The sequence below is a fragment of the Poeciliopsis prolifica genome, unplaced genomic scaffold (genome assembly GCF_027474105.1).
Source record: "Poeciliopsis prolifica strain line A6 unplaced genomic scaffold, Auburn_PproV2 SCAFFOLD005, whole genome shotgun sequence".
NCBI classification, from domain to species: domain Eukaryota; kingdom Metazoa; phylum Chordata; class Actinopteri; order Cyprinodontiformes; family Poeciliidae; genus Poeciliopsis; species Poeciliopsis prolifica.
In genome coordinates, this window is record NW_026562380.1 from 15,217,178 (window position 1) to 15,488,862 (window position 271,685).

Consider the following 271,685-nt stretch of genomic DNA (forward strand, 5'->3'; position numbering starts at 1 on the left):
CCCATTAAATCATATTTTTAAATGTATCGATACGCAGTGATATCGATATGACAGAGAAAATACTAAACCTAACAATCCCAACAATATGGAAATTTTGTTTTTAAAAAATAAAAAAAAACCCTTAATTTGAATTTATCGTGATCTTGAGAAGAAGTTAAAAATGAGAAACCGTACGATAAATGCCCGCCCCAACAACGAGGAAGCGATGGCGCAGAAACGGAATCGCGATGTTTGGCGTTTTGTGCACTTTTAATCGTGAAGACGAAACAAAAATACTTCACACCAGGGCGGAGGTTCGGGATTCTTATAATTTATTGCAGTTTTTGCACACAATTTTTAAAAATGTCAACAACAGCACACCAAAAAATTACAAAACTAAATACAATTAGAATTTACTCCCCTTGAGAAAAAGAAAACAAACCCAGCTATGATTGTCAAAGCTAAAAATGACTAAAATTGGAAACAGAACCTCGAAAGAAAAGCAAAGAAATTTCGTAATCTCGACAGGGAGCAAATATATCTCAAAAAGTCTGCTTGTTTTTTTTTTTTTTGTTTGTTTTTCTCCAGTGATTGTCCTTTTTCAAAACAGATTCAGTCATTATATGCCCCCCTTCCCAACATTTTATGACCTCCTGTGAACTTCCTTTTTGTTTCATACACTTTTTGTTTTTAACCTTTGACGAAAAAAGAAAAAAAGAAAAGAAAAGAAGCCCTCCCTCACCCTCCCCTTCAAGTAAGCACAGCAAAAGATGGAGACGTCAGGTCAGGGCGGTCGCCGGTCCCTCGTCTCCACCTCACACTTCAACAGAAATATATTTAAATTAAAAAAAACAAATAGCTTGGACTACAGCAGTTTAAGGCGGTCAAGCACAACCAGAGGAACAAACACATAAAAAAAAAAAAGCAGCAGTAGTGATGAAAACAACAGCAGGATGGAAGGAGCCCATATGCAGAGGCGCCGCCAGTGAAGAGATAACATTTCAAGACCCCCACCAAAAAAAAAAAAAAAAAAAAGGGAAAAAAAAATGAGAAGATGTGGTGCAAACTGCTGCAATGTCACCCACACTGTTGCGTTGGCAAAGCCTGCAGGTGCCACCAGATGACGGTGGCGTGCACGCGCGAACACACGCACCAAAACACGCGTCTGAGAGGAGGGGGAGGAGGAAACGTTGGCGCGCCTGCATCGCTGCCAAATGCTTTTGGATTGTACGAACGCTTGACCATCTTTTAAAGAGCAATTGTTAAACTGATGTAGCCCCAACCCAAACACAACAATCACCCAAAAAAATAAAACAACAAAAAGTCCAATTATTTCATCAAAATATAGTTAGACAATATTTCTCTGAATTCAGCACATTTACATGATTTCCATCAATCATGTTTTTCCAGTATCAGATACTTCCACAGCTTTAGAAACGTCAGTTTTGAATAAAGGCATCTTTTAAAGCAAAATTAGGTTTTCACGCATTTTAGCTTAAAAGGTGCTTATCTTGATGTAGACCAGGGGTCTGCAACCTGCGGCTCCTAATGACATTGGTCCGAATGCTTTTTTATTGAGCAGTGATTTTTACATAAAGGAGGCCAGCTTTCATGGATTATAAACTATAGATTTCCACAACAGAATTACAGTAATAGTACAAGATATATTTTTTAATTGGAGTGAGACCAACCTGTTTCTTTTTCTTTTCTTTCTAGCTTCAAAATCTTCTGGTAAAAGGTTACTGTTTTTCTTTCTTCTGAAACCAAAAGAAGAAGCAAAAAGTTGTTTTTTTAACCATAAATTACAAATATTTTCAGTAACATTTATCATAGTTTGAAAGGTTCAGGTAGGCTTTGTGGCACTTGAAGAAATCCATTTAGTTTTAGCGAGAACGAAAATGAGTCTTTGGGTTATAAAAGTTGCTGACCCCTGATTTAGGCCAATTCTCTGCCATCTCCTCTAAAGGAAAGTCTCAGATAAATTACGGCATCCACTGCAAACAGATGAGGAACAGTGTGACACAGATTACTCTGACCCTTACACTTTAAAGCAAGAGGGCTTGGGCTTAATCTCCTCTGCCTCTCTAGGTATCCTGTACCTCTCAAACCAAAACACATTGTCAGACCCCCAGCCCGCCAAAAAAAGAGGTCATATCTGTCGAGATAAATAAGAAACGGCTTAACCAGGAAGCAGAAGAAGACCAAAGAGGAGGGAACGAAAAGCAGTGGGGACATTTGATGCCTGAGGAGGAGCAGGGGGACGAAGAAGTGCTGGGAGGATGTAGAGCTTCAGTAGGTTCGATCGACTGGTACAGACCAGGCCACACACACACACACACGCAGCAGACAAATCAGTGCTTAAAATGCTTCATCAGGTCGCCTCTTCGCTAACTTTTCACCAACAAATTTACTGTTGGAACATCTTCCACCCCCCTTCCCCTGTTCCGATGCAAAAACAACCTAAAAGTTTAAGACCAAATCAAATTTCCATGCATTTTTTTTCCTCCCCCCTCAAAATTGAGAGTGATATTAAGTTTTTTTTTTTTAATCATTTTTAAAAACAGACCGCAACCTGGAGTAGTATTCACAAAGAAAAAGAGGGAAAAGAAAACAACAACAACAAAAGAAGAGCCTGTTGTCAAATATTTGTTCAATTACAATGTGTACAGTTATACAGCAGATTCACATTTTCATTTTTAAAATATACAAGTTTGGACATCATGCAACAACAGCAGGTCCCATTACAAAAGAAAAGTAACAAAAAAATAATATTAATAATAATAATTATTAAGTTAAAAAAAAGGGTTTAAAATCTTTAAACTATAGTAGAACAATATACAACAACCTTAAATTAAATACATTTACAAGAGATGTTTTAAAGACTGCCAGCTAGATTCAAGAAAAAAAAACTATCAATAATAATAATATTTGTAAAAGTCTTCTCATTTTTAGAAAATACTTCAGATTGATTGGAAGTGAAAAAAGGAGGCTGTGCATTGCATGAGTGCCGTCAGTCAGTCAGCTTTCCCCTGAACACACCAACACAACACCAAAGAGCTTAACGAGAGAAGTGGGGAGCGCTCGCCAACCACACCTTCATGCCAGGAGGAAAATCTAATTTAACACACACAAAAACGCACTCACACACGCTCACACATGATTGGTGATTTCTCTTTTGTTTACTTTTTATTTTTTTATATCGTCGTCGTCGTTTGCTTGCTTTTGCCGGAGTAGTGCAGAATCAAACGCACGCACGTACACGTATTCAGACGGCGGTGTGCGCGACGGCCTCACAGTACCCGTTTTTTTTTTTTTTTTTTTTTGTTGTTGTTGTTTTTTTCTTTTAGTGTGTTGTTTCAGTGTGTTCGACATGAACTCCTGTTGCCTGTGGAACCGGTGAGGCCGGCGATGGGAGTGTCGTATCTGGGGTGAAACATAAACACATGCAGAAATTTCTTCCAAAAACAACAAAATAATAATAATAATAATAGAAAATAAAAAAAGACACTTAGGGAGGGAGCCGTGTCCTCAGACGCACACACACACACCAAACAAAAAAAAAGAGAAGAGAACTAACGCCAAATCGTTACGGGACTTCAAAATAAAACAAAACATAAACCCCCAAACAGACAGTAAAAATAAGTCAGTAGTAACATTTTCATGTGCTATTAAAGTGCGGTTGAATGAGATGTCGCAACGAATAAGAACATGACTCACTTAAACCCCCGACCGCATAACTCTGCCACCTTCCTCTCACCTCCCCAGGCCTCTCTCAAACCCGACAATCCGACTCTACTTCCATAACTCCTGGGAACTGTCCTCGATTGCCCAATCCCTGACGTTGGGCAGCGCCAGCGGCTCGCTCTTCACCGACAGCGAGTTCACCAGTTCGCAGTGGAACTTGCGGATGTGACGGTAGAGGTCCCCGGACTGCGTGAAGCGCCGCTCGCACCACTTGCACGCGTGCGGCTTCTCGCGCGTGTGCACCACCGCGTGGCGGCTGAGGTTGTGAGAGTACTGGAAGCTCTTGCCGCAGGTGGTGCAGGTGTAGGGCTTCTCACCCGAGTGCGTCCGCTCGTGGCGCTTCAGCGTGTACATGCAGGAGAAGGTCTTGCTGCAGATGGTGCAGGTGGGCACGTTGACGTCCCCGGCAGGCTTGGAGCGGATGCCCTCCTGCTCCCTGAAGTGGGAGCTGAGGTGGAGCTGTAGGATGTGCGGTGAGGGGAACACCTTGTTGCACAGCGGGCACATGAAGATCTGGGTGTGCTGGGCCGACAGCATGTTGGAGACGTAAGGCAGCAGCGAGTTGTCCATGCTGGCCGCTTCGGCCTGGGCGTGCTCGTTCTCCCCCCCCAGGATGTCCTCGTTGGCAGCGGCCGAGGCCGGGGGCTTCTCGTCCCTCTCCAGCTCCGACGCCAGAGACGCCTCGCGCAGCGCCGACAGGTGGGCCTCCAGACCCAGCCGCCTCTGGGCCGACAGAGGCCCACCCACACCGTGGTGACTCAGGCATCCGTTGGCGCTGGGAACATGCGTCTTACCGAGGCCGCTGTGCTCCATGTTGTAGTCTCCCCCACCCAGTTCCTCGTCTTCGTCGGATGCCACCCCCCTCTCCACCTTCACCCTCACCGCCAGCGGGCTCTGCAGGCTGTCCGGCGTAGCCGCACCGCTGAAGTAAGACGGATGGTGGTTGCTAACGGCAATGGGCTTCACCGACAGGTCCAGCACACAGTCGGCCGCGTCGTTCGACACCCTCCTGCCCCTGTGGCCGGCGCGGGAGCTGATGGAGCGGTGGGATCTCTGGGAGAGCGACCCAGTGGAGCTGCTGGGGCTGCCGGCGGGCGACAACGCCTTGCCCCCCTCTCCCAGGCCTTCACCTGGCTGGCTCGCCGCCTCTCCGTGCCCCGGACTGGTTGCAGCCCCGCCCGGCGTCCCCGGTCTGTCTGCCGACGGCAACCGCAACCACAGCTGGCTTCCCTCGGCCTTCCCCTCCTCCTCTTCATCGCTGTGCAGCAGGTCGGCCGTAGCCGGCTGCCCCGTCGACCCGTCGGACAAACTGTCAGCCTTGTCGGAGCAGCTGGAGCCGCCGTCGTCCTCCCTGCGAGTGCTGTCCGCCTCCGCTGTGGCCTTCTGCTTCAAGCGCTTCTTGCACACCTTCACGATGTCATACATGTGCAAGTAGCTGGCCGCCGCCAGCACGTCCTCCACGGGAAGGTCCTGGAACTGCAGCTTGCCCTCGTACATGAACTCCAGAAGCAGGGAGAAGGCCGGCGCCGTCACGATGTCGCTGTTGAGATGCACCACATCTCGCTTGTCCAGCTGGTCCTTGTAGAACAGGTGGAAGTACATGCTGCAGGAGGCCAGCACGGCGCGGTGGGCGCGGAACTGGGCATCGCCCACCAGCACCATGGAGTCGCACAGGAAGCCCTGGTGCCGCTGCTCGCTCAGACACTGGAGTAGATGTCTGCTGTGGTCTGGGAACTCCATCCTGCCGTCCTCATAACCTGCAGCCGGGAACACAGAGGACACACACTGTGAGTGTGTGCGTTCGCCTTTGGACGGCTTTTAAATGGTCGCTGACAAGAAGCCGAGCGGTGCGATAAGCTGAACGCGCTCCGAAAATGAAATGAACAATTCCAAGAACACTTGGAAAATTTGTGTAAATTTGAGCTAAACTTGAAATCAGGACTTTTTAAATTCAAGAGGAAATATTATTGTTTTTAATCCCTGCAGTTCAGCAGCTGCAGTTATATTTTAGAAATTGAAAAAGATAAATGGAGATCAAGATGTGGTACCAGACAGAGGGAAGAAGAAAAATCACGAGCAGAGAAAATCACCGGGAGGAAAAAATAAGCACATTTTTAAATTTTCAAAACAACAAAGATAAAAAGAAAAGACATTTCCCACACTGTGAATATTTTTTTTATCTAAAATGCAACACATTTTTTAATTATTGCTCAAATTCTTTCTGAAAATATTTAACTCATTCAAATATGAAAACATTAAGAACAATGTAGATAAAAGGCTGAATATCAACTTGTCCATGTTTTTTTTATCTTTTCTAACCACAACTTAATCTCAGATAAACCTCCAGAGACAGATTCCTCCACTCAGTCTTCCTGCAGCTCTCCAACTCCTCTGCTTGCACTCCTGGATTGTCGCTGCTCCTACGCTGGTTATTTTTATTAACCCACTTTGGCCTGGCCTGGCGCAGCCCTTTTAGGTAACCAGCTTTCAGCTGCGCGCTCTGTCCGCACGTACACATACACACACCACACACACTCTGAGCACCAGCCTACCTACCTACCCAGAAACCACCTCCACAGACTAAGTCAGGAAGAAAAACTGGCTGAATGGAAAAACAGAAGAAGGTCCAGAAATGAAAAAAAGCTTGTCCTTCGTTTGACCTGTGGGCGCCGGCTTAAGATCTGAGATAAGGCGAGGAGGAAAGGATGGAGAATGTTAATATTGTCTGAACCAGAGGGGGGGAAAAAAAGTGAATTTAATTCAATTTATCTCGTTAAAATGAGGGTTTCAGGAGCTGAAAGTTTGAGGATGGAAGAGGAAGAAAATGAAATAAAGTCCCACCTGTTAACCAAGTTGATTTGTCCTGCCTGAGAAAATACATGGGTCCCGCTCTGCGCTGTGTTAACCCGAGCGGTTCAGTCGCCTCATCTGAATGAAGCTGAAGCAGGAATGCGAACGTGTGCGCCTGCGGGCTGCGTACGTGTGTGTGCGCTCGCCCTCCGGCTCGCTCAGGCTGCTTTTAATGAGGCGACTTACGGGGGGACAAGGGTGTACCACCCCCCACCTCCTCCTCCCCAACCCCACCCCTCTGTCCAGCCAAACCCCCCTCACTGCCACCTCCTCACACACACACACTCACACACACACATACGCAATTCGTCACTTACACACTCCTTCCCATCTGAATCTTACGAGGAAAAAAAAGAGAAAAAAACTCTTTGCACATCCGCTCCGCAGAAGAAACTGCCCTCTTCCTCAACCCTCCCACCCACCACCAAGAAGAGAAGATTTACAATACAATCACTGTAAGTGCCCTGCTCGTCACAGCATCAATCCTAATCCTTAAAGATGGCTAAAAATAAAGACGGCGGCGACGGCGGTGGTGGTAGCGGCAGGGAGCTGGGGAGGGAGCTGGCGGCGGCCACCCTGCCCCTAACCCTGGCCAGGCGGCTTCGTCAAGGCAGGGGTCTGCGAGACACACACACACACACGCGCAAACACAAGGAGGGCAAGAGAGGGAGCGGCTGGGACGGCCAGGGAGGGAGGCTTACCCACATCTGATCCAGCTGACGGGGGCCATATGGCAGCTGCTAGCCAGATAAAGAGATTAAGACTAGGAGGGAGTGCGATTACAGCTGTCTAGCCAATTCAGGCAGCTCAAATCTGCAACTTCTAAATTAGTCTTCCTCTACTCCAGCCGACAGGAAGGGGAGAGCAGCGGGCAAGACCGGGACCGCGCATGCTTTCAAGTAATACTGAAACGCGACAAAATCGACTGGAAAAGGACAAAAAAAAAAACAACAGAATCTGATTATTCAGATTAAAAAAGCACTTATTTCGGTTTGAAACGTACTTTTTGTGTTTCGATTGAATAAATACTGGATTATTTTTTTTCTTTCTTTTGCACTTATGTTACATCTGTAAAAGTTGCACAAAATTTAGAGATCACTTTACCTTGTGCTTTCTGCTTGGATTATATAAAACAAATACATGGAAAGTGTCCAAAACATAACGTCAGAGAGCAGGAGCTTTAAACTCAAACTAAAAAAAAAAAAAGAACAACACCGGCAGCAGCAGCAAGTACTTTTACCGTTTACCACTAGCGTACCCACTACTATCATCACACAGCACTCAAACCAGCTTGACACGCAGGGAGAACCTCCGGAATAAAATAACTACTCCTCTATCCCGAACTATATCTATGCATCACACACACACAGAAAACACACAGAAACGATACCTGCAGCAGCAGTACGCATCAACTTGATTAACTCCAGTGTGGCAGGATAGCCGGGCTCACTCGCTCTCTCTCTCTCTCTCTCTGACTGGCTGTGTATCCTTCTCACTCTGAATCAATGAGTGGGTAGAAGAGCAGAGCAGAAGATGAGGGGAGGCAGGCGGAGGAAAGGAGAGAGAGAGAGAAAAAAAAAAAAAAACGAAGGGAAAAAACAAATAAACAAAAAAAAAACAACAGCACGCTGTTCAAACTGCAAGGGACAGATGCAAAGTGGAGGAGATGTTGGAGGGGGAACGAGATACCACCTCCCTCCTTTTCCTCCTCCTCCTCCGCCTCTTCCTCCTCCTCCTCCTTCGTCTAACCAGCGCTGATCGCCGCGCACACACACAAACGCAGCGCTAACTCTCCCAGGCTGCCGCTGAGACTCACAATAAAGGATCGGAGAGGGAGGTGGGGGGCGGGGGGAGGTGGAGAGACGGAGGAGGAGGTGGGGTGGATGGCAGCCTGTCAGCTGCTCTGACATCATCCTCAGATGGAGATGCTACCTCCAGCTGTGCTCTTTCTACAGCCATATGCTGCCTCCTCTACACTCCTGCCACCAGACTCCTCTTTCATTCTACCAACACTCCACAACTTTGTCCCCCCCCCAAGCCTCATCCCACCTCCTCCTACCCCAACCACCCTTCCCTTTTGCTCTCTCTCTCTGGGAAGAAAAAGAAAAGCTACTAAATGCAGTGGGATGTTGATTTGTGTCATCATTAAACGAGAGGAGAGCTACCTTCCAGAGAGAAAAGGGAAAGTCTGCAACAAACGGCAAAAAAGAATTGAGGCAAAAAACTTATTTTTCCTTTGCTGAACTGTTTTGGATGTTTTTAAATGCAGCTCCTTCCAGTAAGCAGAAACAAAGGCCAGCACAGCACATTTGCAACTGACAAACGCACGCAGCTGATATTGTTTCCCACTTTTTTACGGTTCAGCGCCGCTGCGCCTCGTCTTGTATTCATTCACTCTGTCATTTTATTCATTCACCAAACTGTGCCCCCCTCTCTCTCTCTTCCTCTGTCGCACCCCCCAACTCCCGCTCGCAACCCCACTCCACCTCCTCTGTTTCGGACAAGGATGAAATGAGGGGAAAACAATGAGAACAAGTCGTAAAAACAAGGAGCTCCGGCAGAAAAAAAAAAAAATTGCAGACGGGGAGCAACTTATGACGAGCTTGTTATTTCGCTTTCGTTTCAGCTTTGAGATGAAAGTGCAGAATTTTATCATTTCATTCGGCAAAGATCTTAATGTCCTCACAAGGAAAATAAAAGAAATAAACGATGTGAAGTTTTAACTTTAAACAGCTCTTTACATTAACAACAACAGCTGAAGAAACTTTAGATTCCCAAAATGAAATTCCAGTCATCATCCTATCAGTCAGCTGACTGTCAGTGTGCAGGAGGGGCAGCTTTGATTAATTGATGGTTGGGAACTTTGGTCACTTTCCTTGACATCAAATTAATTGTATTTTCCACCAGAGGAGCATTATGAAGTAGATTATTTTATTTATTTTGACCCTGAAAGGTTTTTAAACTATGTTACACCTTGACCTGCATGTAACATCTTGTATGTAAATGTAAAGCTTAAGATAAGTTGACCTGCTATTTAATTTAGAAGAGCATGAATCTGAATATACGACTAGTTTTATAAGGATTATAAGAATAAAGCTATTATAGCGAGATATAAGTGATTAATTACAAATGTAATATTTATATTTGTCTTTTTAATATTCACCTTAAAATAATTAAAGTTTTGCACGGATCAAAAAAGTAAAAAAAAAAAAGCTACACGTTTTAAACAAACTTTAGATCAACTTTAGAAATGCCTCTTTGGGTAGAGATATTTACTACACGTGTTTCTGTACGTAATAAAGAAGTGAATAACTAATAATAAATTTCCCGGATCGGTTAAGTTGGTTTCGGGTAGCGCAGCCCTTCCTCAGGCTCAGTTTAATCCTTGTTTTCTGGGGGGGAAATTAGCTTAAAAGTCGCCGTGGTGTCACAGCTGCCGAACGGGAGCGGGCTGTTATTAATTTCTCGCCAGAAGACACAACAAACAAACCCGGAGACACACTGACCCACGCAGCTAGCTGTAGCCCCGGCCACGGCTAACAAAAGTGAAGGCGGACCGGGGCTCCGGTAGTCCTGAGCTATTTACGGTTGTTCCGAAGGCCCCGGTGCTATGACAACAGCTGGTGAAACACCGCGGAGGGACGGCCAGCGTAGCGACCGTTAGAGCGAAGAGACAACACGGTCATGCTAAGGAAGGTTTAGCTACTTTTCCCCTCCTCCGTAACCCTCCTTTAACAGGACTACCGTATCGGAGGCAACACTTACAGACAACAAGGTCCTCCTCCGTCAATTCCCCCCCGTCTTCTTCTTCTTTTCTTCCTTCCTTCCCTTCGGAGACCAAACTAGGTTGACTTTGGACTAATTTCCATAGCAGGCTGCCAGGGCGAGCAGGCGCTGTGCAGGAACAGGGGGAGTGTAGCACTCTGCGGCGGCCAGATGTTTCCGAGCTTGTTGCTGCTGAACTCGAGCCGGGGAAGGAGGCGAGTTGACTGGCACGGCACGGAAGCCAGCGGTGCCGGCGAGGAGGAGGAGGAGGAAGAGGTGGAGGAAGAAAAAAGTCAAGGCCGTCTCACAGTGGAGGAGTGAGAGAGGGAGGGATATGTCTTCTTTTTCTCTCGTTGGCGTAGGTTGACACCAGGCAACAGCAGCGGCGGTGGCGGCTGCGGTACACACGCAGAGAGGAGGCAGGAAAAGAAGACGCTGGGCCAAACCAACTGGTTCTGCGAGTCAGCGGGGCGGACTTACTGGCGCAGCACAGAGCGAGTGGAGAGAGGCGGGCGCGATGCGCTCTGGGTACTGTAGTCAGGGAGAAAGGGTGGGGGGTGATGGGGAGGAGGCGGAGCTGACGAGAGCAGGTGCACCACCTTGACTGAAAAACACACAGCTGGTTTCAGTGGATACTGCTTAATGTTGGATTGTTGGAATAGCAGGAATATACACTCAGGTCTTAATCAGTGGCATAACAGCTGTGCCTCCAGCAGAAGTGGCTGTTTAGTCCTCATAATGAGTAAACAGATGTAATAAATGAGTCGTATGGCAGCACACTGCATTCGTAAGCAAATCTGAGTCCTTTTCAGTCATGGAGAGGAAAGAGAGGCAAGTACATATCTTTAATAAAGCAACTGGTCAGATACATTTTGGAAGAGTAACTATAAGCTCTTAACATTTTATTATGTATATCACTTTTCAAATGTAATGTCCAGTAAAGGCTGAATTCCAGCAAAATCAGATACTTTGTTGATGATGTCTATGTAGACATTTTGATTATAACTTCACTGAATAAGGTTCGGTTTTCCTATTTCTTATATGTGATGTATAGCAGAGAATGCTAGCCATTTACTTTGTTAGAAATGAATCAAGCAGCTCAATTTGTAAATATAATGTTTATGGTTAAATGTGAACAACAAATAATGTCCTGGCTAAGAGTATTAAAGAGAATTAAACTAATATTGGTTCACTCAACTGTCATCTCCATTTGTCTTGTGAAAAGTCCATCAAAGAACTGTAAGGTTCATATTTATTATATTATATTATATTATATTATATTATATTATATTATATTATATTATATTATATTACTCAATGTACTGGAGGGCACATTTAATACAATGTAATGAAACAGGAGTTAAAAGAAGAAATAAGCATGCCAACAACCTTCAAACACCAATCAAAAATGCTTAAAAGGTCTGAAAAAAAGATTATTTTTTTATAATATTTTATAACAGTATATAATTTGTCCATCAATTGTTTTAATAAATAACATTGTTTGATTTTGTTTTCTCTATTTTATAAATTTATGCATCAACACATTTAAAATAAAACCGAGCTGTTATTAAGCTTGTGGCTAACAAAGTTTATGTGTGAGAGCAATTATGTTCATTTTCCTCCACCTTTAAATAGTTTAGCAAATGTGCTGAGAATGCTTAGTTTCTTAACCCTAAACCAGTCATTGCCGTTTCAGCTGCAGTTATCAGAGAAAATCTAATTATACTTTGTTAGGAGGTTTAAAAGGTTTATTAGTATTTCAGTAATGTTTTATTAGTTTGGGGTTAGGGCACAAAATACAAGTGGAATCGCACACAGCTAGTAAGTGTTGTTTGTTGCTGCCTCGGTGTTAATAATCTCAATGTGGTTGCAAGTGTAACTTCAGCATTAGCACATTTGCTAAAACTGGCCAAAAACTTAAATTCTCACTCCAACACAGAATATCTTAAACATGAGTCTGATGAGAGCTTGTAACTTTTATTGATTTTTTTTTTCATTTACAAAAACATGAGCATTAACGTCCTCCGCCACAGAAACACAGAGTTGTCAAACTCGTAATTTGCCTCTAAAATCTCCTGTATTCCTCCAGCTGGTTTCCAAATAAACATGTTTTAAAGACCACAGGATGATCCACTTTTCTATCACTAAAACTAACTTTTGCATCTTTAAAACATTTTTGGAACATGAATAAGCGGCAAAACATATTCAATCAAAGAACAAGCGGAAGCTTTGCATGAAGAAACTGACTTAAATGCCGCAGCTCTTCTGTGCTGGCTGAGAGGTTTTAGCTGTCCCTGGAGACGCATGACTGGCGCTTTAATGGCAGACCTATGACTCGCTTTGCCTTGTAACACCGAGGCTTTGTGTGGCAAGGCTTGTTTAACCTGTAAGAGGTTGTTTACAATAATCAAGTTGTTCTCCACCTCAACACTTGTGTTCACACTCACTGACAGGTGCGCCCAAAATGTGCCGATCTATTTACATTTTTCTCACATTGTGATCATTATGCGAGCATCAAATGGGGTCTCCACCATTGCAAATCACAGATATGTCAATGAACTTATTCGGTTTAGACTGCTGCACCTTACACGTTTGCTTAAAATTTGTCTCAGATGTGGGTCACTGGGACAAAAACCCTTTTTATCACATTTCTGCTTGTTAACAGAAGCTTGATGTAAAAGACAGGGAAAAGGTTCAGGTCTGTGTGTGTGTGTGTGTGTGTGTGTGTGTGTGTGTGTGTGTGTGTGTGTGTGTGTGTGTGTGTGTGTGTGTGCGTGTGCGTGTGTGTGTGTGTGTGTGTCTGCAGCCCTATTTGCATTCCTCAAACCTGTCCCAGTAAACTAATTGGCGTTACTAATAGATGGCTGGATGAACTGCAGCCCTGTATGATAATGAATTCACACGATCTGGTGTCATCGCTGAAGGACTAGTAAAAATGCAAATGAATGACGGCCCTGTTATGTGTCTATCAATTTGGGGGTCCGTGTTACTAGCATGTTACAATGAGCCCCTTGTTCATGCATGAAAGTTCAATTAGGGCCAACAAGCACACCGACAATGAGCCTATAGGAGAAAATTGGATTTTAGGGGCAAAGTTTTCAAAACTCTTGGCTAATTTGGATGATAAATATAAAGCGGTGCTACTGTTTTAGAAGGTTTTAGATGCTTGTTTGGAGCAGCTCTTTCCCAGATAGCCTGAAATCTGGACTGTGCATCCCTCTCAAGAAATTCCCATGCAGTTTCCCCAAACATCTGACACCTTTCCTGTGTTCCTCCCCTCCCGCCCTGCTCGCTCATTGTTTCGCCACGGCAGATGCCAGAACAGAGGCGTGCGTGTGTTCATGTCTGCGCCTGTGACCAGGAAAGCGGTGAGAGACATGTTGAAAGTAACTCTATCAAAACGTTTTAGGGGGTGGAGGGGAGTTTGCAGCTGAAAAGTAACACTGAGGTGGTTTGATGAAATAAAAAGAGCAAGCATGCAAAACACCCACATGGAAAGCAGAGCTTAGAATCACCTACAGAAAGCTTGGGTCAAGGTTTTGTACTTTAAGCCATCAGAAAACAATGACGTGTTTGTCTAGAAAGTCTGAAGTGTTTCGCGGAGAACAGCCAGACCTTCTTCAGATGCTGTCAGAGTGATAAAAGCAGCGCTGACACTTGCTTATTTCAGAAATAAGTTATACGGATGAACATGGCTGAGGGGAAACTATAAGCTAATTTAATCCTGTATGTTGTTTCAAAGTAAATACAGCACTGTTTCCAGCAGAAGTACCACTTTCCACCTCTGGAGGTCGCTGTAGATCCCATATTATCCACACAATTGTCTCCATTCAGATTAACTCAAAATGGACTTTGTGCCTTAACATTTTGATTCCAGCAGTGTTACTTACAGGACTTAAATCTAACCTGCAGCTACATAAGATTTGTTTTTACTTTACGGTGGGTTTTGTTGTTGTTACATTTCCTCTGTAATCTTACGTCCTCTGTGTGGCTATTGTTTCTCCCCTGAAGCAAAGGAAAAGCAATTTACTTAAAAAGCTGACTAGACCCGAATCATTCCTAGTGCAGATCCCCGTTACCAGCTTTCATCACATTTTTCTGTCGACTGATTTTATATCCAAAGGTCTTCTACATGCAGCAGCTGTCGGAAAACACTTCTTCAGCAAATCAGGAGTACGTCGAGACAGTCACAGTCCACTGACAATACATGCACGACGTACGCATTGTTTTATTTTAAAAAACTGAAAATGGTCAACACCCTTTATTGCGATCCCCTTAAAAAAAAAATCCATTGCCACCAGTTAGTAAACTAATAGGTAAATCTAGTCTGCCTGTTTTTGATCTGATTTCAGTATAAATCCAGTTGTTCTGGGAATCCTTTTGAGTTTGTCAGAGAACATTAGTGACAGCATCATAAAAACCAAGCAAAACACCAGACAGATTAGTGAAGTAGTTTAAAGAAAGGTTAGGGTATAAAATAATGTAAACATCTCGACACACCTGTCCACTGAAACCGACACGTAACTGGAGGAGCCACAGAGATCCACAGCTCAGGTGGGAGAAAGAAGGAAAACTATCAAGAGATCCAGAAAACATTTAAAAGAAGGAGTTTTAAGGATCGACTGAGATCCTGAAAAAATAACATGAAAGTTTTAGGCTGTATTTTGTCAACATGTAAAACTGTTCATACAGTATGAGAATATTTGCATGACTCTATGTTAATGCAGTATCTGAACACGTCCAGGGCAAGTTTAAAGTGAACAATACAATCTTACGGACAAAGAAATGATAATAATCCATTTGACTTAGCAGTCAGAAATTGTTACTCAGAATAACGTATGAGCCTGAGGAGAAACCCTAATTTGTAGATTTTTGTGCTGCGTTGAAAGTTCAGCTCACTTTCAACGCAGCAGGGCGTCGAAAACAAAGACCAAGGAAACATTAAGAAAAGATGCCCAGAGTGATAACAGGGAACAGAGTAAACATCATTATTTTTATTTTTCTTACCAATTTCTCCTCCCAGACCCTTCATAGCGGTTTATCTGCCTGCTTTTCCCTGTTGTTTTATATAAAGCCTCTACCTTGGTCGGAGACGGTCTGCTTCCTGTCTGTTTAAGAGTCTGTGAAACCTGAAGTCCCTCGGCTTCCCTCATCATATCCATAATGGGGCTGCGCAAGAGGGGCTTCACTCTGGGACGACTGGCTGGCAGACAGAGTCAAAAACGGAGAGATGTGGAGAGGGGCAAACAGATGTTTGAATCCCAGCCCCGGGGCATCTGCGATTAATCTATCCTCCTAGGATAGAGGCAGAACCAGAGAGGTAGGGGATGTAATAAAAACCTTGGCTTTAAGTAAAACAGGCAGCACTGTACATATTGAGACATCTTCTCCCTTGCAGAGGTTCTGGAGCCATTCCAGGTCCCACAGCCAAGCTGCCAATCAAACACACACGATATGTTCTCACCTCTCTCCTATCAGTCGTACGCGGACGGTGTGAAGATATCATCAATGTGTTTTTGTATTTTTAGGTCCTAAGCAAGCACAGCAACGAGGAGACCTGCAACTTCTGGTTGTTTCTGTTCTGTTGTACAAAAGAAGTGGGATCCAGCTATGGACTTCATGTGGATCATGATGAGGAAAAAAAAAGGGTTTGAACTACGTCTAACTTCAGCTTCCAAGCATTTAGGTGTTCTTGCAATCATTTAATGTTGAGTCAAAAATGTTATTGACGACCATTCACTCTGATATTCTTGAATAAAATCAAGTGCTCTCAAGACGTCACGCAGATATTTGAAAGATCTTCTCCAGACTCTGGCTGATGTTACCCCATCACATTTTATGTCCTGTTCTTGCACCTGACCCTGACAGCATATTGTGCTGTGTGTGCCTGAAAATGAGAAAAGTAAACAGGTGGGAAGTCATCAATTGTTTTCTGCTTAACCAACATCAAGTCACAGAGATAAGAGGTCTGGGAAACCAAAAACATCCCTCTGCTGAGCGACTTTTGGTGCTTTTGGGGGGTTTTCTAAGTGAACTGTCCAGCAGAGTGGCAGTCAGAAATGCTGTCTGAGTGTCAAGGTGAGGCTCAAGAGACTTACTTTCACAAGTGGAGCATTGTAGCTGTCATCATGATGCTCCACTTGATATACTTACATAAAACTTTATTAGAAATTGCTCTGGGTTTAATTAAAATCTGATGTACACGGCGGAAAGTATGAGAAAAGGAGAAAAGTGGAGACAATGTTTAATGGGATAGAAGGAGATAGAAGTAGATAATAGAAAGAAGCACAGAGAGAATACAAGTTTACACTAGAAGTCTACCTCCAGACCTGTGAAAAGAGAAAATAAAATAAAAAACAGTTTTTTATTATTTTGCCCAGACTCTGCTCTCTGTAGGAGGCATAATGGTCGGATGCCTAAACCCTCTCCTCTGACTCCTTTTGATTCTAAAAAGCAGAAGCTCCACTTTTAAACCCCCATCCAGAGATAACAGAGCTTGTCACTCTGCCACGCTCCAGAGAGCGCTCGTTACAGCTGCTTGTGTCTGGGCTCTTGTTGCTTCGATTACAATCCGTTTCTCACACAGTTGGGAGAACTTCACCTTTGGGCTCAGCAGTTTCTCCTCCCTAACTGACAGGATCTGTGACAGTAGCGCCGCAGCCTCGTCTGCCTCCTGCTCCGTCCTACCCCAACTGTTGAGCAAGGCACTCTAACTCTGACTGACCCAAAGCCTGACCCCTGACCCAGAGGGAGAAATCCAGCTTTATTTGGTTGAGAACCGTCGCTTCAAACTTAGGTGAGCTGACTCTCATCGTTGAACACTTTCAGTGCAGGCTGAGGGTCATGGCTTACAGCCATAAAGTCACATTGAGACCCACAGGTTCCCAGACACACTCTTCTCCACGACAACACATTGAACAGATATCACTGTCATCCTACGGTTGGTTATTCTGCATCGGCCCTTCATTCTGATCCTCAACGGTTAGTGTCCTGCAGATGTTAGAAGCTTCTTTGCATCAGCAAAAGGGAAGACGAGTTTATTTTTTTTACAGCACTGTTTGTTCACAGGATCATTTAAAATGCTTTAAAACAAAGGGACATATTTTTTTAATAAGTAGAAGTTAACAGTCTTTTGCGAAACCTGACGATCTTTGCAGGAATTCAGAAATTGTTTAATAAGATACTGCTTCAAATGCCAGACCACTGTGTATGAATTTTCAGCTAGTAATTGGATAAAATAAAAAAATTTGTCCATCGATTTTTCATATTCAAAACTTCATAAATATAGACTAGACTATTATTGAAAAGTTGATCTATTTCAATAACTCCATCACCAAGTGAAACGTACTATATAGAATAACATAGGCAAAGATCAATGTTTTAGCATCTTTATTTCTCTTAATTGTGTTGATTTTGTGCTAATAGCTCATAAAAAAACAACATTCATAATTAGGATTTCACATCAGACTAATAAAAAGAAACAATGACTTAATGAAAAGTATGTTTAAACCTTTGAGGTTGTTGGGTTTTTCTTTTAATGATTCTTTAAATCCGACAAACAAGACTCATTGGGATGTATATTATAATTTACTGAATGTGACTATATTCAGCTAAAAATGTGTTGTTACACTCTAGTGTGGAGTTTGTCTCTTCAGATCCAGATGTTACATAATCTTATTTCCTTATTTGGCAAATAAGGTTTGCTAAAACCTTTATTTGCTTCATAAATTGTCCGTCAGGTGAAGAAATGCAGGTTTATCCTTTGAGTTGTTGGGGGTTGTTTTCACCTTAATGACACAATAAGCATATAAAAATACATTTATGTGAAGACATTACTGCGCTTAACTGACGCAAAAAGCAGCCCAAATTGGAACGAAGCCATCTTAACCTGAAGAAAAACACATCCCCTCAGAATGATGGAGCCACTACTATGCTCCACGATATGCTGAAACATTTTACATGAAACTTTCTGTCGGTGTCAGAACTTCCAAGGAATATTAAAACGGCTCGGATTGATAAACTGTGGAATAAAGTCCGTCCGTACAGTTTTAACGATGATCATCTGGTCCAGTGCGGCTGCTCTCGTAGGCGGCCTGGAAAGCAGCCATTTTGGCTGAGTGTAAAATATTCATGAACTATCAATGGTCGCCCATCTGACTGGCTTGGGAACAGCTGTTGGGTCCCTGTGCCTCTAGAGGTGCAGCATCTGTCCATCTGAGGAGAGCGAATGTGGGTTTGTGTGAGGCGTTTACACGTGCGTTTCTGCGCGCGCGTGTGTGTGTGCGTGCAGGGGCACGGGTTGGGATGTGTGTGTGTGTGTGTGTTCATGTCTCAGGGGGACAAGACATTAGGAGGAACAACTGTGTATTTAACTTGCTTATCTCCTCCAGATGGTGGAGGATTATTTTAGAGATGATCAAACAGCAAGTCTCAGTTTTATCGGGATTTGCACTTGCCAATCAAATATCGCTCTCACATGAAGACATAAACACAAGGTGAGGAGCACATTATGCAGTCGCCTCAGCACCGTGTGTGATGTGTTAAACGGAGTGTCTTTTTTCTGCATTTTCGCATGTAAAACCCGATCCAATCTTTAGGTATATTTTTGTGACCGAGCATCAGCACATCACAGCTCTCTCTGAGCGCGTCTTTGCGTTCGTGTGAAGCTTTCGGAAAACTGTGCAGCTTTGGCAGTGGTTGCATGATGGACATCTGGAAGCTAAATTGGTTAATGGCGCCTCCAAGCCAAGAGCCAGCCAGCCGTCTTCTAGCTGAGATAAAAGAGATGTGTGTGTGTGTATGTGTGTGAGCACGTCAGTAAAGTGGGGAGGTGGATTTGTGCTGAATTCTACATCTGGCCAGACGTTGAACCTAAGACAAACACCCCTGCTGGACAGTTAAGAGCTTTTACCTTCCAGATTCGTTATTTTGCATGTTGTCTTCAGAATATTCGCTGATGTAAAATCTAATAATTTGTCATCATGGGCAAGGATCAATAATAGCATTAAGTTTCCAAACGAAGATGAAAATTCAGTGTATAAATTCAACTGGTTTTCGGAGAGGTGAACATTACATTTGCGGTACATCGCAGTCTGACAGCAATGTGAATAACAGTCTCTTTTTTTAGACGTAGAATGCAAGCACTTTTTTTTTTAAAGGGAGAGTTTGGCATCTTGGTCTTAGTTTTAGCAGGAAATCACCTCGTCTGTGCTTCATATTGCACTCAAAAATGGCATAAAAGTTTAAACACAAGGGGGTCTAGAAATGGCATAAAACAAAACTGAAATAAACATATTTAGGTGCTTAGTAGTGAAGTTAGACACGCAAAAGTCAAAAATAAGGAGTGCCAAATTTCAAATCTACTCCAATTGTAAGTAAATACAATTTGATTTCCTGATTATTTCATGACTGTTTTGATGCTTTGCTGGACGAAGCAACAAAACCTAAATATTCCAACACAGCGACATCGGGATAAAACAGATAAAACAATCCAATTAATTGAAACCAAGTGTGACCTAGGTGACTTTAAAAGATTAGAGCGAGTATAAATTCAGAATGTTTGGCAGAAATACTGCAGTCCACATCGATAAGTGGGGATATCTGAGAGATCTTTCATCTGAGACAGATGACAGAGAAGAACAGTCAAACCAAACATCCAACTTCAGCAAGAAGGAAAGTATTAGCAAAGAGAAAAACGTTATCAGTTCATCATTCATTTGTTTTTCTCAAACGCTCTTCTAATCTGCAACACACTTCCAGAAAACTGCAAAACTGCCGAAACACTGAGTTCTTTTAAACGTCGGCTTAAAACCTATTTGTTTATAGTTGCCTTTGATTTGTAATAACCGGAACATTGACCAATGTGTTTGATGCGCATTTCATTTGTTGACGGTATTTGACAAAATTGAATGTTTATGGCTTGTTTCATAATTGGTGACTCCATTATGATTTGATGGCGTAATTTAAAGCACTTTGAGCTGCCTTGCTGCTACAATGTGCCAAACTTGACTCAATGGGGAGAGGGATCTCCCCTCGTGACCCCTCAAATCCATGATGCCACCAACTCCGTCGAGTAGAAGATGGAGGAGAACTGGACCAACTTTCATCTGTTCAGAATCTAAGAGGAAAAATCAACGTGTGCAGTGCAAAGAGACTTCTGTGTTGTTCGTGCTATTTTGAAAATCCCGTGTCTGTGATCCAGGTATTAGCAGAAGTGAGGCCTGCTGCAGCTGCTATCTGTCCCCAGCAGAACTCCCCCCCCCCCCACACACACAGCACAAACAATAAGTGAGAGGGATAAACACTGACATGGACCGAGCTTTAAATAAATCCAGCCACAGCGGAAGGAGGCTGAGAGATCAACAAGCCTCTCTGCTGGAACCTGAGAAAAATAAAAGTTGAAATGAGTCGTCTGTGTTCTGTCTGCGCCTGTCCGTCTCCCCTCAGTCCAGATGTCAGAGGAACCAGCCAGCAGCTGCGGCAGGAAATGAGTCCTGAGGCAGTGAAAAGGGGCGAACACAGGAGAGCGAGACCAGAACCATGGCGCATGTGCGCAGCACACAAAGCCATAGATGTCACTAAAGGTTAGCACGCCTCTCCACCAGTTTATTTTTACCTGAGCGGCTCCTCAGTGCCGCTGTCCGCGCTAAGCTTAAACCGCTCCGTACATTTGTGTGACAGCATTTATGTAACTTCCTTTTTTCTCTCTCTCCCTCTCTTTCTCTCTCTCTCTTCTGGATTTATTCATTTTGTTTGATGCGTTTGTGCATGCCAGCCCGTCAGCCCGCCTGCCACAGCGCCGCCACCCCCCCAGAGCCAGAGGGAACATTTGCCTTGTGGCTCCAATTCCCAGGAATGTCTAACCTGCGCCAGCTGTTGAGAACATGGTACCTGTGCCAACAATGTGCCGACTCTGCCCACCACATCGCTCGCAATTCTGTCTCCATCTGGGTCCAATATTAGATTTGTGTGAGTGTGTGTGTTTGTCAGCAGCTCTTCTGTGACTTTAATGCTTCCCACATCTGTATTTGAAATTTCATCAATGGGTCCATGAATGCCTTTATTGTGTGTAGCATCCTCTGTGTCAGTGTGCTGATGTGTTTGTGATGTTGTATTCGGTATATGTGTATGTGTGTGTGTGTGTGTGTGTGTGTGTGTGTGTGTGTGTGTGTGTGTGTGTGTGTGTGTGTGTATGTGTGTGTGTGTGGGTGTGTGTGTGTGTGTGTGTGTGTGTGGCAGCTCGGTTGCGCACGTGTGTGTCTCCATCTGTGTGCGCTGGGCCTCCCTCGCCTGCATCTGGAGTAGCATTGAAGAGGCTTTCCAACAAGGCTGATGGTGACCAGCCTGCCAAGCAGCCCAGATGTTAGTTCTGTAAGCCTCGGGCTAAATGGAGAGCGCCGCACTCTCATTATTCACAACCAGTAAACTGCAACTGCTGCTTTCCAGTGTAGGAGAGAGCGGGCGTCAACCGGGAGGAGGAGAAGAGGAAGGAGCGAGGGAGATAAATCATTTCATCACTCCTACAAGGTGGAGACACTTGGACACTTGGAGCCCTCACATCCCTCCTTAAGTAAGGAGGGATGTGCACAGATTGAGACTAGGTGGTGCTAGAGCACCTGACCTTTTTCCTAAGCAAACATGTGCCATTTCATTCGTTTGCATAAGGGCTGTCCATGTTTTTCGTTGCTCTTTTCAAAAATGGAGTGACTAATTTAAACTACAGATCCACCTCTGGTTGTTATATTCTTCATCCTTCAGTCCCTTTTGTCCCATTGAGCCCGATTTCTCAGGAAGCATTTCAACAGGGCCATTCAGCAAATGGAAGAAATTGTGAATTGATTTTCTGCATTGTTTTAGGTTTGTAGTCTGTCCTGCGGTTGCAATTTGGCAACAGCAAAGGAGGTAGTGAAAAGTCATTTAATTTGTATTGGCTACACGTCCAAAAATTGAACAATTAAAGTTGAGGGAAGATAAATGCTTAAAGACATTTTTTGCTGGGTTTGGTTACTGCTCACTCAGTTTACGGTTATCTTCTTTTTGTTGCTCCATTCACGTCACAATCGCGATGATGCATCACGGCCAAACGGTAGCGACTGCAAGATTTAAACAGTTGTTCCTCAACATCTGAAAGTCTAGAACAGGCGTACCCAAAGTCGGTCCTCGAGGGATGGCATCCTGCATGTTTCAGTTCTCTCCCTGCTGGTAACAACAACCTTTTCAGCATGTCCATGTTTTTCTTAGGCCTTCTAATGAGCCATCCTTTGATCCAGGTGAGAACTAAAACATGCAGGATGCCGGCCTGCGAGGACTGACTTTGGGCACCACTGGTTTTTACCAGGCTACTGGGAGTCAGCAGGTATACTGAATCCAAGATGTCTGAGTTTTCAACAGCTATGTCTTTGCATTATGATAAACCCAAAACCTGCTGAGGAACAAGAAAATCCTAGCAAACATGAGATTTGAGCTCTGAATTATCACACCTATTTATTACATTAGTTAGATCATGTTGCCAATTTTCATTCTAAAAAAAATATTTTCAGGGCTGGCAAAGTTGCGGGGGTGAAGCTTGTGACACATATATGGAGGCCTCGAACCCGTGACCCATGACCCGCGGCCGTCACGGGTTCCAATCCCAGCCTGTTGACCTTTAACCTCTCTCACAACCTGCTTTCCTGTCCAACCACTGACAAATAAAGGTCACTAGAGTTGAAAAACACATTTAAAGATATATATATATCAACTCTCATTGCTCTGTCGCTGCACTGCTGGTTTGAGAGTTCTTACATCTTGTCATTTGGGCCGAAACATTTTCTGATGAGCTGACCAACACCTGTTGTGTGTCTGATCAGAAATCTGACGTGGCTCCGGTTACTACACTGACCAACCGTAAATTTAGTAGATTTCCATGTAAGTTTTTGTGAAACATAAAATGTCCCGGTATTAAGAAACATTTGTCTTACCACCAAAGAGAACATATTTATATGTTCTTGCTGAGTATGTACAGATCTTACAATGAAATCCCACATTCTTTGAGTCCCCTGAGTGGTTGTATGAAATGATCATCACAATTCAAATGCCCCCTTTTTTTCTGTATGGCAGTGCTGCAATTTGTAAGAGTGCAAACTATTGTTTTGGTTTCCTCCAACTTCCGAATGGAGCATCTGCCTCTATCTGCTATTAGCTGTGGTTTGGAGCGTGCAGGTGGATTTATATAGCTTCCTTTTAATTAGTCAAACTGCTGTTGTTGCTGAAAAGACTGAGCACAAAGTAAACAAACCAACAACAAAAACAGACCATGAACATAATAATAATAATAATAATAAAAACCTAACCAGTGAATAATAGCCTTTACCTTCTATTTATATGGACATTTATCCTGTTTTACAAGGACATAAACATGCAGATTTAAGAATACAGAGAGCATAAACAACAGCATTAAAACAACAAAAATAGACATCGGCCATTGTACACAGAGACTTTAATAAATCTACTCTGACATAGGAGCAGGTTACCATGGGGTCACCTTCTGTCCTTTCTGTGAGCTCCGAAGCCGTCGCTTTCCAAACAACCAGGACACAACAACTGGTTCTCCATAAACAGGAGAACCATTCTGGAAACAAAAACACAACATGTCCCATCAAACAGTGGGACACAATTAGCTTGATCATCTGGACGGGAGTAGCTGTAATATTGGGGCAGATTCAGCTGTTTTGAATGTGTGCGTGTGTGTTTGTGTGTGCGTGCCACGATAACCACTGAGGTGGCATCTGTGAGGCTGCGTTGGCCGTGTTTGTGAGATCCATGTGCACGGACTTCCACAGGGCTTAGAGAGGCGGCACACACACACACTCCCAACCCCCCCCATATGGTGAGCTGTCACAGTGGCAGCGTGATGCAGTCCTCCCCTGTGTGGGACCTCCAGCCAGCCGCCGGACTCACCAAGTAAACAACAACTGGACGCGGAGTGAGGCCCTTGTGTTTGTTGGACTACTCCAGGATGTTATCCCCCCTAAATCTGCGATTGTGACAAATGTATGATCTGTTTCTCACGTGAATTACCGCAGGTCAGACGTTGGTATTTACACGTCAGTGACATCTCCTTGTCTGTTTTTGTCGACAAACCGTTTGGCTTTCAAAAAAAAGCAGCCAGGTTTTCACACAAAAAATGAGTCGATTTGCAGTCCTTTGCGAAAGTATACATCCCCTTGAATAATGTGTCACAGACCCTAATGTATTTTATTTGGATTTTCTGAACTAAATCAACATAAAATAGCACTTAACTGTGATGTGGAAGGAAAAGAACATGTGGGGGTGCATCCTCCATCACTTTGATAACCCTAGAAAATTTTTAATGCATCAAATTTGCCTTATGAATAGAATCCATCAGTGGATATAAGCATTAAACTTGTATAGTCATCCCTCTGGTTATATGTTTATATGGTTATATGTTTATCATATTTCCAATTCGTCACTTGAGTTTTAGTATGACAGCTGTTTTCTCAATATGACTGCCGTTTTTGAGTCTTTTAAACCTATCATTGCCATAAAGTCTAAAATTTTGAAAGTGATCGTCCTATTCATACAATTCTAGAGAAATATATAGCTATCTAGCTGTCATTTTTTATGTGTTTAGACTTTTAGCATTAGCACAGCTAAGATTCATGATTAGCAAATGGCTCTAACTTTCTGATTTGATGCACCCGTCACTGGCAACAACTACAACCGATTACAGTGCAAGCGTTCAATCTCCACTGCAACCACGGTGGCCATCTTCTGGTGATAAATGTCCACCAGAAAAAGGAAACACAAGTTCAATAAAATAGATATTATTTCTGTTGAACAAAGTATGCAGGGCTATGATCGAACAGCACACATTCATCTAACTGCCAATTTTAGTGCAAAAACTAAAATTTCTTCCAAAACCATGGTGGTCATCTTGAAAAATCGAAAGATTATTAGTAGATATGATTTCCATAGGTCCAGTTTGACACGAAAGGTGTGCTGTAGCCCTTTGAGACATTTGGGCAAATTTAGTTCAATAACATATTTTTCTTGACACCCATCTTGATAAATGGCCACCATCTTGAACAACTCCATTGTAAAACAACAAGATGACAAAATCATGCTAAGGCCATCCTTTTCTTCATCAGGGTCATGGAAGTTGGTCTCCCATCTTCCCCGATGGAAGAACAGATGCAGAACAATCCTGGAGGATGATCTGCTGGAGGCAACTGGACAAAATTGACATTCAGCCTACAGTTTGTCTATCTATCTGTGGCAAGAATTGAAAAATAAATATTCAATCTGATTGGTGCTGAGCTGTTTTGCAAAAAAATGGGCAAAGATTGGAAATATCCCAATTTGCTTGCAGCTGTAACGGCAGTGAAAGGTGATTTCATAGAGCATTAATTGAATACAAATGTGTGGCGCAGTTTCCAGGATTTTATTTGGAAACGATAAAAACATGTTTTTCCTCTGCTCCACAATTACGCATCAGCACATCTTGATCTACCAAATTAAATCCTGATGAAAAAGATTGAAAGTTTCCGGTTGCAGCGTCATAACATGTGGTAAAGTCGAAGGTTTGGGAAAAACTTTCAGAAACTCCACCATGTGTCTGAAGTGGTCAGCCTGTCAAATTCTCCATATGACACAGTTTGAAAAATGCAAACGTCTGAGGGAAGAGACGTCTCCTCCCATGACAGCAATGCTCCTCACATCTGTCCCTCTCCGCCTGCAGACAGATGTTTCGCAGCAGTTTGTTCAGGGAAGGAGAAGACGACTCCTCCTGTGCATCCCTGAGGAGCGAGCATCCTGGGGAAAATCACTTCCACACAAAAAACCGCTACTGGGCTTCTTCGTAGGTGTGTGTGTGAGAGTGTGTATATGGAAAAAAAAAATAAAATTCAAAGTATGAGACAAGAAATGTGTCCTATAAAGAGAGGACCAGAAATAGGAAGTGGCAGGTTTGGAAGCATTTGGGCCCTCAGGGGCCATCAGAACCTTTGTGTGTGTGTGTGTGTGTAAATGAAGGGAGCCTCTGCTCTGTCCTCTGGCTGTTCTCAAAGTGTGCGTGCGTGTGTGTGTGTGTGTGTGGGGGGGGAGTGGATGTTCATCTCATCCAGTTGTTGGAAAGCCAAACACAGTCTGCGCTCCCAGATGTTGACAGATGTGACGCACACCCCTGCTTCCTCTCACAGACACACAAACGCGGGAGAGACAATAAGACACATCGTTCTTTCGGGCCCAAAGGAGACAGCTTTTCAACAAATACCACAAGGCTTCTCCAAAACCAACGTCAGCCCCATGATGGCTGCTGAGCTCCCTCCCCCCCTCCCCCCCAAGGACTTACCGTTCTGCTGCTCCAGATGTTTTATCACCAAAACACATAAAATCTGCCTCATACAGATGTGTTTACTAAATAGGATTCAGAGAAAGAGAGAAAGATGGAGAGAGGGAGGAACATAGACTACTAGGTCTCCCTAGTGGCTCAGAGTGGATTTTGCAGACAAGCAGAAATGAATTGGTTGAGAAACATCATTGTTTGCAACAGGGACAGCTGGTGGTGCTGCTTTAGCTGTTTCAGACTAACATTTTAATTCATCCCATACATACCTCTGTTTTTTTAATTATGGCAGCTTTGAAACGGCTACAGTGCTCTCCAAATACATCCCCTGGTAACAAAAAATATGAAAGAACGCAGACTCTGATTGTGTTTGGAGCAAAATTTGTACCAAAAGGCAAGTTGCTGGGTTTTTTCAAATGATTTGTATTATTCATACACAACATAGAGACACTGGTTCAGAGCCATAAATAAATGAACAATGAAGGAATAAGCTCATTTGGCAATATCTAAAAAACAACCGATCAGAATTTGTCCAGACGTATGAGCATAAATAACCAAAAAGAAAATTATATTCACAGAAAGCAAAATCCAAACACCCAGCTATGTGACAATGTTGAAAACGTATTGAAAAGTTTATTATTAAACAGTAAAACAAAATGACAAAGCGATAGAGGCTCAGAGGGTATTTTTGCGAACTCAAAGGACTTTCTTCTTGATCATTTTGGCCCGTGTGGCGACACATCTGAATAAAATTCTAATTTTGCCATTGTGTATTTCTTCAGAACCATGTCTCATCGTCCTTCCTCATCATCATTATGCATTGTTTTCTGTCGGTCTGTCTCACATGCTTGTCATGGCGGTTGAGCGGTCATGGTGGTGGGACCCAAACGGTTTCAAGAACACGCTCCGACTGAAAGCTGCTTAAATATTAGTGCAGCAGCGAACACACTGTTTAAATAAAGGATGAACTAAATTGAGAGAAACCATCCCTAAGAGTACGCAAGTGAAACTTGTTATGCAAAACCAGAGTATTTACATGAAATGAAGATCTAATGACATACTACGTTACACACAAAACCAGGCAAAATAAAACATTTAAATCTAATCCCAATAATTACACATAACCTAAAGAAGGAAATGACTGAGCTTAGTACTTACAAAAGAACTAAACAGAACTCTGATATTTTACTTCATTAAAATGATTCGAGTTGATGTTATTGTCATTTGAGCAATCGCTTAATTAAATACCGGAAAGTTGAGTTTATTAATTAATTTTTCACATAAAATCTCAATGTGAGGCCTGTTAAGGAAGTGACACAGACTAAACTTCTACTTTCCAAGCAGCCAAAATAATGTTTTTAATTGCACGGCATGATTGTGTTTTCACCAAAACAATGACGTCTGTAATATGAATGCAACAATGGCCGATTGTTTCACTGTGTCACTCAAAATCCCATTGAAGTTGGTGTGACAAAATGTGAAAGAGTTCAACTCTGATTCCCGTCTATTGTTGTTTTGAAGTGGAAGAGCCACATTGCAGCAACATTAATTTAGTCCAATTATTACTGCAGAGCAACTTTCTGCTGTTTTCTTCCTTTAAACTTTATATATTTTTATACAAGGAGCAGAAAAAAGATCAGGATCGTTTTCTGCTGCCCTCATTGTTTGTTGTTGGCTCGGGATAATTTTCAATTTTCTGTTCTGACTTGCTTGTCTGTTTATATTTGCAGTTTCTAAACCAGTTCATTTTATTCAGCTTTAAGGATTCACAACTTTTTTCCCTTCTAATAAAACCTACAGGTTGAATCCTCACAGCTCTTCACTTGGTCTTCTTGCTGCATCAATGACTTGTTCAGCAGCTGAGCAAAATGCACACTGATTGCACCCAGCAGAACTCCGATGTGCAGCTGGATGAGCAGCGAGGGGAAACGATCATATGAATGCGTGCGTTTGCTTGCATAGAAAGAAAGACGGAGATCCAACATGCATGGCCATGCCACTCGGTGAAGAGCTGCTGAAGTTTAGATGGATTTCCTGGCTGACTTCTCTGCGTCCTGCAGGTGACATCTGTCTGAAAATCCTCCCCAACAACGGGAAGTACAGAGACCACACCGACACCCCTGCAAACACACACTCTCACTGTAAAATACGCAGTATCATTCGTCAGGGGCTGAGTGGGAGGCTATGACATTATTGCTGAGTTCCAGAGCAAACCTGAACAGCTCATCAAGAGCCTGTGCTTTGTGGTTTCACTACCACCTAATCACTGGGGTGTAAAAAGGACTAGAATATTACCGAAATGGCTCCCGCAAAGCAGTGGTCAATCACATAATTGCTTTTACCCTCACTCATAAATTATCCTGCCAGCAGAGATCCAGGAAATGCAGCTTGCTGACGTGTAAGCTCCTCCTGAAGTTTATCTCTGTGGACATTTGAGAGATAACTTTAATGTGATGGAGTGATGAGTTCGAACACGTTCATCCAGAGTAAGATGCTTTTCAGTTCAATGTGCTCATTTAAGAGTCCGAAAGCCATCTAACCCAACATGGCACTGTTTGGGAAAAGCAAAGCCGTCCTTGTTCAAAGATTAACTGTGATAAACCACCTTTTTTCTGCTGCTCATTGACAAAAACACACAAACAAGAAGAGAACAGCTGTGAAGTCGAGTTATGTCTGAAGAAAATAGGTCACATACAATAAAAATTGTGACATTATGTAATCATTGCAAGAGTTTAAAACTTCATAGTTTTTTTTTAGAAATAAAAAGGACCAAAGTAATTTGGTTAACATTTCTGATTACGTTTAATAGAAAATGTACAGCATCTTTTCACTGCCTGAACAATGGCACACAACAGCAAAGTGTTTGCAGATTGCAGCCCTATTTATACATATAAATACATTTTATTTGGACATCTGGTGATCCGTGGACCGCATTTCACACCTGAGTGCAAAGTAGGTGACCCAGAACAGAAGAGAGCGAAGCTGTGCTGGACAATACAGGACCCTGAGCTGTACGGCACACCTTCAACGTCGTGGCTACAGCTGCTCTGTCCGGTCTCGTGTGGGCATACCTGTGTGTCTGCCCGTGTGTGTATGTCTGCATCCAGTGTGCCCGGTCTGTTTGACCGCAGCTGTCCCTACCTCCATGTACGTCTCCGGGGTGAGGCTGACCTCTCTCATGAAGTTGCATCAAAGAGAGCAGGGATGGAGCTTCGGTGGCACAGGGTGCCGGGCCGTCCAGCACGGCTGCTGCTTCCCAGGGCTTTGGGAGCGGGGGAACTGGGTCTGCAGTAAAGTTGGCAGAGGGTGGAGGGGTGGAGAGAGGTGTGTGTGCTGCAGGAGGTGAAAGGGGAATATAAACTAGGGGTGGAGGGAGAGAGGTATGGAATGTTTCTGCTTAAACCTGAAACTTTAGTTAAAAAAAGTTGGTTTTTTTAGTTGTTTTGTTTTTTACAACCTGAACAGGCTTTCTGTGCTTCTGGGTCAACTGAGGAGGCAGCACATGGAAGAATGTCTCCTCAACCAAAGAGGATGATGGGTAAAAAGTAACATGCTATCCCGCTACATTTAAGGTCCATCAGTTTCAAAATCTTTACAGTCAGACTGGCTTTGCCATTGCCTTCTGATGAATCTCCCTTCAATGCGCTCTCTGGGATTTCTCCCATTGACCTGAATTTCTCCCGTAGAATTTCAAGTGGGCCAATCAGCGAACAGAAAGGGAAGTTGTGAATGATAATGTCGATTTTCTGCGCTTGTCGTCTGCCTGGAGTTTTAGTGGTGGCAGCGGAGGACGTGAATGAAGTTGTTCAATCTTTGTTGGTCATATTTCCAAATATTGAATTCACATTAACAGCCATCTTGGTCGGCTCGTCCTCGTTTCCTCTGTGCAGTGAAGGATGGTTGTTTACAGCGCTGGCAATTTGTGCTATGCTTCAAAGTGTCAGACTTGTTCGTTGCATGCCTCGCAGGCGAATAATAGAGATTGAGTACAATTTAAAACTTCAACAGAATCCACACCTCTAGTGAAAAATTGTTTCTCGATTGCTTGTGTACGAAGCAAAGCATAGAACAAGAGGCTGCTTTTTGCCAGGCCACAGTCAAACCAATGATTACTCTTTTGCTTAGATTACTAATGATACACCAGAAAATAGGACAGAAAAAAAAAAACTGAAGGAAAACAACAAACCCGTTAAGGGTATTTTCCATTTAACCCCAGAAACACAATACAGCTTTTTTTCCCACAATATTTGTCGTATGACAAAAGTATTAATTTTACTTTTCTAGACATTTAAGAATCTTTTGCACAATTGAGAGGCAAAAAAAAAGGCATGAAGATCACAAACATTCACCATGTGTTGCTCTTACATTGCAAGATCACGCACTGTTGAGCAAAACGTACCAAGAGGATCCAACCTTCATGTGTCTCTGCAGTTGATGTAATTGACTGGACAGATTCACTCTTCCACTGCGAGGAGTGCTTGTAATGACGACTCAAGGGAGGCCAGAACCGATACAGTCCGGAGTGCTGCTCACAATCACAGCTAATACACAGTCCCTAGATTTACAATATTGGAAAGGGTGTGAAACGGGGCGTCTTTTTACCTCACTTTGTATACTGTGTCTTGATTGATTTGATTGATTGATTGATTGATTGATTGATTGATTGATTGATTGATTGATTGAGAAAGTGTACAGACTCCTTGACCTTTTTTCACATTTTGTCATCCTACAACTGCAAACCTCACTGGATTGCATCGGTGTTTTGGATCACAGGGCCTTTAAGGAAGATGGATGAAACGACTTGCAATCTTGAGCGTAAACTTGTTAGAAATGTCAAAAAATGTGAGACTGGGCGACTCTAAACATGAATCCGTTGTGGTCTTACTTAGAGTAATTGAATTCCAATGTTGAAATTCATATATATGTCGGTTCGTTAGAAAGAGCGTTACATATTTCAAATATCTGTTTTATGGGGTTGACTTTAATTAGGTAATTTTTTATTTACAGTGGATGTCACATTTTTCTGATTTTTAATTTAATTTTAGAGTTAGGTGATACTTTTTTGGTTTATTACATAAAATCTCAAAATGTACAAAATTGAGGACCAATTCAAGTGGCTTAAAAACACTTTTGCATAGCAGTGTCGCGCTTTTTAAAGGGCTCTATAAAATAAAATTTGGAATGTTAGCGCACATTTACACAAACTTTTGACATTTTTTTTTCATGTGGAAGTGTGTCACAGGGACACTTCTGGTCACAGCTACAGCAACAGAAGGGATCCCCTGTGTGGTCTTTTTGCATTTCAAGCTGTTTTTTTACTTTTACTTCCACTGCCTTCTCTCCACAACACACACACACATCCTTGTACTTATATATAAACTGAAGACATTGCACTGACTTCCATCCATACATTTTGGCTAGCCCTAACCCTACCTAATCTATTCCTAACCCTACTATCCAACATTTAATTCACATAATACCTCTAAATCTAACCAGGAGAGCGCAGTAGAACTGCAAACCATATGTAATGTAAACAAGGGCACACACACAAATGCACGCGCACACCTTTCCCTGCTGCTGGTTTCTGCCCATCCGCCTCCCTTTTGCAGAGTTGCGAGTAAAAAGCCAGCTGATGGCCCAACGTGAGTGTGTGTGTGCGTGTGTGTGTGTGTGTGTGTGTGTGTGTGTAAGAGAGGCCAGAACATGGTACGCACATATGGTGTGTGACTTTAGGTCCACCTGTGTCCCCTCTATGTGCCTTGCCCCATGACTACATCCTCTGTCTCTGCCGCCCAGCTGCCCAGTCCATGGGCAGGAGCAGTCAGGTGAAGGGGGGCGGTGTGTGCCATGATGTCAAGAAATTTCAATCTTTCCCTGTATTTGCTCATGCGAAGCAGGAAGAAAGTTCTAATAATATTTGTTCAGTTTTCTGTAATTCTTTCTTTCTGTACCCATGCTGACTGTTGTCTGGAGGAGTCCTAGAGGACCACAGCAGGACAACTGACCACGTTGGAAAGAGCTGCGTTGGACAAGAATTCAAGAAATGCAGCTTCTAAACAACCTGAGCCTTAAATGGGCACAAAATGTTTGGTGTGCTTTCAGCTGATCAGCTGTTGCGTGGAGACCTGCGCCATGGAGCCGTCTCATTCTTAAACATGTTATAAGAGAGTGGAACATGTGTGTGAGAATACAAAGCTGAAACAACCTCCGCACAAGCATATTACTTTGTCTTTCATAAATATAGTAGATATAATAAAAAAAAAGAAAAGAAAGATACCTAGTGCTCAATCTTGAGCAGATTTTATGATCAGTACTTATCATTTTTTTGTTCTTTAATGTGATTTTATGGAAAATACTTCCCACCTTTGCAAGGTTCCTTGGCTATTTTTATGCACAGCTATATTTTTAACAAGTCTGTTGCGGTATTTTTTTGTTTGTTTTTTTTCCTCTCCGAAGAGTTTTTGCGCACTGGTGGCTCGTATTTTTGACAGTTGGCAGACAGGAAAGAGGGCAAGACATGTGGCAAAGGTCGCCGGCACCGGGAGTCGTCAAACCCGCGACGTCCGCGGCAGGTTGAGGCCTCCAAGCGTGAGGCGTGCTAAGTGTTGCTCCACCACAGCACGCCCCATGTTGCGGTATTTTTATTTCATGCTTCCAACTCCGATCTCAGTTTTAAGACTGTAGTCTAATAGCTACCTGAAATGGAAACCTCTGGATTATTTATTTCATTATTTAGTAAGGTTTTGCTGAAGAGTAATAAGTGGCCAATATCTCATCTGAAGTAGGTAACATATTGGTCAAAATGCATTATTTAGCATTTACCCCTGTGCCACCACTGCACCCCTTCTCTTCAATCTTGCATGAATTATACATATTACCTGTGATCGCAAAGACTCTGTAATTTTGTGTCATCATATCTGAGTAAATAATGTAATATTGACCTGAAGAGGAGTCAACAGAGTCATCCTTTTGACTTTTCTGCAACAGATTAATGAGATTTTATGTATTTTTTGCCTGGAAAGGGAACCAACATTCAGCAGGAAACTTTTGAAGTCTGTCTTCTGTTTTGATGTTAAAAATTTCTCGTTCGTGCTGTGTCGTTTGTTTCCTTAATTTAGTGGTGTGTTACGGAATCTGTTATTTCCCTATATAATGAAAAAAAATTCTTCTGCTGCTTTAATTTAGTTGGGCCATAGTTCCTCTTAAATTCTGCATGATTTTCTGTCAAAACACACCTTTGATATTAAAAATAACCTCTTTCATACTACTTGTTCCAGAAGAAACAACAAGTTTTGATCAACTTCCTGATGATCCAACATAAAATTTGATTCTCTAACAACTTTGTTTGACCCCTCATTTTCTTATAGTCCTGTAGGAAACTTTGCTTCAATACAGAATCCCTCTGGTTTTTGCTTCATTTTGTGACACTCAAATGTTTCAGACGGTCAAACAAGGTTTATTCTGAGACAAAGAAACCCTGACCAAATCCATAATGCCGTTTTAAAAGATAACTTCATTATCAATGCAAACAGCCTCTCCCTATTTGAATAGTAATGCGGCCCTCCTGGAATCAGGAACTAACCGTGTTTAAGCGCCATTTTTATGTTGTTTAATTTTGCTGATTACAGCCTGACTTGTACAATCTTAAAACCACAAAAACGGAACCTACCTGGCAACATGATGTAGGTTGAAAAGTCTTAAAAAGCAACACATCATGCTCTGAGCTGAAGAAATTTAAGAACAAATGAAAGATAAAATTATTGACATCTGTTATGTCGTTGTCAATTAAAACAACATTTTCAATGCTTGGAGATTCCAGAAAGCCACACCGAGAGCTGATGCATCTTGATGATTGCTGAAGGTTTTGGGAAAATATTACATGAGCAAAAATGTTACATAAATCAAAATTTAAAAACTTCACTTTGTGTATATTCAGGATATTGTCTAATGATGACTTTTTCTGATAATTAGAAGCATTTAGGTTTGACAAAAAAAAGAAGAAATATTTAAGAACTGAAAATTAGTTTCCATTTTAGATCAAATTAAAACATTGCAACACCAAAGCAAAACTGGATATTTACAAAATGTTGAAGGGCATATTGAACAGGATGTGAAAAAATTATCCACCTTCTGTTATCAGTTGATATACTGCTTAAAAACTTTAATTTTAACTTTGATAAGCTGCTAATTATACCTAAAATTGGGATCTCTGAATGATGTCTTAAACATCTATACAATAAAGTCACATATATAAAATATGCATTTTATATATACAAATGAGGCTTGTCATTAACAGTATCTTTAAAATAACTTTTTCGCATTAGGCTTTTCATTTAGCTATATACTAAATGTGTGTGTTTTTTAAAATGGTGTGATATAATGTATTCAACTAAAATGTAAGCTTTACATTTTGTAATCGGAAAAATTAATATACTTTACAGAAATAAGGGCTTAAAAACAGTTTGTGAGTAATTAATTTATATGATTCAATTTTGTAATTTGAGTTACTGAAATAAATGCATTTTTCAAAAATATGTAAATTTATCAAACATGATGTGATTAGAATTCCACGTGTTATGCACTTTATATATATTTTTATATTATTAAAAATATTGGGAGTTTTCATTGTAATAAAAATGGTAAGAAAATCAGACAAAATTGACATTTCTGCTGCTCTGCAAAGATAAATGCCTAAGCTTAATTCAAATATTTGACATTATACAACAGCAATAAAATTAGATATATTTTTTTCATTTGTTTGTTCCGCATTTTTCTTGTGTTTTTATTATTACTATTTTGTGACAGGACATCTTGGTAGAAAACGGAACCAAGAGTTAAAACTTTCCCTTTGGATACACGTCTATTTTCAAATGATGAAACACGCAATGAGCTTGAAACAATTGTTTAATGTTAAACTTTAACACGTTCTCCCATAAAAACGACTTCATGCGTATCTTTCTCTCTCTCCAGGTAAATGTTCAAACTGGGACAGAGCAGCCACTTTTACTTCTCGCACGTAAACGGCCTTAACTCCGAGTTCTCGCGATAGTTGGCTTGCGAACCCGAGGATCCCCACTGGATGTTGGAGAGGGATGATGAGAGAACCGCTCAGTGGTGGAGAGTCAGACATCGAGTAGAATTCCTCGTCACCGAAAGCGGAAGGTCTGTGCTGGACGGTTGGGGGAACCGGCGTTCGTGTCTGAATTTGTTGTGTGCGTGTTCATGTGGAGGCAGTGGGCGGGTTCACGACAGATAGGGGGTGCCGCTTCCCTCTGTGACGTTTCTGAATTTCCTGAGAATCAAAACAACCGTTGGCCGCGGTAACGGCAGCTTCACCCCCCTCCAACCCCCTCACACACCACCGCAGTTTTGTCGGAAATCCGTTTGATGACTCTGACGGAGACCGCCGTTTAGCTTAGCTCGCATAGTTTCGCTCAGGCCGGAGTTAAAGGCAGGAATAGAAGCGGTGTGTGAAGAAGAGCAGGTGCAGGGAGGTAGGGGGACACACTGCCACAGCACCTGTCGCTGCTGTTGCTGCTGCTGCAGGTGATGACGCCGCTGCTGGCCGGACGCTGTTGTAACGGTAAACATGACACGGAGAGCGGGATGGATGGTGTGTTTATGTCAGGATAACATGCGGAGGCGGCTCCGAGTTGTCGGACCACTGTGACTGATGCTTTAGAGGTCTGCGTTGCTAACTTTTGCTGATGAAAACGCCCACAAACGGGTTGAGTTTTCCATTTAAGCTCAGTACATAAATAACTGTCTGTCTGCATTTTTTTCCATTTAATCTTGAGTTGTTGATTATGTGCAATGTGCTGGCACGTGGTGCCCCCCCTTCAAAACTCCTGGAGGAAATATTTTCAAGCTTTTAGCCGTCTGTTGTAGAGAGAAGTGAGCTTTAAATGTGATTGTGAGACACTTTAACACTAATAAGTCTTTCAGAACGACCTGACCTGTCACTGCAATTGGAGATGGCAGATTCCTTGATTATGGTGCTGCACAGGTCAGACAGAGACATCAATCTAACAGTGATTGGACAGCAAGATATGTGGATTAATATATTGTCCCTTGCATAAAATCTAAGCTAAGTGATTCTGTCCACATTGTATCTGTTAGTCATCCACATAACACAAAAATTGAACTATTTGGGCTAAACACTGTGCTGAAATAAACAAACCCACTTACCCTGCTCATCACCCTGAACACAATATCCACAAAGTGATGCAATTTATGGCATCCACGGCATCATGCTGTAGCCTTTTCTGCATACATTATGTGATTTTTGTTTTTGTTTTGTTTTTTCAAAACTTGTAGAGGACTTGAACGTGGCCACATATGTGAATTTGGTCGTGATGCAATCTTGACAGTTACTCCCGTCAGAACAGTCCAACAGAGAAGTCAGTCCAACAACGGTTGGACAACAAGTTGCGGTCCTGCTGTTGGAGTCAATCTGTGAAAAGAGGGAGAAAATGATAAGGAAAAGGACATGGCTGGGGAAGGAGCTCGAGGTTGGCAAAACCAGAACGGCAATAATATGATTTGAGCCAAAGCAGCAATTGGATTTTCTGCCACTGCTTGATGTTTGACATAGGTCGTTTCTGTTTTTGAGATAAATAAATTTGCTTCTGGTTGCTGGACGACTGCAGTTTGCGACCAAATCTTAAGATTGTTTTATGATGGATAATTCCATGTAAGGGCCTGGCTTTTTGATGTCAGCTTGGAAGTCATGTTGTCTCAGTCATTCTTGTTCCCCTCAGCTCAACAACTCAACGTAATTACTTTTCAGGTCGGCATTCAGCAATATGTTAGGGGTAAATAATAGGGATGCACAATATTGGTTTATTGGATTATTTTGGTCGATATTCAATATAGCCAATATGCTAAATATCCTAAAACTAATTTGGCTGGTAACCGATAGCAATACTAATATTTTTTTTTAATATACCTACTTACTGAAACTATATCGCTTTCTCTATATTGCTTTACCAGTATTAAAATACTGGTTATCTTTGTCAATTTAGCCTGTTACCAAATGTAAATACTAAAAAGGGTCTGAGAATGATGTAACACTTTCAACTTGAATTATGTTTAATATCAAATTTATTCATGACATCTGCTCTCTAAGACAATAAAAGAAAATCAAACGGTGCAAATTTGACGTTGTGCTGTGCCGCAGCTATTATTGTCACCGGTTTGTTATATAAAAATTATGCCTTTTATATCAGTGAGTTATTTTGACGGAATTTCCTATGTCCAATATTAAATTTTACAGTTAATATCTACATACCATGCCCCTAATATTGTGCATCACTAGTAATTAGCTATTCATTGTTGGGAATGTAGCTCTGGAGTGATTTCCTTATTTTTCTATGTGTAAGTGTGCAACACTCTCTGCAGAGACTGAGAACTCCTATGTCGATTTTTGACGTTATTATTTTTTTTTTCTGTCATAACAGGAAGATAAATTTAACTGTGGTTTGTCTTGCATTTTTGCGTCATTCCCTGAAAATGTGCTTCATTTTTCAGCTGAGTGTAAGACCACAGATTTCATAATTCGACTCTGTTTTCGTGTTGTCTGGTTGGTTCCTTTTGATAGATCTTAACTCTGTTGTTTCCGTCTCCCAAACAAAAGCGCTATAGTTCTGTTTTCAGGAGCATATTCTAAAATAGCCTTGCAGCGTCACAAAATCTGATACCTGAAAACTGCACTGGTGTGCAGAACGGCGTGTTCTTCCACGTGAGCTTGTGCGCCGTTACATCCACACGTTAATGCAGCCTGGTTGTTATCTCTTGTGATAGATCAAAAAAAGCACAAAAATCTATATTTTTCTTTTTAGATCTTCCATACACAAAGCATTTGAATAAGTCAAGTGTCCTCTGTCAGCGGTAGCGCGAACTGGGCGGGCAGTGCAGATGAACCTTTCACGAGCCTCCGCAAACAGACTTGTTCCTGCTCCAGGAAGCTATGTTGATCAAATTAGAGCCGCTTTCATCACCTGCTTTAGATTGGTGCAAAATATGCGGCTGAAACACACATCTTTGTGTGTGCAGTGTAACATTGGCATTCCTCCCAAATTGGCTTTCCTTTTAGAAGGATGAGCATGGATTCCCTACTGCACATCACGTCTGCCAAAGTTTGTATGAGGCCACTGATTGGTTTTAGGAAAGTTTTTCTGAGGTAAGATGAGGCAAAGAGTGCTCCTCTGACCTGACAAGAGGATTGCACTAATGGATTCGCCCTTGAAGCTTATTTCCAAGGGAATTACAGCTCAGAGAAACTACTAATACTTTCATCTTTTCTTTGCAATGTACGTAAAACCTACTATTCTTTTCCTTTTTTAAAAAAAAATCAGGTAGAGTAAAACTAGTGCGACTACAGTCATTTCTTTAATACTTAAAAAAAATCATTTTTTCCCATTGTTTTGCACTAATGATAGCATTTAAGTTATTTGATGCAATGTGGTGTCCTTCTATTCACACTTGAGATATTAGATGATGGAGCAACACAAAGTTGTGCACAGTGGCGAGCTGTAAGGTGAACATGCTTGTTTCTAAAAAGACTTTACAGATAGAATCTGAAAAGCACAATATAAATTTATAGGTTAAAAACCCACGGCAGCCACTTTGCCTATAGAGATCATGTAATTGAAAAATAGTTCACTTGCATCCAATTTTCTATGAAGTTGCATTAACTGTAATAAACGAACAAAAAACGTATGTTAATTAGTGAAAAAGGATCGCTCAAATCCAGTTCAAATTTGGTCATGAAAGCATCAAAGCGGGTTGGCCGAGTCTGCTTTTGTTCACCTAGATTCCACACAGTCACGATTCTGCTACCTCGACATAAAAAAAAGAAATAAATAAAGGCAGAAATGTACAGAGGGGTGTGTGTGCGTCTGTGGGGTGTGTTCCAGCCTTCGCCCTGACGCTGCAGTCCCTCCAGATGTCTGCGGCAGACGGCGCAGACAGAAGCTGACGTGAATACTGATTTTCAGCCTCAAACGACTTCGACGGTCGCACTAAACCGCAGCTCCCCGTTTGGGCTGGACCGTTGCGTGTCGTGTCGTACCATGGAAGTCGGGTGCATTTGAGGTGAACATGGCCGCTATGCAGAGAGAGAGAGGAAGAGAGAGAGCGAGGCGGGGGTGGGAGACGGCAGAGAGGTGCAGAGATTTGCCATGAGAGAAAGAGTGTGAGAACATCCCTAACTGCCGTGGTTGCTATTTTTAACCGGGCTCTCTACTCCACAGTCCTGAGATGCTCTCCCACTCCTCAAACACAGACGAGTCAATCACCACATCCACACACCGACTCACATTCTGCAATGTAAGGAGTTACTTAAAAAGCAGGAGCGGTGGATTCGCTTTGGTATTCAGTGTCTGTTCAATGCGGGGGGGGGGGGAGGAAAAATAAATAAATCCTTGAATGAATGAGAGGTGGAGCTTAGAGATATAAACTTGGCAATCAAGGTCAGTTTTTTTTTTTTTTTTTTGCTTCAGAAAGAGCTCTGCAATATTTCATCCTGTTTATAAGAGGGAGTGTTTGCAATAGAAAGAGGAACCGGGTGTATTGTTGGGCGGCGGGGGGGGGGGGGGAAGCTTTCGTCCTCTCAATAACAAGTTGTTTGTCTTGTCAGATATTATGAAAGAGCTTTGGGGGGGAGTGATGGTGTAGCAGGGGAAGCAAAATAAAGCCATGCTTCTTTTTTCTATATCATGTTTTTTTTTCTCTCTCTCCTTTCACTTCCTTTCAGGCTGAGTCACTACTGGTGAAGAAGGAAGGTCTGGAGAGGGAACGTGAGAGGACGAGGAGGTGGAGGAGGAGGGGAAGACGAAGAAGAAGACGAAGAAGAGAGGAAGATAAGCCACGACAGGAAGCAAAACGACACGCGCGCTCAGCCCTACACAGCGCTTGTTTCGCGTGCGTGCGCTTGTCTGCGTCTGAGAGGGAGCGAGAGCGAGAGAGAAAGGCTGGGCGAGTTATAGAGGGTGAACGGGAAAGGAAGAAAGGGAGGGAGAGTGACGCGGAGGCTGGGAGAGCCGTTTCCCCCTCCCCTCCACCTCCTCCTCTCCTCTCCCTCGCTTTCTCCTCTCCTCTTCTCCTCCCCTCCCCTCCCTCTCTGGCTGTGTGGAGCAGGCGTGTAACGGCATCAGACTCGGCGTGAAGGAACCATGAGCGATGTCACCATCGTTAGAGAGGGATGGCTCCAGAAAAGGGGTGAGTACATCTGGAGCCTTCTACCGCTCCCCTCCGATGCACTTCTCGTCTGTGTCCCCTCGTCTAGACCGAGGGGCCTGGCCGTGCCTGTCCACATGTGCCGGCTGGGAGGATGTCAGTGCGCGCGACTGAGTGTGAGTGATCACATGGATGTCTGATCACCGGTGTGTGTTTGCATTAGCCATGTGTCTCTTTGCCCTGAGCCCGACTGGCTGCTAGCCTGCTAAATCCCTGTTTTACTCAGTCAGATTATGTCTGGAAAAGCTGGGGGCATGCACAAGCGTGAGCGTGCAGTTACTGTAGTAACATCTAACGGATCCCTGTGGTGACATTGCTGGTGTTGCAGTGTTGTGTCATGCCAGTGTGCCGACTCATGTCTGTGAAATGTAGTTAGTTCTGCCTTCTGAAGTGTTTTTTTCAACAGCATAATATGTTAAGTTCAGAAGTGTGTGTGTATGCAAGTGTGTGTGTGTGTGTGTGTGGGGGGGTATCCTGAATAGTGTCACTGACAGTCATATGACACGGGTTCAAGGGAGCAGTTAAAGTGTAGAAAGGGTAGTGACAACACATCCTGTTTACAACCAAATGAGTGAAAAAAGTGCAACGGTCAGAGAGCATGAGGCAGAATTAGTACTTCCCTGTTCTCAGACGTTCCCAGACCAGAGACAGTCACAACAGGTGGAACTGATCCAGAAACGGCTGAAAACGTTATTAGTTCCATGAGGTCAGCGGCGGTGACTAGAAATTTCTTTTTTAGTGAAATTGATCCCAAATGTATGTGCTTGTGCGTCTGATGCCGATAGAGATCGATGCAGCAGCTGTAGGGTATGTGAATAAATGTGTGTGTTTGGAGGGAGAAAAAAAAGGGGGGGATTTCCATTTTTTAGGCCAATGAGCATCATTCCCCTTCACCATGGGATGGTGTCTAGGAATGTGCAACAGAAAACCGCCGAGCAGGAAGTGACATGGATACACAACAGACAACAGGTTTCTGGGTAATGTAGGAGGCGCACCGGGAGAAGATACCGCTCCGTGCATTCACAGGGTGAATGTTCTGTGACTAAAGCGCAGACACGCGAACACACACACACACACCAGGATAAAGCACGCAGTCTGCAAGCAGTGCGGGGTGAGGTGGGGGGGGAGGTCTTTTTTTGTCTCCCGGCGTGCCAGTGGGATCCTCAGTTGTCTGTGCATATTAAGAGGAACGCATCGCCCTCAGTCACGACTCGGCAGTGTTTGTCGGTGTGAGGGAGAGGTTAGGTAGGGACGAAAGAGGAGGAGGAGGAGAGGGACTTCTGTTTGTGTCAGGAATATGAATGTTTGTCTGCATTGTATGATAAATCTTTGTCTGTAGCAGAGTGCGGGAAGAGACGCAGGGTCAGAGTGCTGACTCACTGTCCGGGTCGTGATACAGCAAAGACTGCAGACTTAGTCATTAGGCAGATGGTTACTCAAATCAGAGATGTTCCATGCATGGAAAGTTCTCCAGGATTGAATTATGGACCATGTATCTGGTTGAGAAAGTGCCATGAAGTAAAAGAAGCTAAAGGCCTATAAGGTCCCTCAAGTTCACAAGCTCCAAAATACCACATTTTGCATATGTGAGTTAGTCGCATTACATAGATTAGATGAATATTGAATCTTTTTCTTATTACTCTATTCTTTGTTTCATGGAGAAATGGGTTGGTATGATCAGCAGAGAAACAGAGACATTTTAAAACAGAACAGCAACAATCATTCCAATTACTGCTAAAATTTAAAGTGTAGCTAACCCCCAAATTAACTTTTTTTGCATGATAAACTGTATGAACAGAGTATTTGGTCAAACTGTTCCTAAGCAAGTTGATTTTTTCTATTGTTCAAAAAGGTAATTTAATGCTACATGCATTTACTGTTATTCTGATACAAAGACTTAAGCAAAAATTGTAAAAATAAAAACCCTCTAAATTTAGTAGTGCTCTGCAATAGATGGATAAGCTATTAGTAAACTATTAGAAAGCTCATAAAATCATAAAAAATTTTTAATAGTAGTAAATCTGTTGTTTTCTCTGGAACACTGTTTTTCCTCTTGCTAAGGGGTTTGGTGTTGAATGGAAATGATGTATTAGTTAATAAAAAGCACATCTCAGGGGTAAAGAAGACTTCTTATGGACACAAACTCTCACGGGAAAGCTTTGCATGTTTTATGGCGGAACCGATTTTGAGAAATGACGCTTTTGTTTGGCCAACAACTGTTATAAAAACTGGTCAAACATTACAAAACATTGGCACACTTTCACACACGTTCACACATGCAACAGCGGATGGTGACCAAATGTAGCGATGCTTGAATACAAAATGCATATTTTTTTTCAACTCTTCCCAACCATATGATGCAGCAGAAAACGCCCTTGAGCAGATACTGTATATTGGAGTGGTTGAAATGACTAATTCAGCTCTACTTATTCTGGAATGAAACGAATCCTCTCGAATACAGATCATATTTTCCACCAAATACAGCATAATGTGCCCTTAGATGACCCTGCCTTTGTGTACACGCTGACATTACTAGGATTTCCTTCCTCCTTTCACTGAATCAGGGTGTGGAGTGCAATCAACTGCATCACCTCTTTGTGTAAGGAAATCATGCACGTCGTGCAATCCCGCTACCACTTGCAAACTTTACCACAAAAGAAACATAGTTGCAAGAAAGCAAAATGGGCAGTTTGAAAACGTTTTATTTTATTCTACACTGGAACGGGTCCGTTTTTGAGAAAACATGCGTCGCTCCCCTCACAGCAAGAATGCCCTTCTTAATTTCCGCTACTGCCAGGAGTTTACCTTCTTTCAACCCATGTGAGGCCACAGGGGTCACTCTCTCAGCCACTGCACCGGGTGGATACTGTTACCTTCACCAGCGTCAGCACACACAGCAGTCAGCACAGCAGATGGTCGGGAGGGAGGGGACAGATGAGGAGATCCGCATCATCTTTTCTTGGACACAACTCATTGTCCTCCAGTGTTTTCTTTTATAATGTAAAGTTATAGATCAGAGGTGAAACGGCAAAGTCAAAGCAAAGTGAGCCTTGGTCTCTTTGAGAGCGGCGAATCTGTCGCTTGGAAGTTTTTTGTTATGACTCATGATATACCAACTTAAAGATACTGTGGGCAAAATGGTTACAGAGTTGACTCATTAAACCATCTCTCGCTTCTTAGATGAGGACTTATGATTAGTATTGTTAGCTTTAGCATGCCCCACAACAAACACACTATGAAAGATCAACAGGATAAAGTAGAGCAAATTTGCGTTACTGCTTTCAGCCTTTGTGGTGACAGATAAAATCTTATTTAACTCTTTAGCCACGTGAAGGACTGGAGTCCTTGCCTGTAGAAATACAGTTTCATTTTAAATGGCTTTGTATCTTTTGTGCTAACTTTGTCTTAGAGCACTTTACTGATTTTAAAAATGGGTAACTTCAAAATATTTCCTTTCAGTAACTCCACACACTGAAGAGTGTTATTGGTATAGCCTATTAAGACTAAGGGATGGTACATTCATAGCCTTATAAAACCAGCCCCTGGTTATCTGCTTTGCTCTGTGCAGAGGGTATTGATCCTGGACTATTGAGAAACTATTAGGTGAACTCTGTTGAATTTTTAAATTTTACCAAATTGCTAACGTTTGGTTGTGGCGTATTGTTGGAGAAATAATGTAAGTTTGATACCTTGAAGCTTTCCGGGGCTTACCTGTACTCTAAATAATAGCGAAGTGCCGATTCAAACGAGGCGGCTGCTCATGCTAATTCAGTATTTTGGAACACGTACTCAATGGCTGTGTTCACTTCCACTGCTGCCTTTGCTAAAATTACAAAACAGCGCAGAAAATCATCATAGTTCACAAATACTTCCGTTCTCCAGTAGAATTTCCAGGTGGAAAATTCTACTGGAGAAATCAACTTCAATGGGAGAAAACCCAGAAAGCGCACCGAAGGGTGATGAGAATCGAGTGGAACTGCATAGGCAGGCAATGACTGGGCTTGTACACTCACTGAGAATCAAAATAGATTACATTTTTAACTTTATGGCAAAAATCAACCGTCGGTCGGTACCAGTTGGCCTAAAAATGGTCAAATCATTGGTAACCAACACTTTCCCTGATGGGTCTGTGTTTGTAGCCTCTGTATTTATCAGCTTCTGTGCTTACAGCATCTCAGCATGAACATATTTTTAGCAATTTGAAATGTAATTAAATGTTTTAATTAAATCTCAGATTTAATGTTACATTATAGATATAAATCCTGATACTGGAGTATGTTTATGAGTCCATATTATCGATTAAATTACAGGTTAAGTCACATGGGATTATCGTAAATACATTTAGACTTTTTGTTATGATGCGAATAACAGTGAAATTTCCACTGGTACGTTACTAATCATTTTTGGAACGCTCATAAATACAGTTTTTGTTGGTTGAATGTTAGAAAGCATCTTGAATAAGTAAAAAAAAAATAGGAATATCTCTCATGCATCTTCTTTTTTTCTCTACTCAATGTGGACAGTTTGACATCTGGTTGCTGACCACATCTATGAAATGTCTAATTTAGATCACAGTATTAGTCCTGCTGATGTAGAGACTCAGAAGATGCCTGGGTGAGTTTTGCTCTCTTATTTCATGCATCTCTCTGAGCATGCCTGCATCGCTGGATATTTGGATTTGAAATGAAAGCCATCACTTCTTCCCTTTTATTCCGTCTTTGTTCTTCACTCTCCCTGGAGCAACTGTATTTGCTTTACTGTGTACATATTACTGCTGTGGGGTTCATTGGGTGCAGTGCAGTGGAGCAGCCATCTTGGCTTAGTAAGTTCAGCGAGTTCAGTGTTGCTAGAGGCTGGCTGGATCAGGTGGCAGTGCCAGATCTCTGATATCAATCACCAGTCGCTGCCGCCGCCACTGTTTGCCGGTTCCCACTTCTCCTCTCTCCTCTCCTCCTCCGCTTCTCATTTCCTTTTCAGCTCCCATCACCTTGTACTCCTTCTCTCCGCTCTGTCTGATCCTCCGAAGCCTGCAATGCACACACATCCACGGCAGCAGCCGACAGGCAGACAGTGCAGGCTTTGTTATGAATGGCATCCCCTTGCACATCCGGAGGAAGTGTACTCTCCAGTGTGGTTTTACAAACTGTCTCCATTGTCCTAAGAATGACTCACTCTACACTGCAGATAATGGCAGTCAGCCAGACAGACTGACAGAACAGCACAGAAGGACCAGTCTGCAGAGCCCACAGACAAACGGCACAGGAAAGGGAGACGGATAGTTTGTGACAGATACAGCCACCACAAAAAAAGAAGAGACGGGAACTGCAAGAATTGACCAGGATGTGGAAATGAATTTTAAATTTGCAGAACTTAATTTTTGGGAAGAGGAGCTAATTTTGGACATCAGTGAGAGTAGTGTCAGCAGATATGACCCATTTATTGAAACTCGACGCCAAAAAAGAAAAAAACAAAACAACTTGAACACTGATTTTTTTTTTTTTTTTTACTACTACCCAATCAGGCTAAAGGGATTTTAGCTTTTTTTTTTGCTTCATCAAAATGACCTTGTGTGTTTGTTTATGATGTTCTGAGCTAAATAGATGTGGACACTTTCACTGTTTGAAGTCAGTAAGATCTGCATCGAGAGAAGCATGCTTTTAAACCCATGCCAGCAGATGGATTAATGGATGGGCAATGTGAATGGACTAATGTAGAGTGAGGTAGTCTTGGATAAATGAATGAATGGATCAATGAATGGAGTGCTGATCATTGCGTATGCACAACTTGGAGAGGAAGCAGGAGGGGATGAAAGGAGGAGAGGTTGCATAATGCGATTAGTCTGCAGCTGAGGATCATCAAAATGCTGACCTCAAACATTGGATCACAATATGGACGGATGCTTGGAGATTTGCTCAGGCACTACTTACTAATTGTTCTCACGACTATTTATATATTTTGTTGTAATCAGACCTATTCATTTAAATCTTCTACAGTGGCGTAAAAGCTATCCCACTGTCTGCTTTTGAAATCAGTTTTTCATTGAATCTTCATAGAATTTTACTTAAGCTAACCTGAGTTGATACAAAAGACATCAACTCATTCAGATGCCACAATTAAGAAGTCTGTGTCTTTTTAACTATTGCATTTATTAGCGAGGGAGAGGAACCACAATCAACCTGACCTTTATGTGAACTAGTATTTTCCCCCTACACCCTTGGAGCAACAAATGCTCTAAGTCTCTGATAACTGGTAAGAAGTCTTTAACGTGCCTGTGAAGGAGGTTTAGCCTACTCTTATTTATTTATGTTTTTTGTAGAATTTTTAAAATTCAACCACACATACATCTTTTCTAGCATGAATGGCCTACTTAAAGTCACATTGTAAATTGACCACACCTCTCCAAAACCATATTTGTAAGTTGTCAGGAGTAGGCTTTTGTCCCGCTGCATAACCCAAGTGCTCTGCAGTTGAAGGTTGCAAGCTGATGTCCAGCTGTCTCCTTTAGAATTTTGTTCTTTTACTTTTTACAGCAGATCCTTCAGTTCCTGAAGCAGCCAAGCAGCCTCAGATCATCACACGTTTATTACCATGTTTGTCAGAATGACGATCTTGTTCTGAAATACTGTACCGTAATTGAATGCAACGTCCAAAAGTCCACAGAATGTTTTAAAAGACACATTCAGAGTCTGTTAAAATCTTTCCATATATCTCCCCTTGTGTTGACAGGAAGTAATTTGTCACATGCCAGAAGATGTTGTTTTTGGAGAATGCATTTTAATCTGAAGAAAATATGAAATGTTAATGTCATAACATAAACAAATTGTCCAACACCAAACATTGATTTCTCTATTCTGTCTCAATATTTTACTTTCTCTGGTTTATTTTACCAGTTTCTTCCTTATTACTGCAGATGTCCATTTGTGTTCATCAAAGGATCCTTGTCAACTTGTGTCACAATTTCCCTTTACTACCATTTTGATTTACTGACGGTGACAGCGTTGTTCTTACTTGAAAAGCCATCTGAGTACACGTGGAAAATGGGCTAACAGAGATTAGGATAGAGAGGTGGAGTGAAGTTAACTTCTTGTGGTTGTGAGGGCTGTTTGGATTGGGCTTTGGGATGATTAGTGGAGGGAGGCTTGAGTGTGGGAGGGTTTGGCTGATTTAGGCAAACAGATGAATGCCAAGTGGTTAGCAACTACTGCAAGAGCTGGACTGCAGGAGTGATATTTGCAACTTATTATTTGGTAGCAAAGAATAAGCGGTATTATTTGCAACCAAATAATACCACTTGCTTTTAGTTATGTTTTAGTGAACTCTATGAAATTTGTATGTTTAATGTTTTTTTTTCTTCCAAAAGTCTCATTCTATCAAGTAATACAATGAAAGTTACAGTAGGGTTTTTAAATTAACAACAGTATTACAGATATGAAAGTTTTAAAAATAGTTTCCGAAAAGCTAAACAGTTTCTATCACTTTTTCTGAAGTTTGTCTGTTTTCGTGACAAACCAGAGAAAGTGCTCAGTTGGTGTAATACACATTCGGAACAGTAAATTCACAGTGAATAATATACAGCTTCATATCTGCCACCTTAGCTGAAGATCAGTCCAGTTACTATCTCTCTGATTTTGCTGCCAAAGGAATACATTTCCTTTGACATCTGATCAATGTTGGGTCTAGGTATCAAACTCATAACTTATTGTACTCACTAAGACATTCATTGAAGTCTTCGGCCTTAAGATCTGCTGGTGCCACTCTGACGGTAACTTTAGTACTTGGATGCAACATTTTCTTTGATGGTAAGGCCTGGATTATTAACTCCATGCTAATGTTCTAACGCTAATAAACTTCATGGAACTGTCTTGCTCTCGTCAACCCAAGGGGAGACAGACAGACAGACAGACGCACTCACATGCGCACGCACGCATGCACACATGCACGCATGCACACACCAAAAAATTCCCATAAAGCAAAGTAGCCTTTTGAATGACAGTTTCCAACAACAATCTTGGCCGTTTTGTTTTATTCAAAAGTCCTGTACTTTTCTTTCACAGAACTTTGAGAACAAAACTTCAAAGAGAATTTTCTTGCCCTCATGCTAATTATTGCTAATTATTGACAACTTCATGACTCCAGTAACACATGTTTCTTTCACATAGTTACCCAGTATCTTGTTCATATGGTGGCCAATGACATTTTTCTTCAGCAGTCCGTGATTACAAAAATGTACATTAATCCTCTTTGAACTTGCTTAAGCACTGTTCTGAAAATTGATTTTCTCTCTGGTCCGATTTCCACAGTTGATCACAGCTGTGTTATACTCCTTTGGTTTGATGTACTTAGATAACACACTACAGTCTGTCTGGAAAACCTAACCTATGCAGCCTTAAACAGTTCTGCGATCCGCGGTTGCGCACAGTTCGCTCTTTGTCAAGTGACTGTCATAGTCGTCATCTTCCAGTCATTCTTGTTCTAGAAACAGAGAAACTTTACATTTAATCCTACCACTGTCAGCAAATCCTACCTTATATCCCCACATTATTACAAGTCTTACCCACTAGGGAGTTGTCATTAGTGTGCAAACCTGACAAGTGTATCCAATACTTACTTTTTAATAAGCAAGGTTTTCTTTACCTGCAGTTGTTCTGACGTGCTACTAAAAGTGTCAGCCACCATGATTCTTTTATTCTGAGTAGATTTTCTAAGTTTAGCACCTCACCAACACCAAGTAAAATAAAAATACAGCCTTCCTTGCTGTCACTGCAGTTTTATTAAGAAGAGAATATAATAGTGGAACCAACCATAACATCAGATTTGCAGTGAAAGCCAACCATTTCACTTTGACCCATTTGATTTTTGAAAAATGAATTAGTTTGTGCTTATGGTGGAAAGTTTATGGTTAGGCCCAAAATTATTTATACCCCAGGCCAATATAGATTTTTAATTCAAACAAGATGTTTGTTTGAAAAAAAATGTTTGGTTTTTTTAAATTATTTTTATCTACCAACATTTAATAAAAAGAGTAAAATTTTGAAAATTATTTATACTCTTTTCTATAATAAGTAGTACATTCTTTATTGGGCCTCTAGTATTCTAACTGTTTTTGTAAGTGCTGACAACTTTTTCATGTTTCTACTGGTATTTTGAAGGCCTCCTTCCCATCACTCTACTCTTTATCTTCCTCCACAAATATTCTGTCAGACTCAAATCAGGACACTACTAAATTGTTAATATAATTTCCAGTCAGAAAAAAAACATGTTGGGGAAAAATAAAAGATTACTTTAAACCTATATCTGAAAGGGGTATTGATGATTTTGGTCTCGGCTGTATCCTGGAGCCTAGGTGAGAGAACTTTTCAATGGAAACATCCTCTGGATGCAAATTTAGTGTATGGCTTTTATCAAACGATAACTCATAGAATCCTCTTTGCACATTATTTCTGTGAATAATGTCAGTATTTTTGTTCTGTCCTTGCATGGAAGTAGGATCTCTAACAGCATTCAGCTATTCCGGTTGTACAGGAAACAGATCCAGGAGCTGCTGAATTCTGTCGTCACAATGTGGCTGAAAAATCCTGGTAGGCCTTAGTGACAACCTTTTCCCTGTTGCCTCAAATACTTTCTCTGTGAAGAGACTGCATGTGAGTGACATATACATGTTTTCATCCACATTTCTTGGTAAGTAAGTGCTAATAAGCTTGCACACAGTGCAGCAGCAGCACATACAGAATAATCTAGTGGCAATACTGATCCAATCTCCAATCTCGCCTATACCGTAGTGGTGTACACACCATCATAAATAGTCCCTCTCTAGTAGAGTAAGTGTACAGTGCCTTAGTGGAATCAAAGATTGCTTGTCTGAACCCTGAGAACCTATCTACACATATTTATTTAGCTTTGCAGGATGCACCATCAGGTCCGTTTGGCCTTTCCATCAAATAAACATCTATTCTGGACTGCTTCCAGTGGGCTCGACTTGCTTTTCTTCCGCCTGTCTTAATAGTTGAGCTGCAAAAGGAGGTGGTCAGGTTAAAGGGACAGTGATTCTATTTATGTCTTCCCACCTGTAATCTGTCTCTGACAGGATTAACCAAACCGCTAGCTTTAGCCTGCCTGGCTACACAGACAGAAAACAAAACTGTTTGTCATGTATGAATGCACTGATGTAGAGCAATTTAATTCTATTTGGTTCTTTACTTGTACTGTGTAGCATCATCACATAGCCAATGTCATCTTATAGAGCTTAACAAGACATGCATGTCCAGTTTATATCGGGGCATGTGAAATCCAACTGGGATCATGGAAATGTAACGAATGTTGCTACTTTGGCGCCCAATGAAATTGGGTCTACTGGACTATCAGGAGTGAAAACTCCCAATATACAGTCTAAGGTGATCCTAATTACTGCATGATATAATCAAAGCAAGTTAATTTAATAATGACAATAAGAAAAATTTATTAAAGAAGCCCAGCCATTCCCCTAAAGTCAATAACTTTGGGGGAATCTTCCTTCTGAAGAAGGATATTGTGACAGTGGAGAGGATAAACTCCCTTTAACAACAAATGAGATTCTCAGTTTGAATAAGGCTCCCTGAGCTTAAACAAACATAAAATACGATTATTATTGCAAAAAAGAAATATGCAAATGTGTTTTAGCTCAACTGAAACATGACTATCTTACATATGCATCTTTGTGAGTGTGGTTGCAATCTCTGTGGTTTTCGTACATCAGTTATTCAGTTGGGTAAAGCCAGAGGTATGAGAGATCGAGCAGTGATGAAATGTTTTATCCTCTTTTCCTCCTCCATCTCTCGTTGCCAATTTGCAGTCATTAATTAGCTGTCCATGATAAAATTCCCCATTCCCACTCTGACACTGGTGTAGAGCAGCGGACGGTGGTGGTAATCATGTCAGCGAGGCTTGGCTCGGGGTTCTGAGGGGGCTAAATGGCCCCCATATGGTCCACTGGCTGGGGCCCACTTCTTAGCATGCTCTCATTAAACTGGTGCTTAATATACCAAGGTAAAGAGAACGACACGCATACACACACACACACACACACACGCTTGCATACAGTCAGTAAGAGACAAATCAAAGCATTTAACAGGGCACAAAGGGACATCAGCACAAGGAGTTGGTGTTTGTTTGTGTGTGCATGCGGGGTGTGTGTGCGTGTGTCCATGTTTTGGGGAGGCTGATGATATACGATTGTTGACTTGCCATCTGTCATAAGCGAAGAGTGTTGTGTGTGTGTGTGTGTGTTAAAAGACGAAAGACGAGACGGAAACGAAATAAAGAAACAGCGAGTGAGGTGCAGATGTCTCACAGCAGAGCAGGGGATTCATCAGCAGACTGCTGAATGGGAATGGGGTTTGTGGTTGGGAACAAGAGAAGAGAAGCTTACTTTTTATACGGGCTGCAGTTAAAATATCACTGGCATTTCTCTGGTCTCATTTAAGAGTTTAAACGCTTGTTGAACAGTAAATTTACAGGTTTGAAATGGCAACTTTTCAATAAGGGGATGGATTTTGATAAGGATTGTCTATTCGATTAAAAAAAAAAAAAAAATTGCTTTACTATAAAGAGCGTAGGTTACAGTGGGAATGTTACAAAAATCACACCGATAAAAAGGTATCAGCTTTATTATCACTGATATTTCTCCTGTCTATCTGTACAAACAGAAGTTTAGGAAATTCCAAATTTGACGTTTTATACTTCATGCGAGGACAGATGGGCCTGGGCTGGAGCAGGTGGAGAGTCCAGACAGGTAGCCAACCAGGACGGAGAGGCGAACAGAGAGCAGCAGTTAGTTAGGTGGAGAGCACTTACTGCTGGCCCTTCAGTCTAACACATGAATGAAACCTTAGAATGAAGCACGACTGGGCTGGTGTGTGTGTCAGCCACTATGGGCTGGGGGCGTGTGAGAGGGAGCGGGCAGAGCACTTGACAATACTTGGGGCATGGCACTTGATTGTTTGCTCTTTCCCCAATGGACTTGGCAATTGTGCTCAACGGTATGTGTGTGTGCGTGTGTTCGGTGTGAACATGTGCATTCGAAGGAGAAACATGCAGCTCCGGGCTTTTATGTTGCTCTTGGAAAAGTACGAAGGCTTCACAAAAGACCAGAGGGGGTCTTATGTTGTCCACACAGGCGCATGCATGCGCTCGCAAGACCAGCTGCTGCCCACAGCCCCAGCCCAGCGATTCTGAATTAATAATACAAGGCCACTCTGGAATAATGGTGACTTACACACACACACTCACACACAAGCACAAAGCTTTGCACCTGTTCACCACTGCTCAACTGGACAGGGTTGGGCTCCACAATACACACACACACACGCTCCATGTTGCTTGTCTGTTATAGGCGATAGTTGGACAGCTGTGTCTGTCGGCCTGTCCGCCTGACCTTCCCCTTCTTTTTCTGATGTCACTTCTTCTTATTGACTGATTTGTCCAGCTGCGCTCCTCCGCTTCTCTGATTGGACGGTTACGCATCCAATGAGGCAAAGACACAGAATGAGAATTTGAATATGAATGTCAGGATCTCAAAGAAATGTGTGCAAGTAATAATTGCTGAATGAAATGAAAAAAGACGGGACGGAGCATGACTTGACGAGCCTCAATTTTCTTTTCCTCAGCGTCATTTGTATGATATATGTGTGTGAACAGCATCGGCATCACACACACTTCGACTGGAAATAAACAAATATTTGGCGTCGAACCGCAAATCACAAATTCTTAAAAAAAAAAAAAAAAGGGTTGTAGCAGATGGCTTTGGTTGAAAGTGATTTCTCTTCAACAGGTCCCTTTATTTCACAAATGATGCAGTGTTTTTTTTTTAGCCAATAAATCTGTATAGGAAGCATTTTGCATAAATAAACTGCTTAATGTAGACATCAATGATATAAAATAATAATAAAAAAAAATCAATGGTGCCAACATGCAGAGCCCTCCAAAAGAGAGGGAAGAAAAAGAGGCAATAAACCAGCAATCAATGCAATTTGATTAGCCAGCTCATTGGCTGTGTGTGCCTTCCCTAATCGCATTGGATTCACTGCATTTTGAAGACAAGCGCCATGGCATTCCTAATGTTATCGCGTTTTAAAATGCAAGGGCTTTTTGTTCTGGTTCGCGCAGATTGTATTTTTACCTTCTTGATGTGCTAGAAGAAATCCAAGCAGATCAGTCTTTATGTTTTTTTTTCCTTCCGTGTTCACATTGCTGGTTGTGTGTGGGTGGCTTGATGGATGTGTGTATGTTAGGGATATAGACCTTCTGACTGAGCTGTGTTTTAATATAACCATAGAGGAAATCTGAGTTTGCCTGCTTGATAATATAATATTTTAAAAGCCTTTCGCTCTGTGCTGACAGTATGTTCTTTTTGACTCGTCCTTAAAAAAGATAAGTCTCGTATTTATTTTGGCATGTTTTCAGAATCTCTGAATGAGATGTGAGAGAACTGGCTGCAAAGAGCTGCCAAAGTTCTGAAACGTGTGAAGAGCAGCGATTGTTGTGAGCATGTAGTGCACAGAAGGTCACACGGGGCCAGGTGGGAGTCCTGGTGTCCTGTCTTTGTGCTTGTTCACTTGGCAGACAATGAAACGATGGAATAAACCATATCTGCTACATTTTAATAGCATTTTTTGACTTTCTGATTCAAATGGTGACGATGTGATTTATCATTCGAGATGCACCGATCAAAATTTAGTGACTAATTTCTGATCTCTTGTGTTTTCAGTTTCCCAGTTTTTTACTCTTTATCAGCTCATTGGTAATTATCTATTATCTATATACAGACCCATTCGATTAATTTGAATATTATTGAAAAATACATTTATTTTAGTAAGTACGTAATGTGTTTAACTGCTAAGTTAAACACATTACGTAGATTAATTGGACAAAGACTGCTTTTTCAACACGTTTATTTTCCTTAATCATAATGAGTTTCTAATAACATCTAATAAAAACACACTGTAATATTACATCCGACCTGTCAACAGGAACTACTTTGAAAAACAGAAACGTGGGCTTAATGAAATGCATGTTTAATACCGGCATAAAGGTAGTTATTTTCAAAAGGTACTTGTAATCTGACAAACGAGACTCATCCAGTTGTATATTTTAATTAATTGAATAAAACTGTAGTGTTTGCTGGAGAGCAGTTGCTGTAAAACAAGGTTTTCACTATTAATTTCTTGTAAACCCAAAATAAAAATAGCCGAGGTGGTAAACTGCGAGACAATGAAAATCTTCACCTTACGTCTGTCCAAAAGGGAGAAACTTTTCCAGTTCCCACATGTTCATCAACAGGTAAGGGTCAAACCCTCAGGGGAGGCGGAGCCACTTTGCTGCATTGTGTTCAGTCTTTTTGTCATCTTCAAATAGTTTCCCACCATCTCCTCCTACCGTCATCTTTGATTACCTCGTCATCGGCTTTGAGTCAAAGCCTCAAGCCATTACCTGAATCACACAATTACCAACAGTAAGAACCAATTTGACATTATATTTAATATGAAATGACAATCACATTTCAAAAAGTCAATTTTAAGAAAAACAAAAATACTGCCCAATGTATTTTTCTTTAGTTATACCAGGTCGAAAAGGGAGATTATGTGGTGAGAGTCATAAAGTCTGATGATAAGATTGGAGTAGCCTTGGCTAAGTGAACCTTCACCCACCCACAGGTTAGCTTGGTAACCAAAGCCTCCTATCTGGCGCAGGTGCCACTTAGCTGCAGCGCTCTACTGAGATGTTAATATGCTACTATCACAGCAAATCCTATGGTTTTTATAGGAAGCAACATATTCTTCACACAAATTGAGGTTTAAAATGTCTAAAGGCAGAAATGCCCACACCCACACAAACTCAGTCACCCAGGGAGAGCATTTTACATATCCACACTCTCTCTTTTTCTTTCTCTCTGTCAGACACGCACGCACGCACGCACACACACACACACACACACACACACACACACACATACGCACACACACACCAGTATGGTGAGGATTAGGATGAGAACCGTCTTGGCTGCACCATGTCTGTCACTCACTCTCAGGCTCTGTGTCAGCATCGCAGCAGTGGTGATCCAAGGAGCCACCACCATCTACTGGATTGTAGCGGTACTGCAGCAGAAAAGGAGTGAGGGAAAAAAAGTGTACATTAAAACGGGATGGGATTGTTATGTTATGGTATTGGTAATATAATCACAGTATTTAGTTTTGTTAGTTTCTATTATGTATCCAGTTTCTTAGATTTTTTTCCAAGTAACTGACATCTGACACATTTACAACGAACAGTAAGATAATATTTAAATGCAATTAGTGAGGAGACACTCCGCTGTTTTGTCTTAGGTAAATCTCAAGTGAAAATGAACAGGAGATTGTACAGTCAACTTCAGGTTACTTGGACCAGTGAGTCTCCATAGCGACATGGCATTGAGAAAAGTTGTGGTATGTGTGAGCAGCTCTTTTTGTACCAGCTGAGGGAGCAGAGGGGCACCATGGTAGCATGCAGGCACGCATCCATGCATGGGCTTGTGTGTGTTTGCATGCACCAAGCACAGACTAGCAGCAGACTCTGGCTGTGTGCAGCTGGCTGGGTAAAACCTCCTATTGCCCCCTTTGGCCCCCAAGGGAAAACCACTCTCCCATGGGTTTCCACTCAATCTGCCGTGCTGCCCAGTCTCGGCTCTCTAGAACCATCACGGCCTCAGCAGCTTACAGTAAGGCCAGTAAGGCCCATCTTTGTCATTCCTCAATTCCAGCACTCTATTCATCCCTACACTACTGTGGTGTCTGCACGCCAGCATGGAACCCTTAAACGCAGCGGCATCTCCGGCTTCAAAGTGAATGTGTTTCTTTGTATCCTGTCCTGTTATGTAAGAGCGAAAACACCCCTTAAGTTTTTAGAAGAGCATGCAGCTCTGCTTTTATAGTGTCAGGGATTGGGATTGTATTTAAAGCATTTACACAAACTCGCACACACATACACACAAACGAGCTCAAAATCCAGGCCCAGTGTGATAATGAGACTAATGCAGTTTAAGTGGATTGGCTTTGAAGAGGCCAGATTCGCCTTAAGATGTCTGAGCAGACTGGAGTTAAAACTGCTGGGGTTGGGGTCACGCACACGGCCGTGTCCTTGTAAACGTATCCATTCACTGTGGATCTGGAGAGAGGAGGATGGGTTTTTTTTCTCACTTATTGTTTCTTAATGTTTTTACGTTTTGGGAATCTGATTTCCTGCCCGGAATCATGAGCTTCTACCAACTCCTGTCCTCCATGGAGAAACTGTGGGACAGATGTCTTCCTCAAGCGTCTTACCGACACAATTCCTCACTTTCTTAACCTTTCAACCTCCCAGCTCCTGTGCTGCCCACAATTACCTCCCCTTCCATCACACCTTTGACACTATCGCTTCCTGTCTGATGTTCAACTGGTTCTGTGTCATTTACTGCTCCTTTCTGATTAAAAAATATACAAACATTTCCTAAAATTAAATTATGATAAGTTTTAAGAACTAAATAATGCCCAGATATGTAGTTGATTTGTACAAATTTATATTAGACATTGCTATTCTTAAGTTTCCCCAAGTACTTTGTCTGCAGTTTTAAGGTGTTTATTATGTATTTACATGACTTCAGTATGATTATAACCCTGTCATATCTCTTTGTACAGTTATATAAAAAGTAAGACTTCACCAGGCTTTGTAGGTAAATATATGCTAAGCAAGGGACTCAAAAACATATGTAAGCAGTGCGAAAAACAAATTGTCTGCACTTATTACAGTTTGTATTTTGCTATTTTTCCACACATGAATACTTCACAACAATGGAACTCAGTTAAGTTTGGTTTCATGTGTCCCCTAATCAAATGATGAATGAAATGCAGAATCTCTAGCCACCATCACTTTGTACAGTGAAGTTCATTTCATCCAGGGAGATCTCAAAATTGCCTCCACTGCCTTTTTGCACAGTTTCTGATAAAGCAAAGACAAATTTGGGTGAGTGATCTTTCTGGCTCCTACTTATTAGCTCCACATTACAGTAGAACTGTTTATATTCAAGAACAACTGATATAATTCAAGCCAACCTTTTGTTCTGAGCAGCATCAGGGCTACTTCTACCTCTAGAAGTTTGAAAACCATGGATCTGGTGAATGATTGTACAGTTTTTAAGTCCTTTGAAAGCAATTCCAACTCATCAGTGCTCCACTTCTGTGCTTGACAGCAAGTATGAGGTGAAGACTCTTAATCAGCAAAGAGGGGTGCTTTTTCTCAGTTGTCTATTTGGCCATTACCTTCGTCCTTGATATCTGGAGTGAAAAATTGTCCTCTTAGTTTTTTGCAGTGTACTTCTGCATTTTTGTCAGTTTTGTTAAACAAGAAAACATCTCCGTTTGTGATTGTCTGGCATTTGTTTTTAGTAAAACTAGTTAAATAGTTAAATGGTGTTAATTAAAATAGTGTATTAATGTGGATCTGTGTAGCTGTGTGTATGTGTGTGCAGTGTTGTTTCTTTGGATCGGGGCTGTCTATGCATTGGAACATGGCAGGAATTTCAGTCCACCCGTATCTCCGCCTCTGCCTGCCTCTGTACTCCACCACTAACCAGCTCTCCAGCTTCCAGAGCGCCAGTCACACAGCCCAGTCTATTGCACCATCTGCATATCAGCGCCTGCCTTGGCCAAAGCATTAAATTAAATCCCTGTTTGGGTTGATTAACAAATGGCTGGTGAGCTCACATAGTTACGGAGTTATTTATTTAAATGCCATTATGGCTTTTCCTTCTTTTGCCCACCATTTTTGTTTTTTAGCTAGAATACATCAAACTAGAAGAACAAAGGTGTGCCGGATGTCTTGAAGGACTTTGTGTAAGACTGAGCTGTGGGAGAAAGTGTAAAGTTTGCACAAGTTTGTGCCTCATTCCGATTGTCCTGGCTGACGTTCAGCACTGCCATGTGTACCTGTCTCCTTAATGCATTTCAATCTCGCAGTCTCCCCTCTGTCCCGATGTGAACAGCTAATGGGTCTGCTAATTGAGTGACAGTCAGCGAGCGCATTGTTCTAATTCCAATCAGAAACCTTGGAACAGACGCAGTCACAGCTGATTCATCTCTGCCTCTTACTGCTAAATCCACAAGCTGCAACTGGAAGATGTGCCAGCAAGATTTATTTCTCATAGAAATTCGAAATGACTTCTATAAAGCCTGGCTCTGTTTCTGCTGCTTAGTTTGTGCCTCTCAAACACAGACACGTAAAAGAGTTCACCTCTTTATTTCACTTGTTTAACAGCAGACGTGGACTAATCTCATGTTTTGGAGCACTTAAATCTCTCAACTAGCGTTGCAATGTCCAAACAATACATCTAGTAAAGAATGCCAACTAAATATAAAATGGAGCATTTAGAAAATACTGCTAAAGCCTCTGGGTCAGTTTACCTCTTTGGCAATGCCCTCATAATTTTTTCATAACCGATTCATAAACAAATGATTTCATACGCATGAACTTAACCCAATGCATAGTTATTGCCAAAATTCTTTATGCCCTGGCAGATTTAGTTTCCATGTTATTTTTTCAATTAACGCTTTGAGGCAACACAGCCAGAGTCCAGATCTGAATCTAATAGTCTATCGAAGAAAACTGAGAGATAAGGATGAGGGCAAGGAGACCATCCAACCTCAGTAATGTGGAGTTCAGAAATCAAAATGGTAGTAGAAACATGCAGAAAAGCTTCTCAGCGAAATGTACGTATTTTTGTTACAATGCGTGCATTAAAAAAAGTGCCAGTTTCTTTTTATGGGGCTAATTTTGAATTTAAGCATACTACAATGTAGCGGACAGATAAGCTTGAGGTTTACAGGTCAAAAGCTAGAGGTTAGTAAATCTAAATCTGCGATATGCAACACCGAGTACATTTCACACATCCTGATGTGTAAAATGTTCAACAGTCAAAACATCTTTAATTATTAGCTATGGGTCAAGTCTATCAATTTAATTGTAAAATTTTATTTAAAAAATGCCCTATCCTCCTTTAATATCTTGGTCATCTTTTCTCTGGTGTACCTGCATGCGTTGCCATGATAATTTCTACAAGATGACTGAGGAGCACTTTTTTGTGACTTCATAGCAAACATCCCATTACTATTCATTTCAGTTCTGATCCCAGTCTGGGCCTCTTAGCTCTTGTAAAATATGTGAAATGAAATGATGACTCTTCATCGAACCCAAATTGTCTTAACCCCATCAGCAATCTGCTGGTAAATATTACTAGTTGTTGTCTCATTATCCCCTTTTCTTACAGAAAACTGTGGTAAATATACTTGCTGTAGTACTAAACTTCTATAAACAATATCTGTTTTACATATTTGTTAAAACTGTCACTCTATCTCGACTGTATAACATGAAACAGATAATCTGCAAAAAAAAATAAAAAAAATTGAGCTCCTTCTACCATTAGTCCTACTGCTATTTGCAGAAATACACCACTCTGTCAGAAGCAACCATTCAGTGCCAGGTGGAGGGTCTTAGCATTGTCAGCCATACTTTTGTATAGGCTGCTTAGTGTGTTAATGGAAGATACTGTAACATACTGTTCCCTGTAACATACTGTTACAGGGAAACTGTTCATATGTAGTAATCGATGACCATGCCAACTAGCCTTAGCATTCACAGATAGGTAGCATGATCTGATGTAGTTGATGTGTAAGTCGTAGCTTAACAGAGCAAGGGGAGCATGTGAGTTGTGTGTATAGAAGCTTTATTGATACTGCTTAGACTCTCCTCTTGCCTCTGATTGGTTGTTTCTGACAACCAGTCAGCAGTGTGTTTCTGCAGATGGCTATAGGACCACAGTAAATAGGCGGAGGAACAAAAATCTTTTTCTCTGATTATCTGACTCATGTTTTACTGTCATAACATGGTGACAGTTTAAACAATTTAGTAGAAAGGATATTGTTTATAAAAGTTACCTATTCCAACTTTACCTTGACCCATGGCAGATGCCTACATGCCTGAACAATTTGGGTACAAAATGATTACAGAGGTCCAAAGTAGCAAAGCGTTGAAATGGCCAGTAGCCATCACTGAAGCAGATACTGGTTTTGAACCAGCTGAACAATTAGGACTTTAAAGATCTCTGCCCTTTTTCATCCTTCAGATAACCTACGCGGTTTGCTCCGTGCTCTGCAGTGTAGTATTTTCTAATTGGCCTGAAGGGAAAAGTAAAGTTGTGCAGAGAACTAAATGAAAGTGAAGTGAGGAGTCTGAGAGAGATGGTGTGGGAAGGAGACCGGCTGTTCTGTTTTCTCCAGCAGTCCAAACTAGAGACATGTGGCTCCCCAGACAAGCTGTCCAGAGTGGGAGAGCTTGCTGGACTCATTACAGGCAGGGCCAAGACGGGATAGCTTGACAGAACACCGTTGGATCATACGGAGAGTTGGAACGGTCGGAGCCGAATTGTTGTTAGCCCTCCTGCGTATGTACGCGCACTCGCCGCCGCGTTTGTTAGGAGCCACGTGCGCGCAGACAACTGTCCTTCCCCTCTCTCTCCGTCTGTGCCACCCCTGGCTGCCCCCTCCCCCGCCACCCTCAGTGGACACGCAGAAACACACACACACACGTACACATGCGTAGCATCTCGGCCTGGCCATAAGGATCGCTTAAATGTTTTCAGTTGTACTGGACAGCTGAGAGATGAAGCGGCCAACCACAGGCTTCCATTGGTTGGACACCTCATCCAGAATCTGACTCATAGAAATGACTGGACATGGACCAGCGAGCCAGTAGTCGCAGCCAGTTTATAATAGTTTTATCAGTTCAACTTTTTTTCCTCATCTTCATCCATTTTGACAGTCCATCCATCTTTCTGCAATCCAGTTTGGAGTCGAGGAAAGTTCCTCCTTTCCAAATGATAACTTCAGTCAGCATGATCTGTCTAATAACGGCGTGTCTTTTATTGATTTGTCATCGTTTGTGGCATGTTTTATTTCAGCTTACTCTCAGTTAACTTCTCTCTCTCTCTCTCTCTCTCTCTGTATGTGTGTGTGTGTGTTTTTTGTCTTGCCTCTTAGAATATTTTCTTCTCCCTCTTCCTTATGCCTGGCTCCAGCCCTCCCGTCCAACCCCTCTCACGGCACTCTGTTTATAAGTAGCAAGTGATCCAGAGAATATGCTTTGTTCCTGAAAGAACAGGAGAAGGAAACGAGAGAGCAGGAGAGAGTGGGTGTATTTGTGAAAAACAGAGAGAAGAGAGGAGAGGTGTGATTCTGTAGCCTTAGTGATACACTGGCACCCACCACTGTGTTTTTCCTTTTCTTTTTTCTTTCTTTTTTTTTGGTGTCTCTCTGTCCCTGTGTGGCGGTTCGTTCTAGTCTCCAACGCACCGTCGCACACATGCACATGCACACACACACACCAACATGCGCATCCTCACCAGCACCAGAGGTACCGGCGGGGCTGGCGCTCGCATGGTTCCTTCGGCGGAGCAGGTGTTTTCCTGCGACATGTTAACGAGCACGGCCTGCTGTCATTTTTGCTTTAAATGGATGTCACAAATAGAACACCGACACTCTGATTGTTCTCTTCTCCTGGAGAATGAACTGAAACAAGGTGATCAGACCGGGACACAACCCCCTTTAGTCTAATGCCCTAAAGAAAACCCAGTTCAGTTAGTTGCCTTTAAAAGTCACTAAATTGGTGTGTAATTTAATCTCAGCGTAAATAAAGCTGTTCTGTGAGGGCCTTAGAGGTCCTACGCTTAACAAGACGTCACTTTGCAGCAGTCACACTTGGTGGCAGCTGCATCAGTATCATGCTGTCGTTATAGGGAAGAGCTGAATGGCGAATGGAGTAAAACATAGAGCTAGTCTGATAAAAGGTTTACCTTTCAGCATAGACACAATGCTAAACATTCAGTCGGAACTACAGAAAAATCCTTTCTGAGCTAGAAAGGCCTAGACAAAATCAAAACTTAAATCCAACTGAGTTTTTGTTTTTTGAACTAACTCTTCCCAAACTACAGCTATTTTGCTAAAAACAGTGGGCTAAAATTTTTAGCATCTAAATGTGCAAAGCTGGTACATAAATACACCCAGAAATAGGCCTGGATGTTAAACTGTCCCAGTAATTATTGCACTGAAACATAACATTATTGTTTGAGACCATATTCAAGTAATATATGAATAATGGCATAATAATATAAGGTTAATAAACTCTAAGAATATGTAGCACTGGAGCTGGAAGATATTTTAAACATCCACAGTAGAACACAACCAAAAAACAATAAATTAGACCTCACACAATCGAAACCATGAATAAAATGGATTATGAGGTCTCTGTAAACAAAATATGTATTCATAGGGTGTTGAATACAAATGCACCCAACACTTTTTAGACTCTTACTTACAAAAATGTTAAAAATTATGTGTGATTTTTCTTCTACTTAACAATTATGCACTATTTTGTGTTGGTCTCTCAATCAGGATCCCAATAAAATGAAACCAATTGTGTGATTGTAACCTGACAAAAATCAAAAACCTGTTGCTGGGTGTGAATACGTCTGTGCTAACCTATTCTGTGCACAGAATAACTTCTTTTTGTTCTCATTGTTCTCAAAAAAACCCTGTGTGAATCCACATCTCTGCGCAGTTTAACCCATATGTGGCTCCATGTTCCCCGTGTGGCGTGGTGTTTGACTCTCGTGTAATCCTCTTGTGAGTCGGCTAAAAAGGCCGCGGTCACTCACCGATGCCAACGCGCAGTCGGATAATACTTTTGTCGGCAGATGCGCAGCAGATGTTCGTCGTTCCCGCTGACGTCTAAGAAGAATAACTCCTCCATGTGTAATCCTGTTTGGTCTCATGTCACATCATCTCATCCTGTGTCGCTGCAGCTGACCAGTGGTGTGTGTGTATTAGTGTGTGTGGTGGAAGGGTCATCACCTCAACACCTGCCCATGTATCAGCCAGATGATGTTTCTGGCATGGTTACGTTGAGTGTTGCGCTGGTAAACATGTTTTTTCCCTTTTTATTTATTTTTTTCCATTTTTTACACGATAATCCGATCTGAATCTGGCAGGCGTTGTGGGAGCTGTAGAGATTCTGTGTCTGTGTGTGTGTGTGTATTTGTGTGTATAAATACTACAGTGTGTAAAAGTGTGTGTCATATAATGAGAACAGATGACAGTTGAGCGGCCCTTAACCGTCCAGGGAATAAAGTCAATATTTAAATCATCCGGATCATTATTTTTATTGTTAATCCGACTTTCCGTACATTATACTGATTAACTGTCACAACCCTGAGAAACATCACAATCCCTGATGATCTTCTATCCACAGCGTTTGCACCAAGTATCAAAATGTATGCTTATATTTCCCTCTCTGTGTGTTTGTGTCTCTGTCTAGGTGAATACATAAAGAACTGGCGGCCACGTTACTTCCTGCTGAAGACAGACGGCTCCTTCATCGGCTACAAAGAGAAACCTCAGGATGCAGACCTCCCTTATCCTCTAAATAACTTTTCAGTAGCAAGTATGTTACAGTGACATTTACACACTGCCACAGATTCTTTACTCTTGTTCTATCGGCAGCTTAGAATTAAGCTATTGAAATTTGATTCCCAATTTTGGAAACTTTGCCCAGTCAATTCCCGATTTAGACTCAATATAACATCTAGTTAGTGCATTTAAAGTTCAGTTTTTTTTCCCTTCCTGTGCTCTGTTGTCATTAAGTTTAAGAGACATGAGCCATTTTAAACATTTTACACTAGCAATTAGCGTGGGTTAGCATCAGTAAAGCTCAGTCTTTCTGTGTATTCTGTAGAGTTTGCAGCCATTCAAATTTTTGAAAAGATGGTTGATCAAGCTGAAAATATGCAGTGTTGCCATCTGAGTTTTCTGTACATATGAACTAAAAAACTTTGAAATGAGTGAAATTAATCAGAGTATGTGAGCCAACTAAACTTTCAATGCTCACTTATAAAATCAGAAAGGATTAATTATATACCATCTGTCTTAAAGGCATTGCCAGCACATGAATCTATTCCTTTTGTGCTGCTTTGGAGAATATAGACTATAGTTTAAATGTATGTTTCCATTGCATGAAGTTTACCTTGACTTGCAGTAATAATGACATCACAACCTGCTAATCAACCTGTTAAGTTTAGAGCAGAATTGGTGTAGCTGGTTTAGAAACTGTACCAGATTTCTATATCTCAAGGAAATTATAGCCCATATTTTACTGAACTGTTGCCATGTATCTTCATCTAGTTCCATCAAACAGAGCCTCGGTGTAATATTACATCCATCAATGCAGTCATTATCTCTGTTATCCATCTTCGCAGCGTGGTGTGTTACAGAATCCACTACATCCTCTAATTGGCTGTTCGCTGTGTGTCAACACCTGGTTTGCAGACTCCAGGACATTGTTGACATGTTTAATTTTCCAATTATTATCTTAATGCATAATGCATAATTTCCAGCATCACCTCCTTTTGTTACAGTAAATATTTTTCCATTTGGTATTGGATATTGGAGGTTTGTTTGTCTTTATAATTAAAGTTTTTGCATTTGCAAAAAATGGATTTGTCAACATTTGTAGTTGAGATTTAATTCTGTGCAGTTTGAAAACATCTGATGCAAAGCAGAAATGTCTGTATGAAAGGTTTGCTGTTCACCACATGTGCTTCTTGAGTCTGTACCCCCCAGAGAGATTGGACACTGACTAATGAAACTGGCCAATCAGGATGGAGACAAAGGTTATTGTGAACTATGAAGCCATTTGTCTCATTCTCTTTTTGTACAAAGAAGTCTGATCAACTAATAATCAATGGTCAATACACTTATTTCAGTGTTTCTACAATACTTTTGCTAATGAAAGTGTTGGATTATGAAATCTTGGTTTGGGGAATTGTTCTATACCGATGATTTACATCTAGTGAAACTTATGTACTTTAATAATGGAGATATCTTTATTTCCTGGAGGCTGTGAACACAATCTCTCCTCCTATTGGCTGGGCAGAGGTAGGCATATACCAATTTGTCATGAACAATTTATTTTAAGAATTTAAATTTATTGTCACAAAAAAAAAACCCCAAAACAAAACAAAACTGACCATAGGATCAAAAATGTCATTTTTGTTCCACAAGAGTATCAATAAATATGAGTTTAGAAATACAAACCACACCTTTCTTTAAGTTACATCCCAAAGAAGCATAATTAGGATGAAAATGTTTTATAAGAGTAATATTTTTTTAGTGTTATGAATGCCTTGCAATGCTGTCACTGTCCTTCAAAACTATTTAATGCCTAAAAATAAGTAATACATCGTTTTTTAACCAATATCTAAATTATCATAATAGTACCATAAAATATTACGATAGAATATTGAAGTCCATAACGCCCATTCCTAGTTGGAGGTCTAATAATTCTGCAAACTTCACACAATTTAATCAAAAATGAAGATGTTTTGCAAACCCAAAATACACTAATTTAAACGTTAAACCAAAAACAAAAATGTTGCATTAGTTCTGCAAATGTTAATTCTTCAGATTTTGGTTTTCAAACATTATAAAGCTGCGTTTATAAATAAGCTTGAAACAAAATTCGAAAAGCTGGTCAAACGAAGCAGATGCTAAAATATTTTCAGCTTAAAATCCTTCCCAGGTTTTCATTCGCAGAGATTACATTTTAGTTATTGTATATTTTTTAAATATGCCACTTATCACCCAACATTCATCTCCTGATACTTAAATAAATGCTTATCATTTAGCAGTTTAATCTGTGACATGATTATGTTTTTTCCGTTTTGTGAACGTAATCAGACATCCACTAAGCTGATGCAGATGTCATTTTCTATGTATAATGTAATTCAGCTTGGGTCCTTTAGGTATGAAAAAACACACACATGCACACACACACACACACACACACACACAAAAACGCTCTCAATTACTGTCTTTAAATTAATCAAAATGAAACCAAAACAGGCTTAGTCCGATGAAATCAGATGGCTTCGGGAAAGCTCCGTGTGATTAATCTGCGGAGTTGAGTCGAGAATGATACAGAAAAGCCGGCTGCTTGAGTGCCAAAACAGAAAACACGATAAATGACGGATTACAAACTGATACCTCAGAGAAAGCGAGAAAGAAAAGGTACGCCGAAGGAGGAGGGAAGGACGCGACTCTGAAAAGGAGGACAAGTATGGAGAATGAGGGATGGGCGAGGATCAGAGGTGGCAGTGGAGGGAAAAAGAGAGGAAGAGTAAATCTTGGAGGAGTGAGGATGGAGATGGAGGAATGAAAGGAGAGGCCTTTTATGGATGAGGTGTGTTGGAGAGGGAAGGAGGAGTGCTGAACAGACAGGGAGGAGGAGGTGAACACCGGGTTGGAGATGGAGGGAAGAAGAGGGGAAAAAAAGAGGAAAAAGAGTTTGCGCGGAGGACAAGCCAGGCCATACATCCGGCCCCGGCTGCTTGGCACAGCACCGGCTCCGCCACATCTGTTGCCCAAAGCTGGGAAGCCAGGTGGCGTGTGTGTTCCCTGTGTGTATTTGTTTACTTGTGTGCAGACGTGTGTGTCTATGCGCGGTCGTGTGTGCGAACAACAGAAGTGGTCAGATGGAACAGAGATGGTACAGGCCTGTTCCCTGCAGAGGGACTCATACATACAAGCTTGACACACACGCGCGCACACACCCACCCGCTAAACTGCTACACAGACCTCACTGTCGCCTGCTGTGGCAAACAACCCAATTTCAGCTAACATTCAAAGTTCATTTTACGTAGAGTTGCCTGTGTGTGTCCATGTGAGGACATTAGGTTTTGTTTTGGCACCGACAATAGTGTGACCTTGTTTACTGGCAGCTCAGCAGGCCCTGTTCACGAGTCAGGTAGCAACCGCTTTGTTTGACTTTACATTGAGGCGCCGCTGCGTGGATGACCTGGGTGGTTTTGCCATTAACCTTCCTGTCTATATTAAGACTGAGGCTTGCTGAGCTGGGCCATGCTTAAAACACAGGCCTCCTTCGTGGTCTGGGAAACGTCTGAAATTTGATCGATCAGATTGTCAGGTCTGGGCAAAAATGGGAAAACGAAAGCAGGAATAAGTATTTGTATTGTAACTTTCCTTCTTCATCAACTTCCTATCTTCCTTTCTTGTTTTTTTATTCTTCAGTTTTATCTTGTCTTAACTTCCTCATCTACTTTTATTCCACATTTCTTTCCTTCCTGTTGCTCTTCATTCCTCAATCTCTTGTGTCAATCTCTCTTCCTTCCTCTTTTCTAATTCTTTCTCCCCTACTTTTGCCAATCATTACTATTGTCCTTCCTGCTTTTAGTGTTATGCTTGTCTTTCTCTTTCAATCAGTCATTTTCTCCTTCCTTCTTTCGTATCTTGTGTCTTACATTCCTCGCCGTCTTTCTTGAATCTTTCAAGTTTCATATGTAAAGCACACTCTCGACAGTGTATGTTTTTCTTAAAGTGCTGAACAAAAACAGGAGAAGAACTGGGAACTCTTGACGTTTTCAGTCTGCAAATGCCTTCAAAGGAAAAAATAAATAAAAGACAAGGGGGAAAAAGTATATACAAATCCTGTAAATAAAGTGATGGAAGATGTGATGGACAGACAGGCGAGATAAAGGAAGCAGAGGCTCTGATCGGACGGACAGAAAGTCAAAATGGAGAGCAGAGGAGAGGGGAAACGAGGCGAGGAAATGAAGGCTGAGCCGTGTAGAACAAGCGGGGCAGATGAGAGGACAGAAGACGGATCGTAATGCTGTTTTACACCACTTCATGTCCTTCATAAGCACAGAGACTGCTGAGGGGACAATGAAGATGCATTCCTTCCCACAGCGAGCTCACAGCCCCATCTGGCTCTGTATGCCGACGTTTCTGTGTTTGTGTACCGTATTATGCTTCTGTGTAATAACGGCCTACTGGGCTGCCTGTTCTCATAGAAATGTGTCTCATCGGAGAGCCGCCAGATGCGTGTGCGACGCAACACATAAGATCCTTTGGCACAAGAAAGCAGCTTTTTTTAAGTTATCGGCTTTCGGAGTGATTTCCTATTTTTACACCAACAAATTAAAACACGAACTGTGTTCTCTTCATGACAACTTGTTGTTTCAGCGTAAGACTCCCAGTGAGTTTCCAGCTATATAGAGGCTGCAGGCAACATTAAAGCACTTTAAAAGTTATCATGCAGGGCTGACTGGAAAAAGGTATATTTATTTTGCATAAGAAATAAAAACCGAAATACATAAAAAAAAAAATAACTAACTTGACAATTTTAAGTCTACAATAATTGTTCAGAAAAGGTTTTATTTCTTTCAATTGTCTTCTTGAGATTTGAACGTATAAATTTTGCTTTGCTCTCTTCATTGTGTGTTTTGAGGATAAAATTCTTTCTCCAAACAATTCACCACTTCGGTTTTTATTCCAGAATGTCAGCTGATGAAGACAGAGAGGCCGAAGCCAAACACCTTCATCATCCGCTGCCTTCAGTGGACCACTGTCATTGAAAGGACCTTCCATGTGGATTCGCCTGATGAACGGTTGGTTCCTTAAAAGATTAAATCCTGAAATATCATAGTATATGCCTGCTCAGCCTCACTTTTAGCTGTGTTTTCTCAAAAAACACCAGTGTTGTTTTGACACTGATGAGGCTCCTACGGTCTAGCAGCAATTAGCAAACACCTAGTGTGACTTCGAGTGTGCAGGTCACTTCTGAGTGCATCGCTCCTAAGAATGTAAACGGCATAATGTGCAGAAGACGGAGCGTCAGAAAGAGCAGGAGCTTCTTAAAGAGACAGAGACCCAACTTCAAGGGGCCAAACTGTGAAGTCAGATTTTCTTTGTCATGTTAGATATATATTGCATTTTGAAGGTAATGTAGTTACTTGATTATACTATAAAATGATATTATGTGTCTGTTTACATCTCAGGGCTGAAGTTTGGTAGCTTCACTAAAATGTATCTGCTAGAACATGTGCGGACCCATGTTCCAGCAGGTACATGTTTCCTGCTAGAACATGTTTTTTGAAAAGTTTGAGAAAGCCACTTTGAAGTTGAGCAGATTGAGTTCACAGGATTGCGATTTAATTAAACAAAAAGTAGAAAAGCAGCAAACAGTTCTTAACACAGATTGGTAAAAATAATTATGAAAAAAAAGCACTCTTAAAAATGAATATTTCTTTGGATAAACCATAGAACAAATATCGGGTGCAATATATTCAGCAGCATTAATAGGAGCAGAGGTATGTATATGAAGGGCTTCACTGTAGAGAGTTTGTGCTTTGTTGGTGTCTGAGAGAGACTGAGTGGAGAGGAGACCTTTCAAGTGGTGTTGGCATAAATTCTCCAGCTGCTCAGTTCCTTTCTGAGGAGCTGAGGTGTTTATCTCCAGAAAATGAACAGCTTTGCCCAGAAGACCACAGATGCTTCTGTGCACGCTTTGAGGTTGCGTGTATGTATATAAGTGTATGTGTGCGTGTGTGTGTTGCAGCTGTCCGTCCAAGTTTCTCCTCGTTATATGTGTTTTGTTGAAGTTTTGCCTCCGCATCATCAAATGGAGCTTTCAGAGTTAAAATAAATCGCATAACTTCCTATTAATTAGCTTATAAAGCGCACGTCTCTGGCAGCGAACACAGCTCCAGATGTGTTTGTGTTTTGCTGTCGACTCAGAGTGTTTGCACATATTTAGCACCAGTGAAGCAATAAAACTCAAAGCTTCTTGAAAAGAAGAAAAGAGTGTGTATTGTGCCACAACTGGGGGTGTGTGTGCGCGTGTGTTACTGTATGGGGCTGTTACTGTACCAGTGCTGGCAGGCCTCCAGCTACTACAGCCCCAGCCGTGCGGGGAGAGGGTGGCACGTGTTGGCGCGATGCCCGACTGTAGGCAGGCCCATTATCTCTCATTAGCAAAAGGGGAAAAAAAATGAGGAAAAGAGGCTCATTATACAAAAAAAAAAAAAACTAACCGAGAAAGAGCATTTATCTGCTGCCTGACCTTGAGAGAGTTCCCATTGCTTTTCACATATCCCGTTCGCGCAAGTACACACACACACACACATCATCACTCGTGTCACAAATTAACGCTCCGCTGTCGGGGATGGAGCATAACTTGAGTTTGCCCTTGTTTTTGAAGTGTCTAGGATACGCTTCGGAGTCTTTGCAGAAGAAAGGAATATAGATCTTAAAGCCACTGCGCTGCGTTTAGGTTTAGGCTACCAATCCTGTAGATACCTCAAAGGAACATATGGGTGCTTAACACAACACAAAAAGAAACAGAGGTGATCCCCGATGAGTCAGGCATGTTTCATTGATATTTTTCTCATCGGGACTTCAGTGCAGGTACATGTATTTGAAAATGTTCAGCGTCGCTCCTGCAGAGACCCAAGGATTTAGAAATGCTAGTATATGTGAACATCAGGGCTGGACGTGAAATCTTCAGAGCTAACAATGCATGAAGAACTTTGTACTCGGTTAATAAATTGGTACAAACTCATCAATGAAACTATCGTCTGCAAAGTTTAATTGTCCTGAATCCAACAATTGAAAAAACGCACAGAAAAACACTAAAGATCAAAATGCTAACCTCAATATTGACCTTCATCAACTCAGTAAAAACATAGTACATGATCGATGTTCCTGCTTTTAAAAACTGTTGACTTATTGTTTGTATTTAGTACGTTTAGTCAGTATGAATATAGTTTTATTGATTTATTTCTGTTTTCTGCTGTATGACATTTTGACGTTTTCTGAAAAGATCATTGTTAAAATTTGTTCTCAGTCAAATTGAATTGAAAAATAAAGGTAAAATTAGTCAATCTAATGACTAAATGCATTGACAAGTATTGTTCCTACAGTGTGAGGAAAAACACTTCTTCATTATTAGGACTGAATCGATTCATTGGATTAATCGAGATGAATAGATTATTTGAATAATAGGCAACTAATTTAGTAATAAATTAATAGTTAACTGGAGTAAATAGACTGAAAAATTAGTAATTTCTGAAATGGCAACCTACTCAGAGTGGTAATTAATCCAAAGTTGTACAAAAAATAAATAAATTTTCCATTTCAGACCCCCACATCAATCCACCTTTCTCTGTAAATTTGCTTTACCTAACACGCCTCAAGCAGCCTAGTTTTAGCTTCGCCTGATTCAAACACTGTAAAAACTAAACAAAAGACTTTTATTAAGCCCTTTTTGCTTTCACTTATTCGATTAAGTGAAAGAATAGTCACCAGATCAGCCCTAAAATGTTTACTTTATTAATTTATTAAGGACTTGCTTTTTAACATTTTTTTGTGTGCAAATTTTTTATTTATTTCTGATATTGTATAAAATAAGCCTTTTTGGTACAATGGAAAATCTCCAGAAAGTGCCAATTAAAAAATAAATTTGATTAATCTATCAATAGTCAGAATAATCAGTTACTACATTAATTGTTAGTTGTTGCCCTGAAGTATGTAAACATAAAGGACATCACTTATTACAATCTTATGATCCATAACAACTATTATTTCCATGTACTTAGACTTAACCACCGACTAAGTTCAGTCGCAGGACTTCGGAGCAGAAAGCTCCAAGTTTTTGCTATTTCTCTCAGGCGTCCATCGTTTGAATTTCTCCTCTCCTCTGCGGCGTATCAGAGCGGAGCGAAGCACTGCCCTGTGTATGATCCATGACATTCATCATTGTTAAAAACCCTGTAATGTGTCCACACATCCTGTTGCACGGCTGGCCTTCTGTTGCAGACTCTCATCGACACACACATGCACTTGCACACACACGCAGACGCGCAAACTCACTCGCTTCCTCCCAACAGATGTTGAACAGCACTGCTAATGGAAAGTCAATGGGGAGGAACGATGTTAGCAAACAACAATGCATTGTTCCCTCTGATGGATTGGGGTGTGTTGGAGCACACCCGCTCACACACACACACGCACACACACACACACACACACACACACCACACACACACACCACACACACACACACACACACACACACACACACACACGCCCACACACACACACACACACACACACACACACACACACACACACACACACACACAAGCACGCAGACAGGCATTAGTTCTGCTCTTTGATCATTGCTCATCTGGTTGATTCTCTAGCTGACCGTGTTTTCTTCTCTGTTGAACAAATAGGTGTTTATGTTAATTAAAAACACTTCAGGAACCTGAGAGACCCGGTTTGGGAAATGCATCAGTCGCCCAACTTAAGAATGGGGTGAGAATGGTTTGACCTGTCAGGTTTTTGGGCTTGTTTGGGCCTGCGCTGCTATCAGTTTAACATACAAACCATTTAAGTGCAGAACGTTACGTTGAAAACAAGCAAGAAGCTTCATCGAAGCTGAAAGAAATGAATAACTGTCTCCATCACCAGAGATGAGTGGACAGAGGCCATCCAGATGGTGGCAGACAAGCTGCAGAGACAAGAGGAGGAGAGGATCCAGTGCAGCCCCACCTCCAACATTGACAACATGGTGGAGGAGGAAATGGACATCTCCACTACACACCACAAACGCAAGGTGCTGCACACAGTCCTGATGCAAGTCATCATATAAACTAGAGAAATGAGGGAGTTTTATGTTGTTTTTTTTAATCTATTCTTCTTATTTTCTTCTGTTTTTATCAAACTTCTAATGTAACCTCAAAACGTTAGTGACTGTGAGGAAAAGCAGACGTTGTTAATGACAATTAAATGATTTATTGTTTTGGAAGAAGTTTTGAACTCATTTAAAAACATCTTCCTATAAAAGTCAGCAAGCCTTCTCTAACATGACGCGTTACTGAAAACTGACACACAAAAAAAGCTGGATTCACAGGCATTTATTTAACAATTCAGTAAAACAAAAATATTTCACTCTTTTGCTCTTTACTATCTCTGGGTATATTAAATGTCTCTGACTTTAGCAGAGTTCTCAACAAGCCTACAGCGTCTTACTTTGACAGCGACTCTTCTTTGTTTCACAACAGACAATGAGTGACTTTGACTACCTGAAGCTGCTGGGGAAGGGAACGTTTGGTAAAGTCATCCTTGTCCGGGAAAAGGCCAGCGGGAAGTATTACGCCATGAAAATCCTTAAAAAAGAAGTCATCATAGCCAAGGTTTGTCAAATGCATTTGTGTAAACAATATTTTGATGCATTTCCACGTCGTACACTGAAAATGGTTTCATTCCGTGTTGTGTGTACAGGATGAAGTTGCTCACACACTCACAGAGAGCAGAGTACTGAAAAACACCAGGCATCCTTTTCTCACCGTAAGTATCTCGACAGAATCTGTAGCATCAAAGCACAGATGAATATTTTATGGCGAATTTAAATTTGTTAATGTTTTGGTGTGCCATTACCAATTCTAGAATATTAGAGGATAAAAGAACAGAGTTTAAATCATTATTACAATATTATTGTCTGTCGTTCCTGCTGCGACCAGACATTACGTATTTATGTTAAGAGCTGCTTTGTGAGAGAGCAGTCGCTGTAAAACAGGGTTTTACTATTATTTAAAACAACTACAAAATAATTAGCATTCCCTTGTTAAACTTCCTTTGTTATTTTATATTTGTAAGTAGTGCAGGTTGTGGTGTTAGCATGCCAGGTCAGAATCTGCAAGGTGAAAGTTCTACCTAGTGGACCACTATGACAGACATTTGAAAGCTCAAAATAACAAAGCACAGCAAGTTAGATGCAACACATTCAGCCTTCCTGTTATGTACTGCATGTACGGCTTCTTTCACCCTCTTGCAGTTTACTGAGTGAACAGTAAACATGTTCTAGAAATACAATTTCCTTTCAAATAGCTTTTGCCTAATGTTTAACAACATACTGATGCTGCAAGTGGCTTCCTCTGAGTCTTCTCAGTAACTGTATCAACACCGAAGAGTGTTGCTACCAGCAAAACCAGGTATGGTGTGTTATCTGAATTAAATTTAGAAGTTTTCCCGCCAACTGGCCGCTAGTAAGGGCTGAAAGTCATTCAGTTTCTCCAATATGTGCTCATTTATCATCAGCATATCTGACCTTTCTGTAGATGGAGCTCCGCCATCAGTCATTTGGACTTAATTGATTTCGGTTGTTGGCTTTTTCTTTTCCTCTCTCACCCCGTCTTTTAACGTACACAAGCACGCGGATGCGCATGTCCATCAAGGGAGCAATTATAGTTCATATCTGCGTTCACCCCCGTCACACCTGCAGCCACAAAGAGACGGCGACCAACTGTTCTTTTTGCTCAGCAGCCTTTTCCCCTCAAAAGAAAACACGTGCACACATCTAATCCACACACTCACTCACACACGCACACATATACTCAAACGGTACTTTCTTTGAACAATTGCACAGAGGCATAAACAGTTGGAAGCTAAGTATGATGATGTTTTGTTGTGCCTGCTGTCTTGGCTACAGTGGGACTGGAGTTTCACCTGCGCTCACAATTGTTCTCTCACTTCGCTGTTTACTTTAGGGTGAGAGGATGTGGAGAGAAAGACATGTTGAACAGGCAAAATGAAAATATAGGTTTGATTGTACTCTGTTTATTGATCTGTAACAGGTAGAATTTGTGGCATTACAGGAACACAAGAGAAATCTGGATGTTACTATATTGTCCAAATTTCCCAAAGAATGATCAGCTTCTCTATGTATTCTTAGAAAAATGAGAGTCTCAGTAAATGCAGGTCTGTACGTTGGGCTTGCCCACTGAATGCAGCAGTGTTTGTAACACACACACATAAATGCACTTTGTTTGTTTCATTGGAAATGTGTGTGTATATGTGTTTTATTTTTTGTTTCAGTCGCTGAAGTATTCATTCCAGACTAAAGACCGTCTCTGTTTTGTCATGGAGTACGTGAATGGAGGGGAGGTAGGTCTCATACAAACACATTCGTGGTTAGCCGACTTTATGTTGCTGCTTTAAACAGCCAGTTGAACCACAACTACACCACAGCAACTGTCAGCAATTAGCGCTCCGCTCGCTCTACAGTCAACTGACTCCACACTATGATGAAGCCAGGGATAGCTCTCAAGTGTCTTATAAAAATGTTTTTTTTTTAAGGAGAGGAATAAAGCAGTTGAAGTTAGTTTTAGTACACTCAGGATGATGCATATATTTGAGAAACCACGCTTCAAATGACAATAAAAATGACTGAGCTAAATCTAAATTCTTTAATTTCCTCATTGCTGGAGTTTTTTTTTTTAACATTTTCAATAACAAATGTGTATAAATCAGCCATGTTACAACCACTGACCGCCTTTTATTGTAGTGAAAATGAAGAAAACAATAATAAATCCTGAGATTGATGTCAGGTACAGATTAAAGGGCAAAATGGCCCTAAATTTTGGTGTATTTGTTCAGATTTTATGTGATACTTACACTAACATAAAGTACTTTATTAACAAAGTTTGGAAGTTTGTGTAGCAAAGTGGAAAAATTGTGTATTGTTCACATTTCTTTGGACAAAAACATCTGAAAAGTGTGGCATGCATTTATTGTCTTTCCCCTGTCATCAAGTATCCTATCATTTATTTTCATTTTTTGTATGTAACAAGGACAAATACACTCAACATTGTTCTTTAAAAGAAGTAGATGCTACAGCAATTAGCTATTGCTACCCCCCAAAAAACTCAGTAATTCAGCATACAAGAGTGGGCCAAAATTTCTCCTCCAATCTCCACAAATGCTGAATGGCACTTCTTGCATCCAAAGATGGCAAGGCAAGTTATTAGACCAGTTGTTGTAATAAAATCATAATTGGAAAACTGTTTTTTATATTTACTCAGATAATCTGAGTAAACTAAAAATGTCCTTTATGACTGGACACATTTTAAGTGTTACACAAAAAGCAAAAACAGAAGAAATCTTGGAGTAATACTCCTTTAAGGCACTGCACATACAGCTGGCCACTGGAGAATCGCTGAACTTTTTTCGTCAGGAACAATATAAATCTGCAGCAGTGCAGCAAAAGAAAGTACGAACTCTCTAGAAGGGGCTGAAGTTTCTTTGTTGGATTCTTCCTCGCAGTTCTTTGCCAACCAACTGGCCTCTGTCTTGCCTTCTCATCTTTCTTTTCTCTCCCATTCCTCTGCTCCTCGTGCCTATTTACAAACACACCTAAGGGGCAGACAGGTAGCCCGAATGACAGTCAAAGAGGAAATGAGTTTGGATTCCCTCACTTTTCCATTTCTCAAATTTTTAATCGGGCCGTTTTTGCAATCTTGGTTCATTCCCTTAGTGCAACTGTCACCTGCTCCCCTTCCAGTTAGTTATGCGACTCAGGCCGATGCCAGGCTTGAGCAAACACACACACAAAGAGAACACCAGCAGCGACACACACTGAGGACATTCTTACCTAGCTGGACAAATTGTGACCATGCATGCCACACGAACACATCCCCTCGCAAACCATTACAAACCTGCCACAGTCACAGCTGCCAGTGCACTGATGAAGGCCCACCTGTCGTTTCTACCCCCTCTGATGCTTTCTGTCTCTCTCACACACACACACACACACACACACTCTCATGCATAGACACGAAAGGCCTTTGAGCAAGGTGGTCTGTAAGCATCACTCCACTGTCTGTATGCAAACCTCCCTGTATAATTAATGGAAGACCTTTGGTCGCATGGGCAATTTGTACAACTTGAGTGGTATAGCAGAGCAGGTTTGTGTCGGTCCGTGTGTTAACTTGACATCTGACAACGAGGGCAAGTGTATGACTTCGAAAATAAAATTGTGCGGACTACTTTAAAACAAATATGCATTTTGGTGCCTGCAGTCAAATTATGGAATAGTTTGGATGAGGATTTGAAAACAAAAGTCCTACTTTAAACCAATTTAAATTAATTTATAAGAAAAAAAAAGATTCATACACTTTTTAACAATGAGGAGAACAATATACTGTTTGTAAGTTATAGTCTTCATTACATATGTGGCCATGAGAGCAAAAGATTTATTTTGTAATTGTTGAGAAATGGGCAGGTTTTTATAAGGTTCTTCTTCTTCTTGCTCCTGTTTACTCATGTAGCTGAATTGTTACAAGACAACGTTTCCGTACATTTGTAATGTAACATGTTTTGTTGAGTGATTGATATAGTATTTAAGTTTTTACCTGTCGCTAATGTGAATTTCATGCTAACTACCCAGTTAGAAATGTATTTCTGAAACAAAAAAAAGGTTGTGTTCAACACTTATTTCCCCCATGGTATGAGGTAAGCCCACATTTGGGGGTTAAAAATTGTTGTTGGGTATAGAATTAATCTTGTTCCAACACCAGATGTGAGAGCGTAGGAAATAACGATGGAGGCCCAAGAGGATGAAGCCGGTTAGGCCGGTAATGAGTGTTGCGGCGAAGGTAGGATGGTGAAGGTGGCGGCGTTGGCTGTGGCAGCTATCGTCGCTCCGTCTTTAACTGGAATGCTGTATTGATTAAACCCGGTGATTTGGCCCTCATCGCTCCTCGCCAGCGCCATGCCAACGCAGCCCAGAGGGTAACATGGAAGAAGTATGTGCAGTACGGAGGGTAGGTGGGTTGGGAGGGGGGGGGAGCTGCTAGATGAGGCGCCAGCTGCCGGGCGCCTCCACCAACCCTCCTCCGAGACGCCAGCCCCCCCTACTATCACTCTCCCCTCCGCTATCTATCATCTCAATATGGTGCGGGCAGCCAGTTTGTGTTGTGCTAATTTCCTCCAATAAATCAGTAATTATTGCTGTGCCGTCCCTGCTGTCTCCCCCCCCCACTTACCCTTTTTTTTCCTTCTTTTTTTGCTTACTCTCACCCCTCTCTCTCCCTCTCTCCTTCTCCTGCAGCTGTTTTTCCATTTGTCCAGAGAGCGAGTGTTCTCCGAGGAGCGCACGCGCTTCTACGGCGCCGAGATCGTCTCAGCTCTCAACTACCTGCATTCAGCCAAGATTGTGTACCGGGACCTCAAGGTAAACACAGCCAAAGGAGTAAGAAGGGGAGGCTGGAGGGGGCACTTTTTTTCCCCTTTTACAGCTCCACAGTTGTGTGTCTTTCGTTTATTTAGGTTTTATTTGTCCAGGTTGAGACAAGTGGCTCAGAATCGGTTGTAATTAAAAAGTGGGACAGAAACCGACACAAAGCAGAGAAGAAGGGGGTGGGGAGGTGGGCTGCTGATGCCACAGAGGTAGAGAGGTAGATTGCTCCGTCTGAGCGCCTGCCTGGCAGCCTTGGCCTCAGACCCACTGACAGCAGCCAAGAAAAAATAGAAAAAAAAGAAAGAGAAAAGGCAGACGCAGAGTGAGACAAACACTTCAGCCATTAAAATTAAAAGGTTGAGTGGATCCACAACATGCCTGAAGTTTATTTCCCTCATTTGTTCAGAGCTGTGTGTTTTGAGTGCGCCTGCTACTCAAAACACACTGCTGGTGTTTACGTGTCTGCCTCTGCTGTCCTGCTTTGGAGAGGTTAAATCTTGGCGTCACTGTCCACACAGTTGTCCTTGATCTGTCAACAAAGCCCTTCACTGTAGGTACTGTGGTGCTTCTCAGTGATGGATAATGACAATCACTTGTGTCTTTTGTTTTGGGTCCAGTTGGAAAACCTGATGCTGGATAAAGATGGTCATATAAAAATCACAGATTTTGGACTCTGCAAGGAGGGCATCACTGATGCTGCTACAATGAAGACCTTCTGTGGAACTCCAGAGTACCTCGCTCCAGAGGTAACACTTTATGCTAATTGTTTGTGTAGCTTTATTCGTTTTTTGGTTTCTGAACCTCTCAGTGTCTTTATTTAAATCTTTGCACTACTTTATTATTTTCTAACTTTAACATTCCTGTGTTGAGTCTTCCTGTTTATCTGATTTGTGTCCTAATCGTACGCCTCTGAATGCAGTTGACAAAATATTAGGTGAAAAGATCTACCAGAACTGTAAAAATCTCCTTTTGGAATCAAAACAAGCAACTTTTTTTTTTTGCTAAATGGATTCAAGGCAATTTTGGTGCCTAGATTTTGAAGTATCTTCCATATTTACTGGTCCCTGGTAAAGATGCCCTATTGCAGAGGGCATGCTGTTAAAGGCATATGTATGTATTCAGAAGAAATGGCCTAAACTCAACCTAGACCTGCTAATCTACCATCCAAAGTCTGATGGATAATAAGATAGAGAAATTCTCTGTGTCGTTTTTTTAGTGTCTAGGATTATACTACTGCAATAATAAATGACTTGATTCATGTCTTCTTTTCATATTTATTGAGAAAGGTCTTGAATGTAACGTCCAAACTTCCAGTTTTGGGTCGTTTTTACATTTTGGACCAGCTAAGGATGGACCAGAAACAATCTGAAAATATAGGCAAAGATTTATTTAGCACATTTTAAGCAACAAAGCAGATCAAAGTGCTTGTAGTACAGAAGCCTTGAATGAAATTGCAATTTTTTAGAGATTCATTGTGTCACTGTTCACAGAAATAGTGAAACAAACATGCATGTGATAATGATAAATTCATCATCAAATGAATTTTCATTTGATAATCTAGATTATATGCAGCCAGAGTAACACTAGCTATAACATTTTATTTTGTTACACATTGACTGAAGTCAATGTTAGCATGACAAGTTGATATTAGCTGTTATCTGCTCTGGTAGCTAGCCCGCTTAATAGAAATCGTCATTGGAGTATCAATGTTTGCAATATCACAATGGCAAAGAACTGCTTAAATATAATAACATGTTATATGTGGAAGCACCATGCATGCACATTCTGCTTGTCAATGATATATTTAACCCGTTGCATAGACTATCACTGCCTTTGACGCCCGTACCTGATGAATGTTTTTAGTGGGTGTGATGCTGGGTGAAATTGTGATGAATCAAAAGAAAGAAAGAGTCACAAAATGGAGGTGAATCATACTTGATATTCAGTAATGCGGTCAGAATTATAGTTTTTCTTGATATGGTGCCGCCTTGTTGCTTATCAGGACAACATAGTTTCTACAGAAATGTGTTAATCTAATGAGATTGATAGCTGATGCTCCTTCGGTTTACACACGGTGACTGTTTGCATTTTTCATAGGTCCTCTGTGAAACAGCTTGCCAACCAGCTGGTGGCATGGGAACTGTAGTTTTAAAGTGGCTTTACTTAGATGGGTGGGGCTCCTTTAGTTTTCCAGCTTTGCTACTGGTAACAACCAAATAGCTTTTTTATTTTTTTCTGTCTGTATGTGTAGAACATCAAAGCATTTTCACAGTCAGCTGACCGGCAGTGCTCAGCAACAGGTGGGTGAGACGTAGACGTAGCCCAGGATGAGCTACGTCTGTTTAAATAATCAAGATGAGCCACAGATGAGATAACATGAGCTGCATATGAAAAGTTGAATAACAGACGTGACATGAAGTGCGGTTGTAACACGTTAGTTGAACGCGGTGACTAAGAAGTGATGAATTTCTTTCTAACTTTGACAGCACCCACCCTCTGTGTAGCTTTAATCAGCTGATGAGTGACACCATCGTCAGGGGTCTGTTCCGTAAAGCGAGCAGCTTGACTGAGGCCTGGTACGACATCAAAGCATCTGTGGCGTCCAGAGGCGGCCCGTCCATTAGGCGCCGTCTCTCCACCAATACGGTGGAGAGACGCCGGGGGAACTCGTGTCGCCCGCCGCACAGCGCCTGTTTATCTATCAGCAGCCCCGTCTGATCAGCTTAACTGATACTTTGATAAACAAGTTATAGGGTGGAAATAACTAGTTACATTTACATGAGTTACTTTTTGGAAAAACATCACTTTTTTTACTAATCTGTACTTTTTACTTTTAATTGAGTAACTTCTTTTCTTCTTTTTTATGACGTATCACTACTCTTGAGTCGGCCTAGCATGATAACAAATTTAGCTGGACGATACATTGGCCCAGAACTTATTGTGATAAATGATAATATCGTAATATTGTAATGAGACCATTATCTTTACAATAATGAAAGAGCACATCCTCAAAGGCCAGTAAACTGTAAACACTAGTGACCATTTAACAGTGGAAGTGGAAGCCCTTTTAAAAGAAAACATAAATAATTGTGAAGTCTCTGTAAACGAAATTATCCTTTAAAAAATGGCTAGTCGAGACAAAAGCACCAGACTGAAGACTTTTGTGATCCAGTTTTTGGTAGGAAGAGAGAAAAAGGATAAATAAACGTCAATGGAAATTGCTGAGCTCGTTTTAATGTGTCAGACGATCAGTCGATTTATTACTTATCGCTACAGGAATACTCCTAAGAAAAAAGTTTTCCGTTGCACAATTTTAGTTTGAAATGATGTCATTTATATATGAATTATTTTCATTCTGACTTTTAAAATACCAAAGACAAGCCATCTGGTGTAATTTTTAAAATATTTAATGATGTTTGATCGTCCGTTAACAAAATGGTTTTTTTACTCCAGTCATTTCTTGGACAGCTACTTTTTTAGATGCACTTGTGTAAAGATATGCTGAAGTTGGGATGCTCTTACTTGAATACAGTTTTTGGGTACACACTGATTTCCGGTGGCTCTCACAAACACACATTGTGTTTCCTTTTGTGAGTATGTTTGAATTCGTATTTCTCAGGCTTCAGAATATCAGGGTGAGGAGTAAATATGCAGCTCCTCAGTGTGAATGAGGGTGTTGCTGGTTGAACTGGAAAAGGACACACGAACGCGCACCGAAACAGCCACACTCTTGTACTCCTTTTTCTTCTTCTTCTGCTGCCGTACGCTGCCCAGCCGTCAGCGCTGCCTCAACGGGAGGCCAGCGGATCAACTGGCGAGATGGATGCCGGGGACTGTAGGTGGTGGAGCGATGGAGATGTGGATGTAAAGACAGGAGGAGAAAAGAGGCAGAGTGTAGATCCCACTCAAAAAAAAAAAAAAGTATGGAGGACAATTTGGCGCAGCATTTTGTGCCTTTTTTTGTAGTCCCTTCCTTTGTGTGCCAAAAGCTGATTGGAGGCTGTTGGTTATTTTTTCACAGGATGTGCGTCTCTGCGTGCATTTATGTGTGTGTGTGTGTATGTCAGTGCTGTGGAAAGTGCGGGCTAAAGCGAGGCAGATGGCGGCAGATGGGCGAGGTTGGAGGAAGGTGCTCGGAAAAAAAAAAAAAAGAAGGAAAAAAAAAAACCCTGGAAATCTACACCACCGCCACTCGCCCGCCCGCCCGCACACTCTGCTCGCCCGCGTGTAAAAATAACACGGTTCGCTTGAAGCCAAGTTACAGAGATGCAAAGTAGCCGGGATTAAAAAGAGGAAGGGGGGCTCAGAGAGGGGGTGAGGTGGGGGCCTGGAGGAAGACGAGAAAATATTTCAGGGTTACAGGAGTGGAAGTCGGATGGTTCCTGCTTTTTTTTTGCTATCTGTGGAAAGGGGCAGATGAGGAGTGAAGGAAGACCGACTCACTGCACCACTGAAGACGCTAAGCGTCAGCTCGAGGTGTTGTTGTTTCAAGGACGGCCACAGTAAATAATAAAAAAAGAAAGAACAATGTCAACGTGAGAATAATGAACAGAGAGATGGGACACGTGGGGAGTGTTTTCTCTGCTCTTTCCTCCATGTTTTCTGTGTTTGACACATTTCTTTGTGGCAGTTTTGTAAGTGTTAAAAGGGGGTGGATCTGGTCCTTTTCCATTCCTGGGTGTGCGTTTCTCTTTTATTTTGGTGCGCCATATATGTGACCTTTCTACTGTAAATGTTTTACAAACATAGCGCCGCACTCAGCTGTTAGCGGAACATTTGAGAAATGCTAGCAGATTGTCAGGGTAAACCCGTTTCCAAATAATGACACTGTGCAGAGAGAAGGTCTGTGTCTGACATCAGCAATATGGGATTGTATCGCCACAGTATATGAGGTGTGTGTATGTGGAAGAGTGTGTGTGTGCTCCCCTGCTGGCTATGTGTGCTGGTGCAGCCACAGGCATTGTGTGCCTGTCCTGTCCCGTGTAGTCATGCCCGCTTTGCCAAAGGCCCCCCCCGTCCGGCAGACAGCAGCTAGCTGCCACATGGCGGCCCCGGTGGGGACCGGGTCGGGACCTTCTCCCTCTCTGCTGCTTTTCATCTCAGCTCCATCTTTCCTGCTGATGGTTTAAATTGTCCCTAACTCATATTGTCCCATTTATTTGTCAGCTCTCGCGCTAAATTGTACACACACACACACGCGCGCGCACACAACCCGATGCCTCGGCGCCTGGGGCTGTAGGGCAGCATTCTGGCTCTGTGTGGATTAATCTGCTCCCTGCCTGCAGCCGAGCTGCCACCACCTCCTTCAGTCATGGGTCAGCCTAAAACACACAGCTACATGCACATGCGTGTAGCTGTGCACGCAAAAAAAAAAAAAAAAAAAAGTAAAAAATTCACTCCCATTGAACTTTTCTTTGCAGTTTGTCACGCCGCAACTGCAAAGTTCGGTGTGTTTTATGTGGTACTAGTAGTGCATGTTTGATAGGAAAGTGAGGCATAGTTCACTCTTATTTGTGTGCGTGTGTGTGCATGTATTCATTTCAAAAATACTTTATTTATCCCAAAGGGACAAAATGTTGTCATAACTTACATCATCCAAATATTTTCAGTCGTTTTCCAGTAGCTGTCAGTCTCGCAACAAATCGAAAGAGGTTTCTGACAGAAGACTGCTGCTGTGCGACTCATGACTTCATGACATGCTAATGGTTTAATATTTGGCATGCGGAGGCTATTCTCCTCCCAGAGTACTGCTAATCTTCCTCATATGGAATTCCTTCTCACTCCAACATCCATAAAATAAAGCCAGTGCAACTAACTGGCTCCACATGCAAGAAAATTAGTAAACAAAGTTCATTTGTGTCAGTATAAGTTGAGCTTTTTTGAGATTTGTTGATGTGATGGAGACTGAGGAGCTTATCAGAAAGGTCTGGGAGGAATTTGGGAAGAGTAACTCATTGTGAACCTACTTGTCCATGTAATCTGAGAGGCAGCGCAAGGAGAGCATTTGTCAAAGAAGCAGCCAAGAGGTCAGCGGTGACTCTGGAGGAGCTGCAGAGATCCACAGATCAGTAACAGAGCTTAGCTGTGCACTTTAACAGATGTGGCAGGAATAAAGCCATCGCTGGGAGATGGACAATAGAAGTTGTGTTAAAGGTTTGCTGTAGAGGAAAACTGTTCATTTCCGCTCAGGTGGAACTAAAACTCAACTTTTAGTTTTTTGGGTTTTTTTTTTTACCAGGTTTTCGTACGAAAATACATGATGGTGGTGGCAGCATCATGAAAGGAAAGCTGACTAGAGTTGATGCAACAAACAACAATTTATGCTTTTTATTTTGAATTAATTTTTTTTTCAAATTATATTATATCATGTGGGGGAAAGAAATCGACTAAACGCCTTGGCGAGTGAAAAACTGATTTATTTACATCTCTGTACTATTTCTTTATGCAAAAGATGCAACATACAGTTCAGAGTAGATTAGCACCAAAAGCAGTCCCCCACTCCTCCCAAGCTGCTCTGAATTTCATAAACTGCAGCCCTCTGTGTGTGTATGCGTGTGTGTGCACTGAAACAACACCAAACATCTCCCAGTTTGCTTCACTCTCCAAACTTTATGAATTTGATGAGGATGGATAAATATTCCATCTGCCGTGTATGAGTGTGTGTCTGACAGTCTCCCAGCAGTCTAAGCCGATGTTATCCCTCCAGCCGTACCAGTCAGAAGTGTGTATCTGGAGCTGGCGGCGCGCTTCATTCCCTCAGCTCTTCCCTGCAGCTGCCAACTGGGTGACCAGCTTGATTCACACGCGAACATATTCACACATTAAAAAAAAATAAATTAAAAAATTAAAATCTCTCTCGTAACTCTTCCACGCGCCTCGCAGGAGAAGTAAGACCACTTCAGCTGGTTTCTCACATTCTGTCACATGTATTGTATTGGGGGTTTATTTTATAGGGCCATATGAAGCAGAACATAAGAAGGAAGAAAAAAAATCATTGTCGCAAGAAATGAAGAGGTTCGGTTTGTTGCAACAAACATGGGGGCTTTTTGACCTGCATGTAAAAAAAAATAAAAGCTACATGTGTGGCAGGAAACCATCAGTGCACACAACCCAGAGGAAACGATAACAGTACAGCATGGTGGTGGCAGCGTCATGCTATGAGAAATGGGAAGAATTTCTCCTTCAGGAACAGCTTAACTGTTCAAAGTTGATGGCAACACGGTGGAGCTAAATACAGGGAAACACAGCTACAACAGAATGGTTTAGATTGAACCGTTTTCCCGTGTTTGAGTGGTCCAGTCAAAGTAGAGAACCCAAATCAAATTTGTGACAGCAAAACAAATTCATCTTCGTTTGAGCTGGATCTGTTCCACAAAGAAAAAAAAAGCTAAACTACTGAAAGAAAGGAGCTCATTTGAAACGGGTCAGTACTTGTGTAAACAATGGGTTTCATTATGATCATGAAATAACAATTAACCACTTTGGGAATTGATCCTGAGGTCAAAAAAATGACAATGAAGCCCAAAAGTTTCAACTACTAATCTTTAGACTTTTTTTTGTTTGTTATAAAATTCAACGACACAAACGTCGTTCTGTAAAATAAATTTTAAAGATGAAAATGTATTTTCCATTCATTTCTACTGAGATCTCTGTAAAAACTAGTGTTTGTGCCTGAAAGCGATGCTCCCACTTGTTCACCTTCTCGAATCAGAGCAGATTTAAATCAGATTATGTTTGGGGCGCCGCTCATATAGACGTGTCTGTCCTCTGATCAGTGTGTGCATTGGTGTGTGTGTGTGTGTGTGTATACGTTTCTATATTTGCAACGGCGGTCCTTCCTGTCTCCTGCTCCCTGCTGGCGGTGCTTCGGCGTGCGCCGCAGTTCTGAATCTCCTCCTGTTGTGACATCTTCGGCGTAATTGTCTGCTGTAATTGAGAATTGTCGCGTTCTGAACAGGTTTTCTGTGAGTGTGTTTGTGAATGTTTGCGTCCTTGTGTCTGACTGGTCCATTAACAGTGAGTGAGATGTTATTATTATTGGCGTGATGAACAGCATATGCTGTTCTGGCGTCTCTCCAGCTCTGTCTGTCCGTCTGTCTGTCTGTAACACGCGCTCAGGCACAACACGTACACTCATCATGGTAATAAGCTTATTATGGTAATGAGGAAGTCGATGGCACCTGAGTTACCTCTGTTCTCGATGAAAGAGGAGGGAAGACGTGAAACTGCCCAGATAAAGACTTTCATGTAGCGATGACTTTCTCCCCCGCACGTCTTTTTCCTCAGCAGATCTTACGATTCAGCAGCACCTGCGCTGCCCAGCTTAGAGGTCAGAACAGCCTTGACTCCGGCTGAGGGCCGTCCCCACGTTTTCCCCATCCAGGATTCTTCCTGTCTGTCGCTGCCAGGAGGGTCCGGTGGTCCAGGGAGAGCTGGCAGCTTCCTTACTGTAACACAGACCTCTGAGGAACCGTACGCCGCAAAAACACTAAATCTTCCCAAGTATTTTGTCGTATTTCTAGTGTGAATATGTTAGTGCACTAGAAATAGCGGCAAAACTAACTTACAAGTAACTTTTCAGCAAGGCAGAAGAGCTTGTTTTAAGTCGGTAATTCTTCAACTGCTAGTTATAAATGAAATAATGACAATGCAATTAGAACTTTTGCATCAGTATTAAAGAACTATTGACTGAAAACAAGCTCCTGTATCTTGATCAAAAGTTATGTGCACTAGGAGCTAGACCAAAACTGGATTTTGTGTTTTTACAGTGTATGCACCTCGTGATGTTTGCTCACTTCCAACTCCAAAACAACTTTTCGGCTTTTATTTCTCCTCGGAAGCATTTCGACATGCTTCTTCTCCCACTCCACCCCAGTCGGCATCATCCCAAAACAAAAACAAAAAAAAGCCTAAACGCAGGCGTCCATTAAAACGAACGGTCCCTCTTAGAAACTGTGCCTTTCTGTCCCTCTGCCCCTCCGTCCGCCGCCGTCCTCAGGTCCTGGAGGACAACGACTACGGCCGCGCCGTGGACTGGTGGGGGCTGGGCGTGGTGACGTACGAGATGATGTGCGGCCGGCTGCCGTTCTACAACCAGGACCACGAGAAGCTGTTCGAGCTCATCCTCATGGAGGACATCAAGTTCCCACGCACGCTGTCGGCCGACGCCAAGTCGCTGCTGTCCGGCCTGCTCATCAAAGACCCGAACAAAAGGTGTGGCTCGCTGGTCAGAAGGTTCTGCTAAAGCAGCTGTCTCTGTATCAGTGTCTTTAAAGTGGATCACAATTTAACTGTATCACAAAAAAGTTCTGTACTTTTTATGGCAGTAGAATAATCTCACAGTGAAATGTTTAGAAAAATCCAAACTTATTGAGTATTTGTGGTCTAGTTTTCAGTCCAAAATCTCAGTACACTTCAAATAAAACAAAAGTAACTTACAAGTTACAGCAGGATATAGGTGTTTGTTTTTTGTAATTTCTTAAGAGCACTAGTTCCACTGGTGGATTATCTCACTTATTATAAGATTTTGTGCCATAATATAAGGGAAAATCTGCCAGTGAAACAAGTACTTTAAAAAAAAAAATCAATATTAAGGAACTATTGACTTAAAACCAGCTACTAAATTACTGAATTTATTTTATTCCAAGTGTCCTAATATATGTGCACTAAAAACAAAATATGAATACATTTAATTAAAATATAATCAGGGTGGAAAAGAAACGCATCCACAGCGTCATAGATTCTCTGCTCTTCTTATAAGTGGACTTGAGGTGGTTTCTACTCCTTCATCCTTGGTTTCATGCTCTTCAAGTCTCAGTCTGGTCTGACCAGAGCACATAGTTCCAGTTAAAGTCCAGGGACTTTAGCAAAATCCACACGTTTATGTTCGTGATGGTAACAGAAAATCTTTCTCTTCTGACGTCACTTCACCAGAGTCTCGAGTTTCTGTTTATAATGAAGCTTTTCAGTCATTAGCGCAGGTTTTTGCGCCCTCCGGTTTGGATTCTTCATCTCCAGGCAGACGCGGCTGTGTTTTACTTTATCGTTTTAGTAAAAATGAAGCGCTCTGCTAATCCCAGCTTTTGTTTTTTTGTTTCCCTCTTCCCTGCGCCAGGCTCGGGGGCGGACCGGAAGACGCTAAGGAAATAATGAGGCACAGTTTCTTCTCTGGCGTCGACTGGCAGGATGTTTACGACAAAAAGGTACATCACGGTAAAAACTGCGTGGCTTACTTTAGCGGCGGTGGCTTTCTCCGAAGCATAACAGCATCCACCTTTTTTTTATGCGAGAGATTTATTGAACCACTTGCCCGTAAATTCTGCACAGAGGTCAAGATTGCGCGACAGTTGTCATGCAGCAGATCTATAGGAGGAGCCGACAGGCAGCTGTTTAAAACAGTCAGTGTCACAGAGGTGTGACTTTGTCTCCTAAGAATCAGTGTTTGCTCACACACTACTGAGTGAGACTTGTGTCCCGTGAGGAAGCACCTGCGGCGTCTTACGCAGGTGTTGAGCTTCCTGCTCACTCCTCCCTCTGTTTTTCTCCTCCTTTCCTTCTCCTTTGTGTGTTTTTTTTTATCTTTTTTTTTGTATACGTGAAGCATTTCATACTCACTCAATGACACAAACACCTAATGTGAGGTTGGAGAGCAACAAAACGACGTGGTGTTTTGACAACACACAAAAACTAAATCAGAAACTATAAGGATTAATACAATACTTAGTTTTATTTAGACCTGTGCAGTTAGACATTTATATGAAAATGTATTTGCTTCCAGAGTCACAAAAATTGTGATCAACAACAACAAAAAATATCAACACTTTTTGCCCAAACTGCATATTGGTGAAGTTTGAGGGAACGTAATATTTACGTGATCAACAGATTTTAAGGCAAAAAAAAAAAGTCCTACCTAACCCATAACTGGTTAAATTTGCATTTAATTGGACTCAGGACATAAGCGCTGATTAAATACCATTGATTAATTTGACAAGTGTTCAGACCAGAACCTTTGCATTTGCTCTTTTCTGTTACGCCTGCAAGTCCGACGCACAAGCGACAAAATCAAGAAGCCCGGTGCTTTTGTCGAGAACGACTAAAAACCAGCCGACATGTCTGATCGTCAACGCCACGATCTAAAACCGACAGCCGTCGTCGTCTCTGCTGCGCCTGTGGAGCACTGATCCAATGTCTCCTCTGTGTCCCAGCTCGTCCCTCCCTTCAAGCCTCAGGTGACGTCGGAGACGGACACCAGGTACTTCGACGAGGAGTTCACAGTTCAGACCATCACAATCACTCCACCAGAGAAATGTGAGTCCCTTCCATGTTTTCTGATCCCCCCCAGGTGCACACGAATGTCCCGTGTCGTCTGAGACAAGGTGTCTAAGAAAAAAACAAAACAGTATTTCCTGTTTTCGAAATAACTGCATGAAGAAATAATCAGCGTCTCCGTTAGTCCTCCGGCCACTAGCACTTTTTTGCACACTTTTAAGAACATGCTGCTGTTTTCAGTGTGTTCTGCACTGAATTATGCATGAGTGACACAACACTGCAGGAGTTCCCCGCATCAGATGCACGCTGTTAATTGAATTGTTCTCAGTTTACTTCTTCAACACTAAAACAAAGCCGAATATTATCACTGTCTTCAAAAAAAAAAACATCTTAGAATTTGTTTCATATTTTGTCATGTTACAGCACATGAATCTAGATGTGTTTTATTGAGATTTCATCCGGTAAACCAACACAACTTGGTGGATATTTGTTACAAGGAAATAAAAACTCATAGATAAAACTACAAACATTCACCTTTGACTCGGACTGTGCGAAACATTCATTTTTCAGACTTGCCATGGATTTCTAAATAGGTCTGGACTTTGTTCCATTCTAACGCATGATCCAAGACAATTCTACTGTAGCTCTGGATGCCCGCAGCATAATATCGCCACCACCGTGTCCGCTGCGGTGTTGGTGAGTTCAGGCTAAAAGCAAAGGCACACTTTTCAGATTTCCGTTTGGGGAAAACTTTGAAATCGTTATAATTTCCCTTCTGCCTTACAATTATGCACAACTTTACAACTTTGATTTAGAGCAAAATCTCAATGTATTACCTTGAAGTAGGTGGATGTGACTTGACAAAATGTGGAAATGTCATGAATACTTCAGCAGGATGTGCTGCTAAAATTCTACATATATATACATATATGTATATTAAAAGCTCAGTGCAAATATTCTTGACATTATTTACTTGTGAATCTTCCCCTCATTAGTCGATGAGGATGGAATGGACTGTCTGGACAACGAGAGGCGACCGCACTTCCCGCAGTTCTCGTACTCGGCCAGCGGGCGAGAATGAACTGTCCATCACGGTGACATTGTCACAGCTGGTCTCTGAGGCCGCCAGCGTGGGACACGAAGACCCCGCAGCTTCGGACCAACCCAGACTTGAAGGATTTTTGCCCTTTTCTCCTCCATTCCTTCTCTTCAGTCTGCTTCTTACTTACTTTATTTATTTGTTTCTCTCTCTCTCTCTCTCTTTTTTGTGAATCTCTTCAGAGGTCAAAACCTCGAGGCAAAACTAGAGTTCACTCCTGCACTCTGAACTGCGACGCACGCGATCTGTTGACTTTTTTTTTTTAACGACCCTTTAACGACGGGAGCTTCACCGGCCCCCTGCTGTGCTTTGACATCTGTTTCTCTAAAACACGTAACGTAAATAAAAGCCCAAACTCTTAAAATATTGGCCGGCGCAGTTTTCAGGTAGTGTTCGTGTCTGCGCGACACGCGCGTTCAGTTGTTGGAACCCAAACTGCCATAGCGGGTCGTAACTCAGGCTTTCGCGAACACAAACTCGGCGAGACGTTTGCGTCTGGCGACACGTGGTCGGTTCGGTGATTCCGGGTCGGACTGAGCAGCGTGGGGGTGGGGGCCACGCACTCCTTCCCTCGTGTCGTCAAGCAGGATTTGACTCAGGTGCTGCTCAGTGCAAGTCATGTTGTTGCTGCTATTTCAACCACAACGACTACAGGTACCGCTCTTCTTCTACTGCTACTACTGACATCCGGTGCTACGCCTCCAGCTGGCCGTTCAAGGCGACAGCTAAGCGCCCCAAACTATGCTCGTCCAGCTGCTACCTTTTACTCTGCTGCTCTTAAATGTCATCGACTGATGATCACCATGGGGCTTTTACTTTACTGGCAACTCAAAGCACAGCAGCCCAGGCAGATGAAGCTCTGGTTAGCTTTACTACGTCACCAACAATGCAGCGGAAATGCAAGAAGAAGAAGAAGAAGAAGAAGTGAAAGTTCGAGAAAATCAGCTGGTTTGAATGTTTTTTTCCCCTCCCCAACCGAAATGTTTTTTTGTTTCTTTCTCTTTTTGTTTTTATTTTTTTTCTTTTCTTTGAATTGACCTTAAATCTCCAAAAAGGGAAAAGCTTAACTGAAACGGTACTTTCTCAGCTTTACTGTGACTCACGGTTATCACGGCTTTGGGATCCACACAGGCTGTGAATCCAGAATGTTAGACATAGGAAAGGGACTGTTATTAGAAGCGACGAGGTGGGGAGAAACAAAAAATGCAATATGAATAATGATTTATAATGTGATCACTTAAGATGTAATGAGGTTAACAGCTTAGCTACTGTTTTCTGCAAGTTCATTAAGGCGGTTTTTAAAACGACACGGTTTGTGAGGAAGTAAACAGAAGCGGATGTGAGTTTACAAGAATCACAGCACTTGCTATAATATATATATGTTCTATTTATTGCTCTACACATTGGTTTTATATTTAACCTTTTCTATTGTTATTACATGATTAAAAAAGTATATTGTTGTTTCTTAAGATTGAGAGAAATATTGCACCTCAAGAAACAAAAATGGCTGAAGAATGTCGGAGGGAAAGCAGAAAGCCTTCCTGCTCCATTTCTTTGTTTTCATTTTTTATTTTATTTTTTCATTTTTAGGCTTTGTGTTCTGTGACCAAAATGTGACGGCCGGAGGAGACGGCACACGCCGAAGACGGTTAAGACCTGAATGTCCCCGACTCTTGATGTTGGATGTGTGTTTGGTGACGGCCCGAAGGGGGGTGGAGGGGGGTATTGAGAGAGAAAGCGGAAGTGGATCAAAGGGAGAACGAGGAAGGGTGATGTCTAAGTGTGTCAAGAAAAGAGACGAAAGAATTCAGTCGGTGTTTTAGTCTGTAAGGTGGAGATTCACTGAGAAGTCGGCGTATGACTGAAAACGGGGGGGTTTCAGATTCTGTCCAGTCAGTGAATGCACCGTACCCAAACACTAGCAGGACTTGTTGACAGTAACACTCGTCCTGTGGAAGTTGTTACAGAAAGAAGACTCATAACTGGCTGTTTTCAGGACAGGAGAGACATTTCGAGGAAATCAGAGGAAGTGTGTGAGACGTTTTCAGCTATGTGAATGAAACAGGAGGTTCTCTGGCGGTTCAGTCCTGTTGCTAATGACTTTAAAAGTCTGAAAACATCCAGGATGTGAATATTCATTCACAGTGATTAGAAGTAGGGTAGGTTTCCAACATTCACTTCTGTTTGTTGATGATCTGGTAAAGGAATTCAGATGTTATTACACTGTAACAGCAGAAACTCAATAGCCCAGCATATGTCACATTTGAACCTACATATTGTGGTTCTGAAACCAGTCCATTGTGATTTGTTTTGGAGTTCAATATTATGTCATTCGTTACTTGCTCCTTTGTGTTGGGACAAGTGTAAATTAAATTAGGAGTGTCTTATAAGTGTCGACTCTTTAAAATGAAAAGAGTCATCTTCCTCTCAGGAGCAGATTGCTGTTTTATAAATGCTAACTGGGCAAATTAGCATTAGCAAACAACAGTAAGACTGGGAACAAATATTTCAAACCCTGCCGAAGATAAATCGTTTTGTCCGAATCTGACATGGGCCACGAACCTCTACCTGAAATGCCGATGACGAGCCGACCTCTGACCCCTGCCGTCTTGGGCCCGTGCCGTCTCCTCCGGTCTGGACTCTTTGTATTTGCAATTGTTGCGCCGTCATGTCCTCCAGACCGACAAAAGGTCTTAGAAATTCCCCACGATTTCTCTGTCTCCAAACGCTGTTGGGGAAGCCTGGTGGTTTCACAAGGTCAAAAACCTCGGAGTCTAAAAGAGAGAGGAAAGAAAAAATAATCAAAGACAACCTGTTGTGTTTTTAGCATCTGGTTTACACACTGAGGGCATCAGGGGAGTTGCTCTGAGGCAGAGAAAACATTATTCCAGTATATTTATTATTTGAATGTCTTTGGATAACTTGAGTTTGTTTTCTATTTAATTTATTTGTTGTCTTTTTTTTTTTTTGTTTATTTTGTTTTGGGCCTTTAGCAGTAAGGTGAGGTTGTAGTCAGTTTTCAATTTTTTATTTTTTTGGTTCTAAAAATAAATGTTTTTTTTTTTTTCTTTGTTTAAAGGTACGTCTTACACACAACCTCTTACCTGTTTTTTCTGCTGCTCTTAAGTCCATATGCTTTACTGTTGCACTACCATTGAACTGCAAATAGCTAGCAAACCCGCTTTATGGCAGAAAGTTCAAAAAGGAAAAGAAGCAAAAAAGAAAATAAAAAATAACGGCGCTGGCCTGCATGCTGTAGTTCTCCGTCCGTCCGTCAGCCTCGAGTCAAAACGGCGCTCTGAACTCCGATGAAAAATACTCGTGTGATCGATGCGGCCTGTTCTGGTAGCCGGGGAAAGTCCAAATCCCAACCCAGCTGGCAGCCCTGACAGGCTCAAGGAAGCGCGCTCAAGTATTTGGAAGGATTTCAGCTTTGACTTGACTCAGGTCGGCGAGCAGCTGAGGAGTTCTAGCTGCGTGCGAACGCACGTCAACGCCAAAAAAACCGTTACGAGATAAAACCCACCACCACCAGAGTTCATGAAGTACGGCTCTGTAGCTTTGAACACAGCACTTTTCGCATCCCATCACTTTTGATACGATTCAGAGGAATTTGATTCAGCCCTGCTTTAAAGCAAGATTTTTAGCTTTTTTTTATGTTTTTAAAGAAAAAGAAGAAAAAGAAAAAACGACGATTTTTAACTAATAAACCAATCTCCAGATACAACCATTTGGCTAGGATTTGACAGACGTGGCTGAGGCGTGCAGCAGTCGGCCCGCGGTGGGACGGTTTAGAAACCCAAACGTTGATCGTTAATTGCACTGAAAAGTTTTTCTTCCTGTGAGCCTCCAGCTCTCCGTTTGGGTGGATTCTGGGGTCAGGCGTGAAGAACTTGACTTGAGGTGATGAAGAGTACTGATCGATACTAATCAGTGTGGGTGGGGGGCAGACGTCTCACAAAGCCAGTTTCTTCTTCCTCACGGCTTTACATGACCCCTCACCACCATCACACCATCCAACCAAACGGCGTGTGAAATCCGGGACGCCGCCATGCCGGCTCTCCGTCCTAAAGCCGCTGCCGTTTGTACCTCCCAGCGCCCAGCGACTTCAGGCGCGTCTCGGCTGCTCCGCATTCGTCTCGTTCCGTTGACATCGGCCAAAATTCGCCCGATGCTCGCCGCGCCGCTACCAAACAGGAAGCGGGCTCGCGTTTGAAACACTGAACCGAAGAGAGGAGACTTCCTTTCTGCAGCAGATTCCTTCTCCCCCTGCCCCTCCCGGTTTACCTCCGTCAACCTGAGTATTAACAGCATGAGAGTCATTTATTGAGTTTAGAAGCAGCAAACATGTATAAATACTAAAGCGCCATGTCCATTACACACTGTAGCTGAACAGTAGTGAGAGGGAAGGCCGCGTTTCCAACACAGGAAATGACAGCAGAGCGGATCAAGCAGCCTTTCTGTCCTACATGCCGTCAGGTTGCCGAGGTTTGGGCCAGAGAGGCCACAAGGATGTGAGAACAACACATTACCATCAACATGGAGCTGTTTTTTATTATTATTATTCTGTACATCCTTAGTATTTTTACACATAAGATGTATCAGATAGGGATGCACATTATTTTCCTTCTTACAGACGGCTTCAATAAAGCACTATGTCAATCTGCTGAGCTGTGAATTTCTTTCACTTGTCTTCAATGGGTGGCTTTTGTGTTTAATCAAACAAAATGTAGGGAAATTGAATTTTGTCTTTAGGTGCAAAATTGAACTGTATTTGAAATGCACAACTTTTGCAGGAAATATTTACTTTTTAAATCTTTACTTCCTGGGACTTAACAAAATCTCATTTTGTTAAGCTACCAGTTTGCGTGTGTGTTATTGCCAAAAAGGTCTGAAGGAGGGAAACATTTAGATTATTCATAAATTACTGTATATGATGAGGCATGAAGCTAATCTCATTTATTAAAAAATGAACAAAAATATCTTTTTTTGTCAGTCCAAGAGTGCAACAATACTGTTTTGGCTTTTACTTTTCTTTTACATTTATAAAGTCCCATAACTCCATATTTGACTATGTAATCAACTACATGCTCCACTTAAATACAAAGGCCAACAAATTTCAATACAAATTGCTAGCTCCCCTCTGTTTTGATATGACTCTTTGATAACTCAGCTCATGACTTCTGGGAGTTAAAGTGAAATAAATGTATGTTAAACATACAAAAAATGTGTTCCTCCTGTATAAATACAGCACTTTTATGAACCACTGGATGAGCTGCCACTGTCCATCGTTATGCTTTTTCTCTAAACGTCACATTTAAAATGGTGTTCACTTTTCGCAGTGAACACTATTTAAATACCGTTGCTGTTATGATTTTACAGCGCAAAAGCAAAAAGGGGAGGAAAATTTTGACAATGACAAATTCTGAGATCGTTTGAGGTAAAAACAATATTTGATCAATTTCACAGGTCAACGGGACAACCCAATGAACAAGATGAGAAGAACTGCAAATTAAGTCATTTTAAAAGTGTTGCTTTGGGTTTTATTAATGTTCAGCACCGTAGTCCTTGATAATCTCACACCTTAAACACATCATTCACAGTAAAGGTTACATAAAACACATCCTAATGGGGAATAGAGTAGAAAAATTGTCCTTCTTGTTTCTGTTTAGCATCCAGAACAAAAGACTGAAGAGGAGGAACCAGAACCGATGTGCTCATGTAATCACTGGTTCATTTCGTCTCAGATTGGGTAACTAGAAAGATAAAAAACAAAACAAAAACAATGATTAATACCAACACACTGTGTGTGTGTGTGTGTGTATGCGTGTGTGAACAGCTCATAATGATGCAAAGCAGAATAAAGAAACCTTCCACAAATCCACAACCAGATGATTCATTAGTTTAAACATGGCATAAAAAACCCAACACAACACTTTGACTTTTACCCTCAGTATGAAGTCGACAGATTTATTTAATTAGTGATCAGTTCGTTGTGTGTGTGTGTGTGTGTGTGTGTGTGTGTGTGTGTGTGTGTGCTGTGTACCTCGATGCGTAGGTTCTGCATCTCCTCACTAAGCGCGTTTCTTTCCTGCATCAGCTGGCTCTGTTTGGCCAGAAGCTCACACACCTGCTGGGCGCTGCTCTGACAGTGTTGGTCCAACTGCTGCAGCCTGCAACACACACACACACACACACACACACACACACACACACACACACACACACACACAGTATGACTTTCCATCTTCACAAAGACTTTGCACTGACTTCCATTTACATAACGTAGGATTATAGGCCTAGGGTTATGTAGCCTATAACCCTAGGCTACATAATCCTAACTCATAACCCTAAAACAGCACTTCCACAGGCTTTGGACTCCAGAAGCATGTCGTATTTGGGCCTTACATGGTAAGAAATGTTAAAACACACACAAGCACACACAGAGGTTGACTGGAAGAGCAGGGGAATAACCAGCTCTCCTGGCGAATATAAAACCAAATGTTGTAAATATTGAAACGGAGCTGGATTCACAAAGAGCTTCTAATTTCACTCAACACTGCTGAGGAGGAGACGATGGCGATGTAGGCCAGGTGTGTTTGAGACAGTGGAGGAGAACATCAAGACTAGTCCGATGGATCGTCATCGTCTGATGGAGCCAATGGAGGTTTTCATGTAAAGAAAGGATCTTTTAGCACAGGAATAATCTTAGGAAAATGAAACATTAATGATGTACAAAAGGCAATTAGATAAAAAAACAAAAAACTCATAAAAAATCAGGATATTTTAATTAGACCTAAAGCTCCAGGTCTGTGTGAAGAGGTGAAAGGTGAGCAGTTTGCATCAGACTCACCACCAACCAGACATGAGGGGGGAAAAAGTGCTGGAGGAATCAAAATTGAAGAATATAGACAAGAAGAATCCACTAAGAGTAGAAGATGTTTGCAGTGAAATAAACACTTTCTTAAACATTTTCTAAATTTGACAAACTTTTGTTAGGGAACTGTGAAAGAATAAGAGAAATAAGGTGATGATTTAGTTCAGATGAGCTGTTTTTACCCTCAGTTCAACTAAAGGAAAACAAAACAAAAGCTTGTTTAAAGCCACAAATGTCACTTGTTTTTGATGAAAATCTACAATTGGACATTTTGAGGAACCAACATTGTATTTCTATTTTCAGGTTTCATAATAAAAATATACTTTTTTTTTTTTTTGCAAAAATGTGATAGAAAAAAAAACAACAACATTATTTTCAACCCCTAAAAAGAAACAATAAGCGAAAAGGTTCAAGCTGCAAGTCTAAGAAGCAAGCAGGTATTTTTGATAAAGTATGATGGACTCGCAGTGGGACAGAAGCTGCTACAGCAAACAAAACATGAGCATTACTACGGATCTCCAATGTTTGCATATATAAACTTTTATTTCAGAACTGTTTTACTGGTCATCTACAAAGTCTTCCCGTCCAAAATGCATGATTATTTATTTATTTATTGTTTTACAAAGAAAAGAATCTTCACTTTAAATCCAATCTGCTGTTTTCTGGCCACGCTCCGTTTCGGTTGCTAGCTGCCTGCTGATTGGGACTCAACATTACGAAGGTTTTTGAAACGGCTCATTTTCTAGACACCAAAGATCGTTAACTTGTTGCCAGGAAACAGCTGGGTTTCTTTTTTTTAATTTTATTTTATTTTTAAGTTTAGCTGTTTTCAGCATCAGTAGAGAAGCAAATGGAAGTACAAAAAACATCCAAAAACAAAACCTTGTATGACGCGTCCCTTTCAAAGAACAGAAGCCAAACCAACTACTGCTTCAGGTTCAAATGGCAGCCAGAAAGATGGTTAGCTACAGAGGAGGAAGAGGAGGATGATGAGGGTTTTGGGCTTGGGGCAAGCGACCCTACCCTGCTGGTCATGTTGGCAGCGGCTGGCCCGCCTCCCTGCCTCAGTGTGACAGACGGAGGAGGCGAACATCCCAACTCTGCTACACAATCTGCTCCCTGCTCCCCCTCCCTCACCAGGCCCTGCATGCTCTCCACTTTAATCCTCCTCTACCTCTTCATTTGGAGACCCCGGCCACACACACACACACACACACACACACACATCTTCCTCAGCATCATCCTCCTTGCACTCTCTCGGCGTTAACCTGCCCTCCGCCTGAGGGAGTGTTTTATCCCAGACCTGCGGCTCGGTCCGGTTCCTGGAGTCCGAGGGCGGCGACCCTCCTCCCCGCCTGGCGCTCCTGCAGCCGGCTTCCAAGCTGTCCTGACCAGCCGCCTCCCCCCACTCCTTCCTCCTACTCTGCATCTCCCTCCTACGCCACTGCACAGCACGACATCACACTACCGTCCAAAGCAGTGATGTTCTGCTCACGAAGAGCGGCAGACATCAGCCTAAAGGTCAGAAACAGAGCCTGTTGTTCTGTAAAGGTTTGATGAGGGAAGTGTTGAGAATGTTCCGACTGCAGGCCTTCAGCTCCACACCACCGAGCTCATCTGAGTCACACACACTCAGACAGAAAATGTCGGTCCTTATCCAGTTACAGCTTCCCCTCACCGACGCACCGGAATCCACCCAACGCTGCCAGTCGATCAAAGAGAAACTTCCAGAAGCTCGCTGCGGAGAATTTGTCGCGACGAGTGACGGGATGTAAAATCCGCTCTGGGTTTGTGACACGGTGAGAGATGCATGGAAATGTTTCGCCAAGACAAGTTTTACACTTTGTCTTCTGCTGGAGATACATGTGACACTGCAACAAAGGATTTATTGTCAGTCTGGGAAGTTTTTCCTCAGAAGTGAACCAGACGACATCCTGCCAAGACAAACAGAACCAGAATCTGCCGTCGCCAAGGATCACAGCGCGATTTCTTCTTCTGGCTTTATGGAGGAGATTTTCAGCTGTAAGGAGTCTGATCAACCCCTCAATACAGACAGACGCAGCATTACCACACACAAGAGTCATTATCTGCCCAATAATTCAAATTATACGTCATGACAACAGTCATAAACATTCATGGAGACTCAGGCAACATGTCTTACATACACCTTCAAATGTATTCATCCTCCTTTTGTAAAAGTTGTATACGTCTGGATGGTAAAGGTTGCAGACAATCCCATGAAACCCCAATGAAAACACATCGAGGTAACGCGACACGATGTGGACATGGTAAAGGGCTGTGAACACACCGGCATGGCTGTGTAAAAGGCCGGCAGGCTCCGTCTCAGCCCAGCCAGCACATCAGTCCGTCAGGTCACGACCTGAGATGTTTAAACCGGCCGCAGGTTGTAAGCTGAAGGTTTATGTAACGCGGTGAGTAAAAGCGGTGACCCGGCTACGCAGACGACCAAACACGCCGTGTTTGTCGGAGTGGAGAGCTGCCAACCTCTGGCCTCGCTCTAATCCACCTCATCTCACCTTCGTGCTCTGCCCCAGAGAGGCAAGGCGAGTGTGTGTGTGCGCGCGCGCATGATTAAAGTAGCGCTCCTTCCAGCCGCTAAAGCAGCAAATCCAATAACTGGCCTCCTTCGACTGGCACGCTCTTTAATTAGGGCTTAATACAGCCTAATGCGCAGACACTGCCCCTCACTAATCCACACACACACACTCAGCTGGCTGCTGGGAAGTGAGAAGGAGGGCTGGATGCTTGGACGGATTTGCGGATTTACTGAGTTGACGGGGTCTGCGGACGCTGAAAGATGAGGGTTGACGATATGCGGTCTCAGATACGAAGAGGCAGCGGTCTCCAGCCATCTACAGCCGTCGCCCCACTGCCGCCTGCTGCCGGCGGGGCGGACAGCGGAGAGCTCGGGGTCACGCGGGGAGAGCTTCTTTCCTGACCTGGGGAAACGACACCACCTGCTGGAGCCAACGATTCACTTCAATCTGCACCGAAAGTCAGTAGAAAAAACCTGAAACAGCCTTTTTGTTTTTTTTTTTGTTTTGTTTTTTTTGCTGAAATCAATTTTTTTAAGACTCCAAAGTGAACAATATTCACCGAAGAAGAACGTAGATGTCCCACACACAGCAGCGCAGGGTTTAAGGAAATAACGCATGGAGCCGTTTAAAGTTTATTCAGCAGTGAGAGCCGACAGTATTGTCACAATATCATTACACCAATGAAGCGAATGAAAAGAAAGAACAACTCATAGCATTGACTGCAGCTTCTAGAGAGGAGTCTGTCTGGACCTTCAGTGGTGTGACTTCAGCACACCCTGATCTATACCCTAATTCCTGCGTCTGTTTTTTTTTTTTTTTTTTGGGAGGTGCAGAGTTATGATGCACGTCTCACATCAATGGCATAAAAGCTGGATAAAATGCGACAGCAGACATTTTGAAAGCGATCAGATTCGTATCCGACTTCCTACCACATTGGCACAGATCAGATATTTTGGGGGGAGTGGAGAGATCGGAATTGGACCGTACAGACCGGGGTGAAAAAGACGGATATAGGTCGCATTTGGGCCAAAAAGAAGAAAAAGCGGGTTTGGGTTGCGTTCGCCTGCTGTTTGAACGTAGCCCAAGTGTGTGTTTAGCTCTCCAGCAGACATAGAGAAGGAAGTTTTGCTGGGAGGCACTTTGCAGTAATTTCCCCTGACGGCCCAATAATCAAACTCTGCACCTCCAACCGCAGCGCTCTCTATTGACTGCTGCAACCGAGGAGCTTAATTACATCACACAAACACACAGACCTACCTCTCTGTGGCCTGTATCAGTCATAGCCCACAGCTACAGTCTGAACTCTGTTGTGTTTGTCTGTGTTTGCATATTTATTTACAGGTGGGAGCATATGTCCTGGAGGCACGGTCTGAAGGGAAAGTGCTAACGCCACGTCGGAGAAACACTGATCCAGAAGATCTGTGCGCAGCGTTCGGGTCTGTCACTCAGCAGCTCCTTGTGAGCGGCTGTTTTTACAGCAACACTCATCCGATTCACGAGTAAGACGGCAGGTCAACTGGGGAGACGATCTAAACTGGAGTCAAAGGAGGTTTCGTAACCATAAAGTTAAAGACAAAATCATTTCTCGGCCTCTATGAGATTCTGACTGCATGATAACGTTGACGACAAAAAAACCCCCACTATAGTATCTGTCCATGTAGTGAAATGAAAATTTGGGCCAATGTTGAAATCCGATGTTTATGTGGCGATCTCAGAGAACCAATGTCGCTACACTTTTGACACCGTGAAGAAAAGAACCACACCACTGCTTCTCTGCTGCAGTTAAACTCCCATAATCCTTTGCTGGATCACTGTCACATGACCAAACAGACGTTTGTAACTAATATCGACGTCAACTAATATCGGTTGATGTCGATGTTAGTGGCATATGCATACCCAATAGTATCACAGCATTTACACAAAGCCGTATAAAATCACACAGTACTATTAAATAGAAAGGCTGCAGTTATCTGTAAATTGTGTATTAATAATTTATAGAACAATTATTGCAATATTCACTTGTTACTTCATGCAATTTCAGCAATCCAAATAATAAATAGTCAGTTTTTAAGTCGAGTAGAGAAAACATTTGCTGCTTTGTTCTTTTCAGAGCAACAAAAACAATTAGCCAGGTTTCCTGCTCCGGTAGAGCCTCCAGTCAGCTGCTTAACAAGATCGTAATGTGTAGCTTGCTAGTTGTTGTTTTAGCGGTAAGCGCGATGAGTGGCACCGTTACGGTCTTCACACCATGTCTGTCTGCACTTTGTTGCAGCTGGAAATATTTCTTAACAGCCAAATTAGTTTCTAATGTGACTAAAGAAAAAGTAGAGTCACTTGATTTCAGCGAATTGATTTAAATTTCTTTCTATTTTGATTTAAATGGCGCCAAAGGGATGCCATGATAGAAAACGTTCAGCATTTTGAAATGTAACATGAACATCAGGCAGTTTATTGAAATCGTGGTGCATCCAACTGGCATGTGCCTGTAGTGTAGTTTTTATTGGTGGAAATGTTCAGCTATAGGTGAGGGAGGGGAATGGTTCATAGTCACAATCTGTGGCATTTCATCAGAAAATTCAGGCATTTCAAACCGTAACTTTCTCCCACCTGGACACTGGTGACCCAGACTGGTTTTGGGTCTGAACAAGATGTGCAACAAGACACACGCAGAGCTTCACCTTAAGCTTGGGTACAGGGAAAATTACAAACGAAACGGAAATCAGGTGTAAAACTGAAGCACAGCCTCAATTAGCAGCAGAAATCTGACGCAGTGAAGCTCCATATCGGTTTGCTTGTGGGGTTTAATCGTCCAGAGGGTGTGAAGAACACAGGCAGACGTCTTCAATTCGCCTGGTCACGGAAACGCTGCCAGAGGCCTGATGACTACATCTGACATTGAGTTTTCACCACTTGTGGGGACTTCACATTGACTGCCATTAATTTCTACAGCCTAATCCTTAACATAATCCTAACCCTAAACCTAACCATCACAGACCTAACCCAAAAACAACCATTTCCCTCATGGAGACCAAGAAAATGTCCCCACAAGGAGCAATGGTCCCTGCAACCCCATATTGTAAACAGAAATAGGTTTCCCAAAAGAATATAAAAACCTGGTACACACACAAACACACACACGTTTCACCACCCTCACACCCCAGCGTTCGAGCAAAATCTTAGCTGGCACACAACTGTACACCGTGTGTGTGTGTGTGTGTGTGTGTGTGTTTGCCTGAAGGCCACGCCCCTGGTCTTCTCCACCAACCTGTCATGCCAGTTGTTGCTCTCGCTAACATGCACATTTGACACGAGAACGCGATTGGTGACACCGAGGAGGATGAGGCTGCCACACACATTGTGCCTTTCTGCTCTCATTAAACACAGCCCGTCACTTTCTAACATACAAAATCATTCTTTACCACCCTTCCTGAACACTCCTCACACATGAAAAAAAACAAACCCCAAAACAATTATCTTAATGTTTAAAATTAGCATCCTAAAAGACAAACACTGCTTTTCATTTACTTCCCGGCCCCCAGCTGTTCTCCAGCTGTGCCGAACGCGCCGCTTTCAGACAGTTTTTGTTGCAGCTCTGATGCGCCAGATGTTAGTCACACATTAACATCTCAGCTCATCTGAAATTGTTTAATATGTTCATATAAAGTCTATTACAAATAAAATAATAAAAAAAACATTTCCCAGATGTAATCTTTTCACACCTTACGAAACAGGTGGTCTCCACTGTTGACGATATTTAACTCGTTATTTTCAGTAAAGCAAGACAATGAAATTCAACAATATTAAATTGCATTTGATTTTGTTTCAATCATAGTTCCTGACTAAGTCTGTAGACTGTATTACTTATTCGCCACTGTTCCGTTTGGTGCATTTTCATATCCAACAAATACAAATGAATGAGAGCATCTGCCTCATTTCTACCAGGCTGCAGCAGAGGTGGCGCTAGACTTCACTCTTTGACTCGCTGTCAGCTCCCCGTTAGAAAGACACTTTTAGTTCAGGTTAACCGAATATATTCCGTATTCGACCGGTCTTTTTTTTTAAACGACCGGAAAATTTGAAGCCCATCGGTCATTTTGACAAGTTGTAATTGACATGTGATCGGTGCACATGCGTAGACTTTATAGACTTTAAGCAAAGATTTAATCAAAGAGGCAACTGAAATCAATCAATAAAAAAATCATTTCTGAATATCATCTCATTGCCACTGAACTAAAAGCGTCTCAGCGAGTTGAAGAGTTTTGGACCCGACGCTTTGGCTCAGAAGCGCATTGAAAACCTTTGGTAGAAATGGCGCCTTTAATTCAAGGCTCCATTACATACAGAACGAAGAAAACTGAAGAGGATGCAATGTTGTGTTAATGCATTTATAGTCTAAACAGAGGAGCCGGGAGTTAGGAAATGAATAAAGGTGCAGACGTTTAAGCTTAACATTTATTATTTTAGTACGAAATAAAAACTAAAACTTGTTGTGAACATGTTGCGAAATATCGACCTATAAAGCTGATTTTAACATGCGGGGTGATTTACATGTTGCTTAGAGAGAGACAACAAGGCGGGCCTCACAAGCCTCCTGCTGCCTACAACATTTACTGTTTCCCATCATTTTGTCTCACAATGTCTTATTCCTTCCATCATTTATTTTCATCCCGACTCCCAACATTTAGACAGATTATTTTACTGTAAAAAAAAAAAATGCAGACAATTTTCTATAAAAAAACAAAAAACAAACTAGAAATAAAAAATGATAAATGAAAGAATTTGTTGTTGTTTTGTTTTTTATCCGTCTGGCCTGACAACCTGCTGCAGCCAGAAGCTCCTGTGTTTATTAACATTTCCAGGCAGGAGTTCAGCGTCGACCGACACGAGATCAAGCAGCGTGAAATAAAAACGCTCTTGCCTGCTGCTTGTAGTGAGGCTGATTGGAAAGTTTGAGGGAGGAACGATCTGAGGACGGCGCAGGCAGCTCTGGATGGGCTCAGACTTTGATGATTTGTTGGTTTTTTTGCTGTATTGACGGAGGTGACCGATCTGCTGCAGGGCGGCTCAATCTCCCCATTTACCGTCGAGGCTGCGAGGCCAGCTCGCTCCTTTTATGTCTCGCGTTTTAACATAAAAAAGCATTTCTGCTGATGTTTCTTTTCACTTCTTTCCTCCGACAGAAAGGACAGGTGTTACTGCCCCGCATTTCCATTTATATTTATATAAAGTTGCCTCAGTGTCAGCGACTGGGGCTCTAGATGTGTCGCTATACGTGGTTGACGCTCCAGCTTGCGAGCCTCTGGCTACGGCCCGACATCTGAGCTGCAAATCTGTGCGTCTCCATGTGTATGGGTGGTGCGTGTGTGTGTATGGGTGGTGCGTGTGTGTGGGTGTGTGTGTGTGAGCTGTAAAGCCACCGTTTGACAATGCTCTTTCAGCAGGCTGCCCTGCGGTCGCTCCTGGCTACAAAAGCCAGCTGGGCAGCGCGGAGACGGGAGAGATGAAAGAGGAAGACGACCGACCAGCGCCACCCAGAGGAAAGAACGCAAAGCATGCGAGAGACGCAGAGAGATGACACGACGTGAAGGTTTCTCTCAGTGCAGAACGCCACAAAGGAGACGTATGCAAATTAGTAAATACAAATCTTCTTTATTCTCGTTTTTTTTCATATGCATGCACGTTTTGCAAAAAATGCTAAATCTTACACAGTATTTTTGGTCTTGTTTCTACTGCTAATATCTTAGGCAAAGCTAACTTACAAGTAACTTTTCAGAAAGAAATGTGAGCTTGTTTTAAGTCAATAATTCCTTAATATTGATTAAAAATTACCGGTTATGACAGAAATAATCTGACAATGGAACTTGTACCTTTTCATCTATATTTAGGAATCATTACTTGAACAAAAAGCTTCTGTTTCCTGCTGACAAGTTATCTTTAAGTCAATTTTCTCTTATTTCAAGTGTACTAAGAGATTTTCATTAGAAATAAAATCAAAAATACTTTGTAAGATTTGGCGTTTTTCCTCCCACAGTTCAAGAACACGACCGCAGGATGGACGTTCAGCATCCTTATGAAGGACATTAAATGAGTAATTAAAAATGCATTCAAAGCTGATGCTATTTTCTAACCATAAACAGCTGAAAAATCCCACTCTAGGTCATCTGAAGAGGCTTTTATTTGGGGGGGAAAAAAAGAGAAAGTGTGATCTCTAAGAATGCAGCTGGGAAATGCACTTAAAAACGGTGACAGGAGTGCTGTTAACACTCGCGGCATAATGCGAATCAGAACCGGCAGTAAAAAAGAAAAAACAGAAAACTGGGCCGCCTTTTTTGTCACTCTCTCATCCTCCCTCTGTTTATCTGTACCTCTCTCAGATCACAAACGAAAGCTGCCCTGCTTTCTTCTGCTCGGCCGCTGCCAACTTCATTTGCAAATGAAAAGTTTTGCGAGGAGCATCCTTTTGCTTCTGGGGGCATGGCAGCACACTGTGTGTTGGGGAGCGAGGAGGAGGGAGGCGGGGGGGAACGAGGAGAGCAGCAGAACGCGTGTGCGTGTGTGTGTGTGTGTGTGTGTGTGTGTTTGTGCGGCAGATGAAGCAGCCCTCGCCGGAGGCTCGCCGTCCGCCCGCGGTAGCAGCAAGCCTGTTCCTTCCTCCTTCGGCCCGCCGCGGCCATTTGTTCCATTAGCCGATCTGCTGGAGCCTCTGGTGCAAACACACGCACACATCCACAGGCGTGCATACTTCAACAACTGCTTGCACAGCTCCTGCCGCACATGGCCCCTCCATCCCTCCGCCATCCCTCCCTCCCACTTTTTCCTCCAGACGTACGCACAATCCTTCTTGGTGGAGGCCATATGGCCGAGCGAAGCCTGTGGATCTGCAGGCACATCTGCGTATATGTTGCTGCTCTCCTTATAAGACTGCACCTCTACGCAACTCGACTCTGGCAAACACACTCTGCTGCCAATAAGTGAGCTTAAATAACTGCTGGTCTGTCGGGTAAGTATGCGCGCGCCTGCGTGTGTGACCCGAGTATATACGTGCGTCGTGATAATTGGTGAAACAGCCTGTGAACAGCTGTGAGGCGAGGAAAGGTTGCGAGGTGTTCGGTACAGAAGGACGAGGGGGGGAGGAGGAGAGAGGAAGAAAGTTGAAGTGCAGGAGAGAGGTGAGGAAGAGGAGGGCAGGCGCAGCTGAGGAATTGGATTTAGATCCGAAATGTGACAGAAAAATCGACACAAAGAGCAAACTGGAGCGAATACTTTTGTGGATGTAAATGAATCTGTTACCACTCAGTTTGAACTTTTATCCCAGCAGATCATATCATGTGGAAATATTTCTCTTTATGAAAATAGCTTTGCTACACAATGTTAGTGTAATTATCATAGTATTTCTGGGGCAAGTTTAAGTAAAGATGAAAAATGAATGAAAAAATAGACAGCCTTTGCTTCTCTTCGGTAGTAGACGTGTCGAAGTTGTTGTAATTTTAGCGTCACAAGGGAAATGGATGGACATAACACATTAAGTTCGTGTCACACAATCAAGCTCTGCATATCTCTCCATTTAGATGAACTCTGTCCTGTTTTCATGTTTTTTTTTGTTTCCCAAGAAGCTAAAACCCAAGCAGTACAGACATTGTTTCAGAAAAACTTGGGTGTCAATTGATTATTTTCCAAATATTTAAAGTAATCTAAGACACTCTCATCAGATTTGTCCAAGGCGATACCCAATTCCTGTTTTCTGCTAATCATGATCTATTGGTGAACAGCAATCGGCCATAAAATAAGAGACAAATATTATGTAGGCTCTGTGATCGATGCAGTAGTTTTGTATACAACAAAACATTTTTAAATATATACATCAGAACATAAAAAACCTTTATGTGTATTTTTATGGGACTTCTTACATTCAAAGCATTTACTGAACTGGAAATCACCAGCCAATTTAAATCTGTTCAACTTACAGTTCTGTAAACTGAAACTAGTGTCAAAAACATCAATCTCATAAAAAAAATTAACTTCTGTTCTTGAACTTTAATATAAACTATCTTCATTTAAACATCTCCCGTCGCAGTGAATTAATCCTTTGCAGCGTTTGGCTCTAACTCTCTCTTGCCGTCCCGCTCCAGCTCTTCCTCCCTCCCGTCCCCTTCATTTCCAACTTAAAAAAAAAAAAAAAAAAGCAGCAACACAGAAATAGTGAAATAAATAATTAAGTGGCGCAGCAAAACATTGTGTGCTAAAACCCCTGTGTAGTTTGGCAATCAGCTTGCCCATGTAAAAATAAATCAAGCTGATTTTCCAAATGTTTTGTGCGTGGTGCGCCGTTGCCGCTCTTCGCAGCACAGATTGCAGGCCGATGGAGTGGCTGTGGGGAGGGGCGGGGCGCTGGATAGTGAACCCACTTACACCAGATTGTTAACACGTACACCTTAACCCCGGAACGACGCGGCGGGGGGCCCGCTGAGCAACTGGGGCCTGCAGGGAGCGGCGAACAATACCCGATGTATAGACGTGTACACTAACAGGAGGGAAGGAGAGCCTGCGTTGCTGTTCAGCGCAAGGAAACAACCATATGATGTTCCAGCTTATAGGCGAATATGTGAACAAACTGACGCACTGAAGGAGATCTGAAAGTCCAGGGGCTTCAAAGTGAAATGCAAGACTTCTATAACGCCTCGACAGACACGGTAGAAGTACGTATTTTTTTGTTCGTTCAGTTGCAAACAAAATATTTGGAGTTTTAAAAGGCGGCAGAATCCCACCTGCAAATAATAGGAACAATAAAAAGCTTTTCATCATCTCTGCTCTGCCTCCTAACAGCAAATCAACAAAATCAAATCCAAACTACATGAATTTCCTGCTTAAACCAAACAAATTACTTTCCCTGCCCAACCAGGCACCTTCAAACACACACACACACACACACACACCTTAGGAAGCAGAAACGTGGTCAGCAGATCAGCAACTCGCTCCCAAACTGACCTCCGCTATAGCTGAACTCTGGAGATTTCGAACTACCAGGAGAATTCATCAACAAGCTGAGTGTCAAAGCAGAAAATAAAACTTCATAAATGCCAAGAGTGATTATCGTGGTTCAGTTGGGAGAAGAGAGAAGTTTGGTGCCAACTTCCCAGCCAATCCCACATTTGGCAGCCGGAATCCAACTCTGCTTACCCTCCTGAGAGCGTGCAATAGCTACTACCCATATGCACACAGGCACGCACGCGGGCTCACGCGCACGGGCAGGGAAGAAATACCACCACAGCATATGCACCGAAACATACAGAAGATTCAAGCTCTGCAGCGCGTGACAACTTAAAATTGTTTTTCCCTTTTACACGCACACAAAAAAAAAAAAAACAGTCAGGCACGACCGGGAGACAGCTGCGACTCGGTAAACTTTGTTTTTTTTGGCGGCGTCCCGACTGTCGGCAGGTTAACACCGGTGGGAGGAAGACAATATGTAGTGTCAGTGATGGCGAACGCGCGCACGCGTGCGTGTTAGGTGGTGTGTGAGCGCAAACGTGGAGGAGATGGTGGAGGTGGTGGTGGGTGGGGGAGGGGGGAGGGGGGTGGCACTGGGGTAGAGATCCTGCAGAGTGGGGCAACAACACCCACACACCCACGCCCACACTGGCAGAGCCAGGCTGCACGCCAGGCGCCCTGCCGAGACGCGCACCAACTGGGCTCCGCACTCAGGAGGAAGAGACCCCCGCATCGCAACGGAGCAACTTTTAACTGCAGCTTTTTAAAGTGAAAAAAAAAAAAAAAAGTCAACTTCAACATGTTAAAACTAGAAATAATAATCCGATCATCGAAACAGAGCCACGTTGAACTAAATAGGAATACATGAGAATCCATGTTTTATTTTTTACTAACATTTTTTAAAGCGCAGTTCAGTTTGTGCCTTGATTAAAGGACCTTTGTCTTGTTTCTGAAATTCAAGCCATTAGTTAAGGCATGAATGCCTGTTAAGAAAAAAATGCCAGTGTGTCATGTTTTCACTGTATTTCCAAAAGTATATGATGCAAAACGTATCTAATTGAGAACTGTTTTTTTTTAAAGAAGAAACAATTATTCCTACTGATGCCAAAATGATAAAACAATGAATATTACAGCTGTAATAATGCTACTGTCTATTAATTAATTTTATTTTAATGCACAAACTTAAGCAAAATATGAGAAATATCTATTGACACCTATTCTTCACAGTTCTGCTCTTCATAAAGAAGCGCCGGCAACATAACAAGCTGGCCTGTATTTTGCTGTTTACTTCTAAATAATGACCATCACTTTTGTTTTTGCATCTGCAGGAAAAAAAAGTGTCCATCTGTCCATCCAGATGATGAACAGTGTGCAGCAACAGGTGGGGGAGAAGTTATACTCTAATTCATACAGCTGGAAAAAAAAGAAGAATTTTTCTGGTTTCTCTGTTGGCAAAAGTTTCTTTACAATTTTGAATGAGTCACTTTTTAAGGCTTCGGTCACTTAAAGACTCACAAAATTTGAAATCTTCCATAATTTCCAAATTTTTTGATCCTTCCCCTATTTCTGAAATAGTTAAAGTTGTTAAACATTTGAACACTCAAACCATGCAACATACAGTCAAAATCCTGTTCCTTCAAAAGAAAACCCACAGCAGATTTGAACATGACTGGGTTAGGATGTGAAACGAGGCTTTAGCACAAACTCTAGATTCAGCTCCAGTGATTGCGAGAAAGTTCTGCGAAAAGTTTCCACACCTGTCCTTCATGCGCTGGTGCATGCGTCCATGCTGGACACACTGCTCCTCCATTTCCGAGCAGCGCGCTCTCAGACTCTTCACCGTCTCCTCCGAGAGCTGCTTCTCCAGAGCCAGCTGTTCCAGCTCGCTCCTGTGCACAGGCAACGATACATACAGGCATGTTGAAAATAAAGAAACATACAGTGCAGAATTGCTTCATTAAATCAAAAGTCAGTAGTAATATTTCTAATATGTTCTCATTTTCAATTCTTCTTTTTCATATTCCTACTTCCTGGAAATCCTTAAATTAAATTTAAGACTTTCTGGCTGAATAGAAACCCTGATAAGTCCTTCATTAATTCAACAATCCATTAATATCGATCAAAATAAAACAAAAGTTCAACTGGCAGATTATTTAACTGATAACACGACATTTCTCCCATGTTATAAGTAACATGTTATGAGAGTGGAAACAGTACTCTTTATTAATAATAAGGGATTATTAACTTAAGACATTCTCAAATATTTTGCAGAAAAGTTACTTATGAGTTAGTTTTGTCATATTTCAAGTGTATTTTTGTGCTTTTCCCACATTAATGTGGTCAGTAATGTATTTAAAATCACAGCAGACTATTTTGTCATTTTGAATACATAAAATTGCTTATTAAGGTTATCAATAACAGTGAGAGTAAAAACAGGAGACGGTAAGCACTAGTCTGCAAAAACACAAAATCTCATGAAGTAGTTTCGACTGGAAATATTGTAATAAAACTTGAAATAAGAAAGAAACTAACTTATAACTTCCAGAAATATATAGTAGTTTGTTGTAAGTCAATAATTCCTTGCTATTGTTTAAAAAACATAGAAGTGCCACTGGTAGATTATTTCACTTATAACATGGGGGAAATGTGTTATAAGTCAAATAATCTACCAAAGGAACTCGAACTTCTTTATCAATAATGTGCAATTAATGACTTAAAACAAGCTCCTATGTCTTGTTGAAAAGTTACTTTGAGTGCACCAAGATATTTGCACTAGAAACTAGACCAACAGATACTTGGTAAGATTTTGTGTTTTTGCAGTGAAAATATCCGAAATGTCTTTTGAACCCTTAAAAATCAGCTTTTAGTCACATCCCACAGACCAGCAGCCTGAAGTCTGATTAACACAACATCAGCGAGACCAACTACTGAAAATAATGAGTTTATTTGCTCGTCCTGCTGCATCTGTCTTGGTGCGCCCTCACTTAGCCGTCCAGCTGGACTTTAGCCGCTAGAGTGGACCTGGACTCCAGGAGCGCAAACAGCCTGCAGCACCAAACACCGCTCTGTGCTGTAGCTTCAGACGCTGCAGCACAGTCTACACAGACAAATTACTTTATAGCATGCATAAAGGAGGACAGAGTGTACCACAAGAAAGTACTGGACTTCAGACTGTGTGTGTGTGTGTGTGTGTGTCCTGTGGTTGGTGAGGCCAGTGCGGTCTGTCTCGGCCAGATTGAGGGCTGTCATGTGACTAATGTGTAGCACAGCTCCAACAGCTGACAGGACACTGGACCCAGGGTTAGGCTCGTACATAGACACACACACGCGCTGATGTACGTGCACACACACACACACACACACACACACACACACACACACACACACACACACACACACACACACACACACACACACACACACACACACACACACACACACACACAGGCAGTCCAGATGGAGAGCTGGGCAGGCCTGCTGTGACTATTGTAGCATCAGGTTAACAAGAAAACAGGTCAGACTGCAGAGCAGTTTGTAGTTTTTTCACATGTTCTGCCCGACAGCCGGGGTGGATGATGATTTTGTGAGATGATGACACGGACGTCAAACGGACGGAGGGAATAAAGCGCAGAGTGAGAGAACAAACAACTGTTCCCTTGAAACAGAAAACAAAATGACAAACAAAAGTTTCTGCCACTGAGTTACCAGGCGACGTGGGGAGGGAAATGAGAGGATAATTCAGGGAATAAATGTTTCGGAGGAAACACTGACCTGCTCTGATGAGACAACTCTTCCAGTTTGGCCCCAAGTTTGCAGCATTCCTCTTTGAGCTTCCCGATCAGGGAATTCTGGGAACCCATGAGATTCTCCATCTCTCCGACTGGAGGAAATGGCCGAAAAAGATTAAGTTAGTCTATTTTTTCTCTTAAAAACCAGTCGCATAAACACACCTGCTTCAAGCTCTGGTAAAAACTGTTAGATACAAACGCATGACAGGGAGCGTGAGCCATATTCATACCAGAGGGGAACAGAAATGGCTGATTTTTATTTTAAAAGCTCTTGACTTGAGAGAAAATGAAAAAGTGGTTTCTGATCGAACGCACCAGAAATAACACAAGGGAGAGAATGCACGAAGCAGTTCAAGCAAAAACTATATGTTGACACATTTCTGTTTTTCATAAGCCGTTAGAGAGCGAGATGTAAGGCAGATAACAGGAAGGTTGAATGAAACTCAGTTAAGTAACCGTGTTATGGATATTTTAATCTAAATAAGTCATTGAGTTTGGAAATTATATTTAAAGTATCAATCAATATTAACAGGAAGTCCAAATAAAGATACTTGTTCCAATGTAGGGTCTAACAAATAATTGCTAATATAAGTTAGCAATTTCTTTCTATATCTTCAAACAGTTTTTGCAGGGAAATCAGAATTGACTGAATTTAATATCAACAGGTAAAAGCTTTGCAAAGGAAACATCCAAAATGGGCAGTCAAACTCCAAGCGATGCATGTCTAAAATGTTACAACAGGCTCAGTAATTCAGTATAAATGTAGAATAGAAGATAAGAATCTATCTGTTATCCTAAATTAAAATGAATAACAATACTGTTAAAAACAAATTGGCATTAGCGACAGTCCTTTATGGTCACAAGGAGGAGTTGAAGAGTTGGACAGCCATTAGTAGCTGTATTATATCATGTTATATTTTGTAACAATGTAACATAGTTTCTCACAGATCCTCCAGATGTGTCATCACACATTTCCACTGAGCATAAAATTGTGCAGGTCTGAATTACAAAAAGAAATTGCTTCATGAAAACTTGCCAATATCTAAAAATAACTTTCTGTTATTGCAAAACTGCAATGGAAACACTTTTTTCGCATCACACAAGTCATGTGATCAACAGTAAATCACGATGTTGATCAGAAAGAGAAAATTAGAAAAGGGAAGCATCTCTGTCTTTTTCCTCTGCTATAAATGGGGGAAACACTGATAGACTGCACTGCCTGGGAATACTTTACAACTCTCTATTTCACATATTCAAGCACTATGAAGCAGTGTAAAAAGTTTGTTTCTGTGAAAAATGATTCGACTGACTTTTTCAATTAAATAATGATATGTAATTCTTTTTTTTTTTTGTCTGTGGTTAATTCAGCTGGAAAACTACTTTTATGCAAACATCTACAAACTGGGGAAAAAACCCTAAATGCCTCGGTTTCAAAAGGCTATAGATTTGATACGTAATAAAGAAAAAACAAAACAAAAACAAAACTACAACGGCCTGATGGATTACCTTATGGCCAAAGAAAAGCACTGACACCTATTGTGAGGAATACTGCAGCAAAAGCAACATACATATGTCTCTTTTAATGGATATCCAAAAAATGCACTTGTCAACACTCTCATTAACATCAAAAGTGCTCAAACAACAGGAGTCGCCATGCAGAGGGAACCCGTTGTACATTGAAGACAGAGCAGAAATCTAAAGTGTGCGAGAAAAGGGTAAAGGGAGCGAGATTTGTGTTTGAACATGCTTTCTTCCTCCTTTTTCCTGCAGCCTTCCTGCCACGTCCTCATCCACACATGGGGGCCTCTTTCTGAACAATCCAACACCGGGCTTTCATCGCTCCTTTGAAACGGTCTACGTTTCTCTCTCGAACATATGTCTGCTCTTTAAAAAGAAGAGGAAAAAAAACAAAACAATGGCTGCCGTTTGGATTGTGGGAATGATCCACCTGCTTCGGCATTCTGTTACTGTCAAACAAAAAAGAAAAAAGAAAAAAAAAAACGCAGGTGACTTTGAAAAGTCACTCAGATAATGTTTGTTTTTTGCTTTGCGTGCAGTCTTGGTTTGAGCCAAAAAGCAGCACTGTTTCACATTACTAAAATCTGACCCTTTGCTTGAAGTGTTTTGTTAAAAGATTCCTACAAACGATAATCAAATTGAATGAAATTTGACGTTTTGTTTGTCCATTAGCTGTTCTAATCTGCATGCAGCCTCAGTCAATGTAGCGCTCCTGCAGAACTCTGACTCTACAGAACGGTAAGCTATAAAACTACAAAATCCCACGGACATGCACGCACACACACACTCAGCGAAGTTTTGGTCATGGGCTGCAGAAAGTTGTATGAAGAATGCTAATTAACTGAGCGGGCTTTGAATATATCTTGCCATGTGTAGGCCAAAAAGAACCCTGGGACACAGAAACACAGCAGAACTGGCACTGGAAACAAACAGAGGAAAAATGAGGGAGGGAGTGAAGGAGGGAGGGTTGGAGGGACAAATATCTGATATCATCTAGGGGTTGGTCTGTACACATTTACTCAAAAACAGAAACATGAAAAAAAAAAAAGGTGGGAGGGGAGCAGAGAAGAAGGGAGGGGGGCGGACGGATGGAAGGACAAACGGATGGACAAAGAGGCGGGATTTGGAGAGCAGGAAAGCTAATTATCCAGCTCGTCTGTTGGGCTGCATGGGGATAGGAAGTGATGCGAGTTACTAAAGGACATCCACCCCTCCATCCCCTCCCCATCCACAGCGTCCTGCTGTGCTCTGATGTCAGCTCTCTTTAGACAACATGTGTGCCGCCGACACGCGCCAGAAAGAAACGCTTTGTTTACCCCCCCAACCATCCATTCTTCCCTCTATACCCTCCATCTTTGTTCTGCGTACCAGCAGGCTCCCTAGTTGTTGAAGAGAACCACAGGTAAATAAAAAGATAAGATAGGCGAGGAAAGGGAGGGTGGTTGAAGGTGGGTGGTGGGTGTTTGAGGGTGGTGGGGGGATCCAGATGGCACAGCAGATGTGGTAACAGCAGCAGCTCTGCTGTGGAGACAGACAGGGAGCTCCGAGCCGGGTCTCTCTCTCTGCTCCGCTCCCATCACCTTCCCGTCTTCCCTTCGCTTGGCTACTCTTTATTCTCTTCTAAGAGACTCTATTCTCTTCTGTCTTTCTTTTTTTTTCTTGTCCTAATCTTTTTGAGGTCACTTCAACTCAGCTGGAATTTATTCCACTACATATTGTAGTGGAAGATTTAAGATCCTGTTCCAGCAAAGATCTGCCCTGCTGGGATCTCCTTCCGGAGGAGATGGAAGCCATGAATCTCCAGGGCGGCCGGCTCAAGGTTGCTCTGGTTCCTGTTTTAGTCCAGCTCTCACAGTAAGGCAAATGCTCTTATCTAATGTGAGTACATGTGTCACAACATTGTGGTTAAACGCTGCAACATCTTTAAGGTGCCAGGTCCTGGTGGACCAGGCAGTAAACTAATAATATTTCAGCAAAATATCATCATACAAGCAGTAAAACATGGTGGTGGTGGTATGATGGTCTGGGGTTGTTTTGCTGCATCAGGACCAGAAAAACCTTTCATCATTGACTTTGAACTCAGGTTTTACCACACATATCTTAAAGTAGAATATGTAATCATCAGTTTGTTACCTAAACTTTCTGCACACTTTGTCTTTAAAAGCAAAGCAATGATCCAAAACATGTCACCAAGTCCACCTCTGATTGGACCTTCAAAACATGAAAAAATGAAGACGTTTGATTAGCCTAGTCAAAGTTCTGGGTACCTTTTTTCCCCTTGAATAAATGATCGTCACAGTTTATTTGTTCAGGTTAACTTTGTGTAATATTCAAGTTTGTTTGAGGATCTGAAACATTCCAATGTCAAGAAAAAGCCATTGCGGTATAATGGTGTATAGTTAAATATTTACAAAATGATCAGTTCAGTCGAACAATATCAGCCCCTCAGATATCGATCAATATTATAATTTGACAGATTTGTTAAATATCCAATCAGTTTTTTGGTTATGTTATTCTGACTCTAATGCAAGGTTATGACAGAATATTTGCTCAAAATGCACATTTACAGAGAAACCTGTGGGTAAAAAGTCAAGATTTTACAAAGTGTGGTTTGTCACTGAAAACCTTGAAATGCAGCCATATGTGAAGATTCACGCCCACTTTCCACCTGCCTTATAATCTCCATAAAGGCATATGTGTATCTATATTCAGATGTTCGACATTTAGCATTTAATCATCATTATTATTTACTTCTATCCAGCCTACAGCAGCAGTGGAAATGTTGTAGCATCAAGTAGTTGAGCATCTGCCAATCTGTTGCTAACAGTAATATATTCACCGACTGAAAACTGTGCAAAACAAAGCTAAACAAAATGTGACAGGAGTGTTATACATGTGAAAGCTATTTGAAAACTAACACGAAGCAGTAAAGTGTAATATGAAAAAGGCATGGTGAGGATAAGGCAAATAAGACTGGAGATGATGCCAAGTTGAGAGAAAAAAGTTTAAGAACTAACACTCAAAGTTATTGGATAATAGTAAAGAAATGGAAAGAAAATGGAGCGTAAAACCTGAGCATTGAAGCACTGACCTCTCTGCAGCTGTTGAGCCTCTGATTTCTGCAGCATGACACCCAGCTCCTTCTCCCGTTCCCGCGCTGAAAGGGTGATGGACGCCATTTCCTCTGCGTGAGCCCGCTCCGCACTCTCTCTGTCCTGTCTGAGGAGAAACGCACAAAAACACCAACAGTTAATGTTCTCCTAGCATCAGCCACATGAAGGTGCATCAAATGCACTTTTTAACCTTGAAAAACCCACATCTCATCATTAAAACTTCAGACTAAAGACTAAAAGCATGATGGTGTCACAACTAAAAGGAAGAAATCAGTGAAATCGAACATGATTGGATTCACATCACAATCACATCGTGGCGATTAAACTGCGGAAAAAAACCAGAAAGGACATACATGTATTGATCCAAAACTATAAATGTGTGAAGTATCTGATGCTACTTGGTTCCACAACACTGACCAGATCTAATTATTAACAAAAAACCTAATAGTCAAAATAGTCATAATAGGTTAAAACATAATTAAGTCAATTTAACTTGAAATCTAAACTAAAAACATTTCCCATTTTATTCAACTGAAGTATATGTGTTTTAGAGGGACATAATTGGGAAGTGGAAGAAAGCGTTATATAAAACCAAAAGTGTATTTTTGCCTAAATTTGCAATGCGAGGCATAAAAAAACTTGTGACTGCAGCACAATGCTCTGGGATGCATCTCTTTAGATAAACAAGCTGCTCAAAGTTGGAATAGAGATGGATCTGGAGATACATGTCGAGCAATTGTGGAAGAAAACCTGCAAAAGACGTGAGGCTGGATCAGAGTTGTAATGGTTCAGCTCAAAAAGTACTGTATAAGAATGGCCCAGTCAAAGTTCAGAGGTAAATAAAATTGAGAATTTGAGGCAAAAACAAAATTGTTGCTCTAAATTTAATCAAAGTGAGATTAAATATTTTACAAGCAGTGTAAATATCATCGTCTCTAGGATTAAAAGCTGGTAGAGAAAAAAAGTCCAAACGATTCCAGAAACTGTATCAGCAGTAAACTAGCAGACTCTGTAAAGCTCAATATGAATTGTAAAATAAACAATATACTAATTAGGTGACTTGTAAAAAAAATTTTGAGGGGACTAGATGGCATTTTGGGGCAAAGTGTAAGGGATGCAAATGACTCTTCACAATTTTTTAGCATTTTCATTTCCAAAACCATTTAACCTCTTCATTCTGCTTCTCAACCGTGAACGACTGTGTGTTGGTTTATCAGATTAAATAAAATCAGGCTTAGATTGTTAGAAAGTCTTCACTGGTTGCAATCACAAAGTTTTTAAACAACATTAGTTGAAAGCTGTGCTAAACTCATGTTTCTGAAACAAGTTATAGGAAAGTGCAGAAAAGAGTGAGGAAGAGGATGATGGAGGAGGAGAGGGCAGATGACACAGGAGGGGCTGAACGCTGCCGCCAGCCTGGCGACCCATGGGAGACATAGCTGCTGTCTGCGACACATAAACCTCTGTTTTACTGCAGACTAGTTTGAATTATTGCAGCGGTTCAAAGCCAAGGCTGAAAACTTGATAAAAAAATCCTTCTATAATCCTATTATGGAAGGATTTCGTTTTCATGCATGCAACCGCAGCACAATCAACTCCTGACATATTCGACACAAGTCAGTTCAGAACCTACTGACTGAGCAGCAGACATTCTTGGTTTCATTCAAACCGTTTTAATCATCCGGACCGAGCAGGTAAGATCCAAACCAGGGTAGCATTCTGTTCCTGCTTGAATCAAACTTTATCGTTCAACTAAGTCCAATCGCATTTGACACAACAGAGAGACAGACAAAGAAAGAGAGAGAAGAAAAACTACAAAGATAGGAGGCAAAAAAAAAAAAAACACAACACATACACACACAAAAAACGAACAAATAAACAGAACTCTTCCTGAAGTCCAAAGGCGCTAATGAAGAGAGAATTCTCCAGTTTAAGTGAAAACTTTTCTCCCCTACAGCGCTTGGCCTGTATCTCTAAAGTGACCGCGTCTGTCTGTTCCTTCGTGTGTGTGTGTGTGTTCTCCTGCTGTCCTGCTGTCTGGGGTGTGAAAGCGGGTGGCGGGTGTGCAGGGGACACAAGGAGACTGTGTGTGTCTGTACGCGTATGAGTGTGAGCGTATGAACCCCCGCTGGGCTTGAACAGCAGCCTGAGCCACCAAAGCGCACACCAGGGCTCAGCGGGAGACGGCGGGCAGGCATTGCCAGCCATTTGGTCCTGCAAGAGGTTCCAGGGGGCCGTGTGCTCGTCTATGTGTGCGTGTACGACGAGCTAGCGTGTGTGTATGTGTGCGATCAGGAACAGGGGGGCGGAGGGGGAGCTCACACCAGACCTGTTTACCCACCAATTAGCATCAGACAGATCGCCAGAAAGTTCCAGCAGTCAGCTATAGAGTGGTGGTGATGAAGAGGAGGGTGACAAAAACTGAAGATAGGGAAGCAAAAAAGACAAGAGAGCTAAACATTTGGCATCTGGTTGCTCATGCTTCGCTCCATTACCTTGTGAGGCAAAGAGGACACACAGGATAAACAGATTAAAAGGTCTACTTCTTTAGGTTGGAGTACAGGGGAACAGCGGGGGGTTGTGGGGGGGCTGGATCGACTTTAACTTGACTTAAATTCAAACTGAAGTTAGTAAATCAAATTAATGTGGTTTAGGCAGCCCACGCCATTCTGCTCACCCAATTAAAAGTAAGCACAAAATGGCTACCACCAAATGAACGCATAAAAAACAGGCAGCAAAAGGAGAGGTGTCAGCGGGAAGCCAACCTGGAGCAGGTGTTTGGGGCGCCGGCGTGAGCAGAGGCTGGATACGGAGGGCTGGAGCTGCTCAGATCTCCTTGGGCGATAATCTGCCAGCCAGTTAATTGGTGAATGGTCTCTGGAACTTGTTTGGGCCTATGAGGCAATAGACTGAATGTTCAGTTAGCAGATAGCTGCGCCTGTTTGTATATGCATGGCCCGCTGCACTGCAGGACAGCTTGATAAGTATGGCGGGAGCTGCATGGGCCAGCGGCCTAAGGTAGGCTGGAATGGCTCTGGGGCTGCAGCCAGGTACAGTGGCTGCTGGGTAAGTGGGAGGTGGCAGAGGCGGCGGCTGGCCGGCTAGCTGGCTGGAGCCGTGAGGAAGAAAAAAAGGGAGCCCAGTCCACACAGCCTGCTTAAGTGGGCACTATTCAAGCTGTTGCCCATTAGATGTGGGGAGCCAGGGCCTGACCAAGCGCAGAGTTTGCTGCACCCCATGGTGAAGCCGGCATCTCACGCCAGAACCCACCAAATGCCGCGGTTCATTAAAGGACGAGCACAAATTAAACTCAGACGGTGGACTTGGAGGAATCAGAAGAAAGTTGCCGATGCCAGACACCCCGACCTCCAGCTACACTCACTCAGGTACAAGCACACAGAATTCAGGATTAAATGACAAGGAAAAAAAAATCGCCTGATTTTTCCATCAGCTTTCATAACATTGTGGATATTTAAGTGCAAAATATTCATGTTGTTGGACTGGATTGTCAGTGGGTTGCACCAATCATTAAAGAACATGTTGAATGTTGAATTCCAACTTCGGATTAAGAGGCAAAGTAAGTTACTATCTCAACTATCATAGATCTAAATCTATAACACTTCTGTCAAACCAGGACTGGAGCATCCGACTGTAAATACAGGCTCTTTAAACCACAGCTTGTGAGCTTTGATAACTTTATTCTGTGTGGGAATAGGAATAAAATAGCAATTGCAGTGCTTTACTTGGCAACTACAATCACCATCTAACAGTGTATTGTGACAAAATATTGGCAAAATCCACAACTAGACGTTTGAATCAAGATGTATTTTTGGTGAGTGTTTGGTCTCATGAGAACCAAAAAGCAGCACAGAAGTTAGGTGCAAGGTGAGGTAAATGTTTTATTACCAAAAAAGTTCTTTATTTGAAGCAGGATTGTACGAGACTAATAACTCACTGGAAAAGTGCCTAAAGTGTTTTGCAGCTGCAATGTGTAACTTATAAAAATACTGCTCTGTGATTGGGTTGCTCTGTTGTTGAACCGAAGGAAGGTCTTTCAGTCTTGCAGAGACTTTTGATTTTCCTCAATGGACTGGTTGCATTTGTGGAGCCACGTTTTTTTTTTTTTTAGTTGCATAATTGAGAAACTTGGTTGCATTCTAGAGTCTTAATCAAGAATAAAGTCTGGAGAGTGAAACATCCATCGTCTATCCTGCTTGTCCATGCAGAGTGGAGGAGCAGCTGGCGCAGCCTACCCCCTTGGTTCCATATAAATCAGATAAACCAGGAAGTTACATTAAGAATGTGTTAAGTTGCAACACTAAACAATAATTTCTTCAGTATGCGATTGCAAATCAACAGAAACGGTTAATCAAATGAATGCATATTCATTGTGGCTTCTCTTGCTCCACACTAACAGGTGAGAAATAAAAATGACGATAAACAGGCTGTAAACTGAGCTTACAACTCAAACACAAGTTTTGTTCACAGCAACAAAAAACAACTGTCTCGGATCCTGATGATTATGGTGAGTTCAGTCAGAAGAATCTGAGAAATCTAAACGTACCCAGGCAATAATTCAGGAAGCAGCTAAGGCTAGTGGTACCTCTGGAGGAGCTGCATACATCCACAGTTCAGGTAGGAGAATCAGTGGTGAAACTTCTATTGGTTGTGCTCTGAGATGGAGAAACTCCAAAGAAGTCCTACTTGCAATTTGTAGATTTTTTTGTTTAACATGCAGTAAAGTTGCTCTGATTGCGCAAAACTCAAAAATTATTGTTAGCTAAGCTTGAGATATTTTAAAAAATAAAATGGGCCAAAATTTGCTGTCTAAATGTGGAAAACTGCTGGAGACATTTAGTAAAATGCTTGAAACTGATGAATTAAAAAATTACCAGTGGGCTGAAGATAAATGAATACAAACATTTAAAATTTCAATTGGTAAAATTATAAACTGAGAACCATGTATCCTTTTTCTTCAAAATTACAATTATGCATTATTTTGTGCTGGTCTACCACATAAAACAAATCAAAGTTTGTGCTTGAGACGTGACAAAATGTAAAGATACACAGGCTGGACCCATTCCAAAGCATTATAGGATCCAGTTTCGTAACTTTGATACTCTTCAAAATAAAACGAGACAGCTAATACTCCTGTGGTGAAGTGTTTCGTGTAGTATAAAACCACATCTGTTTGATCTTAAACCACAATGATGATTCATTCTTGCCGAGCGCCACTGCAGCTATCTGTGGTGGACTGCGTCAGTCAGACCTGCATCCATATTCAACAGTTTGTGGTGCAAAACTACAAAGATGCTTTCTGCTTGCAGTATGCGAGTGTGCCTGTTCGCTTTGGTAACTGAGACATGATTAGCCAGAGGCCTTGTGAAGGCCTGTCTTCTGGTTCTGCCAACAATAATAAGAGCACGGCAGAGGAAATACAGCGACATATTGAGCGTTCGCTGTGAAGCAGCACACAATAAACATCTGAATTATTTTGTGTAAAAGAAAACCCATGTGTCATTTTTGATTTTTTTTTTCCTTTCTTGGTTGCAAACACCTCGGTGCGTTTTAGCACATTTTCATTAGACCTCTGGGTGATGTAAATCAATCACTCTGTGCTTTTTTTTTTTTTTTTCCCCTCTTCATGTCGCTGTTCCACCAAATTAAACAGACAAATCAAATACAGGCGGAGCTGGATGGAGCCTGAGAGCCTGTCTGCAGCGTGCCCAGTTCTTAATTCTACCTATCTGTCCATCTATCCATCCAGAGCGTCTCCATGTATGCCTGATCTAGTTTTTCTGCTGTTTCCATCGCTCCCTCCTCATTCTCCTCCCACCCTTTTTTTCCTGTAACTAAACTGGCTGTGTCTCTCTCCATCTGCTGGTTCTTCCTTCAGCGGCCCTGCACCTGTTCACACCTCCTCTCCTGTTGGCCACCTCTTCCCCTCCCCTCGTCTCCCTCCCTCTTTGCTCGGTGCAATGCTGCCAGGCCCGCTCCTGGCTCGGTTAGCCTCTCTGTCATTCAATCCATCTGTCAGCAAGTCAACTTTGTTTACAGCGGGCGGCCCGAGCTTCGTTTCTTCTTCAAGGAACGCTAAAGGCCCATCTCCCCCCCCTGCTGTCATGAAGGTTAGTGGTAAGCCAATTTTGCCCCCCCCACCAAAAAAAAAAAAAAAGGCAGAAAATTGCAACTGTTAATTATTATCTCCACCCTGAAACTTTGGACAATGCTGCAAATCTGATCGTCTTAAAATGCAGTTCGGCGCTTATTAACGGCTGTGGGCATTTACACGGGGGAAGCAGCAAACAGAGACAAACATTCTCACAGAGAGGAGCCCAGCTCTAGATTGAAGTAATTAGTTGCTGATTGGCCTCTGTCATCATCTCATCTAGTCACAAAACAGAGAAGTTTAAAAATCTTAATTGGCACAGGCGACTGATGGTCTTAACACAAGAGAAGCAGCCTGGCAGCGCAGGCATCTGTGATTATTTTAAAAATAAACACGCAGCATACGTACAATATGCTCCCACACCGACCCAATCCAGAACGCCGGACTCAACGTCAATGTCAAATCTGTGCCCTGCGGAGAGGGTTGTGGTTAACATATGTGGAAATGTTGAAGGTCAGATTTATGCAAAAAGTACTCATTAATTAGGTTATATTGTAGCAATTTGGACACTCAAAGAAAAAAAACAAAAACTAGATTTTTGCATTCACGTGACAAGCCCTTGCAGAAAGCCTTTATTGTAACCTCAGATTGACCTGATATAACGTTTACCACATTATTTGTTGTTTATGACTGGAGCAGTTATAAAACTGTGAATGTAAGTCAAAATATTTTTTACAGTTTTGTTTTTCTTTCTCTACCAGTGACAGAGACAAAATCCATCTTATTATTACAACTTTTATTAATTTTAGTTCAGAACTCAAAAGAGAGAAACCAACAAATGTCCCGTGATTCTCTGCAGAGACCTGAGGCCAGATCGAGCAGGTTTTGTGCCAGCATGTCTCATCCACTGACCCGAGAAACGGACAGTTCAAAACCACAGGTCCAGGAACCCAGTCCGGTTCATTGAGAGGTGACTTAAAGTTTGGGCCAATAGTAAAGCCTTTGCTTGAGGATTTCTGGTATTGGAACCTGCTAGACCTCAAAGGTCTTCCTCTTTTGAAACATTTTCTTAAACTTCATTCAGAGATTTGGAGCTACAAATTATGTCTAAAACGTTGCAGAACATTTCAGAGGAAGAGATGCATTGATAAGACTTGAACGGATAAAGACATTTAATCAGCTAATAATACTCACTATTCGTTCTCTGTCCCCTAGGTTTACCAGGTTTCTTGTTTGTTGATTTTTTTTTTGTTATTATCATTAAAACAAATCTGTGTTCTGAGTAACAGATTTAGTCACAACATAATTATTTCATTTCAATTGAAGTGTCAATGTTGTCATTCTAAAAGGCGTATTTTGTAGAATGGATAAACGTCACCTCATTTCTACTGATTATGAAAATAATTTACTACCCTTCAAACTCATGGATAAAAGAAAAGAATTTGATTTAATAATTAAGAACAAAAAACATAATTAAGAAAAACAAACAAATACTCTGCAGTACTGAGCGCGTTTCAGCTGTGTTGAAATTTACTTCACACCTGAGACATCAGTAATAATGTCTGAAACACACCTCACCTTCCCAAACTGTCATGATAATGGGGCCAACCAGCAGGAAGGCACAGGCACCATTTCAGTCTGCTAACTTACCCCGCATTTTTTCCTTTCAAGCCTTCTGCCAATTTCTCCTAGGCCAATTATTTTAATTAGTTTTGTTGCTCAAGTGTCAGAAAGTAACTTTTCTTTTTAAATGCAATACAAACAGCGTGTCCTTAAAAGGTTGCAACATGCATTCAGTGTCGTTGAAACAGGCGAGATCTCGTATGGACAAAAACAAAGTATTTGTTGGTCCAAAGTAGGTAAATATTGTACGTTAAGTTGACGTTCATATGTGCAGTGGCAAAGTTGTTAACAGTGTTGACTTGCAGCAAAAAGGTCCTGGGTTCAAATCCCAATCTGCGCTATTTCAGTATAAAGTTTGCATGTTCTTTTATTGTGCTTTCTGGGTACTTGGGTTTCCTCCTGCAGTACAGAACCATAAAGCTGTAAATTGGTATTAGATTTATGAGTCTGGATGGTTGTTTTTCCTGGTGTTAACCAGGTCTCATGCTTGGTTAACACCTAGCATGAGACCTGCTTGGTGGTGATCTGTGAGTAATAGTATAGTAATCAAATGTTTTATCATCATCATGAAGTCCTAATGTGGTCTGATTCAAATTCTTCCAGGTCTGCATGATGACTGAACCTTCTTTAAAAGAGTCTTGAGATTATCCTTGTTGCAAGTTGACGCTTTCAAAATAAATTATTTGAAACGAACACAACTGAATCAAGCTGAAATTAACTGTATAAGAAACACAGTCTCAAAATTAAATAAACAATTTATATTTCCTATATTCACTTATTTTTGAGGTTCAAAGCACTCGTAAATCCTTAATATTCTGCAAACCTGACTGCTTAGACTGACTACATTTCTTTGAAAAATTACTGTATTTGGTATTTTTATCAAAAATTCAATAAATGTTTTCTTTTTTAGAAATGATTTAGACTTTGTGTTTTACTATTACAAAGGTTATATGAAGGCAATAGATAATCTTTTAAAAACCCTCTGTTCTTTCCTAGTTTTTCAGTTTCCGTTTAACTTTTCCATATTGTCTTTCCTTTCCCTACCGAATGGATTACCTCCTCCAGTTCCTGCCTTTCTGTTGACTTTTCTGTGTCTTGAGTTTTGCTCCTTCCTCTGAGCATCTCCTGGTACAACCAGATGATGGAGACACCACAATCCAAAGCATGAGACCTGGTTACTGCTGTGGCCGTAAAGGGAAACGGAGAGAAGGCTGAAGACCGAAGGCAATGGTTTAAACAAAATACAAGCAAAGAGATGCTATATGAAAGATAAAAAGCCATAAAAAGCTAAAAAAAAAAAAGAGAGAGATGAATGAGGTAAGAGAGTGACAGTGATAAAAGAAAGCAATGAGGGGAAAGGAGGAGCAGAGAGAGGTTCTGTCATGTTGGATGAAAGCTGTGCCTACTGGGCAGTGGGCACTGTGTAAAGCCACTGATGCTGCCACCCACACAGCAGGGGTGTGTGAAGGCCCGAAGTTGACCAGATGACACACACACATACAGACAGCAATTATTTAAAATCCATGAATATGCCATATAATGGAAACAGTGGAATCCTTTCAAACTCCTGCATAGCTCCGAATAAACTGAAAAATATATATATTAAAAACAATCAACCTTGGCGGAAACTAGGTGTAGCATAAAGAGGGATCTAAAAGAAAGAGGCAAGCAGAGAATCAGGTGAAGACAGCAGTAGATACATGACAGAGGGCTGGTGCTCTCTTTCTCTTTCAGCAGTAGTGTGTGTATGTAGGCCAGTGTCCCAAGGCACACTTGGCTGGGGTGGCAACAGTTGTAGCCGACAGATTTGCCTCCACGTTGCCTGAGGTCTCACAGTCAGCGATCTGTCTATTGTTTCGTTACCCGGCCCCACCGGACGGCCAGATGACAACAACTCATTCTGAGAGTCTTCGCACTTAAAGAGAAGCGCAACTACTGAATCTGAAACGAGTGAACTTGAAAGGTTTGGACACAAATTCAGTAAGTGTGTGTATTAAGCGAGAAAGGCAACAATGTACAACACAAAGCTTGCAAGAGCGGGGAGAAAAGTGAAAGGGCTGTAGCAGTACAGGAAAAAGACAAAGAAATGTCTCATGATTCCAAAGGGAAACTTTATGGAAGGTGTGTTCAGGTCCTGACCAATAACACCCGCGCACCTGCTGCCTATTGGTCGACATCTATGTTAGTGGCGATATACCAAGCACCCCTAAACCCAATTTTATGCATTGTTTATTCTCTCTGACCAGATGCATCATCACAGCCCAAGGCTGGGTAAAATATTGAAGTTTTGGAGGCAAGTTTCCATCAAAAGTTTTAAGGACCAACATCCAAGATACAACAAATGCAGCATGATACAAGCTTAAAGTTTAGCGCTTCCAGAATGATGGTAAAATCAGAAGTAGGAACCGTTTAAACCGCAAGACTGATTTTTTTATTATTCCTGGACCATTTATTCTTTTTACATGTATATTTATGTGATATTTATAAAGACTTTGAAGAACATAAGTTTTTATATTGGCCTTAAACTGGTTTCCACAAATAAATGACAAAGGTTTTAGTCGCGCGATAAGCCAAGTCCACAAACAAGTCAGACAGTCACCAACCACGACAGAATCAAAGCAATAAAAAATATTATTTAAAAACATAAGTAGGTCTCAACAGATTGAGTGAGACAGACAGAAGCGGAGAGATGGAGGGAGGTGAGGAGCAGGATGGCAGAGAGGGCACTCTGACAGCGAGGAGGGAAGAACGCAGCAAGGTCTCGTCACCGGGCCAACGGGCCCACCACTGTCAACATCATGCCACTCTGCGGTGCACACACACATACGCGCACACGGCTGGCCCACAGCCCTCCCAGCTGCCCTATCCGTAACTGTCTGATTAGTTGTGCTAAGCAGCCCCTCCCCTGCCAACCATGGTGCCATCTGCTACCCAACAACATGGCCGCCGACCAGAGAAGCACACACGGCCATAAACACACACACAGAGATACACAACGAGCCCTGTACCTGGCACTGCCCCGCTGCCATTTCTCTCTCTCTCACACACACACACACATTAAACTTCACAGACACAGGTGTAGCCCAGAGGTATCAACACATAACATTCCCCCAAAGAGATGCACACAAACTCATCAAACTGCTCGCAAACACACACGTCAACACGCAACCGTGCTCTGAGAATGTGCACGCAAACACACCCACACACACAGAGTTGCTGCAGAAGGCAGTGCATGTCTGCACGTGGTGACAGAGGTTAGACACTGTTAATGCCAGGTAGCAAGAGCAATGGCGTGTTCAAATGTGTGAGCATTCGCTGGCAGGCCTCGGAGGTTCATTATGGCCCCCGCTCCTCCTGAGTGGCTGCAGTCCGCATGGCGCCCCGGCCCTTTTATTCCGGGCCGTGATTGGACAAGTGCCTCCCGCGGAGTTGGTTTGCAGCAGTTTTGTCGCGCCCAGATTTCGCTCGCTGCTCAAAGCGAGCCTCTGGCGGGACGAGGCATCTGCTGCCTCACCTTCCTCATTTACACTTCTCCGCCCTCGCACACACACTCAGCTCGATTCACCGCCTTTCCAGGCCTCGCTGTCACGAGTCGGAACTGAGGAGGGGGAGAGAAATGAGAACAAAGTCAAGGTGCAGAGTGAGGAGCAGCGTGGCATGTTTAATCGAGTTCTGCAAAGTTTTGTACATGAGGGTCGCAGCAGATGGTCACGAGATCTGTCTCTAAGACTGTCTCTGAGTGTCCATCTTAGTCTCAGGGAGAAGAACAGAAATACAAAAATTACTTCCATCTCAAATTGTCATTTTGTTTGTCTTTTCAATTCTTTCTTTAGTAAACTACATAATTATCAATATCATCATCGTCATATCAACTTCAATGGTTAATCACAAATCAAACAGCTAACCAAGTTGTTTTACTCTTTGATAAAACGTTGTGACATCAAAGTGGGAAAGGGTATAATCAATGACATTTTATTACAACAGGAGAAGGACATCTTAATAAAACCTTGAATGTAATTTCTGCTTTCAGAACTTCATAATTTTTATTTTTTATGCAAAACATAAAAATAAAATGGCTGTTTTAGTATGTTGTTTGAAGGGCACAAGTCTAGTTCAACCTGAATCTGAAGTAGCAAAAATACACTTTTTATATCTTTAGACATGAGCGATTAATAAGTTTGTAACATTAAAAACAAAAGTATAAATGGGTAAAACGTTAAAGGCAAGGTGCAGAGTGAGGAGCTCAAATAGGGAAAATGTGATATAAACATTTATTAATGTTAAAACCACTTCATTTTATAAGACGTTTGTTCTTTCGAAGGAAAGACCTTATAGCCGTTTCAGTCAAAAGGTCTCGTTTTCACATGGCAGAAGTTGTAAATAAAAATCTTCCTCATCTGTCCTGTCTGGTAAAATACATTTAAAAACCAAAAAGAACCCTCCAGTGTAAAGTGCAGATTGGTTACGTGAAAAAAAGAGAGGAATTTCTGCTGCTTCCATTCACTACTTCTATGTTTCAGGAATGAGAAGCCTGGCACACACATGCACATCAGTAAAACAATGCCGGTCGGCACTGAAGTAGGAATTACATCACGTATCTGAATGTTGCCAGAATTTATCCTTTGCAATGACAGTTGTTGTGGCAGATGTTTATTTGTCACCGTTACAGACAGACTGTGCATCCAAAACCACAGGTAGAGTGCAGACTTTTTAGGTTGCCAAGCTGCTAAAAAACATTGCTCCTGATCTATTCCTCCTCAAATGACCAATCATGTCGATTTCTTCATTTCCATCATCACCATATGAACTTACACTCAAGCTAAAGATTTTAATATGTTCTAGCTATCCATAATCCGAAATATGCATATTTCCCAATGTCAGACAAGTTTCATTAATCTAGATCCATGTACTTTACTAGCATTAGACTTTCATTGGCAAGTTTGTTTTGCAGCTCTATATCAGTGAATGAAATTTTATGAATTGTTGTTTTTACTGGAGCCCTGACCCTTATGTTTGGTTAGAGTAACCATCCTAGTAATGTTTTTGACCAGCTCTGTTCTCTGCTGTCACTCTCATGAACATGAATGCCTGATTTCATGGGGATAACAGAACTAGTGGAAGATTTGGTGCCTCCCAGATACTGAACTTATCCTGAACCAAAGTAGGGCGCCAGCCATGAATCGCTAACGCATGCAAATGCACAACCACCACTCGTTTCTATCTGGCATGTGCGGGGACAGAACTTATGCTGGTCACTTTTTCAGGACAGCCTTTGGGATGTGCGAACACAAAAAAGGGAAGGTACGAGGCCGGATGGAAGCAAGAAAAGGAGGAAAGAAAGTAAAGAAAGACTGGAGCAAACAAACAAACCAAACTTTGTAAAGCCCTCTGCTGGGCTGGGGCCGGGACTGGAGCGAGTGTGTGCGCACACACGAGGCACTGTGAACAGAGTGCTGGGGATTAGGACAGATCCTGGGCTGTCCAACTCACAGCTGGCTGATGATCCAATCCTGGAGCACAGCGCAGCGCACCAGCCGCCGTGGGACCCCCGTGTGCATGCCTGCATCTGCGTGTGTGTGAGAGCCTATATTAATGCCTGCGTGTGCAGGCATGTGGGTTCAGCTGATGTGCATATCAGCGTCTGTGGAAATGCTCTTGAACAAATACACGCGGAAGTGTGAGTTTGCACAGTGAGGAAGGGAGGGCTAATAAAATTTAAATGGCTGCCTATGCTTCTGTCCACTATTTGGAGGCCAGCTATGCTCACTCTGCTCATGAATGGGGAGCAGAATGAAAGAGGAGAGAGAAGAAGTTGCAAAAAGATAATCAAAATCCTGCTTTTGAACACGGAGGCTGATGAAATAAATAGCTTCCAGCTTAGCTGCAGTGGATCTCGCACTCCTGCTACAATCTGCACAGCAATGCATACAAGCCCACTAAGGCTACAAAGGCTCACAAAGGCTTTGTAGATGGCAAGAACAGAGGGCATGAGTATGAATAAAGTGAATGTGTTCCCCAAAAACCTTTATAAAAACAGAAAAAGAGGAGGAAGAAATACAGCATTGCTATGGCAGTAGATCGTGTTTGGCTGTGTGTTTAAGGTCGACGTCCTGCAGGAAAGTGAACATTTTCCTTAGTCTCAAGTCTTTTGTCGTTTCGAACAGGCTTTCTTCCAGGATTTCCCTTTATTTAGCTTAATTAATTTTCCCATTAGCTCTGACCAGCTTTGCTGAACCTGCTGTAGAAAAACCTCCCCAGATCATGATGCTGCCACCACCATGTTTCACTGAGTCCAGGAAAGAGTCATCACAACATGTGCAATGCACGTTTTTCTCCAGTCGCAGGATTTTCCATTTAGGCTAAATGTTCATTTCAGGCCCCAACTAACCAGATTATTTTCTTTTTCTTCTACACGTTTCTAATGGTATTTTTTCTTGTGAAGTCCATTAATAATAGTTATCCTATCAACAAATTCTCCGACCTGAGATGTGGATCTCATCCCCTGAGCCCTTCTCACGGGTTTATACGTTTGACCTACTTTTTGTAGGCCAATCATATTTAATGATTTAAATGAAATACATTAAATCTAAATGTTGTGATGTGATCAAATGAAACAGTTTAAGAGATGACTTTCTTACCTGGGCCCAACATTCACTCATTAAAGAATCAGTTTCAGTTGAACCCTTTCAGGTCAAAGAAGGACCAAAAACAAAAATTAACTTCCAAATCTACTGGCAGCTTTCAAAGTACATTTTCCCTCAAGCAGTAGGACATAAAATAAAGTCTTCATTTTTTCAGAAACATGATGTTGCACTGTTAAATTGCATGATCCCCTTCCTCACCAAACCCAAACCCTGTTAAGAGCTTATGGACTTCTCTAAAACAGGAGAGTTTTTTTAAAAGAACGCAGTTGTAACGTAATCCCCCTCTTCATTTGTTGCCATGTAATTGTGCACACAGACAAAAAATGTAACTGTTATGTAACAAAATGAATCCACAAAAATACAACTTGCCTAGTTATTGTGCATTGTACGTTTATACAGCGTGTTTAATATGCAATGAAAATGTCCGTCTGTCTTGTTCTGTCAATTTATCTAATTAACTCACAAAAATACTCAACTACAAAAAATAAATAAATAAACTGGCCAGTCACAGCATAGTTTAAGTGGCTTATCTGCACAAAATGCAAGAAAAGGTAAAACAGCAACAAAATGGAGTCATGTTTCTGAAAAGGTTGACTTGTCCAAGTCCAGGTTTGTTGGATTTTGATTTCTGTTATTTATATGTTTTAAATGTTTAAATGATTTGTTTAAAACACAAGAATAATAAATTATTAAAAGAGAAATACTTCAAGTTAAAATTAGAAGTGGCTTTTGCCTATATTGACCAAAATTGAATTTTAATGGCTACATGCAAGGCCAAGTCAACAGCTGTCAAACACCTAGTGTGTGTCTGAGGACAGATAAAACTATAAACTCTCTCATGCACATACTGACACACGCAGCGTAAAACGCTTCAGTATAGTGGCTCCTCCAATGCAGGTCAAAGTCATTGTGTTTGCCACATTAATATGCACATCATTTTCCACAGCTGGTGGAAAAATCACACACCCACACTCTCACACACTGTTTATTTCAGATTTTAAACACACAAGAGCCCACCATGGAGCCAATGTGTAAGTGCTGGCATGCTGACAGACCAACACACTTTAGCACAGATTAGAACAAGAAGCTGAAGCGGACATTGACACACACGCACCGACACACAAGCGCACACAGATCACGCAAACTAGCACCCCGCAGCCCCCAGCACCACGGGACACTTCTGCCACATCTGTGCCCATCTCACACACGTCGGCTGTGGGCAATGGGGGCGAGACAGAGACCTGAGTGGCTGGCGTGGTCTGGCAGAGCTTGGCAGGGAACGGTGAGGGGGAAACAGAAGCCGGCAGAGGATAGGAGAAACACAGAGAAAGAAAAGGAAAGGAAAGGATAGGAAAGAAAAGAATAGGAAAGGAAATGAAAAGGAAGGAAAGAAAAGGAAAGGAAATGAAAAGGAAGGGAAGGAAAGGAAAGAAAAGGAAAGGAAAGCAAAGGAAAGGAAAGGAAAGGAAAGGAAAGGAAAGGAAAGGAAAGGAAAGGAAAGAAAAGGAAAGGAAAGGAAAGGAAAGGAAAGGAAAGGAAAGGAAAGGAAAGGAAAGGAAAGGAAAGCAAAGGAAAGCAAAGGGAAAAAAAGAAAATTGAGCGGGAAACGTGTGTAATAGCTCAAGTGAAATATTGATTTCTTTTATTTTAACCAGAGGAGAGGTTTAAGTTATTAACAAGCCTGAGGAAGTTTCTCTAACCCTAATAACCATTAATCTGGAAGAGGAAAAATACAAATAATCATTCAGATAAATAAATGAAATAAACATCTAAAACAATATCTGTGGAATTAGGAGGTAAGAAAAAAAATATAGAAAATATGAAAAATATGAGGGAAATAGACAGAGAGGGCCGGTAGCGCCCGCAGCGAGGACGGGTGCAGAGCTCAGGCGGGTGGCACGGAGGCCAGGCTGTCCAGTGACCATCAGCCGCGCTGTTGTGCTTGTGTGTGTTGAGGCGTGTGTGTGTGCACGCCAGGGATAGGAGAAAGGCTTAGGCGACATTTTGGCTCTGCTGGAGCTGCTGCTGGGCTGGGCACTGGCCTGGTGGCACGAAGCGGTGCGTGTGTCTGAGCGTGTTTATTGCATTATGTTGTGGCATGCTTAACAGGATTAGAGGTGACCTAGTGAGGTCCAGTTGGTACCGGGACTGCCACACAGCGGCGCGCATGCACATTTGTGTGTGTGTGTGGCTTGTATAATAGGATTAACCGTTACCTGGTGCGGTACAGTTGGTGTGCTGTTTCTGAACTGGACTGGGCTGAGCTGGGCAGGAGCTGGGCAGAGGGGAGTGTTGTGTGCCCATGAGTGTGTGTGTGCGTGTTCGTGTGAGTGTGGTGGCATGTATAATAGGATTAGGTACTACCTGGTGAGGTGCAGTTGGCGCTGGGCATTTGCCAGCTGTTCTTCCAGGCTCAGAGCTTTGGACTGCCATTGGCTCCCAACCCTTTGGGCCGCCTCCAAACGCTGCCGACAGCAAACCAGCTCTGAGCTCAGACTTTCCACTTCCTGTCCCACAGAGAGGGAAGAAGAGGAGTTAGCGGAGGTGAGGAAATCTTTCACAACACCCATCTTCTGCCGTCACACATCAAACACAATAAACCAAGATTAAAATCTCATGAAGACTTGGTAAGTCAAGAAAACAAATAATGGCGTTACATATTTCATAAAAAACAAATAAATCAAGCAGTAGATGAGTTTTACCAAAACTCTTTCACTTCTAACTCCCAAAATAACACAGGAAGAAAACTGTTTTCTGCTGTTAAAACAACAGATATAAAGCAATAAATTCAGAGGCTGGATGAAAACTTACCTGTGCAGCTTTTTCCTGCTGCCTGCTCGTCTTGGCCTTCAGCTCTCTGAGCTCTCGCTCAGCCTCCTCTTTCTTCAGGCTGGCATTGCTAAGCTGATACCGCAGATCCACACATACCTGGAGAAGACAGAAAAACAATCAGATTTGATTTATAATTAACTGCTTTCAAACTACCTTGCAATATCTCTGCTTTTAATATGCTTTGACTAGGTCACCAGACCTTGACATCTACTATACAGCTTTCGTCACTGCAGCTCTGACCTATGCAGGAGTACATTGAAATACTTTTACCTCTCATCTCATCGAGATGCTTCAATAATTACAACTAAAATTTTACTTAAATACATTAAAACTTAAAATGATTTCATTCTTCACCACTGTATTTAAGAGCAAAACTGATACTGAGACAGATGTTCTGCTGCCATCTACTGGAAACACAAAAACATTACAAGTAAACGTTGCTGGTTTCATCTGAGAGTTGAGCATTGAGACCGCCTTCCCTTTATGATTATGCAGTATAACCATCTCTAGATCCAGGGAAAATGACCAGAACCAAATGTGGGTTTCAGTCTTTCTGCTGTGTGGTGCTAAAGTTAAAGAAGTCTGATGGCGTTCGATGTTTCAACTCAACTCAAACCCAGCACTGCTTTCTGTAAAAATGTGAAGAGTGAATGAAGTTTTTCCCAAACTTCATTTGGAAAAAACCTTGGCATTGTCTTGTTCCTGATTATTCAGCTTGCTGAGCGTATCCTCCAGCTGATTGGTCAGTGAACTCCTGTCTCTGCGAGCTCGGTCCAGCTGCCCCTCCAGCTCGGCTACCTGCTGAGACAGGCTGGACGCCTGCAATACAGTAACAGTAATCTTAAATAATGTTTAATACAGAATTTGTATTAAGTTTAATATGTTTAATATGACGACAATAAATTCATATGAAGACAATAAATTCAACAGAACTGATTGAGATTTGTTGCAGGGTGAATTTATATTCAGCACTTTGAGTCAATACTTTGCTGAATCACCTTTTGGAATATATTTGCATTTTCATTAACTATATTATGACCCATCACACCGAATCACAACAAAATACACTGACGGATTTGGCTTCAAGATGTACCATTTGTGCTAGCTCTTCTTTTTGTTTGCGTGCCTCAGCCCGGCCCTCCTCTCGGGCTTCCGCCATCTTGGCCCTCACTGCATGCGCTTCTCTGTCCAGCTGTTCCCTCTGTCGCGCCAGCTCCCTGGATAACTGCTCACACTGCATCTCCACCTAGTCGAGTGCAAACAGAGAGCTTGTCGGGAGTGGTGGAGATAGAATATATTTGCAGATAACTCAGGGAAAGTATATTAAAGATTATCCAGAAAGAATCCATGTGAAAAGCTACTGACCCTAGTTTTTTGTAGATTGGCTTCTTCGGCTATTTCCACAGCCTGTTTGACCTGCAGGCAGGCTGACCACTCTCTCTGCTGGGCCTCTTGTTGACTCGCCCGCACCGCACGCAGAGCTGCCAGCAATTCGTCCCGTTCCCTGACGCACACAAACGAAACAACATGAGCACCAAGAGTTTTTTCTCGTAGTGTCAACCTGGTTGAGCTAACTTTGCTTTACTTTGTGAGCCTGTCAATAGCCTGAACATGCAGATTTGCATGAGTCCCAGCCACCACTGCTTCATGCTGCGCACACTGCAGACACAACCCAGCTACGCGGGCAGCTCCATCGGCCTTCAACGCTTCTGCAACCTGCTGCTCTTTGTGTCTCAGACGAACCTTCACTTCTTCACACTCCTTCTGACTCACTGAGAGATCCTTTCTGTTAACAGAAGCAAAACGTATACAAAGGTCAAAGGAAATGATGAGGGAAAATATGCTACATTCTTCTTTATGATGCATCAAACTGACCTGAGAGAGATGAGCTGAGCCTCCAAGCTTTCAGTCTGGGCCTGGTGGATCACTTTTAATTGCTCCTTTATCAGTGTGTGATGGGACAGAAACTGAGTTATGAGATGATGTTTGTAACTTCCAGTGAAAACATGCAGCAATTTCAATGCAAAATTAGCAAAAAAAAATACAAAAACTAATTCACTCTTTGCAAAACTTTGCAAAGAGTGAGTTAGACAATAAAACTTGGTTCATAAACATAAAAATAGAAGCAATGGCTTTGGAGGCAAAACCCTTTTTGAAAGTATCTCTATGGTTCATGTGGATCGCTTTATGTTGTTGAAGAGGCTTTTCTTTAAGATGCATAAAAGGCTAAAACATCTTTTGATGGACTTGTGAAGTCTAAAAGCAACTGAACAACAGAAGAGAACACAATATGTGTCCTTACCAGGTCATTTTTCCAGGTGTTATGATCTGTTTTTGAGGTTATCAAGTTGTTGTTTTGCACCTAAAGAAGCCAACAGGAAACATAATGAAGCATCTAATATTTTTTTCATTACTTTTGAACAATCAGGATGATTATATTACCATAGAATTATGGATTGGATAATCTTTCAGAGACTGATCCACAATCCTGGGTTTGAGCTCAGATTGCAGCTTCTCATTTTCAACCACCACCACTCTGATCCGCTGCTTCAGTCCGTGCAGCTCCTCCTAAGACACAGTGAGTGCACAGTAAACTGTTGAAAACTTTGACAAATTAAAATTTTTATTAAAAACTTTACATTTATATTATATATAAGAATTATATATATGTCTAACCCCTTCAAACAAATGCCATATTTATTGCTGGAGTATAACTATTTTATTAAATGCAATATGACATAATTATTTTTTTGTGCCAAGGCACAAGATACACGCGTACATAAGATATTACTGGCAAGTGTGAGTAGTTGTTCCCCTTAGTGAATTTGTAGAGAAAAAAAAGAAAGAAATATATATATATATTTATTGATACAATTATTCCTCCACTGAAAAACTGTACCGAAATAAAAGGTTGGATTACAAGGGTGAGATTATTGTATTGTCTTAAAAGGTAAGCTTACATTAAGGATTTTGCACATTTTTTTAGCACAAACCTTGCAGAACTTTACTTCAGCTTCCAGGTGCTGAATGTACTCAGACTGGTCGTAATTCATTGGAACCAAGTCCCGAAAGGCTGGTAAACTGGATCTGCCATCCAGGCACACTTTCTAAGGAGAAGAAAGACAAAACTGAGTCATAAAATGAAGCACCAGCAGAGTACTGAAATTACAGACAAGCCTGCATAATTTTCATTATAAATGAGGCATTTTATTCTAATAAACACTTCATATTAGGGACTAAAATTCTGTAACGATTTAATGACATGTCTACCTTAGATGGAGATTGCTTCCCTGAAGGGGATAAAGAAGTGGGGATTTCTCTGCCTTGCTTCAACAGGAGGCTCTTCAGCTGGTTAACTGCACACACAACAAACAAAACAAAGCTTTCAGTTCAGCTCCAACAACATGACCATGAGCAGGCACGATCTGAAGTGGTGCGCTTCAAGCACAGTGTCGATGGCAGACAGCAAATTTAATAGTGACTCACCTGCTTCACTCTGAGTCTTGTGACTCCACGCTGTCTTGTCCTCCTCAGCGAAGACCTCGCCTGCAGCGGGTCGGACATCCTCTCCATCAGGGTCCAGCTGGTCCAGAGCACCACTCAGCTGTTGGAGGCTCTGGTTTGCTCGTTCTGAAGTCAGTATAAACACAAAGGTGAGAAATGTTTATTTATAGAAAATACAAGAGTCTTTAGAACACGGGTGTCAACATCCAGTCCTCGAGGGCCGGTGTCCTGCAACTTTTAGATGTGCCTCTGCACACCTGAATAGAATAATTAGGTCATTAGCAAGGCTCTGGAGAACTGATCTACATAAGGAGGAGGTAATTAAGCCATTTAATTCCCGCGTTTTGTACCTGTGGCGCATCGAAAAACTGCAGGACAGTGGCCCTCGAGGACTGGAGTTTGACACCCCTGCTTTAGAAGGAAAAACAAAAATGTCACTATCCTTCCGGATGGTTAGAAGGGACTAAACTTAGAGAATAAATAAGTTAATAAATAATAACTTACATACATTTGGAAATGTCTATTTTAAGTATATAAAAATAAAAGTGCACTTATCAGAATTTGTCAATAGATTATTAGATAAAAACAATATAACTTAAATGTGGAAAAAATAAAATGTCAGATAAAATTATTGTTTAAATATCCTACTTACAGTATTGCTTTACTATGCCACTGTACTACATACAGTACGGATAAACAAATTTATTTACTCTATGTTTATGTCTGAAGAATGTGATTATAATTCATTCCCAGACTGAAATGAGATCGGAATATCGTTATTAATGATAATTATCATGATTAATGATATAATTAATGTTATTATTAAGTCATGCCTGTGAATTAAACAAGTCGTGGCCACCATGTTTTTTAGAGGGGCTCAGTAGGAATCTCTCAAATATATGAGTTAAAATATTTGGAAAATGATTCACTGAGCTCCTCTAAGCTCGTACTGATTCAAGACGTCGCATTATCTGAAAAGAGCTCTGTTTTTTGCAATGAGAAAAGGCATGAATTAATCCCTACTTTCGTGGAATTAAACAGTATTTTACATCCTCTAAGCATTAACATATATCTCACTTGGAACTCATACTTTTGCTTAACAACAGCTAAAGCCTAAAGCCAATTATTGTGGCCAAGTAAACCTCCAATAATTTCTGCTAATAGATAAAGGCAGAGCAATAATTAAGCCTTTTAACACATCAACAACATTTTGGCTGCTGGTTAGGGAGTTAGCAAATGCGGCTCAGTAAAGTGTTAGCTTACGTCTTAGCTCCTTTTGCTTGGCTCCTGGCTGCTCTCCCTCTTCTTCATCCGAGTCAAATGGTTTCATTGAAGCATTTCCGTCAATAAACCACATTCAGACAGTCAATAAACCCGCTAGGCTACATACAACAGCCCAACATCAGCCATCATTCCCAACACGTCATAATGGTAGCCAAGGGTCACAAGTGAGGTATGGCAAGACATTTTAACATACATTCGGTTTCGTCTGACCATCCATAGTTACGTTCCAGATATCTAAAAATGCATTTTGACTGAGATATCTTAAAAGGAATTTTGACTCGTCAATATTACAATTCAAGATATCTTTAGTTTAATTTTGTCTAGTCATAAAACAATTTGATGTCTGGAACGTAAGAGCGGCAAAACCAAATTTATGTTAAAATGGCTTGCCCTTTGGCAAGCTGAAGGGCAAGCAAGCCGTCGAGCTTCTTCTTTTGCTGCTTCTTTTCTATTATGGTGGGTCGCAACTTTAAGGTACATATCGCCACCTACTGTACACGAGTGTGTAGTAACATTACTTTACAGCTACCAATTTTTATTTTTTAAATTTTGTATTCTGAAGATAAATAAACAACTCTTTCCTTAATCTGTAAATATCCATTATGTTTCCTTCATTTCCCAATATTCCTTTAAGACTCCATTCTTGATCTGTCCTTCCAAGCATTCTTCTCCATTTCTCCCTTTCGGGTTCATGTTTTACAGTTCATCAATACGTGTTCTACATTTTCTTTCTCTCCACCTCCTTCATATTTATCATTATTTTTCCTTCCTATTAAATATAAAATGTCTTTTAAATAGGTATGACCTACTCTTAATCTGATCATCATTATTTCTTCCCTTCTGTTCCTCTCATTAATATTTCTAATTAATATTGACTTTTGCACTTTATATGGTTTTCTTCCTTTCTTACCTTAATTCCACCTTTTTTCCATTTCTTTACTCTTGATAAGTGATTTCTCTTCCCTTTTCCCAAAAGGAGTTTCAATCGTTATTGCCCCCTCTAAAGCCCTGTTTGTAACTTGGCATATTTCCAACTGGTAGCAGCAATGAAAATGAACTGCTTGATCAGGCAGGTGAAGACAAAAACACAAGTGAGAGTTTCTGCAGGTCAACAGTCTGTTTACTGTTGATTTGGTCAGTTTAATGTCAGGTAAAAATAGGGAATAAAAGACTATATAAAAATAGATTGCAAGAATTACACATTCAAATTAATCAGTGTTAAACAGTACAATTTGCACAGAAAGAATAATTCCACAGGCCCATCAAAAATTAATTATACTTGACGAGAAGGCCAGAGGTTTTAAGTAATCACAGTTTTAGTTCTCTGGGAACAAACTTCAGCTTCACAGGCTTGATTGGTTGGAACTTCCAGTCGAACTGAATGGGGACCTGAAAGCGGAAACAGATGGAAATGAAACGCTGACATGGCGGCAGAGCAGAACAGCTGGATTATTTCAGGCTTACCAAAGTGTCTCTGCATGTTTCCACAGAGTAATTCTGCAGGATGCGCACGATGAGCATCTTCATGACCAGGATGGCGTATCGCATCCCGACACAGTTACGCGGGCCGAGTCCGAAGGGCATGTACGCGTACGGGTTCAGATCCTTCTCATTCTCCTTACTGAACCTGCAGGGACCAGATTAACGTTTCCAGTTAAGAAATCAAATATAAAATAAAAAACAAAAACCTAAAACAGCAATTCAGTTTTGAGAAAATTGCTTACTTTCTCAAATATCAGCACCGATCCCTGTGTTCCGTTATTTACCTCTCTGGATTGAAGCTTTCAGGCGAGCTCCAGTACCGTGGGTCCATGTGCAACAAATGCACTGGAATCCCAATTAACGTTCCCTCTGGGATGGTGAGGCCGTTAAGCTGCGTCGTTTTTTTGCATGTTCTCTCAAGTCGAGGCGCGGTGGGAATCACACGCTGCGACTCACAAAACACCTGGTCCAGGTACTCCAGTCCGTTCAGGTCCTCGTAGGAAATGGGAGCCTGGATCCGTCACAAGAAAGTTGAATGTGAATCAGTAAGGCATGCACAAAAATGCTAGCATCTGTTGGATTCAAAAAGCCAACATGTCACCGTAAATTACATTTTTCGCCATACAGTCGTCGATTTTGCTTTGCAGTGTCCGCATGACGTCAGGATTTGTGGCCAGATTGTAAAGGGTGAAAGACAGAGTGGTGCTGGTCGTCTCGTAGCCACCGAAGATGAACGTCAGAGCCTGGGAAAGAATCTCGTGCTCAGTCAGACCTGCAATAAGAAACATCGATGCACATTAACAAAACACAACTTCATCATAAGGTTTATATCAGTAACTCAAAACATATATCAGTAATTTACTGATATGTGTTTTATTTAAAGCAATCCTACTGTTTGGTATTTTTGACCATTGTCAATACCACGCATAGACCGCAATAAAGCTAACATAAGCACTGTTAGTAGGAAACTATTTTGTTTTCTTATCTGCACCACTAACATTTTTATATATCTACCGTATATGTATTTATAGCCACACTTATAGTTTTTCTATATTTTTTTCAGTGTACTCCAGTAGCCAAGCAACAACATTCTGTTGTCAAATTTTCTCTGTGCCATGGCAATAAAGAAACTCTACCTCTTAGTTTGCAGAACGAACGCATTGCCCTGCATAAAAAGCATGATGGTTTTCTTGAACATTGCCGATTTTACTCATATATTACTGCTTGCAGGCTCCTGAAAACGTTGAATTTGAGTCCATGTTGGGCCTGAAACGATCCAGATCGCTCGTCTGTATCGATACAAGACCTTGTTGCTTCACTGGCGTCTGAGTCAAAGTGGAGCTCTGTGTCTGATAGACAGCTAGTATATCTCGTTCAGTGCAGGTTGACTTTCGGCCTCCCATGTTTCTGAGATGAAAAACACTTTGTATTTCTCAGGCATATAACATTTTTTTACAATTCTACATTTCCAGCGTAGAAAGATGACTTTTTAGAGTCGATGCCTCACTGTTACATCTTACTCTGAGAGACATGTATGATTATTTGTATTGCACTGAAACTAGTTAATCATTTCTGCTATTACTACCTTTATGAACATAGGCTACGCCAATTTTCTGTCAATGATTTCCCTTCTCCTCGTCTGTCATATTATCCTTTGAATTTTGTTGTAGAGGGGACCTCTGACCTCACGTTGCTCATTCTTTAACACAGAAGACTTTAAAAGATTTGACAAAAGTCGTTTCAGTGTAAAGTAAGACTTTGTTTCTGTGACATTCAGACCTTTACTGGGTTGCTCGTGTTCGCTCTTAATGTCGGATTCTGGGATCTCGCTACGGATCATCACCTGCAGGAAGTCTCCCCGTGTCTGGACAGGAAACAGAAACGATTGAACGTTTCGCATAAATGAGTTAGTTAGCCATTTTAGCTTTTCCAAAGTGTGCTCATATGAGCACATACAGCTTAGACTATTTCATTATCTTTATTTGACTCAGAACCACACCAATCACCTTCCCAAAATCTTTCAAGTCAACGCTTACCGAATCCTCTGCGCTGTGCTGGTCTTTAAATTTCTTAATGATGTCATAGAAAAAGTCCACGCTGGACCTGGGCATGAACTCAACTTTGAAGAGTTTCAGCAGGTGACGACCAAAGGGAAACACAGCTGAGAAGGCAGAATGATACTGGTCAATTTAAAAAAGTGCGACCTGCTCGTATCACATGCAAGCAATGAGTTGACATACCCATAAAGATAAAAGGCCAAAACCTGAAGTTCATGATCTTTTGCATTTGAGTGTGAATAGGGTCCTTGGGGTTGTTGATGGAGTCCATCTCCACGCTGAAGGAAGCGCTGGTCACCACGTCCAAACTGAACGGTGCAACCAATCTGAGAGATAAAGAAATAAAAGCCAAAAGGTTGGGGCTTGCATGTTCATTTAAAATAAACAAAAACGTGCGTGATCTGACAATGTAACAGACACAACATACTTCTTGACATCTATGGACTCATTCAAATCCATTTGTCCAAGTTTTTGCATGAATCTGTCAGCAAATTGAACAACCAAAGGGAAAACCTGGAAGAAAGAGACACAAATTAACGAGTGAGGCTCAGTATGTTTTGTCTATTGTTAGAGAAAACAACTTAATTGTTTAATGATCGATTTAACTTTCCCAACCCTGGTCCTCGGGGGCACACTGCCCAGCATGTTTTGATGCTTTGAGCCCACTTGATTCAGATTATTGCAGATCAGCAAAAGGATATTAATCAGCCATCAGCTGAAATAATTTGCGCCAAAGCAGAAAAATATCTAAAACACATGAGCAGGGAGCCTGGAGGACCAGCGTTGGATAAACAGTAATAGCTTGACATCTATGTTCAAGCTATTTCTTATTCATATGGAGATATCTTAAACGAGCTTTGACAGTAAACATTACACCTCCAGATATCTGTTATCTAGTTTTTCCAAATCATTATTTGCTTTCAAGATAACTGCAATTTAATTTGCACTGTAGTTGAAACAAACAAACAAAACAACAGGTACTAAATTCATTATTATGGAAATTAAAACAAAAGACTTAAAGGAAAGTGTCAACACATGTAGTAGTAGGTAATTAAATGAGTAATGTTTGGGGGAAAGCAGAGCATTGTAGATCCTGACCTGCTTCAGTCTTCCGCTGGTGAAACATGGAGATATTGTGGCACGAATTCGTTTCCACCTTTCATCCTTCACGGCTGTGATCGCATCATCCATAGGCCCGCCGTCTCCGATGATAATCTGTAAACGGACGGAGCCTCTGCTCAGCGTTGGCAGTACTCCAGTCTCGAGACTCTTTCCCACTGTGGCCTTTTATGCGTCACCATACTTTACTTGGATGGATTAATTATTCCAGTTTCAGCTGACCATGCACATTCTAGGCATTGTGTAACTTAATCAAAAACTAGCCTTAATTTGTAATGTTTTTTTTTTTTTAACTCCAGAATCATTTTGACTGACTGAACTGAATAAGTCCATCAGTCAGTTTGGTTTTAGATTCGTCATTCGTGTCACCTGACTGCTATCAGACTTGCAATTCTTTTCTGTGTGCCAAATAAATAAATAAATAAATAAACAATGAGAATAATTTCAGGTTTTCAATATCAAATATCAATCACAACAATCAAAACTAAAAAAAAAAAAGGCTTGGAATACTTGACTCGTGAATCTCTGTAACACATAAATTTCACTTCCTGAAGAGAATAATCAGAACTATTTAAGTTTTTCACAACATTTGCTGTTTTTATGTACTGATGGAAACTCTACCAACTATAAGACTTTATGTTGTTTGCTAGGGTGTTTCTAAGTACCACACAAGTTTAACTGTAATCAGACTAACCAGGTCAACTGTGAAAGACAGTTTCCTGTTTTTGTACCAAGAGCTGCCCAGTAGATGACTTTATTGTACACACAAATATTAGCATTAAACATAGAACAGGAGATATTCCATTAACTAACAAGTATTGCTTTGACTTTATGTGCAGCACAGACAGTAATCCTCTCACACTCCCTGTACGCTCTCCCGCAGTGTGACATTGTTAAACTGCAGGTTTCGACAGGTCAGTAAAACTGACTTACTTCCTGTTGCATCAGATGCTGTGGCTGTGTGGGTGGGATTTGGATGTGACCCTTCTCAAATCCTTAGAACAGGTTTAATAAACTCTGAGGAATTTTGAGAAATTCCTCAAAATCCAAACCTTTTCAGTGGCATGCATTCCTCAGAATTAAAATGATGAAATTAATTTTGTGTTCTCCACTGGACTTAATGGCATTTGTAATCATAACAAACTATCATTAACGATCAATTTTAGAAGACTGTCCACTGAAAATACAACTTTCCTAAAAATGAAGTTGAAAATGCCGGACTTTCATGGTTTCATGCAGCGTCTCACCCTGCGGTTTGTGAATGCAGTGTAGCACTCCTTCACCAAGATGCTTTTTATCATCTCGGGGTCAGCAATCATCATCAGCGGGGTTTTCCCCTCGTACAAACTAAAAAGAAGGAAGGAAAGAAAAGATTGCTCCTGACAAAGTACAGTCGTGACAAAGCATGCATTTCAGCTCAAATTCAAAGTTAAACACTGCAAAACAGAATTTTCAATAATTGGTAAAGGACGTCTATATCTCTGGAATAAAAAGCTGGACCGAAACATTCATGAACTACTCCATAAATAAACTTCATTTCTTTGTCTACTCACCCCCAGATATCCCCATGCTTGGCTTGGCATTCCCGGTCAAAGGTAAGTATTCCCTGAAGAAGATAATTACATAACATGGTCGTAAAGAAAAGCTCCAGGTTTCTTTCTCTCTCTTTTTTTTTTTTTTTTTTGTTTGTTTGTTTTAGAGCAATCAATGTTTGCTTTCAGAAGAATGGGAGGTAGTAAACCACAAAGCTCATCAGCACTTTCATTTTTTAATTTGCTGTGGCTGTTTTTTGGGCATTACCTTTGAGAAACCAGTCAGATTCCCAACAAAGGGCATGGGTCTCGGTCCAGACACCCCTATCTTTTTGAAAAACCTAAACGGCCAGATTCCATATCTGATGTCCAAACGAGAGGAAAAAGAAAGAGACAGGAGGAATTTGACTCTTTCACTGGACTGTTAAGGAAACATGTAGTATTGCAGAGTACTTACAGTAATAACAGAGTGACAGCCAGGGCCACTAAAGTCCACGTTGTTGCTGAAAACAGCAGGAAATCCATGCTCTCTTCTTTCGGAATGAAACATGCAGGAGAGACGTCAAACAAGCTGCTTTTTATAGCCACGATTGAGGGGCGGAGCCTTGACACTGAGGGTTACGTCAGTCTCACCTTTCTTCCTTTGCCCTTTTCCTGGCTTTTATTCCATTTTCATTCCATTCGTTTAGATGTGTATTTTTGCTTCAAACTAACGAATTATTAATATGCTGCTTCAAATAATCTTCCTCAGCAACTTTATCCCTTACAAATGTAGGCTCAAATACCAATTAAGCTATATGACATGCTTATTATACACAATTTTTCGTAAGTCTTTATTTGGAGTTGCTTTTTTATTTGTGCTTGAACCTTCTCCCTCGCCGTACCGAAATGAGAATTCATGTTCTTTTTTTTATAGATCAGCTCATTAATCTCGGCTCCCTCAAAAAAGAGTCGATTATTTCGGCTCATAAATGTCATTTGTTGCTTTTGTATTATTTAATTTTGGAATGTGTTTAATATATTTATATAGACAAAATGTGTGCAGAATAAGTTTTGAGTTAATCATGAGAAAAGTCGTATTTATTTGAACTTTGGGTTCACGTCGTCGTTCATTTGAATGAATCGACACATCGAGCTGACTCGGTTTCCAGCGGCACGCCGCTGCTCCGGAAGTATTACAACTGACCCCCGCAGCTCGCTAGCAAGCCGTCACATCGTTGCTGTTTGACTTGTCTTATTTAATTCTGGCTGTGTTTCTACCTCAACGACTAAGACTTGACTGTATTCAACTCTTGTTAAAGGTGGGGGAAATAACACAATTGTCTCTTATAGTTTCGTTTCTGCTGCAAGTTTAAAATGAGAATGTTTTTAGTCTGTCCTTGTTGCTGCTAATTTAGCATTAGCTTGTAGCTTAGGCAGAATGTTAAAATGCTAACGCTGCTCCAGCTCCGTTTTCCATCGGTTTTACGTGAAACCTCTTATAAAACTGTATGAGCTGCGTAAATGATTTTATTTCTTTCTATCTCCAGGCCTTTCCCACAGTAACCCTACTAAACACGCTCAGATAAAGTCAATGTTTTTAATCACGCTATCTTCCTGTTGTAAAATGATCATCATCGTGAGTCAGTGTGCAAAGGGCAGCTTTTTAATAAAATAATAAATTAGCTAGATTTATTGCATTGTGTGTGTGACTCTTAACGTGAGTTTAGTTATATATTTTTTTGTCCCAATAATAAGAAGCAGTGCTGCTGTTCAGTTCTGGTTAATGTGTTTACATCAATGAAACAAATACTAAACTCCAAAACCAGAAAGTAGGTTTTGATGAAGCCTCAGCAAATTAAACCTTCATACCGTGTTTGTAAAATTTTTGCACGTTTATCTTTCCATGAGACTAATTATTATTATTATTATTAGAGAGAGTAGATTTTACTTTCCTTATGCTGGAGGATGAATGATGCTCCCACTCAGTCCCACAGAAATCAAAATTGCCATTAAAAAATTTCAGAAAGGTACTTTTCTTAAATTGTGTGATGTATGAAATATACACTAATTACATAAAATATATGCAAAGAAATATATTAATAACGTTAAGACAGTGAAGCTCTGGGTGTCATTGTTCTGGTGATTTCAATGAAACAAATGTTGAATCAAGGTTGTTTTCTTGTGCTTGGTACATGCTACTGAGCTTTGGTTCAAGTGTAGTAAGAGCTGATGCAAAATAAGTCAAGACTGGCATAAAATTAGTAGAATTCAGCAATAAGCCTGATGAGAAATAAGGATCATTAATCTAACTCCAGTGTTAGATTAAGTCTAAGAAGCTGCAAAGTGTCTTATAGTATTATGAATGAATATAAGAGTACTGAACATTTCACAGCAGCAAGATGATTAGTATTAAATATTTGTATTTATATTTTGTATTGTTTTATTTTCTTGTACTTGCATTTCTTCCTCTGATTTGGACTGCTTATTGAACAACCTGCTTTATTCCAGCAGTTGCATAAAGTGGTGCTGTTGTACAAAAATGCTGATTTCAAAGGATCAGCAGAGGAAAAGGAAAAAAAAAAAACAATTCAACCAGTGAAAGTAGTCCAAACCAATAACTTCCATCCTCATCAAAAACGTTTTGACGCCTCTCCTCTTTCCAGGTCGGATAATTTGCCGCCATGTTCCTCACCCTCATGCTGCTGCGCAAAGGTATTCCCGGGAAGCAGTGGATCGGGAAGCATCGCCGCCCGAGGCAGATCACATGGCAGATGAAAAGCAATATGGTGAAGCACCTGGAGCGCGAGGCAGAGAACGAGTACTGGCTCAGCCGGCCGTACCTGACGAAGGAGCAGGAGGTCCGCCACGCCGCAGAGCGCAGGGCCCAAACCTGGGAGCAGATCAAGGAGGCCAACTTCGCCAACTTTCCCGAACACAAACGCATAACGGATCACCTGAGTCATCTGAGGATCACCAGGACGTGGTCGAGTTAACCTTTTCAGATGCAAAGACTGGTTTTCTCAACAAAATGTTTGTTTCATGATTTATGTCAATCGGGCTTTTTCGGCTGAGAATATGTGAAGACGTCGTCTGTCTAAGACATTGCACATCTGTGATTGTGGTAATAAAAAAATGGATGTCACAACGTAATGTGTAATTTTTCCTTTTTGTATGAGAACTGAGTAATTTGTATTTTAGTCTTTATTAAAAAAAAAAGTTCAGTTGCTTTCATTCAGCTGTTGTCTTTAAAGGTTCAAGTTCAAGTATTTTGTGACCATTTGAGAAATTATATGGGTCAGTCTCAATTATATGACTATAAAAATGGACTAATTTACTTTTAACTCAAATCATAGGGCTTTCATTTTTGTCCAGTGTGTGTGTGTGTTGGTTGAAGTCTGTATCTGAACCAGGGGATTTTGTTTTTCAACACATTGCTGTGATAAAACTGCTTTTATGGCGCAACATAAACGGCCCATCTGATAAGGCCTTGCCTTGGGGTGAAAACTGCAATATAATGAGAGAGGCTGTAATTTAGGCCACACTTGCAGCCATTTAAGGACTGACTTAACGCCACACAAAGTAAACATTGACTTGGAAGTACAACTGACCTTTGTAGAGACATTCTCAGTAACCCAGTTGGCTTTATTTTGACTTCCGAGGCAAGGGTCACTTTGCTTCCATGGACTTCTGTCAAAGTGTGTTTTTTAAAAAGTGAGTGAGAACATACATTAATTTTATAATGTAAAATAATTGGGAGCACACTTTCCATCCTGAAGTAAAATGTATCAAAGGTCAAAACAAATATTACATTGAAAAAAACTCATTTCTATTAACTATATAAACTGAAAAATGTTTAAAGATCAGCTTTCCTTTGAGTTCCAGCCCTAATGTCCGTCCGTACTATAATTAGCAGCTGCACAAATAGAGATAATTAATGTCTGGAATTGCCTGGATTTCTGAAGAAGCGATCATAACTACCACGTGCAACATTTGCTGCAACATGCTAGTTGATCAAAATGTACATTTGGAAACCGGTTTTTCTTTTAAAAATAAGGAAAATTAAAATAATAGACATTTATATTCGATGAAAACTTTGTGCTTTTGCCAGTCAGGTGTTGTTCGTATTCAGTATAGATTTTATTTGCACAAAGAGCACGAATGCATCCGTTCATTTCAACACATTTAAATGACTTTCATGACATCTCAATAAAATATATGGAAGCTTGTGGTTGTAAATAATAATAATGAAAAAATAATAAATTACAGAGGTATAAATTATTATTAAATTTTTTTGGGGGGGTCGGGGTAGAGAACTGTATCAGATCCGGCAGATGGCGCTGCTGGACCTTCCAGGCCCGGCTCGCAGGCTTCGCCCCTCCTGCACTGTGCAGTGCGGTGCGTCCCGCTCTTGTTTTCCACTCCTGCATGATGAGGCGGTGCGTGAGGCGCCAACGCATCCCACCGGGCTGAGGAGGAAGAGGAAGAGGAGGAGGAGAAGGAGGAGGAGGAGGAGGAGGAGGAGGTGAACGAAGCAGAGCAGACAGCTCCTGTCCGCGAAAACGCACGCAGCTCCCTCAGTGAAAGAAAGAAACGAAAAAAAAAAAAAACCCACACACTCTCATACACACACACACACACAGGGGAGAAAGCATGAAGAGCAGCGAGGCACCGAGGGGCTCATTTTCATCTGCAGAGGACTGAGTGAAGCCGCAGGATGGCGGGGGGGCGCAGGGGACTTGTGGCCCCCCAGAATACTTTTTTGGAGAATATTGTGAGACGGTCGAACGGTAAGGATGATGATCACCGTGACGGTAGACTGACCTGCGAGGTGTGCACAGTTTAGCCGAGGTCTCCATGTAGCCAGAAAATGTTGGACGGCATCAAATAAACACGCAGCGAAGGGAAACAGGAGGATAGTTATAGTTGCACAGAATCCAGCATTTATTTCTTTAAAAAGAAAAAAAAATTAAGAAAGAAAAAGTTGCAAGAGAAAACTACTGAAGTGTGTCTAGTTCTTGTTCATGTAATGATCTATTTTCAGGATGATAGGATTTTTTATTTTTTATTTTTAAAAAGATTATTATAATTTATTTTAAAGCACCAGTTTTAGTCCCTGCAGAGCAAGCAGAGAGGAGAGACAGCAGATCACTGAAATCATTACATTGATTACATAAGACCAGAGGAAGTCTCTCTCCGAGAAACGTCTGGACCAGATAGGGACGGAGAGGGATTTCCACCAGCCAGAGGAAAACCTGAAAAGATGCTGATGTTCTGGAAGGTGCAGAGCTGCCGTACAGAGCTCATTGTCATTCCTGGTGTTTGGATCACCATCATCATCATCATCATCATCCAGGGTGCAGTTTGAAACTCAACTTAAGCCCTTGTTGCAAATGCCTCGAGCTGCTAAGAGGATTTAGCATCCAGCTTTAACTGAACAACAGATTCTGCTCACCCAGGCGAGAAAAAAAAAAAAAAAAAACTAAAGAGAAAAACTGTCGTTTTTGTAGAATGCTGCTGATTGTCAAAGTAGAACACAGGCGCGTTGATTAAACAAGCAATTACAGACTTTGTTTGAGGATAAAACGGACTCAGATTGAACCCTTGTCACATAATCACAGTTTGATTCACAAAGCATAATTTAAAAAAATCTCTACAAATAGAGATTTCTTTGCATCTGTTTCTAGCTTGAAAAAAAGAGAAAAATCAAGCTTTTCTTTTTGTTTTGTTTGGGTTTTTTTTCACTGATAGAAAATAGATCATCCATCACATTGGACACAGAAGTGTGTTTTGCAAATGGGAAGCTCTGTGCATTGTTTCTTGTCACCCTTTGGCCTTTATTAGATGAAACAGAAAGTGGCATCGTGAGCTGGAGAGGTGTAACACTGAGCAGAGATCTGTGAAAACGAAGCAGGGATGCTAGTGTGGTTTGGGTGCAAAACACGATGTATGTATGTATGTATGTATGTATGTATGTATGTATGTATGTATGTATGTATGTATGTATGTATGTATGTATGTATGTATGTATGTATGTATGTATGTATGTATGTATGTATGTATGTATGTATGTATGTATGTATGTATGTATGTATGTATGTATGTATGTATGTATGTATGTATGTATGTATGTATGTGTGTGTGTGTGTGTGTGTGTGTATGTGTGTGTGTGGGGGTGTGTGTATGTATGTATGTATGTATGTATGTATGTATGTATGTATGTGGGGGTGTGTGTGTGTGTGTGTGTATGTGTGTGTGTGTGTGTATGTGTGTATGTATGTATGTATGTATGTATGTATGTATGTATGTATGTATGTATGTATGTATGTATGTATGTATGTATGTATGTATGTATGTATGTATGTATGTATGTGTGTGTGTGTGTGTGTGTGTGTGTGTGTGTGTGTGTGTATGTATGTATGTATGTATGTATGTGTGTATGTGTGTGTGTGTGTGCGTGTGTGTGTGTATGTGTGCACAACATCCCATGGTCGCAGCTTGTTCTGTCAGAGGAAACGATCATTTCGTCAGAAGGAAACCCTCCACCATCATTTAAAAAGACATCTGTATTAAAATCTGGATTAAGATTACGGAAAACAAACATCTTACCAAATATTTAAAAGATAAATCCGAACTTAAAAAAAAAAAAATCTTGTGGTTATTGATTAGTAAGCAGTTTATTGCTACAAACAAACCGAAGAAGCAGAAGAAGAAGACGGAAAAAAAGACACACACAAATGTTTAAATCTGCAGGATGCCACTGGGACGGTGGTGGGTGGAAGCTCATAAACAATGAAGGAACTCATCCTTCTGCTGCCAAATAAGCAATTGCCTAGACATATTGATTTTCACATTCTTAGCTACATTCCACTAATTAAAAATTGTTACAGATCTTTGGCTCTACGGACATTTTTGGATTGCAGCTCACAAATGACAGAAATGATGAGTGAACGACTTCCTTTAAACTCAAGACATGGACTTTTAAAGCAGCATGCAGATGTGGATGAATTTGTTGGCACCTGTACATTCATTTTTTTCTGAGTATGACTTGGTGTTTGTGATCGCTGATTGTGTGTGCAAAACACACGCAATACACTCTGTGAAAAAGGAAAGCACTTTTCTTAGAAGACAAAATAAGGTTAGAAGAAAAATCTTTGCGCATTCCTCGGCACAAAATCTGTCTAGATGGAAATAAGGATGGGAAACGGGCCCACAGCATCTTGGATTCGGCACTGTACCTTAACAGTGGGCAGGATGTGCTTCTTTACATCTTTATTTGTAGTTTTATGCCACAGTCGGAGTGTTTCATAGTTTTGAGCGACACTGGAGTTAGAAAAACTCTACATGTTTATGTTTGTGAAGGTAGGACAAAAGAGCCTTCAACACACCATTTAACTGTTGCTATAGAAACTTGGCAGAAAAGCGTCGAACTACATGTGCTATCACATTTACACACCAAAGAAGCAGAAATGTAGTTTTTATTTTTTAAATTCAGCATTTTACAAACAAAATAATTTCAAAAGTAAAGTACAAATTCAAGACATATCTTAACATTTATGTTAAAGGGATATTTGCTAACAATTGTGCAATCAGTAATAAAAACAGAGCAAATATTTCCCACGGTGGATTTTTTCCCCCCTCTCCACTAAATCAATCTGATCAACCTGAGTTTGACTTTTCTTAAATTTTCAGTTTCAGATCATTTGACTGCAGTGAACGTTCCAAGAAATTTGTCCACATCTGTATTTGTTTTGTGAAAAAAGGACGTTTTTTTAACTAGCTTATTAATTTTTATTGCTAATTTGCAAAAGAAAATTTCAAAAAAAGTCAAACATCTTTGGTCTTTGTTGGGTCTTACTGGATCCGGCCTGATAAAGAGCTTTTTCACACCCTCGACATCAGTGCTCTATCTGCAGTGGGTCGGCTTTAACACAATTACTCGTGTCCAACCTGTTTTCTGTGTTGTGCAAAGGGACAGGAAATGGAGACCAATAATCCAGGAAAAGAGTGTTTTCATGTAGCCACAGACTCATCAATCAGACTTTTGTTGTGTTTTTTCTTTTCGGCTGACGCTGATTTCTGGTTTTCTTTATGATCTGACCTGCCTGTTCCAGTTGTCTGATTAGTTGTTTTTTTCTGTGGAGCATAAGTCACAGTAAAAAGAACAAAATGTGCTGCAGCCTTTTCATGTAGTAGTGTCAGATTTAGCTCAAACAAAAAACGAAGGCCTAACTAGATTATAGGTCACTAATCTTTATCTGGTTTTCAGTCAACTCCAGAAAGTTGCAACAAACTACATACGTTTGTATGTTAATAAAACAGAAATTATGAAATGGTGGAATTGCTTTGATGATTCAAGACATGAGTTTTCATCATTTCACGGATCACTGGTAAAAGTTGAGAGTAAATCCCCCAATTCTGATTGACTGATACATATTTGGTTTGACTTTTTATTCCTTTGAAAAGAAGAAAAATGTTTGTTTAATCTCAAAACGGCATAATGCTGTAAAGCTATTCTACACCCTGGATTTCCCTCCCAAAAAAAAAAAAACAAAGTGAAATTGTATATTTTCTGCTTCTTAAATGCAAAATATGGCACTTTTATTCATCAGAGCCTTTTTTTTCTTTTCCTGTCAGCAAATAAAGAAGCAAAATTTGGATTCTAATCAAAGCGGTTCCACTTTGTGTTGCCGCTTCTGTTTCGCGTTGACACTAAATAGTCGGGTTCTGTTGCATCAAAAGTAGCAACAGAACCAAGAAAACGTTGGCAACCAAAGCAGTGAAGCCTGCACAGCATCTTCTGCTTGCTGCAGACTATGCTGTTTACCATCAGGCTCCGTGCGTTCGTTTTTTTCTGGGGTTTTTTGGCACCATTGTTTGCGTGTTGAAGAAATAGGATTGAAAATAAATTTGCGATGGGTTAGGGTTTGTAATTGCTCTTAAAACATCTGTCAGGATTTTTGCTCTCACCTCTTCTCTTTGGCATGTAGGTTGAGCACATTTTTAATCGCATCAAAGCCTGTAGAGGGAAAATGCAGCCAGCAGGAGTCAAGTTAAGGTTGAATATATATATATATATATATATATATATATATATATATATATATATATATATATATATATATATATATATATATAAAGATGACACTGTAATTAGCTGGCTTAGGCCTTAGATATCCCTACTGACTGTTAGTGTCTGCCTCTGTGTTATTTTGATTACTTTAGATGCAGACATTCTTTTTGTCAAGCAGTGTTTTGGGATGTTCCTGTGACACAATGAGCTGATTTAGCAAAAACAACAACACAAATCGGTAAGGACGCTGCTAACTACAGAGAACTGTCAAAATGTGTCCACATACAGTGTCTTTACTTCGTTTAAAAATGAAAGAGATATGCTAATAGTTGGAGAACTATATGCCAGCTGTTCATTCTGGTTGTGTGTGAGAGAGCGATACTTTCAGCAGCTAACAGGAAGGCTGAAAATAAATACGTTTTTTTTTTTTTTTTTTCTTTTCAATCGTTTTGAGCTTCCAACGTCTGCCTGTCATTAAACATCCTGGATTTGGGAATGCTGTCAGAAAAAGAAAAAGGTTGACAGTCTCTTGAAAGAATACTGCGCTAACTTTGCTAAATGCTAATAGAAAATGCTTGTGAGACTTCAGCATATCAATATGACAATTATTCCATGTGTCTTTTAATATAGGAGCAAACAAAAAAAAAACCTGCTTCACAACGACTGCTCCCTCTGTGGGACACCGCCTCGGCTCCCGGTGCCATTAATTATTGACCCCTCATAGCAGGAAACCAGGAAGAAGCGTTTTGAAGTTGTGAATTGCAGCTCTTAATGAGAATCAGATAAAGCAGTGATTAGCAGGTCAACGCTTCACAGAAACCACAGATCGACAATCAGCTGCAAAAAATGATAACCAATGGACAAGTGTTTTAATATCCATAAAACTCCCGTGTTGCATTTACCCAGAAACGTACATTGGGTTAATGGAAAACTTTTGAAACACTTGAATTATGACTAAGTCGGTTGGGACTAAAGAGCCAGAGCTGTGTGTCTTTTGTTTATTGCAGATCGTCATCTCTGTCTGACATTCTTCATTCATTCAAATGTTTCTCCCTGTGCTCTGTTAACTTTCTTTTCTTTTCAAACATTTCAGTTTGGACACTGCCACATAGGCAGACAGGTACACTGTGAAGTTTAACATGGAGTGCTCCCTAGTTCAGTATCTCTGCAATGTATCTGTATCCAACGCCGTCATTTGGAAGGCGCCCCGTTAGCGCTTTAGTCGTTTCGAAGTCAGCCAGAGAGTGTTTCAGTTCCAACCCCGTTTCTCACAAAGATCCTCGTGCATGTGGCTGTTGTGAAGGACACATGGGCATGTGATGTGTTGTGGATCATCTTCTGTCACTGTGCTGATGCTTTGAGTTGCTGTTTGTGTTACTGTGACTTTCTGTGTCGATGAAAGTTTTCTGTTTTATGTGGCCGGTGTTTTTTGTCCCCCCTCCCCGCTCTTTTGCTCACCCTTTTATCGCCACGTTGTAGTCACTATAAAAAGCTTCGCCTCAGACTAAAACTCACAATCTCATCTGTGAAAATTAGGATAATCCATTTTAAAATGTTTGTTTTGTTTGTTTTTATTTGCTTTAAAAAATGCTGCCCTTATTCTACATTTAATTTTGTTTTGTTTTTTGATATCTGCAAAACAAAAAGACTGATTTTTCTTCAAGTATTTATCTCTGCAGATTTTACTAAAACGTAGATGGAAGATGCCAAATAATGAGGTGCAAAAGTTTTAATCCCCTACAAAATTTGGCCAGTCTAATTAATATATTTTAACAAGTGTAACAAATGAGGTTTAGATATCGTTCTTATTATACTTCCCTTAGAAATGGCTAAAAACTGAAATATAAATAAATATTTAAGGATTTCTGACAGACGAGCATAACTTTAAGATGAGTTTTAAGTTTATTAATGATTTATTAGAATTGTTCTACTAAATCTAGAATGATTATACACTTACTATAAGTCAGACGCTTTTTGAAATCTTAGCAATGTGCCACAGCGGTAACTTGCAATAAGATAAAACATTTTTGCCGTTAAGTCCAAAATGTCTCACATCCGTGGCAGACGTAAATTTAAAATGAATTTCATCCAAACCCAGTTTATTTCTGGTTGGAAGTCAGACGGGCATGTCTCAAAACTCTACAAAACGACCTAAAACATGCAGTAGTCTAGAAAAAACATTTAATTTTATTCACAGTTTAATAACAAAATGACATATTACCAGCTATTTATAACCTACTCTTCTCAAAAATCAATAGGAAAAGCCTTTTGAAACTTTGTGGGGGGGATGATTTCTTCGTCTTTGTTTTTTTTTAGATGATTTATCTTTGATGATGAGGAAGGGCTCCTTACCATCACCCTAATCTTTAGCTTTCCGAACAAGTCCTTTATCATATTTATGTCAGGACTTCAAAGAGTTTAATATTATCTCCACTCAGAAGAATCATATTGGTAAAATGAAAAGATTACCTAATCGTCCGCATGATGAAAAATCTTCATCTTAGTTGTTTGTTGTATGATCATTTCCACCCTTGGCAAATAACAAATCAGATAAACTAAAAATCCTCAAATTAATGTAAGTTCCAACCCCCTGATGCAAACGTTTGACTGAAACTGTAACTATATCTGCATCTGAACATTAACATTTATACACCGTTCAGTGTAGAAACGTTCATCAGATTAAATCTCACACACTGGCAAAATGATCAATTAGGTTTCTTTCACAATCTGTATAAAGAGCGGTCAAAATGAGAGTTTTTTGTGTTTTCTACGGAGAAAGTTAAGAGAAAGAGAAAAGAAAAGCTGATTTTATGGCGTTCTGTTCTCAAAGCAAGAGTTTCACCCTGTGTGAAGAATGTAATGAGGCGTAGACAATTAGAGACCCTAATGGCAACCACTTAAAAGCGTTTTGGCACTAAAAGGCAGTATATTTGCTACTTTTAACTAATAGTGTAAGCGTTTCTGTGTAAACACACTTTTTCAATAAAATCCATGTTTCACACAGCTTTCAAAGATTTACATTATGAGGATGTACTTTAGCTAGATGTCGAAACCAATCAACATTTAAACATTTTGATCCGTAAAAATTTATATGTAATTGCAAAAACAGATTTAAGACATATTAAACTTTTAACTCTGGTTTAAACATGTTTTAAGTCAGATTTCCTTTGAGTTTCCAAGGAACTTGCTCATCTCAACCTTCTCCTGAGCCAAAATATCATTTTAGATTGTGGATGTGGCGGCTTTTGATAGCACTCTGTCATCTAAAGTTGCTGTTTTCTTTCATGTCCTCTTCAAAACAGACACCAACTTTGTCCTGGGCAATGCTCAGATAGTGGACTGGCCCATCGTCTACAGCAACGATGGCTTCTGCAAGTTGTCAGGGTACCACAGGGCGGAGGTGATGCAGAAAAGCAGCACCTGCAGGTAGGGGCCGACAAGATGTATACCTATAAGTCACGATATCGAGGTTTGTGAACTAGGGGTGCACCGATTTATCGGCCAGCCGATTTATCTATGACGATTTCCTTAGTTTTGGGAGGTTGATGATCGGCTGATTACTACATGTGAAGCCGATCTTATCCACTGATCTTATCTGGCTTGGCAAATGAGTAAGAATCAAATACTGTCCGGTGAGAAAAGATTGACTCACAGACCTTCAAGTTATGTCTGCATGTTTACAATTAACAACAGAGACCCCACTGTTGCCAAAGCAACAACTTTCTTTCTAGCTATATTGAGCAACATTTCACACACATACACAAAAAAAAATTGGTATCGGCCAAATTCTTTAAGAGATTGGTAGTCTGCGATCGGCCAGAAAACTACAATCAGTGCACCCCGATTGTAAACCTTTACATTCCCAAATGTAAACAATATCTTGAAAGCCTTTCTATTAGGCTTTCCATATTCAATTGAAGATTATTTTTGATTTTATATAATTAAGTTGGACTGCTGTTTTTAACTCATTCTTGAAAACGGGTGAAATTCCAGGAATATCTTTCAAACTGCGGTTGTAGTTGGACTTTTTTTTATTTTCCTCTGATCTGTACCCTATTCATATAGACTGACATTGGATTTAAAATGTTAAAATGTTCTGCTGTTTTAATCAAACAGGGTTAAATGTCTGCAATAAAATCTGTGTCGTATCACATAGAGCAGTAGGAAACGGGATAATGAACTACCATTATTTTCTAAAACTATAGCCGATTAAATCCAGGAATATGATTTGTAGGAAAGATTTTCCACAACAGAAAGCAGTGTATGAATGTGAAGTAAAGAGACACGGATTCATGGTTTGATTTTTATTATTACAAATAAAAATAAGGCGATGGAAACAAATGTTATTTCTCCTAACCTCAAGCTCACATGGATGGCGAACATTTGTGAACATTCATCTTTCAAATATTGCAGCAGATTCTTGGTTGGATTTTGGTTCTGAAATTTGACTGGGCCATTCCAGAACACTAAACTAACACTAACTAGTGATTCCTTTACTTTTTAGAACTTGTACTGCTTAAGAAAAGAGCCTAAAGCTGTCCTTTTACTTCCTAAAACAACAGCACAGTTTGATTTTCCTTTGTTGTGGAAACAAAACAAAATCTCCTCCATTAAGCATTTCATTGATAGTTGAAGCTTAGTTGTTTTCCTAAAGCCTTCAAGATCGAAGTTGTTCATGTCACAAAGTGGTTAGTAGATGAGGACTGAGACCCGGTGTAAAGTGAATGAAGGAGTTTATTGACGTTCAAAACAGAACTGAGTGCCAAGAACGAGACAACACAAGCTCAGGTTGACACCCCATGACTAGAACCCAGTGGGCAACGGAGGAAACAGGCAGGGTTAAACACGCAAGGGGGAAATAAACAGGGGAACAACAGACATGTGGGATCAATCAGGAACTCCACAAGATGACACAGGGACTAAATGAACTAATAATCGCACACCAAAACCCAGATCCTTACTGATAAAAGTAAGAAAAGTGTCCCCAAAACTCAAAGCCCTGACTGAAAACACGGCCGACTTGTGAGACAGAACTGCAGTGATATTTTTGAAGTTTTATTTTTGTATTTTTGCATGTATTTTTATAGAAAATATTTTAGTGGACACATTGCTACATTGTTTTTAAGTATAAAATGTAAAAAAAAAAAAAAAAAATGTCATTTGCTCTTAGCCTGGTTATTGAGCATAACAATTACCCAGACTGACTGGTTTGAAAACTTAGGACAAGAAACACATTTACGTTTGGTTAGTTATCATTTCCAAATGATAAGTCCAAGCTAAAAGGAAGAAGAAAACTAAACATGTACCTGTACTTGTTTAGATGCAATTCTCTGACAATCGCATTTAAAATGTTTGTAGTTCATTTGCAAATGAGTCAAATTAACATTGTTATTAAATGATCATTGTTAAACACAACATTAAAACCAGCAGTTTTAAGACCGAAAACGACGAAGCTAAACCAGTCCATCATCGCTCTTGTTGTGTTTGAGGCTGTTGTTGTTCTGGAAGGTGAATCTCTGCCTGTAATGGATTCATCAGTCTTCACATAAACTCAAAGCAGTTTTCCTGCCTTGCTTTAGAAAAGTATCCCCACTGCATGATGCTGCCACCACCATGGCTCACTGTGAGAACGGTGTGTTCAGGGTGACGTGGAGTGCTAATTTTCCACCACAGATAGTGGTTTAGATGTTGACAGAGCATTTAATTATGGGCTCATTGATTCAGAGTAACTTCTTCTACACCTTTTTCCTTGAATGCAAACTGCAAACTGAAATTCTCAGTGTTGTATTATTATTATTATTATTAATAATAATTATTATTATTATTATTATTGCTTTCTTCTCAACAGTGATACAAAACGGCCATATTGGTGAAATGTTACTTGTTCGTGTAACAAACTTTTTGAGTCTTTCGCAGAACCTCAGTATTTATACGTTGAATTTTATGCATGGGTAAAATGAATGTCGGAAACTATGAATCATTTCCTTTTCCTTCACTGACGCATTTGTCTTGGCCTATCACATAAAATCCTAATGCTGCACATGGAAGTTAGGTGTACTGTATGTTAAAATATATAGTTCTGCTAAGAGCACAATATAAGCTTTGCAGTTTTTATTTTTAGTAAGTCCAAATGAAAAGTGTCTTCCAGTGTTTTAAGTATGCATGTAGAGTATATAGAGATTGTTCAGAGAAACACATTTGACTATTAATCATTGAGTATGTTTTTTGTTCTTTCCTTCTGAGACTTTAAATCTTTAGTGACAGTGATGTAAATGCTCCACTTGCATGCTTAAATAATAAAAAACTGAACGCCTTCTGGCTCTTGTTCGTGTTGATTTTAATGGGATTTGTGAGAACTCTCGATGGCGCATTGTAAAAAAAAATAAATAAATAAAATAAAATAAAAACAGTCAATTAAAAGCCAGAGGAGCCTAGAAGCAGCTTCAATCTGGACATTTTTCTGCAGCTGCAGTGTTTTCTCTCCTGTGTTCACACGACAGCCTCTTTCTGCAGGAAGGTGCCTGGAAGGCAGCGCTGCACAATGCAGAGAAAGAGAGAGAGAGAAATCAGGCAGGCCTCAAAGTTGTGTTTGTGGGAATATTTCCTCCTCATTTGTATGGACTGTAATTTGTGTACGAGTGGAATCATTTTAAAAACAAATGATTTAATCGTCAAGATAGTTGCAGCACCACCAAACAGCCTCTTTTCTTTTCTTTTTTTTGTCATTCCAAGAAAAGTCTTTCTTTCTTTGGGAATTGTGACCATTAACCCAGTTTCCCTGAAATCCGTCCAAAGAGTGGTGGAGACATTAGGGTGCGCCGGAGTGACAGACTTGTTGACTGATCGACTCTGACAGAGTCACGACGCCGACGAGGCTCGGAGGCTGAGCCATGGCGAACCGGACGATTTTTCCCCTCCGTTTTGTCTGTCGTTACAATAAACTTTAAATAGCCGTCAATTAAGTGGAGGGCCCCGGGTGATTAACTTAATGATTAAAGTGCATGCAGCAGAGTTCAGCGGCTAATTGCGGCCACTCATGACAGCTTCTTGTCTTTATTTTACACCAGACAATAAAGATCTGACGAGACATTCAAAGATCAGGAGGTGTTTCCTGTTGGAAACAGCAGAGATGTGTGGTGTAATCAGGCTGAAATGGCTTCTTGTGACTGTAAAACTGCGGACATACAGTCTCTTGCAACAAAACTGCCCTCAAAGTGACAAAAAGCCATCGCAAATGAGCAATATTTCAGCTGTAGGAGGCAATTTGTGTTTTCTTTTTCTCCACTGTGCCCGATATAAACAGGATCACAGTTGGTGCTGCTGGCAGCTTTAAGAAGCCGTGGGAGATTTCATCTGCTCCGGGAGATGGTGTTCGTCACAGCCGGCACATCGGCGAGTCCTATTTTTGACACGCGGCCTCCCCGCGCGTAAACATAACACTTAAGAACACTCACCAACACAATATATATATATATATATATATATATATATATATATATATATATATATATATATATATATATATATATATATATATATATATATATATATATATATATATATATATATATATATATATATATATATATATATATATATATATATATATATATATATATATATATATATATATGAATGGATAATTCCATTCTCCTCTGAACTCGGGTCCTCTACCAGAGGCCTGGGAGTTTGAGGGTTCTGCGCAGTATCTTGGCTGTGCCAAGGACTGCACATTTCTGGACTGAGATGTCTGATGTTGTTTCCTGGATCTGTTGTAGCCACTGCTCCAGTTTGGGGGTTACTGCCCCGAGGGCCCCGATGACCACAGGCACCACTGTGGTCTTCACCTTCCAGGCCCTCTCCAGTTCTTCCCTGAGGCCCTGGTATTTCTCCAGTTTCTCGTGCTCCTTTTTCCTGATGTTGCAATCACTTGGTATTGCTACATCTACCACAACGGCTTTCCTCTGATGTTTATCCACTACGACAATGTCTGATTGGTTCGCCATTACCATATATATATATATATATATATATATATATATTAGGTTTATTTCCAGGCTGCGGCGCATAGAGGAAGGAGAAACAAACCTGGAAATCTCCCGACTGAATCAGGGAGCCGATTGAAGGCGCCCTGCTAACATTTATTAAAGTGTCTCACAAATGAGTTTGGAGGGTACTCGATACCACAACCTGGCAATTAATGAATGATTAATGACAAGTATCCTCCAAACCCATCGCTGAGGTAATTGTAATGAGTTGGAGGAGGAATATGCTGTGTTTTATTTCTAATGATATAATCATGGGTGAGGCGTCTAAACTGGAGTTTTAAATCTCTTAAACTGTTCATTTGAAAGATATGCTGGTTGGTGCTGCATAGGTCCACTGATTAGTGATGCAAGCATCAGCCCATAGAAATATCCATAAGTAGAAGAGTAGATCCAAAGGTTTTGGAGGAAACACATCATTTTATTGAAAAGGATTTGTTTCAGAAGTTTTCCCACAGTTCCCACCTTGCTTTTAAATTGACCTCAGGCTTTAACGTGGTTTTTATTTTTACTTTCTGAAACTCTCGCAAATGACCTGAGGTCTGAAATCAAGCCCTTCCTTTCTTTCATTAGCATTTCTTCGGCGATGTTCAGGCGACATCAGTGCATTTGTTCTTGAAGGTGCACTGAGAACAGAGCATCCATAAAATTGGTTTGAAGGGAAACCTAATGTCTGGGCCAAACTTTTAGTCTGAAGTTTATGTAGTCCATATATATATATATATATATAATATATATATATATATATATATATATATATATATATATATATATATATATATATATATATATATATATATAAATAAAACTCCCAACGATTTACAGAATCCAAGACTCATAGTCCAGATAAGATGTCGGTTTTTATGAGGTGCCACACCATGGCATAGTTTTAGTTGTGCGAACATTCAAACTGGTTTAGATAGAAACACAACCATTTTCCTACTTCTGGGAAAAAGGCATTGATATACTGATTAGAATAAAATGAGTTTTAATGATCGTTTTGATGGATTGTGTTAGGCCAAGTGGGTGCGGGCTGAATATTTTGGAGGGAAGTTAGCACACTTACCTCCAGCACTTTCTGTGTTAGAAATCGCGACAGTTGTGGAGTTGTGTCAAAGTTTTCTTTTCCACATCCGTTCCACTTTGTCCTCACTCTGTTCCCATTAGCCTTCAAAGGCAAGCTGAAGTAGGCAATAATTGACAAGATAAGGATCGTTATATGAAAGAAAACATGAATTGTTCTCAGAACATCTTTTGGCTCATGCTGCTTAGTCTTTTGAATATCTACTAATTTAATGTGGCTATTAGGACTGATTGGTGCAGCATAGTTATTACTGAGTCTTTTTTTTCTAAAAGGAGGGAATAAAAGCTATTTTAAGAAAATAAAAGCTTGGAGTTGTGCAGGTTTAGCCTCAATCTTTCAAGTCTGAACTTTATTTCCAAATATTCCAGTAAAAAGCATCCTATTATTAAATTATAATAAAAACATGGTGACTTCTCCACCTTTTTGAAGCCTGTCACAACATTTAAAAGTTCAGAAATAGTGTCTCTTCAGGCTGAATAGTAAAAGGATCAAATCTACCACTTATTGACGTCTTAACTATCTAAATTTAGATGTCATTAATTGCTCAAACCCTTAACACGTCCACTTCCGCCTCAGTTTTCTTGTACAATCATCTTAACATGAGTAAAATATGTGACTTGTACCGGGCGAACAGAGAAACAAAACTAAGAAAAAAAGAAAACAAAACCTTAAATCCAAAAGACAATCTCCAAACAAGCACAGCGCATGTAGACAGACGGGAGTGAGGATTCAGCGGCGAACAATGATAATAAATGATAGAGTGAGGAGTGATTAGGGCAGCGCATGCAGGTCCTGAGCAACGAGTGGGCGGTGGTGACATGGCAAGCAGGGAACATGGCGAGGGCAAGCGAGGAAGCCGAAGGGAAACGACAGGAAACGGAAACAAAAGATGGAGATATTCAGCTTGAGAGTTGAAGAGAGGCCAATATAGACCAAGAACTAACCCAGAAAAAAGTAATGAAACGTATAAAACAAAACAAAAAACTCCTTAGCAATAATACTACTAACACTGTTGACTATTTATTGACCTGTTGATAAGACATTTTACTTCCTGAAATCGTTTAATTTACAACAGGGTCCAGCAAAAAGAAATGCAGAATTCACTACAAGCTTTCTAAATAGGTGTAGTCTAGAAATATGAACTCTAAAGTTAGTGCAAATCCTGCATCTGGCATCCCTGCTGCGACACACCTGAAGCAAATGAATGATTGCTGATGAGGCCTTTGCACAGCCTGAGGTAATTCAGCCTTTTGATCCAAGCGTTGTATGTTTGGAGATCCTCTTACTTTGCACATTGAACACAGCTCTTAGTTTATCTGTTGCTTTTTACAATTTGATTTCACCAATTCGATGACTACACTTATTCTGTGCCACTGGAATAAATGGAAACACATTAATCATATAGAAGATATGCAATGGGAGCCTCTGTTAAATCAAGGTGGTAATTTTTATTTTCATTCTACTGCTAGGGTCGGTAAAGCGGCACAATCCCGAGGGTAGTGATGGGTCTGACGACACTGAAAAAATGAAAATGCTTTAAAGTGAATAATCCCATTATATGCAAGTTTCATAAAAAGGACCAGAAACTATTAATGTGTCGCTTATCTGAAGGGAATGTCTGCATAAGGAATATCGTCTGATTCGAGACCTCCGGATGAATTTATGTACGATCTAATTGCACTTTCGATTTTTCAAGATAGAAATACGTCAGAAGGAAGAAACAGCAGCATTCATCTCGGCTGATTTGTAAACAGTTAAAAAAAAAAAATACAAGTCAGTTTTTTTTTTTTCTTTTCTTATTGCCTTGGCGACCTTGGCCCAAAGATGTTAACGCAGCTGATGTTTCTAAATAAAAATGAACCTTGTCCAGTCTGTTTCCAGTCTTTATTGACGTTGTCTGCAATTACCTTTTACATCCAGCAGATGTCGCCATTGAGTGATACAGCAACACAGTTTCAACACGGTGTCGACACAGTTTGGGAAATGTGCCATACACCCAATGGGGCCTCATCTGCCCATCACTAGCTGAGGGAGTCGTTGCCACATGGCGCATGTTTTCTGTGGCTCTCAAAATGACACGGCGTTAGAATAGGGCAGTGTTTCTTCATTCCAGTCCTCATGCCCCCCCGCCCTGCCCTGCACGTTTTAGGTGTTTCCCTTTTGCCACACACCTGGACTGAATCTGTGGGTGATTAACAGGCTTCTGCAGCAGTTGGTGGTCGTGCAATCATTTGAATCAGCTGCTCTGGAATAGAGGCACGTCTGAAACATGGAGAGCAGGGACGCCTGAGGACTGGATTTGACAAGCGCTGGAATAGGGTGTTAGCATTAGCACATCAGTGAACTGCTTGTCCGCCTCTCTGAAGGACCCACAGAACAGAGTGATAACAAGATACTGCTAGCAATGAGACATTATGCTTCTCATCTCTCCTCTCCTAATAACAGCTTTTGATTTTGTGATACTTCAAAATTGACTGTTACTGTTACACTTACATCTTCTGACAAGATGGGCCGTGGGTGCATTTTGTGATGTCATTGCAAACACTCCATAGATTTTTAAGAGGCTTGATGGGTCTGCATACCTCAACCCCAACATCCCAAAAGGCTGCAAGATAGCTCCCTTCATGCACCGGCTCCTCCGAGAGCCTTCGCTCTCAAAAGTGCAAGTTATTGTGACCCCACTTCCTCTGAGCAGCTGCACATTTGTCCTCCTCATCCTGATCAGTTAAAGTAGCTCTTTAGGCTTTCTTCTGACAGCTTGACAGATACATCCTGGATTCCAGTCTGCACCTTGGAAAAAAACAACAAAAAAACCCTGCAGAGATCCTGGACGTCTTCTCCGTCTCCCAGCAACCGAACTTGGGTACAGTTAATGAGCATTCGCTGTTCTTGCTGCATCTTGTTTCCCAGAGATAACTCTCTGATTTTGGGACCAGTACAGATGAGACCAGATATTTACATTGTCTGTTATGGTAACCAATAATCCAACATTAATATCTTTATTGGTCCTGATATTGAGGAACAATTCTAGCCCGGGTATCAGTGAAAATGTGCCCGAACCATAAGTCTGTGCTTTGTGATCCGAATGCTTTATTATTTATTTTACAATATATTTAGAATTCCTAATCGCAGTTGCTGAACTATATAAGAGAAGGTTTTGTTGCATGTTTGATCAAGATACTCAGCCAGTTGCTTTTGTCAGTTTCTCTGTTATTTATCTGATATTGGCTGTTCTACTCCTAACTGCAGTGACTGAACAAATTAAAGATGTGCCGTTTTCACATATAGCTTCTGAAGCTATTGGCATATTTTATTGTGCCTGAAAAAGTGTAGAATTAGCAAATAAATTTCCAGTTCAGTACATTCATATTTTTTTTTTTTTAAAGTTATAAGTCAATTTGGCAATGTTTTATTGGATCGGTATCGGACGATATTAAACTTCAGATGTCTGTATCGGTATCAGAAGTGAAAAAAGTTGCTTAATTTCAGAATAATGAGACTAGTAAAGACATTTTATTGTTCCCTTCAAAACTAGACATTTACTCACACTAGAAGAAGCCATTTTAGCGTCATAGATATTGTTTGCACCCGGATTGCACGTCCTTTTTCTTTTATTTCCTTCGGCTTCACATGCTTTTGCAAAGTTTTGAGTACTAATCTTCCAAATAAGACTCTTTAGAGGTAGATTTTGAACGATATGCATAATTTGTAGAATTTCCAACCTTTAATTAGTTTTTAATATACAGTCCCTTCAGAAAGTTTCACTTTTTGCTTTCATTTCTCTTCAAACATTTCCCTCTGGCTTTAATCTGCACATGGTCTTTGAGTCCTTTTTAGCTTCTGTCTGAAGCCATCTTTTTGAGCCTCGTTGTGGGGCCATAAAATATTCAGTCATTGTGGCTCTTGGATGTTTTTGAGCACGATGCAAACATTGAATGTATTCTCCTCCTCCCTGCGTCCAAAACCTAACTCCCGATGTGCTGCAGATGTGTTGAGATCAAAGAGGCTATTTCCATCTTAACTGATCTTCCTGTGTATCCGCGATGTTCTGATTTTAAGAAAAAATATTTTTCATCCGTGCTGGATCTTGTAAACACTGTGGCAGACCTTTGGGAGTTTCCACACATGGCAAGGAAGTTGTTTCAGAAATTATTATGCAATATTGTTTTTCTTTGAGGAAAGTCGCTCTCCTTCCGGCAAAGAAAAGACAGAACGAGAATGGGGCGACATTAATCAGCGTTATTACATCAAGCGCTACTCGGAAAGCGTCAGGCTGTCTTATTAGATACGGGCCTCCTTTTGTATTTCATAACAAGATATATTTAGATCATGCTGGAAACCGCTGCTTAAGGCAGCAGTAACACATGAAGTGAGATGAATCCCTCTGGAGCGTGGTTGAAGACAATCTTTAGGTTGAACTCCTATTCAAGAGACTCGTTTTACCAATTATGCATCACCGATGGCTTAGCTTTTCACTGTTTCGTGGCACATCTCAGTGAGTTTGTGTCTACATATAAATTCAGTCTCGACTGGAGATGTAGCAGGCAACCTCTTTGGTTTCCTACCTTTAAACTCTGGGGGTTGTATTAAAATCGTCAGCTGTTTGGTTTTCAAGACATTTCAGTTTTCGACACATTTGCCTTGACGTCGGGATTTGAATGATGGCCTGTTGTCTTGGCTTGAGCTTCTTAAAAGGAAGTTAAAGTAAAAGGGGCTCCTCGCTTTCACACTACTTTTGCAAAGAAAATGCACGCTTTCTGTCGCCATCAAGGTTCTGGGAGAGTTCTGGCTGGGTAGCTGAGAAGCCCATCTAAATGAATTGGTTTCCTGGCTTTATTTTGAATCTTTTTTTCCAACTTTTAAACTGGTTTTCAAGTATTTTCATAACATTGTCCTGTTGGAACAGTAAGCTGTATACATTTTTTAATCAACCAGCTGTTGAATATGTAGGGAGTACAACTATTAGCAAAACACACTCATGATACCGTCACCACCGTGCTTGACAACTGATCGTTTTGCTAAATTTGAAAACCTCGTCTTGCCTCCTCCATATGTTCTTCCAAACGTTGTTCCATCAATATTGATTATGAGTGCATGTACCCTTCTGATTGTTTAGTTATTTATTTTTTGTTTTATTTGCTGAATTTACAAACTGGTAGCTGGAAGATTTCACTACACAGAGCATTAATATTAATATTCTCCTGAGTAAATCACTGTAAAATCAGAAGTGTTGTTTTTCTTCAGCGACAGAGGAACGACAAATTGGATGCAATATGTCATATTCCAACAGATGTGCAAACAATCTGGTGCACAGACACAACACGATATGGTTTTACTAAACTGAGTGAAGAAACTTTTCTGATTTCTGGTTTCTGTTCACCACGTCTCCCATGCCGGGCTGTGCAAAACTTTACAAGAAAATGTAACTAAAAAATTATTTTAAGACTCACTGAATGATTTTATCAACACAAAAGCCAGTACATATAATGATGCTACATTATATGTACTGACCTATTTTATAATATAAAATAAAATACAAAACAGAAGACAAAGAAAATAAAAAACAGAGAGAAACATGTAACAAGATTTCATTGAATAAAAATGTGTTTATCGTAAAAGATGCAAACATTTGTTCCAGCTTTATGTCTGGAGGGCAAATTGACCTCAACTTTTACATTTTTTGATCTTTATAGTTAGCTGACAAATAAGGAGGTAAAATCTGCAAACACACTGAAACTAGTAGCTTCCTATGACAACCAAAAATGTGGTGTATTTTGCACGATGCAGAGACATTTTACGGTTAGCAGAGCGTCTCCAGAGAGTTTACAACAACAATGATGGCAGAAGCAGCTGCTCATTTGGAATTGATGAGGGCAAATTTGGCAGCTTGAAGGTGGCGCTTGTCTGGAATTGACAGCAGTGCTGATTAGGAATCTGATCTGCATTTTGTCATTTGTGGACAGAGAGGGGGGGAGAAGAAAAATAGCTCATCCCCTCACATCCTTTTTTCCAAACTGACATAAAGAAACAAAAAAAGCTTCTTGGATAGATAAATTTAGCTTTGCTCAAGAATCTTCATAGATGTGTCCATTGAATGTACACATTTCCCTTCCTCTCTCTCTCTTTCCCTCCCTCTCCTCTTTTCAGCTTCATGTACGGGGAGCTCACCGACAAGGACACGACGGAAAAAGTCCGACTCACGTTTGAGAATTACGAGATGAACTCATTTGAAATCCTGATGTACAAGAAGAACAGTAAGTAGCGGTGGCAAATGTGAAGGAAGAGAGAAACGAGAGTCTCCTCTCCTTTGTAATTCAAATGCACTCGGAGCTCGTGTGGCGCGGAGCCGGAGTTCAAAGGCAGCCCAGAACATTTCACCATCTGTAGAAATGTGCTAATTGGTTTAAGAGCCAGACTGGAACTGAAAGACCTTCCAAAGGAGAATGTGGTTCTGTTTGTTTCAACATGCAGGTGTGGATTAATACATTATTACAGTCCCTATATGTAATGGAAAAAACTGATACAAAGGCTTACAGAAAACTGTGATCAATGAAAATAGACTTTGAAGGGTTTTTTTATTGCTTTCATATGAAATCAGATAAATATTTCTTGATGTCAATTTGAAACACTAACAAAATTTCATGGATTTCTTTTAGAATTAAGAAATCTGTGAATTAGTTTTAACAATGTCTAAAATACTTCCTGAATGAACCAAAGTATCTTCTCCCAGGTTTGTTGTTTTATTAACTTTTTTCCTTTGGTTTGACAAAACTATCACAAAAATTTCACAGTCCATTTAATGGTTTAACTTGTGCAGATCTGATGTCACTTATTTGAAGGGAAACATTTTTCATGACTAATTTATTTAACAATCTGGTTTAAATGAATTAAACCCAAGTCTATTAAAAAATAAATATTTTTTAAGTGTTTTCTAAGTCTGGATAATGTAAGTTGATCCAAGCAGAATTGTTTACTGTGACAATTCAACCACTCTACTCTTCACCTATAAATAACTGCCTTGATTTCATTATTTTAAATTAGCTTGATGTCAAAGCAAATATTTTGATTCTGAAATTATTGTTTCACTTTTAAAGTTAAAAAAGATGAGAAAAATCGTGACGTGAATCTCGCGGGTTACAATCAGAAAGAGCTGTTGTATGTAATCATTGGAAAACTTGACTCAAAACTGTAATGAGCTTTGAATTAAAGATAATTATAATCATAATTTCTTTTTGCACTCGTTCCAACAAGTTGTGTTGATTTCCGTATTAATAAAAGAGCCATTTCCTCCCACGCAGATGACGCAGCTAAACTTGTTCTTCTGCGTTTCCAGGGACGCCGGTTTGGTTTTTTGTGAAGATTGCTCCCATTCGAAACGAACAAGAGAAAGTGGTTCTGTTCCTCTGCACGTTCAGCGACATCACGGCCTTCAAGCAGCCCATTGAGGATGATTCTTCCAAAGGTTAGACCCAACAGTTCACCATTTGTTCAGCAATCAACATTTATACCGAAACATTACTAACACAAAATACCTGGAACATAATCACTTCATCTTTGCTTTTAAACATGAATAAAAACCCAGTTTCACATTGGCTACTCTCTTTCTCTCACTGACCTGATGTTTCTTCTGGTTTTAATGCTAATATTTGCAAAGCCAGTTTCCCATGCTGTCCTGGTGGCTTATTATATTCCGAAAGACTTAGAATTGCTATGATTGGTACCTAAGGTTTCACAAAGACGGGGAAATAGAAAACAGAAAATGAAAAGGAATACCTGAAATATGATCAAATAAATAGATGTACTCAAACTGAACCCGAAAAGAAAAAGTTTGAAGTGATTAGAGTTGCATGTGGGTCTGTAAACCGCACTAGAAATTTGGTGCAGGCTCAAAAGAGGCCAAATCACCGTTTCGCTTTTAGTAATAATTTCAAAACATCAGGGGGAAACTGTAAGAAACATGGACCTCCTAGAGGACTGGTAATGTTAATGAAAATAACACGCTAAATAAGATTGTGGCAAGGAACATAAAAAGCTTAAAAGGTTAGCAAAACATCTTCTGCATAGGGATCTGTTGCCTGGATGTGAAGATGGGGGAAAAAAGAAGCTACTAATGCTTTGTACCGATTATTAGTGAGTAGCCTCTCAGCAGAAAGAGAGCAAGGACTCCAAGGATTTAAATACATGTTCTTGGAAACACGCAGTACCTGCAATCTGTTTGTGCGAACTCCAGGTTGGGGGAAGTTTGCCCGATTGACTCGAGCGCTAACAAGCAGCAGGGGAGTCTTACAGCAGCTACAACCTACAGTTCATAAAGGAGAGAATGTCCATAAGCACTCTCGTCTCGCTGAGGTAAGACCGGTTCAACCCTCAGTTGCAGCACGTTGTTAGCCAAGAGGGACCAATGTGCGTATTTTTCCTCCAACGTCTTCCCCTGTTGCACGCTGCAGGTGCTGCAGCTTGGCTCTGACATCCTACCTCAGTACAAACAGGAGACCCCCAAGACCCCTCCTCACATCATCCTGCACTACTGCCTCTTTAAGACCACCTGGGACTGGGTCATCCTCATCCTCACCTTTTACACGGCCATCATGGTGCCCTACAACGTCTCCTTCAAGACGAAGCAGAACAACGTGGCCTGGCTGGTGGTGGACAGCATCGTGGACGTCATCTTCCTGGTGGACATCGTCTTGAACTTTCACACCACGTTCGTGGGGCCCGCTGGCGAGGTCATCTCGGACCCCAAGCTGATTCGCATGAACTACCTGAAGACCTGGTTTGTGATCGACCTGCTCTCCTGCCTGCCCTATGATGTCATCAATGCCTTCGAGAACGTGGACGAGGTGAGTCCGCCGCGGCCCGAAGAGGCGCTGCTCAAAGTCCAAGTCACCGAAAAATATGTACATTGAAAATTTTATCACTTTGAAATAGGAATGTGAATTTTTGTTTTAGGTGAAAAATATATTCTGAATTTATTCTAACTCTGAAAAAGTAAATGCTAATATACAACATTCAAATTTCAGAGGCATTTTTTGTTCAAATCCTGATGGCACATATTTACTTCCATACAGGCGGCTCATTCGGGAGAAAAAGCTCCTGTTTTCAAAAGCACACTGTCAATTTAAATACTTAAATTGACAGATTATAACTTTTAAATTACGTATTAGGTCACGTTTAATTGTCAATTTATATTAGAACGAAGAGCATGCTCACTTATGAATTACCTAAATGTTTTTTTCCATGGTGATGAGTGTTTGTTGAAGAGCCATCACAGGATGTTGAGATAATTGGCACATTTTAATTGGCAAAGTGGCGTTTCTCCAAAGGTCTGCGACACTGAAACCCGAAAACCATTAACGCCTTCTGACAAGCTGACCAGGACTGACTCATTGGAGGATGTGGTTTAAAGGCTTCCCCTCTTTTTTTATTGTAGTCGTGCTGAGCTCTACAGTTTTAGCTCGATTTGCTATTTTTATGATTTATTTCAGGTATAGTGAATGAGGGGGTTTTTAAATATCTGTCTTCTTTTTTTTTTTTTTTTTTTTTGATTGTCCCATTTTTCTCTTGGAGAAAAGAGTCCCATAAAGTTTATAGCACTCTCCAGGATTATTAGCAACGCTTTTCAGAGCAAGGCCTTGGAATTAAATTTTCCTTTTATTGCAGTAGCATAATTTAACACAGATTATTTTTTGTTTTTTTTAAAGAACGCTTTATCCCATACATATCGAGAGCATCCCTTTTGTCTTTAGGAAAGCGCTAACTCAACATTTATGGTGTTTTACGGAAAAAACAAGGACAATTTGAGCATTCCTCCTTGCAAAATCCCAATCATCAAGAGAACTGGGTCTTTGCTTTAGCCCACCGCAAATGTTTTCTTTTTAATTCACATCTGGAAAGGAGGCTGATTTTGTGTTTGATAAAGGAGATCTGTTTATTAGGTCAAATTTGATGACACACTATTTGTTTTTTGTTTTGTTTTTTTTGTTGGAGGCTGCTGGGCTTTCTAATTTAAAGAATTCACAACCTCATGCAGTCTAATGAAAATCCCTGGGCCTGGAAGAGAAACAGGCCCACAGCATCATTGATCAATTTAATGATTTCTCTGACTATGAGTGAAAGATCAGATGAGCAGCCAGAAACAGTTGGGTTCAATATAATACCAGTGTGTTTCAAAAAAGCCAGTAGAGAGCAAAATCTGTATAGTACTTTTTATTCCCTTACACATGCAGTAGCGATACTGCGCAGTGCACATCCTGTTCCAACAAAAAACAGAATTAAATATTTATCTCAATTTATATCATTCTGCAGACATTTGGGAAAGGCTCTGATTTTTTTGTTTGGAAAGCGTCCATTGTAATATAACTTAAAAAAAAGTACTCGACAATTTAAATTCCCCTTGAATCGCTGAGCTAATTTTGAGTGGCATAACCACCGTTTCTCTCTGGCATCTTGGGAATCATTAAATCCATCCGAAGTGTAGTGTAGTTTTCGGTTTTCTTCTACATCTTTATTGTTTTTGCTTTTCATCTGAAAAGTGTTGTTTTGAACACTTCTAATCATTTCCAGTAAGTCAACACATGTTTGACTCATTGATTCTTTTATTCTGAAGAATGGTTCTTCTTCTTCTTCAGATTTTAACGGCAGCTCGCATCTATTATTGTTGCTCTACTGCCATCTGTTGGATCCTACTATTTATTCCTCAAATTCTCCCAATGAGCCCAGTAGTTTTCAAAAAGCGAAAAAATCTCTTTCCCTTCATTACTCTATTTAACTGATCAACCACATTCTCAAATTTCTATTCCCTATTAAAACCTAATTTCGTTGTTCATAATCTTCTTTGACTTAGCGCAAGGATTTCTGTGTCACGTCATGTTATACCCCAGGAAACCATGAAGACAACGATTACTAATGAAAGGTTCCTAGATGCTGGGAATTGTTAATGGGCACCAGTCATTTTGACTTTGCTTGAAACGATTATAGTTATCCTACTGCAATAAAAGATTGTGTCTTTGTACACCACTCTTTCTGTTTGCATCATTTGATGTCAGTGAAAAAGATCAAATAAATAGTTTAAAGCCCCTTCATGGAGCCAGGAGAACGATTGATCAAGATCAGTTTGGAAAACCTCCATAAGGAGATGCATTACCTACGTTTGAGTCAATTCACATTGATTCGACTCAGCTCTGCGGTGTAACTTTTGTCAGTTTTCATTGTGGACCATTGTGTGCTTGTGTCCCTCAAAGTGCTTAAATGTGTCACGGTTCCATGATTCATGTGTGTTATTGTGTCAACTGCTGCGGTAGCATTTAATGTCTCGGCGTGTCAGAAAGAGTCGGGGTTTCAGCTCTTGGGGACTATGAGGTTGCTCACGGAGTCTGACGTGACGTGAAAATCTGCACTACATCTTTAAAATAGGGCCTGGAGTGCGGACAGACCGCATTGATCTGTTTCTGCAAGTCCAGCATTTTGGTCCTTCCGGGATCATTCAGGACTGCAGCATCTGAAATGCTGACAAGTTCAAGTGTGGCAGAAATGTTCAGAGGTTTGCGAAGAGAGCGAAAGCGAGAGAACTTTTATGGCTTCAGAAGATGCTGTTTGGCGTTAATGAGACTTTTTTGTTTCGCTGAGAAAAGCAAAAGTTTTAATAGCATTAGAAATGAAGTTGTCAAAATATCTGAGCGATAGTTATGTGATATAATTAAAGTGGCTAATTTGGAAACATTCATTAAAACTGCTTCCCATTGCTTTTAGAGTAAAAGAAACAAAAGCAACATCATGTTTTAGTCTCCAAAATGAAGTCAAATAAATTATATTTATTTAAATTTAATTTTAATAAATATAATCCAACAATGCAGGTTGTGGGATTTTTTTTTTTTTTAAGATTATTGAACGTATAATTAAAACCAAGAAAATTACTAGCAACAAAAGCAATAAGCCAGGAAATAGACCTAAAGTGAGTAAATCAGTGAAAGGTATAAACATTTGAACATTTCTGGACACAATATTAAATGTTTTTAGGAAAACTTTCAAACCTGTACTGACTCCATGAAAATGTTTTTTCAATCATTTCCCTGGATTTCATAAAATACTGATTCACTGGGTTTTGAATAATTACACTTCATATAGAAAATTGGATTTTAAAGGTGTAAAAATTTTAAGACTTTTGGTTTGTCGTGTTTTTTTAACAGTTTAACTGAGAGGTGTGCTAAGAAACACATTTCTAAGATTTTTCTCCCACTTTCTGCCTCCAACGACTCAGTGAATCCAGTAAGTTTTATATTGGTTGAAGGGGATCGTGCTGCTGCTGCTGTTGCTGCTGCTGCTGTTGCTGCTGCTGCTGCAGACCTAATGACTGGCATGAATAACTTTGATGGCTGTTCCTCCTCAGCAGGTCTCCATTAAAGAAAGAGTGGATGATGATTAAAGTTATTCATGGCGGTTTCTAAGTTATTCTTGTTCAGCGCATGCCTTGGTCACACTGTGCACTTTGATCAGTTTCATTTTTGATTGTTGGATTTCTTCTTTTTGTTCTTCTGTGTATTTATTTGTTGCTTATCAGTAATTAAGTATTCTTTCTCATGTTCCTTGCTTTTGTTTCTTCTTTTTCGCCCCGCCGCCTCCCTTCACATTCTGTTTGCATGGCCTCACCCTCTTCCTCTTCTGCCTGTGTTCATGCATGGGACGTGATGGGAAGAATTGGAACCACCGAGCTGTCACCCAAGTAGGCCTCAGTTTGATTAGAATATGATAATGCACCGTTTTGGGTTTTTACGTCACACATGCACTCTTCACAAACATTTTGGATAAACTTCTTAATTAGGCTTCAGAAATGGCATACGTTGCACACTTTACGTTACTCTTGCAGCAAACGTTTGGAAATTTGTGGCAAATCTGAGCTTGGCTGCATCCTGTTAATGGCTGTCAAAGACGGTCGAGTCACAAGACTTTCCTTTTTTTCTTTTTTTTTTAATGTCAAGTTTAATTTTTTAATTGCAGTATCAGAGCTATGGGATTAAGTCTTTATATTAGCGGTTTTGGATTACTTATGACAAAGCTATTGTAATTAATTTGACTCATTCCAGCGTTAAAGTTGCAGACGTTACTTCAAACCACAGTTTCGTGAAACGAAGTTGAAAGTCATCTGAAGGCTTTTCCTTCTTTCCTGAACCTAACTACAAACCTTAATGTGCTCCATTTGGGTTTTGGTTGATAGAACAAAACAAAATAGTGCATATTTGTGAAGTTGAAGAAAAATTGATGCGTCTTGTTTAACAATACGACAAGCATTTGTCAGTTCCGTGAGTCAATACTTTCATTGCATTTACAACTATGGGTCCACTTTGCAGACTCAAGAATTGTACCTGTATTCATTTATTTTTTTCGCAAAAGTGCCAGAGTCCAGTGTGACGCTGTGTGTTTTGGAAGCCAGGTTTTCTTTCAGCATTAGCCTGCAATTCATCTCCCTATCAACTCTGATCAGCATCCGCGTTCCTGCTGAATAAAGCATCTCCACAGCAGGATGATTTCAGAGTCATGTGTAAAAAAAAGAGTTTTTCTGCCAGAAAGATCATTTTGAATGGAGACCTAGAAGTTCATTTTTGTTCTCATTTGACTAAACGCAGCATCTTACACGTTTGCTGTGTTCAGTAGATGAGTTCAACGAGACTCTTGTTGTTGTTTTATGCCATGGTTGCATAAAGACCCGATTTGTGAAGTTCAGAACTAATAGTTGTTCTGTCAACAGATTCTCCCACATGAGCATATGATATCTACAACTCCTCCAGAGTTTCTCTTGTTAATTCTGTCCATGTGTGTCAGTTTAAATGAACAGCCGTGTTAGGTTAGCACCTGATCTGATGCGCGTGTTTATTGACTTCATGACAAACCTTTCTGGCATGAACAGAGCAACTGTGTTTGCAGTGGATCACCCATTGACTCTGTTGATTAATTAAACTGAAGGCCATTGGTTGCACTGAATTCTGTTTAGGAGTACAAAAGTTAAAGGGTCTGAATACAAATGCACACCAAAAAGATTGGAAAACCAGATATTATTTTCCTTCTGCTTCACAACTATGCATTGTGTTGGTCTGCTAATTAGATTATTAGTATAATAACTTGAAGTTGTGGTTGTTGTAGTGACAAAGTGTGAGAAAGTTAAAGGTAATTTATATTTCATGTGACGTGATAAGTAGCGAGAGGTCAAACGTCAATAGGAAGTAAAAGACCAGTGAAACTTTCTCCAGCAAAGGTGCCTCAGAAGTACGGCAGGTTGAAGGCTGTAAAAGCCCAAATACCAGAAAATCTCAGATAAACAAGCAAGTCATAAGTTCAAAGCAGTCTGAATCTCAGCAGGGGCTGATGAGACACAGGTGGGAACAATAAATATAATCACAGGAACAGAAAAGTGTAGGAGCAAATCCAGATATAAAATCCACGGGCAGACTGCTGAAATAAAACAGAACTCGTAAGATAAACAAGGCACAGAGGGGCCTAATGAATTGAAAGAGACACTTACTGAGACTCTAACGTTTGCACTTCATGACAAGTGAAGCGAACAGCATCAGAAAAAGAGATAGCGTCGCTTTATTGGTGGAAATGCAATAACAAGAAAAAAATCTGCTGATTCTAAGCAGTATATAGAACTTATCAACGTGTATTTTATTCACTTATGAGCTTTACTATGATTTGTTGTTCATTATGAAATCCAATCACTCTTTTATAGACTAGTATAAGTTACTACCGTAGTTCAGGTGTACCAGTAGCAAAGAAAGTAAGCAAAAGTAAGAAAAAGAAAACAGAGACTTAAAAGTAATTTCAAGCATAAAAAATTAAAATAAATAAATTAAATAAAAATCTGTGCTTACGGAAAATAGTGCAGATTCTTAATTTAGTGCAAATAAATTAGCTGACTTATGTCAAAAACTGATTTTGTATGTAGTCTGTTTGCAAAAATGTGCAAAAAAGAAAAGAAATAGAGATATTGAAGAACGACTGTAAAAGAAACTGAAATCAGAAATTGTCAAGAGAAGTAGTCTCTGTAACGAGCTCGGCAGATGTGCAGGTTCACCAGGTGTTTGCTAATTGCTGCTGCCGCCAGTCGGTGGAGCTGAGTGGGTGAGCTGTGGGGGAAGGGCGCTCTGTGGGAACAAGCGTTTAGGCACCTCAAAGAATCAAAGCGACACTCTAGGAATATATATATACATACATATACATATTTAGGAGGGAATAACATGTAAGGCTCAAAAAAGTTGTCTTTTCTTTTCATAATATAGCCCATTCGCTTTAACGTTGTTACACAGCAACATTTCACCATTTCATACTTTTTTTTATTCAGCCTGTGAAAGAAGCTCAACCAAGTCTCATGAGGTCATTGTGTGTCTTAAAATGGCAGCGTGAAGTATGATGAGGCTCCTTCCGTTGTCTTTGTTGGCCCAAAAAAACCGGGCCGACGTTTGTTTGAAACTGCCCAACTTCTGTCCCAAAAGCACAAACTCTGCATTTGGGTTAAATAACAAGACAGCCATCTTGTTTGTAGCAATTCATCCTCTAAGTTATGCAAAAAAAAAAAAAAAAAAACACAGATGACCTGGAAGATGACAAAGTGACAAAGTTTCAGGAAAAGAATAAATAAAAACCTACAAACAGATGACGCTGCAGAGGAGCAACTAATTAGATTATTCTGAACAGGATGTGAATAAATTATGAGAAACTTGTGGAAACTTCTTTCCTTTGTTGGATTGGCCCCGAGGTCTTTGCGGTGCATAGCTGCTGTAGTGCTCTTTCTGCCTTTTCTGAGTGCTGTGAATCATCTATTTTTTCACCACAAAGTGATAAGTTCACTATTTAATCCTCACATTTGACACAAAGGGGATGTATTATGTAAAACGTTGATAGGTGTCAAATACGTAACTTTATTAGCCTTACATACGATTTATCAGCTTTGACCGAATAAACATGCTCTTTTTAATTTAAATATAAAACAAGCATCTGGATCCATCAGTAAAAAACAGATTGCCATTCATTGTTCATAAAGACACATGGCATTTTTTTCTCACTGTCTGACATTCAAGCTGCAGTATATAACTTTTATGAAAAATGTTTTCTTTTTTTATGTATTTGTTAAAGCTGTTATATGCTGACAGTATAGTATGAGACATAATCTATGAAAAATCAAAGCTCTTCTGCCATCTTCATGTGGTCCTACTGCCATCTGCAGAATTGCGGTGCAGATGGCGATCAATCAGAGCCAGGAGGAGGGGCTTAGCGCTGTCAATCATTCTCATGTACGTTCTTTAAATCAAACAAATGGTAGCAAGTTTTAGGTCAGGTCATCAAACTTATTTTTATTTGCCAAAAGCCCAGAGTAGATAATGAGAAGCATTTTTGAACGATTTTCTGTATCATCTTGAAATTCTGAATTTACAAACACTTAGCTTACTGTCCATTTAAGCAAACAGGGAAAACTCTTAATAGGTTCATTAACAACAGCTGACTTAAACGGAAGCACAACTTTGGATGTATTTCAATGCCACGCCTCAAACACACTCCTTCTATGACATCACCGGAATATAAAAAAGTGATTCAGGCAAGTCTTCACAAACATGTCTAACTACCATACGGTTCAGGACGACCCCAGAACACAAGATGTCTTTTTAAGACGCCGATTGAAGCTGGTAAGAGAGAGCAATTATCCACAGTAAAACAGATCCATGTATTGGGCTGAAAGGCCTCTCAGGGAGAAAGAAGCTATTATTACAAAAGCAACATAAAAAGCAAGATTGCATCTTGTAAGCGAACTTGGAGGCAAAGACCATAACTTTTGGAGGCATGACCTCGAATCTATGAAACTAAAATTAAAGTGTTTGCCCCATAAAGGCCGTCGCTGCGTTTGAAGGAACAAGGAGGAAACTTCCAAACTTGAGAAGCATCAATCAACTGTGAAGGAGCAGCATTATGTTGTGTGGCTTTTTTTTTTTTTTTTTTTTTATTTTTTGCTACAGGAGAGACTGCTGCACTTCACAAAGCAGATTGCACCATTCGATCAGAACATTATTCAAAAAGATTCCTCTCAAAACCTCGACTAGGAAGTCAAAGCAAAGGCATAAAAAGTTTTGGTCCAAAAGCACGTTGACCCCAAGCGTACCACCAAATGAGTTACAAAATGGCTTTAGGACAAAAAAGTCAATGTTTAGTAGTGGCCATTACAAGTGTCTGATCTAAAGGCTGAAATGTGATTTCATACAAGCTTAGAAGTTTAGGTGTCTGATGGGCATCTCTGACAGATCAAGTGACAGCCAACACAGCAGTTGTACTCGCATTGCAGACCACAGCACTTTAGCTAAATCAATACCCAGATAGTGCACAGACACACACATAAAGAATACCAACAGCACTGCAGAGCAGACTGATGGGATTGCAGTTGTCGCTTTGAATCAGTGAGCGGGCGTTTCAGGTTGCAGCTGAGCTGAGCAGACATTTAGCCTTTGGTTAGAGCTGCTTAGAGTTGTAAAGTTTTATCATGTCGTAGGAAAATGCTTTTGCAATCAAGACTTCATGATTTTCTTTTTTTTTTTGTTCTTTTATATTTATTATGCGCTTGTTGGTGCTGATAAAACATTTAGGGTGGATAATTTTTTTGAGGAGGATTCAGTTTTTATATAGTGACTACTCTGAAAAGCTTTCAAATTTTTTCAATATATTTTATGTTTATATTTGCTGTAGGTTTTACTTCAAAATTCAGATGTTAAAAAAAATCTGCGATGGGCATAATTTAGGCTGATTCATTTTATGTCAACATGCGTCAGTGGTCTGTCGTCCTCGCGTCTGTTCAAAAGGAAAGCAAGTGAAGAAATTACAGATAGATTTTTGTCTCGTGTTAAAAATGTAGAAAGATATGCTTTTGATTACTACAGATTTAATCTAACCCACAATACATAAACATTGCCCCAAATGTGCAACAGAGAACATAAACAACAACAAAAAAGAAACATCTGCAGTCCTTATCCAGCTGTTAAAACTATATTTTGAATTTTTTAAGTTCACGTTTCAGTAACAAAACTAAAATGAATGTTTTAATAAGCAATATAAGGAGTGAAGAATTGAGTCGAAATATGTATTGTAATTTGGACTTTTATTTTCCTGACAAAAACAGATATTTTTTATTGACACTTTTGAGCACAAACATGAATGACAGGAAAAATATTTTTAAACTTTTGCATATTTAAAAAAAACAAAAAACTACTGAGAGTCTCCCAATGCTCTTATCTGATATGTTTCCTGTTTCTCTTTTCTTCCAGGGGATCAGCAGTCTGTTCAGCTCTCTTAAGGTAGTCCGGCTCCTCCGTTTGGGTCGGGTCGCCCGTAAATTGGACCACTACATCGAATACGGGGCGGCCGTCCTGGTGCTGCTGGTCTGTGTTTTTGGACTGGCAGCACACTGGTTGGCCTGCATCTGGTATGTCTGTGTGTTTGTCCCAGATCAACAGAACATTACATAACGCTTTTTCACTCCGCAATATTGCAGCGCATTGATTGCAGAGCCATTTAATATAAAAGAGGTCAGTGGTGAAGCTGATCTGTGCATTAATTATTTATTTTTTGCAAACACGCTTGTTTTCACTCATCAAACCAGGATCTCAAAGGCTAAAGAGTTATTACACTTTGAGGAGAGTTATTATTTTACTCATTAATATGCAGATTTATGGAGATGGGTCTCCGTAAATCTAATCAGATCATCGACGCAGCAGGGGCTCTATAGAGTGTAATGGCGGCATTAAGTTGCCATCATGTGTTGTATCTGATTTATTGTGCTAATGAGAAGATCTACAAACATACTGATGCACAGATTATTTATTACTTTGTCTATTTATTGCTCCTCCCAGTCTTTTTTTTTCTGTTGTTGTGAATAATGTACTAATCTTTTCTGCAGATGTCTTTCAAGGAAGACACTTGTTACAAATATTCACTCTCTGCCAGTTTCACTCGGAGGCTCCAAGCGGCGCGGTTTGCATCAACCGTCGGTCCAGACAGCATAATCAAACCTGAATAAATGTACCTGATGGTGCTCCAAAACCAGACAACGATACCAGTAAAAATAGCTCCTCTGTGGTTTCAGTGGTTGCCATGGCCACACGGGGAGTCGCGTCGGCGACTCGAGAAAAGTTTAACCGTCGTCAGCAGGGATGACAGCAGCAACTGCAGGAGCTGGCTTCCTGCTCGCTGCCTGTCATTTTCTTTTACGCAGAAAACAATGGAGGTGGCTGAAGTGTTAGTTTCACTCTGGGGCTGGAAAAACAAAAGCATTTTCTTGCTCCTGAATAAGAACACTGGAGATTTTTTTAAATTGTTATCATTGTTGCATAAAAAACCCCCAGAAATATTTTCTAAAGAGTTGAATAAAGGAAATCAGGCAAAAAGGAAACGTGTAAACATTGCCTCATCCAGTTCTGTTCATTTATATTCTGGAGGCCGAAAAAACAAGAAGCACCTTTTATACAGGAAGCCTGGTATTTTCATATGCAAATAGCTAAATGAGACAGGTGCTCCTGATGATGAATTGTTTTTTTCTATGCATCCTGGATTCTGACAGCAGTTAGTGATTTACTTACTAAAATATCATTAAAAAAAACCCCACATGAACCCTAAAGATTACTTCTTTTTTTCTACAAAAATAAAATGTCTCAAACTGCAATGACTGTCATTTGCTTGGGATGCCTGTTTTGACATTATGTTTTGTTCTTTTGGCACAAAAACGTCTTTATCGTCTCTTTCTCCATGTATTGTTACTATCATTTGTACTTTTTTTTTTAATCCTAATTTAGGGTCTGTTTTGGTTTTCATCTCTGTGTGGTCAATTTGTGCAGTGTTGCTAATTGTGTTCTTGTATATTTCTATTTTTAGGGATTTTTCTTCCATAGTTATTTAATTATTATGTCAATTAGTTTGTGATCGGAGTGGTTTTCTATCTTTTTTTAATTGTGTTTTCTCAAAGTTATTACTCTGTTTTTTTTCTACTCGTCTTCCTTTCAAAAAGCTTTTTTCTTTCTGGTAATTTTACATGAAAAACAATTAGCCTCATTTTGTCAAACTACAATGTAAAATGAACAGACAGTTGTGTTGAGTTCAAACAATTCAGACTTTGTGGTGAGACTAATCAAATCGTACAGAAAGTCAGGGGATGAAAAGGGTTGCATGAAATGTTTTTCAGTATGGATTCACATTTTTTTTCTTTAATATGCACACAACAGCAAAAACAAAGGAGTAAAGGACAAACCAGAGTCTTTGTAAGCTAAAAGTGCTTTTATAAAAATCAAAAATTTTGAAATGCTTTCACGTCTAAGTGAATTGAAATCAAAACCTGCAGTGGATTGCACATCTTATTACATTTATTAATTGCGTAAAAGTGTGTAGCCTTTATAAAAAATATGTTTTTACATATTCGTTGGAACTGTGACTATACTGCGACCGTATGGTATGAGACAAATAATATGTGGGAAAAAAAAAAGTCAAGCTCCTCTGCCTAATCTCACGCTAACTTGAAACAATCAAACTGGGGATGTCTATAGTGTTACTCAAAAATGTTGAGCAAAACTAATAGAATAATAAAAATGTCATCCATGCTGTGAACTAATGGCCTAACAGCATAACAAATGAAATATTTACAATGATCTGACAGGATATGAAGGACATCAAGAGGTGAATTATACTAATGCAGGATCGTGTCTGGCACATGTGTGCAGTGTGATAAATCACCCTGGTCCAGGGATCTGCAGGACAAAGCAGGATTAGTGGTTTAGATCTGGATTCTCATGCTCCACAAAGCCGGTTCACTTCTTAAATAAGTTTGTCACCAGGGGAACTGATGTTGGTCAGCTAACCTGCTCTAAGCAGATAAGAGTTTCTAGTTGGAAGAGATGAATTGCTGTGAAGTTACACCAACAAAAACTTCAAAATGGACCTAAACTTGAACTCTTAAGACTTGAGATAAACTGTTGGAAGAAATGTTTAAAGAGAACTCTTTAATATTCCTGTATTAAATTACGCCTCATGACACAGTACAGGACGAAGGACTTCATGGTAAAATGTATTTTTTTAGTCATAAGAAACTTGACTTGGATTTGACACTCAAATAATTGAATTGGAGTTACTGTTCATTCCTGTTTGGAGGTGAAGACTCCAAAGGTTTTTCATCTCGATAACTTTTATCCTGGTAAAATAATATAAAGGTTTTTAAGTTTTTTTTTTTTTTTTACATTGTCACTTGTTGAACTTGACTTTAGAGACAGAACATAATCTCAGATGTTGAAATTGTTTTAGCTTTACGCTTTGTCGTTGTGTTTGGGTCACAGATTCCAAATCCATCCATTTTACATGAAATTGGACAGAAGCAATACCTAAAACCGTGAGCTTTTTCACTGAGTTGACAGCCAGCTTCATGGTACCCACCATAATATGCACTGCTGGGGTTCTTTTAGTGAGATGGGTTTGAGAACGCTTGCGTTTCTTGAACCTGCTTTGTGTCTCATTCAAGCCGTGGCACAGAACAAACAAAAAGTACAGACAGAATATGACCAACAAGGAGGGCTTCTTAAACTTTTTATGTTCCTGATATTAAAGTTCTTAACTATTTAATTTTAACTTATGAAATTTAAATTGTTCTCAACTATATCTTTTGTATCTTTTATGTGCAAGCCTTAAGTAGAAAATTAGATTCAACGTGTGGCTATTAGATGTTTGTTTCCAGTAAAAAGTTGCATAAAGATGCAAAAGAGGCACTTTAACCTTTCCAGGAGGCGTTGCTTTGGGAGCTCCACAGTGAGGACATCTAACCTTTAGCACATTTACGTAAGAGCAGTCCCGTGTGGACGTCAGCTTCGTTTTTATTCAAATAAAGGTTTCATTATTGGCTCGGCCTTCCAGGGCGGCTGCATTTTTACCCTCTCTTCACTCTGACTACACAAAACTGGGTCATTGGGATTTTTATTCTCATAAAAATTTAACGTGATTCTTTAAAGTCTCAAGACGATCTGGAAATTTTTAGTGTGTTTACTTGAGCTGCAAGACACGCTGTTGGAAATAACTTTTTTTCTTTAAGAGTAATGTTTACTTTCTCTTAGGCCTTTATTGATATGTTTCACTTGAACCCAAGTAGATCCCCTAACTTCTATCCACTAGAGCTCGTCACTGCTGTACCTTATGGCGTAAAAACAACATTATGAAACACGATAATTGTATCATTATTTACCCTCAGGTATAGCATTGGAGACTACGAGGTGATTGATGAAGAAACCAATGTTGTCCGCATGGACAGCTGGCTCTACATCCTGGCCGAGGCGATGGGAAGGCCCTACCGCTTCAACACCACCGGTTCGGGGAAGTGGGAGGGTGGGCCCAACAAAGACTCGGTCTACATCACCTCCCTGTACTTCACCATGACCAGCCTGACCAGCATCGGCTTTGGCAACATCGCTCCGACGACGGATGGGGAGAAAATCTTCGCTGTGGCCATGATGATGATTGGATGTGAGTGGAATGCGTTCTTCCCAGTGAGGCAGATTTGTTATGCTTTTAAAAGCCACGATGTTGACATTGTTGATGGAGTAAATTATGAACGGAGCCGTCAAAGTTTAGAAAACAGAATGCTGACAGATGAGTAGCAGTGCGGTCCATTATGCTGTTCAGTTTGAAGGTCTAATGATTTATGGTGACAATTACCTGTCCTCAAAATCTCAGAGTAACTGACCTCTGCAATTAACCTTTAGACAGACATCCTTAAAAAGTCGTAAGTTTTAAATTTATGTATCAAAATTAAAGCTTTAAATGTCTTAAATTTAATCTGATATATTCTATGGAGTTTATTTTTGTCGCTGTACTATTGTGTCAGGCAGAAGTTTGCACGCAGACATCTTCATTGTGCTCTGTGACTTGAAGTTGTCGATGCTACTGCTAACTAGCTACCAATACATCTTTATAGCTATCTAGCCAGCTAGCTTTTTTCTATCAGTCATGGGTTTAGTGTTGATGTATTGCCAGATGACTGGACGACGTTCATCTTTGCCTCTGGCTCAGTTTTGTTGCGAACCTGTACAGCTGTAAAGCTTAGCGCTACGACTACGTAAAAAGCACCGTTTTCTATTGTACATTTATGTGATGATGCAGGTCTTCAATTTCATTCATAATGGTCTTAAATAGCCTTAAATTTGAGTTGGTGAAACCCACAGAAACCCAGCATAAAGCAGTTCTTCGTCTTGTTCTTCCTGAGCTGTAAACGAGGACACTCTTCCTCCAACAAGCGTTCGATTGGCTCTGCTGGCAATAACATAAATGACTTGAAGCCTCATAACTATTATAGTTGAAGTTATGTAACAGCTTCTTGGAAATACATAACTGCATCCCAACTTTTATGTCAACGGCAGAGAAAGCGCTAATGAATTCCACCCCTTAGTTTCCTTTTCAATCTCATCAGCGCTGCTGTCAGCTCCACTCAGTCCGATTTAATACAATGGCATAAAGTAAAGTGACATTTCACTCATTTTCTCAGTCTGCTATGTAATAACGTGTTAAAATATTTAGATTTTCTAGCACATGCTTTCTGTTGTTCTTTCTGAAAATGGAAGGCCCGAAATGGTACATAAGAAGCTAAGGTAGCAAACTTTAGAGCAAATTCAACAGTTTACACAGCCTTGTAAAAGTATTTACACCTATTAAACTGTTTTGCTTATTTTGTCATGCTGCAACCACAAACTTCAGGGGTTTTTATGGGCTAATAGAGCAACACAAAGTAGCTCATAATTGTGAAGAAAAGGAAAAACAGCAAATTCAATTTTCTTAAAATTCTCCCTTTATCTTGATACCCCAAACCAAACACACTTTTTAGAATAAGTGTGAAATGTTCTACGAAGGTTTCTCCATCCTGATTGAGTGAAATATGGCAGTGGCAGTCTTGGGAGAAAACCTGGGGGCAGAGGTCAACCTCTCAGCAGTACAGTGGCCCCAAACATACAGATGAATAATTTAAATCAAAGCATTTTCAGGTGTTATAATGGTCCAGTCAAAACCCGGACCTAAATACAAAAGAGAATCTGGAAACTGAAGTTCACAGATGCTTTCCATCCAATCTGACAGAGCAAGAGTTGTTTTGGAAAGAAGAATGGACAAAAGCAAAAGACTTACTCAAATATTTGTTTGAGGAGAACAAATGCTGAACATAAACACGTAGCATAGCTTCAAAAAGTTTTAAAACTAGATACAAGTGTCATTTTAAATTCCCATTCAATAAGGTTTGAATTATAAAGTAACAACATTTCAATACACACTCACTCTGCAGGAGTCTGATGTGTAGGACTAATCTTGTTGTCGGGTTGCTCTTCATCCGTAAGCTTTGAGCAGAGGTATAGCTTACCAAAACAAGACTTCCATCGACTCCACTGTCAATACCAATAAAACAATTGAGCAGGTTTGAAACCTCAGCACTGAATACGCAGAGTTACATAACAGCGTCTCGTTGAAATGAAGCTGAACAGAGCAGCTCGATATGGGCTAACGTTCTGTTGGCGAGTAGCAAATATTTAACATGATACAGAGATACAAGCTTTGATGAATTCCACCCCTTGCTTTCTTCTGCAACCTCATCAGCGCCGCTGTCCGATCCACTCAGTCTGAATCAATACAGCGACATGAAGTATGAGGACGTTTTAGTCGCCGCTGTTTGAACACAAGTTAAAATAGTGTGATAGGAAGGGAACGTCTTGGACCTTAGAGCAGATTACTACAAAGGTTTTCACATCCCTTGAACATTTCTCCATTCTGTCACGTAACAGCCAGACACTTAAGTGTACTTTCTAGTACATTTTTTAAAGTGTGGATGAAAAGCTTTTGATCGAAGGAGGAAAGCCAAGAAAACTTATAAACATTATCTACACATTAAAACGTGGTGGCAGCACCAGGCTGCAGAGATTCTTTACTGGTCAGAGCTCATGGAAAAGATGGATATTAAAATACTTGACATTCCTGAAAGAAGACTTGTTGGAGGCTGGGTGAAGATTCACCATAAACACATATCCTTATCTACAATAGAAAGGGTTAGAATCTATAGAAGGATTTGTGAAAACGCTGAAAAGTAGATGTGATCTGATCCGATATTACGATCGGATCGGCCATAAATATCGAACCTATCAGCCCCAGCATCCAGTACACAAATAAATGTGTTTGTGTCATACACATTGTTGTCCACTATTATTGTCTGTCTGAGTTATGTGACTTGAGCAAGCCGTTTCTCTACAAAGTAAGTAATAAAATTAGGCTACTTACTGATAATGTATTGGGCCGATATCAGTATCGACTAATTGTCAAAGCTGCAATATCTGTATCACATCGGAAATGAAGAGTTGTATCGGGACACTTCTAGTTGTGACAACTACAGCAAATTGTGGAAAAGTTCAAAGGGTGTGAATAACTTTGCGAGGCACGAGGCACTGGGTGTGTTTGCTTTTCCACCTCACACAATTGTTCTGGGTTCTTGTTATGCTGCAATTACTGGATTGGAAGTTAAAATCTGCAAACGGGGGCTGAAAATGCTCTTCCTCTCCGCCGTTATTAACGAGGATCTCGACTTTTGCAGCTCATAAAGCCGCGCACACAGAGAGCCACCCTCAGCAATAACAGACGCCGCCAGATCAATTTAGCGCAGCGCTCCCTCCGATCCCACCGCAATCACCCCTCACCTCCGCTGCACTTTTGTCAGCTACAGCCTCAGCCCTGAACCCCCCCACCCACACACACACACACACCCTCCACACTCCGGTTTGCCTGTTATGGTTTGAGAACCCGACTCATTTTCAGACCCATCTTTGTCTCAAGTTTTCATCGTGAGAGACAAATCACCTTAAATCTCTCCAAAAGCAGACCGCCTCGGGAGGATGCTGTTGCAGATGCAGCCGAGTCTACTCTGTGGCTGTTCTCCATGAAATATGGATATGGCGCTGATTCTCGCTATTTTTACCAGCGGCGTCGGATCTGCGCTGGCAGCAGAGGATCACAGCGTGGGGAGGGATGGTAGGGTGGCATGGGAAACAGTAAGTGGGGTTTGGTGAGTGTGTATGTGGGGGGGTTGTACTGTACATTTGTCCTGTTTCCATAGCAACTGGTGGCCCCCGGGGGCTGGAGTTTCTACCAGCTATGCTTTCACCTCCTTCAAATGAGCCAGCTGTTTGATGGCATTCAGGGAAGTTGTGTGCGGCAGGAAGTACAGGAGGATGTTTGCCGGCGAGACGAGGCTCCTCCGCGTGCGGCAGCGACAGATCAGGTTTCCTTTGTAACAACATTTCCTGCTCTCCAAAAGACGCACAGTCGTCCCACCGAAGTCTCGCTAAACGGAGTCAAAGCTGCAAAAAGAGGCTTCAGGTCTGAAAACCTGTGATGACATGTCCGGGAGATTGCGGCGGCCATTTAAAGGAGTCACGCGCTGATTTCAATTAGCATTATTTTATTTTTTGGATTGAGAGCAAAATAAACAGACACGCATCGGTGCGCGGAGGGTTCCAGTCATCGCCGTCGTGTGGTAGGCTAATTGAAATGTTTGGCTGGCGTGTTTCCCTCTCCGTCCCTTCAAGCAGGGCTAATTAGGCCTGCTCTGCCAAGAGAGACCCGCTCGCGCACACTGAGCAAGACATCTGATAGCTTTGATCCCGCGCGCGCCAGCTGTTACCACCTCTGATCCGCTGCTCGACTCTTTCCGGTGACCGTCGAAGAAACGGGTTTGATTCTGGCGTGGACTTGTGATGTGGGACGGATGCAGCTTTCAGCGTCTCCAGCTGAAGCCCGAACAGTGGGTTTCCGCCCCTTTGGCGAGAGGTCTTTGATTGTATTTGGGCCCAGTTATGATTAATGCGCTGTAATTTCCCAACGGGTTAATTTAAGCGTTCACTGCATGAAATAATATTCGGTCTGGTGGCTTATTTGGTCCTGATAAGGCATATAAATATGAGGTATTCATGCCCTTGTAAACTTTTTCACAGTTTGACATGCTGCCACTACAAACTTCACTGGATTTTCATAGGATTTTACGTGTTAGATGAACACAGAATAGTGCATGAATTTGAGGTGGAGCAAATCTTTCCCCTCTGATTAGCTCTAAATAAATTCCAGAGTAAACAGTTGACCTTTCAGCAAATGATCCAATTGTGTGTAGTTCGTTCTTAGTGCAAATCCAGCTGCTCTGTGAAACCTTTGTTGGAGAACATTTGTGAACAAACAGCATAAAGAAGAACGAGGAACACAGCCGACAAGTCAGAGAGACAGTTAGATTAAGCAATGATATAACGTTTCTACATCTCACAGAACTTTGGTCAGTCCATCATACGGAAATAGGAAGAGCGAGGCACAACTCCAAACACACCAAGCAATGGCTATCAGTCTAAGCTGATACGTTGGAGATTATGAAGCTGTACAAACCACTGTAGGAAACATGAAAACCTCTAAAGAAGACATGAGCGCAACTTCCTTCTTTGCAAAATGCAAACAAAAATGAAGTGATGTCAGATTGTAGGATTTCTCTTTTGTCTTTGGTAAAGCCATTTTTCCCACTAGTGCTAAACACACAGTTTGTTTTGGTTGCATTTATGCAGGATGCTATGTCTTTGGAGCGGACTCCAGTCCGCTTCACGTTCACACGTGCCTTCCTAACGCGTCAAAATCGCGATCTTCTGTTTTTAGGCGGACCAGAGTTTTGATTCGATTGAACATTCACATTTCCTCAAATGAACCAGACTTTCTACTCAAACTTAGAGTTGAATTAAAGCAAACTAAACATGACTGGTGTGAATACACCACTACATTTCATTCAGCACATTATTGACCTCTCATCTTAAAGGCAGATGTAAATCTTACACAGAATCAGTAGTACGGAAATAGATGATTACAGTCATTTTCCCTCCAATCTGGCTGAGTCTAAATTATCCTGTGAATAATAATAAAATGTGGTGTCTATATATGCAAAGCTCGTGCAGATGTACCATAAAATACTGTCAGGTGTCAACGTAGAGAAAGGTGGTTCTTCAAAATGCAAGCTGCACTTTCCAGATTTTTGCTGACAAAGAATTTTGAAAACCATACAACGTTTTATTTCCACTTCACATAATGATGCACTGCCTTGCGTCTGTCACATAACATCCCACTGAAATGTTTTGAGGTTTGTGATTGATTCTAAGGCGACAAAATGTAAAAAACGTTCAAGTGGCATGAATGCTTTTGCAAGGCACTGAAAATAGCAGAGTCTTTGAGAGCTGTAGCCATGAGCGCAGAGCAACGAAACCTTCATGGACGAGTGGCCAGACTGAGGCCATTCCTCATTAATAGGAATTTGCCAAAAGGATCTTGAATTATTCACAGACCAAGAAACAGAAAATCTTCAGGTTTAATGGAACAGATTACAAGAGACTCGGATCAGGAATTTAATCTCTTCCTATCTCAGGCTTTATTAAAACTTTTCATCTTCAGCCTTGAAGTAAACAAGAAACACGTATAAAAGATGAGAAGCTAATTCTATTTTTATTTGGTTAAGAAAGGGAATTTTCAAATAAAGATGATGTGAGGTTTGTTTGAAGCTTCAGGCCTGAAAGCCAATATGTTGCACTGAATGTGAATGGGCTCCTACCATCTTCACAAGTGAAGATATCAAACTCTTCCTCAGGGGGCTGTTTTCTACGTTTTATAAATGACATGAGCAGCTGAACACATCGGCGTGGAGACCAATGTGGATGGCTAAGTTTGACTGGAAGTATCACACGCTGAGGGAAGTTTGGCTTTTGACAAGTCAATAACTTGAAGTACAGCTAAAATAAAACCCAAGTGGGGTCACGAGGAAAGAAAGTCTGAAGAGGTCTGAAGTCAAAGTGAGCATCGCTGGAGAAATCTAAAAATAGTAACGCGCTGATGCTCCTCATCCAGCCCGTTCGAGCCTGAATGTTTCTGCTCACGGATACATAAAGAAACCCTCGAAGACAGTTTGATGCTGCTGTTGTTGCCAAAGTTTCCCCCGAAGAAGCGTAATGCGAAAGGTCTCGAACTTGAAGAAGCATAAAAACCTTTTTATCTGCACTGTATTTATTGATCGGGAAAAGTTTTTTTCCTCCCAGAGAATATTCAGCTTTGTATGAGTAACTTTCTTCTAGGTCGTGCTGAAGATTGAAATGCAAAAAAAAAAAAAAGGTTTTTAGGAGTCTCTGGGCATTAAAAGGGAGTTATCTTTCCTCTTCGACCTTAAAAATCATAATTTTTTTATAAATTGAACAATTAAATACAATAAATAAAATCCAACAATTAAAACAGAAACCCTGCTGCAGGTTTTCTTACTTCAGTTTGTCACAGTTTAAACAACCGACTTTCACATCATGCAATTGTTATAACAAATTTTTTTTCTCATATAGTTAGCTTTTTTATAAAGAACATTATATATTTAACAAACTCAATGTTTGTTTTGACGGATCGACAATTAACCTTCTTAAAGACGTAGAGAATTTCTTTTAACAGATAAATAAACCAGCAAGTATCAGAGTTTAAAATTAAATTGTCAATAAATTGTATCATTTATAAACATATATTACCAAAACAAACTCAAAGTAAAAGAGTAAAGCAATATTTCTCAGTAAATACTGTCATGTAAATTCTGTGTGTTTCTACAGCCCTTCTGTACGCCACCATCTTTGGTAACGTGACAACCATCTTCCAGCAGATGTATGCCAACACTAATCGCTACCATGAGATGCTCAACAGTGTCCGGGACTTCCTTAAACTCTATCAGGTCCCCAAAGGCTTGAGTGAAAGAGTTATGGACTATATCGCCTCTACCTGGTCCATGTCCCGGGGCATAGACACTGAAAAGGTACCTTCTTCTGTTTCTTTGTCCATTAGTTTAAAATGTCTGAGCCAAAATAATGGAATAACGTCATTCGGAGAGTGTATTGTTCTTCAGAAATCAAATAATATGCAATATGTGGGTGTTTTTTTTCTGATAAAAGTGTAGTATGCAAGTGCTTAGTTGTGATAAAATAGTGTGAAACTAATGCAGCTCCTTGTTTGATAATGATTTAAATAGCTTGAACTGTAGATAAAACAAAGAAATCTCATCATTTGTCACCAGTTGGACTCTAGTCTTCTTATTGACAGATCAGCTTTGCAGGATTGTCACGAAAAGCTTTCATGAATCCAATCTGTACACATCCAGTGAAATGGAAATCTATCTGACTGCTTGCAGGTCATATGTTTGGGTTAATGTGTCTTTTGGGCAAAATTTGTTTGAACACTCTTTTAAGCGTCAGTATGATTCATATTCACCCAGAAAATAACATTCTGTCTTGCTTTTTATTTACTGAACGTGAATCGTGTCCAAAATACGTCGTCGGTTTTCTCCTGAGATAATTCCTGCTTCCCATTCGCCGAAGGTTTCCGCTCCTCCAACTACTGACTGAAACAAAACATCGCAGCAATCTTACGAAGTCCCTGTGGATTTTCATTGTACTTGTTTTTAACTAGCAAGCTAAATGATGAATATAAGGAATAATCATAAAGGTTTTGTCTGTGCACCCCTGAAAAATGCTTTGATTCAATTTATCCCAAACACCACAATATAATTGGGAAATAAAAGTTGTTTCGTCTAAATTCATCTTTTCAGTTGAAAAATTAACAGCAGTGGATAGAAAAAGTAAACGGACCTTAAACAGCTTTTTAAATCTTATAATATTATTATTGCATTTTTTTTGTCATTTACTCAATCAAAAACCTACATTTGATGTTAATTGCAAGAATTTAATAAACATTCGGAGGCACATTTAACCTAGCCGGATGAGTCGAGTCTAATGAACATTCTCCGAGCGCGAGGAACCAGTGATTTTTGCCAGGAGCTTTTACAGTCTGCCTTAATTTGTTCCTCTCCCAGATTGCAGTAATCCACGTGGGATGAGCTTTAAATTAATATTCTCGATTAAACCAGAAGAAGAAACCAGTAGCAATCTTGTTAGCACACCCCTCAGTTTTTACGTGGATTTAATAAATTTGCCATCAAGTCTTGAACACGTGTCGGCAGCAACGGAGTTTTGTTATTTCTAATTTCAAAGCTTTTTGGTTTTATAAGAGCTGCTGCTCTTATAACCAATCAGAGATATTTTTGAAGTTGGTTTCTGCTGAGAGGCTGTAACCAGTCAATATCTTACCTATAGTAAGTATTTCTCTCAGCATCTTCATTTAATTAATCAAACGAAAGTTTGATTAAGCTAAAGCTTTAGCAAAACTCTGGCAAACTCCGAGACGAACATTATTTTACAATCCTTAAATCTCTTGTCACAATTGCACAAGAAGATTATTTACAGTAAAGTCGATGGTTATTTACAGCAAAGGGTTCGTGCTCCATTTTGTTGGTCCCATTAAAAACCTGACTGTTGTGTGCTAAGAAAAAAATATTTGCCCTTTCAGATTCCTTCTGTTTTTGGATTGTCACAATTAAACATTTATCATCCACAACCATATTTTATTATCAGGTAAAGATAACTTGGGTAATACATATAAAGTGGAACTTACAGCATTAAAAGGAATATGGTCTCCAAACCAACCTGGCCGTGTGTGTAGAAGAAAAAACAGTCGCCATGAAGCGTCTACAATAGAAAGCTATGAGTCTATGATTGTTTCATTAGGCCATCATTAAGAGATTGTTTTTGTTTTGCTTTGTTTTAATGTTATTTCTTGAGGTTATTCTCCTGCTGCGTGACCAACGTGTGCTTGAGTTTAGGATAAAGAAAACAGTCACACGTTGTTCTTCAGGAGGTTTTGTTACAGAGCAGAATTGAGGAAAGATTCACTACCGTGTTGCATGTTTTCTCTGTTTGAACAGCTTTACTGTTGTTAAATGGTCTGTTGTTTCATAAGATCTTTTAGCCTCTTTTGTGTTGCCAGATGGTAAGGTATCTATCTATGGCAAGTAAATTAGCACAATTACCGTTCAATATAATGCTTATCAGACAGATATAATGTGGTTCTACAATTTCAAAAGAGCTTCACGCTGGATATTTACCACAGGAATTTATTTTAATTGTCAAAAGAAAAGAAACCAGCACCGTGAGTAACTTCCCATTCCTTTCATGAGCCATGATGAAAGAGACAGAACGGTTCATTTATTGATCTCTGTGCAGCAATTAATCAGGAGACCACAGAAAGTGCTAAAATTGATTAAGAATTTGTTTGGCCTGGTGGGAGAGTGGTTAACCACCGTGTTTGAAGAAGAAATATGGACAGGAAAAATATCCAATAACCAATCACTTGAGCATTTGTTAAGCTGTCTTATTCAGAGCTCATGTTGTTGTTTACTGGTGAAAGTAGGAGCGATCCAGATGTACAAGGTGAAGGAATCATCATGGGTAAAACTAATTGAAAAGAATGTGTCTAATTTACTAAAATCTGGACTCAGGAGTAATGGAAAAGGATCATTGGGTTTTGGGGGCGGCTTTGTCCTGTTTCGCAGTGATTGGCACATCTGGATGAGAGAGTGGCCGTGCCTGTCGGCTGCTCTTCAATTACGGTCTGACCACCACCAGCAAGTAGGGAGAGTGAAGTTTCTTGCCGGAGGACATAAAGACTGAGCAGGATTTGAACTGGCAAACCACCATTTACAGGACGCAGTTGGATTATGTTGAAATATGAGTTGGTTATCTTAGTGAGACAAAGTCAGGTACATACAAGAATGACACTTTTTATGAGGTTCATTGTTTAACGATGTTCAGTTTGTCTCTGAATTATGACCACGGTGGTGCTCACTACAATCTTCAGTAGCTCTGAAAATCTTCTGACACCAATGATGTCAGGAGGTTTAGTGTAAAAAAAAACCCCAAACAAAACACACCTTGAGAGAGTTCACAGATTTCTTGTGTGACACCTTGGTAATCAGACACCTTATTATGGACCATCCGCTGGGACTGACCCATCTCATATTAATTTGCGCTAATTGGCAGGGTTGCTTTCTAATTGCTGATAGATTTCCACTGGTGTCATGACTTTCCTTCCCTTTCGCACCTCCGTTTCTTCATGTGTTCAGTACTTTTTGCCCCATGTCATTCCATTTAATTACACATAATTTATTGGTATGGTTTAATATTCCTGTGTGTGGACTGCATGGGTTGTTAAAGACACGTGGAGAGAATCTCAGGTCAGATGCACATTCAGCTAAAAGATAAATATTTTTTTTATCTTTTACCAGCTCTATAATTAAAGTACGTCTGTTCAGATTGATCCCATCCATATAGTTTGTAGAAATGTAAATTGAAACGCTTGCACACAACTATAAACTTTCTAAGATTTAAACTTTGATGATATGGGAGGACTTTTTATTTGTGTTATTCAAACACAAATAATTAGCAGTGTCCTTAAGATAAATGCATAATGTTTTTATGCCTTTATTTGCCATGTTTGATATTGCTCTGCTTTTGAAATGTTTGCTGTTAATGAAGCAAAACAAGCTTTTGCTGGTTAATTTGGGTGTGTTTCTATGGAACTTAATTGATGACTGACATTTTGAATGAAATAAATTATTAATCGTTCTGCTCAATGAAAATGTGCGGACCAATTTTTTTTTCTTTTTCAAAAAACTCGTTTTTTCCCTTACCGTCATCTAAAATGTTTTCATCAAATGAGTATATTTTCTCTTTTTGACGGCTCACATTTACATCCAACATTTCAGCTGAATGCAGATGATGGTAATATTGAGCTGAGTGTTTGGAAATTAGGCATTTAAAGCTGTAAACAGCTCATTTGGACTGTAGCCACTCAGTTGATTTGAAGCCAGAAAGAGTTTATTACATGTAATTAAAATCCACTTGTCTTAAGTCCAATCATTTGACGTTTTCACTTGAAATTAGAAGCAAAACTTCAACCATGTAGATTTTTAGCAACAGTATTTCTGTGTAACTTAATAACCAATTTGAAATCAAATGAAAACTAAAACCTTCTGAATCCCTGGGGTCTTTTTTTTTCCTGAGTTCATGTGTTTTTTTTGTCCTCTGGCTGCAGGCCGCGCTAACGGCGCTAAATATGGCACATAGTCTCTCTCTGTTTGGCATTCATCTTCAAAGAGATTTGTTTCGACAGCCTGGCATCCCGTTGATGAGGTGTATGTGAACAACATGATGCCACTCTGTGACACTCAGCATGCAGGCAAATAGACGCTGAGCTGATTGCTACCTTCACGCTTCCCTTTTGTGAAACTGAAATATAAGTGCTTAAGTCATCCTGGGATGACTCAAACCGTAGCTGACTTGGTGAAATGAATCCAAACACAGTCCGATTTATTGGCGTCCCTGGTAAGGTTATGTAAAAGGCGAACGGAAAAAAATAATAAATCAAAGTAAAAGAAGCATCATTATTGAGAAATAAACTGGCTTTATTAGCGTTTTATGAAAAAATTGCAAATCCAAAAGGATTTAAAGTACAGTCACACTTAATGAATTAAGTAATGTGTTCTGATGAGGTTCATTTGTCAAATTAAATTAAGTATCAAGCTCATATTTCAGTGCTAAAAAGCTTCTTTTTATTGGTCTAATGTTATAGAGTATCGTGTTTTAATTAGCTGGAGAAAAAGATAACAAGAAAGGCTTGAAAACATCACTCTGTGTATGTCTCAGTTCACTTAGTGAATTGAGGTGTTGAAATAAATTAATCTTTCAATAATACTGACTTTTACTGAGATGCACCTGCATATCATAGCTCTCCATGACAACCATTTGATTCTTTCTGCATGCAGAAAGTGATCCCATAAAAAAACGCTTTTTGTCCTCTTCGTCAACGTAACTTGCAGTTTGCTGAACCCTATGCTTTGGTCAGATGAGACTAAGATTGAGTTTTTCGGCCAGTATTCTGGACAAGCCTGTGGGATTGTGCACGAAGCATCGTTTCTGCTAAGGATTTTACCACGTTTGCGATCGGCCCCATTCAAATTGACTGGCATTAGCTGAAAATGATATTGTTTTTCAGTGGCTGTTAATTTGTTTCGAGGTTACAGATATCAACGCTTGTTGCCATGCAGCATCAACAATTGCAACTGATTTTTCATTTGCGACATTAATGTTATCAGATTGATGCAATTATTTTTAATCTTTGACATTTAAACTATATTCCTCCTTGGAGGCAAAGTATAAACAAATTTGGAATGACAAGAAAGAGTAATTGAGAGTGCAAAAGCAGAGATGTGTGTTTTCTCCAACTTCCAACTCCTTTTCTCCCCTTTTCCTCGGTTCTAGGTGTTGCAGATTTGTCCAAAGGACATGAGAGCAGATATTTGTGTTCACCTGAACCGCAAAGTTTTCAAAGAGCATCCGGCGTTCCGACTGGCCAGCGACGGATGTCTCAGGGCCCTGGCTATGGAGTTTCAGACGATCCACTGCGCTCCTGGGGACTTGATCTACCACGCCGGCGAAAGTGTGGACAGCCTCTGTTTTGTGGTGTCTGGTTCCTTGGAAGTCATTCAGGATGATGAGGTGGTGGCTATTTTAGGTGAGCCTTCGAAGAACTCTTGACTGTGATGTTTCGCTTAATGTTAAGCCATATTCCAAGTTAGTTACTCTGCTAAACATTTCTTTAAACAAATCAGGGACATCTAGAGAGTACTTACTAAGCTCATATCTGCAATGGAGTATATTACGGCAAGTGAAATAATGCATTTCTTCTTGACATCTAAAAGGAGAAGTTGTCAAAGTGATCATTTTGCATAGGTGTTGATTTGCTTCGATCTCATTAAATTGTTTCTTTCTAAAGCTTTGATGAAGATACTGTTTGTATTATTTATCTCAGAAGCTCATTAGCTTAAAAAACCCGTCAGCGACAATACAAAAAAATTGGCTCCTATGTTTTTTCATGATTACAAGAAAACATTTTTGAAGCAATGTTCCTAATCTTGCTTTCCGTTTTTCTGCTGTAGCACTTTGTAAACTGTCACAGACTGCAGCGAAAACTGAGCTGCTCCAGGATCACTTTCTGCTGAGTGATGATTCAGGATTTGGACTAGAATTTGTTTGCTCCAGTCTGATACACAATCCTCTCTGCTGCACTTTGTGACCAATCTGACATTTTCAGTCTCAACAACAGTCAGCCTCATTACTTATTCTGGATCCATGGGCGCTTTTTTTTTTTTTTTCAACGATTTATCCCAATGAATGCATGAAGTGCAGAGGCAAAGGAGCAGAGAAAGATGCTAATGGCTTCAATTTTATACAATTTAATATAGTTATGTCATTACTGCAAAGTTTTCTTTGAAAATTGTCAACAGATTGGGTTTCTAAAGACAGATATTTCTTTCTCTGAGACATTGCTTTAGGATTTTCCCTTCTTTTTTGAGCAGAACGCCACAATGAAAAACTCCTTCTAGGGTTTGGATCGATCCCCGTGTCACACACTCCTGACAGTGACATGTCCTGGGCGCATGGCTGGGTCCAGTTTGTATTGATTTTTTTAGAAAGCTCTGCCAATTTGTAGCTGGTTTGATATCATCTGTGAAATAAGGATCTTTAGGCGTCGACATCAGTGGCTGCTCAACATTAACTAATGAAGAGGATTAAAAATGTGGACCTTCATTCACATGGCTTAAAAAAGTTTCTCGTTAACCAAACAGAGTTATTCTCAAAAACATGTGATATTTGTAAGCAAATATCAGAGGATATTCTTGGTATCAGAGAGGATTAGTCACTAGGAGCCAATATATCTTTATTCCTGGTCTAAACATAATGTTGAAGTGATGCCTCTTGTTTTTCACACATGTTGAGCCGTTTAATAATAGTTCTGAGCATGAGTCACAACCGGCAGCAGAGCGCGCACGTATTCATTTAACTTCTCTATTAAATCAACCTTTATAAAAGAGACTAATCTATAATTCATAGTCATTTTCAGAATTAATAAATAACTTACTTGATCTCATTATTGAGCAGCTGTAGGCCTGTTATCAGAGCGATCCACAACTTGCTTCATTTTAAAAGTTCTTCTAAAACCGGAGACTTTTCTTTTTGCTCTTTTGCGATGTCATTTAATAAAAGACATGTTTTTATAAATTTAAACAAAAGACAAACCGGTTTTATTGAGGCTCAGTCATTTATTAGCTTAAACACACTGAGTTAAAAGTCTTTGAGGTAAAGCAGCCATTTGAGCAGCGTATGTTTACACAGGCAGATTATATGAATCTGAAAAAACAAACAAATCGTTTGACATGTTGTTGTCTACAGTAAATGTCATGGTGGTGCAGCAGGTACAAGTTATTGGAAATAACGTGTTGATCTATTAAAAAAATGGCAAGCTGCTTCAACATGCAGTGAAGTAGTAACCTTGAGATATAATAGGAATCAAGTCTAACGGTACATAAGAAAAACAAAAATGTGAGATAGATGAAATGTAATTCAGTCATAAAACTGGTTATTAGTCACTTTTTCTTTTTTAGGCTATTTTTTGAAACAACAACTTGCTAAAAGTATTTATCTGCTTTGATTTTTTTTCACACAGAAAAAAAATTGTGAGGTGAAACTAAAATGAACAAAGCTTTATAAGACTTTTTACAAGTAAAAACTATGAGTGTGCATTGAGCCCCATTTACTCTGAAACCTCTAAATAGATACATTATTTGCTGGCATTTCTGGTATTGAACTTGTGGGCAGGACAAAAAAATATACTTGAGGCATTTAACTTTTTAAATTTAAAAAGTTAAATCAGAGAGTGACCCTGCAGCCTAAATTTGTTCTCATAAAAGATAGACCGCATAACCAAATTGTAAAACATTCCTTCAATAATTTCATACTACAGTCGACCCTTTTTTAGATTCGTCAGACATTTAGCTTTTGTCTTTGTTAAACCACGTTTCAATGTAACTTCTCTGTGTCTTTGCAGGTAAAGGAGATGTGTTTGGGGACGTTTTCTGGAAGGAGGTGACTCTGGCTCAGGCCTGCGCGAACGTCAGAGCGCTGACCTACTGCGACCTCCACGTCATTAAGCGCGACGCCCTGCAGAAGGTCCTGGAGTTCTACACGGCGTTCGCCAACCACTTCTCCAGGAACCTGCTGCTCACTTACAACCTGAGAAAAAGGGTGAGTGACCCTGCAGACGTCAACGCGAGCAAAACACTCAATTATTCAGAAAGATTTTGCAAACAACCATTTTAAATAAAATTGTTAATCCCTCTGGTATTTTTTTCTTCTCACTGGAAGTATGGTAGTAAGTATGGAAGTATGGTAACATTTTGGAGTGGCCAGAGTAATGACTTGAATTTGGTGGAGAATCTGTGATGGAAACTAAACATTAGGGTGATGGCACAAAGGCTTTTCATTGCCAAAAATAACTTCTCAAATTGCCAGTAAAAACATCCAAAAAGCTGCTCCACAAATTAAGAAAGGGTAAGATTTATTGCTGCAAACTCAATTTATGTTTTTCTTCTCTTCTTGTCTTCAGACAGAGTTATATTTTTAAAAAGTTTAAAACAATCGAAACTGTGATAAATAAAACAGGGCGAGGGGTCAAACCTGTCTTGGCACCAGAAAGTGAGGAACTGTTGGGAAACTGCAGCATTCGTAGGGCTTTTCAGACATCTTTACCAGGGGTGTATTTTCATTACTCCAGGGGGCGACTCGGCAGAGTTCTCAACAAAATCATTAAGACAACAAGTGTTTCTATAAAGAAAAGTCAGGAGACTTTAATCTCTAATTCAGTTTCAGTCATATCAAAGGATGAGGTTGAATCTGTTCTAGCAAATTGACTGCAGGTCTGGATGGTGAATTACATTCAGTAAATTAATCAGTGATGACTTTCCAGAGAGCCAAATATTTTTATGTGTCGACCCACCTTAGGTTCACATAAGAACATGCAAATAACTACAGCTATAAATTAGAGAGCGCCTCTCTAATACAAGCCGTCAGACAGAGCACAGTTGGCGTCTCTCCTCATATGGGCTGACAGTTTTAATGGTTATCCCTGCTCTCACAGGGACTGTGAGCACAACAAAGGTAAGATGAATGTTGCAGAAACACATGCAGACATGGGAGGGAGCAGGTTGGGGGAAAAATACAAATGGTGTTTGGCAACAAGGGGAAAAAACCTTGATAGACCAGATAGAGCCTCAAAGAAGAATGCCTTAAACAGAAACATACTGAAAAATAGGCAGATGACCCCAGAACAGAGTGTGCAGAGCTGCTTATTGAGTGCAGTGTGATGCACTGGATAACCATCATCATCATAATCATCATTTATTGCCCCACATAAGAAGCAGGTACATCAGAAATTGCAGTACATTGATAAAAAGAAAAAGAAGAACAAACAGGAGTATCAGAGTAAACCTTGAGGACATTTGTCATCGCAAAGCCCCAACATTTAAAATCAAAAATTAGAGAATATTGTTGGTTGTATGAGACATCCTGACCAGGTCATAAAAATATACAACCAAACATGTGTCAGTGTTGATATGCCAGCATACTTTTAATACAGAAATGACTTTTTTATATCTGATTTGATGTATTTTGGGGAGATAAAATTGATTCATGTAAAGGATTTCCACTGAAACAAAGTCACTGTACAGAGTGATGTACGTTGGACAGAAACCCAGTTCTGTAAATGTAGAAGTATTTCAACCTTTTCCCAACATAAATGCTTGATTTTGAAGAACATAATTTCTGAGGGTTTACTTATTCTAAGAATTTTAAAATGTAACATCATCTGGGTCTGTACAGTTTCAATGAACCACAGCATGAAAGCAAAACTACAAAAGGCTACTAAATCAAGTAGAAAAACCGGGGTTTGTTTCACCCGCAGACCTCATGCTGCAAAAGAGTTACCTCTATAAGCAGAGGTAACTCTTTTGGGAAACTTGTTGTCAGGATCCTTTTTTCAGGACAAACCGTGGAAGAATCAGTAGTAATAATCCACAATCCGATACTCAGTGGTCAGGGAAACAATAAAAGTCATTAACATGGCAGGTAAATTGAAAACACAATCCATGAAGCAGCACTCAGAGTCCAGGTGCATAAAATGAAGGGTCAGAGTTACTCACAATACAGACAAGAAGCATTCAAAGACTACAATTTAAGGTGTTGGTCAGGAGGCAGAAAAAGGTCATTGACATGAATGGGGACATGGACAGCTGGAAGGACGACAAAGATGACGACAGACAATCTCGCACTGAGTGCAGAGCAGCAGCACAGGTGGAAGGGATCAGCAGCCAACAGTAGCAGGAGGGTCAGAGCAAAAGAGCAGCACGAAACATGGCAGGAACACAGAAATCATGACAGGATATCAAGATAAGAGACAGCAACACAGATGAGCAATCGCAACTGAGCCGCAGGCTAATAGCCTCCATGCTAGTAGTTCATTCACTACTTAAAGGTAAATTATTGAGCGCATTATTTCAAAAGGCTAACATTTCTACATTTTAATACAAATTCTTTGCCACTGGTTTTGTGTGACATTCTAATTATCTAAGAAAGGGATGTTTTAACTTTTCATCATCTGTGAGCCATAATCACCAAACATTTTAGTTTTCAATTTGTGTGAAATAAACTAACATGTTTCCATTTTTTGTAATTAAAAAGTTTCTGTGAAATTCAAATTTATTGAGATGCACCTCGATCTGTCCTCGTCCTGCCAGGAAGCCTGGCAGCCTCTCTGAGGAGGCAGCCAGCCCCTTGACACTCAGCACCTGTGTGGTTGTAGATGTCTCCTATACAGGAGATAAAAACACAGCACTTAATTTACTAAAAGGAGGTCCTACAACTAAGGACCTTGTTTCAGCACATCCAGCTTTATTTTCTTCATCTATCCTTTATGTGACAGGACAAAAAAAACAAAAAGAAAAGAAAGATGCTGCTCCACAGTCACAGCTTTGCATCTGCTGTGGGGGGAAAAGATACTCAGAGGAGCGCCGAACGTGGCAGCTCTGCTCAAGTGGAGGACAGGAGGGGAGACATGTGAGAGCGTCGCTAACAGTTCATCAGAAGAGACACCTACACACACACCCACACACACGCACCAAGAAACAGGTTAGACTGTTCTTTGAGTTGGTCCCAGGATTTTATGCCCAGTTAACAAAAGTTTAAATCTATTATTCCCTTAACATGTAAATGTGCAGCAAGCTACTTTTCATTTTTAGAGAAGCAACCATTGTTGTTATATCTGAACAACCAAAGTGAATTCTTCATAATAAGCTCATCTCCCCAACTGAAAACAGAATAAAATCAATATGGATTCTGATCCTAATCCTTTGTGAGTGGAAAATGTCTCCACCTAACATAGTATATTCACTGGAGGTTCGACTAGAACTATTCTTTTCTCAGCAGCGACTTGAAAGCATGCAGGGTATTTAGGCTGTCAGAACAAACAGATCATAAGAAAAGGACTACAGGGCACAGAGAGATAAAATAGCTGCTGGTTTTGGTGAAACAATGAGTTCACTGCTCTATGTTCACACAGCAAATTATTTATCGCTGCTGCATTAAATGTCAAGCCAAGCAGTTTTTCAGAAAGGGTGGGAATATTTAGTACTTTTATATATTATGCACTTTTGGCATAATTATTAGTTTTATTTTAAATATCCAGGAGGATATGTGGTTTTCTGTTGCTTTTTTAAGCTTCACTACTGTAGAAATGCTGTCATAAATTTATTGAATAACCTTGTGTTGGTGTAGATTCTCAGACATCCAGGGCATCAGAGACCTGACCACTTCACCTGAGGGCAATTGAGCTTCTTCTCTTGTTTCATAAAGACTTTTCACCACTCATCTAAACGGTTTCTCCAGTTCCCATTCAGCACCCAGGAAGCCATATAAAATAGAGCTAAAATGTTTACAAGAAAAATAAGAGGAAGTCCATTTGTCTCCTTCCCCTTGTGCACTGACAACCTTGGATTAAGATACTTGCTCTCACTTTTGGTGAAGCTGTTTGAGCTTGTTAGTTAGTTTTAAATGTAAAAAAGTCAACCACCTTACCAGCTGGATCTGTCTAATTAAAAAGACACGTTGTCCTTTCTATAAATAATAGTTCACTTGATTTTCACATAGAAAATCTGCAAACATAACCACTAAGCTAGCTCTTGTCAGACACTTAAGCTGGTTTATACCAAGCTTATTAGAGAACATGCATCATATAACACCCAGGTGTAACAATTTACAATTTATTAAAGCTACTCTTAAATCCTTATCTCATATATAAACGGCTGTGATCCACAGTTGACGCGTAGCTACCAATCATTACGGTCAGCCTGTCCAGGAGAGTGTTAGTGCAAGATTGAATTGCCTGTGTATAAAAAAGTAATCTCATCTGCTGCATCAGAGTCACTGTTCATCGGTGTGTTTCCTAAATGTACACTGCAGGGGAAACTGTTTTCAGAGAGATGGATTGAGGGATTTAGATTAATACTCTGCTCCTATAGTGCTTGTGAGAATTGCCTCCTTTAAGCATACAAGATAAAAGACCAGCAATTACATGCAGTCCAGGTACCAGTTTTAAGACCAGCTCGACTTTAAGAACAAAGAAATGGAACTGTCTTACTTTTCGGGAGAAATAGATGTTGTTCAAAATGCTATGAAAAAAACAAGGACTTAGTGAGAAAACTGGGATTTACTTTCTGGCACTGTGTTTGATGATAAGCGGAGGTATAAAGAAGAAGAAAAGCCAGCATAAGCTTTTGAGAGTCAATCGTGACTCTCAAAAATGCTAAACTAGTTCCAATGGACTGATGGTACACAACATTGAATTCAAGTATGAGAACAGCGTGTTATTATGGAGGTATAGCAAGGAAAGTATTAAGGCATTGCATCTAAAGCTGCACCCTTTAAACAAATGGACAACCAGAGTTTTGTTCCCTTCCTTTAAATGTTTTTGTAATTCTGTGACTATTTACTGAGCCAGGACTTGTTTTAAACAGTGGTAGAAGCTCTGCCATCTGTAGAAAAGGTTTCCTAAATATCATGTTTTGATTCTGTTTTCTGCTTTGTACAAAATATCAAAGAACTGCTGTGAAATATTCTATGTTTGGCTGTGCTAAGAAGATTAATATATTCCAGTCAGCAGATATTGGTCATAGCTTAGTTTTGTACAAAAACCAGGGAAAACATCATTATGCGTTCACTCCTTTGTGGGTTTTTATATGAATGAGCTGAAGTGTTTTTTAGTGGCTTGGTGAGTTCAAATTTTCTGGTTGGTAAGTTTGATTATAGTAGCATGGGACACTATGCTAGTGACATGCCAAGGATACTAATAAAAAACTCTCATATTTGCAACTTAAAAGTTGTTTCTCCCTGGTAAAGGCATTTCTGCCTTCATGTTTTTTTTTCAAATAAATGAAAAACTTAGCTAATTTTAGTAACATGCTAATGTTTGTTTTTTTTTTGTTCTGTTTTGTCTTTTAAAAAAAAATCTTGCTAGTGATCTTAATCTTTTGCCGACAAACTCAAAGTACAAATCTGACTGGAAGAACATTTTATTTCTTGCTAAGTCTTTGAATCTGTGTGCACTGCTAAGCGGTAGACAAATCCCTGCAGCGTGCTCTCCTTATTTCCATTCCTGGAAGCTGGCAGTAGTGGCAGTGGACAGGTTGTTGGCTCCAGCTACACCAGCATCAATGTGGTATTCTGCTCATTTTGGCTGGCTCCATCATTTTTGAAGCTTTCAGCCACATTGCATATCACCCAGCCTTCTTCTGCATGCCGCCTTTTCTCGGGTGGAGCTGCTTCTGCTTTTCTTCACATGCGGCAGCTGTTTTGATGTCGTTTGCTACATCGCTGTATCATTTTACATAATAGGTGCTCTGTGACACAGTTGATAAAGTTGTGATGTTAAATGAACAGAGTCTGCATTGAAGTTTGTAAAGATGACGTAATTACGTTTCTTATCTCCTCCTTCCATTAGAACCCGTTTTTAGTCAAAAGCATGCAAGATTACTGTAAGTGTCTTGAAAGATGCAGTAGCAGCCAGTCGCCCGGTGCGCTCACTGTGTATTCTTGCCAAAGGCTTGATGTGAACTTTCTGTGTCTCTTATGGGAAATGTTTTCTTGAGGAGTGACATTTACAACATGCGCACACTTTGAAATGTTGACAGTTTTCCTGACAAATCTCTACAGTCAGCACGGGTCTTCAAACCGACGTCTTGTTTTTGTTCCCCCTCTCCTTGAAGAAACATGGTTTACTTTAAGATAGAGCCGTGTGAAAAATACACAATATTTACACAGATTTTTCTCGCTTTGTTACGTCACAAGAAAATGTTACTGTCTTTTATTTGGATTTTATGCAAAACAGGAAGAAAATCCATAAAACTCCAAAGCTGAAAAGTGTTCCATGCACTTATATGAAGCCTGTTTACTCTGATACTCCCAAATAAATTCAGGGAAACCAAGTGGATTGTTGTAAATCCAGCAGCTCTTTGAAGGTCTCAGAGGCGTGTTAGAGAACATCAGTGAACAGAGAGCATCATGAAAATATCAAATTTAGAAGAAATGTCTGCCTGAGCTTGAGCCAATTTGAAAACAGCGGGCAAAACCTTCTGTAGACGTGCACAGCTGGTGTAGATGCTTTGACATTTGAAATTTCCTCCATTTTGTTCAACTTTACCGTCTGTACGCTTAGCGCAGCCTACCGATACACTTCCTAAAAAAAAAAGGAAGTGTATCGATATTGCCTTTCAATATTTCACAGTAAATATAGACGTGAGCAGAGTGACATTATTTTTTGGTTTATGGCTAGCATAAGGCCTAATAAAAAAATGTTTATATGGTCCAAGTGTGGAAATTATACCGGGAAAAAACAAAGAAGAAAAATCCCCATGAAAGAACAGAATTCCTTTCGTCTGGTCCAAACCTTTATCAACCAGACGTACATGATGCCTAACACTCTGTAACTTCTGTCGCAGATTGTCTTCCGGAAGATCAGCGATGTGAAGCGTGAGGAGGAGGAGCGGCAGCGTCGTAAGAACGAAGCGCCTCTGAACCTGCCTCCGGATCATCCGGTACGGAAACTCTTCCAGCGCTTCCGGCAGCAGAAGGAAGCCCGCATGGCAACCCAGAAACAGGAACTCAACGAACAGGACGTCGAGAAGGGCCCAGTTTACGTGGACGTGTCGATGGTGAAAGCTCCTGTTACGACTACCAGCATCGTCACGGTGACAGAAAGCCCAGCAACACCGTCCTCCTCCGCCCCTTCACCGTCAACACCAACCAGCTGCCCCCCCACGGACAAGGCAAAGCTGCAGGTGCCTTCAGCAGTTGCTCTGGCGGCGTGCCGACCCACAGAACCGGTCAAAGTCAAAGGCTGGGGCCGCTTCAAGGAGTCCATGACCAAAGCCGACAACTGGAACAAGGTGGCCAAAGCCGAGTCCATGGAGACTTTACCCGAGAGGACCACCGAGCGTGAGCCGCACACCACCCTCAAGAAGACGGATTCGTGCGACAGCGGGATCACCAAAAGTGACCTACGCCTGGACAAAGTGGGCGAGTTCCGCATGACTCCTCAGGACCGCAGTCCCGCCCAGCCTCCCGAAACCAGGCATGCCTTCTACCCCATCCCGGAGCAGACTCTCCAGGCCTCGCTTCAGGAGCTCAAGATGGAGCTGAAGGAGGACATCAAGAACCTGGGTGCGCGAATGTCCGGCCTGGAGGCGCAGCTCGCCGAAGTGCTCACACTCCTCAGAGCCAGAAAGTCCAGCACCGGCTCGGAGCAGCCACTTTTTGACATTTCGAGGCCTACCTCGCCGGAACTGGACAAGGAGGACATTTTTTCATGAGGAACAGAAGCGGTTGTCAGGTTAATGGCAGTCCGTGAGCTCAGCTGGAATCCAGTAACGTTGAGGTTGCTTGGATAGCTGAGGCGGCGCACGGCACTCCATCCGCAATAGGCGCGGTCTGAGAGACCCACCGACCTTAACACAAGGTGTGCCTGCTGGTTAACGCGGTTACGGTGTGTTCGTAGCACTCAACGCTTGAAGGTTATGTAACAAATGACAGAAAAATGTTTGTACATAATTTATTTTTCCACTGTGCCATGTTGGGGGGATAGAAAAAAAATGCTTAGTTCGACTTTATCTCTGAACTTACTGCAGAGTCGTAACTGTTGGGAAGCCCCAATGGAGGCAGCATGACCCGCTGGTTTGTTATTGAATCATTCGTATGAAACGCTTTGCATGTCATATAAAATAGATGTGTGCCCCGTTACATATTTGATTAATTGAGGCTGCACAGCGAGTCGTTTGCATTATTTCAGTCAGAAAGAGCCGACTCCGTCCAGATGTTAGAACAATTTCGCTGTAATTTTCTCAGCCGCATCTCTTATTAAAATCTGCCGGGATCGTTATGAATTATACAACAGATAACTCTGGCCGGGGCAATCCGATTTTCCCCCTCCCCCAAAAAAGGAAAAAACATTCTTGAGCAGAAATTACAACATCATTTGCATAAAGCACTAATGGATGTGCTAGATAGAAAATGTATTTAAATGCTAACCAGTGAGCCTGCAGTGAGGAAGTTATCCATCTTTGCTGAAGTCTAGCATTTGCTAATCTCATCTGGGAGCGCTGCGGCCATATACATGATGCACTGTTGTGTGAAAGTTATGCGTTTTTTGTTTTTTTTTTGTTTTTACCTTTGGGGATGTGTTGGGTAATCTGATAATGCAAACTGCAGCGTTTGTTGCGGCTCCGCACCTTACCTTCTTTTGGAAACCTCATGAGCCTAGAAAAGGAATGCCCACTGGGACGATGTTTCTAAAATAATATGTGCTAATGTGTATTTATCGAAGAATAGGCTGACATAATGTCGCATAAAACCACTGGGTAATCTGCATCTGATAATAGTAACCTGCCATTACATAACAGTGTCACAGACTCAACTCCCTGCTGCAGTGCATGATGCATTTCGTTTCCAACTCCAGTACTTCTGCATGATTCTTATTTTTATATTTTTTTAAATCCTTTTTTTTATAAAAAGAAAAAAAGAACATGACATTGGGTTGCAGCTCAATAGTTCAAATTCTCTTGCTGGGAAAAACAAAGGATTATTTTACAGAAAAATGTTCATCATTCTCATAAATGGAGGCAAAGCCTTCAGTTTCTGAGCATAAATACTCCAGGTCAATGCAGAAAAAAAACATCTTGAATGAAAATACACTCAAAGACATTTACTTCTAGAATAGTGATATATTTTCACTCTAGTGTTGTTTCTGTGTTGCTTTAAAGTGCACATTTATTTATTTATTTAGCTCAGTTTTTGTCAATTAACCCATCAGCGGCTCACAAAGTCTTTAGGTCATTATCTGGCTTTCTCAGATTTCGATTTCATTTCAACTGAACATTTTAAAATGTGACACGGGATGCAGCAAAAAACATCAATAACCAATTTGCCACTAATCTGATGCAAATTGGTAAATGTTTATTTAACATTTACTTATATGTTTATATTTAATATGAAAAAAACCCTCATGTACATATCTGACACATCGTTGACTGTGAGAAGTCTGCAGATTGCACTACAAAATTGATTCTTCTTTTATTTTACTTTGAGCCTATAATAGTCACTATATTTTTGGGCGACATTGTTATTGAAAAGTTATTGATTTCAATAACTCAGTTCACTAAGTGAAACATATTACTTCAATAAGTGACGCACCTCGATGATTTAAGCCTTTATTTCTACTAATTATGATGAAAAAACACGTTTCAGAATAAAATATTACATGAGAGCAATAAGATGACGTTTTAAATACATAAAAGTGGGCTTAATGTTTAATACCTGCTTAAAGGTTATTTTTAAAAGCCAATTGTTTTATTCTGACAAATGACCGTCATCAGAAAAACACATATTCTAATATGTTCAATATAAAGGTACATGGGTATTTAAAATATTTTACTGCATTCCATAATTACAAGAAATTGAAAACAACTATTGTAGTTCTTGAATATTGGAAATGTAAAAATAAACAAGGACAAAGATAAAATGTTCAGGTCAGAAGAGAAATATTCACCAAATGCAGCCAAGAAGGACTGAATAAAAAGATTGAGCTAAAGCTTTATTCAAAACCTTTTAATAATTGGCAAATGGATGAGAGTTAAAAATTTATTGGGAAATATGTTGAATTTTTAACCATTCCTGTCATTTTTTGGCGCAAATTAAAACCCAAAATAGATGCTCTATAATTTATGGCTAAACAGAATTGCATCACACAGTCCAGTCATTTTGAGCCAATTTAAAATGTACAGTTTGCTGAATCTAAAATTACAGCTAAAGTAATTTTCTGTGACTAAAATAAGCAATTCTCTGTAATATTTACTGTCTAGATGAACATTCAATATTCCCTGCATGTTTTTGTTTTTTTTCTTCCCCTATTTAAGGAGCTGCAAGGCGAGCTGAAATGGACTCAGCGGAGGGAAAAGCCACGCTTCGGTTCCGTTGTCTCCATTTTCATTAAATATTAAGCTCGCATAAATAAACGGGGATGTCTTCACAGAAGGGAGAACTTGTTTTGGTTTGGTGCCAGGTTTTTTTTTTTTTTTCTTTCTGCTTCTACAAGCGATTGGGTTGCTGGGTAGAAGAAAAACCCAAGACGCAGGCGCCTTCAAACCACAAACATGCTGATCACGTTTAAGGATGGCGATCAAAGGGAGATCAGTCGGCTAATTTAAATACTTTGAGGATAAGAATATGTAGAAGAAGATCAAAATGTGATCAAAACCATTTCTGACATATCCTAAACCATTTAATAACCTCATTACATGTGAATTTATCACAGGCTTTTCTTTTGACAGATCTGACGGATTCCAGGGGAAACTACGGAGGATGTTTCTGATGCGCAGAATTTTAGTTGATGATACACAGGTGATAAATGTAGTAAAGAAATATTAATAACACATAGATAATAATAACAAAACTATTCATAACCGTTCAAATAAAGTATTTTATTTCTTTTTTTTATGCGATGGGACAACAGAAAGTAGCGCAAAAAAAAATGAAGTGGAAGGAAAAACTTTGAAAAGTTTTTTTTTAACTTTTCACCACAAATACAGCAAATCAAACCAAATCCTCTACCTACGTTTCCTCTGCGTTATGTTTCAACCAGACACTTTTGTCCCCCCATATCTCTTCTAAAATAAATCCTGATCAATCAGATTAGGTGGAGAACACCCAGTCTGTTCCCCCGTGGGAATTGGATTTAGGTCGGGACTTTGACTATGCCATCCTAACTTATGAATATAGCTTAAAACCCACTTTGTCGCAGCTGTGGCTTTAGGATGGTTTTCATGATGTTTAAGTGTTTTAGGTTTCCAAAAGTTTTTCCTTCAGGGATTGCGCCTCATTTAGCTCCATCCATGTTCTCATTAAAGGCTTCCCCACAGCATTATGCTGCCATTGCCAAATTTCACCATGGAGATGGTGTGTTCAGGGTTAGTGCTTTGCATGGACGTTGCAATGTGTAAATAGTTGTTGCTTTCTCTCTGTTTTCTTCCATGAAGGCCAAACTTGGGATACAGTTCAATAACCCAGCCCTGCTTCTCCATAACACGATGTTCTCTAAATTAGGCAGCTCCTCTAAAGTATTTGCTTTGGATTTTATTTGTGGTAATCAGAGTAAAGAGGAAAATGTGAAAACAATTCCTAACCTTCCCACCACTTCATTGTCACGCACCACTTTGTGCTGCTCTGCCAAATAAAACCCCAATCAAAGCGAAGTGAACTTCCTGTTTCTAACATGACTCTTGTCGGGGTGTGGCAGCTTTTTGTGCATCGTGTTTGGCGAGAACACGCACGGCGGCACTTTGTCCATCTGTTTTTAAAGAACAGGTGTGCATCAGGAACAGCTGAGTTTGGAATGTGAGGCTGATTGACGGCGGCGCACGGCAGCGTTAGAGGCTTATTTTCTGCCCGCTCTGGTCAAATTGCTTTAAGAAAATGAAACCCGACTAAACGCTCTCGGAGCCGATGGATTGAGACAGGAATGTAATCTCAATCCATCTGACTAATTACTGCTGCCGAAAATGCAGAAACGGCAGATTGGAGGCATTACTTGTTGCAGGTTTTAATATAAATTGAAAGAAATTGAAAACAACTATTGTGCAGTTGAAACAAAGTCATATTATTATTACTATTATTTAAATTGTTTCCGTGGCGGTGGCCGCCTTCACACTTTGACTCGTTTGGATTAATTAACACTCATTTAGTTTCTCAGCTAAACGCGTTTGGCCGTCCCACAGACTCGACTCCCACACATTAGGGATTCACTCTTGGTGTTCCAGCAGCACTCGCTGTATTGACCCCTGACACGAACATCTTACTATGCAACCACTCCTGACTAACAGCCCCTGACTATAGCCAGGCTATTATTTCCCCTCTGCTTCCAGCCGGAGTGATGAGCTCCGGCGTTGGACTTCCAGGACTAAAGTCTTTCAAACGTGTCCTGATTTTTCACCTTCTGACGGAAGGAAGCTTGTTTTATATATATATACACACATATAAAAAACTAATTTTCTCAAGCTGATATGACATGATTTCATTGAGCATGTGAAACGGTTTTAACGGCAGTGATTGTAAATGAGATGTTTTTTTTTTTTTTTGTGATGAGAGGATTTTGAGTCTCACAATGACAGCTTTAAGATGAAAACCCCGAGTCAGGGGGTCGAAACTGTATATCTTTGAATGTTAGAACTTGAAATGAAAACATGAACTTTTATGAACATTAAGGAGGCGATGTTTTCCCTCTTTTCTTTGTCCTGAACCAGCTGAGAGCCTATTTATTTTTTACAAGATGTTTCTCTTGTACTTTGAAAAAGGAAAAAAAAAATGTGAAAGATATTCTTTACACTTGTTTTGTTTCACCACTGACACAGATGAATGAAATGGTTTGTGAACTTTTTCTCTTATATTATCACTTTGACTGTATTTTCATGTTATGTTAGTAGGACACTGGCATTTTGCTTCTGTCGGATTCTAATGAAATCGCGTCGTTTTTAATTGTAAAACTAGCATTTGGTTTTTAGCTGAAAACTCGAGATTGCGTCACTATTTAGAGTCTAAAAAAGCCCGGAAACAGATTGTGGGGGCCGGGGGAGTCATCTCCTGCACTCTTGTTTGAAGGCCATAAATATTTGACAATTCAGATCCTTAAAAGCAATATGTAGCTCTGCGCTTTGACATTTAGACACACACCTTGTGATGGAAATGCTTAAACTACTGCACTAACCCATCTCATCGACCCTCACGTTACCTTGGAGAAGCATGCAAACTCGTGCCTTTGTATTAATGTTCCCCCCTCTAAGCCCCGACTCCTTTTCCAGCCTGCAGACAGAAAAGCGGCGTTCATGATCCATATTACTGTCGCTCCACTGAAATCATTTGAACAAAGATCTATTTTTGTGGTCAGCTCTAGAAAGCTGCCAAAAAAGAAGAAGAAGATACGGATATAAACATATGCACAAGTTATAAAGCAATGATAGGATTCTATATAAAGAGCAAAGTCTGAGTTTGGTGTATGTATTATGCACATGCCTCTATGTTAACACGTCCTGTGTTGGGAGATGTACTATTTCAAGCACAATGGGAGCTCTTTGTTATGAAATGTGACATACTGTGCTCTTCATAATAAATATTTTATACATACTGGATCCTTTCTCTCTGCCTCGCCCCCCGCCTGCCCCCACAAGGCGAATCACGCGAGGCGTGTCGTTCTGTTTTTGGCTCCACCGCTGACGGTAAACACTAATCTTTAAGACGCTGTAGCCGAGCAGGTGTATTCTTCAGCGTGAGCTTCTTATGTCAGATAAACCTCGCGGTTTTGCGCTCATTTAAGAGGATTCTTGGCTGACCCTCGGCTCGCCTTGATCCAACTTACTGCCACAGACGTGATAATCCCGCAGAAAGAAAATCAGCTAATGGAAACGGGCCGAGCTTCTTTACAGGAGAGTTCATTTTAAAACACAAATCAAATTAATTGCTTGCAAATCATGTTAGAAAAACACGTTCGACTTAAATCCCAGGAAGTCATGAAACTATCTTGATTAAATAGTTTGAACAGCTTAGAGATTGTGTATTTAGGGTCGGAATGATGTTTTCTTATTGATGGAGATTTCTAGCTGAAGTTTAATGGAACGAATGAAGCCCTTTTTAAAATTTGTGACTAAAAATCCCCGATAAGATTCTCAAACTATGGTTCAAGAAACGCTGGTGGACCTCCAGCCATATTGATTTGGACAGAAAATGTCAGGAAACCCGTTTGTTTTCTGGTTGTACGATATTGAAAACTAACCAGATTTGCTGCTTGTCTCTGTTATTAAGCCAACTACTATTAACAAGACAAGCAAATGCATCATGTTCACTGAAACATTTAACATTTCATGATGGCCCGTCGTTCTTTTTCTTGTCAGCATTAAATGCTACTATTAAAAAAAACAAACAAAAAAACAATTTGTCTCATCATTTGAATGTGTAATAACTTAATAATAGCAAAAAATAGCATTTATAAAATTGTAATATTTATTAAAATTATGGACATTTGACACATTGATAGTTAGACATTTTCAGCAGTTTTTACCAGAAACAAACTAATATAAATAACTTGTACTGACAGGTGAGTCAGGGTTCGTTTTCTCTTCCCATCGTGTCTGTAATGTAGAAGACAACAACCAACACTTAAGTGTGATTTCACATGTCTGCTACATCCTGACTAAATGTGTATAAAACAGAACCTGGGTCAGGTTTCTTACTGATCAGCAGCTTTTATCAGTAAACATTGCACTTCTCTGATTTACTGCACCACTGATCAATATCTTATCAAAGCCTTACAATGAAGACAGACTCCTTGGTCCAGCATTTGTTGTTGTTGTTGTTTTTTTTTTTTTGCTTTGTGGTGCAGCTCTGCTCCGCAGCAGAACTTTGGGCTGTGTTTCGGACACTAGGCGTGGCTGTTGGCCGGGTCGCCGCGGCTCTGCGGGTCGCCCTGGTTGTCCGGCAGCAGGGATTCTCACGTTTCCAGGAAGTCAAGGTGACTCACGGTGGGGAAGACGTTCGCTCAAGTCCAACCTGAGCAAAGCAGTAGAGGAAGGCGAGCATCGGCAGAGCGACGGTGGGCCACCCTGAAACGAGAGGCAACGTACTGGCGATCACAATCGCGGCGACTTAATCAGGTCTGTTTGTATAATTTCCTCCTCAACATAAATAAATACTGATCAGCTCAACTTATATTCAGTTCACTCAGGCTCTGCAATGATGCGTTTTTGTTCCTCTTTTGCTGTTTATAGCCAATTCTTGGAGGCTGGAGCGCAGGCAGCAGGTAAGGATGGCCGTCTGCGCCTCCTCCCATGCTGGCCTCCGTCCAAATGATCTCAGCAACCTGCACCTGCACCCACAATGCTTTTCAAGGGTCTATTCTCTTCTATTCATGTCAAAATTTAATCCACATACACATGAGCTGCTTAAAGTGCAGCTGAGCTGTCAGCCACTTCTCTGCAGCGAACAGTTCAAACAGGAGAATGAGGAGAAGGCGTTTTATTTTCACAAAGTTTTATCTTTTATTTGGAAATAGAGGTGAATATTGAGCATAACTCTGGAAAATAAGTGTACAAAAACATCTCTTATGCAGTTGACACATTAAAATTTGAGTAAAGGTGGTTAAGCATAATTGTTTTTGCAGAGACGCTCTCGCATCAATAACTGTAACAATCCTTCAATGACTGCGCTGAAGTCAGAATAGTTTTGAGTGGTTCTAAATTTGGCCCTGCAGCAAATGGAGACGATGCAGACGGATGCTTTCTGTGATTTTCAGAATTAGATTTTCAATGGAAAATATAAATCTTCTTAATGACGTAGCAAGCATGGTCATAAATATGTCACATATTTTACTTTTCAACTGAAAACAAGTATTTTGTCTTTATTTGACTTACCGTAAGCCAATTTGTGGTTCTGTCATAAAATGATATTTGGAATTCTAGATGATTTTTACAAAACTTTGGATGCCTTCTACATATCAACAACCATGGAAACCCCTGTTAAACAAACTTTGTTAAACACGATGAAGGATCAGGTAGTGGATAACACAACAGTAATATTTGATTTTGCCTGAACAGAAACCAGTTTGATCAGCAGAAAAAAAACATATTTTCAAACCCCAGTTTTTGTTTTCAAGAATGAATAAATAATAATAATAAAAAACGGCATTTTCTGCCTCGAACGGCACATTGAACGCTTTGAAATACCAGGAGGTTTTAAATCTGGTACGGTGAGGTGAAAACGGGTCATCATTGGGTGTTTCAGCAGGATAATGGCCCAAACCATGTGAGCAAATCAACAAAGAAACATTTCCCCAGACTCAAAATAAACCGTCTCTCACGGCCATCTCAGTCTCCAGAACAAAATACTAAAGAAAACCAGCAGAGTACATCTGCTGTTGCTTTAATTCTCTAAACATGGGCCAAACAAATGAACGCTCCACAAAAAAATAAATAAATAAAGATTCCTATCTCATTGCTGGAGTTGAGCTGAAAGTCAATTAGTTCGTCATTTTTGCTCCAGAAAATAATCTCTAGTTGCTGTTTGATGGATTGTCATCAACTGTTGTACAGTCGGTCTGTATACCAAGGGGATAAATCTTGTTGCCAATATTTCATTAGGCGTACACAGACAAACTGTCAAAACAGCTTTCGGTTGGGCCTGCAGAAATGTAATAATCATCCTGCCCTCTGGGAGAATCAGAGCAGCCCTTCACACTGACTGTAACGTTAGAGTCCTTCCCCCCAAGGGGACCTGGGAGAAATGCACACTCTGTCCATGGGCTCGGCCCACAGAGACGGGCAGCAGGAACAACTTTAGACGCACAGTGCAGACGGGAAATTGCAGACTTCACCCAGAGAGGTCAGAGAGCAATTACGCCGCTGCCAGAACAAGTGAAAATCCCAGTTGAGTTGATTTGAAAGCATTGATCTCATGGTAATCAAACCCTCCTGTTGGACACCAGAGGGCATGAAAAGTGCTGGATCAGTTACATTCAGAGCAGAAGAAGAAAAACAGAAAGGTTACTAAGCAGATTGTTGCAGGATTTTCTTCTTTTCTGAGAACACGTCGGACGCGCGGCAGGCGGCGGGTACGTTTATTCTTGAGTCACCTGAGTGGATTCTGAAATTATTTCCAATAATCCGAATATTTCATGAGAAAAATGTTCCAAACCCGAGTGACTTTGTTCCACTTTATAACTCTACAGAGGTTCAAAACAGATCAGGAAGAAGGTAAGACAATTTATTACTGTCACAACTTATCTCAAAACCGGAATATGATCTTTATCTGAGGTCTGCAAAATGGCGGCAACAAAGCATCTTCACACTTACTCTGCAATTTTTTTGTAGATTTTTTACATTTTTTTATCCGATGGCAGAAAGAGCACGAGGTGGAAGTCATGCGCGGCGATGCAGGGCGAGAGAAAATTATTACAAGTAAACTGTCAGGAGAGGCGGCCTGCAGCCTGTGTCTTACTGATTTTTAATGTCAACATTTCAAATTTCTCATTTCTTTCTTTGAATCCCTTACTGGGGTATTAGTTCAAAATTTTAATCAGATGAAAAACTAAATTAAACAACTGAATTCAAGGTACAGAAACAACCAATCAGAGCCAGGAGGAGGCGCCCAGAGCTGTTAATAATTCTCGTGTACACGCTGCTCAAGGCGGGGAAACAACTTATTGTTGCAGGTAAACTATTCATCCGCCATCATTGGTGGCTCTGCTAACTAGCCTTAGCATTCACGGCCAGAGTAGAAGAGCTTGATTGACAGCACTAAGACCCTCCTCCTGCCTCTGATTGGTTGGTTCTGACCAGGAGCAGATAACAGCAGATGCATAATCAAGCAGGCAGATGAGCTTGATTTTTACAGATTATCTGGCTCATATACTACTATCATGACATTTTGACAGATGTTTAATTACAAAAATTACCTACAAAAAGCTTCCACAACAAATATTTTGTCACACCATAGATATATTTCTCTGATCTTCACTAGAAAGAATCCTGTATTTTAAAAATTCTTACACCTACACCAAGAAACACAGTTTTTAAAAATTTGCATCAAACATTTAGAGGCTTTATTATGTCACTGTTAGGTTTAGTGTCTTCTAAAGCCTAAACACGTGAAAGGTTTAAAATAAACAAACTTCTTGAGGCGAAGAGTTGAATTTTCAGCTCTGAATCCTCTTCCCGGCCCCCCGGCCCAGCAGGGAGTGCACATTAGACTGCTTATCATTAATGGACAGGCTTCAGGAAGGCCTGCCATCTCGCTTTAGGTACCAAATGGACCAAATACAACCGCAGGGAGCGAAATAGGCCCTGGCACATCACCGAAGCAGATGTGTCCCTCCGACGTTCACGACTCTAATTGTTAGTTTCGGGTCTTTGCTCAAAGTAGCGGGAGGCTAGTCTGTGCACCTGCGTGGATAAATATTAGAGCATAAAGCAGCACCACGGCAAATAGTTGCACAATTTTAATTCCCATCTAGCTCAGGGCCGTCTTCGACTCCTATGAACAAAGACTCGGTACTGATGATCTAAAAAAAAAATCACCCCAACAACACGGTGGGATTAAAACATGCATTGTCTCTGTGGAGGTGCAATTTACCCTGAACGAAGACGCGCTTCCAGAAGATTCTGCCCACGTGCGTCCCCCCGAGGAACACCAGATTAGACAGGATGAGCATGGCCGTCGAGAAGGCGCAGAGGAGGGCGGCGCAGCGCCTTCGCATCGCCAAGGAGAAACTCTGCTCCTGGGAAATCAGTAAATAAATAAGCAAGACCACGAGACGCTCTCGTTGTTAGTCTGCGAGAGAGCCCAAAAAGCTGAAACAAATGATGCATGTGACCGTAAATTGGGAGGACCGCACGGCGCCCCATCAGAGTTTAGGACTATTTTGAGGACGAGCCGACTCCCAGAGGAAGCCGGCCAAGAAATTCCCGTTAATGGAATGCAAACGGCTCACAGTGATGTCGTACCAATTAGACGAGGCCCAATGGGTTCGTCTGCTCTCTGCGCTCTGTAAAGCCGATCAACAGTCTGCTTTATTAAATGTAATAACATGACTTATGCTGCTAATAATTTTCTCCCTTGTAAAATTCGTGGCGAAATTGGATCTGTTGGAGCTGCTGCTGCACAGCTGAAATTTAACGCCTTGATTAGAAACTCACAACTATGGAGTGAAGGCGAGCCGAGGCGAAGAGAGCTCTGATGCCGTTTTCCACCAGAACGCCGGCCCAGTTCATCAGGGCCCAGTACCGCAGGTAGTCCTGGCCGCCGTGCCAGAAGCAGACGAACGCAAAGGCGACGCCGGTGGAAAACACTTTGGAGAGAGGACCATGGCGGGAGCCACCCAGAGGCACGTAGATGTATCTTGGAAAAAATAAAAATAAAAAGTAAAACTAAAGGGTTTCACAAGACAAAATACAGGAAATATTACAGATATGACAACAAACCGGAATAAAAATTAGACATGCACCAAGACATCTGCTGGCGGCGAGGACGTAAAAATTCCAAAATTGTTCTAATGAGTGTCAGCAAAGCTTGAATAACTTCAATAATCTTTGGTGTGGAAGTTATTACTGTGGGAAGTTTACTATCCTCGCCGTCAGAAAAATGATTTAAAATTAATACCAGATGACGCAGAGCAGCCATTTAAAAACAAAATGCATTTCCTGAGCAGCCAGGCTCTATTCAGCCATTTACAACCATTTTGGACTCAAGTAGTTTGTACAATAAGCTCAGCAGGCATTTGCTGATTACTGCTGCTAGTCTGGAGGAGCAGAGTGGGACAAGGATCGCTCTGTGAGGTGGAAGATCGGCTTGACTACAACTCCAAGGAGAAGTTTTGTGGAAATAGGTGGAGCTTTGTAAGATATATGTATATATATATATATATATATATATATATATATATTATATATATATATATATATATATATATATATATGGGAAGTACAAGAATTTCTCAAACATGAATGAAAGAATCAAAGCAACATTCCAGGTATTTTTTGGATGACGGAATAACATTTGAACATAATTTAAACCTCAAAATGTTGATTTTTACATAATATCCCACCTTTAAGATTTTTCTCAGCGCTAGAGGCTTTTATTGATGAGAGAAAAGGAGAAAGACAGGCAGCATACCGTAAATAAGGATATCCAGTGATACAGAGCGAGGCGGGCTCTGTGACTTTCAGTTGTTTTGCAGAAAATCACAATTTTATTTTGGACAATTTGAAGCATTTGTTCAATTTCCAAACATTCCAGAAGTTAGAGGAGAAAAAATGCTGCTATCATACCTGGAATGATGAAATCTCGGCTGCCAATAACAGGCTGAACAATGCGCCGAATTGTCAGGAAGACCCGACACAGAAACTATTGTGTCATTTTCACCGTTTCTTTTAATTTCATACAGTCAAATGTGCTTTCAGTGGCTCTAATGTCCACTGAAAGCACAGAAGCACTCCAGGGAACAGAAATCCCTGCCAAGACGTTAACAATACGGCAGACTGTGTTAATGAATCCAAAAATAGAAAACCTGAGCTTCACACCAAAGCCTTGACACAGATTTGCTGCTCTATTGTTTTTCTTCCAATGTTTTCTTTTTTTATTTCTTCCATGGGTAAGTTTGCCCTTCGGGGTAATAAACAAGACGCGCGGTTAGATGAAAAAGCAGTATTTATGTTGTGTTACTTTATCAAACATTAAAAATTTAGTGTATAATTCATGCATGAGACTGCACTGTATGCGGTGTAAAAATAGCAGCGCCATGCTCCCGGGATAGCCCCACTTTATGTGCATAATGCAACACCAATCGGTGACAAATGGCTTCATATACTGGGAGCACCTCATCTGTCCGCGAGGAGCTGCCAGAGCCTGAAAAGCGCGACACACTCAACAAACATCTCGCTCTGTGTGTGTGTGTGTGTGTGTGTGCAGCATGCGCCCGCGCTGGAAACTAATTATCTCAGCCTCCCTGTGGCTAATCAATGTTTGTGAAAGATGAGCCAGCATTTTCTGAGCCCTAAATAGAGTGGCCAGCTCGGCCATATTGCCGGATGAAAGTCGGAGCAAAAACAGATGGAGAGCGTCAGGACCCAAGAAAACCGGATACCTGAACACGCGCGGTGTCGGCTCGTCGTCGGCGATTTAATTGGACAGAAAGGCGCTGCAAACAGATGTTAGTTAAAATATGATCATTTTTAAGACATACAGGACCGCCCGACTAATCACCGTTATGTAACACCAATACACTTAATGTAGGAGGTTCAAATAACGTGCTGTCAGGCGTTATGGAGCGAGCCATCAGACAGGAGGAGTGCTTTGTCATTATGGCTGCACCGTCAGGAAAAAGGACGATCAAAATGATGATCAAGACCTGGGACGGGTACTTCCTGAATCCGCCGGATACCACAGCAATCACTTTCATTGTTAAAAAACCAGGATTAGGTCAACAAAATTTATTCTGCCGCCAAACAAAAACACACACTGAAGTTTAGGAGCAGCTGAAAAATGATAAAACACAAAAAAAAAACACTTCAAGAGACTGCAGATATTCCAGTGTTTTATCTGCAAGCGCTGCCAAAACCTCAACACTGCAGCACGGGGTGCCAAGTAACTAGAACAGCCCAACATATGAAATGGCAAAATGTTGCTTTGAATTAAACGTTTGGCCAGAACTTGCATTTTCAGTGCCATGCATTGACGCTATGCATGTCGACTTCGTATACTTGGCCAGTTGGATGGTCTCTCGCTGTCCTTGGTGCTCAAGCAAGATGCATTATTTGGGTTTTAACTGTAAGCAACTGCACCAAAATAAATTACAACAAATTTCATCGGGAATTTTTTCCAGCATGCTCAACAACAAGCAGGGTGTGCAATATAATAGTAAGAATTTTGTAGAAAGGAAAAGTCTCTAGTATGCAGATGTTTTCCGGGCTATCCTATAATTTCCTGGAGTCGGCTGTCCAGAAGAAAAGCAAGATTTGTAATAAAATTACTAAAAGCATTTGAGTACACCCCAGTCTGGTTTTCAGTCACTGTCTATACAGTTCTGTGAAAAAGTCTTTTTCTTGCTTCTGCTGTTGCCGCCGTTTCTACAAGCCTTAAAATGGGGGAACTCTGTCTTCATAAGAATACCCAGAGATATGTCAGAGCATGCTTAAACCAGGCCTGACCTCGTTTCACACAAGACACGAACAGTATTTATATTGTCCGGTCGCAGGTAAAGTGGTGTGCTGCACTAGAACATGTCACCGTTGCTCTGGATTGCAGCTTCGGTGAATATCATCAGACTAAACACAGAGGAAGAAGAGAACCAGACCAATGATGTGCGGCTGCACTCGGAGGATTTGCCGTTAAAACAGTCGACGCTTCATTAATAATAGAAATGTCCTTTTTTAGACCAAGCGTGGGGAAATTCAGGATGAGAAGCATCAGATTATTAATAGGAGATAGTGGAAGATAAGAGGTATTCAGAATAAGAGGCTTCAGTTCACATTAGTAAATGCTGATATAAACACACACACACAAAAAAAAAACTAACGTTTTAGCGGCCGGTATGATGGGTCACATTCGTTTTTATTTCCCATGTTTACTGGTTTCAGCAACAAAGTTGAATTTCAAATTCCTATTTGCAATAATTGAGTTGGAACTATTCGTCTGATTTCCCAGTCAGTTTTTCCATGTAGACTAATCACACTGATTCCCATAAATATCGTATAATGTCTTTATCGAGTCCCTTTAGGTTTGTGTTAGTTTGCTTTCGGTGCGTTTCTCAGCGTTTTATTAGAAATGAGGTTCACGCTGTGAGGCCAATATTTCCCAGCTGGTGAACTGTGAAATATTATGGGGCAATGGGGCAGAAAAACCTGACCCATAAATGTCTGCCGCTCCATGCACTCTTTAAGGAGACCACGGCCTCGGCTGACTGACAGATCTGCAGGCCCTGAGAGGAGGTGACACCGCTTGGCTCTCCCAAACTAGAGGAGACGGTTTGTTTTGATGTAACCCAGAATAGAAAGGAGGTTAGATTTTTATGCAAGTTAATCGGTGTCTTTCTATGACTTTTAGGGACTGTTATTGACCTGACAGCTTTAGTATCTGTGCTGCATTTTATTTATTTTTTTTTTTTAAGGCGCAAAATTCTGTGAAAATACACTTTTTTTGAGATTTTATTCCTTCACTTGGAGCGTGACAATTAGCAAATATCTGCTGAGCTCACCATATACACTACTTAGTGCAATGCTCCAAACAACAGCTGTGAACGGCATAATGAGAAGCATTGTTGGGGCAACCTGCTGAAGACGGAGAATCAGAAAGAGAAGGAACTTCTTAAAGAGACAGAGACCTAATTTTAAGGTGTCAAATTTCTATTAAGTCGTGTTTGATAAGTACAGCTTTTTTACAACAACCCAGTCACTTGATTGTGCTTCAAAATGGCACATGACTGGAAAATACATACTGCCATCCCTTTAAATGAGGAAGATCATAGGAACTATGACATCTTTTGTACTCATCAACTGCAACTTGTCACATAAACACCCAGGAAAAGACAATATAATATTTCTACTGTACCATTTGTTGCCTACAAATGCAGTGAGTTGTAACCATTTTGATTACATTTTGTTCTGAAAAGTGGCTCCATTTCAGGTCCTTTATGATGGCTTTTGTTATGGAGCCTAAAAAGCTCTGAAGCTGTTTTATCAGATTCTCAGATGACATACTTGGTTTAGAAAGAGGTAAAGTGAACAACAACAAAAAAAACCCATATTTGTGATTTCTTTTTTTTTCTCAACTTCTAACATAATCAGAACCTATTCTTACGGTTGACCTCTCAACCTGCAGCCTAATATGAATATTTACAAAAGAAATTATTTGCAGGATCAAATGTCTGTCCTCTGTTGCAAACGTAATAACTCAATCAATCACCTCTGAGGAGCTTTCTTTCTTTTCTTTTTTTTCCCCAGCTGTACTTGATACCTGGTGGCACGGAGGCCTGGAAAGCATAATGCAATGGCAAAGAATGAGGCACTTTGCTGCCCAGGGAGACGAGGTGCCAGTGACTCATGTGGAGCACGTCGTTTAACACCTACACGCTCATCCGGCCCTCTTCAGACGACATCGGCAGAATTTTTTTGGAAACTGCATTAAAACGTCTTCAGAAGAGGAACCGTGGCGGTATTGTGTCATCTCGCATCTACAGAAGGATAATTGCACGCGATGCCATTAAGCAGAAGAAAACCCATTTCCAGTGGGCTCTGCTTAAAATGGAAACACGTTTGTTTGCAATTAAAATGGAAGGGACTTTGAGTGGATGAATTAGAGCTACTTTAAGAAGTTTGCTTGGTGTAACAACGTAAAAAGCAGATCTTCGTGGATGTGTCAGACTAAAGACGGGGTGGGGGGAAAGTAGCAAACAAATAAGCACCACTTTCACAGACTTTTTTTGTGTTCTGACAGCCGTGCAGCGGTAGAGTCGCTGCAACGCAAGAAATGTGCGTCTAACAAGCAGACCATCAACTCCCAGCAGGCTGCGCCCAGCCGAGTGTGCATCATTAAAAGAAAAAGCGAGTAATAATGTGTGTTGTCCAAAGTGAAAGTGAGAAATCTACAAACTCCTCCAATTACATGCACATATTAAACGAGGCGGCCTCTCTTCACGGTGCGGGAGCAGAGAGGCGACAGTGGAAACGCTCACCGCCGCACGAGCACGAGAAAGCAAGCACGCGTGGAAATACAGCATCGGGAAACACGTGAGCAGGCAGCGTGCGAACGGCACGCTCTTTCAAAAGGTTGCTCCGCTGCCAGGCTCAGAGTCCCACAGGAAATGCGCTCTTTAGAGCGCGGTGAGTGATGAGCACCAGGCAAAACTGCTGGCGATCATAAAGCAATAAAAGCAGACGGAGAAATTGTGATATAGACAACGCCTGCCATCTTTAGGGGGCATCAACGTGTGAGTTAGTCAGTCCAGCGCTGGTGAAGAGTCTCTTACCTGATAAGCCATCGATACAGCCCCTCGTCAAAGTGCCTGGGGCAGAAAACAAATGGATATTTCAGGCCCACATTTGCATATCTGCAGGTATCAGAGAGTCGAATTTAAGTGTTTTTGGGACTTTTTGTTAATTTTGCCTTTAATGAAATTTAAAACAAACAAACAAAAGCTACCTATAGAATGAACTTGCTACATTTCAATCAAGCATAGCAAAAACTGTGAACCCAGCTTGTGCTTCTCACACTGCATACAGCCTGAACCCCCACAGTGCCAAGCTTAATTGTTCTTTTACACCAAGCCTGGCATTTATTGGCAGCAGAAGCAGCACCAGCCAACTGGAGATAAATTTGTGGGGAATATTAGCAGCTAGTTCCTAGCCGCCGTACCCACCTCAAGTCATAGAATGCAATAAAATTGTTTGTGTGTGATTCATAATTTTGCCTGACAGAAAAAGTTTGAGCATAAAAAAAGAAATGATATTAAATAGCCCTACCTCGAAGAAATTTAAGACTTGTAGCAAACATATTGTTTTTATTAAGTCATTTTAAGGCCTTAATTTTAAACGAATGAATTTAAGACAATTTAAGGACACTGTGTACTCTGTACGTAGAAATAAAAAAACAAAACACAAAGTTATAAACACCTGAACGCTGGGCTTCCAACGATGTGAACCTTGTGCTGTAGCAAGACTGTCGGGTGTCAAGTGTTTGTGAGCCGGCGCTTTATCATAACAAAGATTAGATGTGGCAGCATCTATAAACTGAAACTGGCTTTTCAATGGTGTCGGCCGACAGCTTTATGCATTCTATCAATGTCGCCGGCATCGACCAGCTCAGCATAGAAGAGCCGGATTGGAGTGCACCGGCGTCAGCACATCGGCTCTGACTGCTGCAGAGAGGACATTTTATCATGCAAAGCCAAACGCATCCTGTCTCCACTTTATGAGCTCACAGTTAAGGAAGCATTACTCATGGTTAATTACGTCCAGGAGCAACAATGTATGCATCTGAAACGTGAGCAAATCTAAAGGCTGACTGGACTTATTGCAGTAAGCAAGTGGCCATCGGGTAAAACTCAAGCTGAGTTGCTACATTTCGAAGCTTTCTGACAAATAAAACCAGGTTTAAATTGAGCTGCATTTGGAGAGAAGTACAGTTGTCAGCTTCATAGAGGATTATAGGAAGCTTTATTTATTTATTTAGCCAACTTACACTCAAACAGGTTAAATTTAACAACAGAATCCTCCAAAATTAGCAGATCCTTGGAAAAGCTGAACCAAATAATGAACTTTGAAATCATATTAACAGGCATGAACCAATATCAAGTGGTTACATTTTCAGAGATTAGGTGAGAAAAACACAAATAATGTCATGTCACCAAAAATAAAAAATAATAATAATGTTTCTTTTATATTTAACTGTCTTTGGTCTTTATGTATACAGAATAATGCACATGTAAGAGGCACCACTTGTCTTTCAATTAACTTGAGCAATTGTGACCCCTTCAGCATTAAACAGGGATGAACTCTTCTGTAGCAAGAACACCTAAAATGCTAGGTGATAGTTTTTTGGTAAAATGTTGTGGCTTAATGTTCAGTTGCTGGCAGAAGACTCAAATGTAAACATTTATAAATAAATGCACCACTACTTCTCTGGCTGAGCTTCCTCCATAACTCCAGCTGCATAAATGACTGCTCCTTATGGCAGAATCGGCAGAGAAAGTTTAAACTGGATGTATTTCTGGTTTTCAGTCAGAATCCACTCATTTTCCTCAAAATAGTATTTACATAACGGCTTCCCAACATCGTTTTTGAAGTTTTATTTTTGTTGTGTTGTTGGAGCATCAACTTGCATCCAAGTTTCAACCGTCTACTTGTGACGATCTGAAGGACAGTTGAACAAATTTTGAGGTAGACCTCCTTCATCAATATTTCACCCACTTGGTGCATTGCATCTGGAAGCCACTGGGGAAAACAGCCTTACAAAATAGAGCTTAGCCGGTAGCATTATGTTTCAGTACCTGGCAGTGCTAATGTGCTACCTTCAAACTAAATACTGAACCTCATAAAGAATTGCAGGACTTTTTAAACCCGGTTCTGTATAACCAGAGAATTATGCAAATCAAGTTCACACTGTTTCCAATGTTTTCTCCATCTTACAATAATACTTAAATGAATGCCAATAATGTTTAAAAGACAAAATATGAATATTTTTTAAATTCCCTATATAAAAAATTAAATATCCGTAATTTAAGTCTCATGATTTACTTTGTAGTTTGACAAATGCTGATTAGTTAAAAAAAAAAAAAAGAAATCCAGTGAATTGGTTCCAGCAAACAAACCACTATAGTGTGAAGCACACACAGAGACACACAACTGCTGATGTGAGGACGACCCTTTGTCCTCTCGCAGGTAATGACTCAACATGAGACAATTTTCTCTGGCCAGTCTGGACCCGACTGCTAACACGGAGAGTTGCACTTTAAAAGACATTTTACGTCAGAGTTCCCTTTTTTTCCCTGCTTAAAGGTCCCGGGCTTTAACTTGACAATAACCTCCTCACTCACTTCACAACGAGCGCTCTCACCTCCACATCCCTGTGAAGCTGTGCATGATGCTGACGCAGCGCGGGAGCTTCGGGGGGACCAGGCCGTCCAAAGTGGCGAGCATGGAGGGAAGCCCAAACAGCACCAGGTACTTCACATAGAAGAACTGGACGAGAGCCAGGGCCAGACCCCCTGAGGCAGACAGGAGACACGGAGCGGAAACCATTTCAGGTTCTTCAGAGACAATGGATAGTCGTCCATTTAGAGAATGCAACAGAGGAGCAACAGCAGGAGATTAATAGCTGGAGTTTAACTTGGTTCGACATGATTCATGATACGAATTAGTGTATCTAACATTTAAAATTAACTTGGTGGGTTTTACAAGTAGGATGAAAAAGATAACTGAAGGCAAAAACCATTATTTAAGTTATTCTGTCAATTAACTTGACGGTTCATTGATTAATCGGATGAAAAATTGGCAGATTCTGACGGATTTTTTTGGACTAAATTAGAAATGCAATAAAAGATGAAAATAAATAATGTAATCACTTTTTAAAATAAAATAAACATTTTATCACCTAGACTGCAATAACACAGCATTCCTTTAGAGTATGCTTGATCATTTGTAGTAAAAGATGCATCTGCAGCAAAAAAAAAAAAAATCCTTTTAACATCAACATGTGAAAAGCTCATAGGCCTCTCCACCTGACTTAACATCAATACAGCATCTGTTGATTATCGTTTTAGATTAACCAATCAATAATTGGATGGGAAAAGGCGCTCAATAGGATTCTTTTTAAAGAATTTGAACTGAGTGAAGCTAAAACTAAGGAGTTTTGAGTAGAATACATTTACAGAAAAATGTATTAATGCAAAATGTGAATATTTTTGTACAGTTTTGCCTTAATTACTGGAATCATGTGGAACCCCTATCCACATGATAGGTTGTTGTTCTGCGGGTGTTGTTCTTTTAGCAAATGGCTCTTTTTGAGTCTGTGTACTCCAGTGAATCGACGGCTAAATTAGTTGACGATCATACCAATAAATCTATTTGTCACAATTAATTGTTTCAGCCCAAGCGAAAATTAAAATGTCTGAATGAAAGAGCTGAAAGCTGGCTGTCAAAGCAAAGTCGCCCACATCAGATTAATAAAATCATGAATCACAGATAATTAGCAAATGTGTAACAGCAGCTTCATCCAGAAGCTGCTAAGTCTTCTGCAGATATAATCTCTATATATTGTGCAACATATGTCTTCTGTGGGAGGAAAGTGTTGGATGTAACACCTCGTTTTAGCTGCGATGAAACACAACAAGCTCTGAGTGGAAAGGCTTACCCAAAGCCCACGGAGGAAGCATTTCTATGTAGGTCTCATTAGAGTGGATGGCGTGCATGTGCATGACATGGATCATGAATTCTGCCAGGATCCACCACAGAGCGACCCGGACTGATCTGACCACCACGAAGCCAAAGACAGATTCCTCCCCGCTGTTCTCGTCGGCCGATTTCCTCATCTGGCAGTGGAGAGACAGGAAGCACATACTGAAGGAGGGAAGATTGAACATATGAGAGACATGCAGGGGTTTTCAGGGGAATGGAACGTCTTTTTTTACATTTCGACATGTTCATCAGCCAGTTGGTTGCACTGTTTTTGGTTTTTTTGAGTCGTGCCAGAGTGCAAAGGAGTGTACACAGACTCTTTTACATATTTTTCACAATTCTGCACTTTGTGTGTTGGTCAGTCACGTATCATTGGCAAACATACTTGTATTGATGTCTTAATGATGGCACTCTACATATTTAAACATTTGTGACTGGTTTCAAAATTGCTCACCGTAAGATGGTATTTTTAAAAACGTTTTAAAAAGCACTTTAAAATGCCTTGTTGCTTAAATGTGCTGCACAAATAAACTTGACTGATTGACTCACTCACAAAACTCCAATAAAATACATTCAAGTGAAAAGTGACACAACATGGAAAAAGATGAAAAATATTCAGGTAAATGTTTTTGCGTAACATTGCATCTATGTATTGATCTCCCAGCTCAACTGTTTAGGTTAACTTTTATTTATTGATTTTGTTGTAGTAAATCATTTATTGTGAAGAATTTTTTATACAAGCATTTTGATTTATTGTTGTCCCAAAAACCCAAACTGTGTTACTGGAAATGTTGTTTTTATCATCTTCTGCTCAGCATCAATAAATATTAGTGAGTGCAAAAATATTATCAAATGCAGTTACAGTGTGTGGGTTAGTGTTATATAGCACTTCTTCAAGAAAATTATGTCCTTAAGAAACATATTTCAAAGCGAAATGTTTTTCAAGAACAATATTTGTGTTAGACAGTCAGACAGGTTTCTAAAAAAGCTTTTTATTTAATCATCATTTTAATCTTTTTTTATAACGGTAGCAAAAGATATCATGATAAAACCCTAAGTCAGTATCGTCCACCCATAGGTCAGTAACAAAATCCCAATAAAATGCACTAAGTATGTGGTTGTAATGTGACGAAATGTAGAAAAAGCTCAAAAGATAAACATAAAAATGATTTTGCAGCATATTATATCTAAACAAAACGTATTTACAAAGCCTACATTTAAAGATTACAAAAGGTTCACGATATAAAGAGACAAGAAATGGCTCAACTGCAACCAAAATTGGTTTTAGTGTTTTTAAAACCAGAACCCCAAGCCTGTATTGCAACACCAGAAGAGGCAATTTTACCCTCACCTGCTCAGCGTAGGCTTTGAAAGTGATAATGGGTCCATTGTAGAAGAAAGGATGATAGAAGGTGTATGAAAACAGCCAGAAGAGGTGCGCGACTCGACTGCACTCAAAAGGGCTCCAGCAGTGCTCTAGGCTGAAGCTGATGAATCGCAGGCCACAGACAGAAACGCTGAAAAGTAGCAGGTAGTACTCCTCCTCTGTGCTGTACCAGCCTCTCTGAGTAACACAACGGTTCACATTCACTGGCAATTGTGACGAAAGTCTTACAGTACATTCAATGTATATGCTTCTCAAAAGGAGAAGTTTGAAAGTTAGGCCATCTCTTTACAAATCTATCTTTAACCGAGGGGTTTCTTTAGATCAGGGTTGCTTTGCTTAACTTCAGTACCGAGCTATTGTTTCTATGATTAAATCATACATATTTTCATGGCTTGCTAGTTCAGCTTTTGTTGTTTGTTGCATTTCCAGCAGTAAAATATCATAAAATGTTGAATTCAATCGATTCAGACTGCAATAAGGCTCAGAGAGAGGAAGGGTGCGCCAAAGAAATTCAACAAAACCGAAGAGGAAAGCCTCAATAGCTCAACATCTTCTTAGTATATTCTGCCCTCTTGTGTTATTTGGGGGTATAACATTCAGTGAAAATAAAAGACGTGGATCTGCTGTAATAGGTAAAAAAAAAAAAAAAGATTCATTAAATGTTTTAGCTTCTGATTAGGAACCTGACGCACATTTTTGTTTTTATTTACACCTCCACTCAGCCAGAAATCAAGATAAGTGTAATTATCTTGATGTTATTTATGGTATAAATGCAAACAAACAAACAGCCTCAAACATTAGGAAAAAGCTACCGTGCAGGACACACAGCTCACCTGGATGTCTTGCAGTGGCTGGATGTGAATTGTGGAGAGCAGCAGAAGGTTAGTGATCCACGCCAAAGAAGGCTTTCGCAGCTGGGCCACTGAGAAGGCAACGGACAGCTGTAGAAGCAGAACTCCCACACCCTTAAAGCCCAGCAAGCTGCTGGCTGCCAAGAAGTCGAACACTGTGAGCGCAAGCACCTTAAGCTGTCGAGACAAAAAAATAAATAAAAAAATACAGCTATCCTTCAATACTGTGTTTGCTTTAAGTGTAGCGTAGGATCACCTCACCTTTGGGTGAAAAATGGCCGCCAATCTTGATAACACGCCATGACCAACTAGAGTCCACAGTAAAGACTTTTTGGCCCACTCAGTCCAGAAACTCCACTCAAAGTCAGACGGGTCCTTTATTTTAAAAAATAAATAAATAATAATAATCAACTTCATAAAACATAAGCCTCTCTCATGCTGGTCTTGTATTACTGGACTAATACAGAGAGGCACTCATGTTTTATTATTTAAAATTATAATCAGATATTAAATATTGAGGATTCATATCCCTTGAACTCTTTACATTTTTCCTTGTTACAGTCACTTCGATGCATTTTGTTTATAACTGCAGAGAAAGTGGCTTTACAAAGTAGTTTATTGACACAGATGGACAGAAAATATTTCCAAGCACCTCAGATTTTAATTATTAAAAAAAGGAACTAATCTTTTCAATGCACTTTACAAATTAGGTGCTATCTTGTTTGTCTATGAGATCAAATGAAGGTTTGTCATTAACCTTGATTTGATTTCCTCACCACTACTCCACTGTGCATAGAATTGTGGTGTTTTTTTAAATGTCACTTCTTAACTTACCCTTTTGAAGCTCTTAAAAAGGCCATTTTCCAACTGGACCTCTCTCTGTAAGCCAGCTTCATGCTCTGAGGTATAAATCAGAAAAGAACAGTGACATTTTCCTTATTCTTATTTCATCCAATCCACTGTAACAACTGCCGTCTAGTTTACCTCTGGAGAACTTGTGCAGCTGGTAAAAAGAGTAAAAATGAGAGCCCAAAGAGAGCAGCCAGTACACAAAGATCTCAGGCCATGGCAGCGGTGACAGCTGGGATGGCATCGGGTAATGTCACTCTGCTGTAATGCCTCTGAAACGGATCGAGTCAGATACACAGATTTAGTCCGATTTATTTCTTTACAACACAGCGACTGCCAGTTCAGTGAGGGTTGACCCAGTAGGCTAAAGGATAGTCTCGAGATCAGGCTCAGTTTAGTACTAATGTGTGAGGCAATAATTGTTTTAAGCTCAAAAACATCTCAGAACTCCTGGTCAGGTATAACCCATGTGGACCTAACCTGACCACTGCCTTCCTGCGCGTTTCAGAAACTTGTTTGGATCAGAACTAAACCAGTAAAAGCAGCATTTAGTTTCTTTGCTCCCTGGCTTGAGAGCAAACTCCCTAAAACCAAAGGGTGTGCAGAAGCCGCTGGTTCCTTTAAATCAAAACTGAAAACATTGCTGTTTCAGACAGTTTCCCCAATGTCAAATTAATTTTAGCAGCTCACTTTTATTCATTTAAAAATGGTTCTTTGAGTTTTTCATTTGATGTTCTCTTTTTTTTTTATGTTTTTTTTTTATTAACTTCTGATCCTTCGTTTTACCTATTTAAACCTCATTAAATATCAAAGAAAATACGAATATTGCAATCAAAATGACTATTTAATGATTTTCTTCATATTAAGTTGGTTTATATGTCTTTAGGACAAATCCAGAAGTAAATACAGCATTAAAATATTAACTTCAGCCAACAAACATATTTCAATTATAAATATTTGTGAATATGAGTTATTTAAAAAAAAAACTAAAAATGCCTTTATGAATAATAATAAATCCTTTTCAAATATGAAAATGATTTTAAATAAACTAAACGCCATATTTACTGTTTTACACTAGCAGATCATTTAAAGCAGCGGAATGCTTGTAAAAGCTTCATACGTACCGTAAATCTTGTAAATACTTCCCACAAAGGTTTTAATAGCTCCAGCTTTCCGAACTGGGAGGTTTCGCTCGGTGCTGTTGTTTCATGCTTTGAGAAATACCTGTGATTCCTGAATGTTTGTAAAACAAATTACACTGTTTTCGCTTTGCTAACTGAACCCGGAAGCCTCCATAAACTAATTGAGTCTGTGAGCTGCAGGCAGACTGACTTATGAAGTTACCGTATTAACTCCTATGGACTACAGGCCATTGATAAACTGGACTGCTCTGCTTTAAAGTGGTTTCACATCAACTCCGAACAACAGCAGCAGCGGGGCGCCTTCTTCTTCTTCTGTTTCATTGTCGGGTTGCAAACAACTTCACAGAGTCACACCGCCCCCTACTGTACAACCTCACAGCCTGCAACTGCTAATTTGCAGGCTATGAGGTTACGTAAAAGTGACTGAGAATATTTTATTTATAATCCTGATTCCTGTTTAACAGCTTCTGTCCCTTAAAATCCTTTTATATTCTGTATTTTATTTACTTTTTCCTCATTCCCTGTTGTTGTACTTTTCCATTTCACTATTAAATAAATAAAGATTAATTTAAGTAGCAATGAACAACTCTCAATCTTCATTGTTACATCTTCCCTCCTGTTTTTTTTCTCCATAATTATTTTTTTTGTAAATGTTTGTCGTTAGTTTTCTTCCTTTCTTACCTCCATTGCATATTGTCTTGTTTATATATATATATTTTTTTCTTAATTATTGATATTCCCTCCCCTTTTCCAATGGGAGAAGTTCTGTCATGTTTCATTTCCAACTGATTGGCATATGGATTTCATTTAATAGATGTTTCTTATGGTTCTCTTACAAGTAGATTTTTTCCTAACCTTTGTTATAACCCGTCTTGCCATACATGGTGTCTTTATTTTTTCATTTATTTTTAACATATATATATATATATATATATATATATATATTCCCCACTAAACAAACAAGTTGAAATTAAAGTTAACTTTTTTCAATTTCAAAGTGTGGTTATGCCTTCAAGTTCAAAGGTTTGAATCAACTTCTCTGAAGAACAGTGGAAATTGTTTAAGTCCACAAAATGGATTTAAGTTTTCAGTCTTTTCATCGCTCAACAAGAGGAGGGTTTTTATTTTGGCAAAAGTGATGTTGCTTCACTAGGGTTTAACAAAAACTTCCATTCCAAATCAGACATCATTGCGGGCTGTGTCCATACCACCACACAGAATCGTTTTTTAACAACAACAACAACAACAAAAGCAAAGGGAAATCACAAGTGAAGAAACATTTTAACATTGAGGGAGCACACACAGACATCACATAGCCGAAATCTCAATCTCCATCCATAAGTTTCTCTTTTCTGCCAGTTGCATCATTTAGGCTTGACAGTCGAAGCGTCTGCAGCTTTTCCTTTGCAGCTCAATACAGAGAAAATGACGAGCATTTACACTTTCTGTTATTCACACCGAGTCTCTCAGTTTGATCAGTTCTACACAGCCCCTTTTAGCTCACCTTCAGCGTTCGCCCGTGTGTGTGTGTATGTGTGTGTTTGGGTGTGTGTGTGCATGCTAAACTTAATCCATACAGTCAGGCTAACGTGGAAGTAATGGCAATCACAGTATCGGGTTTTCACAGCTCGTCTGTTTCTCCGTCGAAGGGCACGGCATCCGTCTCCATGTGGATGCTGCTGGGCTCGTTGCTGGTCACCCAGCCGATGGGGGTGCGGTTGAAGGAGGGACGGCAGCTGATGTCGTGTTGGTACACCACCGCGGGTTCGGGCTCCTCTTTGGTCACCTCGGTTTCTGGCAACTGGAATTTCATGAGCTGGTTGGCCTTTTCGAAGCCACCGAACGGCATCGCCATCCTAGCCGGACAAGGTTTGGAGAAGGAACAGATTAATGCCATAGTTTGTCGTCGCAAAGCAACACAAAGATACAATTTGAAATAATAATAATACATAGTATAGAGGGAGCCACCTATTGAAGCTTTTGTATTTGGGCAAGTCTTTTCGCTCAATGGGGCCAGGCATTTCAGATTTTAGGGTGGATAGTAGGCCCTCGTCACCCTTCATGGCCTTCTCCCACGGTGAGATATACGTCTTTACACCAACCAGCGTCTTACCCTTGCCGTCTTTTCCAGCTCCTGAATGAAAAAACATCACATCTCAATCAAAAGAAAAAAAAAAAAAAAACGTTTTTTTTTTTTTTTTTTTAAATCAGAAACAATTAGTTTTCTTGTGGCAAAAAGGATGTCGACATTTTCATACAGTGCCTGGCAAAAGTCTTTGTATCCCTTATAGTATCTCATATCTTGACATTAAAACCGCAAACTTCAATATGTTTTACTTCATGACAAACACAAAAATTGTTGCGTTTTCGAACATCAACTCGGAAACTGGGCTGCGCGTTCACATTCAGCCCTGCTAACTCTAGTGCAGTGAAGCTATTAAGCACATGGAATCTGCCCGTGTGCAGTTCAGTCAAAGTCTAAATCCAGCTGTTTTGTGAAGGACTCACATGTTTCATAGGGAACATTACCAAAAGAAAAACAACAACAACAACAACAACAAAAAAACAGAATCAAGACCAAAACATGTTAACTCTGGAAGAGCTGCATAAATCTACAGCTCATGTGGGAGAATTTGGAAAAACTGGCTTTTATAGAGCAACAGCAAAAAAAAAAAAAAAAAAAAAAAAATATATATATATATATATATATATATATATATATATATAATATATATATATATATATATATATATATATATAAAGCCAACTGTAAAGTGACACAACTTGAAACATTTCAACATTTGGAAAAAAAAAGTTTGCATCAAGAATTCTTTAATGAAAACAAAATGTTTCAACCTTTTGAGGATGACCACGTTGCGTCTCCTCTGATGCCCTTGTCGACTCCTGCCAGTCCTCCTTCTCCTGCACCTCCAACACCGCCTGCTCCTCCTGCTCCTTTGCTTCCGGGCTTGGGAGGAGGCACTGGTGCTCCTCCTCCCACAGGTGAAGCTCCTAAATACAGATGTCTGGTCTCTTTGCTTACATGGTGGCCTCCGACATTAATAAACTGACCTCCCACCTGACCCCCCAAAGACGGAACAAACTTCTGGAAGTCTTCCTGAAATATGAGAGTTTGATGAAAATGGAGAACAAAAAGTACAGGAGGACAGAGTCATTAGTGATGCTGAAGTTTCTGAGTATTTCACAACACATTCAGTTGGAATCCAATCATGAAAATGTAGAATATGAAAATCAACATATTGATGTTGACGTTTTGGATAGTCTTGGTTAACTTGGTTAATTTCAAGCCTTTAGGTTCATGTTTCTTAAACTGAATGCTCATGAGAATGATATAGGCGTTTATTTTTCTTCTTAAGATTGATAGATATTTCAATGTGCTGTGTGACAAACTGCATCAATGTTCAATTGAAATGAACAGAAAAGCCCTCTGCTTCTGGTTTCGCCTCACCATCGAGTTGTTGGTGAAAACATCCGGGTTGTTCTCGTAGATGAACTTCTCGACTCTCTGCTGCCGCATCTTGAACATCTTGGAGCCTCGGTTCTTCATCAGGGAAAGCTCCTCCAGCATGATCTCTTTGGGAGTCCTGATCTTTGTTCCCAGATCGAACTCGGACGCCTCCGGATCCAGCTCAAACTCTGCAGAAGATGCAGGAACAGGAATGGTTTCAGCTGATCAACAGCAGCCTTCCGTGGTAGTTGCTCTTTTCCAACAGCATTTTAGTGAACATTGCATTTTATCAGTCAACGTTTTGCAATGAATGAACGAATGAATCAGTCAATCAATCAGTCTATAAGAAATACAAATCAAAACCAATAAAATCAAAATACTAGGACAATTTGAAAAGATAAATATAATATATTTTTTAAAAACAAATGAAAAACAGACATGTTTAATAAATTATTATTACTATCATTATTATTAGTAGTAGTATTATTACTACTACTTCTACTGAGACTTATTTTAGGATGCCAATTTAATCAATTATGCTGTACATAATTTTCCTTTGTAATACAGTTCATATTTTGATGAAAGTTCATTACATTTTAACAATATTATTATCACCATGAAGTCTTGAAAAGTTTTGAAAACTAAGGTGAGACTTTATTCAACGTCCTTCTGCCCCTCCCTCTTTGCATCCTTCTGTTTTTCCTTGTGTTGCTCCTTCCTTATACAATGACTTCCTTCCTCACTTCCTTCCTCTCTCTTGTCCTTTCCTTCTGCCCTTCTTCTGTTACTTGTTCACTTTCTTCTTATCATTTTTGTGTCTTTTCCCTCAGTGTCTTCATGCTGTTCTTCCATGTTGTCTTGCCGCCATTTTTTTCCATCAAAACCTCTCTCACTCCTTCTTCTCTTCCTTCTTCCTTCTGTCTTTTCATTATTTCCTGCCTTGTTCGACCATTTCGGTCCTTCTTTCCTCCATTACGTCCTGCCTTGAGTCTTTCTATTCTTGCTTGTGTCCCACGTCCAACCCTGCCTGTCTAAATTCTTAGAGAATCTTTGTTTTATGCTGTGAAATGACCGTAAAGTATGAGAGAAGTCTGGGAAAAGAGTTAGAATTAGAGTGAAAGGCTTTAATATTGTTTCACAGCACATCGTCTGCAGTGTCCAACCCTCTTCTGTGTCTGTCTACGCCCGTTTTACGTCCTGAAAGGCTTTCACTGAGCAGTGGTAATTTCATATTCACATCATTTTACGTCAGCCTTACCATCCTGACTGATATGTGATAGGTCGGTTATGATCTTGGAGGGCTTTTTCCGCTTGTTTAGGGGGGCAGGTGTTCCCAGAGGCATGGCTGGAGGGAGAGGGAGAAACCGTAGAACGTTACACGGTGGGTACAGAAATGCAGGACAGCATTCCTGCATTTGAAATATACTAGGCAAGAAAAAAAAGGGCTTCAAAAGATGAAATGCAAGCCGCAAACGGTTCTGAGGGCACAGATGAGGAGGGTTAGAAATGGTTTTAATTTACGGCTAATCTCCACCAGCTTCTGAGCGTTACTTAGGATCATTAACACCACAGCCGACCGCCAACCCCTGCAAGCTCAAAGGAGATCAATGTGACACACCTGCACACAACACACGTCCACCTAATTCTTCACACTCACGGGAAGTGTCAGAGCCTCTGGATTCCTCGCATTCCCCCGTGGGACGCACGTCTTCCCCCTCAAAAGAAACATTTAGCTCAATCTGTGCTAAGCTTCAGCAACTCTGGATGTTGCCACTATGCAACATCCAGAGTTGTTTGGGGACACAAGATCTGTTCTCACACCTGACAGTCAACGGAAGTGCACCAAAATTCACAGAGGAACTTGTGTTCAGGGTTTTCTGCAGGTAAAAATGATGGACTACCGTCAGTAGTTTTGCATGTCAAGACCTTTCCCACCTGAAGCTCATGAACATTACTTTCTAGCCTTTCCACGTGACCCACTCTCTAATAAGCATCTTACTTTATCATATGGACTGACTTTACGTTTCACATGCAGATTTTATTCTAAATGTCTGCAAACTCAACCATAAACATTTTCTTTAAGGTCCGTGTTAAGTGGCAAAACATCACATCACATCTATTGGCTGCAACTGAACCCGCTGCAGCTATTTTTAAAAGCCATCTCCAGCCAAGACATTTTAGCGACATGCAATGGCGTCACAAGGCTATCAAACGGGCTTGAAGCAAACTCCTAAGAACACAAAACACACCTCCAGAAAATCAGCTGGAAGTGCCCGTTTGGGACACACAAGAGTCAGAACTGGAGTGCTTGTTAATGAGGAGGATTTTTGATGCAGTGTGACAATTTCATGGCAGGAGAGCTGTGGAGATTTGGTCCCCACCTCTGAGGCGGCTCTGATAACACTATATAAAACTTCTGTTACAGTCAGCACATTCAGCTCTTTATTTAGCTTTTTAAGGCTTTTCAAAGAAATCTTTTCCCCCCCCACCATCATTAGCCAAAAACCCTGTGTAGCTTATGTTTGGGGAAACCTTTTTTTTTTTTTTTTTTGCCACTATGCAACATCCAGAGTTGAAAGGCTGCAAGTACAGTTGAGTAATCTACAGAAAAAGAAAAGCACACCAACAGGTTTAGATCCACTCACCGGGATTCTGCTGTAATCCTGTGTGGAGAGAAGGACCTATAAATACCAAACAGAGAGGAAGATATTGATCTCAAACACAAAGGTACAAATCCCTTAGTGCCTCTGACCCCACGTATGAGCGGACTCAGGTCCCGGAAAGTGCAAAGCAACACTCCGATACCAGATCTAGCAGAAAGGTTCGGTCGGGGGGAGGATTGGCGGGGGGGTTTTGCAGGGGGTGCAGTAGGAGTGTTGATGTCAAGACGGGGAGGAGGAGGCTGAAGTTAGGAGTGTGAATACGGAATGGAAAGGGAGTCATTAAGCCGGGGTGGAGGAGTCTCTCTTGGCCGGTCGAAATCGCTGATGGCGATATTAAAGGCACAAAATCATTCTTGCAGATGGCTCCGCAGCCTATATTTAGCTGCGGAAAATGAGGGGAACAGGACTTCAGAGCCTCAGGGGGACTCTCAAGTGTGTTTGGGGTGCGAAGAAAGACATGGAGAAAGCAGGAGGGGTCTAAGAGTGGCTGCAGAGAGCGCAAGTCAAAGGTTAAGAACATGTGTGGATATACATGAAGGCCAAATCAGTTTGAGTTTCAAAGGACTGCTCATGTCCTTAACGGTCATAGGTAACAGCAGAATAATACTGACATCCAACATCACAAGCTCATCAGTTTCAATCGCGATATAAGTCACAGATGTAGAAAAAGAGTCCTGAAAAATAGTTTTAAAAAAGTAGTAGATGTATCTTATATTTTTTCTTTCCAGAAAATTCTGTAAACGGCTCCATGGTGGTGCAGTTGCTCACTGATGCCTTGAAGCAAGACACCCCAGTCCATGGTCTTCCTGCATAGAGTTTGAATGTTCTCCATGTGCATGCATGAGTTCTCCCCAGGCACTATGGATTCCTTGTATTGTCCAAAAACATTACTATAAATTGTCCTCTGTGTCTCTGCGATGGATTGGTGACCTGTCCAGAGTGGACCCTACCTTTTGTCTGAGAACTGCTAGGAAAACCTCTGGAAAAATGTACCACTGATGGATGGATGGATTCTGCATGCTTGATTTTTTAAGTTGAAATTGATGCTGCACAAAAACATCCTTGAAATGCAGACAACCACAAACTTCAATGCATCTTACTGGGATAATATTTAGGGAGCGATCTCATTCATTTTTAAGATTGTTATAAAATTATAAATTTGAAAATTGTCAGATTCCCAATAAGATTCTGGTCTGGATTTTGTAATGGTTCGTTCCAACACTGGAAATGCTTTGATCTAAGCCGTTATAATGCAGCTGGTTGTATGTTTACCATTGTTGTCCCACCTGAGAGTGAACCTCCACCCTGTTCTCTAAACCTTCAGCTGCAGATTTTCTCCTGAGACTGTAATGCATTTGGCTCCATTCATGACTACTCTTGATTATCCTCGTAAAGTGACCTATAGACAAATGAATACAATACTTTTTAGATGTTTTGAAGTAAAATCCTGAGAATCTTGCCGAACTTTCCTTCAACTTCAAAATAGTGTGCTGCTTTGAGTTGGTGTGTCACATAAAACTTTTATCAAATACATTGATGCTTGTGGTTGTGAAGACATAATAACATTGAAGGTAATATTTTTGAAAAGCCAATGTAGAAAACAAGGTATATATATATATATATATATATATATATATATATATATATATATATATATATATATATATACATATATATAATATATATATATAATATATATATATATGTATATATATATATATATACATATATACATATATATATATATATATACATATATATATATATATATATATATATATATATATATATATATATATATATATATATATATATATATATATATATATATATATATATATATATATATATATATATATATATATATATATATATATGAAAGATGATAATAATCCATATCCATACCCATGGAAACTACAAGATGGGCTATTTTCTAAAATGAGCTTCCCCAAAAAACATGACCCAGTTGTATTTTTTGCTCGGTTTAATTTTGGCTGTTACATTAACACTTAATTCATTATAGCCATGTAATTTCCCTCGTGCATAAATAGTATTTGGTTTGGCTTTTGACAACTCTATTATTAGGCACAGTGTGAATGTAAATGGCAGGGGAGAGTGCATCTGTCTGGTGCCACAGCACCACGCAGTGGCTGCAGTTCATGTCAGAAAGAAGATAAATGACTGAAAGAAATTACTCATGATTTTTTTTCTTTGACATTCCAAGTTGTATGTGAAAGACAGTGTTCTTTGAAATACAAATGTATTAAATAATGGTCACAGTAGAGCTTGTTTTTATGAAAAAAAATAAAAATAAGTCAGTTTAAATCACAATACATATGAAATCAGGGCAAAAGAAGTGCAGTTGGTCAGTTGCATTGATTTGCACTCTGAACAGGAACACCTATTATGATGGTATCATCTTTGATTCATTCAGTGCCTCTTTGTTTGGAGTTTCTCAGCATCGCAGGCCTTGACAAGACAATATTTGGTCACTCTACCTGTTAAAGTTTTTGCAGACCTCTTAGTCTCAAAGAACTTCTCTTTTTTAGAGGCGTTTTCAGGTGAGCCCAGCGACTTTCTGTAAGATTTACTTCTGTGATTGCAATGCGTATGCTACAGTTGTGGCTCATGAGGAATACAGGAGATTATTGTTGGATACAGAACACAAAAAGTCCTTGTTTAATGGCTGCACCGTGGTTTTAAAGGGACAGATTTGTTAGTCAGTTAAATTGCTTTAAAAGGCAATTCATTGTGCATAGAGAAATGGTTGTCTGATGCATTTTGTGTTTGTCTGATTTGCGATTTGTGTCAGTCCAAGCAATTGAATGGGCAAACCTATTTTACACAATATAACTCATTAGGTACAATTAGATTAATTAAAACCCTGCAATTCAAAAATTACTGAATATATTGAGAGATTACGTCTTTCTGTTCAATGTTTTAGATTCTCTTTGAAGACGATATTAACCATGAGGCCTACATGGTGAAAGTTTGGCTTGAAAGATCACGGGGATTAATTTTCAATAATCAATTTGTCTCAAAGGAACCAGAACCTCAGTCCCACCACAGGACTTATCGGAGGCCCAGCTCTCCTGTTATCGCATTAAGAATTAATGCAACTCTGAGCTGTAATAAATGTTATGACTTGTTGAAAAGACTTGTGAAAATTATGCTGGCAAGCGATTAAAGGTGTTCCAATAAAATTCTGATATTACATTTTATGAGCCAGCTGTGAGTCTTAAAGCCAGATTGCTTGATGGTTGAGGTCAGTTGTTGTTCCACGATATTTCCTGTGGAGGGCGGTATGGATGTGCAGTTCTCATCTCCTTTCTTTGAGCAGGAGTTTCAGATTTCAAACCTTCTGCGTGACCGAGACATTTCTGATGGGAGTTTGTATTTATTTCTGTGACTGTTTGAATGTTTTATAGGTGTTTGAATACCTCCGCGATCGCTGGCCCCCAAACGTTCATAAACCTGCATCATAGGTTATTTTAAAGTGGCTCTGTTGGCTTCCAGAACCCCATTCTGGGAATGAAGGCTGATCTGACCAGGACACACCACCACATTTAACTTTCTCCCAATATCTTCACACTAATCCTTTGCTCTTTTAAGTATAGAGAGAGTGCAGTTCATATTTTTATGCAGTTCATATTTTATGAAAAGATTGCATACTGCATGGATATGCATTGCCTTTTATAAACTGCTATGGCATTTCTTCCCTTTTCAGTCATTGTTAAACTGATAAATACATGTCTCAAAGTCATTAGTTGTGTTTGTCATTTTATGTCTGAACTCCAATTTTTATTTCATACATGTTGTTGTTATGGATCAAGTCCTTTTTTTCTGTTAAGCTTAGCCAAATTATTATTCTTTTTCTTTAATTTTTCTGCAGCATTTTTTTAATTCAAGTTAAGAACTGTGTTGATACAGTACAGTAGAAATTTATGTTTAGGGACCAAAAGCAAGCTGAATGTAAGTTCATATACACAACAGCTGATAGTGGTGTGAAATCAGACATTTCAGACAAGCAAAGTTCTTTCAAATCTAACTTTATTTTTCCAAATTATTTGCCTTCTCTTACTCAGTATAAACTCTAACTCAGCAAGAATGACAAACACTTTCGCACCTGATCTAACTGTCCTGCTGCTTGAATAACATATTTTACACCTCAACATAACTATATGCAAAATGTTAGTGTCTTTAGCCGTTGTGTTAGAAATGCAAACATTCATTAGAAATTATATCTAACATTAGTAAAAAAAAAAAAAGAAAGAAAAGAAAAGAAGAACAAACAATTGTAGATATGCCTTACTTGCTTCCATCCAAACACCTGTTTCAAGGTACATTTCCATCACACTTCAGCTTTTAGTCACAACTATTGTGGGGAAAAAAGATACCAGTAAAGCCTCTGTCTTCCATCCATCAGTTCTTTAAGCTCCACCACAAATTTACCTAATCAGACTTCCCTGGCCATCCTGTTCACATCTGCAGTCTGTGAGATTTTAATCTACATGTAATGAATCAAACGCCTTAATTTTAAATGATGCGACCATGTCCATGTCAGACAAATGGACAACGATCTACCTAAGACTCCATTACACGTATCGCCCTCTCGTCACAGCTGCTCTCATTCCTTAAGTCCTTCTACAAAATTGAACAGCGTCGACTTTCCATTAATTCCTCTAAGAATAAAAATAAAGTAAAATACACATCCTTTATATTTAGAATTTGTTTAATAAAATTTAACAATGTACATATATCTGCAAACAACCTCATTGCAAAATGAGTGTGTTGTACCTGAACAACACACTCAAAATGCTCTAAAATTAGCCAAGTGACAAGTGTTGGTCTGACTGTGCTGACATAATGTGACCTGTGCAAATGAGAAATAATTCCTTCCAGGTTAAAGTGAGCACTAGGGTTTATATTTCTTCTGAACGAAAGGCATAAGCCTGCAAATGCCTAATCAAAACAAGGTCCAGGGCACTACTTTACCCCATCAGCATCAAGTTATATGTCAAAGCAAATTCAGTACTTTGAACATAGGTAAGTATTTGTTAATTTGAAGTTTTTTGAACTTCATAATGAAATCCTTTCTTTTGGTAAGACATTGCCTAACGTTTTGTTCTTTACTGGATAGGAAAATCATTTTTAATACCTTGGTATTTCAACATATTGTAAAAATGTTAAAAGAATTCCAAAATTAGTATCCTCAAAATCATTATCTTTGTTTACACAGTCAGCAAAAACTTTCCTTTCCTTATTTGAAAGGAAAAAATGTGCTTTGACTTAACAAAGAAGCAGTTATAACAGTTGATATTACCAGGTTTCATGTTGATAATTACTAATCCCACAGGTGTGTTGCCTTTTTAAAATGCTCCTGGTCTCCAGACATGGGGCTGCGCACCGCCCCTAGTGGCAACAAAATGTGGTTTGGGGGCCTGAACCGGGTTGTTTTTCAGCGGCGGCAAAGATGCAAGAATGCTAAGTTCTGGAGCACTCTGAAACTGCTTGGCTGTCTGCAGCCCACTGGAGTATGGGGCTGGAGTGCAAGGAGTGGGGACCGAAGGAGGTATAGGGTATGGAATAGGGGCGGCAGAGAACTTTGGCAGGTTGGGTAGCCGTGTCGGCTGGGAGGAAGAAAAATCTTGTTTCAAAGCACAGACTGACTGGAGTGGAGCTGAAGCTGGAGCTGGAGCAAAGGCAACAGGAGGTGGGGATGTCATGCCTGAACGACTCAAACGTTCTCCAAGTGTTGTAGCTGAGCGAGGCGCAATGACTTTAGGTGTGATAGTCGGAGCTGACATAGGTGTTGGGGTGGAGAAGCGCTTGATTTCATAGACACGGGCTGTTTTGAGGGGTATTTGCCGAGGGGAGGTCAGTGAGCTTCCCACCATTGTTGTTGTGTAGTTGTTCTGCTGGGCCTGGTATGAAGGCATGGCTGACAGATTGGTGACACTGCCTCCATACTGGAACATGGCAGGGTTGAGCTGATAAGGCTGCCTCTTCATGAAATCCACGGCCTTGATGCCTTCCTTTTGGGAGCTTCCTCTTGCCTTGTTGTCTGAGTTGCCGGTATCTTTCTGAGGGCCTGTGGGAAGAGAAGGGGCCAACAGCGGGTTATATCCGATAGGCGGAGGTGCACGGACATTTGGAGAGTATTTCCACTGAGAGGGATGGGAAGAATTGACAGAGGAGTCAAACTGTTGAGATGTATTTTGCATGGCCACATCCTGTTGATAAGGGGTCTCATGTGGAGTGTCGACTACATACATACCCATGCGGCTCTGTCTTTTAGCAAACAATTGAGCCCCTTTGCCCCCAGCTTGAAGAATCTGTGGGGTCTCATGAATGACCCGAGGTTTTGGTGCAACTGGGGGTGGCACCCTTCCTGTTCCACTTTCCTCTTCTTCATAGACATCATCAGCAGTTGTTTGGCCATATTTGTATCTGGTGGACCTTTCATCCAGGTTCTGAACCAATGATAATAAGTCAGGATTTGGGGATTTCTTTACCACTTCTGGCACATTGAACATAGGTTTAGGTTTGCCGCCACGCCGTCTTGCTTCAAGTAAGATTCCTGTACGACCTGTCGGACCAGGAACAGGGGTTGTGACAACAGCTTCAGGCTTTGTTATTGCAGATTCTTGAGTAACTGTGGGTATGGAAACTTGTGGAGCTGGTGGCTGAGCCACTGGCACTTGGAGTGGAGGTACAGTGGCAATTGGATCAGCTGAGCCATTCATTTGAGACAAAGGAGGAATAGGAACTGATGCTGTTTGTGGGGCTCTCAGTACTGAAGGCACAGACACTGGGGTCATAGTTGAAAATGGAGAATGATGAACACCACTTAATCCTGGTGATGACTGCATTGTTTCAAAAGGGGCAGAATGAGCAGGAGTGTGAACAGTGACAGGAGCTTCTGCTGTCAGGGGTAGAGAAGCTTTTGGAAAAGAGTATGGCGGGGGAACCACTGGTGGAGGACCCACTGGTGGAGGACCCACTAGTGGAGGACCAGGGGGTTGCTGTGAGATTACAGGTGTTGCATTATTGGCTACTTCAGAAGCAATGGAAAATGGTGGGGTCACAACGGCTGCTGAAGCAGGTCGCTGTGTCTTCTTTGAGACAGCTGGTCGAAACGTTACAGGAGCAGTTGCGGCTCGAATGCTGATGAAGCCAGGGGTAAAGGGACGTGCTGTTCTGTTTAGAACATTGCTTGCAGGCAGTTCAGGCAACGGGGTTTCAGGAGGGGGTGCAGAACTGCTCAGAACTGTAACTAAGGCTGTGGCTGGCTTGGGTGCTACAGGAGGAGGTGCCATCACCATGCTAACTGCACTCACTGCAGAATTAGGTAAGTTCCCATGAGGCACTGCATGGGGGGAATTAACAATTTGAGGCTGAACTGCCTGTGCAGGTGTAGGACCAGATGGTGACTGTTGAGGTCCTTGTGTTGGTTGCACTTGTGCAGGAATTTCAAGATGCAATGGATGCATCTGAGAATGTGCTGCCTCTCCTTTCTTTGCAAGTTCATCCACTCTTTTTCTTTGCTGCTCAAACAACTGTGCACCCTTTCCTACCGTGTCACTCAAACCAGGATTCAAAGCGTTTTCTGCTCCAACCTCACGACCTTCTGTGCCTGCCGTCGCCCTCTTTTCCAACTTATCCAGGTAGTCGCTATCCCAAGTTGGGTCTGGAGCTCCAGAGAAGCCCTCCTCATCAAATTCAGATTCGCTGCCAGGAAACACCCCATCATCTTCTTGTGAGTCCTGAAACCTGTCCTCATCTACACTCCCAAAGCTTGTCAGGGTGTATTTTTTTGAGCGCTGTCTTCTTTTCTTGAACATCAACACTCCTTTGGAGTGAGGATTTGGAGCATCAGTCAGCAAAGATGCAATTGTCCGACACTTGCTCTTGGCTTCCTTTACTTGCTTGTCCTGAAGTGTGTCCCCTCGGTTCAGTTCTGCAGAGTATAAAAGTATAAATATTAGAACATTAGATTTGTGTAACATAATTGAAATGAACCTGAAAAAGATTTAACCTTCAAACCCATAACTGACTCTGGTGTAAGTATCTAAAACTGTCCTGACCAAAATACATTGATCAGGTATCTTATCTCTGGACTTGCTATGGAAGCACTTCTGGAAAAAAAATCAAGGCAGGTCTTAAACTCCCCAATTTAGCTGGAGAAGGATAAATTCGCACATTATTAGTCTCATACACTCTGACATCTATGTGCGAAAAACATAAATTACGTCAAAGGATAAGTCCCACGTGTGGTTTAACTTGGCCCTGTAATGATAATCATTAGCAACCTTATTCTGCTTCCTTAGAAGTAATAGTATTCTTAATTTGTCTTGGCTAAGGCAGGACATTATATTTAAACCTGAACTTTGTGATGACTTAAGGAGTTTCTCAAAGTAAATTCATTTAAGTTCTTAAAAACAGCTGATTGCGCAGAACAGTTGTTTATGGCTTATTTCTACGGATGATCAATTTGAGCAGATTTTCTTCAACTATATTTTATTATGTCAACTGAAATGTTGACATTTGCAACAAAGTTGGAGTTGTTGTATCGTTTCATTCATATTTTTAGCTCCATTTTAGAAATCCTAACCCTAAGAGTAGAAAAAATATGGCTATTCGCATTGCCACTTGACTCCTGAAAGCAGCTGCAGAGGCTTTTCAGTGCACACAGATTGATTGCTGTTTTTTTTTTACAGACATAGCTTGAGATAAATATAGTAAACTATAGTGTCTATATTGTGTTTTACAAGTTAGACTAACTTTTATTACTCTGTGCCACCATAGAAGAATGTTGAATCTTTTCATTACCAGGAGATTCTCAGGTGAAGTTTAAAGAGGTGAAAAAAAGAAAATTAAATATGCTGATAGCATCTGATGTGAGACAGGAAAATGATTCTGACTTCTTGATCTAGCTTGGAGTGCAAGTCGATACCAGGGATCCTCCTCAGCTTTACTTACTAGCTTGCTTAGCCTTTTCCATGTAGGTTGTCGTGAGTTCCTCATCAATGGGTTTGTTCACGGGACCCACCATGGGCACAAGCTGACTGCGAGAACCCAACATCAGAGCCTCCTTTGCCCTTTCGGGGGACACCAGCGGCACATTGGCCGGCTCTAGAAAACCACTGTCTTCCTCCTGTCCTCCATCCCGTGGACCCTGGTCATCTGCTGAGGAGATGATCGAGGAAGTTTCAGTGGACGTCTGGGAGGACCACAATCCTGGACCTGGCGGTTTGTAAATGACCTCTTTTCTTGTGACCCCAGGTAGGTTGCCTCCTTCATCTCCATTGCCTCCACATCCTTCCAGTGAACGAGGGAAAGCCTGGGCATCTGGAGCACTGTCATAGCCACTCATCTCCGACGTTTCCCCTCCTTCAGGAGATGTCCTTCCTGATGGTTTCCCAGAGTTGGAGTTGCTAGGGCTTCTGCGTTTCTGTCGCCGTTGCCTCTCATAGCCCGCCACGTCTGCGTCGCTATCTGTCTCCCCGTAATAAGCTTCGCTGCCAGGTGGGGAAGTCAATCCACTGGTCAAGGAGGAGCGACTGCGGTGGACCTCGCGGACAGGTGCGTGGTGGGATTGGGTTGGTGACATGGCTTTTAGAGCAGCACGGTACTCTTTATCTATCCGTGGAGACGGGGCACGGGTGACAAGGACAACAGACTGAAAAGCAGCAGGTGCCCTGTGAACAATTAAAGTTGTTAACCCAGTGGTCTGGTAACGGAGGCTCACTTTTAAAAATCTCATTCAGGCAACAGTAATATTTGAATGCCTTAGTATTTTTCGCTGATGTTTTCAGAGATATGTGGCTTTTTTTCTTTACTGGTTCTGAACTGCATGATAATCTGACAACGTTTCTCCCCGAAGCAAATTTCTGTATTAATTAGGCACAGAAAGAACAACAAGGTGAGGTTCAAAGTGAAAGACATCATCACAAAAATGTTCACTGACATCTAAATATAAACTATTTAAAAAGTGGTTGCAGTTAATCAAATGTTTTTTTATGTGGTTAAATCAGGACTTTCTATGGCAAGCCTAATTAATACACATGTTTCTGGGCTAAATAGAGACAGATTGTTAGCAACATTAAAAAGATGTCCATTGTCACTCATCATTTAGAGTGTTGGTATACCATTACCTTCTGACTAGGATGTTTAGTATCCCAGGGGAGCTGTCGATGAGGTTCATGGCCTGGGCATGGGAAAGAGATCCACATGGTTGTTCGTTGATAGATACCAGTTCATCCGCCTCCCGCAGCCCAGCCCGGCAGGCCTTGCTACGTTTACGCACCTGCAAAAAAGAAAGGATGTTGAAATTTGATTGATTACAAGCAAATGTGTGTTTTTAAAAAAATATTTAATAGATAAGCCTGGGGCAACCGTCTTAACACACGTTCAAGTATCTGACGTGATCTGACATGACGTCTACATAAAACACATGTTTTCAAACTGGAAGAACAAAGGCACACTCTTTTATTTGTCCAAAATAAATCTTCTCATTATGCTTCTCAAATGATTAAACATTTCTAATGTGCAGATGTGAAACATTTATAATGTCCCTGTATGTTTTTATACATACAGGGACAATTCTGAGGTGTAAGGACCAATGTTTCTGTCACATGACAATGTTTCTGTCTTTTGTCAGGTATTGAAAAGGTTATTATTTCCCTGGGATCTCTAGGTTTTCACAGGTGAGATTGGAAATAAAAGGCCGACCTGAGCTGTGCTTCGGCCCTGACTTGGTTTTTGACAGTGACTGACAGGAAACAGATTCTGGCATGACAGCCTGGTCTTGCTGTGGACAAATGCCACAAATTATAACTCGAGTGGCAGCACTCACACACACTCTGGCAGGGAAAAGCGAGCTAGCGGCCATCTTCATGGGGTTCTTCTGCTATTTGTACCTGGCATCTATGAAGAACACAGAAAACTGACTGACATGTTTCATGTAGATTTTTTTTTCTTTTAATTTTGATAAATTTTAAAAAGTAATTTAGCTCTTATCTCACTAAGTATCTTGTATTTAAATGTGGCCTTAGGCTTTGGTTTCCTTAGTTAGTTTTTTTCAGCTATTCTGGTTTGCCTGTAATGAAACCCCACCTCCCCATTTAGCAAAGCCTTTCAAAGTGATCTGTGCCGACTTGTGGCCCAGGAAGTCAAGTTATTTGTTCAGTCAGTCACCTTGTGGTTGCAAATCATAACACTCATAATATCCCTGCATGCTTCCTCGCATGCACCACAGAAATACAGTCAGTCTTATAAATATACGCACAATAATTACCTGCATACCTGTATATAAAGACCAGCATTCTTTTTGTTCTCCATCCATGTTATTTTCTCCAGTACATCACATTAATGAAACAATTTTCATTTCATATTTTCCAAATAACCCTCAGACAACCTCTAAAATATGGCGCATGCACAGATATGTGGTGTTGCATTTACAGTTTTGACCTCATGTTAGTGTACATTGCATGCAAATAAGTATAAAGCCGGTTCTAAGTTCTGGGCCAGCATGATTTCAGCTTTGCAAAATCTGCTTAAGTTGTTTAATAAAGGTACAATGGTGACATTTTCTAACACTCTGTAGTGCAAGATTAGTCTCTGCCTAATCAATCATCAGTCCACCGCTGTATGAAGTCTCGTCTTAAACCAAATCATGACTCATGTTCAGGCCCAGCAGCCAATGTTCCACTTCAGCTTTGTCTACAGCTCTTTAAATCAATGCCAGATATATCTCAGCTACTGTTGTGACGTGACTTCGTTCAGACTCCAAGGTATAGTTTTAAACATTTTTTTTTTCCAGCAAAGCAAAATGTAACAGGTTTCGCTTCCCCTTTCTGGGTCACCTGCTTACCTTCGCCACTTGGAGTGGTTTCTGATGCTCCACGCCTCCCTGCAGACGAAAGCCCCACGGTGCCCCACCGGACAGGGTGATGATCACTTCTTCTGCAACCATTGTTCTGTCTTTTGTCTTTTTTTTTTCTTTTTTCCTTTCCTTATTTATTTATCCGATATTGTTTGGCTTTTATATTTTATCTGAGGGCGGCCCCTCAGTGCTGTGGCTCCATGGTTAGCAGTCAGAACCCCCTCATAGAGCTCTGATCTGCTGTTCTTCTGGCGGACCGTCTGCAGTCTGAGCTCCACGGCCAGTACTCACACCTGCACACGCACGCACGCACACACACACACACACACACACACACACACACACACACACACACACACACACACACACACACACACACACACACGCCTACACACCCCTCCTGTGCAGTTCACCCATACGTAGAGTGCTGCCTCCATCTTAGCTTCAGTAGAAGGGGGAGGAGAGGGAACAGGATACATGATGTGTGTGTCTGTGTGTCTGCGTGTGTGTGTATGTGTGTGTTTGGAGGGAGGGGGTGTCCTGACGCTGCTTACCCTGAAGAATGTCTGCCCCAACTGAGTGAGGGGAAGGTCCAGCCCAACACTTGTCCTGTCACTCAGACCCATGCCTCTGGATTGATGATAGCCCCTCCAAAAATAGAATCCTGCCACCTCTTCTGCTCCACCATCTTCTCTGCAGACCAAGGTAAAGTTAGCATTGAAGCCATCCTAATGGTGCTGCATTTCTGACATTGAGGCTGTCACAGATCCTTCAGTGCGCCCTCAGCCAGTCTCTCAAATCTCACCTCTGAGGCTTGCGGCGAAAGGACATGCTAATCCCGGACAATTTCGTTCAAATAGTTTCTGAAATGATGCCAAAGGGTGCTGATAGAAATGAGTGATGTTGAGAAATTGCAGACCGATTGTGTTTCTGGGCCCTTTCACTGCACGTTGTTCTCCTTGGAGTCCATCAGTTTCTAGGTTTTAAATATCAGAATGGTGCCTTGTGTAGAAAGCTTTATAAAATTTTTAAAATGTACTTTAAGAAAATAAGTACAATAAAACCCAAGATTATCAGATTTTGACCGTGTTAATGCTGAAGTTGTGTGAAAGTGTGTTAGATTTAAATTAATTTCCAAGAACAGTAAATTTTTTCGACTTTACTCCAAAGTTGTATCTCAATGTATTCTCTTCCAATCTTCAAGCTCAAAAAATAAAATAAAATAAAATAAACGTAAAGTAATTGATTAATGAAAAACAAAATGGAGAAAACTTAAATAAATCTAAGTGTGCTGACTCTTTCTTGGAGGACTTGGCATTTAATATCAATTTGTTCATGAAGGTTACACTGCTATTACCAATGAGGCATACATTACTGATAGCTGCTCCGTTTGGCAGCCGTGCTCTGCACCTGTCTCCAGGCCTCAGGATGGTAACCAAGATCAGCCCCGGGTCACACACACTCTAAAACATGACGGTCCGCTAGACATGGCCTGTTTGCTTTTTGTTTTCAGAAAAACGTTCAACCACACATAAGAGGACTGCATGACAACAGATTTTTTTTTGTATGAATTCGCCAAAAAGCCAATATTCAAAATTAAACCGAAAAGAAAAAAAAAACACTTCGTCCTCCTACTCCCCCTACTGGTCAAGAACAGAATGACTACTTGTCAGCTCACCTTCCTCTCCTTACTTCTGATTAACGTGGTTATTTATCATACAGTACTTTCAGCATTTCTTCTGCATCTTTTATTAGATTTTAAATGAAGCGCAATTTTAGAAGAAAACTTGTTGGGGGGTTTTCATACCTGTAGGATAATCTGAGGGAAGGTGTAAAAATGTAATAAAATGTACCTGCAGCTTATAAGATCCTCACCGTATTTCCTTAACATATAAATTCAGGCTACAAAAAAAAAAAAAAAACTTTTAATATAATCTATTAGGGTGAAATTGGTGAAATCTATTTGGTATTCTAGGGTTGATGCTTGATTTTTCAGTCACTACTTTTACGTACTTGAATCTGGTCAAGCTTGAAGCCGTAGGTCTAAATGATTTGGGTCCTCTACAAGACTGCTGACACTGCCTGCTTGTAAACACACTAAAACTCTAAATAAATCAGTACTGTTCAATTTCAAGTTCTCAAAAATGTGAGCTTCACTCATTAGCACACATGAAATCTAAATAAGCTTCCCGCAGCATCGTGTGTAGCTTTTCTCTGTCCTTAAGTGAGTTATTAATTTACTGAATCTTAAATGTCCCAAAAGGGTTTTTGCTGGTGTGATTATGACAGCAAAGATGATACTGTGGAGCTACTTGGGAGGTTTCCTGTCATGGCCACAGATAATTAGTAAATACAGCTGACTGCCTACGCTGATTTCAGCAGCTTATTAGTCATAAACCCTCAAATAGGAGGTTGAAATCATCACTTCAGGAGCAGCACGGCCACCTTAATTCCAACCCAAATGGGGGGAAGGACAGACACACACGCATGACAGGAATTAAATTTAGTGGTGAAACTGAATAAATTTACCGGACATGAGAGAAGGAACTAATAGAAGAATCCAGTGGAGATGTGATTGTGGGACCAAGTGAGTAAAATCAACGAAAAAAGAACAGCTACAGAGACGCTACGCTTGGTACTGAGAAAGGTGAAATAATGGACACAGAAGAACCTGAAGCAGGAAACGGAAGATCAAGCTAATCAAAAACTAAGGATTCATACCAAGATAGGAGTCCATACAATACACAGAAAAGGACAACCACTAAGAAATCCAACACAAATAAATTACTGAAACACACCAGTAAAAAAAAAAAAAGGCCTAAATTGAAAACCAACATGCAAACAGCCAAAGATTGTGACACACTGAAGAAAAACCGTGAGCTGGCTTCGCCTTTGACCAATCTGGGCTTATTCAGAGCGATCTCTTGTGCAACATATTTTTCAGACAGATGGTCCCAATTGTTGTTTTCGTGTGTGAGCTCAGATGAGTGTGCAAACATGTCCGCCTGACTCTCAGGTGGCAGCATACACAGGTTTTTGGCGGCCACCTGGCTCAGTGTCTGAACACATGAACACTTCTCTCCCCGGGCAGTGGGAGTCCTGGGAGGGACGCAGGTCAAACTGGACACAAACCAAGGTCACGGGTTCAACAAACTGGAAGCATCAAATTTAAAAAAAAATTCTGCATCACGTTGTTCATGAAACTTAAATCTGGGGATGACATGAGTGACAAGGGAAAAGATTATTTAACAATAGGCAATTGATTTAGTGTATTTAGCTGATGAGTTGGCATATTAGAGACTTCAAAAGGAGAAAAGGAGAAAGAAGTATATAAAAAAAACCAACTAAATATTGTTCTATAATAAACCTTGTCATGGGTTTTGTGTTTCAACATATTTTTGAGTCATTTTGACTTTAAGCAATTGTCAATCTAAGCCAACCTCTGGGTTGTTTCCATGAACCAGTATTCTGGTTCAAACAACCCAGCATTGTGTTTGTTCTAATTTGATCCAGCTCTGGGTTACATGTTGGATTCTTTATAACCCAGCATTGTTTTGTGTGTACTCACTGAATGAACTAATAGCATGCAAGTGTATTTTCTTTAACAAGAAAATGTTAGACTGTCTTGAAGTCAAAATGAATCTCTTCTCCGGGTTCTAACTCTGAAATGTAAGCTTTTGAAATAGAACACAACAGACTACACTGCATTGTCAACACTGAAATTTCAATGTACTTTAAGAAAATTAAATGTTATAGGCCAACATAAAAAAAAGGTGATTGTGAAGTAGAATGAAAATCACTGTTTAATTTGATAAGTGAAAATTAGAGCAGCCCAAACTCAGCTGGTCTGAGAAAATAAAGTATTAGTTGGACATCACGCCATACTGTGAAACAAAAAAATATTTTTTCATGCCTTTGTTAAAACATGGTAATTTTAACAAAAGCAGATGTTTTGGTTTTGGTTAACAAAAGTGCCTGCAGTACTTTTTAAAATCCTCTTGGTGTCTCTCTCCACTATCTGTAGCTGGGTAGAAAAAAAGAAAAAAAAAGCACACGCACTTATGATTCATAACATTGATTTCATTGCATCTAAGCCAGCATGATGCTGCTGACGGGAGACGTCTGGTAAGATGAAATAAGCTGACCCTGAAGACGCTGTGACAAAGTGGGAGAAAAAGTTTCCTCAAAGTTTAGCAGTGGCCTCTACAGCGTGAGCGGTCCCCTCACCCACTCAGCCTCATCTCTGTCAATCCATCACAGAGTGAGGCGAGGGGAATAAGGAGTGGATAGAGTTTCTGCTGGCTGGAAGATGATCCTCAGGTATTTGAGGAGAAGCCGGGCTAAGGTCTCCGTCAGTGTCACCTTCAAGTCTGATGGGTGTCTGTGTGATCCGTCAGGCTCTACCGTCCGTCTAAGAGAAGACCAATTTGACCTCGGCCATCCGCGAGTCTCAGATTACACAATGTATAAAAATGGTGGGAGCAGAAATTGAAGTTAAAAACAAAATAAAATGAATAAATAAAACTATGTCTGAGGGGAAAATAAGGCTGCTCATCATTCTGATCACCCCACTATCTTAGGGAAACATGGTGGTGGCACCAGCATGCTGTGGGTAAGAAGGAGGGGAAAAAAGAAATAAAGATATGTTAGAGGCGGCTTGGGAAAGAATAAAACATTCAAGTTTGTGGTTTTGATGTGACCAATATAAAATACTGAATACATATAAATACTTCTGAAAGGCAATCTGTAAATATCAATAAGATAATTTTGCTTTTGCTGTGTTTGCTGACTACTGTTCTCTGTATTAAGGATCAGCTTACATTGAGTGTAGGATTCACAAAAACTCCAGAAATCCCTCTCATGTTGGAATGTGGCTAAAAAAAAGCTTCACTCCAGTCACAAAAAGGCATAAACGTCCTTGCTCAACTTTACCGCAGCCTCTGAGTGACTCATTCATTCGTTGTCATGAATAAATCACAAACTTCCACTCTGCCGTGCTGGCTTCACGAAAACTCACAAACAAACACAGACATGCAAACACACACTGCTGTTGATCTTGAATTAATAAAATGAAGGCCTCCTCTGCTGTGATCCAGGAGAACGAAAACTTTTACGAGTCTGCCATTATTTCCTTTTTTTTAATTTTTTTAAATTTTTTATTTTTTATTTGACCGATGGAAAGTGCTTTAAAAGTAGAAAAGTGAAAAGCTTTATTTCTGGAACAATTGTTCATCACCACAGGCTTTAAAAATCAGACTCCACAGAACAGAACATGCTACGGCGCAAATCCCATCTTATCTTTGGGGGGGACCACAAACAGGAAAATATCTTAAGAACAATTTCAGGGGAGAGCAAAGTTACAGTGAAATGTAACATAAAATGTGGGTTAAAAGATTTTCAACCACATTCAGGCTGCAGGAATGAAAATGACTAGTAATGCACATCAAACATGTTTTATTCACAGTAAGCAGATTATTGAGAAACAAAACTAAAATTCAAATGTTGCTTCTATACGAGTTTTGTTCAGCCTGACTGATATTATCTCCTTTACAAAAAATTAAGGTTATAAATAAAAGAGCTTTAATGAGTAACTCCTCTTAATAAAATTAATAAACATTGATTCATTTCATGTTTGTGTTGCAGAGCCACAGCTAACAGCTAACAGCTAGCTCCTCACTTCAGCGGCTACACTTTGGACTGAACCATTGTTCTAATAATGGTGGCCATTTATCTCTTTATTTCTGAGATAAATGGCAGATTTATTACTGTCTTTTGCTGTTTCATATTGATATTATTTAAATGAAAATGTTCCTCCAATTATTTTTGAGGGGGAACAATTCTAGTCTTTTCCAAGATTTGGGGATTTACCCCTATGAGACCATGTATATTTTTTTTCTATCTTCTCAGCTCAGGCGGTTGTTGAAATAATACCTTGGCGTACACCTCAAGAAGAATTTTGTCACTTTCCATTTTTAACACTCCCCAGTCCTGCACTCTCCTGGTGGCTCACATCTGCCTACGTTTCCTGATGGCTAAACCCCAACACCCATCGTTGCTGTATGGGTCTTTACATCTTTTTTTTTATTTTTTATGTTGCACTCCCTTGTCATGAACAGTAAAGCTTTTCTGATCCCTAATATGTCTGCATTCCCAATGTTCATCTTGTTTTTGTCGCGCCTCTAATGCCCTTTTCCCTTTTGTTTGCTCTTTTGTTTGCTCTTATTTCCCACCAACTCCCAGTCTTACGTATCGTCACCTTTCCCGATCTCCCACTCACACTTTGGGGAGAAAAGGCTTGTGAAATTTCCCACAGGGCTCGGCAACACGAGTTTGCTTCTCCAGCGAAGGAAATGGACTCGCATCCGAGGCATTGATTTCTTCCGAGCATAATGGGAAGGAGATGGCGGCGAGGTGAGGGCTAAGAGCCCAGTGGTCGATACATATTCTCATCACAATGCCTGATGTTCCCCTGTTAGGTTTCAGTGACCCGTACAGTGCGGGCGGCAATTCTGATCAGGTAACTCTATTAATTTTGTAGAACAAAGCCACAAGGTAAAAAATAAAAAATAAAAAATGACAGAGATTATTTTATTTTCATTATGGATGTGGGCAATAATCTGAAATGTGTAGTGCAGGAAGTTAAATGGGGATGTTAAATGTGTCTCTTTAGTGGGAATGGTGGCCATAAATACAATGAAAGAAAGACCCAGTCAAAATTGTTAGTTGTTACGCTAACAATTTTGATTGTTTTAAAAAATGGTTGATATATCTTCTCTTCACAGTTTACAGAAATGGTGACATTGCTGATGCAGGTTTGTGGTGAATGTGGAAACATAAACCTTATTTCAAAAATAACTTCATGGGATAGTTTTTGGATTTTTTTACAGAAGATTTTGTTTAAAGGACTTTTCTCACCCACAGTCTCTATTTCTATTGGTATCTTTATTTTTTCCAAATCCATATTAATGTGTTCTGGAAGCTGAAGCTAATGGTTCGTCTGAGACTAGTCATGACCAAAGAGGACTTAGACATCTAGATATTCATGTGATTATTCATTTGAACCATTAATCCTGTTTGCATTTAGACGGCATTTACGCCAAACGTAATAATAATTCATACAGGAAATGGAGGCAGAAGGCAGTGTGCCATTAATTAAGTTCCTGACACCAACATGTGCCAAGGATGGAATATGTAGTGTGTCCAGTCAGCAAAACTAATGAAAAGGTAAGTAATAATTCAATTTCCTGTAGAAAAGAAAAAGAATCCTCAGAGCAGAGGACCCTCATTCAGCAGATTTTAGCAATGTTAAGACAACTAAAAGTGAAAAATATCTATTTTCTCCATTCGCCTTGTGCGGTGCCTTTGTGGCAGACATTAATCATCACAATATATGAAGCTCATTGGCAACTCTTGCTTCCTCTCCTGCGTAAATAATTAGTGACCTCTGTGTAAATAGTATAAAGGTCAACAAAACACTTGCTTTTACGAGACATTTTGAGGCAGGAGTTGTTTAACACTTTGATCTCTGTTCTTCTAAGGCGAGCTGTTAGCTTCACCTACTGGACCAACAAATCAAAAAATGTATGCTAAATGAAGACACCAAAACCTCCTGTCAGGAAGATAGTTTCTACATATATCACCCCTTCATGCTTAAATTGCCTTTTTTCAATTATTGTTTAACTCCAGCAAATGTTTATTTTCAGACTTTTAAAGCTGAATTTTGACAGCTTTAAACTACAGCTCAGATTCCTCTGAGCTGTATTCAGACTATAAGATTTGTAGATGCTTTTCTGCTGCTCAGAACAACTCAGCCCCTTGTGGGTCTTTGGCAGTCAAATATAAATTCTGATTTGCTTGCCTGGCAGTCCTACAAGTAGCCTAGAAATAGTTTTTGGTCTCCCTGACCTCAACTTGACCTCCGGCGTCGTTGCAAACTGACATTTTTCTAAGTGCAACTGAGCAAACAGCTGAGAAAAACCATAAACCTCCAGAATTGTAGTTTTTTTTTTCTTTTTAATTATTATTATTATTGAGATTTTTCTTCACCAGCTTTATTTTTAAAACATGCACTTGAATTGTTATGGGGAATGAGGAATCGCAAGAAGTAATTCAACAGGTGGTGAAAGGCCAGGACTTAACTACTTTTTCAAACGCCATTTTATTTGAAACATTTCTTTTCTCAATTATTGTCAGTTTGTCAAATATAATATCATTTTTATGATGGTTTTCAATGCCAGAATGCCAGAACATTCAACAGCAAAATGTCTACTTTCCAGACTTATCCAAGCCACCTCATGAGGCACCTGAAACCCTCCATAGGAATGTTGCGAGTTGATGAAAAAAAGTAAGCCTCCCTTTCCCAAACACTGACCTCTGCCAGCTTCTCAGCTCACAAAGATAGTTTTCCTCCACCCACTGCAGCAGCCTCCATAAAAGCCCCTCTGGCACATCTTGAATTCACAAGGAAGTATACTGGATGAACTTTCGGGATGTACAGATAATCTAAAATGTATCTAACAGGAGTTATCTTTGCTGAATAACATAAAACACTGAGAGAATATCAGACCATTTGAGAGCATGAGGAACACATTCTGCTGTGAGCTTCTCCTTTGGACAAGTGTAATCTTGCTAAGCGGTCTTGGCTGCTTGTGTGACCAGGATGGCAAAGTGAACACAGAAGGCATTGAACAGTCGAAGACCCCTCACCTGATCTTCATCATGGTGGACGACCAGGGCTACGGAGACATCGGCTATCACGGCTCAGACATCCACACTCCTGCTCTGGACCAGCTCGCAGCAGACGGCGTCAAGCTGGAAAATTATTACGTCCAGCCTATCTGCTCTCCTTCTCGCAGTCAGCTCATGACAGGATGGTAGGCGACTATTTGTTTTCATCTGATGGCTTTTAACTTAGCTCCAGAAGGCTATTTCTCAATATGTATTACATTCATAACAGGAAAAGGACAATAGTCTTAGTATTTTTGTTTCTAGTGCAAATATCTCAGTACACTTGAAATAAGACTAAACTAACTTACAAGATTCTGTAAAATATAGGAGCTTGTTTTGAGACAGTAATGTTGATGAAAAATACTAGATCCACAAGTACTAACTACTTTTTCACAAAAATTTTATGAAGTGATTAGAGAATTGGTGAAAGTTATTTTTATCTTTGTGTACATTGCCACATATCACACATTGGCAAACATCTCTGTGTTTGTGAATGTTTTAGTTCAAAGAACAAAAACAAACAGCACAATTTTACAGTGACATTATAATCAGCACTCACCTTCAAATCAGTTTTATCTTGGTTTAAAACAGTCTAATCTCGTGTTTCTGTGGTTGCAGTTACCAAATTCACACTGGACTGCAGCATTCTATCATCCGACCGCGTCAGCCGCTCTGTTTGCCCCCAGACATTCCCACTCTGCCCGAGCGCCTGGCTGAGGCTGGATACGCCACGCACATGGTTGGGAAATGGCACCTGGGATTCTCCAGGCCAAACTGCCTGCCCACACGGCGCGGATTTCAGAGCTTCCTGGGAACCCTGACAGGCAGTGGAGACCACTTCTCCTACCAGAGCTGCGATGGGGCTGAAGCCTGTGGATTTGACTTGCATGATGGGAACAGACCCGCCTGGGAGATGAGAGGGAACTACTCTACGCTGCTCTACATCGAAAGGTGAGGAATAAACTAAATTTTCCCTAAAGAGGGAGCAAAGCATAACACAATGTCATGCAAAAGCATCCATGCTTCCAGGTCTTTATTATGGTCATGTCTTTTTGAGTAATCAACGATTAGTTAAAACAATTAATCGTTGAAATACGGGAAATGTATTTTCCCACCTGAGCAGCAGGTCTCTGCAATTCTTCTAGAGCTACTAATGGAGTCTAGGTTACTTTTCTGCAGTATGTCTTGGCAGTGTGGCAGCTGTCCCAAACTCTTTCCATTTCTGAAGAAAATTAACACTGCAAGATTTTAGTTAGGAATAGCAAGAATAGAGTGAGTACATACAAATGAATAAGTTAACTCCACTTATATGTGGGGAAGAGAGTCTAAGCAGAGAGATCCAGACTTCTCAAGGTGTTCCCAAACATAGTCCCTCCAACATGTCACACTGAACTAACAAACTGCAGCTTGTTTTTCTGACATGACAAAATGTAAACAAAAGAAAGATACTTTGAAAGGTGTTGCATCTTACAAAGTTCTGTTTTTCAATCCAGAGTCAAGAAGATTTTGCAGAGCCACAATTCCCAAAGGCCACTCTTCCTCTACCTGTCCCTGCAGGCCGCACACACTCCTCTGCAGGCACCGGACCTTTTTCTGCACCACTATGACGCACAGAGCAATCGTCAAAGGCGTCACTACGCAGCCATGCTTAGCTGCTTGGACGAGGGGATTGCAGAGCTTGTCAAAGAGCTGAAGACTTGCGGTCTCTATCAAAACTCCGTCTTGATCTACTCATCCGATAACGGAGGACAACCGCTCTCAGGCGGGAGCAACTGGCCACTGAGAGGAGGGAAGGGGACCTATTGGGAAGGAGGCATCCGGGCGGTGGGGTTTGTCCATAGCCCCCTTTTGAAGAGGAAGGGGATCGTAAGCAGAGCCCTAATCCATGTTTCTGACTGGTATCCCACATTACTGGGGCTTGCAGGGACCGTGCAATCCCACCACAACCTGGATGGCCATAATGTCTGGGCCAGCATCAGCGAGGGTTTGCCTTGCCCCCGCATGGAAATCCTTTTAAACATCGACCCTATGTCCAGGAAACCTGGGGAGCCTTACGACAAGGCGCTGGAACTCAATGGCTTCGGGATCTGGGACACAGCAGTGAGAGCCGCGATAAGGGTGGGCGACTGGAAGCTACTGACAGGAAATGTGGGTGATGGAGACTGGATACCACCACAGGCTCTTCCAGGTGGCTCGGAACGGTGGCAGAAACTTGAGAAATGGCGCAATCGGCTGGGGAAGTCAGTGTGGCTGTTCAACGTCAGCGCAGACCCGTACGAGAGGTTCGACCTCGCCGAGGTTCGTCCAGAGGTGGTGAAACATCTGCTGGCTCGACTGGCGGAGTACAACCACACTGCTGTGATGGCAAAGAACCCACCCGATGATCCTATGGCTGACCCAGAACTACATGGGGGAGTATGGAGCCCATGGCTAGGCCTGGAGGGGTGGGGAAGAAACGAGAAGGATAAAGATGGAAAAAAGGGGAAGATTCCAAAGTTTAGGCATTGCAAATTATGCAAATTAAAAGCCCTATTTAAAAAAGTGGAGTCACGTCTGCAAAGAAAAACCCTTTTCTAGTTGACAAATGTACACACCGAACATACGAAAAGAATTTAGTTTATTTCATTCTCTTTACAAACTACTTTAGCAAGTATTAGCAAGATTTATACATTTTGTGGTTACTGTAAATAAACAGCATGTAAGTATAACAAGTGTTACCAATTTATTTCAAAAGTTAAACAGCTAACATGTTTAGAAGTCATCTCAGGGATGATGAAAAGGAAAATAAAGTCCAGAATCAGAAATTTGAATCCAGTAGAAGGCAAACAGAGAAGAAAGAAGTAATTAGTCTTGATGAGCAGTAAAAAAAAATAGCACAAATCAGATAAACGAAAACCCAACACCGAATCCTGAAGGTCGTCAGATAAAAAGGCCGACAAGCAGAGATGACTGCGTGTCTGGGTGTAGACAATGATTCATTCTCTGTCCTGCAGCCAAACTGCAGCACAGGGACCGCGGACCTTTGCCGGACTGAGGGAACAGAGTTGTGTTAGTCACTGCCCATTTATTTCCTACATCAAGAAATGTTTTGATTTGTGCAGATGGAGCCGTAGTGGTCGCATGTGGAAGTAAGGCCTGATGTGACCTCGTAATCATGCGAGAGGATGTTTTCAAGCTGAGATGAAGATACCCACTGGGAGGGCTGCTGTCAAATGTCATTTTGTGCTCTTAGTCTTGGGGGCGAAGGGACACATACAAGTCTGATTGCCGTTCTCTCTTTTGGTCTTCAAAGACCTCTGACCTCCACATGTCTATTTATGGTGGCCCTAAAAGTTCAGCAGCCGATTCAGCCAGACTTCTGTGAATATTTACATGCCTTAGACTAATTTTTAATTAGTCTAAATAAATAAGCTGTTTCGGCGTTTGCCATGATGAACACTTCAGGACTTTTCAGGTCTGAAATTTGACGAGGCCACTCTACCACATCAGTTTATTTGGATTTAAATCATTCGATGTCAGATTTAAACTCAAAATTATTTGCATGAAAATTATTTTCATTCAAGCAGAATGTGTGTGTTTTTTTTCTAGGAAATGAGAAAGGCATTTTCTCATTTCCTAGGCAACATTAGGCTTTCAAGCCTAATGTTGCTGCTAAGCATGATGCTTCCACCACTATGTTTGGCTCAGGATTTCTACCACATCTAGCAGTTTGGATGTAGGCCAAAACATGATTTTCTTTTCAACAAGAGCTTTACTATATGATTACATGAATCATATAGTAATGAGAGCTGAAAAGATAAGCAGCTGGCCACACTTTTCAGATTTTTAGATTCAACAAAAGTATCAGAAATCACTTCATAAATCGGTTCCATGTTGGCCTAATAGAAAAAATACCAAATAAATGAATAAAAAATTCTACTGTGATGTCCATCAAAATCTGATCATAGAAAAACAAGATGACAGCAGTGCAAGCTTTTCTTTTGTAATACAAAGTTACATTTTCTGCAAAAGCCTCCATTACCTCCATCTCACCACATAAGAAAGGATATCTGCTTATGAAGTTGAGTTGTCAGTGTGAACATCTGTCCCCAGGACAGCGGTCTGGGGAAGCCGCAGATTCTACCAGCGCTGTCTGATCCGCTGTGATGTTTAGCCTGTTGGTGAGGCTTTTTCTGTAATGCAAAGTGATGGGATCAGATCACAGATGGTGCTTTTGCCCCATCCACCCCAACAATACACTCCAAAATGGTTAGTTTGTTGCAGCTCACTGTTTGACCCAAATTTTTAGGTATGCATGTGTGTGTGTTTGTTTGTAATACCTTGCGTAATAAACAACCATTTTCCTGACACATGCGACGTTGTGGGGCGGATTAACTGCTCCTTGTGGGGACAGAAGCCGGGTCCCCACAAGGGGAAACGCTGTTTTGGGGTCAGGGGTCAGATTTAGGTCTATGGTGTGAATTGAGTTTCGGATAGGGTTAGGGTAAGGTTTAGGCTGTAGAAATGAATGGTAGTCAACAGAACGTCCTCCTAAGATAGCTACATGAACGCGCGTGTGTGTGTGTGTGTGTGTGCGTGTCTCGGACTGATTTCTGACAGCAATCCCACACGCTCCGGCGACAGGCGGCTGGTTTCCCTTCACGATAAATATTCAACTGTCCTTCAACATCGTTTCGCCCCTCGACACGGTCAGCTGCCACGCTTTCCTCTCCTCCCTGCATTTTCTCTCCGTGTCCTTAAGTTCCTTGCTCAGTCCCTCTGCGAACTACCCTCTTGGTTTTTTTTTTCTCATGCGCATCCCACTCACTTGTTGGTGCTCATTTGGAAGATCAAACTGAAGTGGTGTTTTGCTGGGAGATCTGTGCTCTCCAGCTAAATTTGAAGAGTGGAGGAGGAAGGAAAGGCGTCCTCAGAGGATGCATAAGGGGGGAGGGCTACTGTCTCTTTGAGTGCTGGCAACGTGCTTGTGATCAGATTAAAGTCTTGTTCCGTGAAATTCTCTCAGTGCATCTGTCACACCCAGACACAGGCTATGACAGAGAAAAAATGTTTTGAATATTTTATTTCAGTTGTCATTGTCTGCTAAATTTAAAAATGACTTCGTACATCAGACTTCAGTTTTACAAATTGTTTAGTGAACATTGGTGCGAATAAAGTGTTTTTGACAGCCTTGTTTATTACAGTTTTAATTACAGTAAGACTGTAATAAATGTAGAGTAAAACAAATTTTTATTACAGTTTTACTGTACATTTATTACATTGAGACTGTCATAGAATTACAGTAAAACTAATAAAATTACAGTATTGCTACTGTAAAAAACATTAAAGTTACAGCATGCTGTAATTCTTTCACAGCGTTCTGATACCCTGCTGTTTATGAATCTTAATTATGTGGATGTTTTGTAATAAAATGTAGTTAATTATAAAATTAACACATATTCCCTGTATAAATCAACATAAAACTGAAAAGTTAGCAATTAAGATGAATAAATTGAATTACATTACCTTAAAAAAACTCCAAAAAGTTTGTGTATGCATTTTACTCAAGATTGGTTGGAGTTTAGTTTTTCTATATACTACACAGCATATTTAGATGTTAAAAGATGCTACATAATTTCTGTGTGGAAGTGTTGCTCATCCCCCAAAGATCAATGCAGACTGTAAATCAGTTGTATGCAACTCTTACAATGTGTTTTGTCAGTAACTCCACATATATTATAAAAATATATACACGGTATATTAAAAATAATTATACAGCTAAATGCAAACTTGCAACTGAAAGCTTTCAAATCCAAGGCAGAGCATGAATTTAAGAACAGAAACACCAAACGGAGCTCCCTGTTTGACTTCGACGTCACCAGGAAAGTAAACTTCGCTACCAAAGCAGTTCCTGCTGCAGTTATTGTAATTTTTTTAAACAAAGAAAGTTCTGGATGGTCCGTGTGACAATGAGATCAAGCTGATCAGGCAACTCAAACCCTTTCAGTTCAGACCTTTACCTTTTGATGCGTTCAAGCTCCTCCTCAAATGGCTGAATCCAGAAATGTCAACGCTCAAAAAGACCAAACTGCAGAACTCATCTCTTATATCAGCCTATAGCAAACATAGCACTGAAAGAAAGAAGAAAAAAAAGGGTGTTAGAATCAAAAAGATGAGACTTTTTAATGATTCCTGTGCATGTGGGATGCTGCTGAAGACAACCATTGGTCGCCCACACATCTGATTCCCAGATACCCTGACGGCCCCCAGAAATAAAGAACCGTCAGGGGACATATATTATGTAGGAAGTGCCTGACACACACACACACGCACGCACGCACACACACACACACACACACACACACACACACACACACACACACACACACACGCACCCCCACCCCACACACACACACACGCACACACACGCACGCACACACACACAGCTATCTAGTAGGCCTACGTAGGAGGGAGCTGTCAAGTCGACTGTTAATTATCAGTGAGGCTAACTTCAGATCTAGAAAAACTTTTTGTCTATAAATGCCTCAAAGACTCATGCCCATCTGATGAAAGCTGTTGTCCGTGTAACGCAGCTCGCTGACAGCGGCCACTTTTCATCAACGTAAAGAGGTGTCACGACTTGAAGAAGACATTAAGACATTTGCAATAGAAATTTCGTTGAATCCTGTTCAGTGACAATAAATGCTATTCTATTCTATTCTATTCTATTCTATTCTATTCTATTCTATTAAGCGCTGATGTTTCCCTGACGCGCTGCATGAATCTTTCTTGGGACAGCGCGGCCATCTGCTAATTGAAGTAGAACGGAAATGGATTGATTGGAAAGCTCTCGCGCGGACAGAGCGATCCCCAGGTAGACGAACCGTCTTTCTCACAGCGGCTGAGCCGCAGACGGGTTTTTTTTTTTTTTTGGGACTTTCGGCTGTTTGTCAACACATAAACGAGGAGAAACCGTGAGGGCCTCAAGATGGTTACAGCGAGAGGGAGGAGAGCTGTAGCATTCCTGCTGAATGAGTCACTTGCCTTTTGGCGGCCGCGGCTCCACAGCAGCTCTGCAATAGTATTTTGACGGCGAGGAGGTTTGTGGAGCAGAGGGAATTCAAGACGACTTTTAAAAACCTAGTTTGGTCAGATTGCCGAGTCTGTATGGGGGCTCAATAGTGGCGAGACTTACGGGTCTTTGAAAGGAACCAAATCTTCTGGGTTTTATGTTTTGTGGCGAAGTGACCCGCAGCGCCATTGTCGCCACGTTTGGCTCTGAAATCCACAGTTTCGAGCCGCGTTAGCTTTTCGGAGTCTTTTATCATATTCAAAAACTCTAAGTCGGCGGAAAATGATGTAGGCTACTTAAAGGTCGTCGCGAAAATCGCAGCAGAAACGGCTCAACCTGCAAAAAAGTCTCTTGCCAAGGTCAAAACGCAACAGGAAGTCGGCCATTTTTGGATCAAAGCCGCCATTTCCTCTTTTTCATCAACCTCGTGTCTGTCCTACAGCTTTTGAGAGGCAGGCTTCAGAGTCACTCTGCACACTCTTAAGGAATTGAAGGTCAAAAGTTATCTCAGGATCTTTTGTAGGCTACATCAAATCACATGGGCGTGGCTTAGTGTCAAACATCAAACTTCTAACATACAACGTCAGAGCTGCATCAGACTGTCCATGTTTCATTACCGACTAGCCCTCATCAATAACACCTCTGTGACTTCTGGATTTTAAAACAAACACACAAAATAGCATTCAGATATATTCATATTTCGGGATTGCGCTGGTGTACTGGGTTGCCATGGAGACTGAATGCAGGCAGTTGGGCAGATATTGCTGAGCTGGGTTTCAACAGATGTGGCCGATGCTCCAAACCCAAATCAAGTTTGATCTGACATCTGCTAGATTGATATCCAGCTATGAGAAATGCTAACCTAGACGTTATTAGAGATTGGTAATATTTGCAAGCTTAATTGTTTTCATGAGTTTTACAAAAAAAAGAAAAAAAAAAGAAGTTTAAATCTAATGCTCTCCTCTCCACCGCTGCCACCCACCTTTCAACCTGCATGGCAAAAAAAATAAAAAATCCAGGACTCATCCAACAACATGCACATCAGACAGAATTGCAGCCATTCAGCAATTAACACAACAGCACCCCTGCAACCCTGCTAATTAGGCTTTCATATCAGAGCGTCTCCCTGTAATTATGGCACAAACTGGCCACGCAGCTCCTGCTCTCTGCCGAAACGCTCATTAATCTTCCACTGTGCTGTCTGAAAGCTCAGTTCAGAGGCGAGGCAAGAAGAAAAAGACATCTGTTGTTAATTTTTGCACAGTGCAAGGCATTGTCCTGGGATTGAGCAACAACCCAGATTGTATATGCATGCATATTTTTTAATTATTATTATTTTCCAGAGTACTGATTTCTTTCTAATTGCTTTTCTTTCTTCAACCTCCCGATTTCATGGAACTGCAGCTGGCAGTTGTTTGGACCTGTTCAAGGAATTAATTTCCTTCCTATCATTACACTTCTGGGAAAAGATTATTTTCGCCCCCTGGGCTCCCCTGTGAGCTGTCATCAGATTCAAAATAACCAGCAAGTATTGATAAGTAGCTGTTACGTAAAGGCTTTGCCTAGAGCAATGTCAAGAAACACAAATTAAAAGCTACTATTTGGGAAAGATCCAAATCAGATAACAAATCATGAGAAATAGATTTCTCATGATTTGCTCATTTTTCAGTTCAGTCCTAGTCTGCTGTGCAGTTCGAAACTCCAGCAATTGATTCAGTTCAGATTTTATTACCAAGCGAGGAAGTGTTTTTTTTTTTTTTGGGGGGGGGAGGGTTTTGGCGCTAACCTAATAAAAACATAAGGAAATGGTTTCAAATGCAACAGCAGCAACACGAAGAACTGACCCATGAGATGAATGAAGATCCAAGAGGCAGTTTAAGGCACTTTGCAGTACAGAGCTCTGCAGAAGCACACAGTGAAAAGATTAACTCTCAGTATTCCCACGTTTTATTTTTGTTTTGTTTTTTTTGCTGCGAAAGCAGAGTGGCAGCTCAGAAGCACAAAGGTTTGATCGCGTCAAGGTGACAGCCGTGACCTCTCTTTGCCACAGCCCTTTGGATATTGCAAACGCATAATTAAAAGTCGCACACTTCTTAGCTCCTGTTGTGGGACTTTAATTGCTTTGTGCCAGAATTAAAATAGTGCAGCGTCAAAAATCAAAACATTTATCGATAGATGCTTTATTTGTGAACTCCTCTGGTGGGAGCTTTACCCTTTGAGCATCTGGTCTTAAGTGGGTTAAAGGGATTATAAAGCTGAATGTCGATCT

General features: G+C 40.7%; 10 protein-coding genes across 21 annotated transcripts; 4 read left to right on the forward strand and 6 right to left on the reverse strand.

Moving 5' to 3' along the window:
- Positions 1-294: 294 nt before the first annotated feature.
- Positions 295-10,641, reverse strand: zbtb18 (zinc finger and BTB domain containing 18). Of its 6 annotated transcripts, none has more exons than XM_055029674.1 (3): positions 10,339-10,431; positions 7,964-8,070; positions 295-5,480 (listed from the first exon to the last, which is right to left on the reverse strand). In XM_055029674.1, the coding sequence occupies exons 2-3, from the start codon at positions 7,980-7,982 to the stop codon at positions 3,772-3,774; spliced, it is 1,728 nt and encodes a 575-aa protein (XP_054885649.1). In that variant the 5' UTR covers positions 7,983-8,070; positions 10,339-10,431; the 3' UTR covers positions 295-3,771. The 6 variants fall into 6 exon arrangements, with proteins under 6 accessions (XP_054885649.1, XP_054885652.1, XP_054885653.1 ...); XM_055029677.1 differs by lacking the exons at positions 7,964-8,070; positions 10,339-10,431 and adding exons at positions 6,284-6,404; positions 6,565-6,990; XM_055029678.1 differs by lacking the exon at positions 7,964-8,070 and having other exon boundaries at positions 10,339-10,641.
- A 25,086-nt stretch (positions 10,642-35,727) lies between these two features.
- akt3a (v-akt murine thymoma viral oncogene homolog 3a) lies at positions 35,728-95,923 on the forward strand. 3 transcript variants are annotated; one of them, XM_055029679.1, is made up of 14 exons: positions 35,728-35,845; positions 40,440-40,903; positions 64,328-64,453; positions 69,362-69,473; positions 73,339-73,483; positions 73,932-74,063; positions 74,152-74,217; positions 75,745-75,813; positions 78,758-78,880; positions 79,504-79,632; positions 87,885-88,099; positions 89,001-89,088; positions 90,091-90,193; positions 91,150-95,923. In XM_055029679.1, exons 2-14 carry the CDS (start codon positions 40,858-40,860, stop codon positions 91,233-91,235), a joined length of 1,440 nt encoding a protein of 479 aa, XP_054885654.1. In that variant the 5' UTR covers positions 35,728-35,845; positions 40,440-40,857; the 3' UTR covers positions 91,236-95,923. The 3 variants fall into 3 exon arrangements, with proteins under 3 accessions (XP_054885654.1, XP_054885655.1, XP_054885656.1); XM_055029680.1 differs by lacking the exon at positions 35,728-35,845 and adding an exon at positions 35,866-36,266; XM_055029681.1 differs by lacking the exons at positions 35,728-35,845; positions 40,440-40,903 and adding an exon at positions 40,926-41,037.
- An 850-nt stretch (positions 95,924-96,773) lies between these two features.
- Positions 96,774-140,451, reverse strand: sdccag8 (SHH signaling and ciliogenesis regulator sdccag8). 2 transcript variants are annotated; one of them, XM_055029672.1, is made up of 18 exons: positions 140,071-140,444; positions 138,790-138,933; positions 138,574-138,659; positions 138,297-138,410; positions 137,746-137,871; positions 137,606-137,665; positions 137,179-137,243; positions 136,889-137,089; positions 136,669-136,807; positions 136,397-136,549; positions 135,988-136,122; positions 135,283-135,399; positions 134,836-134,978; positions 118,074-118,201; positions 113,448-113,556; positions 111,434-111,565; positions 97,300-97,426; positions 96,774-97,009 (listed from the first exon to the last, which is right to left on the reverse strand). In XM_055029672.1, the coding sequence occupies exons 1-18, from the start codon at positions 140,162-140,164 to the stop codon at positions 96,971-96,973; spliced, it is 2,112 nt and encodes a 703-aa protein (XP_054885647.1). In that variant the 5' UTR covers positions 140,165-140,444; the 3' UTR covers positions 96,774-96,970. The 2 variants fall into 2 exon arrangements, 1 of the variants encoding a protein (XP_054885647.1); XR_008605945.1 differs by lacking the exons at positions 96,774-97,009; positions 97,300-97,426 and adding an exon at positions 134,688-134,746 and having other exon boundaries at positions 111,454-111,565; positions 140,071-140,451.
- A 744-nt stretch (positions 140,452-141,195) lies between these two features.
- On the reverse strand, positions 141,196-146,847 carry LOC129360109 (cytochrome P450 3A56-like). Of its 2 annotated transcripts, XM_055030205.1 has the most exons (13): positions 146,739-146,842; positions 146,550-146,643; positions 146,303-146,355; positions 145,997-146,096; positions 144,729-144,845; positions 144,058-144,143; positions 143,814-143,956; positions 143,610-143,734; positions 143,353-143,437; positions 142,185-142,345; positions 141,858-142,084; positions 141,556-141,718; positions 141,196-141,480 (listed from the first exon to the last, which is right to left on the reverse strand). In XM_055030205.1, exons 1-13 carry the CDS (start codon positions 146,804-146,806, stop codon positions 141,400-141,402), a joined length of 1,503 nt encoding a protein of 500 aa, XP_054886180.1. In that variant the 5' UTR covers positions 146,807-146,842; the 3' UTR covers positions 141,196-141,399. The 2 variants fall into 2 exon arrangements, with proteins under 2 accessions (XP_054886180.1, XP_054886181.1); XM_055030206.1 differs by lacking the exon at positions 146,550-146,643 and having other exon boundaries at positions 146,739-146,847.
- Positions 146,848-147,467: 620 nt separating this feature from the next.
- Positions 147,468-149,494, forward strand: mrpl57 (mitochondrial ribosomal protein L57). The gene is made up of 2 exons (XM_055029737.1): positions 147,468-147,582; positions 148,927-149,494. Exon 2 carries the CDS (start codon positions 148,945-148,947, stop codon positions 149,254-149,256), a length of 312 nt encoding a protein of 103 aa, XP_054885712.1. The 5' UTR covers positions 147,468-147,582; positions 148,927-148,944; the 3' UTR covers positions 149,257-149,494.
- Positions 149,495-150,823: 1,329 nt separating this feature from the next.
- On the forward strand, positions 150,824-216,082 carry kcnh1a (potassium voltage-gated channel, subfamily H (eag-related), member 1a). 2 transcript variants are annotated; one of them, XM_055029473.1, is made up of 13 exons: positions 150,824-151,050; positions 158,636-158,759; positions 170,610-170,716; positions 171,796-171,924; positions 172,693-172,811; positions 172,910-173,302; positions 177,154-177,180; positions 182,756-182,913; positions 186,709-186,980; positions 194,138-194,337; positions 199,733-199,985; positions 202,359-202,555; positions 209,356-216,082. In XM_055029473.1, exons 1-13 carry the CDS (start codon positions 150,978-150,980, stop codon positions 210,223-210,225), a joined length of 2,922 nt encoding a protein of 973 aa, XP_054885448.1. In that variant the 5' UTR covers positions 150,824-150,977; the 3' UTR covers positions 210,226-216,082. The 2 variants fall into 2 exon arrangements, with proteins under 2 accessions (XP_054885448.1, XP_054885447.1); XM_055029472.1 differs by lacking the exon at positions 177,154-177,180.
- Positions 216,083-217,277: 1,195 nt separating this feature from the next.
- On the reverse strand, positions 217,278-235,894 carry hhat (hedgehog acyltransferase). The gene is made up of 12 exons (XM_055029474.1): positions 235,602-235,894; positions 234,613-234,749; positions 234,463-234,527; positions 233,890-234,003; positions 233,611-233,805; positions 232,742-232,954; positions 231,347-231,524; positions 230,051-230,201; positions 227,466-227,501; positions 221,641-221,842; positions 221,078-221,222; positions 217,278-217,554 (listed from the first exon to the last, which is right to left on the reverse strand). Exons 2-12 carry the CDS (start codon positions 234,719-234,721, stop codon positions 217,469-217,471), a joined length of 1,494 nt encoding a protein of 497 aa, XP_054885449.1. The 5' UTR covers positions 234,722-234,749; positions 235,602-235,894; the 3' UTR covers positions 217,278-217,468.
- Positions 235,895-236,710: 816 nt separating this feature from the next.
- myoz1a (myozenin 1a) lies at positions 236,711-241,918 on the reverse strand. 2 transcript variants are annotated; one of them, XM_055030099.1, is made up of 6 exons: positions 241,734-241,918; positions 240,347-240,433; positions 239,089-239,276; positions 238,476-238,737; positions 237,588-237,753; positions 236,711-237,475 (listed from the first exon to the last, which is right to left on the reverse strand). In XM_055030099.1, exons 2-6 carry the CDS (start codon positions 240,429-240,431, stop codon positions 237,241-237,243), a joined length of 936 nt encoding a protein of 311 aa, XP_054886074.1. In that variant the 5' UTR covers positions 240,432-240,433; positions 241,734-241,918; the 3' UTR covers positions 236,711-237,240. The 2 variants fall into 2 exon arrangements, with proteins under 2 accessions (XP_054886074.1, XP_054886075.1); XM_055030100.1 differs by lacking the exon at positions 241,734-241,918 and adding an exon at positions 241,338-241,432.
- A 3,866-nt stretch (positions 241,919-245,784) lies between these two features.
- On the reverse strand, positions 245,785-254,053 carry synpo2la (synaptopodin 2-like a). The gene is made up of 4 exons (XM_055029719.1): positions 253,627-254,053; positions 251,909-252,060; positions 250,734-251,452; positions 245,785-249,711 (listed from the first exon to the last, which is right to left on the reverse strand). Exons 1-4 carry the CDS (start codon positions 253,726-253,728, stop codon positions 247,121-247,123), a joined length of 3,564 nt encoding a protein of 1,187 aa, XP_054885694.1. The 5' UTR covers positions 253,729-254,053; the 3' UTR covers positions 245,785-247,120.
- Positions 254,054-262,215: 8,162 nt separating this feature from the next.
- On the forward strand, positions 262,216-264,960 carry si:dkey-174i8.1 (arylsulfatase I). Its single transcript, XM_055029806.1, has 3 exons — positions 262,216-262,511; positions 262,984-263,316; positions 263,859-264,960. Exons 1-3 carry the CDS (start codon positions 262,216-262,218, stop codon positions 264,940-264,942), a joined length of 1,713 nt encoding a protein of 570 aa, XP_054885781.1. The 3' UTR covers positions 264,943-264,960.
- The last annotated feature ends 6,725 nt before the right edge of the window (positions 264,961-271,685 follow it).

Excerpts from the sequence above, each read along its gene's own strand:
- mrpl57 (XM_055029737.1), top strand. The coding sequence starts at position 148,945 with ATGTTCCTCACCCTCATGCTGCTGCGCAAAGGTATTCCCGGGAAGCAG.
- hhat (XM_055029474.1), bottom strand. The coding sequence starts at position 234,721 with ATGCCATCCCAGCTGTCACCGCTGCCATGGCCTGAGATCTTTGTGTAC. Across the intron at positions 234,528-234,612 it reads GCTGCACAAGTTCTCCAGAG|AGCATGAAGCTGGCTTACAG; the intron begins GTAAACTAGACG and ends TTTATACCTCAG. Across the intron at positions 233,806-233,889 it reads CGGCCATTTTTCACCCAAAG|CTTAAGGTGCTTGCGCTCAC; the intron begins GTGAGGTGATCC and ends TTGTCTCGACAG.
- sdccag8 (XM_055029672.1), bottom strand. The coding sequence starts at position 140,164 with ATGTGGTTTATTGACGGAAATGCTTCAATGAAACCATTTGACTCGGAT. Across the intron at positions 138,660-138,789 it reads CAAGACTCAGAGTGAAGCAG|TTAACCAGCTGAAGAGCCTC; the intron begins GTGAGTCACTAT and ends TTGTGTGTGCAG. Across the intron at positions 136,808-136,888 it reads GCTATTGACAGGCTCACAAA|GGAACGGGACGAATTGCTGG; the intron begins GTAAAGCAAAGT and ends TGTGTGCGTCAG.
- zbtb18 (XM_055029673.1), bottom strand. The coding sequence starts at position 6,604 with ATGTATTTTCTCAGGCAGGACAAATCAACTTGGTTAACAG. Across the intron at positions 5,481-6,564 it reads CAAATCAACTTGGTTAACAG|GTTATGAGGACGGCAGGATG; the intron begins GTGGGACTTTAT and ends TCCCGGCTGCAG.
- synpo2la (XM_055029719.1), bottom strand. The coding sequence starts at position 253,728 with ATGGTTGCAGAAGAAGTGATCATCACCCTGTCCGGTGGGGCACCGTGG. Across the intron at positions 252,061-253,626 it reads AACCACTCCAAGTGGCGAAG|GTGCGTAAACGTAGCAAGGC; the intron begins GTAAGCAGGTGA and ends TCTTTTTTGCAG. Across the intron at positions 251,453-251,908 it reads CTAAACATCCTAGTCAGAAG|GGCACCTGCTGCTTTTCAGT; the intron begins GTAATGGTATAC and ends AATTGTTCACAG.
- myoz1a (XM_055030099.1), bottom strand. The coding sequence starts at position 240,431 with ATGCCTCTGGGAACACCTGCCCCCCTAAACAAGCGGAAAAAGCCCTCC. Across the intron at positions 239,277-240,346 it reads ATCACATATCAGTCAGGATG|AGTTTGAGCTGGATCCGGAG; the intron begins GTAAGGCTGACG and ends CATCTTCTGCAG. Across the intron at positions 237,476-237,587 it reads AAATACAAAAGCTTCAATAG|GATGGCGATGCCGTTCGGTG; the intron begins GTGGCTCCCTCT and ends TTGTCCGGCTAG.
- kcnh1a (XM_055029473.1), top strand. The coding sequence starts at position 150,978 with ATGGCGGGGGGGCGCAGGGGACTTGTGGCCCCCCAGAATACTTTTTTG. Across the intron at positions 194,338-199,732 it reads GGGGCATAGACACTGAAAAG|GTGTTGCAGATTTGTCCAAA; the intron begins GTACCTTCTTCT and ends CCTCGGTTCTAG. Across the intron at positions 199,986-202,358 it reads TGAGGTGGTGGCTATTTTAG|GTAAAGGAGATGTGTTTGGG; the intron begins GTGAGCCTTCGA and ends GTGTCTTTGCAG.
- akt3a (XM_055029679.1), top strand. The coding sequence starts at position 40,858 with ATGAGCGATGTCACCATCGTTAGAGAGGGATGGCTCCAGAAAAGGG. Across the intron at positions 74,218-75,744 it reads CCAGGCATCCTTTTCTCACC|TCGCTGAAGTATTCATTCCA; the intron begins GTAAGTATCTCG and ends TTTTTGTTTCAG. Across the intron at positions 79,633-87,884 it reads CAGAGTACCTCGCTCCAGAG|GTCCTGGAGGACAACGACTA; the intron begins GTAACACTTTAT and ends CGCCGTCCTCAG.
- si:dkey-174i8.1 (XM_055029806.1), top strand. The coding sequence starts at position 262,216 with ATGAGGAACACATTCTGCTGTGAGCTTCTCCTTTGGACAAGTGTAATC. Across the intron at positions 262,512-262,983 it reads AGTCAGCTCATGACAGGATG|TTACCAAATTCACACTGGAC; the intron begins GTAGGCGACTAT and ends CTGTGGTTGCAG. Across the intron at positions 263,317-263,858 it reads ACGCTGCTCTACATCGAAAG|AGTCAAGAAGATTTTGCAGA; the intron begins GTGAGGAATAAA and ends TTTTCAATCCAG.
- LOC129360109 (XM_055030205.1), bottom strand. The coding sequence starts at position 146,806 with ATGGATTTCCTGCTGTTTTCAGCAACAACGTGGACTTTAGTGGCCCTG. Across the intron at positions 144,846-145,996 it reads CTGCATTCACAAACCGCAGG|ATTATCATCGGAGACGGCGG; the intron begins GTGAGACGCTGC and ends GTCCGTTTACAG. Across the intron at positions 142,085-142,184 it reads ACGACTGTATGGCGAAAAAT|GCTCCCATTTCCTACGAGGA; the intron begins GTAATTTACGGT and ends TGACGGATCCAG.